At 38.4% G+C, this 288,358-nt stretch overlaps 1 protein-coding gene and 1 long non-coding RNA gene across 2 annotated transcripts; one reads left to right on the top strand and one right to left on the bottom strand.

Annotated features, from left to right (window-relative positions):
• Positions 1-102,812: 102,812 nt before the first annotated feature.
• On the bottom strand, positions 102,813-104,510 carry LOC149209245 (uncharacterized). Its single transcript, XM_089396320.1, has one exon. It carries the CDS (start codon positions 104,403-104,405, stop codon positions 103,041-103,043), a length of 1,365 nt encoding a protein of 454 aa, XP_089252446.1. The 5' UTR covers positions 104,406-104,510; the 3' UTR covers positions 102,813-103,040.
• Positions 104,511-105,690: 1,180 nt separating this feature from the next.
• LOC149209244 (uncharacterized) lies at positions 105,691-264,642 on the top strand. Its single transcript, XR_016252195.1, has 3 exons — positions 105,691-106,057; positions 108,090-108,166; positions 264,310-264,642. It is a non-coding gene; the product is annotated as an uncharacterized LOC149209244 (long non-coding RNA).
• The last annotated feature ends 23,716 nt before the right edge of the window (positions 264,643-288,358 follow it).

Here is a 288,358-nt window from a genome sequence, read left to right as displayed (position 1 = left end):
CCCTGTAACTGCTGTCTTTCCATCGACCTCTGGACCGAAAAGCAATTCTGGGGTGTCATCCAACACATTAACATTATCTTTATTACGAGTAATTTGAAGGGACTTCTTGATTTGTTGTCTATAAATGTCATGCTTGGCTAGTTCTGAAAGAGGAATAGCTACCTTCAATTTGCCAATTTCAGCTTCTAAGTCAAAGGGTCTTTCAGATAGGGTCTTGGTATTTTGGTTAATAGCCCTTTCCTTTTCAATGGAATCCTTGATGCCCTCCTCTTGATTCTCTTTTTGATCTTGAGGCTTATCCCTCTTACTTGTCCTTTGAGAAATGTTGCTTGGGTTGTGTTGGAAGGGTGTTGTATTTGCTGGTTGTTGTTTTGAGGGGGATGTTTGAGTTACTTCTTCAACTGTTACCTCATCTGTAATTGGACCAGTTTTGTCACTTGGTTCTGTGACCATAACTTCCTTAGGCTGTGGAGTGTCCTTTGTCTTGTCAGGCTGTGTCACATTTATAGTTCTGCTTCTTAGCTTGTATTGCTTATGGACTTCATAAACAGCTGTGTCATATCCTTGTTTAAAGTCAAATGACTCACCTGACCTAGTCTGGAATTGCTGAATGTCATCATCCTTATGATCTTCTTGACTCAGAAAAACTTGCTGCTCATCATTCAGGCCCATCAGGTTAATGTGGGTGTCATCTGTTTTCTCATTGGAAGTGGATGCCTCAGTATAGTTTTCCTGGAAAGGAGGTCTTATGTCTGGATCAGCACCGGCCTTGCCAGCGTTTGGGTTTTGATTTCTCCTAAAATTGGGATTCCTGATGGGGTTATTTTGTGGTGCTTCCCATGATGACTTTCTCTCAACTGATTCTACTCTATCACCCAATCTCTTCATACCAGTGAGTATTGCATCCAGTTTTTGATCAAAGGCTGAGGGTTCTTCTTTGAAGGTGGTTCTCTTTTCCAATCTTGCCCTGTTTCTTTTGGCAATCAGGTTAGCCTCTACTGTGACAGCAACCTTTTGGGCATCTTCAAGGGTTTCAGGGGCTCTTTCCTTCAACTGATATGCCATATCAGGGTCAAAACCATCAGGGAATTTGTAAAAGGCTAAATCAGGAGGAGGTCTTAAATTCTGTGGTATTGCATTATATACGTTGTTGAATCTTGCACAATACTCCAAAACGGTCTCTTGAGGACCTCATTTGATTGTATCATATTCACCAAGTATGTGCAGGGGATCTTTCTTTTTCTCCCATATGTTAGTAAAGGCTTGATAAAGCTCATCAGGAGTTGTGATGGTATTTGCAGCCAGTGATCTAAACCAAGTTCTTACATCCCCTGTCAGGCTCTGAATAAAGATTCTCATTCTCACACTGTCATCATCTATTTCATAGTTCTCAAAATGGTCTTGCATCCTTCTGGCATGCTGAATTGCTGTGAAAGGGCCAGTGGAGTCAAAATATGAGATCTTGGATTGGTAGTCCTGAGGTAGAGCTGGAGCATTGGCAGGCAACTGCAGGGGTGCATATCTATTAGCCATATTTGCAGGATTTATAGGGTTGACAGGGATAACTGGGATAACATGAATGACTGGTACAACAGGGGTAATGGGAACGGTAGAAACTAGAGTGTTGGTCAAGGGAATATGTGCAGTGGATGGAGGTGTGAAAGGAGGGCTTTGAGATGTGGATGGTGAACTGGGGGGATCAAGGGTAGACCGAAATAGAACCTTGATTGGAGTTGGAACAGGGTTTGGATAGGCTGTCTCAGGATTTAACTCAGCAAGAGTTTCCTGTCCTTGCTACTTCCTAATGATCTTAGGGATTGTATTAGGATTTTCAAAAGCAGTTGGTGGATTGGGGTCAGGATTTGACCTTGTGTATCGCGGATTCCTCTTGGGAGCCAACTTCTGAACTTATTTTTGAGTATGTTTTTTGGAATATTTTTGTGTCTACAAGGGCCAGACAAGATTTTGGAGTGACTGTGTATATCTTAAAGCTAGCGTGAAAATAGACTGAAGCAGCTTAAAGAAATATACAGAAATTAGAAAATCCTGAGGAACTCCCCAGTGGAGTCGCCAATTATGTTAACACCCAGGTTGTTCCCTTTGACTCCCAAGGGAATACGGCCGGGGTAACCACTAACCAATCTTTGGATTACAGCTTCTAGCCACACTGCAATCAGAGAGGGCTCTCTCTTTAAGGTTTGTCTCTGTTTTGTGAAGATTTTAGGCTAGTTATGAGTTCAGGGTTTGGTTTATGTTTTGGTTGAGGGATATCTTTCTGTACCTAAGGTGGAAATCTTCAGATAGTTCTAATCCATTGGGCTATGGAGTCTGTGGCTACAGGTTGTTTGAAATATTGAGTTGAGTTGCTGAAACTACAGGGCCTTTTAAATACTTCATGAAACAAACTTGAAATTGTGATGGTGAAGTGTGTTTAACCAGTGAAAAGCAATTAAGAATTTTCCACTAAGCTGGGAGTGTGAGAAAGAGATATACTGCACAGGAGTAGATTTGAATTCCTTAAACAATAATCATTGTGAAAGATATAGCGTGGAGGTGCTGCAATTAAGAATTACACCTTTATTACTATAACTGAAGAAAAAACATTTATAATAGCATAGATTGAGTTCAGGGTAATATGTGATTAAATCCTAGAACTATTCTTTTTCCTTGCCATTAACTATGAAACACAGAACATGAATGAGCTATGAAAAGATGACAAAAACACATAACGAAGAGTTTTAAGAAAACTTATTGAACCATGAAATACACAGGAATCCTGTAACATTCAGCAAAAACACCACAATGCCTCAGGTAACGCAGAGCTTTGGAAATTCCATCAGCTTTGTATTAATTCTCTGAAAATTTACAACATAAGAACTCTAGAAGAGAAATCAACAACAACCCCTTGCAAACTTATGCGAGGGGGGAATATATACAAGTGGTCATACAAAATATCTGAGGCGTTGAGTCATCTGAGAAATAAATGTGTTCACCAATTTGTACAGAACAACAGATAAGAAGTTATTACAGCTTTGAATACAACATAAATGCTTTTTAATGCAGTCAGAAAACTTTTTTGACCTTTGGAGGCCATTGAGTCGGTTGAACGCTCTGTTATAAATGATGAATGACGTGTCTTTGTAGCTCTGTCCTCTTGTAGCTTTTCGGCCCTGTCACCTGTGATTGTCACTGCTGCTTTGGTGGCCGAATAGTTTTGCTGAGTTGGCTCAGCCCATTCTTCTCCATGCATGCTGATTTTATCAAAATTTTCCTGTGCATGATAACTTATATTTTTTGATGAAAAACCTAGTGAATGGTTTCTTGTCTATAATATCATCTGTATCGCCTTAGTCCACCATTCCTGTGTGGGCAATTGATGTCTCAGAATTGCCTCTAAAGTCTCATCTGCCTCTGTGTATTTGTAGAAGTTTGGAGGCACTTCAAACAGATGTTTAATTTCATTCATTATAAAGAATAAGTTCTCTACCCTGTTGTAGAGACTTTGTCCTGTTGCTGGTCCTGTTTCTTCTGAGGTATTGGGCCTTTCAGTGATCTGATTAGTATCGAATGCATTGACCCTCTTGGCATAATGCTCATGTGAAAGTAGCCTCCCTGCGCTGTTCGGTAAGCTAGGAAGACCTTTGCCCTGTAGTGCTGTGAACTTGTCCATGAACTTATTTACCTCTGTCTGCATGTCCTGGCTTCTTCTTTCCAGTGTTTGCACCAGGTTTCTTAGTGTGAGGACCCTCTTTATTAGCTGGATGGTTTCAGTTCTACTGGAGATTCCTATTTCTGCCAGCTGAGCACTTGTTCTGTTATTAAGCACATTGATCATTCTATTGGCAACCTCAGGCATATTGCCTAGAGATGCCCTTGATCTTTGGATTTCTATATGTGCTTTCCCTATGAGCTCTATCTGCTCATGAATGGTCTCAATGTATTGCCATTGATTAGTGATTGATTGGCCAATGTTGGCCCATAAAACTGTCTTAAGCTCAGCTGTCACTTTGTCAAGTGTGAGCTCCTTCTCCAGCTCCTTTATCTTATCCTTAAGGGCCTTTATTTCCCTGCCCTTTTCTGCTACAGTCTACTTGGATTTATCATATCTTTCATTGAGCTTGGCTAGACTCTCCCTGGCCTCATTTAGCTCTACCATTTGGGCTTCCAGGGCTTGGATTTCATTCTTGAGCTTCTGCATATCCAGGCTTGGAGCCTGCTCTGTTGTTGGTGCAGTTGCTGATGTAGATGGTGCTGTCTGTTCAGTAGGAGGAGCTGTAGTCTGAGGAGGTTCCTCCAGGTTAATTATTTCTGGAGGAGGCTGAGATATTTGTCCTCCTTCTTTTTGTTGTAATGCTGCCTGCAATGCAGCCTGTGCAGCCTCTGATTCTCCCAATTTTTCTTGTGTTTGGATCAGTTGTTTGTATAGGGACACTAGCATAGCTGATGCATCTTGGTCATGTCTCAGCTGGGCAACTTCTCCAGTTTGTGGGTGAATGGTTGCTGGGACTTTCACCATTTTTCTTAATGCTGCCATATTTGCATCTCTCAATTTCAACAATGCCTGCACAGCCTTGATGTCCTTGGGATCATGCCCAAGTTCTATGATTATCTCCTCCAATGCTTTGATTCTGTTGTCCTTTGCTTGAGAGGATGCTCTCTTCAACTCAAGTTGGGCAGCTGTATTATTTAGGCTATTTTCTAGCCTGTAGTTCTCCAATGTCTTATCTGCCAAGGAGGCATACACCATCTCACCCGTTTGCTTATGCAATTCGATTTTGTCCATTGGGTGGATGTCCTTGGCAAGGACCTCAAGGTTGGTCCTTATGTAATCTGCAGCTGACTGCGGCTGCAATACGGCTGGCATGAAGTGGCTCATGATCATCTTGCCCTCTTGGACATCAAATGCGGACATTAGTCTTTGCTGGTTAGTGGGAGCCATTTTCAGCAAATGATTATATAGCTTTACTCTTATGGGCTCATTCCTTTTCTTTATGTCAATGAACTGCTGCTTGATGCCCACCTCAGCTCCTCTTTGCTGGATTGAGGAGCTAACTTCTCCTCCCACTGTCCTCTCTTGTTCCTGCTGGAAGGAACTTGCAGATGCCTCCATGCTAGGTGGGCCCATGCCCAAAGATCGCCCTATAGGCATTTCTTCCTCTGAGAGGGGATTCATTCTATGTCTTTTCTCCCCATGACTTGTTGATGTTGTGAGGGGAGTCTCTATGTCCCTCTTTCTGTTTATGTCTTCTTTTTGTGGGGTTTGGAGGACTGAGGCCTCCACTGTTGTCTCCTGCCTAGGAGGCAGGGTGTCCTTAGCTTGTTGCCCGGTGGATTCTGGGGCCTGTGATGTTTGCTCTTGCTGCACTGGCTGTTCTTTTTCTTGCTGCCCCCCTTGTTGCTGTTGTTGCTGCACTTCCTGCTGCTATACCTGTTCACGAGGTGGCTGCTCTGACTCCATCTCTTTCTCTTTGCCTTTTCTAGAGATTTGATCAGTAGCTTTGGCTGTTTGCTGCTGTGCTGTGGAGGATGAGGCAACTGCTCCCACTTGTGTGCCTGTAAGAGCAAATACCTGTGCACAAAGCTCTAAGTCAGCCATCTTTTGGATATTTTTAACTGCTCTTTGATTTAAATCTTCTTGTGTGGCAGCCTCCTCTAAGGTTCCTCTCCTCCACTTAATTTGATTTGCATACTTTTCTATGTGAGGCAACCTTACATGGTCATAACCGGACAGCCTATATTTGACCCTTCTTAAAGTTATGAAGTGATTGGGGTCATAAGGTTTCCAAAAGAAACTGGTCTGTAGGCCAAGGGATTCTAGCATTCTGTCTGCTTCTTGCCAACCTTCCTCCCTTTTGTTGTAAATGAAGTGGCCTAATTGGTTTCTTACTTTGAGCTGTGCTTTCTTGCCTTTCCCTGAAAAATGTAGTATATCAGCATTCCCAAACTGCCTGAAATATTCAAGGGAAAATAATCTCATGGGCACATATCTGGGCAATCTGTATGGGGGCAACTCACACCCATATATTCTGATGACTGTGTGGTGTTGGTAATAGTACCAATCCCCAATGTTGTATGCCTTGGACAGCTGAAGAATCCTCTGCATCTCATCAGTTAGTCTAGGAGGAGGTGAGCTCATGAGCAGAGACATGGCTGGGTGGATGAAAAGGTCTATAAACTCACAATAAGTATATGGAGAACAAGATTTGCAGTGGAAGGCAGAGGACCAATAAACCACTGACCTTGGATTGCCTTGTGCATCCACTCTCTTCATAGCAAAATGAAATTTCTCATGTTGATAATACAAAATTAAGTGGTAGATGTAGGAGGTGTATCTGAACACCCTTTATCTTGATAATTTCATCAATTGCTCATGTATTTTGTCAGATATGTAGGTGGCATAGTCATAGCAGATTGGAGACTTGCCAGGGGAAAACATGAGCATCATCACTAGCACAGTTTCATCAACAAATTCAATTGAATTATAGCCCAGAATGGGACTGATCATGTCTACAAGGTCCCTGCCCAATTGGTTGAGGTAAACATGAGAAATGGGAGGGTACTTCACAGTGTCAGAGTCAATGTACAATTGATTTAGTTTGGTGATCTGAGCATCTGTCAATTTAGCTCCTTGCTTTATCAGATCAGCCATTGATAAAGGGACTAATTTCTTCTCAGTTTTGAAGTGCAGCATCTCTCTGATGGCTTCAGGGGTGACATAGAAAACAACTGAGCCTGAAGGGTCAATCACAGCCCTCTGAGTGGCGTCGTAGCATTCAGCACATAGGTGAATTAGGTCAGGAAACTGGTTGACCTGAGGGAGCTTGAAGAGAGGGAGGAAAGAATCCCAAATGCCCAATACATCTGTTCCAGTCTCATGTTTAATCTTCAATTCGTTTAACAAGTGGATGTGGTACTTGCTGTGCATTAACATTTCTTCTGATATCTGATAATCCAGGTCTGCTAATGGTTGCCATTCCAATTCTCTCTGAGGGGCATTTAGTGGAGAAATATTCAAGGCTACAGGAGCTACTGGTGCATCCATGGTCACTTTAGGATTGTGTTGGTATGTGAACTGGTGTTAATGAACAGAGCCACACAGAGGAGTGTTTTTGCAATAGAGAGGTGAATTGCAAGGAATAGAGGGTAAATTGTAGCAGCAATAATTTGAAATACTGCACAGAGGACTATTGAACCAATATCAGGACTGATTCCAGTGTCTCCACGGTGAATTTTTATAGTTTCGGGGTCTAAATCCACGAATGCACGGACAGACTGCAGGTTTGGCGAAAATTTGGATAAACACAGCTCTGCAGGTGAATTTCGACTCAACAGTTGAAAATGGAGGTTAGCCACAGGGAATTTGCCGGTGAATTCAGTGTCTTTTTACTCTTTTAAGCTCTGCTTCAGACAATTCTGGACACAACCGAGCACAGGGGAGGTAAATTTGATAAATACCTGGTAAATTTGCTTGGCAATGGTGACAATGCAGGTGGATTTGGTGCGCCAACGGTCCTTGGGTCGATTTATGCAGGTTGGCGACAGTTTGGACGTAAAATGCATGTAGGGGGAGTAACAGTCTCTTTTGCAAAAGTAACGAAAAACACGGTTTTTTGGCCAAAATATGGATTTTTTGGAACATTGGCGCCCTTTTTGGATGACGTCAGCATGACGTCATCAGGTGGGGTCAAGGTCGGATGACGTCAGCATGACGTCATCGAGCGACGTGGCGGCTTAAGAGTGGTCCACGGGGATGGTGAGGTGGCGGACAGGTCAGAGCAGTGGCGGACGGGGGCGCTGACGCGGCGGTGATGTAGCAGTGACGCGGTAATGACGTGGTGGTGACGTTGGCAAGGAGGGTTCACAGAAACCGGAAACGGTAAGCGGTTTGATATCGCACCGCCTTATATACGGAAGCGGAATTGTCAGAGGGCGCTCCGATGCGATTTGGGGGTGACGCGTGGCAGAGGCCTGACGTCACCCTCTGACAAATATCGGAAGCTATCTTACGGACATCGGGGCCGCTCCGATATGCATGTGGACCGTCGGATGAAAAAGGCCAGATTCGACGGTTGACGGATCGTTAATGTGCCAGGTCAATACGGAAGGGGGCGGGAATAAAATAATATATTCTTTGGAAATTGCGCCCGGCGGGGACTTTAGAATTTTGGCGGATTTGTATTGTTTTTCAATGTATTTTATGAAAACGTGCTTTTGCGCCAAACTTTGGGTAAAACAGGAAAAAGTGGGTTTTTTCATGTAATTTTGCAAATGAGCGGGTTAGGGGTGAAAATGGGTTTATTTACAAGGTTCTTTTGCAAATGAAGGGTTTAATGGTTTAGAAAACTTCTGAAGGGGAAAGAGGGGTTGGGTTTGGGTTCTTAAACTGACCAGATGTCAATTTAATCCCTGACTGTGAACATATGGCTATAATGCCAGGGGGGAAGGGATATTTATAGAATGCTTGGGGTTTATACACCATAGTGTTTATAATAATAGGGAAAGGGTAACATAGGGGATTTAGATAATAAGAATTAGGGGTTAATATGAATGGAAGAGGTGAATGAAGAGTGATATCACTAAGTTTATATAGAAACAACTTAGCTAAGGGAGTAGATCAAAATGAAAAGAATTTTAGACAAGAAATGTGGCTTTTAAAGGAATAAGAACCAACATAAAACTTGGATTCTCTTTCATGAACACAACTGATGAAGGGATGTTAGTAATGAAAGTGAAAGGGGAGAAAAGGGAGTTAGTCATGCCCCTTTGCTTTGCTGCAACATGGTGGAGAAGAGGAGCTTCTCTATCCACTGATGTTTCCTTTATGTTAGACCAGCAAGATTCAGTTGAAATGAATTACATTTCTGCAACCCCATCTACCTACCCATCTACTTGTCTAGAATTTTTTGTTTCTTCATGGAGGGTGCACTTAGACTTGCAGACCCTTATTTGCCTTTTCTTTTCTTTTGGCTTTTTCTTTTGACTTTCTATCTAAAGCTACCCTTATTGCTTCCAAGGTCCCAGATTAAGCAGTTGGAAACCTTACTTTCTCTACCTAGCTACTGGTCTGCCAAGATTACACAGTTTGGACAGACTTCTTTCTCTATTCTACAACAGAAAATTGAAACATGGCATGATCCAGATTAGGCTGTTGGATCATCCATCAAAATTGAGACAATATCAAGCTTATGTACACACCTTGTCTTCTCATGGAAATATGGGATCTTTGAATCACCAAAGCAGAGCATATTTGGAACTTTTATTTTCCAATCATGAAATATGAAACCTATTGGTATAGGTAGCTAACACATTCCATATACTAGCTGGTAAGGAGATGTACCAATGGATTTTTGGTAGTTAATCTGTCTGCCCATAAGGCATTAACCAACTTTTTGTTCCAAGTCTTCTTGTTGTCTTCTAGCAGTTTCTTGATGATATTGACAAGGCTTTTGTTTGAAGATTTTGCAAGTCCATTACCTTGAGGGTAATAGGCAGTGGAATGGCCAAGGGTAATGTGATATCTGTTACAAAAGTCTACCATTTTCTTGGATTTGAAAGCAGCTGCATTATCAGTAATGAGCTTTTGGGGGCATCCAAATCTTGAAAGGATATTGCTCTCAAGGAATGAAATGATGACAGAGTCTATGGCTTGTCTAGAAGGGATGGCTTCTATCCATTTAGTAAAGTAATCAGTGGCTATCAAAATCCATTTATGTTGGGCTGAGGAGGATGGGTGAATTTCCCCAATGAAGTCTAAACCCCATTGTTGAAAAGGTATTTATGTGGAGATGGGTTTGAGAGGTAATGGTAAGAGTTTCTTTTTTTCCTCACATATTTGGCACTTGTGATAGGAGGTCACATGTTTCTTGACATCTGCAAAAAGGGTGGGCCAGTAAAAACCTGTCCTTAAAATCTTATCAGCAATAGTTTTCCAATATAGGTGTCCTCCACAATCTCCTGCATGAAATTATTGCATAACTTTGTGAGCTTCATCTTTTAATAAACAATTTAATAGAATGCCACCATTATCTTTCCATAATAAATCATTATCTATGATATAATATTTCATTGATTTCATTTTCAAAAATATACTTTTAGTTCTAGATAAACCAGGAGGAGCTTGTAAGTTTAGTAAAACAAATATAATATCTGCATACCAAGGTGAATCTATGAAAGGTTCACTGATCTGTGGAGTCGTCATCTCTTCTTGATAATCTAGGGCACCAATGAAATTTATATCTAAGTCCTGACAGTTCGATTCAGCCATGAGTTTAGCTAAACCTTGGCCTTTGATAAGTTTTGTAGGTTTTATTTCTATGTCATATTCCAAAATAGTGGCAATCCATTTGCCTCTCTTTCCTTCAGGTCCATTCTGTGTCAGAATGCCCTTTACTACTGAATTTGGAACATAAGCAATGATGTGTGAATACAAGATGTACACTCTAAAATCTTTAATAGCTTTCACTAAAGCAAGTGCTTTTTTTTCCATTATGTTGTATTGTTAAAATTGGCAACTAGAGCAAAACTTCATGTGGGTCATCTTATTCATGGCTGATAATATTTTTATTAGATTCCCCTCGTCGAGAGGTGTAGGATTGATATAGATATCATCCGATTCCGATAAGTATTCATGGAGATATGAATTTGTTTTGATTATGGAATTATTCAAGCTGACCTACAACTCATGTAGGCTCAGAAGCCCAACAGTCGCATCTATTCAAACACCAACGTTGTGTATAAATATAGGAGGAATTTTCCTCATTTGGACTCACTCATATCAACACATCTCTCTCTCTCTCTCTACTGCACAGAAAAGAGTTTCTTCTCTACTACACAGAAAAGGGTCTCTCCCTCACACATGTGAAGCCGGAAGCTGCCGAAACTGAAGCTGCAACTGCAGAAGTAAAGTTTGACCTGTGTGGACTAGAAGATCTCCTCATATGAACTGCATTGTAGGTTCATCTGAACCTCCTTTGGAAGCCACAACTTGGTGGTGGAATCAAGTCAATACGACTGACGGTTTGCAAGATATCGACTGCCCTAATTTGAAGCCAGAAGCTGCCGAAACTGAAGCTACAACTGTAGAAGTAAAGTTTGACCTGCGTGGAATAGAAGATCTCCTCATTTGAACTGCAATGTAGGTTCATCTGAACCTCCTCTGGAAGCCGCAAATTTTGGTGGTGGAATCAAGCTGATCCGATGGTCGGTTTGTGAGATATCGTCTGCCCTAGTTTTATGATGAAGCCACTGATGCTAATGCTGCTGATCTAGGGTTTGCTACTGCTGATATAAATCAGATTTATTGTACTATTTCTCTCTGCTGAATTATTGAAGATAAAAGAAGATTTGATCAAAGGGTTTCCCCACACATTGTGGGGTTTGTCCTTGGCTAGCCGCCACATCTTGTGTCTCTTGTCTTGGCTTGTTTTCTGTCGATCGTTTAATGTTCTATTTGCACTTTACTTTATGTACATGTGATTGCTAATCTGTGGAATATAATAAGAAAAAGAAGTAAACTGTTATAAGCATAGAACATACCATAAATTAACATGGTATCAGAGGTGAGGTGAAGACAAAGCCTAAGCAAGAGCAAGAGCAATCACCGAAGATAAGATTGGCAAGGCTATCCTAAAAGAACTATGGGGTCCTCAACACTCTACCGAAGACAAGCTTCGTGATAAAGGTGACTATCATGGATGGAAGATGTCTATCGATCTAACCCTAGAAGATCAAGGAGTGCTGGACCATGTAAGAGGTAATATTGTTGAGCCTCCATCAAATGCATCCACTGCTGCCTGGAACAAATGGAAGAACGGAGAAGTCAAAACAAAGAAGATCATCCGAGACTCTATCGACAAGAACTTGGTGGCCTACATCTCTGAACTGGACACCTCCAAGGAAATCTACGACAGACTGGTGAGTTTATTTAAATTTAATGATGCAAATCAAGTTTTGTTTCTTAGAAATAAGCTAAGGGAAATCAATAAGGGTAAAGATGAGAGTATGCAAGCATACTTCTTAAGAATCACCGAGATCAGGAACGATCTCCTATCTATTGGGGAGACTATTACTGATAGGGAAATGGCACTCATGACTCTTGGAGGATTACCATCCAAATGGTACGTGTTCAGGACTACTCTTCTGAACAATAATATAATTCCTGGTTTCGAGGAATTAATGGCTAGATGCATTCAAGAAGAAACAAGGGTAGAAGAGAAAGAAATGCCCATGCCTAAAGGTCCTCCTGCTGCCTTTTCTTCTCATGCTAAGAAAAGAAATAATTCCGAGACTAAATCAAAAGGAAAGGCTGGACCTAAGGGTGGAAGAAAAGGACGATGTTACATCTGCGATAAAGCAGGTCACTATGCAAGGGAGTGCCCTGATAGAAAGGACTCACACCGGGACGATGATTAAAATCCCTCTGATGGCAATCAAAGGGATGGAAAATTCAATAGCAAAGGTAAAAGGAATGCTGGAAATCAAGGAAGAGGACAACCATTCAAGAAGGCTAGAAATTCTAGGATGTATTAAATGCACCTGACCTAAAAAAGAACTTGGTGTCCATCTCAACAATGGAAGACAAAGGCTACAAGGTAACCTTCAGCGATGGCAAGGTACACATATGAAAAAATAATGTTAAAGATGTCTTTACTCTTGGGTTTCGTGTTGATTCATTATATCAGGCCGATGGAAGTCCGTTAGGTGTCATGTTTTATGACACATCTCTTCAGTCTGAACTTTGGCATCGAAGATTTTCCCCCCTTCATTGTAAATCTCTACTCGGTGTAAGACAAAAGGTGACAAGGATGCCCGAATTCTGAGCAGAGAAAGGTGTATGTCCAGGATGTGTCGAAGGAAAGCTCAAAAGGGGACCATTCCCCTCAAAGCAAGACCTTCGATATATTACAGTTGGTTCACTCAGGCATATCTGAGGCTGGCATTAAGAGGAGACTACTACACCACATACTCCTAAGCAGAATGGTGTGGCAGAAAGGAAGAACCGTACGATTGTGGAAGCTGTTCAAAGACTTCCAAAGTTTCTATGGGCTGAAACTACAAACATCTCCGTATATGTACAAAATCGATGCCCTCATCAAGCATTGGGTTCCAAGACTCCTGAAGAAATGTTCACCGGTAAGAAACCTGATGTTTCTCATTTTTTGGAAGCCCTGTATATTTTCATGTTCCGAAAGAGAAAAGAAATAATTTGGGTGCATCTAGAAAGAAAGCAATTTTTGTGGGCTATGGTGAAAATACTAAAGGCTATAGAATCTATGTAGCCGGTCAAAGGGAAGTCGTGATTATTCATGATGTCACCTTTGATGAAGATATGGCTCTCAGCAAGGTGGACAATCTTCCAACTTTGAGGAGCTCTCAAGAAGTCGACACCAGGGAACCGAAAGAAAAGGATGATGAATCAATGCCTGATGTAGAAGAATCCGTGGATCTGATTGATCCTCCTCCACATGAGCCTTCCTCTTCTAGGAAGAGGCCTTCATGGCTTAGGGGGCTACTTGATGATGCTGAAGGACATGCTGCACCCCAAGGAACCTTTCATGAAAGCAAGTAACCTAATAGGTATCAGGGATACCTGACCATCATGAGCACGATCATACAAAATTAGCCTTCATCATTCTCAGATGCCGTCAAGCATCATGTATGGAAAGATGCTATGACTGAAGAATATGAGTCTATTATGAAGAATTATGTCTGGGAAGTAGTTCCCAGACCTTAGGATAAGACAATTGTTACTTCCAAATGACTTTACAAGATAAATCATGCAGCAGATGGAAGTACGAAAAGTATAAGGCTCGTTTTGTTGCTCGTGGTTTCTCCTAGAAGGAAGGTATAGACTATGATGAGATATTTGCACATGTTGCCAGATATACGACCACCCACTCGATCATAGCCCTTGCTGCTTCACAAGGATGGAACCTACATCAAATGAATGTCAAGACCGTGTTCTTACACGGCTCGATCAAAGAAGAGGTATACGTGGAGCAACCCGAAGGATTTGAGATTTATGATCGAAAATCTCATGTATGCAGGTTGAAGAAGGCTCTCTATGGGCTGAAGCAAGCACCCCAAGCATGGTATGAGAGGATCAACAGCTACTTGATGAAGCTGGGATTCACTAGGAGTGAAGCCGATCCTAACCTTTACTTTAAGGTTGAAGATGATAAACCTCTCATACTGGTGTTGTATGTGGATGACCTCTTTCTAACAGGTGCAGACCCTCTCATTCTCAAATGTAAGAGGGAGTTGGCTTCTGAATTTGAAATGAAGGACCTAGGACTGATGCACTATTTCCTAGGACTTGAAGTGTGGCAGAAGCCAGGGGAAACTTTCCTATCTCAAGGAAAATATGTGGTGAAGACATTGGAAAGATTCAGAATGGTGGACTGCAAGCCTATAACTACCCTGATGGAGCTTGAATTTTAGAAGTTATATGGTAGTGATGTCGGACCAGATTTGGGAAATGCCTCTGAGTTTCATAAACTCATTCACATTGATGTTCTCAGTGAACTCCTGTCCAGATATATGCTTCGCAGTCAACACGTTGAGTCAACATATGGTTGAACCCCACCACATACATTGGATTGCTGCCAAGAATCTGTTGAGATATCTTCGTGGCACTATCACTTGTGGGTTAAGATACACTGTCGGAGATGTGAGACTAATTGGATACACAGATGTTGATTGGGTAGGCAATGTGGAGGACCGTAAGAGCACTTCTGGGTGTTGTTTCTCCATGGGATCTGCTTCGATATCCTAGATGAGCAAGGAGCAGAAGTCTGTGGCCTTGAGCACCGCCGAAGCAGAGTACATTGCTGCTAGCATGGCCTCCTGTGAGGCAGTCTGGTTGCGAAAGCTCTTCAGTGAGCTATTTGGATTTACATTGGATACCACTATGATCCTATGTGACAACCAGAGGTGGGATTTGATTATTGAGGAATCTTGTATTCATCGATTGCTCCAGCAGATAGACATCATCTGGGATATGATAAGTCGTTGAGCAAGGAGGTTTCATCGCATTAAGATGATGTACAAGTTGATACACCTTGTCAAAGCCCCGAGGAAAGATCTAATCTGTGATTTTCCCAAACGACTTGGAGTCATCAAGAAACCCTTGTACAAGGGTCCTGCATGTTGCATTCATTGAGCTCTGGGAGCTTTGAGGGCTTGTGGTTCTTACTGGAGCAGCATATGACCACGGGGTGACTCACCCTCCCTGGTGGTGCACACTGGAACAAGATGATTCGCTCTCTTGTGGAACAGGATGATTCGCTCTCCTGTGTAGCAGGATTGATGTGTTCTCTTGTGAGGCCTGGATTGATGTGTTCTCCATGGAAATTGTAGCAGGATTGATGTGTTCTCCTGTGAGGCCTGGATTGATGTGTTCTCCATGGCGATTGTAGCAGGATTGATGTGTTCTCTTGTGAGGCCTGGATTGATGTGTTCTCCATGGCGGCCTAGATTGATGTGTTCTCCATGGCGATTGTAGCAGGATTGATGTGTTCTCCTGTGAGGACAGGATTGATTAGTTCTCTTGTCGAGGCATCCTACCCATGTAGTCTGGGACTCATGGGAAGTACCTCTCATCTGATCAATGAGCAGGGAAATGAAGTTAGGGACCATAGTAGTATCGATGGATGCATCGTTGTATCTACTATACTCCCTACACTAGGATGACCTCCATTGATCTGGGATCAATGATACTGGTCTGGGACCAGTGGTAGGAGTTGTACCATACTATGAAACTGACTTCGGGTTGATTGAGACTGGTCTGGGACCAATGGTACATACTCTGAGACTGACTTCATGTCAGTGCAGTACTGGTCTGGGACCAGTGAGAGTGGTACATACTATGACGCTGACTTCGGGTTGGTTGAGACTGGTTTGGAACTAGTGGTACACTCTCTGAGACTGCGATACTGGTCTGGGACCAGTGGTAGGAGTGGTAGTTACTATGAAGCTAACTTCGGGTCGGTTGAGACTAGTCTAGGACCAGTGGTACGCACTCTGAGACTGACTTTGAGTCAATGGAGGATGATACTGGTCTGGGACTACTGGAGTTGTACTCACTATGACGCTGACTTCGAGTTGGTTGAGACTGGTCTAGGACCAGTGGTACATACTCTGAGACTGACTTTGGGTCAGCATGATACATCCATGATCATTTCTTCTTCTTCATAATTCAGACAAAAGCAGAGTAGAACAGAACAATGCAGAGTAACGCATAACAGAGCAGAGCCGTACATATCAGTACAGGGCAGAACAAGACAAAGCAGAATAAGCAGAATAGAGCAGAGCAAGGCAAGGGTCAGGCTGTACAGGGCAATGCATTTGATGGATGAATAGTAACGACCAATAGACAGATTGAAGATGAAGTTCTCCCTAGTTGAGAGGGAGTGTTAAAATTGGAAACTAGGGAAAAACTTCATGTGGGTCATCTTATTCATGGCTGATAATATTTTTATTAGATTCCCCTCATCGAGAGGTGTAGGATTGATATAAAGATCATCCGATTCCGATAAGTATTCATGGAGATATGAATTTATTTTGATTATGGAATTATTATCAAGCTGACCTACAACTCATGTAGGCTCAGAAGCCCAACAGTCACATCTATTCAAACACCAACGTTCTATATAAATATAGGAGGAATTTTCCTCATTTGGACTCACTCATCTCAACACATCTCTCTCTCTCTACTGCGCAGAAAAGAGTCTCTTCTCTACTGCACAAAAAAGGGTCTCTCCCTCACACATGTGAAGCCGGAAGCTACCGAAACTGAAGCTGCAACTGCAGAAGTAAAGTTTGACCTATGTGGAATAGAAAATATCCTCATATGAACTGTGTTGTAGGTTCATTTGAACCTCCTCTGAAAGCCGCAACTTTTGGTGGTGGAATCAAGTCAATCCTATGGACGGTTTGCAAGATATAGACTGCCCTAGTTTGAAGCCGGAAGCTGTCGAAATTGAAGTTGCAACTGCAGAAGTAAAGTTTGACCTACGTGGACTAGAATATCTCCTCATATGAATTGGACTATAGGTTCTTCTGAACCTCCTCTGGAAGCCGCAACTTTTGGTGGTGGAATCAAGCCGATCTGACGGTCGGTTTGTGAGATATCGTCTGCCCTAGTTTTATGATGAAGTCGCTGATGCTGACGCTGCTGATCTAGGGTTTGCTACTGCTGATATAAATTAGATTTATTTTACTATTTCTCTCTGCTTAATTATTGAAGATAAAATAGGATTTGATCAAAGGGTTTCCACACACATTGTGGGGTTTGTCCCTGGCTAGCCGCCACATCTTGTGTCTCTTGTCTTGGCTTGTTTTCTGTCGATCGTTTAATGTTCTATCTGCACTTTACTTTATGTACATGTGATTGCTAATGTGTGGAATATAATAAGAAAAAGAAGTAAACTGTTATAAGCATAGAACATACCATAACTTAACATGTACTTTAGTGTAGCATCTCTCAAAGATTTGCTGAAAAATGTAATAGGCTGCTCATAACATAACCTTAATCATTCTTTTGCAACAAGATTGCTGCAATAGTATGTTCTGAAGCAAAAGAAAAAATTGTAAAATCTTTTTTGAAATCAGGACTTATGAGGACTGGTGTTTTAGTAAGGGCTTCTTTGATTGCCTCAAAAGACTGTTTAGCCTCTACTGTCCACTTAAGTGCTGAGTCTTTTTTTGTCATGTTATTTAGTTCTCTGATTAGTTCTGATAAGTTAGAAATGAATCTCCTAAGAAAATTTATTTTGCCTAAAAATGATTGTAACTCCTTGATGTTTCTAGGATGAGTGATGTTCAGGATTGCCTCTATTCTAGCTGGATGTATTCTAATTACATCTTTTGATATTATGTGACCCAATAGTTTACCTTCTTCTAGACCAAAGAGTGTCTTTTTGGGATTTAAGGAAATACCAAATTTTCTACATTTAATGAAAACTCTTCTTAGGTGATCTAGATGTTCATTATCTGATTTGGAAAACACTGTGATGTCATCTTGGTAAACAACTAGAAAGTCATGGATTTCTTTTGTAAAAGCTATGTCCAAAACTCTTTGGAATGTTGCTCCAGCATTCATCAATCCAAAAGGCATTTTCAAATACATGAAAGTACCCCAGGGAGTGGTAAATGCAGTCTTTTCTTGATCCTCTAGTTGAACTAAGATTTGATTGTATCCAGAGAATCCATCAAGCAATGAAATTCTGGATGAGCCTACTACCCTTTGGAGAATGTGGTCCATTTTTGGGAGAGGGTAGTTATCTTTTAATGACACTTTATTCAAGTTCCTGAAATCAACACAGAGTTTGATTTCTCATGTTTTCTTTCTAGTAGTGACCAAATTAGAGACCCAATCTGAATATCTAATTGGTGCTATGATTTGTGCATCATACATCCTTTTTACTTCTTTTTCAATTAATGGCATAAGAACTGGATTAATTCTCCTAAGCTTTTGTTTAAAGGGTTTCTGATCATCTTTGATGGGTATCTTATGTTGAATAATGCTGGTATCATATGACTTAAGGTCTTCATAACTCCAGGCAAAGACATCTTGAAACTCTTTAAACAGATTTTTGTATTTCATCTTTTCATCTAGAGGTAGTGCTTTGGATATTTTGATAAGATTGGATTTTTCTTCTGTTCCTATGTTAAATTCTTCTATGTCTTCTCTTAAAGGCTCCATTTTTGGTTTCCTAGCTACATCATTTGAATCAAACAAATCTTCTAATTGGACTAATACCTTAGGCAAAAAGTAAAATTTAAGGCTTAAAATCTCAGAATCATCATTGATTATTTCTTCTATTTCTACTTTTTCTAAGTTATGTATTTGTACTTTAGTGAATTTAGTGGGCTTATCTACATCTAAAGCATTTATATCCACCTCATTGTTTATGATGTTATCTACTGTACAGTCAGTCTCTATGTTACAGTTTTGAAACTCTCCTTCAGAATTCATGAAATCATAGATTTGAGAATCTTGTGAAAAAATCTGCCAATATTTCAGATTGTCAGGTATAACAGGTCTGTGTCTTACTTCTGTAGTGTACTTATGGTTGGGCTGAAAAGGTAGTTTGCAAGTGCTAGCAAAAGTAGCCAAACTGTGATCTTGCATGTTCTGTTTCCTAGGAATAGCAGCAAAATCAGTTTCAAGAAGATCCTTAATCAGATCTAAAACAGTTTCTCTGTATTGGCTAAATCTAGGATTATTCATAGAATATTCTCCTTTAATTTGTTTTATAATCAATTATGAGTCTCCCATGATAGAAACTCTCTTGGCTCCAAGTTTGATTACAATTTGTAGTCCTAAGATTAAAGCTTCATATTCTGCCATGTTGTTTGTGCATTTAAAGTTTAATATCAAGGCATGACCTTCAGAATGATTATTTTCCATGTTGTGAATCCAAACTCTTGCACCTCCTCCTAATCTACTTACAGAACCATCAAAATCTAAGTGCCATAGAGACTCATGAAATATGTTTTCACTATTATGTGCTTTGTATTTCTCTTCCACAATTGTGATTTCATTTTTGTCATTATCTGAATTGTACAAGATAAATGAGTCCATATCAGAATGCAAGGAGTATATGGGGTAATTCTATGGTTTTTCTGAACTAGTTACCATGAATTTCATCAATGTTTCTCTGCAAAGTTTTCTTTGCTGTCCAAACACAGATATGGTGGCATATGACATGTCTAATTGTAGAGATCCTTGCAATTTTTCTCCCCATGAACGAGATAATAGCATTCCATACTTGGGTGGGATATCAACAACTACTATGTCCATTACAATACTCTTTGCTGGGAACTGGAATAGAGTCACACACAAATCTTTAATCATACCAAGGCATTTGACTTGGCTAGAATAAAAGGAAAATAGATCCTTGTATGGTCTGGTGATATCTATGTTTAATCTCTCCATGATTTCTTTAGGCATTAAGTTATGGGATGCACCTAAATCTAACATAGCATTATGTAAGATTTTATCATGAACATTAAGCTAATGTAGAATGGAGGGATACCGCCTTGTTGATGTTTTCCATTTACTTATGGACCAAACAATAACTCAGGTTGATCATCATTAAGGTTTACATCATCTTCTCCTTCACCTATGTTTAAGGTTTCAATGATTTGTGTTCTGTATGATTCATTTTTCACTAGCTCAATCAAAGGAATTGATATTTTCAACTTGGCTATCTCAGTCTTAATGTTGAATGGCAATTGAGTTTTGCATGATTGTATGAGATCTTCCTTAGAAAATGTGGTCTGTGTACCTTTATCTTTAGCATTTGGAAATTTAGTTTGTGTACCAGTAGTTTTGTTTGAATTCTCTTTTTTGGGATAGTTTGATTAACAGTTTCAGTTTGAGTTTAAGTTGAAGTTATATCTACAATTTTTGGGCTAGGAGTCTCCCGAGTTTCTCTAGGGAGAATTTGTAGAACTTTGGTCATAGGAGCTTTTGTTATTTTTCTAGTTTGAGTTTGGATTGATTTCTTAGTGGGAATTTCAGTGTTCTTTTTGCTTCTAAGGTTGTACTATTTGTGAGCTTCATAGATAGCAAATTCATAGCCTTGTTTATAGTCAAAGGACTCTCCAGATTCTAAATTCAATTGTTGTAACATGTACATTTCTTGTTCTTCCTGAGTAAGAAAAATAACATCTTCTTTTTTAATTCCTAATAGATTTATCTGGCTATCCTCCCCTTCTTCATGGTTTTGTGAAACCTCAACATAGTTTTCCTGGAAGGGTGGTCTAATCTACTGATATGGTATAACATCTATTGTTTTCCCAGTATTAGGATTCTTCCTAAAATTGGGGTTTCTAATTGGGGGTGCTTGTTGATTCTCCCACTAAGTTTTTCTTTCCATGTTTTCTAATCTATCCATTATCCTTTCTACACTTTTAGCTAGACTATCTATTTTACCATCTGAAGTGGATGGTTCCTCTTTAATGCTAACTCTTTTCTCATTTCTCATCCTAGCTTTCTTAGCTAATAAATTTTCTTCTACATTAACAACATTACTTTGCATCTGTTCTAATGTTTCAGGGTTTCTTTCCCTCAATTGGTAAGACATATCAGTGTCAAACCCATTAGGAAATTTGATTAGTGCTAAGTCTGGTGGAGGTTTAATATTTGCAGGGATTACATTATAGATACTGTTGAACCTAGTACAATAATCCTGAACAGATTCATTAGGAGCTCTTCTAATGTTATCATATTCAGACAATATTTGTAAGGGGTTTTTCTTTCTTTCCCATCTATCAATAAACAATCTATGGAAAGCAGCTAAATCTGCAATATGATTAGCAGGTAAACCTTTGAACCATTTTTTAACATCCCCTGTTAGTGTTTGGGAAAATAGCCTCATTTGGACATCAGACTCATCAATCTCATGCAATTCAAAGTAATCAGTCATTTTATTCACATGTTGTTGGGTAGTATACTGACCAGTAGCATCAAACAAAAAGATTTTACTTTGATAGTCTTGGGGCATGGCATGTAGTTGGGCTAGTAAAACCAAAGGTGCATATTTGTCTGCCATGGCTGAGATTTTGGTTTGACTGGGGGGCAAAGTAGTGGTGCTTGAAGAAGGACTTGAGATGGTTGTAGATGAACTAGATGAACTTGAGATGTTTGGTTGGAGAGGAAGCTGAGGTATGAATGGTTTAGGGGAATGAACTGTGGTGGATATTATAGGTGAGGTGGTAGTAAATGAAGCTGTATTTATAGTTTTTGAAGACTCTGTAGAAATTTTAGGGGTAGCAATAGTTAAGGCAACTAATTCAACTGATTGTTGAAGATAGGCCTCGTCTATATGGCTTATCAAGGTTAAGGTTAAAGCTTCTAGTTTATCAAAAGTATCCAAAACATGTTGATCTAAATCTGGATGTATAGGAACCTTTTTTGACTCAATGAATTGAATAAAATTAGGGTCTATTATAGTTTCATGAATTGAATTTTCTGATTTGGTTCTAAACAAAGAAAGCTCAAATGATAAATCAAACTGAATATCCTCTAAACTTGATAATTCTTTAGGGAGGGAATTTTCTTTAATTAATTGAATACCACTTCCTTGAGTTTCTACCTTTTTTGGTTTTCTTAAAATTCTGTTAGGATCATCAACTATTGTAGTAGGGTTTGGATCTGAATTTGCCCTGGTATAGTGTGTTCTTTTGGGAGCTAGAATTTTAATTTTTTAATTGTTTTATGAAACCTTTTAACAACTCTAAAATAACCTTAAGGTGCAAAAGATGAGATTTAAGATTTCCTCAAAGTTTTATTACACTGAGGATCGAGTCCCCAATATGGTCGCCAATATGTTATCACTCCAAAATTTCTCTAGAGTTGTTGTGAAAGAAATGATAGAGGTAACCACAAACCTACTTTGGAGATTAGGATCTAGCCTTCCTAATGCTCAGAGAGGGCTCTCTCTTTATGATTTGACTTTGTTTAGTCAATTAATTATAGGCTAGTTATGATTTTACTTGGGTTTTGGTTTTGATTTGGTGGTGGGATCACTGACTTAGATGGATAGAGGGATGTCTTTTACCATTGGGATATGGGGTCAAGTGTCAAGCAAACAGGATTGGATCAAGTTCTAAAGATAGTGTTTACAGGGCAAGGTAGCTTAGTAAATTTAGATCTTAAGGCTGGATGGTGAAGTGGCTTTCAATCGGATCCAAGGATAAATCAAGGGTTCCTTAAACCAGATAATGAGTGAAATGGTAGGGGTTAATCGAAACTAGGGAGCGATAAAGGATTCCCTAATATGGATATCAGAAGAAAACATTAAAATGATTAATTGTTCAAGACAAAGTGTACTTAAACAAATTCTGTAACATAATTCCAGTTAATTCATTCAATTTAGATAACATGCAAGTTTGTGAAACACTTAAGAAAATAACAATTTGATAGAATAAAATACTTCACTGAAGTATCTCAACATATAAATCCTATAATGCAATCTCTTTATTACTCAGTCCAGTCTGCTGACTTGAAAAATTGGTACAATGAACCCTCAGGTTACAGATCAATACAACTATAGAAATTTCTAGCAATCCACACTCTATACTTCAAATTATGAAGTATTTATACAAAAATAGTTTACAAAATATCCCAAACTATCTTGGGAATTAATCTAAGAAAAAAATATCTTCATGCAAGAAGATAGAGATAGATATTCAACTGCTACAATCTGTCCCTATTTATTAGGCTCTGTTGTCTTATTATTTGATCTTTTGCTATTTATTCTCCTTTGTTGTTTGTCTTCCACGCTGACTGTTCTTTTTACTTTGTATTTTAACTGATACACTTTCACCTAATACTCTTTCATCTGGATGATCTGTCACTTTTATTTCACTGTGCTTTTTTCACTTTTACTGTGCATTTTTACAGTAAGTCATTTAACTTTTCCCATGTGTCTTCATCTGGTAATTTGATATTTACCATCTTTCTGGAATTTGACAGTTTTTGGTGTGCAAACGGGGTTCTGTGGTAGCTACAGAGGGTACTAAGGCTTGAATTAGCTATTTGCTGCTTCAATTTGGTGTCCGCAGCGTCTTCAGGTGGAAAAAGGTGGCTAAATTGGTCGCTCAAAGGTTTAGGGTGTCAGAATTGGTTTAGCAGAGGTTTACAGTGAAAACAAGTGAAAAGAACAATTGGGGCTTTTTCAGCCTTTTAACCAATAATAGTTATATTTTGGCGCGATATTTATTGAATGAACAGTGGGCAGTTTTTGGTTTAGGCGGGGAGGTGGTTTTCGGCGATATCGCACCACTTTTGGGAGGAGGGTGAGATTTTTCATGAGCACGCGATATAACCTGGTGTCGCCACATAGCCAAACAACGCTTGGCCAAAACCGCGAATCTCATGTGCTCTCGGGCCGTTAACTATTGGATGATGAATCCGCGCGATATGGCTGTGCGTCGTTGGATCTGGGAGTGGAAGATCGAAGGGATATCGCGTAGTGAAGTTGCACGGACGGAGTCGAGAAAGTGGTTGGCGGGGCCCGGGGTTTAATTACAATTATTTGTAATTAATTAACAAAATAATGTTGGGATTTTTAATATAAGCAAATGGTTAATAAAGGTGGGACCATGGGTTATATGGTGGGGGTTTTAACTATACACCAAGGTTTGGTGAGTTAAAAGGGTGTCGAGGAATATTAACATGGGGGAGTTGAATTATATAATGTGGGGGTATAGTAAATAACTTAGGATAAAAGGGGTTTTGTGGGTTTTTTAAAGGGAAAAGGGGAAATTAATAAGGGGGGAATGTAGTATTTGTAATGGGAATGGGTTTCACACTTAGGGAAAGGGGTTTTGGGAAGGGGGATGATTTTTGAAGGGTAATGTCTAGGGAAATGTGTGAAACCAAGGGAATAAAAGGTCAAAATGAAGGGAAAGGGTTTTTACAAGTAATGAAGGGATAATGAGGGGAAATTAACAAATAAGTATGTGGGGGTCTAGTGAAATGAGGGGAAATTAGTAAACCAACTTTGGTGAATATCCTTTCTTTTTCACAATTCCTCCTGCACATGAAACATAGGATTAAGCATGATGAATGTGCTTTTAACTTAGAAACCTTATGCATTTGCAACATTTCTTCTATCTACCCTTTATTTACCCTAGCATTTTCTCTTCATTCAATGGGTGCATTTGAGCTTGCTGACCCTTTATTTCCTTTTCTTTTGATAAGAAAACTATCTAATTCTAACCTTATAACTTTCAATGGCTTAGATTAAATTGATGAGCTCATTATTATTCTCTACCTAACTACTGATGTACGAAGTTTAAACAGTTTGGCTAGATCTTTATTCTCTATCTATCAACATGAAATTTAAAGCATGAATGGGTCAAGATTAAACTATTTGACCATCATGGATTGTGGAATTTTTGACAAGCTTCACACAATCTTATTTTGTAAAGTGAAGTAAAAAGTAGTGGCATTTGAATTTGCACACTTTCATGATCTATTTTTATCTCTTTCTGGGGTTCATATTTTTCAATTTTTTTTTTTATTATTCTTTTAGGACATACCCTCTTTATATTTTTTAATTTTAATATGGGAAAACATTTTGCATAAAGAAAAAGTATGTGCAATATTACAAGACTAACCATAACCAATTCAAAATTATGAATCCTATTATTATAGGACCCTAACAACTGGTAGGATAACTAAGATCTAAGCTCAATATTGTTAAGTTTTCTATTTAATTTTCCTAAAATTTTGCTTGTTTTTGTGTGAAGTTGAACTATCACCAATGTGGATATTTTAGTGGAGTAGTTTGTCATGAAAAATCTAATCAAATAACTTAACTTGATACTATGAAGATTAATTTTTTTTTATATCTTAGATTCTTTAGCAATTTATTCTCTTCTTAAATGAACAAAATAAGTTGAAATGCGAGAAATAGAGAATGGAAAGAAACACAAAGTCACACACAAAGAGATACACACAATAGACCTAAGGTTTTCACCCTGTAAATCCTTGGGGGATAAAACTTAGGAAGAAGGTGAGACTACTTTGCTCTCTTTTCTCTGTACGGAAATATGCTAGTATAAAGAAGAGGTAATCTCTATGGATTTTCCTTAGACCTATGACCTGTAAGCTACTACAGATGCCTAACCTCCTCTATTCTCCTCTCTAATTTCCGACTTCCAATTGCTTTTCTCATCTATGGAACAAAATATAACATAACATAATGGAATGGAACCCCTACTCCTCCTACCAATTTGGTATTTAAAACAGCTTGATAGCCACTCAGAAGTAAGTTTTAGCTTCCTCAACCCTCAACTAATGATAAGGTTCTTGGACTTTCTAAAGACTTCTTGAAATCCACACATGACATTGAGATACATGAAAAATAATATAATGATCCAATATATATCAATAACTATGTTGAAGCATTTTTTTAGGCAAAAAAAAAGGTGCATTTCGAAGAAAAGAGTAAAAATAAAACAAAATAAAAGCCTCCATCATCCTTCAAAATATTTAATATATATTTTGCGCTAACTCACTTTGTTAAAAGTTACTTTAATAAATAGATGTCATGAGTTCAAGCTTTTCTTTTCATTAATTTATTTTCTAAAAAAATCATGCAATTTTAAGTTATCACATAATTGTGTTCTAAAATTGCATACACTAGAATTATAGAAAATGAATCACATTAAAATAACTTCAATGTTTTTCTTAAAAGTTATATTTGGTATTCAACTTTTATTTATAAAATAATTTCATTGTAACAATGATTCTCACTCTTTTATAGAAATGGGCCGCTTCAAGTAAAAATAAAAGTTAGAGAAGAAAGGGAGATTTTTGTACTCAAGAACCTCATGTACATCCATCACCACATAGGCCAACTTTTTGTGCTTTTCTTAAAAAGGGCATAACCTTAATATCCAAAATATGTTTTAATATCATTTTTTAAGTTCCATTTTTGTTCAAAATTTTCACATCTAGATAGTGAGTTATGCTTTTGAAATCATATTAGCTACATATTTTAATATAACTAGTCGAATTGATCGTTTTCCTACCAATTCAAACTACTTATGGAAATATTGTATGGAGGATATAGTGAATAAAGGAATTTATCAAATTACCTTGGGAAAAGAAACCACTCCCATTAATGCCTCAAAGAAAGCCAAATGGCATAGTAAACGAGGAAGCATGTGGAATGATCAAAATGTCCATCTCTAGTGATTTATGGTTTCACCTTCAAGGAATTGATAACCTAGATGAATCTTTGAAAAAGTTGGAAATCATATTTGATAAATACAATGAGACTTGAGCCCACCAACTTGAAACCCAATGATTTCTTTAAATTCCAATGATTTCTCTTACATTGAAAATTATTTCTAAAACTTTAAAACTCTCAAATCTTTTACTTGAAGACTATAAAATAGAAAACAAAGTCAACTAATGTATATATGCTATTTTTACTAAGCTTGGTAGTGCATCTTCTATTTTTGTATCTACTTTTCACTCCCCTAGAGAAACATTAATGGATAATTACAAACCATCCTTTCTTGAATCTTTTTATTATTCTTTGATTAGAGAGTAGATAAGTTCTTGCATCTTGGAATTATCAACACTATAGGTACATATAACAAAATCTTAGTCACCTACTAGAAGGATAAATCCAAGCATTTAGAGGAGCAACACTCTTGCAACAACACGAAAAACAAAGGTCTCAAACCATTTTAGTCAACCTCCATCTCAATGGTGACAAAGAAGAAAAAATTCATAAGAGAGACATTGCAAACTTTTGTGGATGAGACAGTTATGTAAAATTTAAATGTTTTAAGAATATGGAGGCCTTAGAAGAAACGATGAAGAAGAAAAACATAAATTTCTTCTTCTAAGGAGTAGTTTATTGATTCTATAGCATATTATCATATGGCTAAGGATAAATCCATGTGTTTTCTCTTAATGAATGTAATATCGAACGAATATTTGTTGGCAATGATCGATCTCTTAGTGTTGTAGGGTCTAGAATAATTCAACTAGATAATGGTCATTTTAGTGATGTATTTATGTGTTTTATGTATCTCCTACAACATCTTAATCAAATAACACATTTAGGGGAAGGTAAATAATAAAGTTTTCACCTTAGTAAGTTTTAATCAAGGATTTAAAGGATCCTAAGCCTATCCCAACAACTAGAATTATTGATAATATTACAAGGTTGTACAAATTTGAAAATTTTGGTTCATCATCTTTTCCATCATTTTTTATTGCTCATAGTAATGTGTTGATAAAACTTTGGCATGAAGGGTTTAATCATCTAAACTACTACTCATTACAACAACTACATAATAAAATATGGTGATTAGTCTTCTTCTTATTTCTAAAGATGGTGTTTGTAACATATGTATTCTTAGCAAACATCATTGAAACAATTTTGATGGGTATGCCTCTTAGCATGCCTTACCCCCTTACATCTTGATCATAGTGATATGTGTGGTCCACTTCCTTCTCCTTTTTCTAAGTGCAAATACTTCTTAACTTTCATTTATGGCTTCTTTTCATGCACTTGAGTTTAATATTAAAACTTAAAAGTAACGTTTTTGACATGTGTGTGGCCTTCAAGACCCTTGTACAAACACAACATGGAAATTAATTGTATAGGTTAAAAATAGATCATGGAGACTAATATATAAATAAAAAATTTACAATTTACTACACTAGATAGGGAATTTAGATGCAACACATTATTCCATATAGGCCATAACAAAATGTTGTTGCTGTGAGAAACGAAAAATTGTAATAATAATAATAACAATAATCAAATTTTAAGGTCACAACCAAGCCAAACACCAAATTTGTGTATGAGACCCCTTTGTTTGTGGTAAAAGTGACCCATATCCCCATAGGGATTAGACTTCTAAAGTATACAGAGGTGTACATACTCTAGCTCCTTTTGGATTTGAACCTGTGACCTCTTATGAAGAAGCAAATGTCATTAACAATTATTCCTACTCAAGTGATTACGTCTTCATTTTCGGGTAGAAGTTATTAATTATGTCAATCACATAGTAAATGGCACTCACACAAAGGACTTAAAATAATAACACCAATAATGGAATAAAATTAAATATGTAAACCAATTCTAATGTTTGGTAGTGATGCATGGGATCACATTCCCAATGAAAAAAGGAAATCATTACAAACTAAAAGTGAGAAGTGTATTTTTAGTGGATATTTTGAAGATGTAAAAAGTTATAGACTTTTCAACCTAATTCTATAAAATTATTATAAGGAGAGATGTTAAGTTTAATGAGAGTCTTTCAACTTGGAAGTGTAATTTGGTATGCTAACCTAATTCAACTTACATGCCATCTTCAACCTGCAAATCATCTTTGGTGTTTATGACATATTATTTTCCTGAAATTTCTATTAATGGTCCCTTCCTAGTTTTTTCTTTAGATGGTGAGAACGGGGATGAAAATACACCTCCATCTACTCACCTTCCTCTAGTTAGATCCATTGAACATGAACCTGCACCAGTACCACCACTTCCAAATGGATCTATATAAGAAAAGAAGCACTAGATGATGTTGTTAATGATCTTATAAATAAACATTGTACACATTCACAATTCCAATGAGTCTTCTATATTTTTGCTCAAGTCTCAAATATCCATTGTCTAGAAAAATTTATAGAAGCTTCTACCTAACTAGATTGGGACAAAACAATGAATGAATAATATCATTCCTTAATGAATGATACTTGGCGTATTGTATCTCTTCTAGAAGGAAAAAAACTTGTTAGATGTAAAGTGGTGTGTATAATTAAGTATGCATTAGATGGAGGTCTTGAGAGACAGAACACTTGGTTATTTGATAAAAGATTTTCTCAAATTTAAGGGATTAAATGAAACCGTTGTCTTCATTTCCAAAATTCCATCTACTTTATTCTAGGCCTTGTTGCCTCACATAACTAATAAGTCTAATAGATGGATGTTAATTCCGCCTTCTTTTGTGGGGATTTTCAAGAGGAAAATTACATAGAGAAACCTCCTAGCTATCTTAAATATGATTCCAACCATATTTTCCACCTTAAAAATTATATCTTTGGTATTAAGAAAGTTCTTGACCTTGGTATGCTAAAATTGATAGTTTTTTTCTTGGCACTAGCCTTTCTAGATGTCATACTAAGCCCCATGTATGTACCAAGAAAGTAAAGAACCATATCATAATACCTTTTCCCCATATTGATGATCTTATTCCCACCAATAATGACCCCAAACTTGTATACCAAGTGAAATCCATCCTAATGAAGAAATTTGAAATGAAAGACTTAAATTATGTGCATTATTTCCTTGGCCTCCATGCATTTCAAACCAAGAAATGGATGTCCTTTTCCTAGTCTAAGTATGCATGTGACATTCTCCACCATTTTCACATGGAAAATTGTAAACCAACCCATTCTCCTTTTCTTTCGGAGTCACTTGGATTACCACCTATACTACAATGGAAGTATAGGCCACTTTGCAATATTGATTAGTTAGTATCCTTTAATATTTAACTCATAATTGTCCTAATATTTCCTTTGATGTTGATATTCTTTCCAAATAAATGCAATCATCCCATGAGATCCATTGGAAAACAACAAAAATACACTTTAGTATATCTATGGTACATTTCAATTTGGGATACATTACAATTCATAAGGGGCTTTTTAGTGATTGGCTCACTGATTCTAATTGGGCCGACAACCTTGCTGATTGGAAGTATAGTGTAGCTTATATTTTTAATCTTGATTGTAGACTCATCACTTGGGATTATGAGAAACACACTTTTCTATTTCTTTAGTAAGAGTATAATATTGTGAAGCAACTAATGCAAGTCAAGAAGCCTTGTGGCTTCAATGGATCCTTCCAAAGTTTGGATTCTTGTAGTATCATTTGATGACACTTTAGTGTCGCAATCAGAGTGCCATCAAGCTCATCAAATATCTTATTCAACATGAACACAACAAACACATCAAGATACACATGAATTTCATCGTAAAGATTCTTTAAGATCACATTCATGAAGTACTATTTTCCCTAAAAATTGATCAAGTTGAGGGCATTTCACAATGTCTCTTATAAAAGTGATTTTTTCCAAACTTTGATTTATATTGGGAATTCAAGAAGTTTTCATCAAATAGGGATAGGATTTAATGCCTCCTTGTTCTTCTTACTGTGTCATCTTTGTAAATCTTTTAATTCTATCCTAAATTTTTATTAATGGGGGGTGTTAGGATAATTAGATACTCAGCGGTTACTTAAGATCAAATTGGTCCAATGCGTATTTAGTTTAAGTGTGTTTCTTTAGTATGGATTAGGATGATTTTTTAGTTACGTAATCAAATAGTAACAACATGTTATAGACATAACTTGATTTGACGGTTTTTATTCTTATTTCTACTAACAACTATATTGATTTGTCAATTAACACCCAATTGGTCATTGGTATCTATTTAAAGAGAATGGAGGGTCATTTGTTGATGATCAATTATAAGAAACTGTTATGTGATAATTTTTCTTTTTGCATTAATATATTTCCTTAAGTGGTTGTGTTGGTTGGGGTCAATGATGGATTATTTCCCGGTTTGAGGTTTTTAAACACGTAATACAATGGTGGACTGATCTTTGATCTATTTGTGTGATAAATTGCTTAAGTGTTCAACATGTGTGGAAATACCTTAATTGTTGAATAGTTAGTTATCGACCTTGAGAGAGTAAAGAGATGAAATTTTTATGAGGAAATTTCAATAACATGCTTGAACAATTACCACTAACAAAAATATGTTTGTAAACTTAGAAAATGATATAAGTACACATTTGAAGTACTTTTATAGTAAAAGAATGATGTGATTGAGTGTGTGAGGTCCTATCAAACTAGTTTGTAATCCTTAACAAAAGGAATATTTGTAAAATAGATGGTAAATAAAGAAACAACTAGCACGTGTTAGGAGTAATGGCTTGGGTGGGAAATGCATAGTGTACCTTTGTTAGTATATAAATAGGTAAGTAGGAAATAAATGAAATTTAGTAACTTCTATTCAATAAACAAGGTATATCCACATAAGTCAAACACCTTTAAGCAACCATTCATATAAACAAAATAAATATTACTACACCAATATATTACATGATTAAAACCCTTATAGAAGGACATGGTTGCAACTAATGTGGCCACTTGAAGAAATATATCAATGCAAAAGACAAATATTTTACAAATGAATATCTCATAACCAATCATTAGAAAATTACCCCCCCGTGCTTTTTTAAATAGAGATCATGCACCAATCAAGTATTTAGCCATGGATCAAGTGCTTTTAATATCAATAAGGAGATGAATCTTTGAATAGTTTCATGTAAAGAACATAATCATAACTATTATATTAGTTAGTTATAACAATTATAAAAAAACACACTTTACCTAAAGGAACTTTAAGTTTAAGTTAATTAACTCGTAATTGTCTAAGTATCATAACACCCCTCGTAAGAACATCAGATAGGTTTGAAGCATTTACAAATGTGAAACAATAGTAGAAGGAAAGGGGCATTAGATCGTATTCCTTCTTAATGACAACTTTTTGAACTCCTAACATAGATTGAAGCTTGGGAAACTTCACCTCTATAAGAGTGTACAATAATGGATCACTTTGAGAATGTGATATTGTCGAATATGTATTATCATTAATGTCAAAGGTATTGTGGCCATTGATATAGGTTAATGTAGACCAATATGTGCTTATGAGCTCTAGCATGATGATGTACAACTTCTGTTGAACATGTGTTTTCATTGATGCCAAAGGAATTTTCGTCATTGATGTTGGTATGATGTAAAGTGTCGCCTATAAATAGAGATGCAACGTCATGTTGCAAAAGTTGAAATAATTATAGCAATTCCTACAAATAGAGATGAGAAGTTGAGAATAAAGGTTCGGTTGCAAATTTTGAAACACATATGAGTTTCTGGTTTTCCCACCATGTAAGAAATTTGAGGAAGAAAGAGTATATGTTCCACAATCAAGCCAATAATCCAGGATCGATCTTAATGCTAGCATCAACGTAACTACTAGCTTTTCTCATGTACGTTTATAAGAATATAGGGGATTGGTGCAAAAATAACTATAATTAGCTCACATATAGCCCTAGCAAATTGAAGTTTACATTACAAATATTCAAAGTTTTGAAAGTGTCTCAAAAACTTTAGTGGAGGAATACAAATCATGAAAAATGGACCACTGCACTCAAGAGTGCTAGTGATTGGGGCCAAGATGGGAAAGAAACTCAAGAAATAAAAAGTATTTTGAAGTTTGCAAACTTAGAATCTATTGTTGGAAATATGGATAGACATAATGTTGTTTTCCTCCATCACTTGCAATGGTTGGCATTGGTAGCAACACAAACTTGAATTATTTGATAGCATTACCACCTAGAAAACATATTGGATGTGTGGGGGAAAATTATAATGGAGAGAATTTTGAACTAATAAGCAAGGTGCTATGTAATATTCTTCCTTTAAAAAATTAGTAGAGCCATCTCATGAAATGAGTGGATGTGGTTATCAATCGAGTGATGGTGATACAAAGATTAATAACCTTCTTGAAAATAATGATTATTCTATGAGTAGATATGTGACTGTGTTCGCAAAAACGATTCAAATTTGTAGCAACAAGGGTTGTAGCAAATCCACCCCACTCAACTTCGGATCTAATCCGTCCATCCCCCACAAAATGCATGAGAGAACCCATCTCATCAAAACTATCAAGAAATGGCAAGGCTAGGCTAAAAATACTGTCACACCTGGCAAAACCCATGCCATGGTAGAAAAGAAACACATGCAATCCCATGCATACCAAATTTAGCAAGGAAAATACACATGCAAGTTGATACCTACAATGAAGCTTGTTGTAGCTGCTTGATCCTGCCTTTCCATGCTTGATCTTTTCTTCATATTTCCTTGTTTGCATTTCTTGCTCCAATGCCAAAGTGATCCAAGAAATCTCCAAGTGTCCAAGAGTTTGTGTGAGAGAGATAATAATGAGAGAGCTCCAAATCTAAACTGACCAAGTCTTGCCCACTGATCCTCGGAAGCCTTTTTATTAACGAGGCCTCTATTTTCTTCATTTTCCATTATTTTCCTTCAATTTCCTCCTCACATGCAACTTGTGATCTTTCACCTTCATTTTCTCCCAATTTCCATTATTTTCATCAATAAATGTGCCACAAATGCCTTTTTGCCTCTTTAATGCCTTAGCCATTTCCTTTTCCAATTTCCTTAGCCATAAACAACCAAATGAACACACACTAGGATGTCCTGCCCACCATTCAGCTTGGAATATGTGTCCCATCATCCGTGGCATTTATATATTTTTACATGGAATTTTCACAAGGGCTATTACAATAACAATAATGTGTAACAACAAAGCAAAGTGGAAACAAATGTATATGTGATTGTGTAACAACAAAGCAGAATGTCAATGAATGTGATTGTAAACACATCAGGTATGATTTCTAAGTGAGACAACAAGTATGATTGTTGAGACATCAACTGTGATAGTTGAGGACCATCCAATGTGATGGCAATAGGACAACAAGTGTAAGAGGAGGTTAGCTTGTGTGAATTCTTAGTAATTCAGATTGGATTGCAGAGATCTAGAGATCAGATTATCTAGATAAGATAAGAAAGCTAAGTGGATTAGAAAAAAACATATACAAACAAAATATCAAGGAGTGTGTGTGACTAATATTAGATGGAATTCTTGTGGGTCTAGTTTGAAAATGTGATAAAAAAAGGGTTCTAATAGGTATACCAAGTTGATGCCTATAAATCAAAGTCTCCTTCAAGTTCGGGCTTGTGAACCAGGGGATCAAATTCTCCTCTAGGTTGATTCATGTAAATCAGGGGATTGATGTATTATTTAGGTTGATGGATATAAATATCAGAGGACATGTGTCTCCTTCAGGTTGGTTCTTGTAAATCACAGGATCAATGTCTCCTTCAGGTTTGTATTTATAAATCTTAGGGGATGGGTGTCTCCTTTTAAATGGTGCGAGTAAATTGAAGTAATAGTAGGTTAGTGCCTACATTCACATATAAAGAAGAAGTTATTCCATGGTTTTAACCCATATGGGTTTCCACATAAATATTTATGTCTCTATATCTATGTGTGTATAGTTTCATTTATGGCATTGTTGTGTGGTTTATTAGAAATAACTTAAAGATCTTAAATATTGTTAAAAATTATAGTATGGTATTGATTCAACCCCACCCCTACTCCCCACCCCTCTCAATATTATCTTAGATTCAAAAATTGGTATCATAGAAGGTGTCTTCAAAAGAAATTTAATTATTGGAAGGAAGATCTTGAAGGGACCATGGTTAGTTAGAAAGGACTGTATACAAATGAAGCACCATAATTTAATGGATTAAGTTTTGCAATATGGAAGGTAAGAATGAAGTGTCATCTAATGGCTCAGAACCTAGATCTATGGAAATATGCAGTGTATGGAAGGAAGAACAACAAGTATATATAGAAGCCATGAAAATTGTTTTGAGTGGAATGTCAAAATCAAATGCAAATAAAATGAGATATTGCAAAACAACAAAAAAAATGTTAGATAAGTTGCAATGTGATTTTGAGGGAGATGATATCCACACAGAATATGGAATGAAGAATTCATATTAGAAGGAAAAAGTACACAAAGAATTAAATAATATCAAAGACCGTGACTACCCAAGTGATGAATCAGATAAGAACAAATCCCAAATCGAGAGGAGACTACAAAAGGGATCAAGTCAAGACAATAGTGAGGATGAAAAGAAAATTAATGGATATATATAAGAAGATGAAAACAAAGAATACAACTATTTCTTAGGCGTCGAAGCATAATTTAATGAGAAAAAGAGATCAAATGTATTAAATGCAAGAGTTGTGCACACTATCTCAAGTGAATTAAGAAAGGGCAAAGGTAAGCGACTATTTTGTCGAAACTTTATTAAAGTATTCGATTTCTCTTTCAAATGTTTGTATGCAATAAGTGTAAGTAGTGATGATGAAGAAGGTCCCTTAACCATGAATACTCAAGCTGATAAAAGTGAAGAAGATACAAAAAAGTGCAATCCACAAGTAAGCTACTATTATATCATAATTGTAGAAGAATAGGCAATCTTTCTATTAGGTATTCATATGGAAGTTCAAAAAATAATATTTGATAAAGAAGAACATGAAGATCAAAGAAAACCTTATCATGAAAAAGAAACATGTAGCTCATCATAAGATAGTAATATATATGCATATGATAATGACAAAAGGGAACCTCTACTCATGAACATGGAGGTTCAATACACTAAGAAAGAGAAATCCAATTCAGAGGAAGAAGATATTGATGAGAACATATATTTTGGAAAAGAACTTATCTTTTCCTTGCAAGAGATAAAGTGACTCACAATAATAAATAAAAGGCAAAAGGAGTTATTGCAATAATACGAAGATAAGGATTATAAACTTAATATAATAGAGAAAATTGGTGTCATTGTTAAAACTTAGAAGAAGTAAGAAGAATGAAAGAAGTGTTGACCAACCAACTGAATCAAAAGGCAAGGCATTTTGAGAAACTAGAAGTTGAGATTGTTTCCTTGTGAATTGATCTTGAAAAGGAAAATGATTAGGATAAATTTGAAAGGAGTTATAAAATCTTGGATAATATAGCCAATATCCAAATATATCCATTTACTAAAACATGCATCAATTATTATGAAGTTTTCAAGAAAGAATCAAGTCCTAATACATCAAAGATAGAAGAACCTAAGAGATATGTCAGTATACTTAAAGGAACCAACACTTAGTCACCAACGTAGGAACAAAATCCAATATTAGCTGAGTATTGACCCAACCAGCCACCCACAAAGAAAGAAAGAAAAGTGAGGATCAACTAAAGTAAATTTAGATCATTCCCATAGGTAGAGATCAAACGAAAAGGTAGAATAAGTATGGAATTCCTCAAGAAACGAACAAAATCAAGCCAACTTCTTCAAAAGTTAGTAAAGGCTCATATATGACCTCAATGAACACCCCTATCAGATCTAGAAATACTTGCAATGATGGAATCATGAACTTAAATTCATTTTCTCCATCATTGGTATTTGACGGATAATTTCCTTCTACGGATAGAAGAAAACTCCTTAGATCTAGTGGTTTGATCTAGAAACAACAGAGAAAAAAGTATTATGTTTTCCTTAGAGAGTTTAGAATATGGAAGAAATACTTACCTAGAATCCAATGCAAGCTCTCCTCTTCTCCTTGCTTGTAATCTCTAGCTCCAACTCCAAATGCTATAGGTGGAAGCTGCAAAACAATTAAAACAAGTAAGAGAACCAAAACATAAAAATAACATATACTAACATCTCTAAACAATGATTCAAGAATGCATTGTTCTACGTATGCATAAATGAGACATAAGTATAGAAAAACAAATCACTTTTTGTATTAATGAATGTAGGAGAAGATACAAATATTTTAGATATTGACCTTGTAGATCTCTCCCAACTATCTTGTCCTCCTTCAATCAAAACTCAAACACATGGATGGATAATGGATCCCTAAGCACAAAGCAACAACATTAGGGCATAACTAGGAGTCTCCAAAATCCAACCCAGACTCTATGGGAGGCAATGATTTTATAGAGTAAAAGAGGTGATTTAGGATTTACCATTCTAGGACTTAGATCCACATTAGAGGGAGGATAATTTATAGGGATAAGAGATAAGACCTCAAGAGTATGAGTTCAAGATCTGATCCAACAATAAATAGTTAAAACCACTTGGGAAGCTTATAGAAAGAGAATATTCGAAATAAATTTTTATTTTTACTGGATTCCAAGGGCCATTACACTTGCAGTGAAAGAAACATGCATTGGTAGGTGAAGTTTCTCTCTGTACAACTTGCAACTGTGCAGTTTGCATGAAGATTAAGTGTGATGGGGCCAAAAATTAGGGTTATGAGTTGTTTAACCCAAAATTATTTGAAATTTTGGGGAGTGGATGTTCTTGGATTTGCAAGGTATGAATGCAATGTTAATGGATGTTGATTGATCTAGTTTCAAAGCCATTTGTTTGGATGTGACAAAGTAAACTATAATAGATTCCCCCCTAAAGTAAAATTTCAGAAGCAATAGTTGAGGACTAAAATTCTTTACCATGTGACAAGTCAAGATCAAGAATAGATTGGTCGAGATCATCAATTGTTTGTTACAATACATAATCATCATGATATCATTACTAAGGTAGGCATACCCATACTCAACATATAAGCCAATTTACATGTACATGTAAAATAATAAAAATCATGTCCACTGATGAGAGATTGTGGATCCATGCTTGAATAACTTTCTAAATGATCATAGCCATCATACTTTGTAATCTTGTATGAATCCTGAAATTGCAGCCTGGGTGGATGAAACTAGATTGAGGGTCTTCTACCTCGTCACTTGATAGTATGGGTCTAGCCATGTGAATAGATGCATTGGAGTTGAACATGGTAGACACCATCTAATTACTGACCAATGATGTAAGTTGTTAACAAATGTGAGAGGAACCACTGATAAGGATAATGGCCCTCAAGGTACTACAATAAAATCTATGTTGTGTCAATAAATGTGCTGAAGTTGAACACCACACAAAATCTTGTGGTCAAAGGCCAATGATGAGAACTTATTACTGAAAGCGAGCAAACTTTCCATTGAGGTATGTAATCTCTAAGGCACTGAAGGGATTTTCTAAGTCAACTTCTTGGAAAATGTGTTGATGTTGACAGGAAATGACTCGTAGAAGGAGGGCCCTAATTTATCCCCCATCAAAAACACAAAACATGTATCAATATTTGAGACAGAATGTGATGATGCAGAGTTAGTTCAGGAACGACATACATAAAGTAAGGCTTAAGGGTATTGTAGTAGATGTCAACCAAGGGTGGGCTTTCTCTTAAACATAACAACAACACTAATATGGAGTTCGCAGCATTGACTCAAAGACCCATTATGAATACTTTCAATGAGGTGTAATCAACAAAGAGGTAAGCAAATTTGCCATCCCAAAACATTCACGGAGATGAAGTGAAAGAGCGTCATGTCCAAGAGTAACTCACTGCCATTAATAGGTTTTATTCTTTGATTTCCCAACCATTTCTGGCCAGTACCTCTTTATTTTTGACAATCTTGAGGAGGATAACATATGCTTGGTCTATAAGTTCATCCTTCGGATGAATCCCTCTGAATATTTTTAATGAACCCCGAGCATGAGTGTTTTTGTCTCATCATGCTTAACAAGTCCTATGTTGTTTAATGGTTTTATGAGTCCATCGAAGGTACAACTCGACTTCTTTTTCATATTTAGAGAGTTTAAAAAAGAGGCAAAAAAGAAAACTCCAAGTTCCTTTTCGTAAACTTGTCAATTGGGTCCGAAAAGGTGTAAAACAATACCCAAGAGAACCTTTTAGCCATGTTTGACTAAGGTATTCCTTTTTTGTAAATAGTCTATCTAGTCCAGAAAAGGGCTAAACTTATACTAGTTAGATGTCTTTTCATTTACTTTAACAAGTTTGAAAATACAAGTGCTCGAAAATATTTTCATGTTTTGGGAGTATAAAAAGAGCTTAAAGAAGACTCCAAGGGGTTCCTTTTTGTAAGTTTTACGAGCTCGAAAAAGTGTTAAAAGTGTACTTATTCATCAAAATGACCTACATGTATAATTTAAATAAATATAACATGCATTGTGTTCTTCATTTATCATTTAACCTTCTCAAAGCACAATGAAAACATTAAAAATACATGATATATGGTAAAATTAGGTCAAAATCATTAAAAAACTATTAAAATAATGACTTATTTTGACCATAAAAGTGAAAAAAGTAATTTTATTTCTTACCATTATCATTTTATCAATTTGAGAGAGCTATGAGTGGATTTTACCTTTAGTCTTTTGAAGGTCATTGCAAGCAATTTGGTGGACCATTACCAATACCGTCAATTCTAGCTAGGAGTTCTATCCTTTCTCGTCATTTTCATGGTTTTGGTTTCTTGTGTGATGCATTTTTTGGGAATATTTTTTGATTTTTTAGAACTTAGAAATCACCCTAGGCCCATCACACTCTTCTTATATCGGGTAGTGTGATGAGTCAACTAATTTTATACTGATCAGTCTGAACCAACGTACTTACCAAGAAAGGTAAATGCGATGGGTTGCTCTGTGCATGAATGAACAGTATGATGGATGCAATAAGGGTTCCAAAAAATGAGTTTTGAGTTATTTTTCTCCCAAAATTTTTCACATTGCTAATTCATGTGTTTTTTCATGTTATTTTGCAGATATTTACTAGAGTGAAAATGGCTTTAAGTTGGAGAGAAAGGGAGCATGAGGCTCAAGATATGATTGTTGCAAATGATCCAGCAACAGTGCAAGATTTAAGATATTGTGGGTTACTAAATTTCTTCATGATTCTAGGCACGAGGGCCCAGTTAGATTTGCTGGAGTATTTTGTAAGATCTTGGGACGTATATGGAAAATACTTCAGGATTAGAGAGTGCATTGTCACTATATATGTTGAAGACATCTATTTCCTTACAGGGCTTTCACGTAGAGGGGCACCAATTTTGTTGTATTGATACAGGAGAGGTGGAGAGGTAGTGAGGGATTACATAGCTATCCATCATCAGCCTCAATCTCAAGCAACTAAGGATGGGAAAATCGATATAAATGATGTTATTCAACTTCCCCTCAGGACAATCCTATTTACCATTACTTAATTGGTCAACAATGCTACTTTACACTTAGCTACCAAGTCCCAAATGCAGTATGCCTTAGAATTCTTGGCACCCATGATATTCAACTGGTGTGAAGGGGTCTTGGTCAATCTGAAGGAACAACTCAATAGAGAAAACACAAAACATTTGAAAAAATTTGGGTATGACTCTATCGTAGTATCATTTTCTTTGTAGAGGGTACCATTATTGCGACCTCAACGGACATCCTGTGAGCTACCTAGACCTAGAGAGCCTCACTCGAGGCAATCGATAGACTTCATGAATTGACACGGAGGAGGGCCTATGATGACATTCACTCCTAATTTATTTATATGGTTTCGAGAGTAGTTGATCATGATTGAGGACTACTTGTACACTGGAGAAGATTTCCATAGGGATTCAGAGCTTTTTTTTCCTGAAGACAAGTAGTGGGGTGACACAGGTAAAAGCATTGTCATTTGGATATTTTGTTTTTTTTTTAAGTTTTACATTTATTTTTATTTTTATGATTGTCAGAGACTAACTATTGGTTTTACAAGAAAATATCATACTAGTGAAACCATTGGGCATGTACCCGTTCCATCGACGAGCGTAGCCATAGCTGGGACATGCTAGAGATGGTGGGGCAAAGGTGGAGGACCCAGGAGATCGAAAATTGGCAGAGACATTAGCCGAATTTGAGCACCATGTGGAGGGTTGGTCCACCTTATTCTGGATACTGGGGTTGATGATATCACATTCCATTTACAAATATACACTATAGGGGTGCCACCTCAGATCAGTCGACTGCTGCACAAGAATGCCTGTGCAGCCGTGTGTTACCATGATCACCATTCAGATTAGTCACCTAGGGATTTAGAGACATATTTTGTCTTTTGCAGGTATTCAAATATTATAGGCCATGAGCCATATGTGTCTCAAACGCAATTTTTTTAATACTCAAACATTATTTATAGATCTAATCTATGGATGCTTTCTACATTATTCTACTATCATGTACAATATGTGACGATGATTGCATATTTAAAAATGTTACAAATACCTGTCTAAAACATAATTATATGATGCACCTATTAATGTATTTTAGACTTCTAGGGACGTGTTGATATGCAATGTAGTCAAAATATCTCTCTAAAAGGTGAACTCTAAAAAACATATGTAGCATGGTTGGACTTCTTATCGAATAAACATTATTTAGATGTAGCACCACGAGCTGTGAATCAAGTATGATGACCAAATGAAAAATACCACATGAAATTGCATCAGACAATAGTTGAATCATTGCGTTATACTCAATGATATTATTATTTGAGCGACCAATGAAAATTCTTTGCAAACTCACTAACTCGTCATTAGGAGCATAGATCTCCCATGCTGCAAAGGAAAGGTTTTGGGTCCTATGGATAACACCATCATCATAGTCAACATATGGTTGAGGGAATTACAAGATCTATAAATCAAATGTAATGCAAGATGAGAAAAGGCGGTAGAAAACTCTCAAGAAAACACATTACAAACACAACAACAAACCTATACAGTATGTACACAATGACTATGTAGAAAATATCTAAGCATAATATATTTTGAGGTACAACCAATTGTGAGGTTGCACCAAGGGAATTTCGTCAAAGTCTACAAGCTCATAGTCCCATTCACAAGAACACATTTAACTATATGTGGACCTAACCACATTGGTTTGAATTTCCCAACTCCTAATTTATTGGCTTCTTGGTCATATAAGAGGACCAGATCACCCTCTGAGAAGGCATGATGTTTAAAATTTTGGTCATATTGTTCTTTAACACATTTTTTGTGAGCTTGGTTGGTCATCACAAAATTGCGTTGAGTCTCATCTAGATGAGCTAGGTGCAAAAAGCATACTTCTTCGGTAGAGGTAGCGAGAAGAAGTTCAATGAAAAGTTTCAATGACAAAATTTCACATTCAAATGGAAGAACGACTTCTAGACCATACACCAACTAAAAAGGTATGAATCTAGTCGCGATTTAGAAAGAGGTGCAGTACGCCCACAAAGTTGAAAGAATAATAGTAGGCCAATTTGTCTTATGAATCCCTACCATGCATTGAAGCTATTAGTGGCTTCTACTTAACTATTGGCTTGTGGGTGGTAGGGAGTTGAGCTATCATGTTTAAATCCCAACTTGGAAGTTAGTTCGAACAACATGTAATTATGAAAATGTTTACCATGGTCTGTGACTATAACTTGTGGCACACCAAATCTCACGATAATGTGATTAAAGAGGAACAATGAAACAATTTTTCGGCCCATTTAGTAAAATAATCTACTACAAGGATTATGTAACCATGCCCACTGGACGAGTGAGGGTTATAGGTCATGAATTAAATGCCCCATTTGGCAAAGGGTCCAACAACGACAACTGGATGCAAAGGAACAGGTGGAGCACCGATTTTCCGATTATGGATCTGGCATGCGTGACACTTTTGGATTGCTAGAATGTAATCTCTGAACATAGTCGGCCAAAAGTAACCGACATTTAAATTTTTTTGGGTGGTAGCATAACCAAACATATTTTTGCCACATGCTCTAGCATGAAAATCATTCAAAGCTTTCTTGGCATTCTCATGAGTGAGGCATTGTTAGAAGATCATGTCAATACCATGCCGATAAAGTGTTTTGCCAATTATGATATAATGGTGAGACTAGTACTGAATACGACGTTGATAAAAATGAGTGGTTTAAGGTCATAAATTTTGGGTTTGGATATAAATGATGACATCTCCATACCAAATATCAGAAGCATCGATTAGAAACAACATTTCATTGAGGATAAAATCATCAAGTGTTTATTCTGATGTAGAAGAGGGAAGGTCACAAATCAATTCGGAAAATACAAGAGATTTCTTAGACTTGGATTTGATGAATTCCAAATCAAACTCTTGGAGGATACAAATCCACTTCGATTATTTTCACCCCAACAATTGACGTGATAGGATATAGGTCATAGGGTTGTAATAAAAAACCACAATAGTCTTGCGAAGTAGAATATAGTGGAAAAATATATAAATAGCTTGGACATCCTCCAAAGCTAACTTTTGAACATGGGATTATTTGGCTTCAATATTAGTCAAACTACGGGTCAAGTAATAAATAGGGATGTTCGTAACCTAAGTCATCTTCTTGTACCAATACCATAGCGATAGTGGTAACAACTGAAACAAGATATAGGAAATAGTCTCGATGATAATTAGGGGGAGGAATAATGATGCTTGAGCTAACACATCTTTCAGGGTATCCAAAACCTTTTAAGCTGTATCATCCCAATGAAAGGGGACCCCTTTTTCAATAAATGAGCAACCTTTGGTAAGTTCTGTGTAGTTAGGAAAACAACAACGCAAAAAGTTAGCCTTCCCTTGCAGGCATTGTAACTGGATGAGAGAAGGAGTTGTCAAATCGAGGATTGCCTAGACATTCAAAGGATCCATGCGGATTCCTTGTTTAGACACAATGAATCCTATAAGTTGAATGGATTGAACACAAAAGACACATTTATGTGCGTTTAATAGGATATTATGTTGTCGACATCGTAATAATATTTCTCTGAGATTCATGGGATAGTCTTGACGAATCTTAGAGTGGGAAGGAAAATCATCAAGGTATGGTTAAACAATATGCCTAATATCATGAAAAGCATAATTAATTTCCAATTGGAAATTTTCTCCTACATTCTTAAGACTGAAAGGAATTTTGTGAGAATTAAACATACCCCATGGACAAATGAATGCAGTCTTATGCTTGTCAGATGGGAGTATGTTTATTTGATTGTAACCAAAGAAGCCATCCATAAATGAGAAAATTTCACTCCTAGCGTAATCATCAACAATTTGGTCGATGAAAGGGGTTGGATAGTTGTCCTTGGGACAAGCTCTATTAATATCTTGATAATCGACACATACTCGAATCATACCTTGTTTCTTAAGTATGGGAACAATGTTTAAAACCTAATTGGTTAAAGGAATGGGATAAATGAAACCATGGTGCAAAAGCTTTTCAACTTTTGCCTTAATCCCAACAACTTTCTTAGGGTGAACCAAATGCAAACATTGTCTAACTAGCTTGGCATCTGAATATGTTTTAATTTCATGCACCACAATATTTGGATCAATGCCTAGCATCTATTCATATGTACAAGCAAACATGCCATGAAATTATTGAAAAATGGCCTTGTAAATCTTAATCTCATCTAGAGAACAAGAGACACTTGTATGGATGTTTTCAATAATCTTGGTCTTAACTGAAATGTCAAGGGGAATAGTGTCCTCAATATTTTCCATCTTTTTCTCATAAGTCACCTCATAAATGGAGATGGGATTATGAGGTCCCTTAGTAAACTTGGGGCATAAAAAGTCTTCAAAATTACTCTTACGAGTATCGGGTTGAGGCAAGAAAGACGAACGATGATGACTATTGTCCCATGGTTTCTCATCTGACATCATGATCTCCATGATGCTTTCGTCAGTAGGAAAGGTGTCATTGAAAGGGCCAGAGTGCGAAACTAAACCTGAATATTCAGAGGAATAATCAACCAATTTTACTAAGTTATTATTTTCATAATTTTTTGAACACGCTAAGTGAATAGCCTCATAAGATAACTCAATGGGGCTAAGCGGCATACAATCGCCAAAAGATTAACTGGTAGGCACTATTCATGGATCATATGGAATAGTACTAGATGAAATCATGTTGATTGGAGAAACCGTAGGGGGAATGTCAGGAGGAGGAAGCACAAAAGTTCCCATTACAGATGAATCTTTTAATAATCCTATTCCAACATTTTAAAAAGCTAGTGGGGTCTTTCCCACAAGAGGTATTCTTCCAATAGTCTGGTAATTAGCGGAAAGAAAGACAAGTTGATCAATGGCCACAATGCCCCCTTGGTGGGGGAAAGAAATCATCTAAGAATAGGATGATACTACAACTTCCATAGCATAAATCCAATTACGTCCCAATAAGAGGTTGTAATCTAATTGTCCATCAATGACCTTGACTTCTATCGAGAATGTTTTACTGGCTAATTCTACTGGCAAGGAATTGAAATTTCGTAAGGTTTGAATCCTCTTCCATCAAAAGCTTTGAGAATTTTCGGTGACTAAGTAAGGGGAGGATAACTTAAATATTTCCAACATGACATCATGTTAAATATTTCCAACATGTCATTAACATGATGCAAGTAGAGGCACCTTCGTCCATAATGGTGCAAAATACATTTTTTCCTCTAACCACAATTGAATCATATATGCAAGTTGGGGCAGAAGTCTAGGTGTATAATTATTGTGATTGAACACAATGAGACCCAAATATGAAGGATATACTCCTCCAATGGATGTTAATAGTGACTTCCTCTGAGTGGGATAGTTCTGCAAAACTTCGAGAGTAGACATAGATGAAGAAGATTGGGCTAAATATTCAACTATATTATAATTTTGTGTGGATCTCGCATGGGGGTTCAATGATGATGATTTATGAACCACCCCTTTGGGAAGTTTAATCATTAACTCAAGAGCAAGTTTATTGATTTTGGAGAGAACCAAATGAGGGTGGAGTAGAATTGGAAATTTGATTAGTAGAATTTCCAGTTGAAGGATTTAGATAACCATAATCTTTGTTTCTAATGGTATTCAAGATGTCTTTGTGACACATAAAAATATTATTTTGAGAATAGGAAGATGGATCTTGTGCAAAATTTTTTGCCTCCTGGTTTGGGAAAGGATCTATCAACATCACAGGTGGAGTGGATGAAACTTTCAAAAATCAATTAATTTATTCTCAATGTGGAAAATCCTTGGAAAAATGCTTGAAATTATAGATAAGACAAGGGTAACGTGGCTTAAGCTTTTCATGACGACACTTATTTTTCTATTTATCTTGTGGAGGGTTTTCTTGTTTATTCTCACCTTTACCCTTCTTTTTACTTCCCAGTTGTTGATATTTTCCTTTCGTAGATTGAAAATCATTAACCTTAGAAGTAGAAACAAGAGCGATAGGAGATGTTATTTGATTATTCATAATAGAAGGGGGTTTCTGGTTGAATTGACTAGAGGATTTTCCCACTGACTATAGAGCGACAAAACCAATTGTGTCATCAAAAACATGTGATTCCTCAGAGGGAGGAGGTGGAATAGTATGGGATGGTCATGGAGAATTAGGTATCTTGTAATAGAGTGTGTCAGATTGGTTATGAATAAAATCTTGATATTGAGCACGAGTACTGAATTTCTCTTCATTAACAACTCTGCCTTGGGCAACATCCTCGGTTATAAAAGGCAGTAAGGATTTAACAAACCATTCTACCAACAACTGATCGAGAATATAAGTTTTGACTAGACCACGATGACATCTCCACTCATGTATATGATGGTATATATGAGTAGAGTTTGATTGTTTCAAGGAGATCAAAATTTTAACCAGTTTCATAATGAATTGGTAACCGGAAATGAGTTAAGAATGTTGTCTCAAAGGTGTTGAAATTATTGAATAAAGCTCTAGGTAATTTGACATACCATTGAGTTTCCAAACTGGTAAGATTTTGATGGAAAATATGCAAACAAATAGAGTCACCATTTAAGGAGCTGGAAGAAAACCATAAATGATACATCATGACATGGTTTAACAAATCTTTTTGGGTTCAATCCCCAGTGGAGTCTCCAAGTTGTTTGATGGATAATTTTTTTCTTCGAACAGAAGCAAACTCCTTATATCTAGTGGCTTGATATAGAAACAACAAGAAAAAAATACTTATGTTTTCCGTAGAGATTTTAGAATATGAAAGAAATACTTACCTGGAATCCAAAGCAAGCTCTCCTCTTCTCCTTGCTTATAAGCTCTAGCTACAACTCGAAATGCTATAAGTGGAACTTGTAAAACAACTAAAACAAGAAAGAGAACCAAAACATACAAATAGAATATATTACATCTCTAAAAAATGAGTCAAGAAATAATTTTTCTACATATGCATAATGAGACATAAGTATAGGAAAACAAAGCACTTTTTTTATTAATGAATGTAGGAGAAGATACAACTCTTTCAAGTCTTGATGTTATAGATCTCTCCCAACTATCTTGTCCTTACTTGCCACAAAGCAAGCCTTCAATCACAACTCAAATGCATGGATGCACAATGGATACTTAAGCACAAAGCATCAGTGTGAGGGCATAACTAAGAGTCTCCAAAAGCTAATCCAAGCTCTATGGGAGGCAGTGAATTTATAGGGTAAAAGAGGTGGTTTGGAATTTACCATTATAGGACTTAGATCCATGTTAGAGGGAGGATAATTTCTAGGGATAATAGGCAATATCTCAAGTGTAGGAGTTTGAGATCTGATCCAACAATAAATAGTTAAAACCACCAGGGAAGCTTTTGGAAAGAGAAGATTCAAAAATAATTTTTTTCCACCAAATTTTAGGGGCCACCACACTTGTAGTGAAATAAACATGCATTGGTCAGTTCAATTTATCTGTGCACAACTTGCAACAATGTAGTGTGCATGAAGTCTAAGTGCGATGAGGCCAAAAATTAGGGTTTGGAGCTATTTAACCCAGAATTCTTGGAAGTTTTGGAGAGAGGATGCTCTTGGCTTTGTAGGGGATGAATGCAAAGTTTCAATGGATGTTGATTGATCTAGTTTCAAGGCCATTTGATTGGATGTGACAAAATGACCTACAAAAATTGGATACATTAAATGTTTCAAGTGCAACAACTTTAGTCACAAAGCTCTTGATTGTAGAAGAAATACATGAAGGTTTACATACCAAAGAAGAAAAGAAGACATCATAAAAAAAAATCAAAGTAAGAAGATATGGGAAAGGAAGCAAGAGTAGCAAGAGGAATTTAGTCTATATTTATGTGTTAAAAATAAAGATATTGAATGGTATATAGACTATGGATGTTCACATCATATGACAAGAGAAAAAAGCATATTTCTCTCTCTAAAGGAGGTCAAAGGTGGTGATTTTATTCTTGGAGATGGTACATTAGACAAATTAATGGGAAAATGAATAGTTAGCTTTAATAATAAAAATGATAAAGCCAACAATGTTCTTCTTGTTAAAGGTTTAAATCATAATATTCTGGGGTGTAAGTCAAATGGTTGATAAAGGACATGAAGTCAGATTTAACTCTAAAGGATATAATATAAGGAAGGAAGACTCTGGAAACTTTAGTGGCAAGAGAAACCAAGACTCCAAGCAATGTATATGTATTGAAAGGAGTCAAATATAGCCATTATATGAGAACAATAGATGAGAGGTTGAGAGTAGCATCGCCTTCACTTTCTCAGTAAAAGGAGCAATACACAATTGTATTCCATCATACCATGCCATATGCACAAGGTGCACTAGAGTAGACAGAAGTGTTGTTCACATTAGTGATACAAAAACCCATGACTATAGACAATGCATATATACCTAAAAAAGGAAATGAATTAGCAAACACAAGTAAATTAAATGGAAGTACAACCTTATGTGAAGAAACAGGTGGGAAATACCATCAATAAAATAGAAGTTCAAGATGAAATATGCAAGAAAGGACATGAACCAGTTTCCAAAATAAGAAGAAAATGAAAAACTATGACATAATGTGAAAATGATGAAAATAAAATCATCAAGTGTGTGTCCATACAAATATTAATAATAAGGACAACAAAGTTTATTTTTGAGAAAGTCATCAAGTTGGAGTAATTGGGACAACTTACAAAATAACAGGGCAGTGGGTAGTCAATGTATAAAGGAAGAAGAAGAGAGAATTTAGCTAGAACATATTAAGACAAAATCAAAGAATTATTGAGTTAAGGAAAGGAGCAATAAAGGTAGATCAAGTAGGCCAAATATAAGGATGATAAAGGCTTTAAGAAAATCAAACGTTGAAAATATTACAAGCAAAATACATGGCATATGGGAAGAACCATATGCTTAGGGGGAGCATTTTTTGCATAACAAAAGAAGAAGGTTGATAGCGTCACTTGGTATACATTACAATCTTAGGGAGAGTATAAAATCAGTGAGACACAAGTATATTAATGGAAGTAATTGCTTCCAAAGAAAATCATGTTGTAGTTAAAGGGAAAAGTTGCAAATAGAAGAAGAGATGTTGATGAAGAGAAGCATAGGTAAAAGGAAGCATAATCTACATGATCAAAATTCCTTCTGCCAAGAAGAAGACATGTTATAGAAGGTCACAACCTTGATAGGGGGATTCTATATTATAGGGGGAGTACTTAGCTAAAAGTAGTAGTAATTTAGCCTTTTACCATTGATTACAAAGGGGGAGAAGTACACATACATAAGGATAAGAAAAGTAAACCAGTAGATAGGGGGAGTTCTCAACTTAGTACATCAATGACTAGATTATGTGTAGTGGTGTTACCATTAGTTCCAAAGAGGGAGATTGTTCAACATGTGTTGTTGTTGATATTAAAGTAATTGGGGTGATTGATGTAGGTAAGTGTAGAACAGTATGTGCTTATGAGATCCAACATGATGATGTAAAACTTATTTTTAGTAAGTGTTGTCATTAATGTCAAAGGCATTGTGGTCATTGATGTTGATATGATGTAAAATGTTTCTCGTAAATAGAGATGCAAGTTCATACTGCAAAAGTTGAGACAATTAGAGTGCTACCTATAAATAAAGATACAGAGTTGAGAATAAAGGTTCGGTTGCAAAAGTAGAAACAAATGTGAGTTTCTAGGTTTCCCACCATGGAAGAAATTTGAGGAAGAAAAAGTAGATATTCCACCATCGAGCCAACAATCGAGGATCAATATTAGTAGTAAAATAATCGTAAGTACTAGGTTTTCTCATGTACATTTACAAGAACATAGGTAATTGGTGCAAAAAGCATTACAATTAGCTCCCACATAGTCCTAGCATATTGAATTGTTCATTACATCTATTCAGAGTTTTGAAAGAGTCTAGGAAATCTTAGTAGAGGAATGAAAATCGTGAAAAATGGACAACCACACTCAAGAATGCTGGTGGTTGGGGCCAATATGGGAAATAAACTTTGAAAATATAGAGTATTTTTAATTTTAGAAGCTCATAATCAACGGTTGGAAATATGGATAGGAATAATTTTATTGTCCCTCTATCACTTTCCAATGGTTAAAAATGGGGAGGACACCTTGGTAGAAGCACCAACTTGAATTATTTGATGGCATTACGACTTCGAAATATATTGGACATGTTGGGACAAATGTTAGCAAGGAGAGTTTTGAACTAAGAGGCAAGGTGCTATATAAACTTCTTCCTTTGAACAATTAGTAGAGCTACCTCATTAAACGATTGGAATAAGTTATCAGTCTAGTGATGATGATACATATATTGAAAATATTCTTCACAATAACGATGATTTTGTGAGTAGATGTGTGACTTCACTGAAAGAAATCCAAAGATTGGTTACAGGAGGATTTTAGAAAGGTGAAGCCATCTACCTTTTATGGTGAAGTAAAATTAGACGAGGAAGAATAAACATGGCTTCTTACGTTAAATAAATACTTCCAAGTGCATGAATACTCTGACAATATGAAGGCCAACAAGGTCATTTTAAATATGATGAGCATCAATTCGATGGAATTGTTGAGATATGTTCCATTTATTGGAAATGAGAAAGTGAAATTTCAACACTTTCTTATTAAATTACCAAATTCCTACCAAAATAGGACTGAATTTGATTAAACCAAGACTCTTAAGGAGATAATACAAAAAAATAATACTATGATTAGCAAGCCATATAGAAACTATAAATAAATAAGTCCTAAAAATAAAGGAAAAAGGAAAACTATGAAGAGAGAAAGAGAGGCTTTAAGCCATGATGATATAAGAGTTATTCAAGGAATCTTAAGCTAGGTTTTATAGCATGAAGTGGATTCTATAAAAAAATTCATCATAAAATGGAAACAACCTAGAAGAAGAAGTTGAACAAAGAGAAGAGGAGCAAGGGAAAAGAACTATGAAATGCTTAGGATGTGGAGAAGAACATATTCTTAGGGATTTCGCTCATAAATAGGACAATAATAGGAGGATTCGAAACATTCACGAAGATACAACGATGAAGCCAAAAATGTTCCTATAATTTATGTTGTTGTAGAAGATAGATAAGAAAAGCACTAAGTGTCAATGGTGGAAGTTGAAGGTAATATTGCCAAGTTATTTGTTTCCACTTTTACTGACTATGGATATAATCTTAACTATGTTGCATCTCAAATTGTTGAGCCTTGATCCATTTATAAGTTCAAGCACAAGAAATCATGGTTATTGCAATTGGTTATAGGAACCAAGAGAAAAGTGAATGAGTTATTAAAGGCATGCTTGTTGGAAATGAATGCATGGATTATGAGTGTAGCTCCAAATGTTTTTCCAATAGGTTCCTATAGTTTTTTGACTGACATGGATTGGTTAGCAGTGAACAAAGTCAAACTAGATTATTACAAGGCCTTCAACTACATAGACTATGATGGTAATATGAAAAAAGTGAAAAAGGAATTTCAAAACCCATTTCCATAATACATATCTCATTCATGTAGATGAAGAAGAATTTAGAAAAAGGTTGTTAGGTATATATCTTGTATGTGTATTTAAATCAAAAGAAAAAAAAGTGCAATCATTGAAGATTACCTAGTACTGTGAGAATTTAGGGTTACATTCCTAGATAAGATAATGAGATTACCTCCCAAGAAGAGAATTGAATTCTAAATTGATCATCTGCTAGGAGATATATGTATATTTAGCACTCCTTATAGAATGGGTACTCTTAAATTGGTAGAGTTAAAGATGAGATTAAAAGAGATGTTGGAAAAATGATATATTAAAGAAAGTGTGTCCCCTTAGGGAGGACCAATTCTTTTTATAAATCTTAAGGATAAAACCTCCATACTATTTATTAACTATAGGAAATTGAGTAAACTTACAATGAAAAATAAGTATCAATTACCCTATATTGATGATTTATTCTACTAACTAAGAGGGGTTATAATATTTTCAAAGGTTGACATGAGATTTGGATACACTAAGTTAATGTTGTGATCCAAACTTATGCAGGAATGAAAAAAAATAAAAATATACACATAAACACAGAGATGTTGCAGAAATAAAACTTCATTTCATTAATATCAAAGAACTAAAATATGCCTACATACAGAAATGGAAATAAACTAGCTCAGGCGATTTTAGCTTGTCTCTCTGAAGAGATGTGGCGGCTACATGCCTCTAAACTATGTTACAATGAGGCTCAAAGGAATTTTTATTATTGAAAAACAAGGGAAAAGCCTAAACAACCAAAACCCTAACCCCGAGAGATGGAATGCCAAGAGATTGTGGGCCCCATTGGGGTTAGTTGGGCAGCCAACTTCCTGGGTTCCTAACTTGGTCATATTATCTTTGTTTGGTGCAGATGATACCTCGTTGGAAAGCTCTCTCCGAGCAATATAGGATTTTCAATAGGCTTTTCATTTTTCCTTTAGCCACAGGCCTGCTGTGGACATCAAAAAAACGTTTTTTAGGTGGTCAAAACTTCTACCGAAGTTCAGGAACCGAAAAACTATTAAAATAGTAAATGCTACTATAAACAAGGAAATGGGTGAAACTGACTGGAGGTCTAGGTGGAATAGGCGAGTGGCCACCAATATCCACTTGGATCAGTCCTCCCTCCTTAGTAATCAATGGTCCCCATTGTGTGCAGAGCCTCCATGAGGTGAGGAAATTTCTGTTGAACCTGGTCCCTAGTGAACCACTTGCCCTAATGAAGGAGTTGGCTCACTTTGACAAGATGATATAGTTGGATCCTCTATTGGAGAGTTTTCTTGGTCTGTACATCCATGATCTAATTAGTTGTGGCTTCTTCCATGTAGTATGGGTTTAACTTAGTTGGTGTGAGTTGTTCTGCAATGTCAGATGTGTCCAAGAATGGCAGAAAATATGGCCGAATGTGGTCCACATTGAATATTGGGTGCAGGCCGAGGAATGGTGGAATGCTAAGCTTGAAGGAATTGTCCCCTAAAACCATGGTAATGGTGTATTTCCCATATCGAAGAGGGCAAAGCTTGTGGTGGGGCCCATCGAGGTCTTCCTTCTGTAGATGTAGCCAAACTTTGTTGCCCAACTGGAACTTGTGTGCACTCGATGTTGATCATGTCACTTCTTGTACTTAGCATTGGCTCTATCCAATATGTCATGGACTTGCTGTTGGATGTGTTGAATGCACTCAATGAAGCTATCAGCCTTGTCATCTTTGAACTAGACATGAGTCAAATATACTTAAGTAGCTACAAATGGTATGGCCACATTAATGGGACATATTGGTTGGAATCCCAATCCCACTTGAAAGGGGTTGTGGCCAGTTGAGCTATGGAGAGCTATGTTGTAGCTATGCTGGACATAAGGGAAGCTTTCATTCCATGTGCACAGATGCTTCATGTTTTACATGTGCAGATTGTGTACGATCATCCTCTTGATGACCTCTATTTGACCATCGGTTTGGGGGTGGAAAGTCGTGGACTTCATGAGCTTGGTATCCAACATTGACCAGGTACTTGACCAAAATGTACTTAGGAACCTGTTGTCCTGATCTGAGATAATGGACTGTGGGATCCCAAAGTGTACCCACACTCATTCAAAGAATAGTTTAGTAATGTCTTCCACTGTGATACTCTTCTTGCAGGCTTCTAGAATGTCCATCTTAGAGAATATGTTGATGACCATGAAAACACAGTCATTTCCCTACATAGTAGAAGGAAGGGCCGACATTTAATCCATGGAGATGGATTCCCAAGGTTGACTAGGAGTAGGAAAAGGAGTATATAGGCCTTGCTTCTTGATGGTCAGTTTAGCAATGGCATGGGTAGTGCGGTATCTGATGTACTTCCCAAAATCCTATCGAAGGTTCAGCCAATAAAAATACTTTTGTAGCACTGCCACTGTTTTCTCTACCCCAAAATTTCTAGTGACTTGACTGTAGGGTGCCTCCCAAATCATCTTGGCATTCTCACTTGAAGGAACATAGAAGTTTCCTAGGTGGTATAACAATGTATCCAGAGGTGAAAATTTGGAACTTTCCTTCTTTCTAGGAGCGTCTGGTATGTGTTTTCAAATTCTGTATTGTGCTTGTAAAGATGTGGCCACCCCGCAGTCTCGTGCCCATAAGAGTCGAGAAATGTGGCCAGCACCATGACCGAAGGTCGGTTGAGGCGGACGAAAACATTGTTGGTGCTTCCCTTCTTGTACTTAAGTTTCAAATGGAACTATTGCAAGTATGTGAACCATTTCTGATGGCGATCATTCTGCAACTTCCCCTGTGTCTGTATGAACTACAAGGGACGGTGGTTTGTGTGGATGACTGTTTCCTTCCCCATAATGTATTTCTTTCATTGTCAGCAAGTATGCACAATGGAATACATCTCTTTGTCATAGGTGGGATACTTTCAAACTATGTCTGAAAGTGTATCACTATGATATGCCATTGGATGCCCCTACTGAGTAAGAACTGCACCAATAGCATAGTCAGAGGCATTTGTGTCGATCTCAAATGGTTTTCGCATGTCTGGTAATGTGAGAACTGGTGCAGAGCAGAGGCGATGCTTCAACTCATAAAATGCCTTCTTTTGGGATTCAGATCAAAATAACTTTTCATTCACTCATCCCTTGGTGACTTGACTCAAAGGCCAAGTGATATGATAGAACCCCAATACGAACCTGCGGTAGAAGTTGGCAAGACCTAGAAATCTGTGGAGTTCTGTTAGAGTGGTTGGGGCTGGCCAATCTCGAATGACTTGTATCTTGGCTTCGTCCAAATGAACACCCCACTCATCAATGATGTACCCCAGATATTCAACATGGATCATACCAAAAGTGTGTTTCTCAAAATTGGCACACAACTTGTGTTGCCACAAGGTTTAGAGGACCTTTTGAATATGGTGGAGGTGCTCTACGCAACTTTGGATGAAGATCAGAATGTCATCCAAATACACCACCACGAATGAGTTGGTGAAGAGTCGTAAGATGTCATCCATCAACCTCATGAAGGTTGTGGGGGAATTCGTCAATCCGAAAGGCATGACCAAGCATTTGAAAAGGCCCTCCTTAGATTTGAAGGTAGTGTTCCACACATCGAAGGGTTTGATTGGTACCTGGTGATAACTGGAATTCAAGTTAATATTGTTTAAATATTTGGTCCCCTTGAGCTGGTCCAAAAGGTCATCAATCTTCAGGATTAGATACCTATTCTGGAAAATGATCTTGTTTAGCGCCTGATAGTCAATACAGAGTCTCCAGGTCCCATCCCTTTTTTGTACCAACACAATCAAGTTACCACATGGTTATGAACTTGGCTTAATATGCCCCTGTTTCTACAATAGCTCTTGAATTTTCCTCTTGATTTCATCATTCTCTAGAACAGAGCGTCAATAGATTGGTCCATTGGGTAGCAACATGCCTGGGGTTAGATCAATCGAGTGCTTGACTTGGCAGTGTAGAGGTACCCCTGTGGGTGAGGTGAATATTTCTTCGTAATCCTCCACAATTTTTTCCATCTTCTATTGCCGTGTGGAGGATCCCTTATTGGAGGTCGTGGCCATAATATTATTATTTCCATGAGGGCAAATCATAAGGAAAACAAATTTCCTGGTATGGGAAATGATATTACTGCACTGCTTCACAGCGATCAAAGAAATGACAATAGGTGGTTTTACCTCTTATGTCTTATACAACTTATTTCCCAAAGTAATAATAACAGTGAAAGGCCTAGAATCATACACAAGATGTCACTTCCACAAGTATGGTTGAACTAACAATACATCACAAACTCCAAGAGGAGCAACATCACATAGTACCTCAGTTATGAAGGGCTTGATGTTGTAGGGAAGGAAACACTGTTGGCTGATGCAGAGAAATCGCCCTTGGTGAAGCCACCCAATGCTATATGGATGTGGGTGTGGTGTGGTCGATAGGCCCAACCGCTTCACAACCTCATTTGAAATGAGGTTCTTTTGGCTCCTTCTGTCGATAATGAACTACATCGGAGAACCCTTCACCCACATCTATGAATGGGAGAGTCACTCCCCTTCCTTTGGATCTTCAGCCTCATCTCTCTGGATCTTGATGGTGGAAACGATGGCACTAGGCTATGCATCGATAACATGCTTCCCTTTATCATTCCCCTTGTCAGTTTTTGACTTAGAGTCAGAACATGCATCTAATTTAGAAGCCTTCATCTCAGCCACCAGTGATTTATTAGCTTGACACTCGCTTGTGTTGTGAGTGGGGCTCTTATGGAACTCACACCATTTCCCTATGTCCTTCTTTAAATTTGTGGTGTTGTTCTTTGTTTGCGACTTCAGCGCGTTATACTGGGTCACCCTGCCTTGGCATTTTCCTTTGTTCTGTCATTTTGGGGTGCCTTTCCCTTGCTTCAATTTTTCAAATCCAAAGTCTCGCTTCTTCTGTTTAAAATTTTGGTCGATCTTGACAGTTTATCGATATGTGGTGCTAAGTGAGGAGATGTCCGGGAACTCCATCTCATCCTCGATTTACTGATGTAGATAGTCGCGGTACTTGAGTACCAAATGCCACTCAGAATCCTTGATACCTAGGTTCATGCGAAGGGTATGGAAAAAATTTGTGAACTCTGACACATCTTAGTCTGTTCCCTGCCAGAGTGTGGTCCACTTGATGTATTTATCTTCATAGCTCCCGATAGGGTAATATTGTTCCTTGATGGCATCTCAGAAACAATTTCAAGTGGGTGCAATTGAAAATAATGTGGATTCCCTCTTGTCCTTTTTTTCACAGTAGGTTTCCAACCAGTCCTTGACATGTGGGGTGGCTTTGAGGAGTGCAAAAGTAATATTTTCTCGATTGGAAAAGTCATGAACTGAAAAATATGCTTCCAACAGATTTAACTATCTATCTACGATGTCTGAATCTATCTGGCCTTCAAATATGGGAATTTCAAAGTTAACTTGTACCTTAAAATGAGTGGTGCCTCTAGAGTTGCTGCTGGATGAAGATGTGTCACTTGTGGGTAGCCGTCAAAGGATCTGGGCAAAGTTATCCATCATCGCGTTCCTTTGTCGCTCGAGGGCTTCCTCAAGTAATATTTTGAAAGGATCTCCTGCTCCCTCATCTTTCTTTTCTTCCACCATGGGAGGTCGTCGGGGTTTGCGAGGCTGGTCTTGTAAAGGTTCAACCAGTTCAAGCCCTAACTCCTTATACCCTAACCTCATTTGGGACATACAAAGAAAAACAGAGAAAGATTAGACCGCTCTGATGCCGATGATACATACTTATGAAAGAATGAAAAGAAATACAGATATACACATACACATATAGATGTAGCATAAATAAAGCTTCATTTCATTAATATCACAGAACTGAAATACGCCTACATATAGAAATGGAAATAAACTAGCTCGAGCGTTGGTAGCTTATCTATGAGAAGAGATGTGGCAGCTGCATGCCTCTGAATTGCGTTACAATGAGGCTGAAGGGACTTTTTATTATTTAACAACAAGGGAAAACCCTAAACAACCAAAACCCTAACCCTAGGAGATGGAACGCCAAGAGTTTGTGGGCCCCATTGGGGTTAGTTGGGCAGCCAACTTCCCGGGGTTGTAACTTGGTCATATTATCTCCATTTGGTGCATATTGTACCTCGTTGGAAATGAATCTCTAAGTACTAATATATTTTTCACAAGCACTTGCATTCCTATCGCTATGGGTCTGTTGCAAACCACAAAAAAACGTCGTTTAGGGGGTCAAAACTATTCTAAAAGTTCAGGACCCGAAAAATTGCTAAAAATAGTAAATGCTAATATAAACAAGGAAACTGATGAAACTGACTGGAGGTCCAGGTGGAATACATGGGTGGCCACCAATATCTACCTGGATCATGTTGGGGAAGTGTTATATTCTTTGCATGAGTAGCCCAAGTGGTATTACGTTGTGTCAGGCATAGAGGGGCCTGTTGAGGGGTTTGTAGGGGGCGACAACCCCACTGGATAGGGCTCGAGGAAGAGCACCAATATGTTTTTTTGGTGGACCCAAGGCTGGGGGTTAACCCAAGGATGGTGGGTGGACCCACTCATGTTTTTGGGCATGGTTTTTTTCTCATGGTTTTTGGCATGATGGTTTTTCCCATGGTATTTTGTAGATTTGGTCAAGGGAACTACAATTATGTTCTAATCTAGGATTAGTGGATTAGGAGTTTATGAATGGTTTGACATGTATATAATGCATTGTAACATTGAAATGAATATAATGAAAAATCAATCTGGTTTTCTCAGTTTTGGGTTCTAGGAGAAAAGTATCTATGTATATTTTTTGTTTTTTTAAAGAATTCATTTGCAGGTAATTTCTTTACAAGGTTAAAGCCTTTAGTTAAGATCAAGGCTAAATACATCCATAATACAACCTTTAGGACAAGGTATGGCAATTATGATTTTGTGGTGGTGCCATTAAGATTACCAATGCTCCATCCACCTTCATGTGCCTCATGAACAATGTCCTCGGTAACTATTTGGATAAGTTTGTGTTGGTAGTGATGATAGTAGAAATATGAATGGAAAATGAACCATGCTAGTGGTGGAAACATGTATCAAAACTGAAAACTCCTAAAAAATCTAAATTTATCCTTTGGTTGGATTTGAAAATAAGGTCTTGACTTGAAATCTGTTGCAATTGAGGAATATGAAAGGCTCAACATTTGTATGCTAAACAAAAATGATACTGCAACAAATTGTCATCTTTAAGTTATACATTTTCCATATTCATAGGCATGTGGAAGGAGGTTAAAAATTATAGGAGTTGAAAATGTGCGATGTGGAATTCGGTTAATGAGTGCTTGCAAGCATGGTTTTTGAAAACAAAACTATCAAAATTCAGAGTCATTCCATGTTTGTTTTTGTGGGGTATTTGGTTGGCTCAAAATCCATACACCTTTAAAGATAATTTTATTCCAACATTTCAAGTGTATTCATAGATTTATGCTTTACGTCAACATTGTATTAAATAGGACTTGGATAAGGTGCCAAGATAGATCTAGGTCGTAGAACAAATAATTCTTAATGCTAGGGATTATTGGATGGGGTTTTTAGAGTGGTCAAAACTTCAAAAGCCTTAGAGGTGTTTTGTATTTTTTAAATGATCATAATATCAAATGAAAGTAGAAATTGGGGTTGGATCCAACAACTCAACTAAATTAATGGAAATAAAATTCCTAATGTAATGTACTTTGTACATGGATGTTTAAAAAATTCATATATTTGGAGATTTGTTTTTTTGCAACTAACTAAATAGATGGTCAAAACATCATATCTACACAATGTCATGTTTAGGAATTTAGGGGGGTATTAAAAAATACCAATGCAGTATTTGAGTCCATTTATTTCCCTCATGTTTGTAGGGAACTCAATGCAATGGGTAACACACTTTAAATAAGGGACAACATATAAATGAAGGTTGGATGATTTTGATGGAGTTTAGAGGTGGTATTTCTATGGTTACTTACCATATTTTATGATTTTTCATCCTTTATAATATGTGATGGTATTTCTAGTTGGAGTGTAAGTGATATTATATACTACTTAGATCCTAGGTGAAGGCCTTTGAGGTTTTTCTTTTTAAGGTTTTTCTTTCTCATGTGAATTTTTTTTGAGAGATAACTTCTCCATTAGAAGAAAGGGACACCTTTCTCACAATTTGTGTATTTGGTCTAAATAGTAGATACATCTTTTAATATTCAATTTTGAAAAATAATTTTCGAGAGAGGTTTAAGGAAAACCTATGTGGAAGTTCTCGATGCATGAAATTTGTAATTTTCATTATGTTTATGAATACAAATTATGTTTATTTTGTTGAAAAACAAAGAAATTGCTCAAATTTAGATTTTCGCCTTGGGGATGAATAATACTTTCTTAATATACGTTTTGTAGATAAGTTCTCTCACCATAGAGCTCACTGAAGTGGTATAGAAAGAAATCTCTGTTATTTTAAGACACGTATTAGAGAAATATGAACAACAATTATTGCTGAAAAGATAAGGATTCTTCTTATTAATAAAGAAGGGTATTGAATGGTTTGTTAAAATATGAAAAAATCCATAAGAAACATAGTTTATAAATTATTTTGTAGTCCCCTTTTAAAATGACAAGAACCATGAGCATTATCGAAATGGGTGTTAAATGTGTTTTCCAATAATATATAGAGATAGATCATTTGTGACATACCATCTACCACAAGAATCACAATAGTAAATGGAATATTCACAAGAAGCTATATTTATCATCCCTCTTTCCATTTAGCGTCACTAAACAACATAATGTTATTACCTTCCTCAGATTCCATCTTCCTTTTTAGTGATCCTTTAAAAGTTTTGATGAAAACTTAATGCTATTTCATGGGATGATGCTAAACTTGACACCACTTGCATTAAATATGTTTTTGAATTTCATGTCGAGTTCCTTAAATAAGTATATAAAAGTGAATGGGACTTTAAAAATAAAATTAAAAAAATAAAATTTGAGGGCTTAAAACAAACCACTTGTCTCAATCCCAATGAGTATGTAGCTATTTCTTTTATCTTAATTAAAATCTCTTATTTTCTCTCATAAAAAACCCTCAAATCCTACTTTCTCATTCTTCTCCCATATCCTCTCTTTCTCTATTTTTTTATATTTTTCCTCTTTATTAAGGTTTCCTATCTTAGGGTTTCATTGTTATGGAGCATAGGGTTTCATGGGGGACCTTCCTAAGCAAGGTAAAAGTTTCTTCTTTTCTTTCTCTTTTACTTAGCTTTCTCTTTATTGATTTTCTAAAGTTTATTATTGCTTTGTTCTTCTAGTTATGGAGTTTCATGGATGGAATATCATGTTTATGGAGGAATCTACATGATTAACGCAATGGTTTCCCCCTCCCTTCTCTTCATTCCTTATTCTTTTACTTTTCTTTTCCTATATTGTTTTGCTAATGTTTATTGTTAATTTTTGTTGCAAGTTCAGGGTTTCATGAAAAAACCTCCACGAGGAAGATAAAGGATTCCCCCTTCCCTTCTCATTTCTTATTTCTTAATTTTTGTTGTTCCTTTGTGCTTTGATAATGTTTATTGTTGTTTTTTTTTTCTATCTAATGCATGGATCCAATTCATGGGTGTGTCCTAAGGAAAGCACTTGCTTTCCTATATGGACATTTCAGTTCAAATCCTTGCACTTATTTATCTTTCATTACTTATTTTTCCCTTAGTGTTAATCTTTGATTTTTATCTAAGCTTTCCATTACTCACTTGTTGCATGCATAGCCATTAGGATAAATTTAGGTTAGATATGCATGTTTAATGACATAACTTTGTAGAAATGTATTTCAAGTATAGCTCTTTATTTTTGATAAGTGATATGGGTTCAATCTCCAACATTCCCTTACCATTTTCCATTTAGCACCCTTTTCCAATTTTCTTACCATTTTCCATTTCTATTTCCCTAAAGTTTAATTTGTGTTAGTTTAGTTTAGTTTAGTTTCAATTGAAATCTACACTTTTAATGGAATTATTTTTTAATGGAAATGTGGCTTAAGTATAGCTTCTATCTTTTCACAAGTGATTTGGACTCAAAACCTAGCATTTCCTTACCATTTTGCGTCTTATATTTTTATTTTGATCTATATATAGTGAGCATAAATTTCAACACAAAATCTAATGCAAGATGTAAAAATCACTTTAACACCAATCTTTACACTTGGAAACCATTCTAGCTTGGAAAAATCCACCATAATTTGTCACTAAACTTGGCATTAATAACCTCTTTTGCTGTAATGGCTTTCACAAGGTTATATAAAAGGCAAGGAAATTTAGAGCAACAAAGATGTAGGTTTTAACCTATAATTAATTGTTGCAAAAAATTCTTAATAAAACAAAAAACATGCAATGACAAGCACATGCATTAACATAGATATTTTATCTTGGAAACCTAAATCGGAAAAACCAACAATATTTTTTCAATATACTACAATATATATCCCACTGTATTCATAAAAAACCAATCCATTTACCACGAATTAGAATACAATTGTAGTTCCTTAACCAAAACCACCATGCATTGAAAAACTGCTAGAGGTGAAAACCATGTGTTGAAAATTTCCAAAAATGGATGCAAAATGACAACCTTTTTTTTTCTTTTCAGGATCATTGTCCTTGAATCCCTAAACCCCCACACAGTTGGGGCGAGGATACCTCCACCCCCAGTCACTAAATTTGTGGGGGCAGGGGGGAGAGACATTGTTGTCCCACCCCCCCTGTGACCCTCCCATTGTGCCTGACGCAACATACAACACATGGAGATAATCATGTAAAGAATATAACACATACCCAACATTATCCCACTTGTTCTCTTTACACATAGAGGATCATGACAGTACATAGCCAATACTCTAGGGAAATAATTCCCATTGTTTCTTTACACCAAGAGAACTTCTCACTGCTCATAGATTTTGTTAGTGAATTTGCAATATTCTTCAAAGTGTCCACCTTCACTAGCAACACCTTCTTCTCTTCAACCAAATCTCTCACAAAGTGATATTGAACATTAATATGCTTTGTCTTTGAACGGTATGTTGGGTTCTTTTCTAGGAAGATTGCACGAGCTTACTATCACAATATATCCTCACAACTCACTAGACCAACCCAATACCCGAGCACATTCTCTACCACCATACTAGTTCCTTGCTTTCATGAGTGGATACCATGTATTCAACTTCTATAGTTGAGAGTGTCACTCCAGACTATCTCTTGCTCATCCAACTAGTTGCTCCTGTTTATGGAATATTTTGAGACCAAGGCCTTAGCCACTGCTCAATTTTGCCCTAAAAATTGGAAGAGGTTTTTTGATGACACCTGTGTCATTTGGCCTCATGGTCAGGAGAAACTCGACCTATTTCTTAACCACCTTAACTCTCAATCTGACTCCATCAAGTTCATGATGGAAGTTGAGGTGGATGGTCGCCTTCCCTTTCTCGACATTCTCCTTTCAAGGATGAGTGACGGTTCCATTTGTCACCAAGTCTATCAGAAAAAGACTCACACGGAACAATATCTCCATGCCAGTTCTCATCATTTCCCAGCTCAGAAATTCAAGGTTCTTAGCACTCTTGCTACCTGTGCTCTAAGAATCTCTGATGATAGCCACCTTGAAAAGGAGAAATCCCATCTTCTTGAAGTGTTTAGAAATAATGGGTATAGCAGATCTCAAAGCCTCAAGGCCTTTCATAAAGCCTGCAAAGATCCTAGAGTTAAACCTGCTCGTGATGATCCTATCTCTAAGGTTCATCTCCCGTATATCTAGGGAACCACATATAGGATTGCCCATATCCTCAAGAAGATTAATGTCGCTTCTTCGTTCAAACCTCTCAATACCATTAAGAATTCTCTTAGATCTGTTAAAGACCCTATTGATCCTAAGGACTCGAAAGGGGTCTACCTTGTTCCCTGCTCCTGTGGTATCCCCTACATTGGAGAAACAGGTAGATCTATTAAGCAGAGAATCAATGAGCATGCTGCAGACATTAGACACAATCACTCCCACTCATCAACCTTAGCCGAGCATGTAGAAAAATGAAAGCACCATGTCTGCATTGAAGAATCCAAAGTCATCGCTAAGGTTGATCACTTCCACCACAGGAAGCTTAGAGAGGCGATTGAGATCGAAAGGCATGCCAAAAATCTTAATAGGGATGATGGTTGGAAATTGAGTAAGAGCTGGATTCCAACTCTCTCATCATAACTCATCATTCCTTTCTTCTCCCCTCTCCTTTTTTTTCTCTTTTTGGTTTATTTTTCTTTTGTTTTCTACCTTGATCCCCTATTTTATTTTTAATTATTATTATTATTATTATTTTTATTAATTAATTAATTTGTTTTGTTTTGTTTTTTGCATAACAATATAAAATTTCTAGTATTATTTTTCTTGTTATCCTTTAACTCTAATTTGATTTATCTATCATGGCTTCCTTTTTGAAGAACTTAATCTTCCCTATGCTTGATTTTAATAAACTAATAATTATTTGATTACATTGGGATAAAATTTCTAAATTCATAACAACTAGTTTTCTAATTAGTCAAGCTCTAACAAATAAGATGATATAATTTATTAATAAATAACTACTTTACATTAATTCGATAATATTAAAATTCAATATTTTATTTTTAATTACTCCTTGACAACTATTTTTAACTAAACATAGAATATTTTAATGAAATAACTCCTTACCACTAACTCCCTAATAATTAATTCCTTTACCTATTAACTAATTCACCAACAGCTAGTTTTTAACGGCTAATTCCGGGCAATGTTGCATCCTTACTATTTCAAATAATATATACTTGATTTTAATAAATTAATAATTATTTGATTACATTGGGATAAAATTTATAAATTCATTACAACTAGTTTTCTAATTAGTCAACCTCTAACAAATAAGATGATATAATTTAGATATCATTTTTTTGGGATTCAACTGCGTTAAGAAAGTCATTCATCTATGACCATTTCCATGAGAGGTAGTCATATCTGACTAATTTCTCACGATTTCTGAATAGTCCACTTAGAACTCTATTGGGCATGGAATCCCCCCAAGGCATGTTTTGGGGCTTAAAGCCCAAGTTTTGACCTAATCTTGTTGTAAAAGCTCCGCGAATTGCGAGCACGGGGCGCGAAAGTATAATAGAGTCACAGGGTTGTCCACCCTAGTTTTTGTAATGTAATGTCGGCTGGATAGACCTACCCATGGTCCGCGGACCATGGGGTTGTATAAATAGAGCGAGACTCTAAGTATAGAAAGAAGAAAGGAACGAAGAAACGAATAGAAGCATGAGAAGTCTAAGTGATTAAGTCGAAGTGTAAAGTGTGTCTGTGGGTTGTAGAGTAGGAGAAGGCTCTACAACTGAGTGCGCAGAGGCCTAGTAGTCCACAACTGAGTGCACAGGGTAGGTCGAGTCTGTAACCGTTGGAAGAATCAATAAAGAGAAGTTTCACTATAATTCTGTGTATCTTTTCCTGGTTTAATGCATGATTGGATATAATTTGCAAGTATACTATTTATTTACTGTGCGAACCTGTATGAATGTTTTGTATTGTTAAGTATAACTTAAGACATTTAAGTAGGTGAAGGTGCTTAATTAATACTGGAAGATAAATAAGGTCTCGGGAAATAGCGTAGAGCGTGGCACAACCCTTGGTTAGGGCTGCGCGAAGGCAGGGTATTAGGCTGCGAGGAACGAAAGGTGCGCGAAGCCACCTGTGCGCAAGAACAAACAAAGGACCAGTCGAGCCTCTTAGACATCTCAAGGGTGTGGAAACCTGGTTCTAGCACCCTTGCATACTACTTCGGGTGAGACCTCAGTCTGCGCTCCGCAGATTATTGCCAAAAGGGCCAGTGGTACAGGGATTTGTTTGGCTAATTAACTCTGAACCTGGGTCAGGCCCAACAAGCCAACAAATGGTTCTGTTGTCGGGACCAGGATCTGCATAGAGATGTCTGATGTCGTATCATTGGAATCTGACAAAGAAAGGAATTGAAGAGTGGTTGGACAAAAAGATTCACGAGTTTGCGGCACAAGAAAACAGGAATCCGTGACTATCAAAGGAAGAGTGGTTAGATTGCTACTTGTATACGGAGATCCATGAAATTTTCTTTGCATCCTTCCCTACTGAGTTGTACGAGTGGATCGTGAAGCTAGCAGATAGTCGAGGAAGGTGTAAACTCGAAAAACGTATTGTGTGAATTCCAGAATTGGTGCGCAAACTGGAAGCGTCGGAAGATAAGATCACGCGCACTGTCGATCACTGGCTCGATTGAATCATAGGAGGATTCATCACTGAATTCACGGTAGATACTTCAATCAGATATAGCGAGGCAGAACGACACTTCCTCAAGGGACCGCGAGGTAAGTACGTTAAATCTTTGAACACTTGGATTAAAATTCCACTGTGTGAAAAACGGGTTATGCGAATAAATTGATGTTTGGGGCTACGTGGAGTGGGAGAATCTATAGAAACGAAGGTAGCACAGAACTAGAAACTAGCCCCTTGATTTCACCTCCGCGAGGGGGTGAAGAAGAGCTCATGAAGGTTTCACCAAGAAGTGCGATCAATCTGATAATGTAGAGAATTCTGCGCATACCACCCCCACCCACACCGCCACCAGTTTCACCGTCTTCACCCCCAACTTCACCCATACCACCTCCGCCACCACCGCGAAGCAGTATGGCCAGTGCAATAAAGGTACCAGTGTTCAAGGGAGTAGTAAATGAAGATCTGGACCAATTTTGGTTCGTGATAAAAGCTGTATGAGAAGCACAGGGTGTCACGGACGATAATATAAAGAAGGTGACGTTGGTCAGCGCTCTGCAGGATCCCACGCTGACCTGGTACATTAAGCATTCAAATGAAAATCCAAATGCGGGGATAACAGATATCCAAGCTGCACTAAAAAAAGAATTTAGCAGGCCAAAATCGCAGGCACAGTCGATCATTGGATTCAAGGAAATCACAATTCTACTAAGAGAAACCCCGTCGGAGTTGGATCAGAGACTGAAGTGCACAATTCACGAAGTGAACATGACATTAACAGATGGGCAACACCACGAATGGTTTGTAGCATCGTTAACACCGCATCTACGGAACGCACTGTCACAACAAAGGCTAACCACTCAGGCTGAGGCTCTGGAGGTCGCGATGAGATTGCACGAGACTCTGATACAAGATCCTAACTTGGGAGTTCAACAGATTCACGCGTAGTTGAAAAAACTTGTGCCTTGAGATGCATAGTTTGAAACAAGACAGGATGCCTCGCCCAGAAGCACGTGACAAGGTATGGTGCATAAAATTCAAGGGCCAGGGGCACGATAAGGACCATTGCCCGGTGTTCGCGAATTACCTTGAGGGAGGAGGGCCAATGCCACTAAGACCGGAGGCACAAGTAGGACCAAGTGTGGTGCTTGCGTTATGATGCGCAATTTGTAAGATAGGAGGAAAGCATGCTACAGATAACTACCATCTATTACAAAAGTATACGCATAATTCACAACAGTTGTTCTGTAATTTCTGCAGGTTAGTAGGACATGATGAGCACACCTGTAGAAGTTATGAACTGATGATGGATCGAACTCCTACCTACAGATTTCAGGCCGAAACACGGGCCCTCGATCAAAACACAGGAATGGCGCACACCGGATTTCAGGGGCACAAACGAGGCTGAGGTGGAGGGGGACCAGGAAGAGGTCATGGACAACTGATATGTTACAATTACGGAGGGCCAGGACATTATGCCCGCGATTGTATGAATCCAACGCAGCCATCATGCTTGTATTGTACATTGTTTGATCATGAGACAAAGGACTGTCCAACACTAATAGCGAGGTTGTGTGATAAAGGAGCACTCCAACCTCCCCCGACTCAGAACCTGCAAATGATGAGGTCTGAGCCATGCAAGGAAGACCCTAATGTAAATATCGTGCTTCGGAGTGGTATTACGACAAGGGATGACAAAAGAAAGCAGCCTGAAGAAAGTACCTGGGTTCGTAAGGCCCCAACGAAGGAACCAGAATTGGATTTGGAGCGCGCCAAGGAGACCTTCATGGAAGTTAAGAGGAGCTTCGCTGATGCCTCCACTTCAGGAAGTAGAGACAGACTGAAGCAGGAAATGGACCCATCAATGCTCACTATGTTCTTGGAGACATGCATGAAGCTGCTGCGCGATAACAAGGCTGTAAAGGGGCTGCAAGAACTCATAACTAGATGCGCTGGGACCGCGCCAGGAGAACCACGCGTAGTCCAAAAGCTCGGGAAGCACACGACGCGAATAGGAAGGGAGATGAGATTGACCGCGCAGATCGGGGAATATGAGATGGACCAAGTGATTCTGGATCTAGGATCGGACACGAACGTCCTGCCAAAGCAAACATGGGAGCGCATGGGCAGGCCTGCGCTGCAATGGTCTCCTATCCAACTGTGAATGGCGAACCAGCAAAAGATCCTACCTATGGGGAGGTTGCAGGGAATCACAGTAGACATCGAAGGAGCAAGCGCGCTAGTAGATTTCAAAGTGATAGAGATTGTTGATGACAGCAATCCCTACCCTGCACTATTGGGAATAGATTGGGCCACTGACATGAATGGAGTGATAAATCTAAAGAAGCACAAGATGATCTTTGAGAAAAAGTCTCTGCGTGTAGTGGTACCTTTAGACCCTGTAGAAGGATCGTGCTACACAGAGCCAGTGCGCGACTATGACAGCAACGACGATCTGGACTGCATATACAAGATAACCGCATGGGAGCGAGATTGGGTGAATCCAACTGGGGATGGCCGAATCTCTTGGGAGCATGAAAGCTCCTGCACATCAGATTCTGACGAAGAGATAGAATGATGGAAGAACCGGTTACACGAGGTAACCACGCTCAACTGTAACATGATGACAAGGTGGCTGTGTTGCGTGGCAACAGAGGAAAGAGATCTTCCTACGTATGACGGGTTGAGCAAGGTGGATGATTTATTGAACAAATTTGAAAGAGAAGTACAGGAACAGCAGCGTTTCGACACTCTAAAATGGGTACTGCGAGCTACGCCTGCAAGATGGTGGGGTACGCACAAAAGAAGTTTTGAGGACTGGCGCGAATGTAGAAGGACGATGCGCATGCTATTTGGGAAGCCTCAGATGTAATTGAAAGACAAGTATGACAGACGAACCGGCCCACACACCCACCTAGCCAGTCAGATATAGGCATATCGTGTGAAACCTGCACGAATGCACACCATCCTTGCGGTAGAGGACACAATCGGTAAGCAGGTGCGGGTAAGGCAATGGCGTGAATGACCTCTTCGGTCGGGACCACGAAGTATGGAAAGACCAAGTGTGTAGAAGAATATCCACGCAGAAGCTTTTAACAAAGTACGTGAAGCGCTGAACAAGGTCCACAATGTGAAGCAGACTGACTGGGACCTACGCGTACCAATGGTTCTCTGGGCTTATAGGACCGCGTGCAAAAACCTGACCGTGTAGGCACCACCACGATTGGAGTATGAAGCAACCGCTGTAATCCTTATAGTACTTGGAGAGCTTAGACCGTGCATGATAGCATCGGTAGATACGATGGTTCATGGAACCTTGGAAGTAGAAATCCAACAGGGAAATTTTAGACTCCAAGAACTTGAAGAAGAAAGGGTATGATTAAGGAAGAAAAGCGCTCTGGTGGATGCGGAAGTCAAGAAGCTGGAGGACAAGATAAAGGAAGATTTTCTCAACAAAAAGACCAGGGTGATAAGGCAGGATGCATACAATCATGATGATAGGTTTAAGACCTATCACCGCAAATTGATCAGTCTGATGCCTTGGCTTGGACCGCACATTACTAAGCGAATTGACCAGGGTAGTACGTTGCAGATGGTAAAGTGCGTGATGTCGATCGTAACAATAAAAGGTGGGTATTTTCCAGGAAACATGATGGATAACAGGATGAAACTTTACACAGGTGGTGTGACCACCTGACTAGCCGAAGGAAGTACAGTCTTAGCACTCCAGGCAGCTGAAAGGAAGCACGGGACTATAAACTATTCTGCCTGGGAGCTGCGCGATGTTGGAGCTGTGTGTAGAAGCAAAGAGTCACAAGGTCCGCAACCGCGCACGATGGGTTGCGCTGCCGCATGGGTTGACCAGAAAGTGACCGTTGAAGTCACTATTTGTGATGGGATGCTTGACTTAAGACCAAATGGAGTGGGCGGCAAGCATTTAAGATACGATTTATGGGCAAGATTCGGAAAATCTGCCGCCAACGGAGCATTAATGAACCGGATTTGGGGGAATGGTTGAATTCAAATTCAAAAAGCGCTATAAATTACAAAGGGCTGCCCAGCAAACAACACTTGGTCATTTGCGAATTGAGTTATTGAGTAGAGCCCTGATTGTTGTGTGTCGAGTGTTGATTGAACCCCTGAGTTCGCAAGTGCTATATTTCTGGATAGATACGATGGCAACAACTGAGGATGTTATGGAGATAACCGAAATGACCATCAAGGAGGTCGCACAGGGCTTGACTGTGGGGGATGCTCCGGAAGGTGCTGGGATTGTGGCAGAAATCCCGAAATCACCGCGCACGCCAAGACCCAAGAAGGACAAATAAGCGATGGTTCCCGTACGTGTGTCCCCACAGAACCCACTGTGCACTAAGCTGTCAATGGAGGAGAAGGGGAAAGTCATCACCATAGAGACCGATGAAGAAGAGGAAGACCTAGAGGACCTAATCATCGCAGAAGATGAGGATGAAGGCATGGAGGAGGAAACTCAGCCTGCGCAGCCCCCAACAAAGTTTCCCGCCTATGTCCCCCCATGAAAAGGGAAGGCTAAAGTGCCCAAGGACCTGGATGAGACCAAGAGCTCACTCTAGACCCCACTCCTCCCAGATAACATTATTTTTTAGGGCATGCACCTGGGATGGGTGCCGAGCCTAAAATTCAAAGATTGGGACCTCGCTGACCATGAGAAGTTCCCTCACCTTGAGACCAAGCACCTCATGAATCCCAAGCAGAACACCGCGGTGGGGGTTACAGAATTAGAGCCACGAAAGTGGTTGCGTGGAGTGGGAAAGGCTGGGTTACTAAAAATGCTCTAGGTGTCGCATTTCTACTGTGCTCCAATAACCATTTTCGTCATGAGGCAGATGCTCTGCCTAGTGCATGATGGGTGTTTGTGGTTGGAGGAGCCCATCCCCATCACGACAGACTTGATTCACCGCATCTCTCGGCTTCCATGCAAAGGAGAGGACCCCGCGGACATCTCGGAGGGGAAGAGCAGTGACTTGGCCATCGCGGAGGCCATGAAGAAAAAATACAAGCTGGCGAAGAAGAAAAGGGGCTATGCCATATCCAGCATCAATGACAAAGTGGTGAAAGTGGCAACCCAAATACTGGCTGGTAAGGTTATGCGCAAGTGCTTCGCAGATGAAGTGCTCGCACCAGTGGTCACACTGGCTGAGTAGTGCGCGGAGGGGGTCCAGTTTAACTAGTTCGAGTTCCTCTACAAGGAGTTTTTAGAGAATTTCCGTGAAGCTCAGGAATAGGGAAAAACATTCCACTATGCATGGCTTTTTTTTTCCATAGTGCTCATGGTAGGGGAATTACCAGAGGATAGTCAATTCCCCATAATTGACAGGGACCTGCTAGAGGCCGCGAAGTATGCTTCGCTCTAGGCCACAAAGGATGCCAAGAGGATCCGCGACAGTAAAATATTCTGGGTGTTCATGGAGATGAACCTCAGAATGGAGATCAACCGCAAGCCGCGGTTGTTGCCCACTGTCTACAACAGCTTGTAGAGTTTTTCAAAATTCAAAGCAGACATCCACAACATTTACATTAGAGCGCGCAAGGACCCGACCAAACAGTGGATAAATCTACCCTTCGTAGCCATAGACGACGTCATTTTTAACGTACTAGAGGCATGGCCACTGGAGTGGTGCGCCCCAGACATCGCGGAGATAGAGAAGTCGGTGGCACAAAGAAAGAAAGACGAGGCCAAGCTGCACATCGCACAGTTGGCTGAAAAGCGAAGGAAGGAAGCAGTGGCAGCAAAACTACGAGCAGCGCGAGATGCTACACAGACAATACTTGAGCAGAACAGGCCGCAGCAGCAGCACAGGAGGCAGCCGTGAAGGTGCGCAAGGGCCAACCATCGCCTTCGCATGGGCATGAAGCAGAGAAAGAAGAGGAAGGCGTGGACCCACGAACCGCATCAACATAGTTAAAGCACCAACACCCAGTCGAGCAGGCAAGGTCGCGTAAGAAGGTCAAGGCATCGAAGTTGTCGATTGACCCAATCACCCTAACCGAGGGTGATCTGCACGACATCGGCGAGACAGTGCGCGATGTCACCTCTAAGGCCCTCCAAAATTTCATGCAGGAGAACCAAATTGTGTTGGGGGCCCTCAGAGCGCAGTTGCAAGAATTGCAGGTATGCCCTCCTCAAGTTGGTATCTTTTCAACCAACCTCGCAGTCAGAACAACAACAGCAGAATAGTTGTTGCACGCGCAGATGACGAATACCATAGTGCTACCAGAAGCGGCACTAGTGACAACAAATGAGGCCAACATGCATACGGTTAGCGCACTAAAGGGTCGCGATATCAACATAGCTGCACTCTCGCAAGAGACCTTATATGTTTTACAGGATGGGATAACGGCCGAGCTGTGAGCTAGGGAGAGCAGCGCATTGCAAGTCCTCAGTGAGCAGAAAATCAATATGGAACAATTGAACTTGCAGTGTGACGAATTTGTGTTGCAGAATCTACAAATGGTACATGTAATAAATGATTCTTACCAAAGCGTCCCGGAGCTGGCCATCCCAGCAGACATGCTAGCAAAGGCGCAGATCCACTGGTTAGCAACAGGGGTACGTGAGGCGAGGGAAGAAATGACAAAGGTTCAACTGGAGCTAAACCTTCAGATTGCCGAGCTGCGGTTAAAGGCGCAGCTGTCCACTCCCCCGGAAGTAAGAGAATAGCATGCTAGCGCTATTACAATGGGACAGGAGGAAATTGGCAGTGCAGTGCGAGACTGCACCAACATGTTGGAAGAATCATTTGAGGTCCTCACAAATCTGCAGGAGGACCTCAACATCCAGCACTTAGAGATAGAGGTGGGAGAACTCCAATAATAGTATGATAGCATCAAAGGCACTGCGTAGACGGTGACCCTCACTCAGAGGCTCGCGTGGATGCAACAGGCTAAAACATTGAAAGAACAGGTGGATGCGGCACAACACAAGAAAGCAGTCCTAAAGGCATGCGTTCAGCCTTGGATCGACGAGGCCTTCACAATCAGAGCATAAATTGAAGGTAATCTCACACAAATGTAGGGGATGAACGCATTAATGCAGAGAAGAACTTACGACACAGAGGTCTCGGAACAATGTATGCAGCAGATCCTGCAAGCAGCAGCTCAGTGTGCTGTTGACCTTGCCGCAGTTCGAGAACAGTTGGAGGGACTCCGTGCCGACAGAGTGACTCGAGGGCGAGTCACGATGTTTGTGATGGGGGAATTTTGGGCATGGAATCCCCCCAAGGCATGTTTTGGGGCTTAAAGCCCAATTTTTTACCGAATCTTGTTGTAAAAGCTCCGCAAATTGCGGGCGCGGGGCGCGAAAGTATAATAGAGTCACAGGGTTTTCCACCCTAGTTTTTGTAATGTAATGTCGGTTGGATAGACCTACCCATGGTCCGTGGACCATGGGATTATATAAATAGAGCGAGGCTCTAAGTATAGAAAGAAGAAAGGAATGAAGAAACGAATAGAAGCATGAGAAGTCTAAGTGATTGAGTCGAAGTGTAAAGTGTGTCTGTGGGTCGTAAAGTAGGAGAAGGCTCTACATCTGAGTGCTTATAAGCCTAGTAGTCCACAGTTGAGTGTGCAAACCCTTGCAGCTGAGTGCGCAGGGCAGGTCGAGTTTGCAATTGTTGGAAGAATCAATAAAGATAAGTTTCGCTATAATTCTATGTATCTTTTCCTCATTTAATGCATGATTGGATATAATTTTCAAGTATACTGTTTATTTACTGCGCGAACCTGTATGAATGTTTTGTATTGTTAAGTATAACTTAAGACATTTAAGTAGGCAAAGGTGCTTAATTAATACTAGAAGATAAATAAGGTCTCGGGAAATAGCGCAGCACAACCCCTGGTTAGGGCTGCGCAAAGGTAGGGTATCAGGCTGCGAGGAACGAAAGGTGCGCAAAGCCACCCGCACGTAGAAACAAACAAAGGACCAGTCAAGCCTCTCAGACATCTCAAGGGTGCGGAAACCTGGTTCTAGCACCCTCCGATACTACTTCGGGTGAGATCTCAGTCCGCGCTCCGCGGACTATTGTCGAAAGGGCCAATAGTACAAGGATTTGTTTGGTTAATTAACTCCGAACCTGGTTCAGGCCCCAACAAGCCAACACACTCATTGCATCGGGTGATGCTCACAGGGGTGAAGAAGTGGGATTGAAATTAGTGAAATGAGTCACATAGCATCAATCATCACTTCTGGGGCTTGCACTCGGTAACCAGGACTTCCAACAGGTCACCCATCCAAGATCGCCTCTGGCTCAAGTGCGCTTAACTATGGAATTTTCCCCAAAATCAAGCCCACTTAGCTTGCTACCCCATTTGCAAAACCTTAGCAAGTATTGTGCCTCATGAACCATTCAAGTAGAGCTCCCTTCACTCTTATGTATTTAAGTATTGAGGGTCTTTCGCAGTGCATTATATTAGATATCATTTTTTTGGGATTCAACTACGTTAAGAAAGTCATTCATCTATGACCATTTCCATGAGAGGTAGTCGTATCTAACTAATTTCTCATGATTTCTAAATAGTCCACTTAGCACTCATTGCATCGGGTGATGCTCATAGGGATGAAGAAGTGGGATTGAAACTAGTGAAATGAGTCACATAGCATCAATCATCACTTCCTGGTTAACAGATGCAAGCCTCGGAAGTGATGATTGACACTATGTGACTCATTTCACTAGTTTCAATCCCACTTCTTCACCCCTGTGAGCATCACCCGATGCAATGAGTGCTAAGTGGACTATTCAGAAATCATGAGAAATTAGTCAAATACGACTACCTCTCATGGAAATGGTCATAGATGAATGACTTTCTTAACGTAGTTGAATCCCAAAAAATGATATCTAATATAATGCACTGCGAAAGACCCTCAATACTTAAATGATATAATTTATTAATAACTAACTACTTTACCTTAATTCGATAATATTAAAATTCAATATTTAATTTTTAATTACTCCTTAACAACTATTTTTAACTAAACATAGAATATTTTAATGAAATAGCTGCTTACCACTAACTCCCTAATAATTAATTCATTTACCTATTAACTAATTCACTAACAACTAGTTTTTAATGGATAATTCTAGGCAATGTTGCATCCTTACTATTTTTTCCTTCTGATCGATGGATTTCTCACCTAGTCTTGAGGATGAACCACATTAGTTGGTTTGAAATGTCGACCAAATCCTATCAATGTGATTAATCTGAAAGACTTTCTTCTACATTGTGGATCACAAAAGTCTTAGATCTAACAAAATACCCACTTGTAGATATTTTACGATCCATATCTCCAACCTAGTCTGCATCAACAAAACCATGTATTTCCAATACTGTCCAATCCTGATCTTCCTTGATAGCACAATCCATAGCTAGTAATGCCATGCAAATGCCCAAAAGTTCCCTCTTTATAGTTGTCTAATGCTCCTCGCATAGTTTAAACATAGACTTTCCTAATACTTCCATTGCATGTGCAATGTCTGGTCTAGTACAAACCATTTCATACATAAAAATTCCAACCACATTGGCATATGGAACATGGGTCATGTCCTCTTCCTCTTCCTCTTCCTATGTCTTGGGAAAATGTTTCGTAGATAAATTTACACCCATAGGAATAGGCACCTTCATTGGTTTATATTCTTGCATATTAAATCTTTAAAATTTTGTTTCAACATGCTTTCTTTGATTTAAACAAAGTTTCATGTTTCCCTGATCTCTTTTAATTTCCATGTCCAAAATAAAATTTGCAACACCAAGATACTTCACATAAAATTTATAGGACAATTGAGTTTTCACATCTTGGATGATGTCTCTGTCATTTCTAATCAACAACAGATCATCCACATACAACATCAAACTTAATAATACGATCACCAAATAATTTGAAATGCACACAATAATTACTTTTCTCCTTGTGAAGCCAAGTTCCAATATTTAAGTATCAAAATTTTGGTACCACATCCTTGGTGATTGCATTAACCCATACATGGACTTTTCCAGCTTGCATACTGACTCTTTCTTTCCTTTCAAAACAAAGCCTTATGAATGCTTCATGTAGATTTATTCTTCCATATCCCCATGAATGAATGTTGTCTTCAAATTCCATATGTTCTCTTTCAAAATCAAAAGCAACAACACATATAAAACAAATCTAATAGAAGTTAACTTTGCAATATGAGAGAAAATATCACCAAAGTCATTTCCCTCTATCTAGTAATAACCTTTTCTTATTAATTGAACTTTGTATTTATCTACTCTTCTTTTTTCATTTAGTTTCTTTTTAAATTCCCATTTGTTGCCAATGTGATTTCTTTTAGTTGGAAACTCCACTAGATCCTGTTGACCATGTACATGTCAATAGTCCGAGGAGCAGAGTACACAGTAGTGGACAAATATTTTTCAAGGCTATTATCATCATTCAGCTTCAATGTCATCATTGTAATCCCAAAATTCTGTAAAATTTATTGTAAATGATTCTAGTATGTCTATTAAGCCATGTAAAAACACCTAGGTATGCCTATGATTCTTCTCAAATAGTTTTATCCTAGGAAATTGTTGGGCCTCCAAAATGTCTTCAAAATGACATCCACTTTCACCTTTATCGCCACCATTTCACTCACATGTCTCAACTCCATAACCATATAACCTTTCATTAGCCACCATTTTCATAAATATATGGGTTAGGATCCTTATTTACCAAAGTTATTTATTTTATGTGTTTAAAGTGAATTTATGATTAAAAACTAGGAAATTAACATGGTTTCATGTATCTATATATGTGGCTTGACTTTCATGACATGTGTAGGTTATTTGGAAGCTTCCAAAGCACCCTTATGTGGCCTCCAATGCTCAAATTCGAATTCCCTTCAAAGGAGATTTCGATAAAGGTCAAAGAAGGATATGAGTCCTATTTGGATTGTAACTCTATGAGGTGTCTCATCATTTCTTATTTGGATAGGAACTCTATGAGACACATAGGGGATATGTGTCTCATTATGAGTTATTTGGTTGTAACTATATGAGATTTTAGTGGATCCTCATTAAATAGGGTAGCTTCTTATGTTTTTTAATAAATAGGAGAGCCTTTTCCTTTGAAGGCATGTGTAAAGTTGGAGAAATGCTCATGTTTTTAATAGAGAATTTGGAGCTTATACTTGGAGATTTGAAGATTTAGTTTTTCTTGCATATGGAGCTTCTTCACTTGCCATCCTCATACACCATTGGAATGGTCATCTAATGATTGTGAGATTTAATTGCTTTTATAGACTAAAGTTTATTTGATTTCTTAGTATTAGTTTTAGAATGACTGTGTAATCTTTTCTTTTCTAAAAACATTTCAATAGGGAAGATTTATGTATTTTCTAATTGGATTAAGTTTGAGGCAAGGGCTCATAGTTATTTAGTTTCCTTTCATGTTCTGTTATTTACTTTCTTAGATCAAACTATCAATTCATTGTATAATTGAATAAAGGATCAGGCCAAGAAGGTGACTTCAAATTGGGTGATTGAATGTTCAACCTATGCAATCATTGAGCTTTACTTTTTCATGCTTTTATATTTGCTTTTAAGATCCTCATTTAATTGCATTAACTGATATTCCTAAAGATCATTTTAAGAAATTGATTTAATCATATTTCAAGATTGAATGATTGAATATTTAATACATGCAATTACTGAGTTATTTTCTGCACACTTTACTTTCTTTTCTAGGACATTAGAAGTTAAAGTATAAATAGTTGCTTACACATCATCTCAAGAAGGTAACACTTCATAATTGAATGCTGGAGTAACTAAGAATACATTAGTTGTTTTTTATTTCATAGGTTAGTTGAATTTCATTTTCATTATTTGATTTCATAGATTAGATGAACTGGTTTTCATTATTTTGTAGTTAGATTGATCTAAACTAAAAGACAATTTCTAGCACATATAGTGCACACATGCTTCACAAGTTTACAAAACCCCCAGGTTGACAAATTAAATGATAGGCAATCACTTTGACCCAACAGAAATCTTTTAATCTCCCAAAATTATATATGTTTGTAAACATGGATAATTGGCATATTTTTCTCCTAGACACACCCCAAAGCTAGGGTGAAATCCATTTGACAAGGTCTTAGGTAAGTCCTAGTGTTTATCGAGTATATGTATTTTTCATACTAGATCATGTGTCTTGTCGTAGAATTTGGTTGAGTCTCAAGGGTATGTGTCAATGTGCATTTCCCTTACTAAGGGTTGATATTGTAATATTTGATGTAAAAGTTTGTTTAGGAATAATTTAATGCATGGTTACTCATATTCAGACATCATGGCTAAATTATTTTGTTATAGATTCACTTATAGGGTGGACAATATATTATTACCCTCTTGAGTATTTTAATTAATTTTTTCCTCGCAAAAATAAAAAGAAAATAATTAGCGAGAAAATTGATTAATTTTGAGTCAAAACAAATAATTTGAGAGAATTTAAATTCTCTGAAAGCGGAAAATCATAAAAAATTGATGAGTCCAAAATGAATCAAATTTCAAGGGTCCTCCACCAAGGAAAAAATAGCTTTTTTAAGATAACTTGACCCTTTGGGCCTTGGTGGTCAAGTCAAATTGAATTTTTTGAGGATTAAAGTCCAAAATATTATTTTTTGCACTAGGAAAAAAAGGGTTTTAAGAGCAATTCGATTTTTTCCTCAAAATAAAATAAATAAAATTCAATCGATGAAGGAGATCAAGTTATTTAAAATGAAGATCAATGGATGCAATTATTTTAACGAGGATTAACTCGACTGACCGTTATTTCCACTTGGAGGGGTTTTCTCTATCATTTTTCTATATAAGGATGCCTTTGAGCTCCTCATTGTAACATCAATGATCTAACTAGATAAAAATTATTTTGTATTGAGCAAGACTCTATTGGATTTTGTAATAAAAGCATAGACTTTGGGGTTCAATGCAGGTGTCTCACATACTGATTTGTGGTATGTGATGGATGATTTAATTTAATGTGATTTGAGCTTTTACATTGTATGATTATTATTTCAATTGTTGGTAGTAGAAATGTCTATTAACACATGTACCTTGTTTTAGGTGTTGGGCTAGAGTAAGTAAGCACTATGGGTCTAGGGTATCTGGCAGATATCTTCAGGTTCATAGATCCTTTGTGTGGATCGAATCTCTCTTGATCTAATAATTTATTTTTTGAAGTTCATTTGAGATACAGGTTGCTCCAACCCTTGGAAACCCTAAGTTCACAGATTGTGAGGGGACAACACTTTGTTTAGCTCCAAGTACTAATCTAACGATTATTTATTTATTTTTTCCAGGACGATTTTGCCAAAATTTAAAACTTAATTAATTTCTCTCATTTGTTTAATTGGGCTATAAAGACTTAATACGCTAATAAGAGAAATTTTATTTTTGTAAATATTGTAGATATTTTGTAAATAGATTGATTAACCCTGGTATTTTATTTTTATTCTTGTAATATAATTATTAGGGGTTTTTATTAATGGTTTTATTTTGAATTAAATTTCAACATATTTTTCATAGATTGATTATCGTTGAAGGGTTTTAAAGTTTTATCTTTAATTTCAAATAATTTATGGATAAATTTTATTACTAACCCTTGTTTATATTTTCTTGTGTATGTATATTGTTTCCTAACGTGGGTCTTGCCAATCTGAAGTCCAAAAACTAGGGTTTCTTCATGTACTTATTTTTTGCAGGTTGAGGCTCAAGAAATCAAGAAATATATTAAACCTTAGAAGCCTTTAGCTCTTAAAAACCCTAGATGTCTAGGGTTTCAGGACCATTATTTTCATCTTGGGAGGGTTGCTAGGAATGTAAAGATACTAAGGTCTAGTCACATGGGATTTAAGGCAAAGTTTCCCTTGTCGCAAGCCCTATCAAGCTCCTCAAAGGAAGCCATAAAACTCAAAAGGAATCCAAGATATAGCTGCAGGTGTTTTAGGCCTCTCCCGAGTGGGCCACATTTCATTTGGGGGTTAAAATTCTTCTCATTAGGCTTATTTATGATCTAACACTTTTGTTGCAGGCCTAAAGACATATTTCTCAAGGGTTTACCAGTGATATTCATTTCCAATTAAAAATTATCTATTTTCGAGCTCCTAGGGCTTGAAAGAACTTAGTTTTAGTGGCTAGATTTTTTGTTTGCATGCTTGCAATCACTTTGGAAGGGGTTTCATATGCCAAGGAAGACAACTAGCCTTGGTTGCTAGCCAAACTAGGTCTCCTAGGCCTAGTTGCATACCTTTTAGAGGTTGATCCACCATTTTGTTTGAGTTTGAAATGCTAATCTTTATGAGTGCGGATTTTAAAGGGCTGAAGCATCATCACTTTCATACACCACTAGCGAAAAGAGAAGGCCACCAACCTTCAATGCTTTTATTCCTCTAAACCCTTCCTCTTTTCTGAACATTACATTAATAACAAGATTCGAATAACGTCATAATAGTGATATAAGTGATATTATTAATGGAATATAATCATTTAGAACAGGTCTTGAAAACAATCTAAACAATCCTAAAAGGACTCACTAATCACTTAAGGACTTAAATCTCTATTGTTTTTCCTAGATCCTCGTGCATTTTAGTGACTGAATTTCGTATTTGGAGGACTGATATCATTGTTATGTTTGACTGAACTCATTCTACAACATTATGATATTATTGCTACAATGGCATAAGAGCTCAATAACTATTTCAAAGGGACTTTAAAATAGAATCACATGAGCCTAAGAGCATTGTACATTGACCATAAGAGGCAAATAAGTCCATATGTCCTTCTATTAGTGACTTTCTAAGTGTTTTCTGAAGTCTGGTATATGATTTCTGGGATTTGACGTATGTTCTTTAAAGTTTGATATACTTGTTACAGTGGTAGGGAAAGGCCGTTGGAAACATATGAAATCATAAGAACTTACCTCCATAAATTTAAGGATTTTTCTCTCATGTTTCAAGTTCATTTTGTAAAGTGTTATTGGACAACTCTTCTAGCATTTCACATCTTGTTTTGGGTTGATGTCTAAGTGGTGAAAAAGATCATTGAATACCTTACCCATTTGTTATTCCTCTCTTGCATTTTCATTGTTACATCTCATTGTTGGAAAGTGCATCATTTGCATAAATATATTTTGGTTAGTGTTCTCTTGCATTACATCTCTAACTCATTTGTTTGGTTTCTCTCCATTGCATTCTTGCATTTCATTTGAAGTAGGAGTAGTTAGTTATCCTTGCATTTGAGTATCTTTGTTAGAAATTTCATCTTGTCGATGTTGTGCTTGTGGCAAAGCTCTATGTTCTCTAATCTTTCATAACTCAGGTAACAAGAGTTTTTGCTTCCATATTTTTTATCTAGGGTTGCTCTTAAAATATTTGAAAGTAGAACCTAAAGAGGTCGTAATAAGAATTTCATAATTGAGCTTATTCTTTAAATATCGATCGGTGTGTTTCATTGACTTGTGATCTAATTGATAAATGCCCCAAGAATCTGCTTATTCTTAATTGATAAATATTTCAATGGGATCTTGTCTATAAGCTCAAATGATTTAATCTCATTATTGTGCTTTAAGGTTTACAAAGAATTTGATGAGTGACTTTGAAGAAGTGGAATTTGTAGTTTTATCTTGCTTCATTGAGATAGGTCTCTAATTGTGTGCTTTCTCTCTTATGTTTCACTTGAATTGTTCACCTTGCTTCTTTTGAGATAATTGCTAATTTTTTTTCATCTAATTTCGCTCACATTGAGTATCACTATAAGTGTGTGAATGAAAATAATTTGGAGTGATTAATCAAATTAACAATCTCATCAAAGCATTCACTCACATCTTTCATTTTATTCTAGGATTAGAAGTGCACATTTAAAATATACCTCCAAGCATAAGCTTAGTTGTAAGAAGATACGGAAAACCTTTGTCATCCAAATTGCGAATTTTAGACCCTCATTTGTGGTTAACACAAGTGACCTTGCAATTCTCTTGTGGACAATCCCTTGTAGGAAAAAAGGCACTTGGGTGGTTAGAACCTCATGGGAGGCATCGTTAATGAGGACATAACCTCCTTCTTGTGGGATTCTCTCTACAACTTACATTTGTGACTGAATTCAAAACAATTGAGAGTAAGGATTCACCTAGATAGGTAATTTAACTAAAATATACCAAGATCTTTCATTCTACTTAGACCTAGGTCTTGAACTTCATATAGGATAGATTTACATCCTGCAACAATTGTTCATCTAGTAGCTTGTAATTTTAATTCGTATTGTTTAGTAAATTGACTCCCAAGGCACTGGGCTCTAATTGATAATTTCAATAAATTTAATCAAAGTGGTGCTTGATAGTTATCTTTTCTATTAAATTTTCACCAAGTTGCTAGGTCATTCAGTTGTGTCTCCTTCACTTGTTGGTTCCCAACAAGTGGTTCTTCTCTTCATCCATAGGGACTACCCACCTTAGTCTACAATTAGGAGACAAATTAAATGGATAGGACATGGATAAGAGTGACAACTCCTGTCCTGCATGTTGTCACAATCCAATGTACAATTTGGGTGAAAAAAAAATTCAGCGTTGGGATAGATTTTTTTGTTATTGGGCTTTACGACATTTCATCTCTCATTTTCTCTTCACCCTTGACCTGGCATCGTCACAACATTTTCTGGCATCATTGTCGGGGATAGGCTTATCTTGTTCTTGGTGCTTCAACATCTTTTTTATCTCATCCTTATTTTTACATTAATCTGGCATCATCACAAATTTTTCTGACCCTAATTCTTGACTAAATTTTTGGTTTTTTCCTTTTCGATTTTAGAGATAGATTCATGTTCAAGTGGTGACTCCACTTATTTCATTTTTTGCAATAATTTCTATTAGAAGCTCACTTCTTGTAGACTTTTTATTTTTCTTGAACAAAAATCTCTCTTTGACATCTAGTAGCTCTTTTTTCACTTGAGCAAGTCATCATGAATGACATGTTCACCCCTTGTCATTTTACCAACATTCAAGTCTATCCTCATGATATTCTAGAAAATTCCATTGCTAATTTCCCTTCTTTTTAAGGTAATAAGGAAATTACCACTAGAGATCATCTTAGGAAATTTAGTCTTTATGTGGGGAGTTGTTGCAGTTCTGCACCTTATAATCATGAAGACATCAATATGCGACTCTTTGTCCTTTCTTTGGAAGGTGATGCTATGAAATGGTTTTATGATTTTCTTGACAATTCTTTTGATTCTATGCAAGCCATCGTCAATTATTTCAAAAATAGATATCGAGATCAAAGGGATTCACCTTATGTCATTTACAATATAAATAAAGATGAAAGTGATCATGTAAAAGAACTAACTATCATGGAATGGTTTTGAGAGGACGCGTCACATCAATCTTTGCCATATTGTAGACCTTATAGATATTTTCATGATGAATCCACTTATATCATTGCAAGAAGAGTCCTCGATAGTAGAAAGGAAGGGGAAAATGATCAAAAGGAAAATGATAAACAACTTATTAATTAATTGACTCAAATGATTAAAGACATGCAAGTCAGTCAAGCACAATTAATGAAAACCATGGAACTTAATCAAGAGAGATTAGTAGCAGATCATGCCAAGGAAATGATATCCATGCATACCAAATTTTTAGCCACAAAACAAAAACATGTTGAGGAGATGGAAACCATTGAAGAAAATCATGATAAAGAGATGAATTCTATTCAAGAAAATCATAAAAAAGTAATAAAGGACATGGAAGTCGGTTAGATCTCTTTTCAGAATAGGTTGTTGGCCATGGAACAAGATGAAGCACGATTAATAAAAACCTAGGAATTGGATCATGCTAAGGAAATGAGTGCCATGGAGAACAAGTTACATAACATGTAGAGACCATGGAGGCTGATCACATAAAACAAATGGAAATTATGGAGGCAAAGCACGCTAAAGAAATGGCTGCCATGAAGACTAAACAAAACATTATTTAAAGAAAGCTACAAATGATGGAAAAAACACAAGGTCATGAGCCCAAGCTTAGACCAAAGGATCTAGGGGACAAGAAAAATGTGACAAATCACAAACCTCCAGTCCACTGAAGAAATTCCCATCCCATTGCAAGGATGTCACATGTCCCATTGAAAAGAGGTTAACTGGAAGTGTCATAATTGGAAAAGAAATTGAGAAAAATCGAGCTATTGAGGTCAATCACAATATTTATGGGACTTATGCGTAAGCTTTGACCGAATATATTGAAAATAAAATTGGGCATGCCTCAGATACTTCAAAATTTTCATCCAAGCATTTTCAAGATCAAGGCAGAAAATATGCATTGGTCGCATTATTAGCGTCAAAACCCACCACGAAGAAAAGTAAAAGGAAGAAAAGAAGAAGTAAGAATTTTGATGCATCTGATGGTCGAACAACATGATATTTAGATTAGTCAAGGTCCTAGCATCTTTAGAATTCAGCATGGCATATTCGAGAAGAAACCCATGGATCTGCTTGAAAGTCGGCAGACGTTCAACATGAACTTCACTGAAGACATCTAATGCGATAAGGAATCTTATGTATTTTATCTCTAACACTACTCTCTTAAATAGTATATTATTTATGTCATTAGGTAGCTATCATTTCATGCATTTATGTCTTTTTTTTCATTGTTAGAATAGGATTTCTACTTAGCATATGACTTATATGTATTTAATGATGTATACATCATGATTTTTATTTTGAACAGATATCCACCTAATGATTACTTTCTTTTCTTGGATATAGGATGTAGATTTTTACTGTAGATTCAACAACTTATGTGGTATGCTAAAAAAAAGACAAGAATCTACTCTACTCATCAGCGGAAACCAAAATTGATCGATGAAAACTCTAAGCAGAAAAGGAAGAATTTCAATCGCACATAACACAATATTTTTCTAGGGACAAAAACTACTCAAAACCCCAACTATCTATATTGCATTAACTAGAAGATCTAAGAAGAAAATACAATGCTTGTTCAACCCCAAACAATTATTGCACAAGTACAATCTATCTCTCTGCTTCACAAACTAGCACAAGCCAACACTTAGCCAAATTTGTTGTCTTCCAAGCCCCTACTTCCTTGCACAATTCCTGATAGAATTAGCCCATATTTAATTGGAAAATCCCTCACCATAATTTTGCAATCCATCATAGGCCTTCTACTGATTGCATGCACCATTTGTACAACTCAGAAAATTACACAACTAATAGTACAGTATCCCTGAACTCTAATCTCAACTAGGTCTTCTTATGAACTGACATGCATGAGTTATTTATGAGTGAATATTTAGTTAACTAGTGGAGCAGTGAAGTTGTACTAAAGCTACTAGTTCCTCCAACTATTTGCACTAGTTTAACTGACTATAACTCAGTTAGTCTGAGTAAATTAATTACAACTCAAAATAACTCAACCTAGACCCCTAAAATTTAGGAATCATTCTACATGACTCTAGATAGACTTCCAAATCAAATTTACTGAGCCAACTAAGTAAAATTAACTTAGTTAACTATTACAAGTTGCTATGATAATAGAATTTCAATTTAATTCCTAATTTAATTCAAGGACAAATTAAATTAGGATTTCTTGTTGCTATTTTTAACACTCCCTCTCAACAAGAAATGGATTATCTGCTACCCCGATCCTACCTCTATGAAACTCAAATTTTCATCTTGACAATGCCTTTGTCAAAATATCTGCATCCTACTCCTCTGTAGGAATGTACTCCAACAACATGATTCTCCTCTGCAGATAGTCTCGAAGATGGTGATACCAAATATCAATATTCTTGGACTGATAATGAAAAACTGGATTCTCAGAGAGTTTTATACAACTCTTATTGTCACATAAAATCACGGTTGGATCCATCTGCTGACCAAACAAATTGACCAAAATCTTCCTCATCCAGATAGCCTCACAAGTAGCTTGACTAACAACCATGTACCCTGCTTCTATTGAACTGAGTGCTATTGATATTTGTTTCCTGCTATACTAAGAAACATCTGTTGACCCAATAATGAAGATCCCACCTAATGTGCTCTTCCTGTCAGATAGAATCCCTGCCCAATCTGAATCGGTGAAGCCTTGAAGCTTCACTCTTCTATCTGTTTTTACCAAATAAAAAACTAAGTGGTTCCTCTAAGGTATCTCAACACATGTTTGGTTGCCTTCCAATATAATTTGGTCGGCTTAACCATAGCTTGACTAAGTTGGTTAACTGCATAACACATGTATGGTCATGTTTTCAGAAAATACATGAGTGAACCCACAAGTTGTCTATAAATAGTAGCCTCCACTACTTCACCGGAAGCAACATCCTCCTTCCTCCAGCTACCAGCTAGAGGAGTCTCCATGGGTTTACTGCTCTCAATGTGGAACATCTTTAGTACCTCGTTGGCATACGTTTCCTAAGAGACAAGCAATTCCTCATCTCCTTGCCATACTTCCATCCCCATAAACTAGTGCATGAGCCCCAAGTCCTTCATTTCGAACTCTCTTGCAAGATCCTCTTTGCAAGACTTGATCAACTTATCATCACCTATCAGAATCAAATCGTCAACATATAAAACAATAATCAACAATTTACCTTCAACCACAATATGGTAAAGGTTCGCATCTACTTCACTTTTGGTGAAGCCCAACCTAGTGAAATAGCTATCGATCCTGGTGTACCAAGCACGAGATGATTCTTTCAATCCATACAATGCTCGCTTGAGTCTACACACATGAGAATATCTAGTGAAGGTCTCAAATCCTTCAGGATGCTCAATATACACCTTTTCCTCAATCATTTCATTGAGGAATGCTATCTTTACATCCATCTAATTACCTTCCATCCCATCTACGCTAACAGTGCTAGACTGGATCTGATGGATGAGTACCTTGCTATAGGAGAAAACGTCTCATCATAATCAATCCCCTCCACCTAAGATAACCCTTTGGCCACAAAATTAGCCTTGTGTTTCTCCACACTACCATCAGCTGCTTTCTTTACCTTGTAAAGCCATCTGGAACTCACCACTGACTTGTCTGTCGGTCTTGGGACCACTTCCCAAACATTGTTCCTGATAATGGAGTCATACTCCTCAACCATGGCATCAACCCAAATTGGTTGCTACACTGCTTCCTCAAAAGAGGATGGCTCAATCTATACACTCCCGCTCATCAGATCCACCCTCTCTAGTGACTTCCTTTGCCTACGTTGTGATGTTGGTGCTCTCACGTTCTCTATAGCATCATGCAATAACCTGTTAGCCTCTCTGGTGTGATTTCTCCCATATCTAGAAGACTCTGCATGAGTGGGTGTTTCCATTCCCTGCTCCTCTGCATGTGGCTACTCCACATCACCCCGAGGTTCCTCCTTTGGAGTTAAAAGCTCCTCAACTGCATGTAGCAGAAGCTCCCTCTCAACGGAACATCTCATGGCCTTCTCTTCATCGAACTTCACATCTCTATGAACCACTTTCATCCTGTTGGTTGGCAGGTACACCCAATAGTTGTGAGGTGTATCAGTGTACCCAAAAAATATGCCCAAATCAGGAATTTTCTCTAGACTTTTCCATGCATCTTTGGTAACATGGCAGTAGATTGGTGAGCCAAAGATCCTGAAGTGTGCCACGTCTAGTATCTTCCTTGAAAAAGCCTCTTCTGGTGTACTCATCCTGAGAATTCACCAAGGGATTATGTTATGCAAATAAACAGTTGTGTTGCATGCTTTGGCCCACAAGTGTAATGGTAGGCCCTGATCATGCAACATGCCGCTCCCGAAATACTTCCTTTTTCCTTTTAGCCACCCCATTATGTTGTGAGTTATGAGGTGCTATCAACTCCTGTCGAATTCCTTCTAATGCAATTTTTTTTGAACTCATTCAACACATACTCTCCACTGTTATCACTTTTGAGAGATTTAAATTTCCTCCCAATATCTTTCTCGACAAGTGCTTTAAATTCAAAAATCTTAGTGAACATATGATCTTTCTTCCGCATGGATAAAATCCAACACTTACGAGAAAAATCATCAACAAATATTACATAATACCCATGCTTGGTCGTGGATTCCATAGAGAACGATCCACACACATATGAGTGAACTCGATCAAGGATTGACTATGCTCGACTATCTTTGTCATGAAAGGAATATTTGGTGTACTTCCCCAATGTTCACCCTTTGCATGTGTCTATCTTCTCTAATGTACCCTTTGGAAGCCCTGTAGAAATTTGTTGCAAGATATTCAAAGCACCATGATGCAAGTGACCCAATCTCTTATGCCATAACTTACTGATGTCTTGGCTCTGCACCTTCTTTACTTTAGTGCTCAAAGAAGTGCAATCTCCTGCCTCCAATTTGAAGAGTTTCTTCATTTAAACCCATATCTGCTTCACCTGTCCTGTGGCTATGTGATGAAGGAACGCCTTTCCCTTACTAAATATCACATCATAGCCTCTATCCTCCAACATGGAAACAAAAACCAAGTTCTTCTTCAAACCTGGAACATACATAACATATCGAAAAGTGAGGGGAGAACCAGACTCCGTCTGAAAGGTAATTGTACTGATGCTAGTTTCCCTATACCTACCATCATCACCCATCTTGATATGCATATGGAAATCCTTCTCCTCCAAGTTACTAAAGAGATCTTTGTTACCTATCATATGGAATGAAGAATCACTGTCCAGGTACCACACACTACCCATCATCGATGGAACCATACAAGCGATGAGGGTAAAATCGAGTTTGAACTATGAAGCAAGAGCTTCACCTATCGCTCCTCCTGAGGGCTTCTTACCAGACATATTGTGCAGACACTTTGTGGAAAAGTGTCCAACTCGTGACAATGAAAACACTTGATTTTCGACATGTACTTCTTCTTTCCACCGTGACAAGAATCTGATTTGGAATGGGATGACTTCCCCTTCCCTTTCTTTTCCTTACCAGCTAAGGCACAATTTTCCTCATCATCATGCTTTGATGAGGATCCATCTCTGGTGTTTTGCCGAATCTCTTCCTGTACCAAGTCGGACCACAATTGTTCCCACTTTGGTAGCTTATCCCTCCCATTAATTGAGTCCTGGTAACTATGCCAGCTCTTGGGAAGTCCTAGAAGTGCTAGGATCACCAGCTCATCTTTGTAAACAGTAATCTCGAAACTTCCAAGCTCATCCCAACATTGGGTGAACTTGGTCAAGTACTTCGTAATTGAGTTGCCCTTCTCCATCTTGATCTTTCTAAACTTTTCCTTCAGTGCCAGCTTGCTGTGGTCACTGTTATCTTGAAATAGGCCTATCAATGCCTTCCACATTGCAAATGGAGTTTCCTTGTTGTGGAGATTTGAGACAATATGATCTTGAACTCCTTCCTTCTCACCTTTGCCACACACTTTCTCCATTCAACCATATATTTAGCATCAGATGTTGGAGGCTTCGAAATATCATGATCTATGAATTCCTTCAGGTTGTTTTCTTCCAACAATGCATCCATCTTGTCCTTCCAAGTCATGTAATTCGAGTTTCCCTCTAGGGCATACTCAAGTCTCAAACCGTAGAATGACATCCTGCTTACTTTGAAGTATGAAACTGCAATTCAATTACACCTGCACAACAAAATCGTATTATCCTCTTCTATAATGTCTTCAACTCTGATTCCATGCAGATTTTTATTGTAGATTCAACATCTTATGTGATATGCTAAAACATAATACAAGAATCTACTCTACTCATCAGCGAAAACCAAAATTGATCGATGAAAACACTAAGCAAAAAAGGAAGATTTTCAATCGCACATAACACAATATATTTATGGGGAAAGAAACTGCTCAAAAACTCGACTATCTATATTGCATTAACCAGAAGATCTGAGAAGAATATACAATGCTTGTTAAACCTCGAACAATTCTTGCACAAGTACAATCTATCTCTCTGCTTCACAAACTAGCTCAAGCCAACACTTAGCCAAATATGTTGCATACCAAGCCCCTACTTCCTTGCACAATTCCTAGGAGAATTAGCCCATATTTAATTGGGAAAATCCCTCACCATAATTGCCTAATCCATCATAGGCCTTCTACGGATTGCATGCACCATCTGTACAACTCAAAAAATTATACAACTCAGAGTACATTGTCCCTAAACTCTAATCACAATTGGGTTTTCCTCTGAACTGACAAGCATGAGTTATTTATGAGCGAATCTTCAGTTAACTAGTAGAGCAGTGAAGTTGTACTTAAGTTGATCCCCACTATTAGACCTCCTACTAGTTCCTCCAACTGTTTGAACTAGTTTAACTGACTATAACTCAGTTAGCCCGAATTAATTAATTACAACTCAAAAGAACTCAACTTGGACCCCTAAAATTTAGCAATCACTCTACATGAATCTAGATAGACTTCCAACTCGAATTTACTGAGCAACCTAAGTCAAATTAACTTAGTTAACTATTATAAGTTGCTATGAGAATATAATTTCGATTTAATTCCTAATTTAATTCAAGGACAAATTAAATTAGGATTTCTTGTTGTTATTTATAACATAGGATTATGGATTCTCAAATTCCTTCAACAAAGCAACGTGTCCCCGAGTAGATCGAGATGTTGACCATGTACATGTCAACAGTCCGAGAAGCAAAGTACAAAGCAGTGGACAATTTTTTTTCTAGACCATTATCGTCATTCACCTTCAATGTCGTCATTGTAATCCCAAATTCTGCAAAATTTATTATAAATGATTCTAGTATGACCATTAAGCCATGTAATAACACCTAGGTAAGTCTATTATTCTTCTCGAAAGATTTCATCCTAGGGAGTTTTTTAACCTTCCCAAATTATGTGTGTTTGTAAACACGAATAATTGACAAAGGTTTTCTCCCAGATATACCCAAAAGCTAAGGTGAAATCCATTTAACAAGGTCTTATGTTAGGTCCCTATAATAATAGTGTATTCCCCCTTATTGTTATTTTTGTGCACATGTAGTCCCCATATTGTTATTATTGTGCCCCATAGAAGCACACTATTGTTATTGTTGTACCCTTACATTATTATTGTTATGTCAGCTCTGATTATATTGTGACCCCTTAGACTACTATATATAGAAAGGAGGTTTTGTCATTTGAATGATCCAAGAATTGTTCATTTGTGTAATGTAAAGGAGGTTTCCCCCTCAGAGAGGCTAATTTTGAATTCGTTGATCTATCTCTTCTTCTATTTTGTGAGTTTGTTGCATAGCATTTGGTATCAGAGCTTTGGATTCTAGGTTTTCGCTACTTCAAATGGGTCATCGTGGAATTTTCGCTATAATTTTTTTTGTACGAAGCTTCAGAAGCTAAAATTGAAACCACGTGGAGCCCAAATCTTGATGAACCTTGTGTACTAATTTTAAATCTTTTCTCTCTATATTTTTGGAGATATGATCCGAGTAAGTTAGGGTTTTTGCAAGCTTCAAAATTCCATCTCAAACAGGTGATATTGGGAAAATCATCATAAATTTTCTCTGAGCATCGGATTTAAATTTCGTAAAAAGTGAAAGAAAGAGGACGGACTTTAGTTTGTTGCATATCATTTTCAGGGACGAAGGTCGAACACTGACACTTGACACTTCGTACAAGTTCGCTCTACTGAACTAGTCTATAATCAGGTCATTGTGGGATATTAAGCATAACTCTTTCTTGAAGAATCCAATCTCGATCAGACTTGTGGGGTTGGAAAGATGGCTTAGAGGGATAGCACAAGACGAAATTTCAGACATTGGAAATCCAAAATTACAGAGATACAACAGATTCAATATCGAGCTCCTACAAAGCGAAAAAAGAGGTGTGTAGTTTTTAAAATTTGCATAAGTTTTGTTTGAAAAATTAGTTTGAAGTGATTCAAAGGGCATAGTGAAGCATAATTATCATTAATTGATACCCCAAAGAAAGAAAATGGAAACACCTAGTAAGCAACCCAAAATCTCTACTATGACACATGAAGAAGAGGAAGAAATGCAACATGATATATCAAAATTGCGAGACCAAGTGCAACAAATTTCGCTCTCACAAAAAGTAACAGAAGCTAAGATGGATGGTTTGAAGAATGGCATGGAAGCTAAGATCGATGGTATAGAAGAAAAACTGAAAGGAAACATGGAAGATTTGAAGAAATACTTGAAAAATTTTCTACAAGAAATGCTTCCTAATGGCGAAAAGGTAGTAGAGGAAACTCATGATGAGAACAAAAGAAATGTTAATCATGATTTCATAGACTCTAACATTGGATTGAAGACCCACCATATTCCAAAGATCGATATGAGGAATTTTGATGGCAAGGATCCCGTAACATGGATACTACAGATGGAGCAATATTTTGATCTCCATAATGTGAAAAACACACAAAAGGTACGCATTGCAACTTTATATTTAGAACCCAATCAATTTGTATGGTATCGATGGCTTTTATCTCGTAAACAAATTGTCACTTGGTCAATTTTTACGAAGGAAATGATATCACATTATGAGCATACAAATAGCAACACCTACTTTAACCAATTGATAAATCTCAAACAAAAGGGTTCAACGGTGGAGCACATTAAGGACTTCCAAAAATTGAATATAAGGGTAAATGATATTCAAAAGGAGCATAGGATTGATTTCTTCATAGGGAATTTAAAGGATAACATCCAACATGAGGTTTGCCTTTGGGAACTTGATTCATTGGAGAATACATTCAGGTTGGCAAGAAATATTGAAGGAAAAATTATGGCAACAAGGAAGCCTACCACTCACAACTATAAAGATGGAAGTGTTGTTGCTCCTAACTTTCCACAATCTACGAGGTTGACACCACAAAAATTCAAAGAAAAAAGAGCAAAAGGGCTTTGTTACAGTTGTGATAAAAAATACATTAAAGGTCATAAGTGTGATGAGGAGAAATTAATTTACATAGATTGTGAGGAGGAGGAAGAATAAGAATAAGAAATGTCAAAAGAAGAGGATATACACCAAGTATCAACCCCAGAGAAAGAAGAAATGAATCCGACCATATCTTGTAATGTATTAGCAGAAATTACCACTCCTCAAACTCTCAAAATAAAAGGACATATCAAGAAGAAAAAGGTAATAATGTTGATTGATTCTAGCAGTACCCATAATTTTATTCATTCTAAGATAACCAAGGAATTGAATTGCTTCTTATATCCAACACCAGAGTGTTAAGTGATAGTTTCAAATTGAGGAACCATAAATTTCTCTGGAAAGTGCCATAATATCAAGCTATCCATGGGAGAGTATGTATTGAATAGTCCAATGTTTTCCATTCCAATGGGTGGTGTTGATATTGTACTAGGATTCCAATGGTTACAATCTTTGGGTACGATAGCTTTTAATTTTCAAGAACTTTGCTTGAAATTTTTTTGGGAATGAAAATAAGTTGAGTTAAAGGGTATCACAGGGAAACCAGGAAAGATAATCATATCTAATGACATGACAAAGATTCTAAACAAAAAACAACGGGACATAATTGCACAATTATGTTCATTAGAGGTTCAAACATCGAAATCATCTATTTCTCCAGATCTCCAAAAAGTCTTGGACAATCATTCCAAGGTATTTGAGACTTCCAAAGGCCTCCCACCTATTCATGATCATGATCATGCTATTCATGTGATTCCATGAAGTGTTCCTCCAAACATCAGGTCTTACAGATATCCCTATGCCCAAAAGAGTGAAATTGAACGTATGGTTGCAGAAATGCTAGAGGCTGGTATAATTCAACCTAGTCAAATTTATTTCTCTGCTCCAGTAGTATTGGTGCACAAGAAGGATGGATCATGGCGCATGTTTCCATATTATAGGGAGCTCAACAAGCTCACTATCAAAGATAAATTTCCCTTCCCTTTCATTGATGAATTATTGGATGAATTACATGGAGAATTTACTTCACCAAGTTGGATCTTCACTCAGGATATCGTCCACCATCCATCACATCATCTTTAAGAGAAAATTCTAAGGTTCAAGCAGTGGAAGATTGCATTGAGCATCAACAAGAAGTTCTTCAACTCTTTAAGGATAACCTCACTTTGGCGTAGAATAGAATGAAACAATAGGCATATCAACATCGCAATGAAAGAAGTTTTGAAGTAGGTGATTGGGTATTTTTACAGCTACAACCATACAAACAAATGTCCCTCAAGCAAGCTAATAAGGATAATAAATCGTCACTAAAGTATTATGGTACTTAAAAGGTGATGCAAAACATTGGTACTATGGCATACAAATTGGAGCTTCCTGCATCTTCCCAAATGCACTCAGTTTTCCACGTTTGATGCTTAAAGAAGGTTATAGGTGACAAGTTCCCAGTTCAAACAATATTGCCAAAACTTGACGAGGAAGGAAAAATCATATTGGAACCTGAAGGAGTCACGGAAACAAGAACTTGACAACTATGAAATCGATCAATTTTAGAGTATCTCATCAAGTGGAAAAACTTACCCGCTGAAGATTCCACATGGGAAGATGATAATTTTATACATAAGCGTCCGAAACTACTCAAGTGTTGATGACAACACTTCTTTGAAGGAGAGGGGCATGTTAGGTCCCTATAATACTAGTGTATTCCCCCTTATTATTATTGTTGTGCACATGTAGTCCCCATATTGTTATTATTGTGCCCCATAGAAGCCCACTATTGTTATTGTTGTGCCCTTACATTATTATTGTTATGTTGGCTCTGATTATATTGTGACCCCTTAGACTCCTATATATAGAAAGGAGGTTTTGTCATTTGAATGATCCAATAATTTTTCATTTGTGTAATGTGAAGGAGGTTTCCCCCTTGACGAGGGTAATTTTGAAGCTGTTGATCTATCTTTTCTTATATTTTGTGAGTTGGTTGCATAACATCTTAGGTGAGTCCTAGTGTAAATCAAGTCTATGTATTTTTCATACTAGACCATGTGTCTTGTTGCAGAATTGGTTGAGTCTCAATCGTATGTGTCAATGTCTATTTCCCTTTCTAAGGGTTGATATTGTAATATTTGATGGAAAAGTGTGTCTAAGAATATTTAAGTGCATGTTGCTCATATTTAGACACCATGGCTAAATTATTTTGTTATAGATGCACTTAGAGGGTGCAAAATATATTATTCCCCTCTTGAGTATTTTTATAATTTTTCCGACAAAAATAAAAAGAAAATAATTAGCCAAAAAATTAATTAAATTTGAGTCAAAAAATTAATTTGAGAAAAATTAAATTCTCCAACTAGAAAATCAACAAAAATTCGTGGGTCTAAAATGAATCAATTTTTAAGGGTCCTCCACCAAGGATTTTTTTTTTTAGATAAATTGACCCTTTCGACCTTGGCGGTTAAGTCAAATTGAATTTTTTTAGGATAAAAGTCCAAAATATTATTTTTTGGATTAGGAAAGAGAGGGGTTTTAAGAGAAACTCGATTTTTTCCTCAAAATAAAAATAAATAAATAAAATTCAATCGACGAAGGAGATCAAGTTATTTCAAATGAATATCGATGGATGAGATCATTTTGATGAGGATTAACCCAACTAGACGTTGTTTCCACTTGGAGGGGTTTTCTCTCTTATTTTTCTATATGAGGAAGCCTTTGAGCTCCTCATTGTAACATCAATGATCTAACTAGGTAAGTATTATTTTGTACTGAGCAAGGATCTGTTGGATTTTTTAATAAAAGCATAAGACTTTGGGGTCCAATTCATGTATCTCTCACTCACTGATCTGTGGTATGTGTTGGATGATTTAATTTAATATGATTTGAGCTTTTACATTGTGTGATTATTATTTCAATTGTCGGTAGTAGGAGCATCTATTAGCATAGGTATCTTGCTTTAGGTGTTGGGCTAGAGTAAGCATTGTGGATCTAGGGGATCTAGCAGGTATCTCCAGGTTCATAGATCCTTTGTGTGGATCGAATCTCTCTTGATCTAAAAATCTATTTTTCAAAGTGAATTTGAGCTATAGGTTGCTCCACCCCTTAGAAACCCCAAGTTCACAGACTGTGAGGGGAAAACACTTTGTTTGGATCCAACTCCTAATCTAACGAATATTTTGATGTAGGAGTGTTTTACCAAAAATTAATTTCTCTCATCTATTTACTTGTGCTACACAGATTTAATATGTTAGCAAGAGAAATTTTATTTTTATAAATATTATAGATATTTTGTAAATAGATCTACTGACCCTTGTGTTGTATTTTTATTCTTGTAATATAAATATTAGGGTTTTTTCTTAATGATTTTATTTTGAATTAAATTTCAAAATATTTTTCGTAGATTGATTATCCTTGAAGGGTTTTAAAGTTTTAGTTGTAATTTCAAATAATTTGCGGATATATTTTATTACTAACATTTGTTTATATTTTCTTATGTATGTATATTATATCCTAACGTGGGTCTTGCCAATCTAAAGTCTAGAGGCTAGGATTTCTTCATGTAATTGTTTTCTGCGGGTTGAGGCTAAAGAGATCAAAAAAGAAATTAAAACCTTAAAATCATTCAACCCTTAAAAACCATAGACATCTATGGTTTCAGGGCCATTATTTGCATCTTGGTATGGTTGCTAGGAATGTAAATCTACTAAGGTCTGGTTGCGGAGGATTTAAGGAAAATTTGGCCATGCCACAGGCCCTATCACGCTGCTCAAATAAAGTTGTGGGCCTCAAAAGGCATCCAAGACATAGTTGTAGGGATTTTAGGCCTCTCCCAAGAGGGCCACATTGGATTTGCAAGTTAGACATGCTCCCATTGCGCTTATTTCTAATCTAACACTTTTTTTGCAGGCCTAAAGACATATTTCTCAAGGGTTTACAAGTAATCTTCATTGCCAATTTACCATTGTTTATTTTTTGAGTTCTTAGGGCTTGAAAGAACTTAGTTTTAGTGGCTAGATTTTATGTATGCAGGTCTGCAATCACTTTGGAAGGGGTTTCATAGGCCAAAGAAGCCAGCTAGCCTTGGCCGCTAGCCAAACTAAGCCTCCTAAGCCTAGTCACATACCTTTTAGACATTGATCCACCATTTAGTTTGATTTTGAAAGGTTAATCTTTGTGAGTGCGGATTTTAAAGGGCTCAAGCATCATCATTTTCGTACCTTGCTAGCCAAAAGGGAAGACCACCAGCTTTCAAGGGTTTGATTCCTCCAAATCCTTCCTCTTTTCTTGATCATTACATTAATAACTAGATCTGAATAACGTCATAAAAATGATATAAGTGATATAATTAATGGCATATAATCATTGCAAGCAGATCTTGAAAACAATCTAGACAATCCTAAAAAGATTCACTAATCACTTAAGAACTTAAATATCTGTTGTTTTTCCTAGCTCCTCATGGATTTTGGTTACTGATTTTGGTATTTGGAGGATTGATATCATTGTTATGTTTGACTGGTCTCATTCTACAATGGTCAGATATTATTTCTATAGTGGCATAAGAGCTCACTAACTATTTCAAAGGGACTCTAAAATACAACCACATAAGCCTAAGAGCATCGTACATTGACCATAAGAGGCAAATAAGTCCATATGACCTTCTATTAGTGACTTCTAAGTGTGTTTTGAAGTATGGTATATGATTTCTAAGATATGAGGCATGCTCTTTAAAGTCTGATATACTTGTTACAGTGGTGGGGAAAGGTCATTGGAAACATATGAAATCATAAGAACTTACCTCTATAACTTTAATGTTTTTTCTCTCATGTTTCAAGTTCATTTTGTAAAGTCTTATTGGAATTCTCTTCTATCATTTTGCATCTTGTTTTGGGTTGATATCTAAGCGGTGAGAAAGATCATTGAATACCTTACCCATTTTCTAATCCTCTCGTTCATTTTCATTGTTGCATCACATCGTTGGAAAGTGCATCATTTGCATAAATATATTTTGGTTAATGTTCTCTTGCATTACATCTCTAACTCATTTGTTTGGTTTCTCTCCATTGCATTCATGCATTTCATTTGAAGTAGGAGTAGTTGGTTATCCTTGCACTTGAGTATCTATGTTAGCAATTTCATCTTGTTGATGTTGTGCTTGTGGCAAAGCTCTATGTTCTCTAATATTTCATAACTCAAGTAACAAGAGTTTTTGCTTCCATATTTGTTATCTAGGGTTTCTCTTATAAGACTTGAAAGTAGAACCTAAAGAAGCCCTAATAAGCATTTGATAATTGATCTTATTGTTTAAAGATCACCCATTGTGTTTCATTGACTTGTGATGTAATTGATAAATGCCCTAAGGATCTCCTTATGCTGAATTGATAAATCTTTCAATGAGATCTTGTTGATAAGCTCAAATGATGTAATCTAATTATTGTGCTTTAAGGTTTACAAAGAATTTGATGAGTGACTTTGAAGAAGTGGAATTACTACTTTTATCTTGCTTCATTGAGATAAGTCTCTAATTGTGCTCTCTCTCTCTCTTGTGTTTCACTTGAATTGTTCACCTTGCTTCTTTTGAGATAGTTGTTAAATTTGCTTCATCTGATTTCTCTCACATTAAATATGACTATAAGTGTGTGAATCTAAATAGTTTCCACTGCTTAATCAAATTAACAATCTCATTGAAGTGTCCACTCACATCTTTCATTTCATTTTAGGATTAGAAGTACACATTTAAAATATACCTCCAAACATAAGCTTGGTTGTAAGAAGATAGGACAAACCTTTATGATCCAACTTGCGATGTTTAGACTCTCATTTGTAGTTAACACAGGTGACCTTGTAGTTCTCTTATGGACAATCCATTGCATGAACAGAGGCACTTGGGTGGTTAGAACCTCACGGGAGGTATCGTTAATGAGGCCATAGCCTCCTTCTTGTGGGCTTCCTTCTACAACCTACATTTGAGGTTGAATTCAAAACAATTGAGAGTAAGGATTCACCTAGATAGGGCATTTAACTAAAATCTACCAAGATCTTGCATTCCACTTAGATCTAGGTCTTGCACTTCATATAGGATAGATTTGCATCTTGTAACAATCGTTCATCTGGTAACTTGTAATTTTAATTCATATTGTGCAAGTAAATTGACTCCCAAGGCATTGGTATCTAATTGATAATTTCAATAAATCTAATCAAAGTGGTGCTTAATAATTATCCTTGCCATTAATTTTCACCAAGTTGCTAGGCCATTCAGTTGTGTCTCCTTCACTTGTTGGTTCCCAACAAGTGGTTCTTATCTTCATCCATAGGGACTACCCCCCTTAGTCTGCAATTAGGAGATAACTTAAACGGAGAGGATAGGGATCAGAGTGACAACCCTTGTCTTGAGCGTTGTCACAATGTAGTGTACAATTTGGGCAACAAAAAATCCAAGCCTCATTCTTTTCCAAGGCTTCCATTTCTTCAACCATGTCATTTTTTGGGGTTTTTCATACTCTAAATTCACTACCCCTTTAAAAATTCTTGGATCATAATCAATAATAAAAGAAGCAAAATTTTAATGGGAATCATGTGGAGTATACTTTTCTGGTTGCATTCTTTACCTAACCAATCTCCTTAGTGCGAGAGTCTATAGTGCTTCTTTTTCTTATTCCTATTCTTCTGTAGAGTCTAATTGAATCATCATTTAATTCAAATTCTATCTCCTCTAGTTGTTTCTCCCTTGGTAGGACTTAATTTTTTACAAAATCTTTGACTTCTCTAAATACTACATCTCGACTATACACTAATTTTTTTAGTTTTTGGGTTCCAAATCTCATAACCTTTCAAACCATATTTATATCCAATCTACAATTCTTATCTTTCTTATCTATATTACTTCTATTCTCCTTTGCAATGTGTACATAAACATCATAGCCAAATACCCTAAGATGTTTAAGAGATGGTTTCTTACCAATCCATACCTCATGTGGAGTCTTATCATCTAAGACTAATGAGGGTGATCTATTTACTTGGTAAGATGCAATATCCACTACCTCTACCCATAATTCATGTCTTAACCCGTCACTATTGAGCATGTTCATTGCTTCCTCCATCAACATCCTATTCATCCTTTCTACAAGTCCATTCTGTTGAGGAGTGTATGGACCAATTTTCTAGCTTTGATATATTTCACTTCTCCCAAAATTATTCAAATTCATTGTCACATTATTCTCCACCATTATTTGTGCTCAATGCCTTAATTATCTTCTTTGTCTAATTTTCCACAAGAGCCCTAAACTCTTCGATTTTTTCAAACTCTTCATATTTTTCTCGAGGAAACAAATCCATGTATTCCTTGATAAGTTATATATAAATGAGACAATACATAGATTTACCTTGTGATGGAATTGACATAGGTCTGAACATATAATTGTGCACCAACTGTAATATTCCCTCTAACCTCATAGAACCAGAGGAGAATCTTATCCGCTTTGTTTCCCATATAAATAATGTAAACTAAAATCAAAACCCATAGAGCCATTAGACATACCATTACACGCAGTAGTTGAAGGCCCTTCTCTCTGATTTGTCCCAGCGTTTGATGCCACAACATAATATTTTCTCTAGAGACCATAGGAGTTTTTCCTTCTTCATCTCCACTCTTGGGAATAACATATTGTTGCACCTATCACCAATAGTGCTTCCTAGTAGCTTATATAGAACTGCAATCTGAATTCCCCTCAATAATATTCTTCTCAAACACCTTTTTTACACCTGCATCTCTCATCTTGCTTATAAAAATAAATTTCTGGTCAATCCTGAGATGTACTAAACACCAAGGAGTGTTATAATCCTTCAACCCATGATTCTTGTAAAGAAAACAATAAACTTATACAATTATATTCATTTGAAATATTAATATCAATAGATAATAGATTACTTACCACAGTAGTGAAGGTGTTCAGATGTTGTATCACCAAGATTCCATCCTTCATCTTCAAGTTATACAATTTTTTTCACGGGAACAATTTGTTTACTAGGGATTTAGACGGATACAAAGCCCCCAACTTGTTCCATAAAGCCTTTGTAGAAGCTTCCCAGTGAAGCATTCAATAATACTTAATCTAAAAGACACAATTGTATTGTGCTCTTTTCCTTTCGATCCAACTTGGTCCAATATTATGTTGACATCCCATAGGTGTAAAACATAGATCCACAACAATCCACTGATCTATATCCACAAACAAATCTTCCATTTTGAGCTTCCACATCATAATGGCTCTTTCCTTTATGATCTTCGGATGCTGTGTGTTTTTAGCATTGCCATAGTTTTACTTGGAAACCTAAGAGAATAATGAATAATAGGAAATAGCGTTATGAAAAGTTATAGAAAGCAGATTTTTGCAAATTGGCATATTGCAAATATTTGTTTGGCGTTATGAAAAGTTATAAAATGCAGATTTTTACAAATTGACATAGTGCAAATATTTGTTTGGGTTAAACTGTCAATTTTCATTATATTTGTTTTGATAAAATATCACTTTTAATTTTGTTCGTTATATCATTTTTATTATTTTTATAATTGAAGGATTTGCCTATTATTTTTCTATATTTGGCAGTTCTTCCTTTGCAAGGCTAGATTCTATACTTCTTCCATATATGGAGATAATCTTAGAGGTAATTTTGGAGTTAGTTGTAGGCTGTTTAAGATAACTGTGGCTTTACCATGTTATATGTAGTGATTGCTAGCACCATGAGAATTCCCTAATCATATGTCCTTTTGAATTGAAGATTTGTCCCCCGGGCCTGCATACTTAGAATGCCCTCTTGAGGCCCAGTCGAGAAAAGGGTGTCGGCAGCTATAAATTTGATCCATTAGGCAGGAAGTATTTTGTTAAACAGGTCTCTGTGTTGGGTGTCCCCACTCCTTTGGCTAATCTATATACTTTTCATTTATTACTCTTTCTTTCTTTTTCTTTTTAATTGTTAGAGTAGGTTTCATTTATCACTCTTTTTATTGGGATACTTTTTCAGGAAAAGTATTATTTAACTAATGAAGTTATACTTATTTTGAAAAAATGTGTAATTAAGCGAGAGGCTCATTCTATCGCACAGTATGAGGAGATGTGTAAGTTTATCTGTCTATTCATGCCCATTTAAAGTAAAAATTAAAAAATTAAAAATTAGGTTCTAAATAGAAAAGTAATGTAGGCTATAATTATAAAAAAATGAATATGCTGTAAAGTAATTAGAATTAAAAAAAATGCATGAATCAAATGTTTAAATTTTATTCAAAAATATTTCAACCAGAAATTTAAATAAATTATTTGAAATCTATGTTAACTAATTTAAATGGATATCAACTTCATATATATCTGTATAAAAACAAGTTTTATAATTAAAATTTTTATTTGGTCCTATATATAATCTATTTAACATTAAAAATACAATTTAAATAATAAAAAATAATACATAATATTTTACACTCTAAGAGAAAACATTTCCTTAAAAAAAATCTATCCGGTATATTCCCAGTGTTTTGAGTAAATACTTCACTCATATGAAAAGAATAACCTACGAAATGATAAAGAATTAAGCTTTGTTAGTTTCAATGGCTACTGTTTATTTGTTGTTCTCTTGTTTAGATTTTGTGTCCATACACTGTCATTGATGTATATGAATTGTGTCTGCACATTTCAGGCCTTCAATATCTCTTGCTAAAATAGAAGAGCTTGATTTAGAATGAACTTTAATTCAAAGTGCTTATTCCATTAACATACATAACCAGTAGATAAGTGGTATAGGTATAGCTAATAAACACAGAAATACAAGTAATGAGTACTCTCAGCTCCCTAACTACAGCCACTACTCCCAACCAATTTAGAACATACAGAGATGAAAACAAATAGGACTTGCACATTGTATCCAGTGCTGGATTCAAGTGTTCTTGCCATTAAATTTTACTTGACAAGACCTAAATTCAAGATTCCCCAAGAGGTGTGAGGCCACGATTTCTCCTTGGCCTTCATCAGCATCACCCTTGTCCATGCAATCCACCCCTCCCATGACATCCTTTTGTCCCAAGTTGCACCCCACTCTAACATAAGCCTCAACCCTGTTTCTGCTTCCTTCTCTGCTTCATCATATCTCCCCTGTGAATTGTATATCTGAGCAAGAACAACATGGGGCTCTCCAATGAATGGATTATGGTCACAGGCTTTTGCAAGAAGGGTTTCAGCCTTCTCCTGAGTCTTCTCCCCAGGGGGCATAGAAACAGCTTCCCAATACAAATCTCTTGCAGTCACCTGATCTGATGGAAATAGAACAGCCCTGCAGTGATCAAATACAGGGGGTATCACAAGCTCTATTTCTTCAAAACCCCTCTTCTTATTCTCCTCTTCTTCATTCTTTCTTTTCCCTTCTTCCCTCTGGAATAGTTTCTCCTCCCTTACAATCAAAGTATAGAGAGCCCCCATTCGAGAAATGGAATTCATCCAAAGCCCAGGCTTGCCATCACCAGGCCACAGAGCAGTCCATGTATTGCCTGCAAACTCCAGACGTCCATTGCTGTTATCAAATAAAGCATCCTGAAAACTGAACAGCTGGTCACAGAAATCCGCCATGGTCATGAAGAGGAATATGGCAACCAATCTTCTGGGCACCTGAATATCCTCCCCAGTTTTGATATGCTTCACTCTCACACCTTCAGCTGGCAATACCTTCTGTATTTTTCTTCTCCATTCGGGAGGGACAAACCCTTCCAGTTTATCCCTGACTTGGCTTTTGAGAATCTCATACTTGTCATGGATTTCATCAACCCAGTTGCCATTTTGGTCATCTATTTTTAATTTCTGGAGCTCCAAGTCCTCTGCCTCGGCTTCTTTCATGGATTTCTCTGATTCTTTGAGGGCAGAGACTAATTCTTCATCAGTAAAATGAAAGAGGAGATCATCATGGATGAGGGGCTGCCTAGGCACAATACAGAACATGTGCACGAGCTCTTCGGCAGCATCTCCGATGAGGTCTCTCACTTTCTGCCTGTCAACATTTGGCTGAAAAATTGCGAGATTAACATAAGAATTAGAGTAAGCAGAATGGAATAAACCGCACCTGGCAACAGAATCAGGAGCGTTCCATAACTTGAGAATTCGATAAATATCCACGAGATGATCAAAGAAGCTGCCATGCTTGTGCCAGCACTCCGAAGCCCCCACTTGTCTCAGTACAGTAATGAATTCGGGCAGCGATGGGTCGATCTCACCGTAAGCGCCTCTCAGAAACGGCCTTGCACGCTCCAAGATCATTGGAAGCTCCGAATTCGCCATTGTCGCTGCCGCTGCCAAGACAGCCACTGTGAGTTTAACCTTGTGAATTCCTCGACCAATTTAAGGATCTAATTTTCCGCTCCTTTTCGGTTCAGAATAGGAGTCGAATGCTTTACGGAACTGAAAATATTTATATAATATTATTTTGATCAAAATACATAAATACAGCAGATAGACGACAACAAATGGCTAAAGCTGCCACGTCCTACTCTCTTTTTCCGATTCTGATAGCGAAATGGCTAAAGCTGCCACGTCCTACTCCTTTTTCCGATTCTGATAGGGTAATTTTTTATTTTTCATATTTTTGCAAGATATTAATCTCAATTTCTATTTATAACAATATTTTGTATTGGATAATCTCATCCACGCGTTTGGAATCAATGTGATTCCTCTTTATATTATTATAGATCATCTTCATCTTTATTCATTTTCATATTAATTCTACTTTATACTATTAGATTTTTAATTTTTTTTGGTTTACATTTACCAAAATTTAATACAGATTTCCTGGAATATAAGGTTTTAACCTTATAGAAACTGAGTGGGCCAAGGTTCCTTTTCCTGGAATATAAAATTTTGATCTTTATTAGTGTGCAAGATTCTTTAATGAATTAAATTCATTTATATATAAAAAGAATATTTTAAATAATGAAAATTTATAATGTGATCAAAAATAAAAAACTATATCGTTGACTTTCAATGAAAGAAACTAAAACGTTTAATAATTAGATTGATCCATTTATTCTTAAGTTGTATAATAACCCTTACTGGATTTTAGCTCTTCTTGGGGTACCTCAGCTCCATAGGTTGCAGATGCATTCGGTGGCAGCGAAGGCATGACAGAACCCTGCTACAAAGAGAAACCATAGGAAATGTCGCCATGGAACTTTCGCTCAACTGCATCTCTTATCAATGACCTTTTCCAATTCTTTTTTGTTAGTTGTTGCTAATTCTTGCTGTAATAGCATATTTTATTATTTAAAGTTAAATAATATTTACACGTATTTAAAATATTGACAGGATATGTTGAGCTTAAAAATATATCAATAAAATAATTAGGCCGATAGGTTTTCTTTTGAAAGGGACCTTTCGTCGTCCTACTCCTTCTGGCGCTGACACCTGGCGAACTGCGTCTTTGTTCAGAAAACGACTAGACGCTGACACCTGGCGAACTTCGTCTTTGTTCAGGAAACGACTACCTCAGACACCTGGCGAACTTCGTCTTTGTTCAGGAAATGACTACCTCATTACCTGCATATCGGCCTCTCTGCAAAGAAGGGGCGGAGGTATTCATGGATGCCGCCGCCTCACTGACTGAGCCTTGGCATAGTTGGACGATGTGCCCGCGCCTGGCGGAACAGAAAACACCCGGTTACCACTTGTCACGTTCGCACTATCATCTTGGATAGGCCACCTTGAGGCGCCTTAAAGCATTTCTTTATTGATGAGGCGTGGAGAGAAGCGACATCACCCCGCTACCATTAAATCCCTATTCGATCGTCTTTGTTTGGTTCAAACTAGCAACAAATGATCCCCTGCGATATTAAACTTGATATTTTCTCCGCATCTTTGTGCTCCTCCTCGACCTGAAGCCTGCCACAGCAAATTTGAACTCCTGAGACGTCTCACTGCATCGATATCCGGTATCCAAGGTATGTAGTTTTTGCCTTTTAATGTCTAGCTTCATAATCTCTGAATCTGAAATAGGTTTTTAACGGGTTTTTTTGGGGGTTGGGGGCATTTTATATTCCGGATTTTAGGGCAACGGAGCTGATTTTTGGTTTCTTGGGAGTGGTTTATCCAATTGGGTCTTTGGTATTTTTTAGAAGTCCATATGGGCATCGTTGCTTCTTTGCTGGGTTGGACAGGATTCTTGGCAGATTTCACAAATTTTAGTTGCTCTTCTTTGTTTGATTTATACCAAAAACCCTTGGTAATTTTGGGGGTTTACTTGCGAAGCCGTTTTGAAATGCCAATGTATATGATTGCGTATACACTACACATTAACAGTGTTAACACTCTGTAATTGCATAATACAAATCATGAAACCAGAAATAATATCTATCCTTAATGAAGATTCCATAAGGCAAGGAAAGATCCATTATTCTAAGAACAAGAATACCTGGAAACAGAAGAAATTTGTATGCAGGAATTAATAGCCTGTACCAAATTGCACTAATTTAATTAAGAATGGTTTCCAATTATAAATCAAAGGGAAGCCAGGATAGTTCTTTACGAGAGTAACAACATTAAAACAAAATTTCTATTTGTAATGTTAATGATCAGACAATAAAATATGTGTATGGTCGGTGTCTACTAATTGCATTATATAAAGAAAACTACTGAATCAAAAAACTAGCATAAGCAGGTGTTAATATTTACAGATGCAGAAATATGTGAAAACCCTCTAGAGAACCGAAAGTAAATGACTTGGTGGTTGTTGCGTACATTTCCAACCATATAAGTGCAGAATAAATAATGAAAACGATATTGATATAATTCTTGAATCCAGGAACCGAATGAGAACTTTTAAATCCATTCAGTTGAAGAGGGTTTTGACCCCAGCTGTTATATTCATTGTTTAATGGTTGGGTGACAAAATATTAAATAAATTGCCTATAAGTTTGTAGCGCCGTGATCAAAGAATGTTGACACTTATATAGAAGTCACTGTTTAAATGCCGAACTCTGAGATTAGGAATTTCGTGAAAAATAAATAAGCCAAAATGGTTTAGTCTCTAACCCTCATACTCCCATTACAGACAAAAGAAAGTGTTGTATAACGTGGCTGAATTGGTTGAAATCCCCAATTAATGGTTTGATGGCCAATAGGACCTGTCACAAAAGGGGATGGGTTAGCAAGAGAACTTGGAAAACTTACAAAAGAGAGTTGAAAAATTCATTTGCAGCGAACTTGCAAATATCAGAGGAAATAGGGTTACTCAATAGTAGATAAAAGGGTAAGATCCATTTTTAGCAATGCATAATAAAGAAAAGGTAATAATTTTACCTATGAAATAACTGAAGCAAGGCCAAAAAGTTTCGTAAACTCTGTGAGGCAAATTATGGAAGGAAGCGTCAGAATCTCTTCCAGAGGAAAAAAAATAATAAGAACTTGTAACCAGTAAGTTAATGGTTTGCTGCAAATGGAAGAGGAAATAGGTTTAGTGAATAGTTGATAAAAGGGTAAGAGCCATTGGTGCTCCCAAACTTGAATGAACATAAGATATGCCCTCTACATATATTTATTTTATGCTCATTTTTTTTGTTTCTGGGTAAACACGACCTTTTACATGTTGATTTACTGCGCTGCTACACACGAGCTGTGGAATCCATATGTCTTCTCTCAGTATAGAAGGTAGTTATCTTATTTTTTTCCTTTTTAGTATTTTATTTTTTCCCCAAAACTTTCGTTTTATTTCAAAAAAATTCAAAGCTTCATTTACGGTGACATGTTCATGTTTTATGACTCCTAACTTTCAGAGCGCTGTAAATCAGGATGTTCCGTTGTAGACTAAAACCAAAAAATGTTTATACATCTGTCTCATTTATTAGAAGTTTCAATCTTTATCTACCAAGAGATGTACATTGACATGTTGGTTTGCAGAAGAGCCATGGCCTTGTTCTCAGAATTCTGTTATTCGAGTGTTTTCTTAGTGTTCTCTTCTGTGTTTTTCACTGGCAGGGACAGAGCTGTTTCCAGGTTCAGAAATTGTTCGCCCAGGTTCCCAGTTTCTCAGAATTCTTCTGTTTACCTTGCAGGTTAGTGCTCTTAAGCGCAAATGTCGTGCCTGTGTTTCTTTCTATTGTTCCTGTCCATGGTTTTTGGACCAATTTGGTGATTACATAAGCTTTATTGTCTCGGATGCTTCTTTACCTATTCTGAAATAAACCCAGAATAAACTATATAATGTATTGATTTAATCTGATTCCTCAAAGCATCAGATGGAAAGTTCTCCTATTTTTACAATTAGGTTATTTCTATTTTTCTCTCAACCTATGTTGTTGCTTTCATGGTTCTATTTCCAAACACTACGGAGACTTTAAAAATGACTGTTTAATCAATAAGTGTGAATATGTGAACTGAAAAAATTATGCGGTCGATAAAACTGTAATTCGTGGCGTGGATAATGTGTTAAAATCTGTCAAATTCACCTAAGAGTTACCTGGGAGTGTCAGATGCTTTAATTACCATTTATATACGCCAGTGCTTTCAATGTGATTACGAACCCTGCCCCTACGGTTCACTTTGCACATAGAAGGTCGGAACTTTACTTCTCCCATGGTCCTTAAACTGCACATGGGCTTATCATGTGGATAACTCGCAAAGGCATCGTCTGAAAATTGATTCGGGTGCTTTTTATATTACCTTCTTTGTTTCAATTTCATCTGAAATCCATGTGGGCGTTTGAGAATAAGCTTCTAATTGCTTTGAAATTAATCTGGGTATTTGGGTATGGCCAGCCTTGAAATCTAGTCTTTAAGAAAACAACACTCACAGGCCTTTTGATATCTAGGTGATCGAGATTGTCACAGAGATTTTCACCACTTGTTGGGATTGAACTTGTAGTCCCACTAGAACATATGATGATGTCAAGGGAAGAGAACAAGGATGTACAGGCCCCGGACTCGTCTGCCATTGAGGCTCCATGCCCTCTTGCAGAACCAGGAGATGGTGGTGGTGATAATAATAACGATGGAGATGTGGTTGTTTCTGCTTCTCAAGAAGAAGCCAAAATGATCAATAGTAACATCAAGAAGGATGGGTGGGAAGCAGCTCGTGCATGGTTGATGACATTGCCCAGGCGGAGGAATGTCATGCACAATGAGATCGAAGATTGGCTTCATAACAACAAGCACAATCTCTCTAGAGAAATCATCACAATGCCGCGGCAACATCTTTACCGATACCTTGTCAACCAGCACAAGCTCATTCGCAGAGCTGACCAGCCACAGTCGCCCCAACAACAGGTACTCACTTTTATCTTTTTTGTTTTTTGATAAGTATGCTTTTGCTTAAGTCACTAGGAGATATGAACCCCACTTCATAATACAGGACAATACCCACTTTAACAGGAAGAGTGATTTGAACTTTGTACCTTTACCGACTGATCATGCAGTAATACCTTTAATCTCAATCTAATTCTGAATTTTCATTTATATGGGTGTAGTACAGTTCTGATTTTCCATTTATTTGGATGCGGTGTAATTCTGAATTTTCATTTACTTGGCTTTCACAGGATAGATTTATGCCTTTTCTTTTCCAAAATTTCCAAATAATATCACGTGTGAAACCCAAAAAATATTTCCCCACATTTGTGGAAGGCATCTCGTGTGCCAAATACAGAGGGGTTTGAGCTAACTGAATTACCAGCAACATTGGCCGCAACTGGTTGAGCTAAATGGTAGATTATGTTTTTATCAACAACCGTTTTATTATTTTTTCAACTCTTTGTGTGGTCATGGAGGTCCTCTTTTTGGTCTTGTGCAACTTAAATCTATTTCAATTTCCAGGTTTTTATATTGGCAAGTTTTTGCAGTTTTTTTAAATCTGATTTATTAAATTTTTTAATACGCAATTTTGAAATTGTGTTCTCATAATTGAGTGATTTAGTCAGATGGGTTAATTTGAGTGGTTGAGTGCTTTAAGCTTCTTGCACAAAGTTTTTGGGTAGATCCCAGCTTGGCTGTCTCTGTTGCATGCCTCACTTGATATCTCTACCAGGTCAGGTACTATAATTTATTCTACCAGGTCAGGTACTATAATTTATTTTGATGAATTTATATTATGTACCATCTGCAAAATGCAAGAGAAAGTACCTGAAGTTTCTCTATGAGTTTTTCCAAAAAAACATAATTGCATTAAGAGAAATGAGGTGCACTCTACAATTAATGCAAAAGATTTATTGCTTCTGTGGCATGCATGCATAAACCAGGAAAAAAACTGATCGAAAAAGCAAATAAGGTATATCACGTATATCATGTGCATACATAAACCAAGATAAAAGTGCTGACCAATAAATGGGCATATATCCATCATAACCTATATACTTTAAACATTGAAAATTTTGTGTAGAAGCTTTTTTAGATCTCTTTTTTGTGGTTAAGAGATTTAAGAAAACCTTCGTACTATTCGCCTTGCAGGCATGTAAAGGACAGACTCAGTATTGCATTTCTAAATTTGCACCTTCTGTTCTATTTAGGTTTGAAGCTATTTTGCGTAGACACTGCCTTCTTAAATGAAAGGTTACTTGTCAGAAAACAGTTGAGGATAAATTTTAAACACTTTGCAGAAAGCGAAAGTCAAGGAAAATCATTCTCACACATGTAGTGGCAATTTAACTAAGTACCTTGAAATTAAGAGTTATTACCTTGAAATTAAGAGTTATTTGAGGAAACAATTTGCATGTAATGCTCTGTATCGGTGAGAATATGTTTTCACTTGTGCTATAAGTAATGTGTCGAGCTGATTTGGAGGACTCTGGGTGTCACTAGGACCAACAAAATAATACCCATGGTGCCTTGATTGCCAGTGTATATGCCTGCAGCCATGCTAGAACTTTTACTTTCACATCGAGTTGATGTAATTCCATGTTTATTAGGCACCGATATGTTCTCACCATGGCTTGGGAGGTCTGTACTAGCTGCTTAATTTTTTTTGAACATTACCTGTAGGCTGCTCCCTATTTTGTTCAGAGGCATATTTTCCTGTTTTTCCAGGGCACAACTAGGGCTAGAATTTGGTCACCTAAGAAATATGGTGTATCGCAATGCAAACACAAATGGCAGACAACATTTGTAAATGGATAACCAAGAGATTTTTCTTCCAACTTTCCCCCTTACAGTACGGGGCTTAAGTTGAAACGATTTTAAGTAGTTTCAATATCATCCTCACTTAACACCTGTTCTGTCAGCGCAATTGTTAAGCACTCACCCCTACTTTCCTCTGTGTTGAACATGTCTCCAACATCAACATTTGCTGGTTTTCAAGGAGAACACAGTTTGTAGTAGGGGCATGTTCTCATGATCTATCTATTTATTGGGCTGAGGCTCCTCCCTATTTCTCTTCAACACATGTCATTCACCTCAGAATTCTGCATGTGTGGTGCATAAGAAACTGACATACTAACAACACCAATAGACAAAACATGGTGTGAGCACACATTTTTAGAGCAAATTTCCATGGTCCACACCTAAGGATAGGTAGGAGGCGAGGTCATCGGAAGCCCTTCATTTCAGTGCATGAAATTACATAAGTTAGTAAGGCTAAAATTATATTGAAACTGCCCACATCCTTTCCCCTTTCACATCATACTCCATTTGCCTCTTTTTAACTTTGTACAAAAAGAAAATGGGAATTGATTTACTCCTCTTCTCCAGATCGCTGCATTTAGATGGGTTGGCCAAGCTGCAAATAAATATAAACTGCCCATCAACATTTAGCCTTCTTAGATTAGATTCCGCATTCATGTCACATCTTCTTTGACTAGAATTCTGTATTGTGGTAAAATTGATGAATTGCAGGTACTCCTATCACAAGAAAAAGAAACCTCTTGTTCTATTATGGAGACAACCTTGACACCGAATGCCATTCCTCTATTGCTGAATGGTTGCACCGAGATTCAACCACTACTTCAGATAATCGATGTAGGTTCCGTTACCTCATTGAAAACAACATCCTCGCACTTCCACATTACTCTATCTGATGGAGCACATCAACATAAGACTTTGCTACCATCCGCATATGGCCCACAAGTTGTCTCTGGAGACATCCAAATTGGATCAATAATTCTGCTCAAAAAAGCAGCTTGCACAGTGCTCCAAAACTCCTCGTAAGACCCACCATTTGAAATCACCCTCTTTTACTTTACCCGCCTAGCCGTTTTTTGCAACAAAAGAAGGAAAATGCAATCTTTATTAATTCATTTCTTACTTGTTTACATAAGGTCCATCCGAGTCGTCGAGCTTGAAGTTGTGAAGCGCTCAGCAGTGTTGATGAAGGACACATCGACGCTGCAACATGCACAGGCGGGTTCAGCCCAATTTAGCTCTTCGTCAGCTGAAGATACCTTGCCCTCTTTAGTTACTCCACCACCTACGGCAACAACTACAACAATTCCATTCACGGCACTCAACCCTTACCGAAAGTATTGGTCTATCCAAGGTAGAGCATCTGCGAAGACATCATTGAAGGCATACAACATTGTGCGAGGCTCAGGAAAAGTTTTCGGATTTGACCTTATCAACCGTGATAAGGAAGAGATCCACCTTTCTGCATTTGCTGAACTGGCCGAATCTCTTTACAATCTAATTCAGGTTGGGCAACTATACATTGTATCAAATGGCACAGTGAGAGAAGCAAATCCAAACTACAACCACCTCAAGAACAAATGGGAGATTTACTTGTCTGCTGCTTCCATTATCAATCCATGTCCTACAGATGATCCAACGTTTCCCTACCAAAGCTTTCACTTCAAGAATATTTTTGAAGTAAGAAATGCAACTCCAAATACAAATGTAGATGTCATTGGTGTTGTTACTTCCACGTCACCTGCATCAACAATTCGACGAAAAGATGGAAGTGAGACATTAAGGAAAACACTCATACTAAAGGACATGTCGGGTTTTAGCATTGATGTAACATTATGGGGAGACCACTGTGACTATATCGGACAACATCTTTCTGAATTCTACTCTTTTGACAACCCACCAATTCTTGCAATCAAAGGAGGCCGCGTGTCTGAATTTAATGGCACCACAATAGGGACAATACCAACGAGCACTCTCACAATAAATCCACAGGTTGAAGAAACTCAACAACTACATGCATGGTTCCGTGAAACCGGCTATAGCTCTTCTTCTCCATATTTGAGTAGAAACTATGGTGTTGCTTTGAAACGTGCCCTGCCACGAAAGACGTTTCATGAAATTGCTTGCATGCAGCCCTCTGATAAAGCGGTCTGGGTTTCAGTTCGAGCAACAATTACTGCTCTTCATATGGATGACTTCTACTTTCTAGCATGTCCACTAGATTTCAATGGCAAACAATGCATGAAGAAGGTTGTGGAGCATTCTAACAATATTTGGCATTGTACAAAATGTAACGGTGACTTCCCAGAATGCGACTACCGTTACAAACTCAAAATTGAGCTACATGACCACACCGGGAATCTACAGAACGTCACAGTTTTCAATGATGCAGGGAACGAGCTCATGGGCATCACGGCTAAAGACTTGTTCCTACTTTCTATCGAACCAACTGATCTACAAGAAATTTGTGGCTGGATTTCAGGGCATCGCTTCCAGCTAACACTTTCCATTAAAACAGATTACTTCAACGATGTTCAACGCTTGCAACCAATACTGATCAATTCAGAGGAAATTCAATATGCCTCTGCATGCAAGGAAGCGCTCACTGACATTCAAGCACTGTCCGCTTCAAAACGACCTATTGTTCGCCGCCTGTGAACTTTTTATTAGGGCTTCATCTACCACGCCTGTTTGTACATAAAGAAACATTTCCACAAAACTAATAGTCTCATCTTTGTAAATTACACACCCATGTTATTATGATGAAACCTGTAGTTCTCATTGCAAATACTCTCTTCCAGTCATTCCAACATATGTATGTTTGCCATTTACATTTTACGTAATATAAATATCAACATTTGTAAAGAGTCACTATGTGTCTCGTTCGTTCTCTACATGCTAGACACTGATCCCTTGCTTGCTAAGCTATTCATTTTATTGCTCAAACATAAGAAACAAAAGTTTTCTAAAGTAAAGGGAACGAAATATTTTGATTCTTGTTTCTCTCCTCTCAATGATAGATACTGAAATAACATATGATTTCATAGCATTCCTAATTGCATGTTTTCCCTTCTACCTAATCTACATATCTTCACCGATGTTGAACTAAGAAACATTTAAATCTATGTTCAAAATATAATGTTCCAATTTCACAATGGATGTGCACCCAATAAAATGAGATACCAAACATGTACTACTTGTTTACGAAAACTAACAACTATTACTTGTACTTGTTTAGATATGCCACCAAACAATCAACTTGTGGCCAGAAACAAGCGGCGGCGTATTCTTTATGCACAACAAAAGGATCGAATAAATGCACGACGTCGACTACTTTATGAACAGCACAAAAACCCTACTACTCCCTCTACATCCCTTCCCACCTCAAATGCTCTCCCACCTATACAAACCAACCCAGCACACGTTCATCATATCCAATATAACCCTCCCCTTAACGAAGAGCACCGTCGCTTTCGAGAAAGGATTGATGGACTTTCTACCTTGCATGTTTGCACAACATGCAAGGAAGCATACCCAGGAATGAAAACAAAGCTCTTCCACAATAGACTCTCTTGTTTTCGCTGTGCGTCATCTAAATCTACCAATCGTTTTTTTGAACTGAACAACATGGACCCTGGAGAACAACCCTATGTCCTTCACCAATTAACACAAGTTGAAGAAATGCTCATCACACGTGTCAACCCCATTCTACAAGTCACTCATTCCCGTGGTGGTCAATATAAATATAGTGGCCATACAATTAGCTTCCCTCAAGATATTACCAGTATTGCCAAATACTTACCCCGGATGCTCTCTGACTTAGACATCCTCATTGTGAAAAGGCAAAATCCATTTGAAAAGGCTTACGAATTCTACGTTTGCAAATCACGTGTCCTTGCAGCCCTTGAATACAAAATAAAATATGACCCTTACTACCGTGATGTTCAATTGAATTCATCTACAATTTCTACACTGCCAGATCTCCCTACAGACATTTCTTCTCTTCTCCACAGTGTAACCACCTCCTCTTTTGAACCCCAACAAACCACTACTGATTCCACTTATAATCCTGATGATGTCATGCTACCTCCATTAGAAATCCAACCCTCTTATTTCGTTCCAGTCCTCCCAAATTCATGTACCGAGCGTGACCACATTTGTAACTATTTGCACTCGACCCATTCAAGTTCAACAAGCTCTATCGATTGGCCTCCAATATCTCCAACCGCTATAAATGAATACAACACCATCGGCCTCCTTCCCATGGCATTCCCCACACTCTTCCCTACAGGCATTGCAATGATCATGCAACCAAGACTTACAAAAGTTGAAATGCATGAATATGCTTTGCACTTGCTTCACTACCATGATAACCGCTTTGGCCAACACCCAAGATTCCGCTACTATCTTTATAACATTCTAATGCGCCACCGTAGCCAAGCAATAGCCAGTGTCTTCGTGAAGAAGTACATTGAGAACAACTTGCCAACAACGGTATCAGACCTACGCCAGTGTCTTCATGACTCTCCGGATTCAAGATTGCCAGAGCAAATAATGAGGTTTGGGTCAGCTCTACGAGGAACACGGTCTTTCTGGAACAAACGTCGATCTGAGCTGACTGACATGATCACACAAATAGGAAGCCCAACATTCTTCTTCACTCTCAGTGTAGCTGATACTAAATGGCATGACTTGCACACGATCATGCCCACAACTGTTCATTCCACTCCAGTCAATCCCTTCCAATGGAAAATCCAAAACTTAATTAAAAACCCACATCTAACAGCCCAATATATGCATTGTAGATTTACAATTTTCCTTGAAGAAATCCTTCAAAAAGGCCTCCATGCAACCGACTACTAGTGCAGGTATTATTTAATATCCATATCCCTCTACGTTAATTTTATACATTGCATATACATGTATTAACTGAATGAACCCTTCATGTTATATTCAGATACGAATGGCAACATAGAGGATCTGCACACATTCATGGCTTCCTTTGGCTACAAAATGCACCAGACATGGACACACTTGATTGGGACAATGCATTGGAAGTTGCTAATGCACAGAAATATTTCGACCACTACGTACTTGGAATCCACGTCAGGCAGAACACCGAACTATTCCGCTTCACCAGTCAACAATTCATAACCTGTGTTTCCTTGACACAACAGCAATATTCACATCCAATCAATTTGAAGACTACACAGAGCTTGTCAACTGCGTCCAACGGCATACAAAATGTCATGAATCTTCCTGTCTTCGTAAGAAAGACAATGTGCTTAGCTACCGATATGGAGTACCGTGGGAATTGAAGTCCACTCCTTCACTTTTCATTGATGATAAGGGTCATAAAACCTATGTCCCTGCTCGCAATGATGAAAGATTGAATATTCACAACGCCGATCTACTCTCTATTTGGAGAGAAAATGTTGATTGCCAACCAGTCCTTTCTCGCCATGCTGTATTGAAATATATTTCAAAATATGCAACAAAAGCAGAGACAAGATCTGAGAGCTACCGTCAAATGCTATCGCGACTATCACAAAGTGCCCTTCTAGAAGCACCTACTAGTGGTGTCATCCGGAAACTCCTTACAGAAACCATTGCAGATAGAGACATTTGTGCACAAGAAATATGCCATATGTTACAAAAGCTACCTCTCTCTCTTTGCAGCCGTACATTCCGTTCTTTGAATGTCAACAGGACTGTTCTCAAACGTGTTTCGCAAGATACTGAAAATCCTGGTTCGACACCAAACTTTATCGTTGCGTATATGAACAGGCCTGCCTCACTAGAAGCACTGCCCCTCCTTGAAGCTGCTCGCTCGTGGTCATATTCTTCCCAATGGAGAAGCAACCACTGGAAACACATATTTCCCCCAATGATTGTACATGTCTTGCCCCATTACAATGTCATTCCTTCCTCTACTAATCCCTCTTATGCCACCTTCTATTGGAGTGAATTACTCTTGTATTTCCCCTTCCGAACACTCCCTGATGATATCGGTTCAACTGATGCAGAAAGTATTGCACACTGGGAACAAAAAAAGGGTGCATATACACCATGGCATGTCCATCGCGAACCCGAAAACCCACAAAGCCCACCTACTGAAGATCAACCTACACCACACACCCCCCCTGATTCCATTCAGATGGATGAATGGAAAATCCTCTCTCAACTACACCCAGGTTACAATATTGCAATTGATGACCTCGACATGATTGGCTACCGCGACTTCGATGTCAACCACAATTGGTCACAAAATACTGTCCCTCCCCCCTTGCAAGAAACTGCCATCAATTTCATTGAATTCAACCGCTCACCCATTCAAAACCAACATCAATCATTTTCCAACCTTCTCCATGAGCATACATTATCCCCTACCCAAAGAATAGCTTTCACTGCTGTTTTTTCACACTTCAAAACCCCTTCGCTAAAAACCCCACGGAAGATCATCGTACAAGGAACAACTGGCACAGGAAAATCCCATTTGATTAAATGCCTTCACCAAGCATTTGTGGAAAACTCGCCAGCCAACAAAAACCCTTTGTTGTTACTTGCACCAACCGGCGTTGCAGCTTTCAACATAAATGCCCTCACAATTCATTCTGCCCTTCATATCCCTATCCAGACAATGCATCCTCTCGAAGGCCAGCCACTCCTACACCTGCAAGAGCAACTCCGTCATGTAGAATACATCCTCATTGACGAAATGAGCTTCATTGGTCCAAAAATGCTTTCTCGCATTAACGATCGTCTAAGAGAGGCATTCCCTCTTCATCGGAATACACCATTTGGTAATCGCTCAATTATCCTTGTCGGAGATTTAGGCCAACTCCCACCTGTAAAAGACATTCCTTTATATGCTGGGACATCGCGTGGCACTGCACTTTGGCGCAGCTTCGACATATTCATAACACTTTCAACCGTTTTCCGTCAACAAGGAGCTAGCTTGTCCCAGATTGCTTTCCGGCAAATACTTGCAAATCTTAGGAATGGAATATCTACACTTGAAGATTGGCAACATCTAATGTCAAGAACAAGTTCCTCTCTTACACCTGAAGAGAAATGCTCATTCAGCGAGTCCATGCACCTATTCGCAACAAACAATGCAGTTGTCTTGCATAATAAGAAAATGCTCAAACAATTGAACATCCCAGTAGCACTTTGCTCTGCGGAACAACAAAGACAGAAAAGTCCTACTACAACAAAAGATGAGCACCTACCTGCAAAGGTGCTCTTATGCAATGAACAAAAAGTTATGCTCACCAGCAACTTATGGGTACATGCAGGCCTTGTCAATGGCGCGCTTGGGAAGGTCATCTCAATATTTTATTCAACTGACTCAAAGCCCCCAACATTACCATCCTTTGTGGTTGTTGACTTTCAACAATACAGAGGCACACCGTGGGACATTTCACACCCAACATATGTACCCATTCCTCCCATCACAAGGGGTGCACGCCGTCAGATACCACTTCAAATGGCATGGGCTTTAACGATACACAAGTCACAAGGAATGACATTAGACAAAGCAACAGTGGACATCGGGACCAGAGAACGCCAAGGGCTAACATTCACTGCAATTTCATGAGTGCGGTCACTATCGGACATACACATCAATCCAGCATTCCCATTCTCCCGCATTGCACAAATGCACAAGAATCCATATCTTAAGCGTAGACAGCAAGAGGAATCATTCCTTGCATCAAAATCTATCCAGGATAATACACTTTAGCCAAACATACAGCCTGCCTTCCAGAATTACCCACATGGTAAACACCAGTCACTACATACAAAAGTTTCACATAGATTTCTTGCTATTACATTTAATTTCATATGATTTTATACTCATTTGGAATCGTTTAATTTATTTCGAATTTTCAAACAAAATCGTCAAACATATTCATTGCCAATTACAGTGTTCCCTTTTCTGATGCCAACAGGTATGAATACATGCTATTTACGACAATTGTACGAGTGTTGCGAAGAAATCCAGCAACAAGAACTTACATTACAGGATATGCAGACAAGGATCCTGCCACAACCATCCATGCCACTATACCGTTTGCGCCCAACAATTACGTTGTTAAAGAATATAAGGAAACTACTTAAGATTACAATTCACATCCATGAAAGGGATGCACACAGGCAGATGCGACATCAACTGCAGGAACAGCTCGCACAACATGGCACCACAATAAACACTAACTGGTGTTGCCGATGCCATGGCCCATCATGCATATATGATTAGCGGCTCATTCTCAATTACATCTCTACATAATGCTTTTATTGTACATATGCTTACAAGCCAACAAAACTTTCATTGTATATATCTTTACTTATATATGGCACGTTTAGTTATATATTAATAGAACTGTTCTCTGTTGTATGAACAAAGAGTATTCAAGTACATGGTCCACTGCTCTTTGTTTTGGGTTTTATGATTCAACCAACAACTTTTTGTATAAAGAAACACGTTTCTGACTTTAGATAGGTCGATGTTTATAACAACCTATTAGGGAAATTTTCATTCAGCTCTTTAATTCTTTCTATTAGTGTTGATAGGGTCAAAATCTGCAAATTGTTTTTTATCATTTACCCAGTTGATGACTAGCTCTGAATCTCTCAGTATCTGGATTTGAGCAGTACCTTTCTTAATTGTTAAATTTCCCAGTATCGAAAATGCACTTACCTCTGCCCAGTAGTTGGTACCTCCTGCCAATGCAGCTTTGAAACAGAAACTATGGTTTTCCTTCAGAAAAAACACACGTCCAGCACCACAAATCCCTGGAATTTATGGGAATTTCATGTCTCATGCATGTCAGATTCATATTTGCAATTAAAATAGTAGATGAGGATAGTTCTTGACAGTAGAGGTGTTTTCTTTATAATGAACTATTTCTTTTATTCTGGGCTCTTCACATGCTTGCTGATGCATGTTAGAGTGCCAAGTTTTCTGAGTTGAATTATTTTAGTTTCATATTGTCTACATATGGATCTTGGGCCTTTACTCGGATTTTAGAAGTGCTATCATTTTCATTTTGGAGGACAGGTTTGTTCAGTTGACATTCTTTACTGTAGATTACAGCTGCTGGCTTATAATGTGGATAAGTTTAGGTCATGTAACATCTTTTTCCACAATATGAAAACAGAGTAACATCATTTAACCAGAGCTACTATCCGTAAGAAATAGGGTGAACATCATTAAAGTGGGGCCGTTGATACACTTTTTTTCACATCATTTAAAGTAAAGCTACTATTTGTAACAAATAGTAGGAGAGCAGAGTTACACTATGAGCATTTAAGCATTTATCGCCCTTCATTCACCTTTTTTCTTCACATTATGAAAGGTGAGTAACATCATTAAACCAGAGTTACTATTGGTATGGTCTCTTTAACATGATACTGGTTTTTAATGCTTTCTGTACCTAACTGCATATCTTGTATGTGTTTTGTCTCAGACTGATAAGGTTTTCCAGCTGGAGACGGTTTACAGTTACCGTTACCTATAATGGCTCAACCTTGTCTATCAATGTATTTAATGCTTGGCCCAAACTGCAAATCTTGCTCGAGCTCTTTGCCATTCATTTTTCTTGTTGCCCAACTTCTAATCATGCTCAATAATTTCTTAAATGCATTATGCCTATGACTGATTTGCATCTCTGTTTTCTGAAACCATGTCTGATGTAGTTTAACTATTGTCCAACTGCATATCTTGAAATGAAGCTCTCTCTCATCCATTTTGCGAGCCCGTGCGCATACCCCCCTTAGATATGAGTTTTGCCTAATTTTCCTGCATACCTTGTTCTGCAACTGTTTTCCGTTCTAAGTTTATTCTGCATAACTTGTTCTCCAACTGATTTCCGTTTAGTGAGTGAAGAACTTGCTGCAAATCTTGCAATGGAAACATTTTAAATGCAAATAATTTTTTCTATAACTGTTTGTAATGCAATTTATCCGAGATCTATATGCATCCTCTGCCCTGAAATCCCTCTCAATGCATTTTGTCACCATTTCATATGGCTATCTTGCACTGGAACTATTTGCAGGGTATTTTGCGTATGCTCTATATGCATATACTTCAATGAAACTGATCTTATGCAGTTTGTCTGTGCCTCTGGTTCTGCTGTATACTTTTCCCCTATGACGTGTCTCAGAGGTTTGCTCTCAGTTTTAATTATGTCTTTACTCCGTATGCTGTGTGGTCAGTTTTTCATCAAAGATTGGCTCATTTTATATTTTTATTTGGTTGGTAAATATTAACTCTTCACCTTTGCTCATCAAGTCCCTTGGGATGGACAATACGTTTTCAAGTATGTCACTTTGAGGTGTATTTGGATAGTATTGATATGCCTTGTGTGGAATTTTAGCTGTCTGGTTGCTTTGACCGCTTAACCATGAACTGCTGTCCCTTTATTTTGACCATTTTCTATACCAACCAGAGGCACTGAATTTTTGGTGACAAATGAGTAACTGGATATTGTTTGGCCTGATGGTATGTCTAATTTCAGGCAAGTAAACTTGTTTGCTTTAATGAGTCTACTGCTTTATGTTTGCAGAAGTTGAAATGATGAAATAAAGATTTTCAAAGTTATTGCTGGGTGAAGACATGTCAGGTGGTGGTAAAGGAGTATGTACAACCCTGGCAATATCTAATGCTATTACAAACCTCTCAGGTATAACATTTTTAATTCTGTTCTGGAATCACACAGGATTTCATGCAAGTCTTAAGACACAATTTTTTACTTAATCTTAAGACATAAATTTTCACTTAATTTCAAGATACTAACTCCTAACATGGGGATCTCTTGTGGCAGCTACTGTTTTTGGACAGCTTTGGAGATTGGAACCTCTGGTGCAGGAGAAATTTCAAACAATGTGTATAAATAGAAAGATGCAGAAAATGACAGTCAAACATTGTACTCAGAATTATGACAAGAAAGCCCCTGCTGGGTTTGTGAGGAAAGAGAGCTTCAACACCAGTTCTGTCTCCAACCGCCAAGATGATCAGTACGCTACTAACATGTTTAGTGAAGAATTTCTGCTATTCTCTTGAAATCTATAGGCCCCCAAAGCTCCTCATAGATGAGAATATTTGCAGGATGTTAATATTGTTGTAATTTTGTAGTAGTTGTGGAATGACTTACTTTTGTGCTGCTTCTCATCTTCAACAACAAGAGTTTCTGTGGTGAATAAGTAGAATCCATGTCCTGCCTTGTGAAGCAGCTCTCCACTGTGATAGCGTTCTTTGTAATGTCTCTGATAAATCCTTTAGACTTCTATTTCATTCTGTAATATGATGGGATTCACTCTACAAGATTAGGGGATTCACATTAGGCTGCTTTGTATGAGGTTTGGGCGAAATTGTGGGGTAAAGAGGATAACGGTGGTGATGAGCATGGTAACCATGTGGAACAGGAACAGGCAGTCAGTGCATCTGGGAATTGTAAGGGAAAGAAGAAGCAGCATGCGGACGCAGAGGAGGTCAATGCATCTGTCGGTTCCAAGGGGAAGAAGAAGAAGGACGTTGAGGCAGAGGAAGAAGATACACTAAAAATCAGCGGCGAAGAGGACCAAAGGAAAAAAGAAGAGGATGAAGAAGATGTGCCTACAAGTAAGAAGACCTTGTCTCATGCCTTGTCCAAGCTCAAAGGAGGGGATATGACAATAACTCGAAAAATGTATAATCAGTTCTGTGAGGAAAGGGATGCTTCTCTCAAGGAACTGAAGAGTGTTGTTCAGAAGATCTTCGAGGATTCCCACTCAGAGGTAAAGACTATGTTGGAGGGCCGTCTTCATCAACAATAAGTATAATCTTCATGTATCCAGCGATGGGATGCTTTTTGGTGAACACTTAGTAAAGCCAACACTGAAGCATTGAAGTAAATGTGGCACCAGCAAGACGTTTGGACATAGAAGCTTACTTAGAAAGACTTAATCTCTTGCAAAAAGAGTCACATGCATATGGAAGACCTTGGAGCAACCACAGGTAATGACAATTTTTGAAAATGTCTACTGCTATGGTCCATAATTGGAGCGTGATTGCACAAGAGTTTCGAAGTGCTTGTTAGCGATTTCAGATATTAGAAGATGCCTCATCATAAGATATTGGCTGAGCACACACGCAAGTTTTCTCAAAATTTCTTGAAACTTATTGTAGTATATTATTTTTGTTTAAAGGAATATCTTTTAACTTTTTCACTGCTAAATACCTGCTGTCAGATTCTGTTGCTTATTACAATATGGATGATCTGTTTATAGCAATGCCTATTGTGGATAACTATTTTATTATATTTATTACTCGGACTTAACATTGAGGAGGATCCTGTAAAATGATCTTCAGGAAACTATATCCCTTGGAAGTCCTAAATTCCTAATAAATGGGACCAATGAGGTGTTATTCCTAATTTTCTATACTCAACAGAGTTCGTTGTTGTTGGTGTAAAAGGCTGCAGCAAGTTATGGGCTTATTTAGCTGTTGTTATGTCTGAGTGAGTCCCATTTAGGCTGAATGTTAGATGAAGTTATTTTCATGGTCTACAATAACAGTTAGGTGTGCACATTGCCAAATTCCTACGCACCATTAGACAGTTAGGTTGTGAGTTGGTTATATACCAAATTGTAGCTTTATTTCATAACATATTTTAGAAGCTGTACTGCCAGTGGAAATGCTATACGTTTCTTTGTTAGTGCTCGAGTATTGGTTTTCTTTTTTTGAATTATATGAGCACACAATGCTACAACCCCATGTCAATACTGAAGTGCACTTCTGTAATCTAATGTTTAATTGTTAGCGAAAGAGATTAGTAAGCTTAACACTGTGGTTCTGCAAAATTAACTGTAAATCAATTGAACTGGAGGGTTAGTAAAGGGTTATTGTTGCATCAGATACACTAACTAAACTGTGAGTTAAATGCATTAAGTTTTAAAGGTTTCAACTTACTTTCAAGTGTTTTCTAAATTAAATATTGATTATTTTAAACTTGTCTAACCTCCCTGGAATGTTACCATGCTCATCTCTAAACACCCCCTGCCCCGCAAGGCCTATATTGCCCTTGGATCTCCTATCAAAACAGAATTTACTCAATGCAGAGCGACTCCAAGTCTGGATGCAGCCTGCCATTTATGCAAAAACTACTTTCCTGAATTGTAGAAGATTTTACAAGTAATTTTGAGATGATAATAGGATGGGATTTCATTCTGTAATATCATGGAATTTCCCTCTGCAATATTTGCTACTAAATTTTACAATTCCAAATTAATAATCCTATCGGCCTCTCTTTGTACCTTTTGGGACAATTGCTAGTATTATTTTAATATGGTAATGAGTTGTAAATGAAACATATTAAATAAAATATTTTTGTGTTAACTATACACCATTAATTTTTTTTAATTTTTATTTTTAAAAATTGATTCTTGTATTTGATTAGTTAAAATAGATTTATAGTGATACACTTTACAGTGGTGCACTAGCGTAACTTTTTCCCTATTTCAATTGGAGGCTCCTCTATAAGATGAGGTGAATGGGCAAGAGTTAGATATGAATGAAATGTTTGATGATCTAATTTTCCTAAGAAAATGTGAATTCATGAATATTTATTTAGATTACAAACCACATTAATAAATGTGGTTGATAAAGGCCTCCCTATTTCAACTGGAGGCTCCTCTGTAAGACGAGGTGAGTGGGCAAGAGTTAGACATGAATGAAATGTTTGATGATCTAACTTTCCTAAGAAAATGTGAATTCATGAATATTTATTTAGATTGCAAACCACATTAATAAATGTGGTTGATAAAGGCCTCCCTATTTCCACTGGAGGCTCCTCTGTAAGACGAGGTGAGTGGGAAAGAGTTAGACACGATTGAAATGTTTGATGATCTAACTTTCCTAAGAAAATGTGAATTCATGAATATTTATTTAGATTACAAACCACATTAATAAATGTGGTTGATAAAGGCCTCCCTATTTCAACTGGAGGCTCCTTTGTAAGACGAGGTGAGTGGGCAAGAGTTAGACATGAATGAAATGTTTGATGATCTAACTTTCCTAAGAAAATGTGAATTCATGAATATTTATTTAGATTACAAACCACATTAATAAATGTGGTTGATAAAGGCCTCCCTATTTCAACTAGAGGCTCCTCTGTAAGACGAGGTGAGTGGGCAAGAGTTAGACATGAATGAAATGTTTGATGATCTAACTTTCCTAAGAAAATGTGAATTCATGAATATTTATTTAGATTACAAACCACATTAATAAATGTGGTTGATAAAGGCCTCCCTATTTCAACTGGAGGCTCCTTTGTAAGACGAGGTGAGTGGGCAAGAGTTAGACATGAATGAAATGTTTGATGATCTAACTTTCCTAAGAAAATCTGAATTCATGAATATTTATTTAGATTATTGATAAAGGCCAATAGACTTATATCAATTACATTTATCAATATTTATATCAACGACATTTGTCAATAATTATATTTAATATAAATAATTACTAATAATAAATAATAATTAAGAATTAATTAATAAATTAATAATTAACAATTAATAAATAACACTAATAATAATTATTATAAATACAATTTTTTATATAAATTAATTTTAATAATATCTTTTTGTTGTTGTTGAACCTATAAGGAATTGAACATTGAATCTCTTGCTTTACACATGACTTTGGAACAAGATGATAACCAATTGAACTACACCCCATAATTTATATATTTAATAATGATTAATTATAATTGATAATGATAATAAATATAATTATAATATATATATATTTTTTTAAATTTAAGATTTAATTATAATTACAATAAATACAAAATTTAATTATAATGGTTTATATATTCATAATTATAATAAATAATACTAATAAAAATATTGTAAATATTATTTATATAATAAAATTATTTTCATATTTAGATAATAATAAAATTAATATGTTGATATAAAATTGTTATATTGATATATATAAAGGCATTTTGAACAAAGGCATTTTGTGAATTTGAATAAAGGCATAGTGGCTGGTTTCTTATGCGGCTGCGGTGGTAATATCTTCTGCGGCTGCGTTTCTTCTGCGTCTGCGGCTATGGCTGCGTTTCATATGTTCTTCGGCTGCATTTCTTCTGCGGCTGCGGGTAGAGGTTCTTCGGCTGCGGTGGTATACAGTCTGCTGCGGCTGCGTTAGTTCTTCCACAGTTGTGTTTCACATTATACACCATACAGTGTCACGGAGTTAATTTTTTTTCGACGGCTTCTGCGGCTGTGTTTCTTTTGCAACTTTGTTAGTTCTTCCAGTATTAGGTAGGTTTTTTGCGGCTGCATTAGTTCTTCCGTCTAAGGTTGTAGGTTCTTCCATCTGTGCTGCGGTTGGGTTTTTTCCGACTCTGCATGAGCAGATCTGCGGCTCCAGATCTGCTTCTATGTGGTGCTCTTCTTAACCGTTATTCTTTAGGCACTCTCCATAACGATCACCAATCTCAAATCTGCGAAAATAGATCTGTGAGCAAGTCCTCCTTTATGTGGGCATCTCCGGATCGAGTGGTTCATGAAGCGGTGATTTATTTTTATCTGGAGCAGGATTTGATTCAGGATTTTTCCTACTAGGGTTTCTTGCAGATTAAAAGACTTACTGAGACTCTGCTGTTAGGTTCTAGATCTAATATTCTGTGGCTAGATCTAGATCTATATCTAATCTTATTTGCCGCTGGGTTCTAGATCTAATCTTCTACGACTAGATCTAGATCTAATTTTCTAAATATGGCTCCAAGCTTCGTGAAAATAGCTGCTGGCTCAGTTCCGTCCACTTCTGGAGGGCAAGCTCCTGCCCATATTGTAAGTGAGGCCCCAGCTCCCACTGTCCAGGTGGTCTAGGCCTCACTCGATGAGGCTTTAAAGTTTTCCGAAAGTGCCCTAATCTGCCGGTTCAATGGCTTTTGGCCGCGGTTGACAGCTCTCCACAATTGGATCTCGGAGGTATGGAAGCCTGTCATTTCTGATGAAATTAATATCTACCCCTGTGCTAGGGGTTTCTTTATAGTAGATTTTGAAAATCCTGAAAGCAGACAATGTATTCTAGATTCCGGCCCTTGGTTTTGGGAAAACTCAGGCTTATTCATGAAGCCATGGAACCCATCATTCGATCCCTCAACATTAGTCATAACCTTAGAACCAGTTTGGGTGAGATTGCCAAGCTTACCCTTGCATCTCTGGAATCTCTCCTCGCTAAAAGCCATTGGAAATGCTATTGGGAAATTTTATTGCAGGTGCCCAGAAACAGAGGAATATGCCAGAACCACCTATGCACGCATTTGTGTGGAAATGGACTTCAGCACCGGATTCCCAGCTGAAATAAACCTAACAAGTAAAGACTATGTGTGGAACCAGAAACTCGATTATGAAAGTGTCCTCTTCAGATGTCGATCCTGCTTTGAGATGGGCCATCTAGCCAAAAATTTCCCAAAAGCCTCCCAGAAAAATTCTGCTAGAAAAAACCACCACAGATCTACATGGTGGGAAGGAGCACAAAAAGAACACTACACTGTCATCAAAGAAGAATACTCTAGAGAAAACTCTGAATCACAAGAAAGAAACAACTCTCAAGACAAGCAGGGAGAAAGCCCCGCCCAGCAACAAAAAAGTGAACTTGACAACCCCTCAAGCATCAACAGTTATGAGGATTCAAATACCGCACAAACTAAATCTTCATTTAACAGTGAAGCAAATCTCCTAGACCAAACTTCTTCTCCATCTATCTTCAAGAGGACGACCACAATAGATCGCGAAGCTAAGACACCAATGTCTCAAGAACCAGAAGAGATGAAGGAGATGCAAGATACAGGAAGTTGGAAGACCGTAGAGAAAAAAAAGAAAGCTATAGCATCAATCTCGCCAAGAAAGACGAGGAGCCAGACAATTAAAAACTAAGAAAATTATAGGTCCGATAGACCAATTTGGTCTCAGTGGACGTTAACCATCATCATCATCATCATCATCAAAATTTCAATATAATTATTATATTGATATAAATTTAATTTCATATTGATATAATAAAATTATTTTTATATTTATATAATAATGTCTATGGGTTTTGGATAGACAATGATCAAGTGCTATGTTAAGGCACTCCTTGATGTGAAGTCATCGGTTTAATTCCCCCCACCCTGATTGGGGTGATATATTGGACATGATGAAGATGTAGTCCTACCAATCTTACAAAAAAAATATTCATATAATAATAAAATTATATTCATATCGATATAATAAATTTATTTTCATATTGGCAGTGGTTGATTTTCATATTGATACAATCTTTGTCATAATACGATGTTGGACCATGATCTTCCATGATTAATTTTCATATTGAGACAATCTTTGTGACAATGGGATGTTGGACCATGGTTGACAATGGTTGATTTCATATTGAGACAATCTTTGTCACAATGTGACCATGGTTGACCATAGTTAATTTTCATATTGAGATAATCTTTGTCATAATGCGACACTCGACCGTGGTTGACCTTAGTTGAGCATCGTTGATTTTTATATTAAGACAATCTTTGTGAGAATGTGACATTGGACAATGGTTGACCATGGTCGACCATGATTAAATCCTAGGATTAAACCCTATAAATAATATTATACCCTAGGAATATGAACCCTTAGATTAATAAACTCAAGGGATTGACATTTTAAATGTAAGGGATTAATAAACCCAAGGGATTAATTCTAGAACCCCAATGGATTATAAACCCAAGGGAATAATATTAAACGAAAGAGATTAATATTATAAACCCAAGGTATATAAACCCTAAGATAAATGTTATAAATCTTAAAATAAACATGGTTGACCATGGTTGATTTTTATATTGAGACAACCTTTGTCACAATGCAATATTGGACATGGTGGACCATGATTGATTTTCTATTCGAGACAATATTTTTCATAATGCGATGTTGGACCATGGTTGATTTTCATATTGAGAAATCTTTGTCACAATGTGATGTTGGACCTTGGTTGACCATGATTATAAACCCAAAGGATTTATATTAAAACCAAGGATTAATATTATAAACCCTATGGATAATATTATACTCTAGGAATATGAACCCTTAGATTAATAAACCCTAGGGATGATATTATAAACTCAAGTGATTAATAATAAAAACCTAAGGGATTATAAACCCAAGGGAATAATATTAAACTCAAGTGATTCATATTATAAACCCAAGGTATATAAACTCTAAGATAAATATTATAAACCCTAAAATAAATGTGGTTGCCCATGGTTTACCATGGTTGACTTTCATATTGAGATAATTTTTGTCACAATGCAACATTGATTCATGGTGGACCATGGTTGACCATGATTGATTTTCATATTGAGACAATCTTTGTCACAATGTGACATTGGACCATGGTTAACCATAATTGATAATTGACCATGGTTGGTTATGGTTGACAATGGTTGACCATGCTTGATTTTTATATTGAGACAATATTTATCATAATATGACATTAGACCATGCTTGACCAAGATTATAAACCCAAGGGATTTATATTAAACCCTATGATTAATATTATAAGCCCTATGAATAATATTATAACCTAGCAGTATGAACCCTAAGATTAATAAACATAAGGGATTGATATTATAAATCCAAGGGAATAATAAACACACAAGATTAATAATAAAACCCCAAGGAATTATAAACCCAAGGGATTAATATTATAAACCCTAATATAAATATTATAAATCCTAAAATAAACATGGTTGGCCAAGGTTGATTTTCATATTGAGACAATATTTGTCACAATGCAATGTTGGACCATGGTTGACAATGGTTGATTTTCATATTGAGACAATCTTTGTCACAATGCGACATTGGACCATGGTTGAACATGGTTGACCATGGATGACAAAGGTTGTCACAATGTGACATTGGACCAAGACATAATCTTTGTCACAATGTGATCATGGTTAATTTACATATTGAGACAATCTTTGCCACAATGCAATGTTCAACCATCATTGACCTTGGTTGAGCATGGTTAATCTTCATTTTGAGACAATCTTTGTCACAATGTGACATTGGACAATGGTTGACTATGATTAAACCCTATGAACAATATTATGTTGAAAATGCAACAAGAAAATCCTAATTTAATTTTGTCCTTGAATTAAACTAGGAATTAAATTGTAATTCCACATCTCATGACAACTTGTAATAGTTAACTAAGTTAATTTGACTTAGTTGGCTAAGTTAATTCGAGTTGAGGGTCTAACTTGAGTCATGTAGAGTGTCTCCTACTTTATAGGAGCCCTGGTTTAGTTTATTTTGAGTTGTAATTAATTAATTCGGTTTAACTGAGTTAAAGTCAATTATACTAATTCCAACTGATGGAGGAACTAGTAGGAGGCCAGATAGTCGGGTGCTACTTCATGTGTTCAACCAATTAATTGATGATTCACTCATAAATAACTCATTCACGTTAGATCTGAGAGTTACCCAGTTGAGATTGGAGTTTAGGGACAATGTACTATAAGTTGTATAATCATCTGAATTGTACAGGTGGTGCATGCAATTAGAGGATGACCTATGAGGATTGCACAATTCATAATTGTGGAATTTCACAATTAAATATGGGCTAATTCCTATTGAGGGAACTGCGCAAGGAAATAGGAGCTTGGAAGGCAATAGAATTGGCTAAATATTGGCTTGACCTTGTCTCGGAAGTAGTGAGATAGATAGAGATAGTGCATAGGTTGCTCGGGCTTGAGAAAATCATTGTAATCTTCTCATATTTTTTGATTAATGCAATATAAAGATAGCGAGGGTTTTTAGTTGTGTCTTTCCCCAAGAAATAATTGTGTTATGTGTGATTGAATTCTTTCTCTTGTATGCTTCGTGATTTCATCGATATTTTATTGTTTCACTGATGAGTAGAGTAGATTTAAGTCAATTATTTTAGCATATTACAATCTATAGTTTGAATCCACAAGGAATTTCTACATGGTATCAAAGATGAAATCTTTATAGAAGAGGAGAATATGAGTTTGTATTTTGCAAGAGAAATCGAATTTGTAGTAACATACCTCAGAGCCAACATGATGTCGTTCTACGGATTGAGACTAGAATATTCCCTTGCGGGTAGCTCGAACTATATTTCTTGGAAGGACAATCTAGAGGCAGTGTTAGAAGACAGCAGGCTTAAGGAATTCATAGACAAAGAAATTGCTAAGCCAGTTGATGATCAAGATCTGGCAGAGTGGAGAAAATGTGTGGAAAAGTTGAGAAGGATGATCCTAGAAGGAGTTTGAAATTATATTGTACCAAATATCCATGGTAAGGAAAATCCATTTGCAATGTGGAAGGCCTTCACAAACCTATTTCAAACCAACAATGACTAGATGAAGCTGGCACTGAAGGACAAGCTCAGAAAGATCAAGATGGATAAGGGCGACTCAATACAAAAGTATTTGAGCAAGTTCACCCAATCTTAGGATGAGCATGGAAGTGTCGGTGTTATGGTTGCTGAAGGTGATCTGGTGAGCCTAGCACTTGTAGGCCTTTCTAAGAGCTAGCACAACTACCAGGACTCAGTTAATGGGAGGGAGAAGCTACCAGAGTGGGAGTGATTGTGGTTCGACTTGGTATAATAAGAGATTCAGTGGAACACCAGAGAAGGATCCTCATCCAAAAATGATGATGTGGAGAATTGTGCCTTAGCTGGAAAGGTGAAGAAAGGGAAGGGGAAGTCATCCCATTCTAAATAATATTCTAGTCATGGCGGCAAGAAGGACATGTCGAAGATTAACTTTTTTTAACTGTCACGAGTTGGGACACTATGCCACAAAATGTGAGCACAAAGAAGGAAAGCAAGAATCCCTAAGGAGGAGCGACCGGTGAATATCCTGCTTCACAATTCGAGTTGGATTTCACCCTCATCCTTGATGGTGACATCGGTGATGGGTAGTGTGTGGTACCTGGATAGTGGAGCTTAATTCCATATGACCGAAAACAAATAGTTCTTCAATGACTTGGAGGAGAAATAATTCTAGATGCACGTCGAGATGGGAGATGACGGGAGGTATAGCATGACTGGAATCGATATTGTTACATTTTAGAGGGTGTTTGGTTCTCCTCTCACATTAAAAGATGTCATGTATGTTCCGGGTTTAAAGAAGAATTTGGTTTTAGTTTCCATGTTGGAGGACCGTGGCTATGATGTGATATTTAACAAGGGAAAGGCTTTCCTTTGTCACATAGCCTCAGGATAGGTGAAGCGGATCGAGGTTTGGGTGAAGAACCTCTACAAATTGGATGTAGAAGGTTGCGCTACTTTGAGCACAAAAGTAGAGAAGGTGAAAAGCCGAGACATTAGTGAGTTGTGGAATAGAAGATTAGGTCTTTTGCACCACTGGGCTTTGAATATCGTGCAACAAATTTCTATAGGACTTTCCAAGGGTACACTAGAGAAGAGAGACACATGCAAAGGGTGTACATTAGGGAAATACACCAAATCTTCCTTTCATGATAAATATAGTTGAGCGCAAGTGATCCTTGATAGAGTTCACTTAGATGTGTGTGGACCATTATGGATAGCATCCACGACCAAGCACAATTATTATGTAGTATTTTTTGATGATTTTTCTCATAGGTGTTGGATTTTCTTCACGTAGAAGAAAGATCAAATGTTCAATAAAATTTGTGAATTTAAAGCACTTGTTGAGAAATACAATGGTAGGAAAGTTGAAGCTCTCATAAGCAATTATGGTCGATAGTATATGTCAAGTGAATTCAAGAACTTCTATGAATTAGAAGGTATTCGATGGGAGTTAATAGCACCTCATCACCCACAGCAGAATGGGGTGGTTGAAAGGAAGAACATAAGTAATGTGGGAGTTTCATGGGTGATGTTACATGATCAGGGCCTACCTTGCACTTATGGGCTGAAGCATGCAATACAACTGTTTATTTGAAGAACAAAAGGCCTCATTGAATTCTCGGGATGAGTACGCCAGAAGAAGAATTTTCAGGTAACAAACCAGATGTGGCACACTTCAGTATCTTTGGTTCACCAGTCTATTATCATGTTACTAAGGATGTACGGAAAAGGCTAGAGACAACAACTGCATTGGGAAAATTTGTGGGATACACTGATACACCTCACAACTATCAGGTGTACTTGCCATCCAAAAGGATGACAGTGGTTCATAGGGATGTGAAGTTTGATGAAGAGAAGGCCATGAGATGTTCCATTAAGAGGGAGCTTCAATTACATGTAGATGAGGAGATTTTAGCTACAAAGGAGGAACCTCAAGATGATGTGGAGTAGCCACATGTAGAGGAGTAGAGAGTGGAAGCACCCACTCATGAAAAGACTTCAAGAGATGGAAGGAAGTGCACTAGAGAGTCTATCAGATTGATGCATGATGCTAGAGAGAATGCGGAAGCAACAACATCACAAAAAAGGTAGAGAAGTTCACTAGATCGATACACTGGCTACATGGCTCGGATGACAAAGAGTGTAGAGGTTGAGCCATCTTCATTCAAGGAAGAAGTGTAGAAACCCGTATGGGTTGATGCCATGGTTGAGGAGTATGGCTCCATTATCATAAAAATTGTTTGGGAAGTGGTCCCAAGGCCAATAGATAAGTCAATGGTAAGTTCTAGATGGCTTTATTAGGTAAAGCTAGTAGGAGATGGGAGTGTGGAGAAACACAAGGACAAACTTTTAGCCAGAGGATTCTCTCAGGTGGAGGGAATTGATTACGATGATGCTTTTTCTCTAGTAGTAAGGTAATCTTCAATCAGATCTATTCTAGGAATGTTAATGCAGATGAGATGGAAGATACATCAAATGGATGTGAAAACAAAATTCTAAACAAAATGCTGATATGCAATTTAATCGTGACCGTTGATCTGGCCACAATCCAATGGTCCATGATTAATTGCTGCCATTCTTTGCAAACTTTCAAGGCTTGATCCAATAACTTAAAAACGATGTGATTAAATCATAGTGGTTGATCTTACAGATCCAATGGTTGCTGAGCGTTCATCTTTCACCTTTTCGCTCGTCCCTTAGTTTTGTTCGCCATTTGAATGGTTTCTGTGGGTCTTTTGGGTTCTTCAGAGGTTCTTCCTCTTCTGTTGTTCTGCTGCGACTCTTATTCTTGGCTTTATTTCGCTTGCCCCTCTAATTGTTGTTACTTCAAAGCAACTCTTGGCCCTTCAAGTGGATCAATACGATTTCTCCAATCGTATTCTTCCCTGCAGTGTCATTCAAACTCTGCCTTCTGCTTCCATTGTTCAGCTTTCTCTGTGCTGGATTCCTTAGCGAATTCTTGCTTCGCAACTCCTCTCCAAGGCAACTCTGCCTTTCACTTGGATTCAATGATCCCTCTATGATTCCTCTGAATCATCTTCACTCCTATGCATCCTTTAGAATTCTGCCTGTAAATCACTCATGAAATACTTCTTAACATACTGACACAGACAGGAACCAATCTTTCATATATTAATATAAAGGCATAGATTACATTCGAGACACTTCAGTCTCGCTCACACACATACATAGGCCTAATTCTCCTATTAGTGGCCTCCTTCTACCCGTAGGCTTACATATGTTTATATGGGAATTTGGATTGGATTAATATGATCCCATCCTTTTAACAAAAAGCCCTAAAGCTCTACATGCATGCATATATATGTGGCAGACTTTATCCACTCTAGATTTTCTCTGTTTTAAAACATAAAAGCCTCCTTATCGCTCAATGGTCCACATCTATTCTTCCTTTTATGCCTAAAATCTCTCCCTTGCTCCTAGAGAGTTGGACTTGACTCCTACCACTCATGTTCTCATTTATTTTGAGAGCATTTACATATTCTCCCATTATCTAATAAAATCACACTAAAAAGCCTAAATATTAAATTGACTTGAGACTTAGGAAATATTTTCCCTAAAATGCATGACCCCTTACGTCTACTATTTACAATGATTTTCCTTGGGCTGAATGCTCCTGCATCAAATTCCCAAAGTGGAAAATATTCATGATCTCCGGATCATGTGTCTTCTGATCTTGGTCTTCCTGGATCCCACACTTTGTTCTGTAATTGTCTAAACACTCTGCCTCTTTTCTGTTGTTGTACTCTTGTTGTCTTTTGTTTCATCTTCTTCTTCATGTCAATTAGATTCAACCTCTAATTGATCTTGCTTGTTGTTGTTACCATTTTCCTCCATCTAAATTGCTTCATCATCAGCTGCCACATTTCTTCAATTTCTATGTATAGCATATCTTTGGGCTGGTCCATATTCTGGTTCTTACTTCTGTCTTCTTCTCTTTGTTTCAGGTTACTCTTGTTGTCTTCTATGTTGACTCCTGTGTCAACACTTGCTTTGCTTGTTATGCTGATTTCTATTTTGCTTGTTCTAGATTTTTCTTTACTTGCTTCATTCTTTGGTTTGCTTGCTGCCTCCCTATCATCCTTGCCCTATTTCATGATTAAATCATGACTTTTCAACATTCTTTCCAGCAAATTAACTTCTCTATTCCATGGATTGAGTTCTTCCATAGAATTATCTTCTCCTCTCCTACTTAAAATAGAAAAACCTCCTTATCGCTCAATGGTCCACATCTATTCTTCCTTTTATGCCTAAAAGCTCTCCCTTGCTCTTAGAGAGTTGGACTTGACTCCTACCACTCATGTTCTCATTTATTTTGAGAGCATTTACATATTCTCCCATTATCTAATAAAATCACACTAAAAAGCCTAAATATTAAATTGATTTGAGACTTAGGTACTATTTTCCCTAAAATGCATGACCCCTTATGTCTACTATTTACAATGATTTTCCTTGGGCTGAATGCTCCTGCATAAAAGAGGGGGCTAAGATGGCAGAGGACTTGGGTAGATAATTTGCTATAACTATGGTGAAGCAGGACACTTCGTGTGAGATTGCCCAAACCCCATGCATCCTTCATGTCAGTATTGTAGATAGTTCGACCATGTGATAGAAGAATGTCCGATCCTTATAAAAAAGATGCAAGAAAGAAGATACAGCTCCAACACACCCGTAGCAAGCAACATGTGATTAGATATTTTTGGATGGAATAGACATTTTGTCCCTCATAAGTCGGCCACCTCAGAAGTTGCATGATACAGTTAGGGCATGTCATCTCAGTGATAAGTCTGAGGCGAATTAAATAAAAGAATGGTATCTGAGCCTGGTAGCAATTTAACAAGGTATCCATGACTCGACGTCTTGCAGAGTGAATGAGAAGGCTGTTGACTGGAGTTGAATTATTTGACAGTTATGATAACAATTTCATTGGTTTGATTAAAACATGTTGAGTGAAAATGCTTGCTCCTTGTCTTAAGAATGAAGCTTATCTTTATGTTTTGAACAATGCAAGGTGGGTAGAGGGAATTCATATCTCTAGTTTTGCAGACCACTTGGGCTTTTGATTGAGGGAAGTATGGAAGTCGTTTGCTATATAAATTAAAGTCTGCTCCTCATTTTTGCATACAGCCTTGAAAACTAGATCAGAACATACCCTGTTCACTTCATCTCTGAAAACAATCTCTATAACCTCTTTGGTCATGTATGTCACCTCTCACCCAGAAGGAAGGCATGCACCTGTTTGTTGACCTCAATCCAACTGCATCCAGGAGTTTTTTTAACTCCTCTGACTTTCATTATTTTTCTAACCTTTTCAATGTCACGCCATCTACCAGCCATAGCATATATGTTTGAGAGAAGCACATAAGGTGCAACATCTCTCACATCCAACTCAAAAAGGTGTTTTGCCACGGATTCTCCTAACTCTATATTGTTATGTATTCTGCAGGCTCCAAGCAAACACATCCAAACAGATGCATCGGGTTTGATTGGCATTTTATTGATAAAGCCTTCTGCTTCATCTAGCTGCCCAACACGGCTAATCAGGTCAACCATGCAGCAGTAGTGCTCCATCGCAGGTATGATGTGATAATAGTCCCTCATGCAATTGAAGTATTGAAGGCCCTCATAGACTAGGCCCTCATAAACACTGGCATATGTTTTGGAGTTTGGCTTCATACCCACAAGCCACATTTTCTTGAAAAGCTCCATGGCCTCCTCTGCCTGCCCATTCTGCGCATACCCTGCAATCAACGCTGTCCAGGATATGACGTCTCGTTCACACATTTTGTCAAACAGATAGCGTGCATCCTCTATGCTGCCACATTTTGCATACATATCTATCAGGGCATTCGCCACAAATACATCACTCTGCAATCCACTTCTTCTGATCTCTTCATGAATGTCCAGTCCTTCTCTGATGTCTGCAGAGTCGGCGCAAGCAGGGAGTACGCTGGCGAATGTGAACTTATTGGGTTGGACGCCTTCTCGCCGCATGAGGAAGAACAACCCTAAAGCCTCGTGGGCTACCCTCTGCCTGGCATAACCCGCGATCATCACAGTCCACGAACATACATCACGTTCGGGTATTTGATCAAAAACTCTGCGAGCGTCCGCCAGGCTCCCACATCTGACATAGACGTTGAGGAGAGTGTTGTGTAAATGTGTGGCCCAAGCCAATGAGTTTGAAACTTTCCTTTGAAGTCTTTGAACTTTGAATCAAACAATAGAGCCCAATCTCCTTTCTGAAACTTTCTTTCTTTGATATGACGATCATGCCATTTAGATCTTTGGTGCTGAACTAGGTCGGTCCTTAGAATTGCATCTTGTCTTATTTCATCTAGCTCATTTAGCTGGTCCATTCTGTGTTTTTGGGCTTCTGAGAGGCTCATTCCCAATTGGACTGCCATCTTGAAGGTCTTGATTTGGAACTCAATGGGGAGTAGGACTTCCTTCCCATAAACAAGTTCATAGGGAGAATGTCCTGTTGTGTTCTTCCATGTAGTTCTATAGGCCCATAAGGCTTCAGGAAGCCTTTCCGCCCAATCTCTTCTATGAAGATGAACAGTCTTGGTGATAATGCCTTCAAGAACTTTATTGGTAGATTCCACTTGGCCATTTGATTGTGGATGGTATGGAGTAGATGTTCTGTGCTTGATCTTATATTCCTCCATCAGCTTCTCCATCAATTTAGATGTAAATTGGCTGCCCTGATCTGTCACAATTTCCCTTGGGACACCAAAACGAGTGAAAATATCCTCAAAAAGAAATTGAACAACTGAATTTTCAGTGGCAGAAGGCAATGCTTTCGCTTCTACCCACTTAGTAACATAATCAGTACAAACCAGTATATACTTCTTTTGCTTTGATGGTGGATTAATTGGTCCAACGAAATCTAGAGCCCATTTCTCAAAGGGTTCGATGCATACCTGAGGCTGTAGTGGCATTTCATTTGAAGGAGTTGGTCTCCCAACTCTTTGGCAGCTGTCACACCTTCTAACATACTGCTTTGCATCTTTAAAGAGAGAAGGCCAATAATATCCTAGAGAAAGGATTTTATAAGCTGTCCTCTTGTCAGCAAAATGCCCGCCGCATGGCTCATCATGACATGCCTTAAGGATGTCAGGCATTTCATCTTCCCGAACACACCTTCTGATTATACAATCTGGCCCTGTTTTGAACAATTCATTAGAAATCCAAGAATAATGTGAACTCTCCTGAATGATTTTCCTTTTCTCATTAGGAAATAAGTGTAGAGGTAGCTTCCCTATAACTAGATAATTAGCCATATCTGCATACCAAGGAGTCTTGGTAGTTACTGCAAACAAGTATTCATCTGGAAACTTATCTTCTACTGGAGAATCTTCATTAGTGTTTTGGATTCTAGACAAGAAATCAGCTACTGTGTTTTGTTTTCCAAGTCTATCTAACACAGTAATGTTGAATTCTTGTAAGAGTAAAAGCCATCTTGTAACTCTACCATTAGTAACAGGTTTGTTCATTAAATATCTTATGGCAGAGTGATCAGTATGGACAAAGGTTTCATAGCCGGTTATGTAGTGTCTAAACTTATTGATCGCATGTACCACAGCTAAGAACTCTTTTTCTGTAACAGTATAATTTAACTCAGTGGGAGTCAAATTTTTACTGGTGTAATAAATGGCATAAGGGATCAAATCTTTTTGTCCCAAAACAACTCCTAGAGTTGTATCTGAAGCATCAGTAGAAATGTGGAAAGGGAGTTTCCAATTTGGCCCCCTTAAGATGGGTGCTTCAGATATTCTAGTCTTTAAAGCTTCAAAAGCAGATTGACACTCAGGATCCCACTTGAACTCACAGTCTTTGGTAAGCAATTTGAAAAGAGGAGATGCTATCTTAGTGAAGTTTTCAATAAATCTTCTGTAATATCCAGTAAACCCAAGAAAACTTCTAACATCTTTATGGCAATTTGGAACAGGTAACTTAGAGATGACTTCAACTTTGGATCTATCAACCTTAATCCCATCTCCTGAAATATGATGCCCTAAAACAATCCCTTCAGTAAACATCATAAAACACTTTTCATGACTTAAAGAAAGATTTGTTTCCTTACATCTTATCAGTACTTTTTCCAAATTTTCCAAAGCTTCTTCAAATGTATTACCATAAACTGTGAAATCGTCCATGTATACCTCTACACAATCATGAATCAGATCTGAAAAGATTCCTAGTACAGCCCTTTGAAATGTAGCGGGTGCATTGCACAATCCAAAAGGGAGTACTCGGTAGGCAAAAGTTCCCCAAGGACAAGTAAATGTGGTTTTGTCTTGATCTTCAGGTGCTACCTGAATCTAATTATACCCACTAAAACCATCCAAGAATGAGAAATACTTTTTACCTGCTAAAGTGTCTAGTACCTGATCAATAAAAGGTAGAGGGAAATGATCCTTTAAGGTTGCCTTGTTCAATTCTCGATAATCAATGCAAACTCTCCATTTACCATTCTTTTTGGGCACTATAACCAAGGGAGAGACCCATTGGCTATCTGAAAAGGGGTAAATGAAGTTTACCTTGAGCAATTTCTGAAGTTCTTCTTTCACGATTTCCCTAAGGTTTGGATTCATCCTTCTTTGTGGTTGCCTAATAGGTCTGTTGTTTTCTTCAATATAGATGTGATGAATACAAGTCTTAGGATCGATTCCTTTCATGTCAGTGTATTCCCATGCAAATGCAGTGGAATGTCTTTGCAAAAGTTTGGTTAATTCTTCTTGTTGTGATCTTTCCAAGTTTCTGTTAATGTTCAATGTTTTTCCTGGAAGGATTTCAACTGTAGAACTACCAAACTCTTCCATTGAGAAGAGAGACATATGTCTAGAGGAGAGATATTCAATGTCTGCATCTAACTGAAACTGTGTAGAGTCATATTCTAAAGGTATTTCAAAATTTTCTAATGTATTTAGAATTTGACTGTCTTCACTAATCTCAGAGATGGTTAGAACAGGTTGAATAGTATCCTCATCATCGACCCACTCATCTTCTCCTATTTCTGTTATTGCCTTTGCTGGAGGATACAAGTTGAATTTCTTGGTAGAATTACCATTTGATATATACATGTCCCCAGACCTACAACTGATGAAGGCATCAGCTGTTGCTAGCCAAGGTCTTCCTAAGATAAGAGGATGTCCTCCTAGATTGTTCTTGGGAGTTAGAATCATAAAATCAACTGGATATTCCCAAGAGTCTAGGGAGACTGGAATGTCTTCCAATACACCATCAGGTTTAATGATTGATCTATCTGCAAGTTGCAGTAAAGTAGGTGTAAAGAGAAGGTTAGGAAGCTTTAACTGATCCATGGTCTGTCTACTCATGATGTTGATAGCGGCTCCTAAGTCAATCAAAGTATTTGGGATTTCAACCCCATTAATATGAGTCTTGACAATAGGGCTACCGGGATCCACATACTTTTGCATGGTAATCTTACCCATCATAATGTCTGCAATTTTTCCAACTAGATGTATCCTTTTGGTATCTCTGGTTCTTTTTACTGTTTTCTTCAAACTCAACTCCTTTATTGTCTTTGCTAGAATGGGAATTTCCTTAATGGCTTGTAACAAGGGGATCTTGATACAGACATTCTTCAATTCATCTAGAAAACTATAGTCAGGCAACCAAATTTTCTTTTCCACTCCTTTGTCAATTTGTAATCTTTCAGGAAAAGGAGGTGTAGCTAAAGATGTAGGTTGCTCAACTATGGGAGTTGTAGAGGTTGATTCTTTTTCTTTTTCTTTTTGGATATTTTGGTCTTGAAGTGATACTTCAGAACCCTTATTGACTTTGAGAGATTCTTCCTCAGAAATGCTTGGTTGTTGAACACTTGTAGAAGGTTGGTCTAGGATTCTACCTGATCTGAGTTGTACTTCATTGAGAGGAACAACCATATAGGTAGGGAATGGTTGACCTTCCATCATGTAAGCATTTTGAGGGTTCCTATTATTTGGATTTGGTAATGGCTGAGAGGGAAGTTGATTTCACTTCTGCTGGGATTGAAGCGAGAGTTGAGAATTTTGATTTTGTGGAGGAGGTTGTTGTTGTTGAGGGTATGGCAATGATAGTTGTTGACCTCGATTTGGAAGTTGTGGAGCCTACTGATTCTGAAATGATGGAGGATATTGATAGAATTGAGCAAATCTCCCATAAGGATTTTGCATGCTTTGCATCCATGCTTGAAAAGCATTTTGAGGTTGAGGCCAAGGTTGTTGCCAAGGATTCCAATTTGGTTGGGATTGAGAATTCATAGAGTTGTTAAACCCTTGATTCTGTTGCCCTTGCCAAGGTCTCCTTGCAATAAAACAGAGAGATTCAAGTGTACTTGGATCCTCTTGAAAGACTGCTTTGAGGCCAGGTATTGAAGGACAATCCTTAGTCTCATGAGTTTCTGAGCAAATTACACATGTTTCTACAACGTGTGTGTCCAAGGGACATTCCCTTAAAGCATGTTTCTTTCTACATTTCTGGCAAAAGATGGCCAAAGCCTCAGCTTCTGCTTTTTGTTTATTGTGAATCTTAAGGGTATCTAGTTGTTCAGTAAGACTCCCTAAGATGTCAGTTTTGAATTCATCAAGCATATTGCCGATTTCAGCCCTACTTACTGATCCTGTTGCAGATTTATTTGCTCTAAGGAGAGAAGGATCTCTAGGCCCTTTTTGAGTTTTCGATTTGCCCCTTGAGAGATGGATACATAGTTCTGCTATATCATTGAGTGAAAGTTGAGAAATATCCCCTTTCCCCATCATGTTTAAGATATCTATCCATTCATCCCTAATGGCTTTTAATAAGAGGGCTTTTAAGGTCTCTTCATCCAAGCTACTCATTTTTGCTCTTTTCAAGTTATATTGAAATCTTTCAAGTAAATATTCTAAGCTCTCATCTTCTCTTTGCATCATTTTAAATACCTCGTCCTTGTGATTAGTAGGCATACAGTAGTCCAAATACCTATCCAAAAAGGTTTGTTTCATTTCATCCCAAGACCTAATGGATTGAGCGAGTAACCCCATGAACCATTTCAAAGCTTGATCTTTTAATGTTGAGGGGAACAATTTGAGTTTCTGAGTATCATCCAGATAGTCATAAGTTCGACACACAACTTCAAATTCAAATAAAAATGTTTCAGGGTCCTCAGTTCTTAACCCATGGAAGTTTGGGAGGACATATGGTGATATATTTTTCATAGTGGCTCGGGAATCCTCATTAACAATGGGAAACCCAAATGAATTATCCCCATCTCTATTTCCTCCTCCAAGGGGACCTCTACCTCCTCCATTATTATTGTTATTTCCTCCTCCTCCTCTACCTCTACCTCTACCACCTCCTTCTTCCTCTGCCATGATGGTTCTCCTAGGGATTTCAAAATCTTCTGGTTCCTCTACAAAGGGTGAATGAGAAGAGATTTCTCCTTCTTCTTCAGGTGATTCTACTTCCTCAATTACAATTGGTCTTTCTGAAGGAGAAAGAGAAGAGTCTCTTCCTGGTTCAAATTCAATAGAAGGTGTGGGAGAGTCAACTCTTGGCTCTTGAATTCCAGGAATTCTAGGACTAGGAGTGTCGGTTGGAGATAAGGGAGGTGTTTCTTGTCTATCCCTTGAAGCAGATGGACTTGTAAAAATTGAACTTCGAGCTCTAGCTAAAAACCTTCCCCTAGAATCTCTAGCTCTATGCATGTCATTTTTTTTTATTATTTTTCTTCAAGTCAAGTTAATAGTTCTTTTTCTGATCTTCCAGGTCATTCTAGGTGCAAGAAGAGAGCATACTTAAGAAACTACTAAATCAATAACTTTCTCTTTTCTGATCCTCGAGATCACTTTAAAGTGCAAGAGGAGAGCATACTTTGATAGGTTATCAACTTCTTTCCTTGAAATTTTATGTTTTTTTTTTCTAAGAATATGGCTACTTAATTTCACTTCCCCGGCAACGGCGCCAAAATGTTTAGTCAATTTAGTGTCATCTAAATTGCTATCATAAATTGTCAACCAGGAGCTCGTAAGCTGATGAAGTGAAGGTGTACTATATGCACTTAAGCAACCTCTTAGATCTTTTTGTCGTTTGGGGGTGTTGTTTGTGGTCAATTTAACTTCCTAAGATGGAGTGATGATTTTATAAACAGATGAGTGATAGTGTGTGTAAGGTGATTTCTAAGTGAGTGAGTGTGTGTTGTTGGTGGTTTCTAACTACCTTGTAAACTTTGCAAAGAAAGAGATTGAAAGAAATAACTTGAAATGAAACTGAAAGCAAATAACCACTTTCTAATGGCACTAGACACTATTCATGCTGCTGCAAATAAAAAGGTAAGAAAACCACTTTAAAAACCAATGATAATGTTTATCTCTTCCTAACTCTCTGCTTCCAACATATGGTACTATGTAAAACACGATTAGGAAGTAGTTAGAGATGAGTTTAAAAAGTGATCAAAAATGAGAAAAATCTACTTTAAAGACTAGTTATAATGTTCAGCTCTTCCTAACTCTCTGCTTTCAGCATATGGAATTATGTGAAGCACGATTAGAAAGTAGTTAAAGATTAGTCTAAAAAGTACTCAAAGCCAGCTGTAATTTATTAGTATTCTGATCTCTAAAAGATGAACAACTTATGATAAAGAGACCATCAAGATGTTAACATACAACTTTGGGAAACTAAACTAGAAATCAGCTATGAAAATAGAGTAAAGGCAGCAACTTTGAATAAGTCAACTGAAAATACCATCAGATATAAAGCAAATACACAAAGACAAAACAATCCCGGGTTAAAAACCTGCAAAAGAACAATACTGATCAGTTTAAAATGAATGCTGGAAATAAAATGACATGAGATCAAATGGTACACTATGATACATGATGAAAGAAATAGAAATTGCTGAAAACATGAAAATGAAATCAAACACTATGTACACGGGCTGTCATAGATGGGGGCCCTCCATCCACGCAACCAGCTAAAAAGATCAGCTACGAAAAGGTGAACAGAACAGTCTTCTTTTTATAAAACCAGCATATCAAAATACAGTGAAAAGTGCTGTAGGAACAGCCTTCTAAAACAGAGTTTTTACAACAGAATCAGTGCAGCAATTACAACATTCAAAAAGCTAATCTATAAGCGTTGGCACACGCTTTATTTATAAGCACAGAGGCAACTACCCTCTGCGTGAACTAAGCAACTACAGCCTAACTTATTAACTACGCAGCAACACGCAGTCTAAGCTAATTAACTTGTGCAGCAAACACGTAGGCAACTCCGTGCACTTTTGAGGGAAACGGTCATCATGGGAGACAAATCTATGTTTGGATCCTGTCTTTAGCTGTCTTCGTGGCGTGGAGGAGGTGCCAGCTCTAGTTCCGTGTCCCAACTGCTCACGGCTTCCGTGCCACCGTTTAGAACTTGACCGTTTGACCGAGGGAATACCTGCGTTGACCAAGGGCATACGTGACTGGTTTGGCTCAACCAATAGCATACGATCCATGTGTACATCCAACCCAACATGCCCATGTGGCTCGTTCCTTGAGAAGACACGTGGAGCATATCAAACAACAAAAAGGCTGCGGAATCTCTGAACAGCTGCGGAATTGCTGAACAACTGCGGAATTGCTGAACAGCTGCGGAAACTATGTTTATATGTCAAAAATATAAACCAACAGTAAAACATAAGCAAAGTTAACTAATTATGCTTAAAGACATCAAATGTAATGATCTGGGTAAGTTTGTGCGGAAAATAGAGTAAAAGAGAGGGATAAGTGAGGAAAAGCTGTAGGTAATGATGGATAATCAAGTGCAAGTCAGAGGCTCTACATACCCCCACTACGAGGGTATTGCATGTCCTCATGCAATCAAAAACACTGTCTAATCCACCTGCTGAGATGCCTCTGCTAAGACATCTAGTCTTCTCTTCTTCCTCTGTGTGGCCACATTGACTCTTGGTTTCCTCAACAAGCATCTGAACTTTAGATTGACCAAGGCTCTATTTAGCTTTCTGCATTTCTTCTTTAGCTTTTTGTTTTTCCTTTGCCACAGGCCCAGATGAAGCATGGTATTATCGTGAACCATCTTATCCACTTTAGCTTGCTCCTTCAATTTTTCATTCTCTTGTATGATATGGCGATTTAAAACTTCAAGCTCAAAAATTTCCTGTTTGAGTGAATGAACTTGCTGCTCCAAAGGTAGAACAGTGCTTGGACCAGCAGCAGCTTGTTCTAACGTCTCCAGGTAATTATAAACTTTTTGCTGATCTGGGTCAATCTCTGGTGACTTCTTTGGACTAGGCTCATGCTCAAATTCGGATCCATGTTCAGATTCAGGTTCATGCTCAAAAGGACTTTCCTCACGTGGAGGACTAGTCTCAACATACTTAACATGTGGAGGGCTTTTCTCAAAGTCAAGTCTTGTAGCAACCTTTTCAGGTGTGCTCAAGTCAATAATGAGTGACTCCTTACCCTTTGTGGTCCCCACTTTGTCTTGTAGCCTTCTGCTCCTTCTCACGGTGGTGATGCTCTGTTTTTCCTTTTGTTGCTTCTGTTTTTGTTTTTGCATCTTCTTGGAAAGGGCAGCCTCATGAAGTTGGGCCAACCTATGTGCCAATGGCTGAGTGTCCTCTTCACTGGAATTCTCAGGAGTAAGGTAGGATTCTTGGGCTATGGCTTTTCCTTTATCTTTCTTTTGTTTCTTCCTACTCTCCTTTTTCTTTTGAGCAGCTTCTTGTACAATTTCTTGCAGGGTTTCTGTAATGATTCCTTGGACTGTTTGATCAATGTCTACAGCAGGTTTAGGGTCAACTTCATGTTCAGAATGATGGGCAACATTTTCTTCTTCAACAAGGTCCTGGACAGTTTCTTCTTGGACAACAGTTTCTGGGGTAACCTCTTCTCTTTTTCTTCCACTCTTTCTAGGCACAGAGGTTTCTCCTGCCTCTTCGAAGTGGTTTCTTACAAGAAATCTTTCCCAGGTATCCCTTTTGGCCTTTAACTGTTCTTCAACTAGTATTTTGACAAGCCCATGATGGTATAAATGTGGCTCAATGTTTCTTGGGTTTCTTTGGACTATTGAGCACATTTTTCTAAGGCTTGAGAGTAAAAAGTATGGAAGGTTAATGTCATGCTCTCCTAAGAAATGCATCATAATTTTGGCATGATAAACATATAGAACTCCAAACCTTCCCTCACATGTAAAGAATTTTTGTACTAGTAGAAGCAGAGCTGTCCATTCTTCTTTGACAAGATTAACAGGGATTCCTTTTGTAAAGATGCTAGTGTCCATACCTGGATTCTTTAGAATTTGCTTCCATTGCTGGTCTTGTACTGATCGGTTTTTGAACCATCTTTCTCCAGTTTGTGGTAGTGAAGTGGCCTGTGCTAGACTGCTTTCAGTGACTGTAAACTTCAGATCCCCTATCTCCACTTGATTGTCTTTGTCTCTGAAAGAACGTGCAAAAGCCTTCGTAACCTCTCTGTGGTAGCCCTTGAATTTTTGGATGCACTGGAGCCAATTTGCTTTCTGCAAAGCGTCTTTAACTTGAGGATATCCTTCCAGAAATTTGGAGCCCTCTGGCTCTGCCCTTAAGAGTTTACCCATTAGTTCTATGGCTTCGTTTTAGAACTTTTGGAGAAAGGGTTACACGGCTTCAACAGTGGTCTTAACACAGTAAATTTACGGCTCTAATGTAACAGCCGTAATACACTCTCAACAGTAATCAAAGTTTAGCAGAGAGGAAAGAGTGAAACAGAGTATGGTTACGGTGGCAGCGTAGTGGATACAGCGGAATAATGGAAATGCGGAAATGAACCAGCGTGAATGAGGTTATACAAGCGTAGGAGGGTTATGAATGATGGGTAGAAACGGTTAGGTCCTTAGGCATCGGTCATGAGTATACACTTGGCTGCGGAATTATGACGCAGAGAGCCGTAGTACAATAGTCTACGTCACTCAGGTACAAAAACTTTAATGGAAGAGCAGCCGTGATTGAGTTTCAAAATCGTGATGAACAGGGACCGGTAAGTTTGAGGGATACGTGGATTTTTGGTCGCATGATGGGAAGGACTGGTAATCATTACATTAAATGGCTAAAAACACAATCCGAAAACTATGCTAAATGTTATAACCGTAGGTTTAGAATTTAGATCATACCTCATATCCGCGCTTGGATTGCTTTTGATCATTTGCCATTAACCCTTCATTGTTTTATTACTGCTGCATGACTCTTTTCCAATTATTGTTGATGACTTCTGAACTGCAATTTCTTCTTAAACAGACTGTGTTTCTTTTATGCAGGTGCAGAGAGCTGCGGAATTGCTGAATGGCTGCGGAATTGCTCCTCAGCTGCGGAAACTGCAGTGATACCCTCTGGCTGCACAAAACAACTTTAGCTATGTGAAGTAAATCTGAAAAATGACTTTATTGGTGGAATGGAATGTAATGAATGGATGGATGGAAAAAAATGAGGTGGAGTGAGAGTAATTGGATGAATGAGATGGTGAATGAAGTGGATGTAATGATGAAATGAGATGGAATAAGGAGGAAAAAGAGATTTTTTTTTTAGAAATATGAGGTGTCAGGTGACCCTGATTTTCACCTCAGATTTCCTGCATAGGGCTGCCAATCAGAGACTGGTTTTCAGGCCTATACATTTATTATTATTATTATTATTTTTTTTTCAAATACCAAAGATTAGGCTGATGGAGGAGAAGAATCCTTCTCCACCAACCTGATTGCAGAATCTTCTTTAAACAACTTGACAAACTCCTCTTTTGAGAGTGGCTTTTGGTAGATCTTCAAGCGATGGCCATTCACAATAAGAGGAGTATGAAATTCATCAATAGTTTTCACTCGAACTGCTCCATTACTAAAGACTTCATCAATCTCATATGGCCCAAGCCAATGAGTTTGAAACTTTCCTTTGAAGTCTTTGAACTTTGAATCAAACAATAGAGCCCAATCTCCTTTCTGAAACTTTCTTTCTTTGATATGACGATCATGCCATTTAGATCTTTGGTGCTGAACTAGGTCGGTCCTTAGAATTGCATCTTGTCTTATTTCATCTAGCTCATTTAGCTGGTCCATTCTGTGTTTTTGGGCTTCTGAGAGGCTCATTCCCAATTGGACTGCCATCTTGAAGGTCTTGATTTGGAACTCAATGGGGAGCAGGACTTCCTTCCCATAAACAAGTTCATAGGGAGAATGTCCTGTTGTGTTCTTCCATGTAGTTCTATAGGCCCATAAGGCTTCAGGAAGCCTTTCCGCCCAATCTCTTCTATGAAGATGAACAGTCTTGGTGATAATGCCTTCAAGAACTTTATTGGTAGATTCCACTTGGCCATTTGATTGTGGATGGTATGGAGTAGATGTTCTGTGCTTGATCTTATATTCCTCCATCAGCTTCTCCATCAATTTAGATGTAAATTGGCTGCCCTGATCTGTCACAATTTCCCTTGGGACACCAAAACGAGTGAAAATATCCTCAAAAAGAAATTGAACAACTGAATTTTCAGTGGCAGAATGCAATGCTTTCGCTTCTACCCACTTAGTAACATAATCAGTACAAACCAGTATATACTTCTTTTGCTTTGATGGTGGATTAATTGGTCCAACGAAATCTAGAGCCCATTTCTCAAAGGGTTCGATGCATACCTGAGGTTGTAGTGGCATTTCATTTGAAGGAGTTGGTCTCCCAACTCTTTGGCAGCTGTCACACCTTCTAACATACTGCTTTGCATCTTTAAAGAGAGAAGGCCAATAATATCCTAGAGAAAGGATTTTATAAGCTGTCCTCTTGTCAGCAAAATGCCCGCCGCATGGCTCATCATGACATGCCTTAAGGATGTCAGGCATTTCATCTTCCCGAACACACCTTCTGATTATACAATCTGGCCCTGTTTTGAACAATTCATTAGAAATCCAAGAATAATGTGAACTCTCCTGAATGATTTTCCTTTTCTCATTAGGAAATAAGTGTAGAGGTAGCTTCCCTGTAACTAGATAATTAGCCATATCTGCATACCAAGGAGTCTTGGTAGTTACTGCAAACAAGTATTCATCTGGAAACTTATCTTCTACTGGAGAATCTTCATTAGTGTTTTGGATTCTAGACAAGAAATCAGCTACTGTGTTTTGTTTTCCAGGTCTATCTAACACAGTAATGTTGAATTCTTGTAAGAGTAAAAGCCATCTTGTAACTCTACCATTAGTAACAGGTTTGTTCATTAAATATCTTATGGCAGAGTGATCAGTATGGACAAAGGTTTCATAGCCGGTTATGTAGTGTCTAAACTTATTGATCGCATGTACCACAGCTAAGAACTCTTTTTCTGTAACAGTATAATTTAACTCAGTGGGAGTCAAATTTTTACTGGTGTAATAAATGGCATAAGGGATCAAATCTTTTTGTCCCAAAACAACTCCTAGAGCTGTATCTGAAGCATCAGTAGAAATGTGGAAAGGGAGTTTCCAATTTGGCCCCCTTAAGATGGGTGCTTCAGATATTCTAGTCTTTAAAGCTTCAAAAGCAGATTGACACTCAGGATACCACTTGAACTCACAGTCTTTGGTAAGCAATTTGAAAAGAGGAGATGCTATCTTAGTGAAGTTTTCAATAAATCTTCTGTAATATCCAGTAAACCCAAGAAAACTTCTAACATCTTTATGGCAATTTGGAACAGGTAACTTAGAGATGACTTCAACTTTGGATCTATCAACCTTAATCCCATCTCCTGAAATATGATGTCCTAAAACAATCCCTTTAGTAAACATCATAAAACACTTTTCATGACTTAAAGAAAGATTTGTTTCCTTACATCTTATCAGTACTTTTTCCAAATTTTCCAAAGCTTCTTCAAATGTATTACCATAAACTGTGAAATCGTCCATGTATACCTCTACACAATCATGAATCAGATCTGAAAAGATTCCTAGTACAGCCCTTTGAAATGTAGCGAATGCATTGCACAATCCAAAAGGGAGTACTCGGTAGGCAAAAGTTCCCCAAGGACAAGTAAATGTGGTTTTGTCTTGATCTTCAGGTGCTACCTGAATCTGATTATACCCACTAAAACCATCCAAGAATGAGAAATACTTTTTACCTGCTAAAGTGTCTAGTACCTGATCAATAAAAGGTAGAGGGAAATGATCCTTTAAGGTTGCCTTGTTCAATTCTCGATAATCAATGCAAACTCTCCATTTACCATTCTTTTTGGGCACTATAACCAAGGGAGAGACCCATTGGCTATCTGAAATGGGGTAAATGAAGTTTACCTTGAGCAATTTCTGAAGTTCTTCTTTCACGATTTCCCTAAGGTTTGGATTCATCCTTCTTTGTGGTTGCCTAATAGGTCTGCTGTTTTCTTCAATATAGATGTGATGAATACAAGTCTTAGGATCGATTCCTTTCATGTCAGTGTATTCCCATGCAAATGCAGTGGAATGTCTTTGCAAAAGTTTGGTTAATTCTTCTTGTTGTGATCTTTCCAAGTTTCTGTTAATGTTCAATGTTTTTCCTGGAAGGATTTCAACTGTAGAACTACCAAACTCTTCCATTGAGAAGAGAGACATCTGTCTAGAGGAGAGATATTCAATGTCTGCATCTAACTGAAACTGTGTAGAGTCATATTCTAAAGGTATTTCAAAATTTTCTAATGTATTTAGAATTTGACTGTCTTCACTAATCTCAGAGATGGTTAGAATAGGTTGAATAGTATCCTCATCATCGACCCACTCATCTTCTCCTATTTCTGTTATTGCCTTTGCTAGAGGATACAAGTTGAATTTCTTGGTAGAATTACCATCTGATATATACATGTCCCCAGACCTACAACTGATGAAGGCATCAGCTGTTGCTAGCCAAGGTCTTCCTAAGATAAGAGGATGTCCTCCTAGATTGTTCTTGGGAGTTAGAATCATAAAATCAACTGGATATTCCCAAGAGTCTAGGGAGACTGGAATGTCTTCCAATACACCATCAGGTTTAATGATTGATCTATCTGCAAGTTGCAGTAAAGTAGGTGTAAAGAGAAGGTTAGGAAGCTTTAACTGATCCATGGTCTGTCTACTCATGATGTTGATAGCGGCTCCTAAGTCAATCAAAGTATTTGGGATTTCAACCCCATTAATATGAGTTTTGACAATAGGGCTACCGGGATCCACATACTTTTGCATGGTAATCTTACCCATCATAATGTCTGCAATTTTTCCAACTAGATGTATCCTTTTGGTATCTCTGGTTCTTTTTACTGTTTTCTTCAAACTCAACTCCTTTATTGTCTTTGCTAGAATGGGAATTTCCTTAATGGATTGTAACAAGGGGATCTTGATACAGACATTCTTCAATTCATCTAGAAAACTATAGTCAGGCAACCAAATTTGCTTTTCCACTCCTTTGTCAATTTGTAATCTTTCAGGAAAAGGAGGTGTAGCTAAAGATGTAGGTTGCTCAACTATGGGAGTTGTAGAGGTTGATTCTTTTTCTTTTTCTTTTTGGATATTTTGGTCTTGAAGTGATACTTCAGAACCCTTATTGACTTTGAGAGATTCTTCCTCAGAAATGCTTGGTTGTTGAACACTTGTAGAAGGTTGGTCTAGGATTCTACCTGATCTGATTTGTACTTCATTGAGAGGAACAACCATATAGGTAGGGAATGGTTGACCTTCCATCATGTAAGCATTTTGAGGGTTCCTATTATTTGGATTTGGTAATGGCTGAGAGGGAAGTTGATTTGACTTCTGCTGGGATTGAAGCGAGAGTTGAGAATTTTGATTTTGTGGAGGAGGTTGTTGTTGTTGAGGGTATGGCAATGATAGTTGTTGACCTTGATTTGGAAGTTGTGGAGCCTGCTGATTCTGAAATGATGGAGGATATTGATAGAATTGAGCAAATCTCCCATAAGGATTTTTCATGCTTTGCATCCATGCTTGAAAAGCATTTTGAGGTTGAGGCCAAGGTTGTTGCCAAGGATTCCAATTTGGTTGGGATTGAGAATTCATAGAGTTGTTAAACCCTTGATTCTGTTGCCCTTGCCAAGGTCTCCTTGCAATAAAACAGAGAGATTCAAGTGTACTTGGATCCTCTTGAAAGACTGCTTTGAGGCCAGGTATTGAAGGACAATCCTTAGTCTCATGAGTTTCTGAGCAAATTACACATGTTTCTACAACGTGTGTGTCCAAGGGACATTCCCTTAAAGCATGTTTCTTTCTACATTTCGGGAAAAAGATGGCCAAAGCCTCAGCTTATGCTTTTTGTTTATTGTGAATCTTAAGGGTATCTAGTTGTTCACTAAGACTCCCTAAGATGTCAGTTTTGAATTCATCAAGCATATTTCCGATTTCAGCCCTACTTACTGATCCTGTTGCAGATTTATTTGCTCTAAGGAGAGAAGGATCTCTAGGCCCTTTTTGAGTTTTCGATTTGCCCCTTGAGAGATGGATACAGAGTTCTGCTATATCATTGAGTGAAAGTTGAGAAATATCCCCTTTCCCCATCATGTTTAAGATATCTATCCATTCATCCCTAATGGCTTTTAATAAGAGGGCTTTTAAGGTCTCTTCATCCAAGCTACTCATTTTTGCTCTTTTCAAGTTATATTGAAATCTTTCAAGTAAATATTCTAAGCTCTCATCTTCTCTTTGCATCATTTTAAATACCTCGTCCTTGTGATTAGTAGGCATACAGTAGTCCAAATACCTATCCAAAAAGGTTTGTTTCATTTCATCCCAAGACCTAATGGATTGAGCGAGTAACCCCATGAACCATTTCAAAGCTTGATCTTTTAATGTTGAGGGGAACAATTTGAGTTTCTGAGTATCATCCAGATAGTCATAAGTTCGACACACAACTTCAAATTCAAATAAAAATGTTTCAGGGTCCTCAGTTCTTAACCCATGGAAGTTTGGGAGGACAGATGGTGATATATTTTTCATAGTGGCTCGGGAATCCTCATTAACAATGGGAAACCCAAATGAATTATCCCCATCTCTATTTCCTCCTCCAAGGGGACCTCTACCTCCTCCATTATTATTGTTATTTCCTCCTCCTCCTCTACCTCTACCTCTACCACCTCCTTCTTCCTCTGCCATGATGGTTCTCCTAGGGATTTCAAAATCTTCTGGTTCCTCTACAAAGGGTGAATGAGAAGAGATTTCTCCTTCTTCTTCAGGTGATTCTACTTCCTCAATTACAATTGGTCTTTCTGAAGGAGAAAGAGAAGAGTCTCTTCCTGGTTCAAATTCAATAGAAGGTGTGGGAGAGTCAACTCTTGGCTCTTGAATTCCAGGAATTCTAGGACTAGGAGTGTCGGTTGGAGATAAGGGAGGTGTCTCTTGTCTATCCCTTGAAGCAGATGGACTTGTAAAAATTGAACTTCGAGCTCTAGCTAAAAACCTTCCCCTAGAATCTCTAGCTCTATGCATGTCATTTTTTTTTATTATTTTTCTTCAAGTCAAGTTAATAGTTCTTTTTCTGATCTTCCAGGTCATTCTAGGTGCAAGAAGAGAGCATACTCAAGAAACTACTAAATCAATAACTTTCTCTTTTCTGATCCTCCAGATCACTTTAAAGTGCTAGAGGAGAGCATACTTTGATAGGTTATCAACTTCTTTCCTTGAAATTTTATGTTTTTTTTTTCTAAGAATATGGCTACTTAATTTCACTTCCCCGGCAACGGCGCCAAAATGTTTAGTCAATTTAGTGTCATCTAAATTGCTATCATAAATTGTCAACCAGGAGCTCGTAAGCTGATGAAGTGAAGGTGTACTATATGTACTTAAGCAACCTCTTAGATCTTTTTGTCGTTTGGGGGTGTTGTTTGTGGTCAATTTAACTTCCTAAGATGGAGTGATGATTTTATAAACAGATGAGTGATAGTGTGTGTAAGGTGATTTCTAAGTGAGTGAGTGTGTGTTGTTGGTGGTTTCTAACTACCTTGTAAACTTTGCAAAGAAAGAGATTGAAAGAAATAACTTGAAATGAAACTGAAAGCAAAGAACCACTTTCTAATGGCACTAGACACTATTCATGCTGCTGCAAATAAAAAGGTAAGAAAACCACTTTAAAAACCAATGATAATGTTTATCTCTTCCTAACTCTCTGCTTCCAACATATGGTACTATGTAAAACACGATTAGGAAGTAGTTAGAGATGAGTTTAAAAAGTGATCAAAAATGAGAAAAATCTACTTTAAAGACTAGTTATAATGTTCAGCTCTTCCTAACTCTCTGCTTTCAGCATATGGAATTATGTGAAGCACGATTAGAAAGTAGTTAAAGATTAGTCTAAAAAGTACTCAAAGCCAGCTGTAATTTATTAGTATTCTGATCTCTAAAAGATGAACAACTTATGATAAAGAGACCATCAAGATGTTAACATACAACTTTGAGAAACTAAACTAGAAATCAGCTATGAAAATAGAGTAAAGGCAGCAACTTTGAATAAGTCAACTGAAAATACCATCAGATATAAAGCAAATACACAAAGACAAAACAATCCTGGGTTAAAAACCTGCAAAAGAACAATACTGATCAGTTTAAAATGAATGCTGGAAATAAAATGACATGAGATCAAATGGTACACTATGATACATGATGAAAGAAATAGAAATTGCTGAAAACATGAAAATGAAATCAAACACTATGTACACGGGCTGTCATAGATGGGGGCCCTCCATCCACGCAACCAGCTAAAAAGATCAGCTACGAAAAGGTGAACAGAACAGTCTTCTTTTTATAGAACCAGCATATCAAAATACAGTGAAAAGTGCTGTAGGAACAACCTTCTAAAACAGAGTTTTTACAACAGAATCAGCGCAGCAATTACAACATTCAAAAAGCTAATCTATAAGCGTTGGCACACGCTTTATTTATAAGCACAGAGGCAACTACCCTCTGCATGAACTAAGCAACTACAGCCTAACTTATTAACTACGCAGCAAAACACAGTCTAAGCTAATTAACTTGTGCAGCAAACACGTAGGCAACTCCGTGCACTTTTGAGGGAAACGGTCATCATGGGAGACAAATCTATGTTTGGATCCTGTCTTTTGCTGTCTTCGTGGCGTGGAGGAGTTGCCAGCTCTAGTTCTGTGTCCCAACTGCTCACGGCTTCCGTGCCACCGTTTAGAACTTGACCGTTTGACCGAGGGAGTACCTGCGTTGACCAAGGGCGTACGTGACTGGTTTGGCTCAACCAATAGCATACGATCCATGTGTACATCCAACCCAACATGCCCATGTGGCTCGTTCCTTGAGAAGACACGTGGAGCATATCAAACAACAAAAAGGCTGTGGAATCTCTGAACAGCTGCGGAATTGCTGAACAGCTGCGGAATTGCTGAACAGCTGCGGAAACTCTGTTTATATGTCAAAAATCTAAACCAACAGTAAAACATAAGCAAAGTTAACTAATTATGCTTAAAGACATCAAATGTAATGATCTGGGTAAGTTTGTGCGGAAAATAGAGTAAAAGAGAGGGATAAGTGAGGAAAAGCTGTAGGTAATGATGGATAATCAAGTGCAAGTCAGAGGCTCTACAGGAGGCCGCGGAGGGTGGCGGAGGGCGGAGGAATTGCCGGCCGTCGGAGCCGGAGATTTTTCTGGGCAACGACGGAAACCGGGTCATTCCTCCGCCTAGGTAGACTGCTCCTTCATATTTTAGTGTGATGGATTTCTTTTGGTTTATTTACCAGATTGCAGATATTTCAAAATATAATATTTGATTTTGTTACTATTCATCAAATTTTCAGAATTTGTATTAGAATTACATTTAATTAAATTTGTGATGAGAAAGAGGCTTGGACTTCAGATGTAACACTCTTTTTCCACCTTAAAGTTTGGCTAATAAGCCTTCGCCATGTCAGCGATGCATTTCTATTTGGCACCCTGTCATGTGGAAAGAGTCGTTAGTGCGGACACAACCGACCTCCCTAGAAGCCTAAGACTTTCTAGTGACAAACAAGACAAATAAGAGCAATCCTTCTCTAAACATGCCTTTACAATATGAGAAATCAAGTGTTTAGATCCTACCTGTAACCCAACGTTGTTGTAGTAGTCCAGCTTCGTTGATCCGGATGAGCTCCTCCTTCCCTTCGAAACCTGCATTCACTAACAATCAAACGATTAAATAGCACCTGAATATCGCATAAAATAAAACATATTTAACATATAGACCAAGGAGTATATGAAACAACTCATAAATAACAAATTGTTGAGAAGAATGGACTAATTTGTATTAAAAGGTAACAAAAGGAACCATTACAACCTGAGCCTTGGTGTTGTGCAAGTCCCTCCCAGGGTCCACAAGAGTTCTCCTTTACTCTGATCAGCTCACCCACTTCCAAATGAAACAAGCAAAGATGGTAATCTCTCCTCACAAGCTTCTACAAGGAAGTCCTAATTCCAGCAGCATCTACCCTTAGGAATGTTCAGCTTTCAACCTCTCCTCCTTCTGGCCCAATGCCTGTATTTATAGTGCTCTAGAGGAAGTTAATCAGGTCCACCATCAATGGGATAAGCCCCTCTTTGGATGGGATAGCTCCCCTCTTGATGGGATAAGTTCCTCTTTCATAGGGATACATGAACCATCTGGAGGCGCTTCATACACGTCAAACAAGCTTCTAGAATGCTCTAGAAATGACCACAAGTAACTTTTTTGGAGTGAAACTTGCGCCTTTTGACCTTTACAGGAGTACACACCCATTTCTTTATAGACAGAGCGTACAAGTACGCAGGTATTGTGAATTTGGGGTGCGTACACGCAGGTAAGGCTAAGAGAAACTGCGTACCCAGAGATATATAGATTTTTAATGACTTTCTCTCTTTTTCTTGAAGTTTGACATGAAGAGCAGAGGCATGAGACTTGCCAAGGAGGATAGTATGACAGTTGATGGAGCCATACTAACTGCAAATAGTCATGGTGACAAATTTTAGTGTAACAGATTGCCCCCTAAAGTGCGAAGCCTGTAGTAGATAAGGGTTTCATATTATCTAGGAAGGGTGAAGTACTTTATCATTTCAAGGATTATCTTGTGGAGAGCCCAGTCGGAACCTACAAGTATTCAACACAAAATACATATATATGATCATATCATCGCTGAGGTAGGCATTCCCATACTCAGATTGAAAACTTTAACTAATTGACTATCTATTGTTCTGATACAGGAATGATTTTGCAGTACATCATAATCATAGACTTTTGTAGACACAGTATGGACGCAGCCATCTGTTTATAGTTAGTCTACTGTATAATGAATACAAAACTCCTCGCAGCCTGGATGGTGGAAACTAGATCCAGGGTCTTCATTTCTACTTCCCGAACAGGTACGATTCTATCCATGCGAATAAATGAGTTGATGTCGAACATGGTAGAAACCACTTGATTACCAGTCAATGATGTAAACTGTTAACAAGCGTGAGAGAGACCACCAGTGATGTTAATGGTTCTCAAAGTACCCAGTACAATCCATGAGATGTGAATGAATGAGTTGATGTCGAACATTTCACGGAATCCTTCGATTGAAAGTCAATGATGTAAACCGTCGTCAAAGGCGAGAAATCTGCCATTGATGCATGCAGATTTCAAGGTACTGACGATTTCTAGGTCATCTTTCTAGATAATGTGCTAATGTCGATAGAAAGCGACCCGTTGCAGGCAAGCCCACAACACGAAATCATAGATCAAGTTGAAGAAATGTAGCTGTAAGGACTGACTCAAGGACGGTCAAAATGGATGACGGGTATTTTGCAGATGAATGTTTATTGCAGAGACCTCTTGAACACATAACGACAGGACAAATGGCTTGGTGACATTTGACCCAAAGTTAATACCCGGCTGAAAACTTTCAATGTGGTTTGATCAACTGTGAGGCAAAGGATTTCCCAACCCAGGTGAATGCAAAGTGTCATGTTCAAGAGTGGTAATAAGGGTTCTTCTGAGACAAAGGATAACAAATGGGCTCATTTTTCTCTCTTTCCCCCACCATTTCTGGCAGGTACCTCTTTATTTTTTACAAGCTTGAGGAGGATAACATATGCTTGATTATAAGCTCATCCTTCGGATGAGTCCAACTTAGTTTTGATTCGAACCCTAAGAAGGAGTGGTCCGTTCCTGTTTGTAATCGAACAGGTCCTTTACTGTGAAATTTTAGCGAGTCCAGTATAGGAGAAACTCGGCGTTTTTCATTTTTAGAGAGTCTGAAAAAAACTTAAGAAGACTCCAGGTTGAACTTTTTCGTAAAGTTGTGTCTCCCAAGCCCGAAAAAGTATAAAATAATACTTGAGAGAACCGCTTGATCTTGCGACCAAGGAGTACTTTCATGATTAGTGTCTTTGACCTGAAAAGTAAAAAGCGATCAAGGACACGTCGTTTTATTTCCAATATCGAATTTGAAACGACAAAAATCCGGCAATCTTTTCATGTTTTTACGGTCAGAAAAGGGCTGTAAGAGGACTGTCTTTTAATTCCGTTTTAACGAGTGTAAAAGAAACGCTCGGCAATCTTTTCATATTTTAGGAGTCTGAAAAGGGCTTAAAAGAGAACTCCAAGGTTTCACTTTTTCGTAAGTTTTAACGAGTTCGAAAAAATGATAAAAATGTACTCATGGTTTTCATTTTTTCGTAAGTTTTAATGAGTTCGAAAAAATGATAAAAATGTACTCATATGGCCGACTTTCAATTTAATTTACGAGCAGGAAAAGACCGAAAGAACTCAGCATTTTCATTTGTTTTACGAGAATGAAAGATAGCAAAATAATCTCAGGATTTTCATGAGTTTAACGAGTCTTGAAAATAACTAAAATTGACTCAAGATAGGTTTCATTTTTACAAAAGCTTGAAACGAAGAAAAACTATGCTTCAAAGTAGTTTCATTTTTACACAAGCTTGAAACAAAGAGGAAACTGTGCTTGAAAATAGTTTCATTTTTACACAAGCTTGAAACAGAGATAAAACTGTGCTTGATGCCCCCCAAGCATAACTGCTAGAGCGCATGCCCCCCCAGCTTCATTTCATTCAATCAGTTGGATGAAATGAAGGTTGAGTTACGAGATCATTTGAAAGACTCGACCTAAAACTGTAAGAAAATTATGCAAAAAACTGAAATAACTAACCTAAATACTTAACATTTATGAGATCTAGTCAATCTCTCGACTCAAGTAGAGGAGGATTTGTTTCATTTTTTAACGAGCTTGACACAGGAAAAAAAACTATGCTCGGATTCAGTTTCATGTTTACGCAAGCTTGAAACGAAAAACTATGCTTGTTATAAGTTCACATGCCCCTAGCATAAAGATGCAAACCAAGGTGCATGCCCCCCAAGCTTCATTGCATTCAACCAGGTGGATGAAATGAAGGTTTACTTTCGAAAACTTGGAAAGACTCGTGGGAGTTGTTTCATTTTTTAGTGAGGTTGACACAGGAAAAGAACTATCCTCAAAACCCTTGTTTCATTTTTTAAACGAGCTTGACACAAGATAAGGAACTATGCTCATAACTACTCTCTACAATCTACCTAACAAAAACTTTACTCTAAAAACCTTGATTCATTTTTTAACGAGCTTGACACAAGACAAGGAACTATGCTCTAAAATCCTTGATTCATTTTTTAACGAGCTTGACACAAGACAAGGAACTATGCTCTAAAATCCTTGATTCATTTTTTAACGAGCTTGACACAAGACAAGGAACTATGCTCTAAAATCCTTGATTCATTTTTTAACGAGCTTGACACAAGACAAGGAACTATACTCTAAAATCCTTGATTCATTTTTTAACGAGCTTGACACAAGACAAGGAACTATGCTCATGACTACTCTCTACAATCTACCTACTTAACCTACCCTTGTTTCATTTTTAAACGAGCTTGACACAAGACATGGAACTATGCTCAAAAGTTAACATGCCCCCAGTATAATGATGCAAAGCGAGGTACATGCCCCCCAGGCTTCATTGCATTCAACCAGATGGATGGAATGAAGGTTTACTTTCAATATTTAACTTGAAAAGGGAGTTGTTTCATTTTTAAAGAGGTTGACACAAGAAAAGAACTATCCTCATACCTGATTCATTTTTTAACGAGGTTGACTCAGTAACAGGAACTATCCTCAAAACCCTACTTTCTACAATCTACCAACATATCCTAAAATCTAGCTGATTCATTTTTTAATGAGGTTGACTCAGTAAAATAACTATCCTCATACTAGCCTGTTTCATTTTTTAACGAGGTTGAGAGAGGAATAAACTATCCTCGTACACACTGAGTCATTTTTTAACGAGGTTGACACAGTAAAAGGAACTTTCCTCACACTCACTGATTCATTTTTTAACGAGGTCGACACAGTAAAAGGAACTTTCCTCGTACACACTGATTCATTTTTTAACGAGGTTGACACAGTAAAAGGAACTTTCCTCACACTCACTGATTCATTTTTTAACGAGGTCGACACAGTAAAAGGAACTTTCCTCGTACACACTGATTCATTTTTTAACGAGGTTGACACAGTAAAAGGAACTTTCCTCACACTCACTGATTCATTTTTTAACGAGGTCGACACAGTAAAAGGAACTTTCCTCGTACACACTGATCATGGCTTCCAACTGGAAGAAAGACATGTCAATGGACACACCTTGATCATGGCTTCCAAGAGGTCTTCATTAGAAGGGAATACTTCTCTGGAAGGAACACATGTCAAGGGACTCAAAAGGGAGAAGAACATCGTGTTCAAGTAATCCCATAGAGTTTTCCATGTCAATTACCGTATCTAAATCAAAGGAAGATGAGCAAACAGTGAGAGGCTCACTTACATCGGTAACTGAAAACATGGGACCAGTTGCCACATAATTAACCCATGGTAGGGTAGATACCACTTTAGAATCAGGAACATTTAGGGGTGTCATATTATTGGTAGTTGAAACAAGACTAGGGAACGAAAGCTGGTCTACAGTCACAATACTGCCATTGTGAGGGAAAGACATCACGCGAAAGAGTGTCGATACGACAACTTTCATTGCATAAACATAGTCTCGCCCAAGGAGTAAATTGAAATCCAAGGGACCTTGAACTACCATAAGATCAATACAGACAGTTTTACCTTCCAAGGTAATAGAAAACTTAGGAAGGATCCCTAAAGGTTCACTAATGGTTCTGTTTAAAGCTTTCAAATTTTGCGTAATAGGCACAAGCTGAGGGGAACCCAAGGCTTTCCAAACAGTTGAGGATAAAATACTAACAGAAGCACCTTCATCTACCTGTGTACGATGTATGTCCCTACCACCAGCCTTGACAATGATTTGGAAAGGGATGGAGGAAGGAAGAAGAGGTTCTGTCAGTCTATTCCAATCAAAGGAAAAGACCTCAGTACTTGGAGGGGGTTCTGTAGAAACAGGTGAAATGCCCCCCGGCATAGAAGAATCTGATGTAACAAGAAGAACCTGAGCGGTATGAAGTTCACTTTCTAAATGGAAAGTGGGATCGACCGAATGTGAAATTGAATCGACCACTTGATCAACTAATGGATCATCAACCTGAGTGACATGAGTTTCACTCTCCAATGGAAGAGTGTGATCGACTGTACTTGAATTTAGATCAATCACTCCGTCAGTTGACGGTAGGTTGGGAGAAAGTTTACGGTAAGTAGTTGGAAATTCTTGCTGTGGAACAGTAAGGTTTTCCAACAATGTTGAGGCTTCATCCATGTGAGGGCAAATGTGAGTTTGATGACTCCCTTTGCATAACTTACAAGGAAACCTAACTTTACCCTTTTTCCCAGGAACCTGACTATCACTGGTTGATGAATCAATGGAAAGTTGATGTGATTTTTCTGACCATACTTACAAGACCTTTGGAATACCAGGACAATTGACAAGGAAGTGGTCACCCTTACAAATCTTGCAAGGGTATTTGGGTTTACGATGCATGTCGGAGTTTTCCTCAACACAACTAACACTTACAGCCACGATTGGTTGGTTGACTTCTTTCTTAACTTGCTTCTTCTTCTTCTTCTTCTTCTTCTTCCCTTTCTTCTTCTTCTTAGCCTCCTAGTTACTAGCATCAAGGCTTTTACCAGGCGAAGAGGAAGAAATGGAGGAAGAAAAATTAGGCGAAGAAGGTAAAGGGTCAACAGAAGGTTGGTGATGTTGAGATGGTGAACTCTGTTGAGGTGAAGCATCTGGCTGAGATGGAACAATTGGAGTATTTTGGGCCAATGAAGTTGAAAATAACCATATTGGTAAACCTATTGTAAATCCAGGTAATGACAAAGTAGCCATGTAAGGAGGACCAACATTTCCAAAGTAAGGAAAAGTACTAGGATTCTCGTTAGGAGGGGTTCCTAGGTTGTAAATTCCGGAACATTTGCCATTATATTCAACTTCAGTGAATTTTATTAACAATTTAAAACTAAAATTAACAATTCACAATTCACACCTAACAATTAAAATTCACAATTCACACCTAACAATTAAAATTCACAATTCACACCTATGGTCTCTAAAAGTAAAAACAAACAAATTAACATGCGCTATCAAATCTAGGAGTCAAACCATACACAAACAGTAACCTTCCGGACCGAAAACACTAGTTGGGGATGAAATCCAACATCGCCGAATTCAGCACAGAAGTGGCGGGTGGAACAGTTACCCCGGCAACCTGCTTAATGAATAGACTAGACCAAGTTCCTCCACTTTAACCGTCTCGAGTGAAGTGAACCCCCCAGAAAATCCAAGTGAGTCTAGCCGACGTCTGCTCCAGGTACAGTGGGATCTTCCCTCCACCGTCACCTCGGTAGAATCCTAAAGATAATGGTCGCTAAGGTTACTAACAACAACAAATGCACCTGGGGGAACAGTCTACACTTCGACAACACGCAAGGGCAGAGTATCAAGCTCAATCCCCTTGCCGGCTCCTTGACAATAATCCAAGGTTTACCGACAAGTGACCCCTAGCTCCTCGACAATGGTTAATCTGAGGTTTACCGTTTGTAATACGTGCGTGTCTGGCGTCGTTCCCAACGAGGGAGGATTGATCCCCTCACTGGTTCGGACACGTGCTCGTGCTTCTCCTTTAAGAGGAGCTTTCCCAGAGTACAAATGAAACAGTTGGATTTATCCTACCACAAGATGAGCTACTTGTTTGGTTTTACTGTCTTGGAGAGTTAATTACTCTCCTACTCCAAGACACTAGCCTAAGCTATGTTGGTGTTTCAGAGCCCTAGAAATGGAAAAATTACTAGATGAATTTTAATTAAGCGCTGTGTTATTAAGGTTGTTATTACTCAAATGGGTAAATGGATATGAAACCAATGGTGTTATGACCCGACTCAACTGAATGCAATCGAATATGATAATGTAATATTTTCAATTCGATGAATCCTAACTAAAGTAAGGAGAGAGTTTCCATTCACTTCCAACAATGCAAAAAATTGATCACTAAGAGAAAATATAACAAATTCTCTAATGCACTAATTTTATCAAGAAAAACTAATGCAAATCAATTCCAAACCATTTTTTTCATTTTTATTTTTTGTGTAAATTCAAATCAAAGAAAACTGATCTAAATCTACAATTGATTTTTCAGAATGTAAACTATGCAATTGTAATCTATGCACAATTCACTTGAAAATTATGCAAATGTAATCTATGCACATTTTTCACTAATATTCTGAAAATGAGAATTCTAATTATGCAAATGTGATCTATGCAAGAGAATTCTCAAACACAAGATGATTCTAATGTAATCTAAGAACCAATCAAGTGCAAGTCGAGAAAATTGGGTGAGAGTTCCAAAGATCAAAAAATAAAAACACTCAAAGGCGATTAACACTCATACACAATTTAGCCCCCCCCGGTGAATGAGGGGGAATTTTTTTGCAAAAACAAAAGCAAAAATATGCAAAATTGTGAAAGGACTGAGAGAAATCTCCAAGTAATGACCAAAGGAAAACAAATCAAGAATTTCTCAAGAAAGAGACTCAAAACACCCAATTGATGAAAGCTTAGAGCAGGAATGCCAATGAAACAAGCTCAGGTGAAGATTTATGGCAGAAAACCAGTGGATCTGGGCAGAAAAAACAAATTAAAAACAAAATCTAAAAGGCAAAAAGAAGAAAATTGGAATTTTCTTAATTTTGACAGGGTACGCAGGCGACCTGTTTGCACAGGTGCGGGTACGCTCTGTGCACAAAGCGACAGTGCGTACAAGTACACACTGTGCTCAACGCAGAGGCTGCGTACTTCTAGCAAAACAAAGAAAAACTAAAATCTAATTTAACCCTAAGCTAGCCCACCCAAAAACACAGTCAGACAGCCAAAAACCAGAAAACAAACGACTTTTCTCAGATCAAAATTTCATACAAAGGAAAAAACATTCACATCAATGGATTCCCCAGTGGAGTCGCCATTTTGTCATGCGGAAAGAGTCGTTAGTGCGGACACAACCAACCTCCCTAGAAGCCTAAGACTTTCTAGTGAAAAACAAGACAAATAAGAGCAATCCTTCTCTAAACATGCCTTTACAATATGAGAAATCAAGTGTTTAGATCCTACTTGTAACCCAACGCTGTTGTAGTAGTCCAGCTTCGTTGATCCGGATGAGCTCCTCCTTCCCTTCGAAACCTGCATTCACTAACAATCAAACGATTAAATAGCACCTGAATATCACATAAAATAAAACATATTTAACATATAGACCAAGGAGTATATGAAACAACTCATAAATAACAAATTGTTGAGAAGAATGGACTAATTTGTATTAAAAGGTAACAAAAGGAACCATTACAACCTGAGCCTTGGTGTTGTGCAAGTCCCTCCCAGGGTCCACAAGAGTTCTCCTTTACTCTGATCAGCTCACCCACTTCCAAATGAAACAAGCAAAGATGGTAATCTCTCCTCACAAGCTTCTACAAGGAAGTCCTAATTCCAGCAGCATCTACCCTTAGGAATGTTCAGCTTTCAACCTCTCCTCTTTCTGGCCCAATGTCTGTATTTATAGTGCTCTAGAGGAAGTTAATCAGGTCCACCATCAATGGGATAAGCCCCTCTTTGGATGGGATAGCTCCCCTCTTGATGGGATAAGTTCCTCTTTCATAGGGATACATGAACCATCTGGAGGCGCTTCATACACGTCAAACAAGCTTCTAGAATGCTCTAGAAATGACCACAAGTAACTTTTTTGGAGTGAAACTTGCGCCTTTTGACCTTTACAGGAGTACACACCCATTGCTTTACAGACAGAGCGTACAAGTACGCAGGTATTGTGAACTTGGGGTGCGTACACGCAGGTAAGGCTAAGAGAAACTGCGTACCCAGAGATATATAGATTTTTAATGACTTTCTCTCTTTTTCTTGAAGTTTGACATGAAGAGCAGAGGCATGAGACTTGCCAAGGAGGATAGTATGACAGTTGATGGAGCCATACTAACTGCAAATAGTCATGGTGACAAATTTTAGTGTAACACACCCATGTGGTGCCCATGTGACAACCTTGTTAGCATTCCATTGTGGCATATGCCACATCACCTTGCCTAGGCCCCATTGAATCGGCTCTAAATAGATTGTTCGAGTGTTTGGGCCTGATTATCAATACCTTTGTCGAACACCCTCGAACTTACACCAGGGCCCCCAACTACACAAGGCCCCACCTCAGGCCATTCAATACATTCAGGCCCTTTCCCATTTGGGATTTCTACCATGATTACAATGGAAATTGGCCCGAGTTCTTGAACTCCCAAAGTAGTTCGGGCCTGGGCCCACCAGATCCTAAATTGCACTTCCCTCACTAAGTATTCGGGCATTCGGGTTGCTGCCACCATGATTTCCTGGTTATGGTCCCAAACCCCGAACTCTCGAAGTGATCTACACCCCAACTAACTCTGCGATGTTTTTGTAAGTTTTTCTCGTCATAAGTTTTTCTCGTTATAAGTTTTTCTTGGGTCTTTTGGGCCACACTCTTCCATGAGCTTTAACATTGTTTTTTCTCAACACTTAAAATATTTCCCCCCTCTGTTAAGTTGATCTCGACACTTAGAGAATTATGGTTCTATCCCATGAGCTTCAATATAATAGAGAAGCTCATTAGCTCTCTCATGCACATGCAATTGCTCTGTTGTTCTTCGCTCACTATTGTAATGAATTTACTGGCCTAGTTGTGGACTTAGAACATCAATAACTATCCCTGCATGCTTGCACCCTATGCATCTAGTCACCAATTAATTAACGATGGCACTAAGGAACAACCATTCTATTATTAACACAATCATTATTTCAAAGCATAAGAACCATTCAGGAAATCATAATCATTTAATGTCATAAGCATGACAGATATTACAGAGAGTATCAAGCCTCCCACATATGCATATCTATCATTCAACTATTCATATGATTTGCATGACGAATAAAACCGTTTCCATTAACCACACATGGCATATAACAACAACATAGCTTAACAATGGAATGACATTCACAACAACATAAGCAAAAACACTTATCTTGTATTATAGATGAGCCTGACAACTAAGATCGAGACTTCCTCTCCACCCATCCTTAGATTGACAACTACATTGTAGGATTTCATATAGTGAATCACCACTAAGCCAGATTCAAAGCTTGAGGAGGAGCGCTCAAAGGAAATAACCAACATAGTCAAATGAAACTGGGAATCTAGAGATCACACTACCTCCACCACTAGTTGATGCAAGGAATTTAGAGATATCACCATCTCTACCCTCAGATACAGGGAATATAGAGACTAAATTGTCTCCACCTTTTAATCAAACAATAGTTGCTCTAATGTATCCACCCCAAACTGGGAATCCAAAGCACACTAAAAAAAGTCTCCACCCAAAATTGGGAGTCCAAAGATCTCTGCTCCTTCACCTGAACAAATGCTATCCACACTCACTACATGCACCCACAAGCTAGATCGGCCTGTGAAGGCTCTTTTTCCCCTCCACGTTGCACTTCAAATTCTCCCTGCATGAACTCCTCCTTTCCCATTCTCTCTATGTTGTCGAGCCTCCTCCCTTTCTTCCTTTTGTTTGTTTTGGTTGACCAGTCCTTCTTGCCAACATTGCTCTCTCTCTCTCTTGTTGCGTTGAGATGTGCATTCTACAACCCAGTATGAAGGCGATGTGTGATTCCATCCTTCTTCAATGTGGAGTTGACACATGTTTAAAGAAAACTAAAATTCTAAATAAAAAACAATCTCGACTATAATAAAAACACAAGTGGATATACATAGTTGGTTATATTTAATTAAAAAGTATTATAAAACATTAATAATCTCACTCTTATTGTGCTACCTAGATTAATTTAATATTACAACTCATTGTGAAAGAAGTGTGGTAAAAATATTTCACTTTCACTTTCAGATTCTTAAATAAAATATTTCAATGCCCATATTTTATATCAACCCTAGGAATTAAGATAATTATATATTAAAAAAAGTCTTATATTTACCTTATAAATTTAAATATTTGAATATTCATGTTAACTAATATATTTCAATATAAACTTTTTATATGTGTATATGGAGAGAAAAAATGCACACATGTGTGTATGTTGATCATAGTAAATAAAATGTTTTATTATTTAAGGTTAAATAATATCTACATGCATTTAAAATATTGACATGATATGTCAAGCACATTAGAAATATTGATGTGCATTTAAAAAATATCAATAAACTAGTATTATTTTAATATGGATAATGTGAGTTATAAATGAAACATATCAATGTATATATTAAATAAAATATTTGAGTGTCAACCCAGATTTACGCAAATTCTGGGCTGAGTAGCCCTGCTGGGGAAGATTGCACAATTCCTATTGGGAGTGTTGACTGGCAGGATTGCACAATCCTGGAGCCCCGCAGGCTGCCACACAGGAATGCGTAATTTCTGGAGATAAGGTTGGTTTCCATCCATAAATGTGCAATTTTCTAGGGGAAGCTACTCAGTCTGCTGCTGAACCAAGTCCGGGTGAACAACCTATGAGGGGAATGCATCAAGCTGTGATCGACAGGCTGCCTTTGTGCAAGAAAAACATTGAAGCTAGTGAACTTGGCGAAGCAAGGAAAGTTGCTATGAAGGTTGGAAGGGAGGCTCCAAAATAAAGCCAAGGAAAATTTTTGAAGGGTGGTTGTAGCCACTACAACACTTGGCGACACATTGGTAGAACTCCAGCTCTCTAAATGGACCTTGTTCATGAAAAGAAAGTATAACACCTCTGGAAGTATTGTTTAGTTCTCATCTCATCCTGGTTTCCGCACTAGCTTGATTGTAAGATGTAGCATATGCCAAGCTCTTGGTTGATTGACACACATTCCAAGACAAGGTAACATAGTTGTTTCGATTGGGGTTGAGGGGTATATTGATGCACAAGCAGTATAGTTGTCAGAGTCTTAGTTTCATCTCTAGTGTTTCTCTATTGCTAGCAGGCCTGGACAGTACCCTGGTGGAGTCACATAGGAACATAAGCATGGCTCCGCTGCCAGCGAGCCTGGTCAGTACCCTGGTGGAGTTACTTGCATCACCTCCCTGCGTGGGAATCCTTTCTCTTCTTTCTTCTTGCTCATTTTTCTTTTTTAATTTTTTTTTACTTTCATTTTTTCATTTTTTTAACTGTGTATAGCACTTATTCATTTCATCGGTGGAAGAGGGATCCCGATTTATTGAGAGAAGAAGAGGTTGTTCTTGTAGAGAAGTAGTTTATTATACCTCTAACGTTCTTGTTAATGTTTCCCCCCACCTTACTCTACTTGACTGAGCAGACAAGTATTAACCCAAAAGAAAACCGACTAGAGTAGGTGACACTAGTTAGCGCGCAAGCATTGTGTTTTCGCCAAGGTTCATTTCGAACAATACATATTTTCCATCGACATATCATGGAATGAAAGTAACAAGTTCTTCATATAGAGGCGGGATAACAGATAACCAAGTAGTGATAGCAGCACAAGGCCTCTTGTACTTTACCCAGCTTGCTTCAAGAGTCATACCTGGTTTCATGCGAAACTATCCTATGAAACAAAATAAGCGAACTAACAAACAACAAAGTAGAGCAAAAGCAGAAGAAAAAACAAAAGAAAAGCAAGTAAGAAAACAAGCAAGCAGACAAATAAACAAAAAAAGTAAGCAAACAAGCATGAAAGCAAACACTACTCCTACTCCTAAGCTAACAATGCATGGGTCATATCACGTGAAGTGATACTTCCAATGCAGCCAACGATGCATTGGTTGACCCATGTTGGTGAAGGCATGGTTTGCAAACAAGACATATTTGCGAACCAGCAAACAAGAAAGATATAACAGTAAAGGAAAACACACTCCGAGCTTATAAGTGACCACAGAACAAAGATGAGTGAAAGTGCATGACATGCATTTTGTGGTGCTTCCATGATGTTGTGCTACACCGTGTGTAGATGTTGAGTGTATGCATTCTCTTCACTGTGAGATGCAAGCAAATGTGAGAAAGGTAGACCACTTGTGTTGTGCATGTGTGCTTTCTGTGTAAGATTCCTCCAATGTATGAGCGATGGGATCATGTAGTTCGAGTGGAGGAAGCAAAATATGGGTGTTTGGTTAATCTTCAATGCAAAGCAGAGAGTGATGAGGAGCCTTGAGTGTTTCAACAATTTCCTGACCGAAAGTGAAACCAACCTTAGGACAGCGAGGGCCTGACATAACCATCATCTCGGGCTGAAGTGCCTCAATAGTCTAGGGTTTTTGACCTCATTGATAGATAGATCATCGTAGACCAGTGTCTTGGATAGATTAACAATGATTGAATCAACATTGTGATCAGATGAGGAAGTGAATAGATCACAACAACCAAGATCAGAAAATTCAGGATGTTTGTCGACATCCTCATGATTTGATGAATTGGGCAAAGGAGTAGATGAGAAGCAAAGATTTTCACCCTCTGTGTTTTCAAGAGAGATAAATGACAGATTGAATGGATTTTCAGAGGAAGATGTGTCCTCTTTGCACTGTAATGACAGACTGACATACAACGTGTCCTGTGAATGATCAGAAGTAGAAGCATCTAGAAATGAGTTTTCACAAGGGAAATTAGGAGTGGCAAAATCACAAGGGATGTTAGGATGAAGAGCAGTTGGAAGGGAGTCATCCTTGACCGTGGGTTCTTCTTTAGATTCCCCCACACACTCTGTTATCACTTGGAACTATAGTTCATGTATATAAGGTTGTCCATAAGTTTTATATAAAGTCTTGAAGTCTTGTGAATAGGTTTATTAGTATATGTCAATTTGAAATTTGAAATTCAAGAGCTATTGATGTGAATTCGTGTAAAGGAAAAATCATTAGACCCCCTCCATCATTGTTAGTTAAAGCATGTCATGTCATTGGTACTTTGCGCAGTTTCGCAGCGCGGGTTTGATGTCTTTGGTACTTGCGCAGTTTCGCAGCGCAGGTTTGATTGGTCAGTTTAGCTGCGAAATGATGTTTTCGTGTTTTCGCAGCGCTCTGTTTGTCAGCGATTTCGTAGCGCATCCTGTTAAATTTGAACTGCCCGCGCTACGAAATCGGGGTTTCAGGGTTTTTTGCAGCGCTTTTTCTCTGAATGTCAAATCCGTGAGTAGTGAGTCATAAGTCCGTTCATGATTGTCACTTCACACCCTCTCCATGTCATGATAAGCCATTATTTCGCCATAAGGTCCGAAGTCATGTATTTGAGTGTTAGTTTAGGGGATGTTATAAGAGGTGGTCATTTCATAATGAGTTCTTCATATCATATGAACGTGTTTGCTATATGAAAAGCCCAAGCTCTTATTTAAACGGACTACTGCAAGCGAGCCTGCTCTCCAAAGCCGAAGTTTGTTTTCGTGCTACAAGCCACCATTAGTTTCTTGTGTAAAAATATTCAAAGCAGCATGGAAAGAAAGGAACACCGATCTGGTAAATGTGTGAGGACAGAGCCGGAGGGGTTAGATGTTACTCTCAGGGATGAAGAGGTAGCAAAGGCCTTTCGAAGTGCTGGCTGCTGGCGGTTTTGCGAAAAATTGAAGGGAGGACATGCAGAAGTGACCAAGGCTTTCGCATTAAACTTCACTGGACTGAATTCGAAGGTGGCAATGTTGGAGTTTCCGGTGTCCCCTGAAGTTATTTCCACTGTTACAGAAATCCCGAGGGGTGGCCAAGAATGGTTCAAAAACTTCAAGTTCGACATGGGTCCCTGCAAAGAGTTTTTGAAGGCACCTTATGTAGATGAAGATCTTACCAAAGCAGTCCCAAGGAGTTATCTAAAAGAGAATTATGCTCTGCTATTGACATGTATCCAGAAGTACCTGACATGTGAGGGTAGGTACAATAAAGTTTACTCCTACCACTTCAAACTTCTGTTACACTTCACAGGTAAGGTTTCAATAGACATACCTTTCTATTTGTTCAGGAGTATTAGCAAAATGTGTGATAAGATTCAGTTAAAGAAAGATGCTTGTGAAACATCCCTTTTTCATCATGGTCTAGTAAAATTGCTGGTGTTGGATAGTTTACAAAAAATTGGTAAAGATTGGGATTCATTTGTGTTTATGGCCGGTTTCCCAAGCAAAACAGGCCTCACTCCATTACCTGTGAGAGAAAGAGAAGAAAGGAGTGAGGAACCTACTTTGGCTGAACTTAGAAAAGAAGTGAAAGACCATAAGAAGCCTAAAATTAAAGCAAAGAAATCAGAGAGGTCTGTGGCAGCTAAAGAGACACCTGAAGCATCAATGAAGAAAACTCCCAAGCCAGCAGTTAAAGAAACACCTGAAGCATCAGTAGATAAAATTCCTAAGTCATCTAGAGTATCTGAAAAGGAAACCCCTAAGTCATCACCTAAGGAAACACCTCAGTCATCAAAGCAGAAGACTCACAAAAGGAAAGATGAAACTAAATCCATTGAAGTTGAAAGGGTTTCAAGGGTGAGAACTAGAGGCCAACTAAGCAAGGAGAAAGGAAAGTTAGTCCCTGTGGAAGAAAGTCCTATTTCTAAGGGTAGTTTAAATGACTTACTTGAAGCCATTGAACTAGAGCAAGATCATCCAATTCAAATTGAACCACTAGAACTTGAGCAGGATCAATTGGTGCCACCAATGCATATTGATCTAACTCAGTCCTCACCTGAAAGTTCTAAAAAATCAAGGGCTTCTAAAAGGTTAAAGTTTGAAGAGCCAAGTGAAGAATATGCCTTTAAACCACGCAGACCAGTGACAAGAAGGCAAATTAAAGAAGTGGAGAAAGCTCAGAAAGAGAAAGCACCTTTAGAAATGCCTAGGACAGAGGCACTTGAAGTTTTCTCTGAAATAGTTCAAGCAGCCAAAAGCAAGAGCAAGGATAATAAGGTTATTATCAGTCAAAGTGGAAATGTTATTGCTATTAAGAAACAAGCTGGAGCAACAAAGGAAAGAATACCTCGGATTGAAAATGTTTTTAGGGAAAAGGCAGTGAGATATACAAGTTATAAAAACGCTGTAATGAAAGGCAGAACAAGTTTGATTAGCCAAGCTGACTCAGTATCTGATGCATATGTGTGGACAGTACCAGCTCTGAAGCAGGCAAAAATCATGAAACAAATGAATACAAGTTTAAGAGCAGAAAATAAGATGTTAAAGGAAGAAGTCAGCAGCTTGAAAGGGAAGCTAGGCAAACTAGCTAAATGATCCAAGGAGAAATTTGCTTTCCAAATTTTGGTATATTTTGGCTGTCATCATTTAAAACTTTTTGATACTTTTTGATGTCCTTACACCTGTGTAGAATGGCTGAAGAAATCACAGAGTTAAGTTATTGTTGCTTTAAGGTTCATATGCTTAGTTTTGATGACCTACAGCAGTTTCGTAGCGCGCTACAAAACTGCTGTAGATGACTGTTTATGTTGAAAACTTGAGTTTGAATGCTGAGGTCAGCAAATATTTAAAGGGATGACTTAAGGCCAGCATGGAGACTATGGAAAGTCAGTCAGATGTTTAAAAAAGGTGCCAGGTGTAAGTATTCGAAGAAAAGGTGAAATTTTGTCTTTTGTTGAAAGTTTTCACTTTATGTCCGAATTTTTAGGGTTCTGGTAGGGCTGCTGAGGTGTTGAGTGGTACACCTGTTCGGTTATGGGATGGCCAGATCATAATTTTTCTTCAATCATACAGGACTATCAGAGGATTAAATGGCTTGAAACATGATCTTAAATGCATGAACACTAATGGGAGGCAGAAACCGTGAACATAGGGTACATATTCTTATTGGTTGATGAATCACCTACACATCAGGCATCCGAAGCTGCTCATCCAGTGAATGTGTTTTCAGTTTGGTTTGGCTATTATTGAAGTGCTACAGGTGTCAAGTTTCAAGGATGCAGCAAGGTACACGAGGAGATAGACTTGAAGTGACAATGTAATGGAGTCCTCTGTTTTCGTAGCACGATATCTCTTGTAATTAATTAGTTTGTTTATGATAGAGATAAGGTAATTAATGTTAGAATTCCGAGCTCCCTTCATGCTTGTTGAGGAGTCTCAGGTAGTAATGTTTTGATTGGCTATATATAGAAATGACTCATATGTAAAAAAGGTTGGACATTTTATAGAAAAACAGAGTTGTTTTGGGCCATTGTAAGACTTTTTTGACAGTAATAGTAAAACAGTGTTGTTCTCTACTCAAGATTCTCGATGGATTGTTATGTTCAAATATAATGATGGTGTTTTATACTTTATGTTCTTTTATAGTCTTGTTGTAACACAATCACTCAGAATTCATAATCTTATGCTCTGACTTCCTGTGTGTTTGGCAAGCTATGTTTTGATGGAGTATGTTTGACATGTAATGCAAAGAGCCTTGACTTCCATGAGATGACTATGTTTTCCTTGTTTACTTAATATATGAGACTCCATAGCCCAATGAGAACCAGTTTGATATGTTTCCAACCAGCTTTGCTTTCATGAATGAATAAAGAGTTAGCCATCTATTGTAGTGAAGGATTTTATCAAGAGTTGGTGAGAGAGCCCTCTCTGATCAAAGAGGCTAATCTTTGGTCTAAAGTTAGGTTGAAAGAGTTACATGAAATCTTGCTTGGTTGCAGCCCTCAGTAGTGATTTTGTGATAACACACTCATCACGAATGATGGTGCAGGTTGGCTGCATAACACCAACTCCATTGATATCTTGATCCTCATTCACAATAGGTGAGGTGTCTGGAATGGGAGAACACAAGATAGTATAATCCAGAGGATCAAAAGAACACAATGACGAAAGTCGAGGGAAAGAGTGCATGTGAAAACCAACAGGCTTGCTAGCCAAATTTGCACAAATCTCAAGAGCAGGTGGGGTGGGAGAGTGTGACAGTTCAACAGAGGCATGTGCATGATCTCCCACATCACTTCGCAATGGTGGAGTTGTGAGATGAAGGTAGAAAATTACTTGTGACAATCACTGTACGTGCCTGTGATTGCACAACTCCATAACCGAAGTGTGCTGAGCGGGGTTCAAATATGTGAAGAAGATACTCAAATCTTCCATCAAGAAATTCTCAATCAATAACATCTTCCGGTTATCGGTATGCAAGATTACAAAAGTGTGTGTGAAACTGTTCAACGGATTCATCGGGTGCTTTTCGTAATTTCAAAATTTCTTTATTGAGTGATTTACGATCATAGTGATTGAAAGCACGGTCTATCTCTGCGACCAGATGAGCAAGAGAATGAATATAATTTTCAGGCAACATGGCACACTAGTGCATTGGGTGCCCTCGAAGCGTGGAGATGAATAGTGCGCAACTCATGTATTCCTCAAAGAATCCATGTCTTTCGCATAAGCCTACAATGCCGACCACGTGCTTTACCAAGGCTACGTAGCATCCACCATCAAATGTTTTATGAGACAAGTTATCCGAGAGCCTTTTCAGAATGATGAAATTGTTTCCATAAGACATGCATTCCAGAAGAGAAACTCAGTAGTTAGTCATGATAGATGTGAAGAGATTCAAAACAGATGTGAGGACTGAACTTGTCATCTGGCCCTCCTTCTAGTGCCAAAATGTTGACGGTGCTAGACCCACCAACATGTAAGGGGATCTCCCCGGTAAGAAGTCCCAATCATACCTTAGACTATTTGGTGTAGGAGTCCTAGTAGTGGTTCATAAGGTAATTCATTGACCATGATGTCACACAGAGGCAAGTGAGAGAACTCTGTCAGTAGCAAGGGTGTGAACACTGCAGTGAGTCAAGGAAGGTGTATAAGAAGTTCTAACACAGGTGTGATGAGATGAGGGTGAAGGTGAGTTCTAGTTTTAAAGGGATCAGTCCCAACTCGGATAGGAACCCACAACACACAGGACATACACATCTTCCGGTGGAGCAGTCCACTCAGATGTGGTAGCCACAACATACCAGGCAAGATAACACATACAACACTCATGGATCAGTCCGAACGAGTGCAATGGTTGTTATAGCAAGGTTCAGGTGAATGATCTGTCTGATGTTCGACAGAGCAACTAACATGAATGGGACATCATTAACAACATATACAACACATTTCCATTAATAGATTATGTATTTCAACAAATGAATCAGTTCATTTGTAGAACACAGGTTAAAGAAACATGCATTACAAGTGTTAAAGATCAATCTTACAACAAATACAATACGTGTGTGAAAATGTGTTGGCTCTTATTATATAAAGAAGTGTAAGTTCCAATCATACAATACATCCATGTAAACCTACTAGCCCCAATAGTGGAATGTTATAGCCACATCCACCTGCTCCTCCAAAGAGATGAACTAGCTCCATGCAGTGGAGAAGCCAAGGCGCGTTACAATACTGTCTAAGCTCTTTCCAAAAATAGTCTTATCAGAAGCTTGGCTAACCAAAAGCCTATACAATGACTTATGATGGACTATTTATAGCAAAGGGTGGGGTGACCCTTGACATTCCCCCTTGTGACAATTCAACTACCCTCGTGACTCTTCACCTACTCTATGACTGTCACATCAACCAATTGACACTTGACTTACACTTGACATGACTCAAAATTATAATGCACATGTACTCATGTGAGACAACATGGTTTGAGCAAGCCTTGCAAGACATCACTAACACTTGGTCTGTTGTGATGAGATCAACTCTTTGACATGCTTGTGATGGTGAAGGTGGTGAGTTGATGCCAAGCTTGGTCATCCGTGATGGTGTGCATGCACCTCATGGTGACATCTTGCTGAAGTGAACTCTTGCCTCCGTTTCAACCGGTGCATTGGTTCGACCCCTTCATCCAACTTGTCTGATAACATGCACATGGTGTTCTTGGGTGCAGCTGAACCGACAACACATTGATGCATAGTGTCCATGCTCATATTCAAGTGTGTGTTGATGGTCATGTGCATCAACTTGCCGAAGTACATGTTCAGCTCCCATTGGTCTTTCTTCTTGTCTTCGCCTTGGTGAGTGTGTTGAATGGGTTGGATTGTGTGTGTGCGCACAATGACCTGCATGTTGTTGAATCCCTTGCTTGTGATCAACAACACTACTCACCATGTATGCTCCGTGTCAGCTGATGGGATGGATCATTAATTTGTACCGGTGCAGTTTCATTCCTGAGTGCATGCTCGCCCATTGTTGTTCTGGTTCCTATTGGAACTCATTCGTCTGTCTGTGCAACTTCATGTTCTTCCTAAGTTGTTGCTTCAGCACATGCAACTCCTTCTCTGTTCCATTCTCTAGCTTCGCGCGATCTTCATGTCGCGCCGTCACCTCATAGCCTGATTCTCCAAAGTTTCTTTCATTATCAGTGGATCTGCTTGAGCTTGCAACTTTGTTCCGCCTCTGTGTTATCAACAACCTTCCTCTTGCATTCACTGTGTTCACTGCATTCATTGTGTTTGCTACATTCGTTGTATTCGCTGTGTTCAATATGTTGCCTTAAGTTGTTATTCATTATGTTGCTTGATGTGATATCTTGATGTTCTTGTCTATGAACAACTTGATATCTTCGTGAGTAGGCAAGCTCATAGACATTTGATCTACTGCATCTCCAGGTGTGATCTGAACAGTGTCTTCGAATCCACTCTCTTGGAAACCATTGTACCTGCAATGCTGAGAGGCAGATGAACACCTGCAATACTTGAAGACATGGCAACACTCATGGGAAGAAATTTGTTAATCGAAAACCAAAATGAACTTGAGAATTTACTTGCAACATACCTATGTGACTGATCATAAAGGTTGCACAATTTCGGCCGGGGAGGTCGGGAGATCGACTACCAAGATTGCACAGGGCATAGTGTGGGCTGCTGGGAGACTGACTGACTGCTGGAACTGCACAATGCAAAGTCCAGTCTGGCTGCTGACTGCTCGAATTTCACAATGTTCAATCTCAACTGGCAATGGATGCTGGCTCAGTGACTGCATTGCACAATTTTCTTGGTCAACTGTCATTGTCCCTTAGGATTGTGCAAAGCAGGCCTGGAGAACAGCTGCTAGGAAGAAATGTGCATTTCTGGAGAGGAAGGAAGAGCCTTCCCTCTCAGGATTGTGCAATGCTGTCTTGGTGAGGCTCTTGGTGAGGTAGAGTCTCAGTCAAGGTTGGTCAGACTCGTTGATGGGAAACTGAAAGTGAATGTGAGTGAAAATGCATGTTGAAACTGAGTGTAAGCATAAGTGAATGATCATGCATGCAAATGGTGAATGACAGACTCGTGAAATAGAACAACATGCATGTGGGCGAGGCGAGTCGCCGAATCAACGACTATTCGCGAAAAACAATTTCATGCATGCGACAATAATGAGATGTTGACGAAAACTGAAACAGTGCTAGGACAAGATAATATACATGTAAATGACAACAAATTTTCAAAGAAATCAAGAAAACAATACTCATACAAGATAAAACACAAAGAGCAACAGAAATGTAACACAAGGCATGGGAAGTGGGCTTACCCGAAAATAGCTGATTTGAGTGTGCCAACTGCACCTAGATGTGATGTGGGATGTCAGAGCTACAAGGTTGATGTGAGAAATGAGCTCTGAAGCATCTGGTTGATGAGTTTTTATAACATCGAGGTTGTGACGTGCATGCCAAAAATCTAGGTAAAGCTGTTGAAATAGCAACAAGAAAAGCAAAAAATAGCATTGCTATAAATAGCATTTCAGGATATACTCCAACTTTGTTGGAAATAGCAAAAAATAGAAATGCTAAAAATAACATTGCTATAAATAGCATTTCAGGATAGATTCCAATTTTAATTAGTCCCTAAATTAAAATTGAGAATTAAAATTCGAATTTAGTCTCACTAGCTGTTTGAAAAATAATTAATTAATTCATCTTGAGTTAATTAGTTGGAGAAAATCAAACATGAAGTCTATGTGAAGAAATGCAACAGTTATCCCTTTGATTAAGGAAGTTATCCCTTAATTAAGGAGATAAGGATGAGTTGTATTTGAGTTGCAATTAATTAGCTTAGTTAACTGAGTTAAGTCCACTTAGATTAGTTCTAAACAGTTTGTGGAACTAATTGTGAGTTCAGTCAGTTAATGCATGCATGCATGCAACTAGTGTTCTCCAGATAACTGAATATTCTCTCATAAATAACTCATGCATGTTAGTTCAGAGAAAGACCCAGTTGAGATTAAAGGAAGGGACAGTGTACTATTAGTTGGAGGAATTTTCTATAAACGAAACTCATCCATGCAGAAGGAATTATTTCCTTTAGGATTGCACAGTTATTTCAGAGGTCAGTGTTGTGCGTGAGGTGAATTACACATAGGTGGCAGCTTGAGGACCCAGGAGAAACTATGCATGGAAATAGGAGGCTTGGAGGACTGAAGGAAGGCATATTTGTTGTCTATTTTGTCTATGAGCAATAGTGAGGGATTGTACTGAGAGCTGGATAGCTTGAGAGCTAAAGCTTTGTGTGATCTTGAGATATTTCCACTTGTATGATAATACAGATAGTGGGGTTTTTAGCTGAGGCTTTCCCCAGAGTATTCTTTTGCATTCATGTGTGATTGATTTCCTATTCTCTGTGATATGTGTTTTATTTGATCTTGCTCAAATCGTTTAAGCTTCCGCAAGTTTGTTTGTAGAAGTAGATCAAGTATTTTACTTTAGTATATTGCATTATCTGGTGATCTATAGTGAGAATTTCTACATGGTATCGGAGCAAAGTTTATTGGAGTGGTGAACAGTATACGAAGAAGAGAATTCGAAATGTCAAAAAAAAAAATTGGGCCGCGAGTTTGCAGAGCAGATTTGAAAATATTTGTGCAAAAGTTTCAGAAACAAATAGCAGATCTAGATTCCTTGCGAAAAAATACCCAAATTCAAAAAAATATTCGGTTGAATTGGAGTTCGGATGAGGGAGATATCGCTAATTTAAAATTAGCTATTTTTCTAGAAAATTTCGTGGCGGCGGGAAAGGTGAAACAAATTGGTGTGCTAGCCAAGAACATGTATGCACTTGAGGTACAAGATGTATGCAAAGCCTTTAGGAGCAAGGCAAATGTTAGAGACTTGGTGGTTGAGAGGGAGAGTACATTACCTCTCAACATGTAGCGTCAGAAGAAGTCTTAGACACTTGTGGAGGAGCCACAATTGGTGAAGCAACTTCAGGAGGTAGTGGAGCAGCCACAACTGGAGAAGTCGAGAGGAGACCAAGTGGAGGCATTCACTCATATAGAGACCTCTAATAGGGGGAAATTTCGAGACAAGTGGGCAGAGGGAGCACATGCAACCATACCTCCAGGTGTGAGGTGGGGCGATGTGAAATGATAGTCCCAAGAAGGCTGAAATAGGGGTAGGATCCTTGAGGTACCCAACCTCTTTGATTAGACATTGCTATGGGAGCCCCAAAGAGGAGTAGCAGGATTGGCTGAGTGGGTAGAGACAAGTGCAGATGGAGTGGCAGAGGGAGCTTCAGCATCAGAGGGTGTTTCTAGCCCAACAGGGAGGTCAGTTGGGAGATTAGTTACTTACTTCTCAGTAACTAAGTTGCAGTCCAGCAGTGGGCAGCATGATGCAACATGATGAGAGGAGGTGCAGTGTGGATACAGTGCTGGGAGATAGGACCAACAACAACACGGATGTAGTAGAAGGAATCAATGTGATTGATGCAGTTAGAGATCAAAGTGACAGAGGCTAGAGCAGTGAGATACTGAAGAGCACAGAGGTGCAGAGTTTTCAATCGACAGAGGCAATAGTAGTCAGAGAATTTGATAACAGAGGCATCATTTTGATTCAGGTTGGATATTGTTTGTGTTTCTAGAGTTGCTGGAGCAACAACCCTTGAGAGAAGTGTTGCATGCAGAACATTCCAAAGGTTCAGGATCGAGTTCGAGTTGAATGCCTTTCTTATTGAGAGGGAGTGTTGAAAATAGCAATAAGTAATGATAAAAATAACATTGCTATAAATAACATTTTAGGATATACTCCAACTTTGTTGGAAATAGCAAAAAGTAGAGTTGATAAAAATAGAATTGCTATAAATAGAATTTCGGGATAGATTCCACTTTTAATTAGTCTCTGAATTAAAATTGAAAATTCAAATTCAAATTTAGTCTCACCAGCTGTTTGAAAACTAATTAATTAATTCATCTTGAGTTAATTAGTTGGAGAAAATCAAACATGAAGTCTATGTGAAGACATGCAACAGTTATCCCTTTGATTGAGGAATTTATCCCTTAATTAAGGAGATAAGGATGAGTTGTATTTGAGTTGTAATTAGTTAGCTCAGCTAACTAAGTTAAGTCCAGTTAGATTAGTTCCAAACAGTTTGTGGAACTAATTGTGAGTTCACTTAGTTAATGTATGCATGCATGCAACTAGTGTTCTCCAGATAATTGAATATTCTCTCATAAATAACTCATGCATGTCAGTTTAGAGAAAGACCCAGTTGAGATTAAAGGAAGGGACAATGTACTATCAGTTGGAGGAATTTTCCTATAAAGGAAACCCATCCATGCAGAAGGAATTATCTTCTTCAGGATTGCGCAGTTATTTCAGAGGTTAGTGTTGTGTGTGAGGTGAATTACACACAGGTGGCAGCTTGAGGACCCAGGAGAAACTGCGCACAGAAATAGGAGGCTTGGAGGACTGAAGGAAGGCATATTTGTCGTCTATTCTGTCTATGAGCAGTAGTGAGGGATTGTACTGAGAGCTAGATAGCTTGAGAGCTAAAGCTTTGTGTAATCCTGAGATATTTCCACATGTATGATAATATAGATAGCGGGATTTTTCGCTAAGGCTTTCCCCAGAATATTCTTCTGTGCTCATGTGTGATTGATTTCTCATTCTCTATTAAATGTGTTCTATTTGATCTTGCTAAAATCGATTAAGCTTCCGCAAGTTTGTTTGTAGAAGTAGATCAAGTATTTTGCTTTAGTATATTGCATTATCTAGTGATCTACAGTGAGAATTTCTACAAAAACGATACTTGGTGGGAGGTTTCTGAAATGATCCTTGCATGCTCCAACTGCGAAACATAGATCCCTGAAACAAGGGATGCCTTTGTATGCTGCCTTAGGAGAAGCAGCCAATGCATGCAAATCCATTTTTCTCAGTCCCGGAGGGAACTGATCAACTCAGTTGCACATGCAATAGGCTGTTTGACTGCTTGAAGGAAATGCATATTTCTAGTTGGGAGTTGGGCTGACTGCCTAGGAGATTTGCGCAATTTCTGTGCAGAGCAGCTGACTTCTCCCCAGATTTTCACAAATTCTAGGCTGAGCAGCCTTTCTGAGGAAGATTGTGTAATTTCTGCTGGGAGTGTTGACTGGCAGGATTGTGTAATCTTGGAGCCCAGCAGGCTGCCAGACAGGATTGTGCAATTTATGGAGGGAAGGTTGGTTTCCCTCCAGAAATGCACAATTTTCTAGGGGAAGCTGCTCAGCCTGCAGCTAGACGAAGTCCGAGTGAACAACCTATGAGGGGAATGCATCAAGCTGTGATCGATAGGCTGCCTTTGTGCAAGAAAAACATTGAAGCTGGTGAACTTGACGAAGCAAGGAAAGATGTTGTGAAGGTTGGAAGGGAGGCTCCAAAATGAAGCTAAGGAAAAATTTTGGAGGATGGTTATAGCCGCTAAAACATTGAGGTTATTGAAGCTGATTATATTGAATAAGAAACAACACAACTTAAGGTTATACAAGCTAAGGCACCTCAGCTATCTACACCTTTTGTCTTTTTATGCTTTTCATGAAAATTCAAGTGTACAAACTAATCTCTCTTGGTGATTTGGTAGGTGGTTTGGGGATGTTGATGGATGGCTGGAAGGTTTGGGGGACCCTTGGGTGACCTCGGGAGGCTTCCTAGAGGTTTCCCCTCAATTCGACCTCAAAACAGTGCACTACAGGAAAACCTATAGGATTCCCTATGTTTCTACATGATGCAGCCGTAAGAAAAATGATGGGTATTGGAGGTGATGGAAAGCTTAGGGAAGGTGTTTGATGGGTGGAATGGAGTGAGAAGAGGCCTAGGATCACTCAGAACCCAAAACCAATTTTGGAATATGGTTGGATTCGCTCAAAATGCTTGAGGAAATTTCTATGTAAAATAATGAAATTGGTGAAGGTTTTGATGAAAATGAGGAATGCCTATGGGTGAATGAAGTTGGAAGGTGGTTGCTTACTATGAGATCTCTTTCTAATTTTGAAGTGCCTTCTCTACATCAATCATGTGTAATTTCCAAAAATTCATGTAAATAAGAAGAATTCTCATGAACTAGAAAAGAAGAATTTAATGAATTAACTGTCTACCTTATGCATGAAGAAATTGCTGAATAACATGGAATCATGGATGATATCTACTGCAAGAATGAAGATATAAGATATGGAAATTAAATTCTACTTTGCAAAACTAATCAAATGTTATCTTAAGTACAACAAATTCTAAATATCATGAAGGAAATGGAAATCTGTCTTTTTGGGCTGCATAAGGGTCTTTTCCTCAAATCATGATCCTAGAAGGAAGAAGTGAGGCCAAGACACCTACTGATAGCTTTGTGGAGCCTCTTTTATCCCTTCTAGCCTGCTACTAAAGTAAGGCACAAATGGAAGCAAACTAATAAACAATTAATCAAATCTACACTACTTGCAATGAAATACTTCTAACAATAGTTTAACCATGAATCTATGAAACTAAGCTAAGCATAAAGATACAAGAAGAGGAGCCTTTGATGTTAGGGTTGGGCCCTAACCCAAAATCTTCAACCCTCTAAGTTAACTTAGTACTGAATCAAGAACAAACTCATTGTTATTGCCAAAACATAAAATTACATCAAAAAGTCTTCCACAAGTCTGGAGCTCGAAAATAGCTATAGTTTTACAAAAAAAATTCGAATCCTAATGAGGCTCTAGGCCTCTCTACTTATACAACTGAAGTCTCCAATGACATCCTTAAATTTAGGGAGGCTCAGCTCCAAAACTCGATATGAACTACTCCTTGTCTATCACTTGCTCAACTGCCTTCTAATCTTCATGGCTTGGTTGCTTGCACTCTGAGCTGGTGGGATCAGTGAAGGAATATTCGAATGGAGAAGGAGTAAATGAGGAGGATTTACCTCCTACAATCTCTCTCCCTTGTCCCTTTTGAGTTTCAAAACTTAGTCTTTGCCAAACTTCCTTGATTTTCTCTTCCAAAACTGCATTCAATGCATATTAGTCCATTATGCATAATATCTCACTTTAACTTATCTCATTAAACAAAATAAAATCAAAACATGTAATAAGTTGTGAAAAAAGTTAGTTTTACTAAGCTAGGAGGTGAATTAAGGCCCATATAATTATCGGCCCATATAATTACCCAATGATGAGGCTCATCATCACCCCCCTACTAAAAGTTTTGCTTACCATCCGAGAAACTCAATCAATATCCATGTCCTTCATAGCTCTAGTGGCCTCCCTGACATCCCATGCCTCTACTGTGGTTTCCTCATATTGTGCATAGAAACCTACTTTCTTTTCTACCTCCTCCCATTGCCTCTTTTCTTCTTCCTTCCTTTCTTCCTTCTAGCATTCCTAACAGCAGTGGTGGACTAAGTTTCAATCGAATCCAATTGAATTTGAGCCTTTGCATGGATTGCTTGTACATGGGTGTCATGTTCAGTGCTTCTCTCATTCTTTAAGGAGAGTGGTACTCTCTTATCTTTAAACTGTATGGCAATGTGTTCCATCTCTTGAGGCAAGCATATATGCTTTCATCTCCTAAAAACCTGAACATGTCCTCAAAATGTGAAATTTCTTGCTCTTGGGTAGCAAGATACCTGGGTGCAAGCTGAGGATCATTTGCAATTAAGTTATGTGTGCTGATGAGGGCCATTGGATTGGACTGCTCAGCTCTGATCATAAGGGGCTTTGTTTGTTATTTTGCCAATATCTTCTTCATTTCTGTAGCCCTTGCTTCCTCATGGTTCACCCATGATGCCAAAGCCATCAACTGTAAATCTCCTAGCTTGGCTTTAGGGTCCCATACATTCATGTATGTTAAGGCCATGTTATGCAAATAAAACTCAAACATCTTGGCCCTGTCTGCCAATGTACTTTGATCACAAAGATCAATGAACTATCTATAATACTGAAACGACATAGTGCCTCTCTGTGCTAGGACCTTGATCTGGAACTGCAGCCATTATTCCTTGAGGTATAGGGCATAGGATTTAGCTGGCATCCTACACTAGATTGCTTCCAAAGAGAGATTGGCTCTACATGCCAATTGGTTCTATCTTTCTTGGAGTTTTCCTTTCAACCATGCATTTTCTGTCTCTAGTTGATTTCTCATTATAACCTCTCTGTCTCTCAAGCTACTCAATTCTCTACCTATCTCCTTGAGCTTCTCCTCCATGTGACAATGTCTTCCACCCCCTTGGATTTGGAAATTTACATCCATTGATGAGTTCTGGCTCTCTTCTTCTTGTTAGCTACCTATACCAATAGGTTTCATATTTCATGATGGGCAATGAAAAGGTCCAAATATGCTCTGCTTTGATGATGCAAAGATCACATATTTCCATAAGAATACAATCTGTGCTTATAGCTTGATATGGACTCAAATTTTGATGGATGGTCCAACAGTCTAATCTGGATCATGCCATGTTTTGAATTTTCAGTTGTAGAATAGAGAAAGAAGTCTGTCCAAACTGTTTAATCTTGGCAGACAAGTAGTTGAGGTAGAGAAGAAAAGGCTCCCAACAGCTTAATCTGGGACCTTGGAAGAAATAAGGGTAGAAGTAGATAGAAAAACAAAAGAAAAAGCCAAAGAAAAGAAAAGGCAAGTAAGGGTCTGCAAGTCTAAGTGCACCCTCCAAGAAGAAATAAAAAATGCTAGGCAAATAGATGGGTAGGCAGTTGGGGTTGCAGAAAGGTCATTTCTTATAAGTTGCATGTGTGCTAACTTTGTTTACCAAAGCAAAATCAATGAATTCAGATGGAGTTATTCTTCATCAAGTTGCAGCAAGCAAAGAAGCATGTCTAACCTCCCTTCTTCCCCTTTTTCCATTTCATTACTAACACTCCCTCATCAGTTGAGATTCATGGAAGAAATTGTGGTTTCATGGTGGTTCTTAATCTTTTTAGAAGCCACATTTCTTGTCTAAAATTCTTTTCATTTTGATCTACTCTCTAAAACTAAGTAAGTTTCAAATAAACTTAGTGATTTCCCCCCTCATCCACATTTTCCCCCATATTAACTCTAACTCTATTATGTAATTCCCCTATGTTACCCTTCCCCTACTATTATTAACACCATGGTGTATAAACCCCAAAGTTTTGTATACATATCCCTCCCCTTGGCATTATAGCCAATAAATCCTCTGTCAGGGATCAAATTGGCATCTGGTCACTTTGATGAACCTAAACCTCACCCCTCTCCCTTCTTTAAAGTCATTCCACCCATTAAACCTCCGTTTGTAAAGAGAAACCTTATAAAAACCCCCTCCTACCCATAAACCCCTTTGAAATTGTGAAAAAACCCAAAAAACCCACCTTTTGCCGCTTATCCAAAGTTTCGGCGCATATGTTTGATTTTTCAAAATACATTGAAAAACTTTACAAAAACCCATATCCTAATGTTTTCCGCCGGGCGCAACTTCCAAAACAAATAATAAATTAATCCCGCCCCTCATCCGTATTGTCCGATCAGATTACCCTTCCGTCAACCGTCGGATCGGACCCATGTGATCCGACGGCCCTCGTTGATATCGGAGCGGCCCCGACGTCCGACAGATACCTTCCGATATCTGTCAGAAGGTGACTTCAGGTGCCCGCCACGCGCCTTCCCCACAATGCATCGGAGGTACGCCTGACACATTCCACCTCCGTAGCTATAGCGGTGCGATATAAAACCACCAACCGTTTCCAGTTTCGGTCAATCCGCTCATCCAACGTCATCCCCATGTCATTGCCACCCCGCCATCGCGTCAACCTTTTTGTCCGCCCCTGTGCCAATGTGTCTGCCACTGCATCATCCCCGTGGACCAATAGCAGCTCGCCACCTCACCCGATGATGTCATGCTGACGTCATCCGACTCCGACCCCACCCGATGACGTCATGCTGACGTCATCCCAAAAATGTGCCAATATTGCCAAAAATCCATTTTTAGGCCAAAATCTCGTGTTTTTTCCACTTTTGGCAAAAGACACTACTGTTATTTCTGCATGCTGCTCACATCCAAACCAGCACCAGCCTACTAAACTCGATTTCGAGACCGCCAGAGCCTCCATTGCACCTGCATTCGCAAGTCTTGCCGACGAATTCGCTAGGTATTCTTCAAAATCATCCCATAAACCTGGTTTTATCCATAATTCCGCAAATAAACTGTTAACAGACTTTAAAACTCTGTTTTCACCGTTAAACACACTGTGACCTGCACTTATATCCAGCCAGTGAAGCCATTAAACTCCTGCAGGGCCGCATTTGACAATTTGAGTTGAAATTCACAGCTAGTTCGCGCAGTCGTGAGATAGGAACCTTAACTGACCAAATTCACCACAGAAAACACTTTGCTCAGTCCTGCTACTGTTTTGTCAGTCCTTTAAGCAGTATTTCAATTGCTGCAACTGTCTCACTCACTCTCTGTTCCATACAATTCACATTTCTCCCTCAAAGAAAACTCTTTGGGTTGCTCTGCATAGCAACTCTATTCATAAATCCTAGGAGAAGTCATGGATCCACCAGTGGCTCCAATAGCATTAAACATTGCTCCATTAAATGCCCCTCAGAGACAATTGGAATGGCAGTCTCTGGCAGACATGGACTATCAGATTTCAGAGGAAATGCTGATGGGTACTAAGTTCCACATCCACCTGCTCAATGAACTGAAGGCTAAGCATGAGGCTGGAACAGATGTGCTGGGGATATGGGGCTCATTCCTCCCTATTTTCAAACTCCCTCAAGTTAACCAATTCCCTGAGTTGATCCATCTGTGTGCTGAAAATTATGACCCCACTCAGAGGGCAGTTCTTGACCCTTCAGGATCAGCTGTGTTTTATGTCACCCCAGAAGCTATCAGGGATATGCTCTGCTTCAGGACTGAGAAGAAACTGGTCCCTCTATCACTTGTAGACCTGATAAATCGAGGAGCCAGAATGACAGATGCTCAGGTTACCAAACTAAACCAGCTATACATTGGCTCTGACTCTGTGAAGTATCCTCCTATCAATCAAGTATACCTCAACCAACTGGGCAGAGATCTGGCTGACATGATTAGTCCCATTTTGGGCTACAACTCCATTGAGTTCGTTGATCAAACTGTGCTGGTAATCATGCTCATGTTTGCTCCTTGCAAGTCTCCTATCTGCTATGACTATGCCACCTATATAGCAGACAAAATACATGAGCAACTAATGAACCTGGCAAGAGAAAGAGTGTTCAGGTATACCTCCTACATTTACCACTTGATCTTATATCATCAACATCAGAAATTCTCTTTTCCAATCAAAAGAGAGGATGCCCAAGGCAATCCAAGATCAGTGGTCTATTGGTCATCTGTTTTCCATTGTAGAGGTGAAACTCCTTATACCTATTGTGAGTTCATAGATCAGTTCATTCACCCAGCTATGTCAATAATGATGGGCTCACCCCCTCCAAGGCTCACAGATGAAATGCAAAGGATCCTGCAGCTATCCAAATCATACAGCATTGGGGACTGGTACTTTTACCAGCACCACACCGTCATCAGGATGTATGGGTGTGAACTGCCTCCCTACAGACTACCCAGATATGTGCCTATGAGGCTATTTGCCCTAGAATACTTCAGGCAGTTTGGCAATGTTGATGTGCTTCACTTTTCAGGCAAAGGCAAGAAAGCACAGTTGAAAGTCAGGAACCAACTGGGCCACTTTGTCTATAACCAAAGGGAGGAAGGTTGGAAAGAAGCAGACAGGATGCTTGAGTCCCTTGGCCTTCAAACTAGTTTCCTTTGGAAACCTTATGACCCCAACCACTTCATCACTTTGAGAAGGCTCAGATATAGGCTCTCTGGCTATGATCATCTAAAAATCCCTCACATTGAAAAACATGCTAACCAAGCAAAATGGAGGAGAGGAACCCTAGAAGAGTCGGTTACACAAGAAGAGCTGAATCAAAGAGCAGTGAGGAATCTTAAAAAGATGGCTGACCTTGAACTTTGTTCACAGGTGTTTTCACTGCCAAGCACACAAGTGGGAGCAGTTGCATCCTCCTCGACTGCAAACCAGCAAGCACCCAAAGCCACTGAAGATATATCTGGCAAGGGCAAGGAAAAAGAAATGGATACTGAACGGCCACAGCATGAGAAGGTGCAGCAACAGCAGCAACAGGTACAACAACAACAACAACAGGAATTGCAGCAAGAAGAAGGGCAGCATAATAAAGAGCAGCCCCTACAGCAAGAAGGGGCAGTTGAAGCCCAAATTTCCACAGAACAGCAGGCACAAAATACAGTGCCTCCTAGGCAAGAAACATCAGTTGATGCCTCAATCCTCCAAACTCCACAAAAGGAGGATACTAGCAGAAAAAGGGACAGAGAGACTCCCTTGACCACATCAGAAAGTCATGGTGAGAAAAGACAGAGAATGAACCCTTTCTCTGATGAGGAAATGCCAACAGGGCAGTCTCTGGGCATGGGCCCACCTAGCAGGGAAGTATCTGCAAGTTCCTTCCAAGGGGAACAGCACAGAACTGTGGGAGGAGAAGTCAGCTCCTCTAGCCAGCAGAGAGAGGGTGAACTGAGCATCAAACAGCAGTTCATAGACATAAAGAAAAGGAGTGAGCCCATAAAAATACAGCTGTATAATCATTTGCTGAAGATGGCTCCCACCAACCAGCAAAGACTGATGTCTGCTTTTGATGTCAGTGAAGGAAAGATGATCATGAGTCATTTCTTACCAGCTGTAGCACAACCCCAAACTCATGCAGATTATATAAGGACCAATCTTGAGGTCCTTGCCAAAGACATCCACCCAATGGATAAAATTGAGTTGCACAAACAAACAGGTGAGATGGTCTATGCCTCCTTGGCAGACAAAACCTTGGACAACTACAGGCTGGAAAATAGCCTTAATAATACAGCTGCCCAACTTGAGTTGGAAAGGGCATCATCACAGGCTAAGGACAACAGAATTAGGTCCTTAGAAGATATAATTATTGAAATTGGGCATGATCCCAAAGATATCAAGGGCATCCAGGAGATATTGAAGTTAAGGGATGCAGACATGGCTGCTTTGAAGAAAAAGATTAAAATGCCAGCCACAATCCACCCTCAAACAGATGAGGTTGCCCAGCAGAGGCATGATAAAGAAGTCACAGATTTGCTGGTGTCTCTCTACAAATAGCTCATCCAGGCACAAGAAAAGCTGGGAGAATCAGAAGCTGCACAGGCAGCTTTACAGGCAGCTTTGAAACAAAGAGAAGAAGGACAGACCTCCCAGCCTCCTCCTGAAGTAATAAATCTTGAGGAAACTGCTCCACCTACTGTTCCTCCTCCTTAATAGCCAGAACAAGCAGCAACATCCACCTCAGCAGCACCACCAGCAATAGAGCAGGCCCCAAGCCTGGACATGCAAAAGCTGAGGAATGAGATCCAGGCCCTGGAAGCTCAAATGACAGAGTTGAATGAGACCAGGGATAAATTGGCCAACGTGAATGACAGATATGATAAATCCAAGTAGTCTGTGGCAGAAAAGGGTAGGGAGATAAAAGCCCTCAAAGATAAAATCAAAGAGCTAGAAAATGAGCTCAAATTAGATAAGGTGGTGGCTGAGCTTAAAATAGTGCTGTGGGCTAACATTGGTCAATCTATCAATGAGCAATGGCAATATATTGAAACCATCCATGAGCAGTTGGACCTCATTCCAAAAGCACACACTGAAATTCAGAGAGCAAGAGCTGCTCTAAGCAATATGCCTGAGATAGCTACCAGGATGATCAATGTGCTTAACAATAGGACAAGCACTCAGTTGGCTGCCATGGGAATTCCAAACAGAACTGAGCACATTCAGTTGATCAAAAGGGTTCTCACACTGAGAAACTTAGTGCAGACATTGGAAAGAAGAACCCAGGATATGCAGACTGAGGTGAACAGGTTTTTGGAAAAGTTTCAGGTGTTAGAAAACAGAGGGCTCCCTAGCTTACTGAACAACGCAGGGAGATTGTTCACACATGACCAGTATGCCAAAAGGGTCAACACATTTTCCACTAGTCAGATCAATGAGAAGCCCAACACCTCAGAGGAAACAGGGCCAGCCACAGGACAGACTCTCTATAACAGAGTAGAGAATTTATTTTTTATAATGAATGAAATCAAACACCTGTTTGAGGCCCCTCCCAATTTTTATAAGTATACAGAGGCAGAGGAGACTATGGATGCTATCCTCAGGCATCAATTACCTACACATGACTGGTGGACCAAAGCAATACAAACGATTTTGTAAACAGTGAGCCATCCACCAAATTTTGTTGATAAGAATATGAACGGTCATGCGGAGCACAGTTTAATAAAATCAGCATGCATTAAAAGTGAAAGCGGAGCCAACTCAGCAGAACCTACAGCCAGCAAAGCAAGATGAAAAGCTACAGGTGTCCAGGCCGAGAAGCTACAGCAGGACAGCTCCAAAAGCGCATTTCTCAGTATTAATGAAGATCACTCCAACCGACTCAGTGGCCTCCAAAGGCCAAAATATCTTCTGACAAGTGTAAAGATGCATTTACTATGTATTAAATGATGTAATAACTTTCTGATCTAAATATCTTGAAAAGTTGGTGAAGATATTCAATTCTGAGATAACTTAGCACTCAGATATTTTGTAATACGTTTTGTATATATTTGCCCCTCACATAAGCTTGAAGGGTTGTTGTTGATTTCTCCTGAAGAAGTTCTTATGCTGTAATCCTTTCAGAGTTTAATAAAGAAAGTGATGGAATTTCTCGGATTTCTGAAGTGTTGAATGCGTTCTGGTGTCTGTTGAAAACTACAGGATTCCTGTGTACTTCACAATACAATAAGTTTCTGTAACTCTCTCTGTTATGTGCTTTAATCTTTTACAACCCATATATGTTTCTAATTTCTGAATATTTAGCAACAAGGAAAAAGAATAACCTTCAGGATTTATTCAAGGAATACCCTGAGTTCAATCTGTGTTGTTAATGAATGTTTTTTCTTCAGCTGTAATCTTGATAAGTGTAATTCTTAATTGCTGCACTTTCAGAATATATCTTTCACAGTGAGCTTTGTTTCAGGAATTCGAGTTTGCTCCTGTGCAACATGTTTCACTTTCATATCACCAGCTCAATAGAAAATTCTTAATTGCTTTCTGTTGGCAGACCATGCTTCACCACTTAAGTTTAAAATTGTTTGTCTAAAGGTACACAATAGGCCCTGCAGTTCGAACATCACCACTCCTGCATTTCAAAGCATTTCACAACTCTAGACTCCATTGCCCAATGATATACTATTCTCTGAACACTACACCTTAAGCCCTGAAAGAAGTCCTTCAACCAAAACATAAACCAAAACCTGAGCATAATAACTAGCCTAAAACACCATCAAAACAGAGACAAATTATAAAGAGAGAGCCCTCTCTGATTACAGTTTGGCTAGGAACTGTGATCCAAAGATTGGTTAGTGGTTACCCCGGCCGTATTCCCTTGGGAGTCATAGGGAACAACCTGGGTGTTAACATAATTGGCGACTCTGCTGGGGACTTCTTAGGATTTTCCAATTTCTATACATCTCTCAAAGCTACAAATCAAGCCTGAAAATTAGTCAGGAAGCCTTCAAAATTGTTTCTGTATCACATTGACAGCTTTAGGGAAGAGCTTTTTCAGTAAGTCTTCATCTCAGCTTTGGAATATATATAGCCATTCCAAAATCTTTATCCAGTCCTTGCAAATATAAAAAACTTCCTATAAAATCCTAAAAAACAGTTAGAAGCTGGCTCCCAAGAAAAATCCACGGCATACTAGGGCAAATCCTGACCCTAATCCACCCATCATTGTTGATAATCCAAATACCATCCCTAGAAACATTAGGAGGCAGCAAAGGCAGGAGCAGCCTGCTGATTTAACCTCAGATTCAGATCATCCCAGCCTTATCTCTACCCCATGCAAGGTCCTTTTCCGGTCTACCCCTAGTTCCCCTAGTTCACCATCGACATCTCAAAGTCCTCCTCTCACATCTTCATCCACTGTACATATCCCCTTGACCAACACTCTAGGTTCACCCTTACTTATCACCCCAGTGGTACCCATTGTTCCTATTATCCCAGCTACCCCTGTTAATCCTCTAAACCCTGTAAATATGGCTAACAGATATGCACCCTTGCAGATACCAGCTAATGCTGCAGCTCTACCCCAAGATTACCAAACCAAAATCTCATATTTTGACTCCAATGGCCATCTGACAGCTGTCCAGCATGCTAAGAGGATGCAAGACCATTTTGAGACCTATGAAATAGATGATGACAGTGTCAGAATGAGGATGTTTGTTCAAAGCCTAACTGGAGATGTAAGAACTTGGTTTAGGTCCCTGAATGCAAATTCCATCACAACTCCTGATGAACTGTATCAAGCCTTTACTAGCAGATGGGAGAAGAAGAAGGATCCTCTGCACATACTTGGGGAATATGACACTATCAAAAGAGGTCCCCAAGAGACTGTTTTGGAGTATTGTGCAAGATTTAACAATGTATATAACGCGATCCCACAAAATTTAAGACCTCCTCCTGATTTAGCTTTGTACAAATTCCCTGATGGTTTTGACCCTGACATGGCCTATCAGTTGAAGGAAAGAGATCCTCAATCCCTTGCAGAGGCCCAAAGGGTTGCTGTTACAGTGGAAGCCAACCTAATTGCCAAAAGAAACAGGGCAAGGTTGGAAAAGAGGACTGTTTTCAAAGAGGAACCCTCTGCCTTTGATCAAAAGCTAGATGCAATTCTCACTGGAATGAAAAGATTGGGTGATAGAGTGGAATCGGTTGAAAGAAAATCATCATGGGAAGCACCACAAAACAACCCTCCTAGGAATCCAAATTTTAGGAGAACTCAAAACCCAGGCATTGGCAAACCCAGTGCTGATCAAGACATAAGACCCCCTTTCCAAGAAAATTATGCAGAAACTTCCACATCAACAGAGCCCAATGAAGATCCTGAGATTAATTTAATAGGTCTAGATGGTGAAAGTCAAGTTTTCTTAACACAAGAAGATCATCAGGATGATGAAATCAAATTGTTCCAAACTAAATCAGGTGAATCCTTTGACTTTAAACAAGGCTATGACACTGCTGTTTATGAGGTCCATAAACAATACAAGCTGAGGAGCAGAACTGTGAATGTAAACCAGCCTGAAAAGATAAAGGATAATCAACAGCCTGAAAGAGTCATAGTCACAGAGCCTAATGACAAAATAAATTCACCTGCAGAAGAAGTAATTATTGAAGACATCACTGAACCACTGTCCGTAAAACAGCAGCCTGTGGCCACTTCACCTTCTCAGCCTAATTTGAATGTCACTCCCCAAGAGATGAGTAAAAGAGGCAAGTCCCAAAGTCAAGATAAAAATCAAGAAGAAGATTTAATGAACAAGGAAAGGACTGTTATCCATAACCCCAAGACCCAATCTGAAAAACCCTTTGACCTAGAATCTGAAATTGGCAAACTAAAGATAGCAATTCCTCTCTCAGAACTAGCCAAGCATGACATCTATAAACTACAGATCAAAAAGTCCCTTCAACTCACTAGCAACAAAGATGATGTCAATGTGCTGGATGACACCCTAGAATTACTGTTTGGCCCAGAAGTGGATGGAAAAACAGTAGCCACAGGGGTATTACCTTTCTATGTCAGCTTACACATTCATGATAAAATACTACATAATGCAATGTTTGACTCAGGTGCCTCTCACAATCTCATGCAAAAAGCAGTCATGGAAAGATTGAATCTAGACATAACAAGACCATACAAGGACCTATTTTCCTTTGACTCCAGCCAAGTCAAGTGTCTGGGTCTCATAAAATATTTATGTGTGTCTCTGGTTCAATACCCAAACAAAACAATCCTAATGGATGTGGTTGTTGCTGATATCCCACCTAAGTATGGGATGCTGTTATCAAGATCATGGGGAGCTAAACTCCAAGGTTCCCTACAATTAGACATGTCATATGCCACCATCTCTGTTTTTGGGCAACCAAAAAGACTGTACAGAGAAACACTCATGAAATACATGGTCAGCAGTGAAGAAAAGCCTCAAAACTTTCCCATATATGTTGTCCATTCAGACATAGACTCATACATTCTCTTCAATAACAGCACAACTCCCTCAAAAGGTGAGGTTGAAACCAAGATACTCATACAGGAGGAAGACTCAAATGAAAGAATTATCACCCATGAAACAACAGTCAATCAAACACTAGATACCGCTGCTGTTCTAAATATCAAGCATACCCAATCAAATGATGAAACTGTCCTAGAAGACAAGCTAGAGGAAAAACCACAACTTCTACTCACATTGCCAGCCCATGAACAGATCATTAAATCTCCTTCCCAACAGGATATTCTATGGTTCCTTGAATTTGATGGCTCAGTCAACAAGTTAGGGGCAGGAGCTGGAGTTTGGGTACACAATAAAGAAAATAGTCATGCAGAAGGCAGAGCCTATAGATTGAACTTCAGATGTACTAATAACATGGCAGAATATGAAGCTCTTTTACTAGGCCTCAAGTTAGTAAAGTTCTTACAAGCTGCCAGGGTTTCAATCATGGGTGATTCAAATTTAGTTATTCAACAAGTGAAGGGAAACTTTGTCACCAATGACAAAAGACTAAGGACTTATAGGTCTGCTGTTGCTGAGGTACTAAACTTTTTCTCTGAATTCCAAATCACTAAAATTCCTAGAACCCACAATCTGCATGCTCATAGTTTAGCCACCTTTGCAAGTACCTGCAAGCTGCCTTTTGAGCCCCATCATTGTTTTACAGCTGAGGTAAAACACAGACCCTCCATTCCAAACAATGTTAATGATTGGCAAGTATTTGAGGATGACAAGCAAATAAACCATTTTTTAACTCTGCAACAAGAATTTGCAGGATTAAATATTGACACTGATACAGCAAGTCAATCACAAATACTTGATACAGCAAGTCAATCACAAATACTTGATACATCAAGTCAATCACAAATACTTGATACAGCAAGTCAATCACAAATACTTGATACAGCAAGTCAATCACAAATACTTGATACAACAAGTCAATCACAAATACTTGAAAGAGCAAGTCCATCACAAATACAGTTTCAAAAAACTACTCACCCAATATCACCTAGAACAGCAAAACAAATGCTAAATCCAACTATTTTCAACAAGGACAACATTCAGCAAATTCAATCAACCAATTGTGAGGAAGTGGCCAATGCTGAAACTGAAATCATAGAGCTGAAAGACAATTTTCTACCAACAGGCCTGACTCCACTAGAGGACATCTTTGATTCAAATGATATCCCCAGAAAACCAAAAATACAGCCCTTAAATGCAGCCATTGAAGAATGCAACATAGGTACAATTGACAAACCCAAAATAATCAAATTGCCTGCTTCTTTACCTCCTGACCAAAAGCCTAAATACATTGACCTCTTTAAAGAGTTCCAGGATGTCTTTGCATGGAGTTATGAGGACCTAAAGTCCTATGACACCTCTGTTATCCAGCATACAATCCCTCTCAAACCTGATCAAAAGCCCTTTAAGCAAAAATTGAGGAGAATCAATCCTATGCTTCTCCCAGCAATGGAACAAGAGGTACAGAAAATGTTCAAGGCTGGCATCATAGCACCAATCAGATTTTCTAAATGGATCTCCAACTTAGTCCCTACAAGAAAGAAAACTGGGGAAATAAGGTTGTGTGTGGATTTGAGAAATCTGAACCAAGTATCCCTCAAAGACAACTATCCCTTACCCAAGATGGATCACATTCTCCAAAGAGTGGTAGGGGCCTCAAGGATTTCATTACTGGATGGATTTTCAGGCTTCAATCAAATCCTGGTGCACCCTGATGATCAAGACAAAACAACATTCACTACCCCATGGGGAACTTTCAAATATGTAAAGATGCCTTTTGGATTGAAAAATGCAGGGGCAACTTTTCAAAGAGCAATGGATATTGCTTTTTCCAAAGAGATTCATGACTTCCTTGTCATTTACCTAGATGACCTTACACCATTCTCAAAATCAGACCAAGAACATATAAAACATTTGAGACAGATCTTCCTTAAATGCAGAAAATATGGAATTTCCTTGAATCCCAAGAAATCCCTGTTTGGTTTAGAGGAAGGTAAGTTATTAGGCCACATCATTTCTAAAGATGGCATTAGAATTGACCCAGATAGGATACAGGCTATCCTACAAATGCCCCACCCAAGAAATGTCAAAGAGTTGCAAGGATTCTTGGGAAAAATCAATTTCTTGAGAAGGTTTATCCCAAACTTAGCAGAACTAATCAGATTATTAAATAACATGCTAAAGAAAGATTCAAAAGTCAAATGGACTGTTGAAGCCAATCAGGCCTTTGAAGGTATAAAACTGGCCCTTACCCAAACCCCAGTCTTGACCAATCCTCAATTTGACAGAGACTTTATCATTTTCTCTTTTGCCTCCCAGCATACTATTGCTGCTGTTTTGTTGCAAAAAGATGACCAAGGGAATGAGAAGCCAATTGCTTTCTTTAGCAGAGCTCTTAGGGATGCACCTTTAAAATATCAAATCATGGAAAAGCAGGCTTATGCTTTGGTCAAAGCCATTAAGGACTTTAGGATTTACATCCTTTATTCACATGTTATAGCTTATGTACCAAGTCCTATTGTCAAAGACATTCTCACCCAAGAAAATTTAGAAGGCAGAAGAGGAAAGTGGATTGCCAACATCTTGGAATTTGATATTGAGATAAAACCTACAAAACTAATAAAAGGGCAAGGTTTGGCCAAACTAATGACAGAAGCAAATTTCCAAGCCTTAGACATCAACCAGCTGGACAGTGAATCGGAGCTGGCGACACCCAAGATCAATGTAGCCTTTGAACAATCCCCTTGGTACTCTGATATATGTTATGTATTGCAAAACCTGTGTGCTCCCCCAGGATTGTCCAGAACTAAATGTAGGTTCTTAAAAATGAAAGCTTCTAAATTCTGTGTTATGGATGGAAATTTATTATGGAAAAACCATGAAGGAATATTACTAAACTGCCTAATCGAGAATGAAACTGACAAAATCATAAAGGAATTTCATGCAGGTGACTGTGGTGGACACTTGTACTGGAAGTCCACTGTGGATAAAATACTAAGGGCTGGGTACTACTGGCCCACCATGTTCTCTGATGTCAAGAAATTCACCACCTCATGTCATAAATGTCAAGTGTTTGAGGGAAAGAGACAGTTGCCGCCACTTCCCCTAAGGCCTATTGCAACAGAGAGACCTTTTCAACAATGGGGCTTGGATTTCATTGGGGAGATTCATCCCTCATCCTCAGGCCAACATAGATGGATCTTAACAGCCACAGACTACTTCACCAAGTGGATTGAAGCTGTTCCATGTAGACAAGCAAATGATTCCACTATCATTCAGTTTTTGGAGAACAACATATTGGCTAGATTTGGCTGTCCTGATAAAATAATAACAGACAATGCTGCTGCTTTTAGATCCAAGAAAATGGTGAATTTCTGCCATAAATTTCACATCACCTTGGGCCATTCTACTGCATACTATCCCCAAGGAAATGGCCTTGCTGAGTCATCAAATAAAAGTCTGGTAAACATCATAAAGAAAGTACTAGAAGAGAACAAAAAGAATTGGCATAAGAAGCTTGTAAATGCTCTATGGGCAGATAGACTAACAACCAAAAGATCAATTGGGACCAGCCCATATGAGTTGGTTTATGGATTAGAAGCCAAATTTCCCTCATCACTAGGGGTACCTGTTATGAAACTTCTTCAAGAAAGCCAAGCTGAACCAAATGATATGCAAAGAAGAATCAATCAAATCATATGTTTACAGCAAACTAGAGACCAAGTTTTCAGTAGAGTTCAAGTTCTACAAGAAAAATTAAAGAAGGCTTTTGATAGAAGAACTAAGGCAGAAGATTTCAACATTGGTGACAAAGTCCTCAAGTGGGATTCAAGAAGAGAGGATAAGGGAAAACATGGAAAATTTGATTCCCTTTGGAGAGGACCATTTGCTGTCCAAGCAGTACAAGGAAACAACACTTATTTCCTTAAGAGTCTTAATGAAACTGATTTGGATGAAGGTCCTGTGAATGGCAGGATGCTGAAGCACTATTTTGAATATCACCCATAAGTGCAGCCTAAGTTTTCCCTTGTACATATCCAGATGTATATATTATTTTCTGTCAACATGTAAAGATGCAATTTCTCAAAGTTTTCTTGAAACTGCCAGCAAAAGGTGAATAGAGTCAGAGATCTACCAAGAAGAGAAGCACACAATTTTGGCATTTCAAAGCAGCAAACTTCAAGATTGGCAAGAGCAGTCAAGGGGCAAGGCAATCTGACCTGCTGTTCTTGGTCTTTCAAATGAAAAACCATACCCATGTGGAGCCACTGTTAGCTACCTATACCAATAGGTTTCATATTTCATGATGGGCAATGAAAAGGTCCAAATATGCTCTGCTTTGATGATGCAAAGATCACATATTTCCATAAGAATACAATCTTTGCTTATAGCTTGATATGGACTCAAATTTTGATGGATGGTCCAACAGTCTAATCTGGATCATGCCATGTTTTGAATTTTCAGTTGTAGAATAGAGAAAGAAGTCTGTCCAAACTGTTTAATCTTGGCAGACAAGTAGTTGAAGTAGAGAAGAAAAGGCTCCCAACAGCTTAATCTGGGACCTTGGAAGAAATAAGGGTAGAAGTAGATAGAAAAACAAAAGAAAAAGCCAAAGAAAAGAAAAGGCAAGTAAGGGTCTGCAAGTCCAAGTGCACCCTCCAAGAAGAAATAAAAAATGCTAGGCAAATAGATGGGTAGGCAGTTGGGGTTGCAGAAAGGTCATTTCTTATAAGTTGCATGTGTGCTAACTTTGTTGACCAAAGCAAAATCAATGAATTCAGATGGAGTTATTCTTCATCAAGTTGCAGCAAGCAAAGAAGCATGTCTAACCTCCCTTCTTCCCCTTTTTCCATTTCATTACTAACACTCCCTCATCAGTTGAGATTCATGGAAGAAATTATGGTTTCATGGTGGTTCTTAATCTTTTTAGAAGCCACATTTCTTGTCTAAAATTCTTTTCATTTTGATCTACTCTCTAAAACTAAGTAAGTTTCAAATAAACTTAGTGATTTCCCCCCTCATTCACATTTTCCCCCATATTAACTCTAACTCTATTATGTAATTCCCCTATGTTACCCTTCCCCTACTATTATTAACACCATGGTGTATAAACCCCAAAGTTTTGTATACATATCCCTCCCCTTGGCATTATAGCCAATAAATCCTCTGTCAGGGATCAAATTGGCATCTGGTCACTTTGATGAACCTAAACCTCACCCCTCTCCCTTCTATAAAGTCATTCCACCCATTAAAAACCTCCGTTTGTAAAGCGAAACCTTATAAAAACCCCCTCCAACACATAAACCCCTTCGAAATTGTGAAAAAACCCAAAAAACCCACCTTTTGCCGCTTATCCAAAGTTTCGGCGCATATGTTTGATTTTTCAAAATACATTGAAAAACTTTACAAAAACCCATATCCTAATGTTTTCCACTGGGCGCAGCTTCCAAAACAAATAATAAATTAATCCTGCCCCCCATCCGTATTGTCCGATCAGATTACCCTTCCGTCAACCGTCGGATCGGACCCATGTGATCCGACGACCCTCGTTGATATCGGAGCGGCCCCGACGTCCGACAGATACCTTCCGATATCTGTCAGAAGGTGACGTCAGGTGCCCGCCACGCGCCTTCCCCACAATGCATCGGAGGTACGCCTGACACATTCCACCTCCGTAGCTATAGCGGTGCGATATAAAACCACCAACCGTTTCCGGTTTCGGTCAATCCGCTCATCCAACGTCATCCCCACGTCATTGCCACCCCGCCATCGCGTCAACCTTTTTGTCCGCCCCTGTGCCAATGTGTCTGCCACCGCATCATCCCCGTGGACCAATAGCAGCTCGCCACCTCACCCGATGACGTCATGCTGACGTCATCCGACTCCGACCCCACCCGATGACGTCATCCCAAAAACGCGCCAATATTGCCAAAAATCCATTTTTAGGCCAAAATCTCGTGTTTTTTCCACTTTTGGCAAAAGACACTACTGTTATTTCTGCATGCTGCTCACGTCCAAACCAGCACCAGCCTGCTAAAGTCGATTCCGAGACCGCCAGAGCCTCCATTGCACCTGCATTCACAACTCTTGCCGACGAATTCGCCAGGTATTCTTCAAAATCATCCCATAAACCTGGTTTTATCCATAATTCCGCAAATAAACTGTTAACAGACTTTAAAACTCTGTTTTCACCGTTAAACACACTGTGACCTGCACTTATATCCAGCCAGTGAAGCCATTAAACTCCTGCAGGGCCGCATTTGACAATTTGAGTTGAAATTCACAGCTAGTTCGCGCAGTCGTGAGCTAGGAACCTTAACTGACCAAATTCACCACAGAAAACACTTCGCTCAGTCCTGCTACTGTTTTGTCAGTCCTTTAAGCAGTATTTCAATTGCTGCAACTGTCTCACTCACTCTCTGTTCCATACAATTCACATTTCTCCCTCAAAGAAAACTCTTTGGGTTGCTCTGCATAGCAACTCTATTCATAAATCCTAGGAGAAGTCATGGATCCACCAATGGCTCCAATAGCATTAAACATTGCTCCATTAAATGCCCCTCAGAGAAAATTGGAATGGCAGTCTCTGGCAGACATGGACTATCAGATTTCAGAAGAAATGCTGATGGGTACTAAGTTCCACATCCACCTGCTCAATGAACTGAAGGCTAAGCATGAGGCTGGAATAGATGTGCTGGGGATATGGGGCTCATTCCTCCCTATTTTCAAACTCCCTCAAGTTAACCAATTCCCTGAGTTGATCCATTTGTGTGCTGAAAATTATGACCCCACTCAGAGGGCAGTTCTTGACCCTTCAGGATCAGCTGTGTTTTATGTCACCCCAGAAGCTATCAGGGATATGCTTTGCTTCAGGACTGAGAAGAAACTGGTCCCTCTATCACTTGTAGACCTGATAAATCGAGGAGCCAGAATGACAGATGCTCAGGTTACCAAACTAAACCAGCTATACATTGGCTCTAACTCTGTGAAGTATCCTCCTATCAATCAAGTATACCTCAACCAACTGGGCAGAGATCTGGCTGACATGATTAGTCCCATTTTGGGCTACAACTCCATTGAGTTCGTTGATCAAACTGTGCTGGTAATCATGCTCATGTTTGCTCCTGGCAAGTCTCCTATCTGCTATGACTATGCCACCTATATAGCAGACAAAATACATGAGCAACTAATGAACCTGGCAAGAGAAAGAGTGTTCAGGTATACCTCCTACATTTACCACTTGATCTTATATCATCAACATCAGAAATTCTCTTTTCCAATCAAAAGAGAGGATGCCCAAGGCAATCCAAGATCAGTGGTCTATTGGTCATCTGTTTTCCATTGTAGAGGTGAAACTCCTTATACCTATTGTGAGTTCATAGATCAGTTCATTCACCCAGCTATGTCAATAATGATGGGCTCACCCCCTTCAAGGCTCACAGATGAAATGCAAAGGATCCTGCAACTATCCAAGTCATACAGCATTGGGGACTGGTACTTTTACCAGCACCACACCGTCATCAGGATGTATGGGTGTGAACTGCCTCCCTACAGACTACCCAGATATGTGCCTATGAGGCTATTTGCCCTAGAATACTTCAGGCAGTTTGGCAATGTTGATGTGCTTCACTTTTCAGGCAAAGGCAAGAAAGCACAGTTGAAAGTCAGGAACCAACTGGGCCACTTTGTCTATAACCAAAGGGAGGAAGGTTGGAAAGAAGCAGACAGGATGCTTGAGTCCCTTGGCCTTCAAACTAGTTTCCTCTGGAAACCTTATGACCCCAACCACTTCATCACTTTGAGAAGGCTCAGATATAGGCTCTCTGGCTATGATCATCTAAAAATCCCTCACATTGAAAAACATGCTAACCAAGCAAAATGGAGGAGAGGAACCCTAGAAGAGTTGGTTACACAAGAAGAGCTGAATCAAAGAGCAGTGAGGAATCTTAAAAAGATGGTTGACCTTGAACTTTTTTCACAGGTGTTTTCACTGCCAAGTACACAAGTGGGAGCAGTTGCATCCTCCTCGACTACAAACCAGCAAGCACCCAAAGCCACTGAAGATATATCTGGCAAGGGCAAGGAAAAAGAAATGGATACTGAACGGCCACAGCATGAGAAGGTGCAGCAACAGCAGCAACAGGTACAACAACAACAACAACAGGAATTGCAGCAAGAAGAAGGGCAGCATAATAAAGATCAGCCCCTACAGCAAGAAGGGGCAGTTGAAGCCCAAATTTCCACAGAACAGCAGGCACAAAATACAGTGCCTACTAGGCAAGAAACATCAGTTGATGCCTCAATCCTCCAAACTCCACAAAAGGAGGATACTAGCAGAAAAAGGGACAGAGAGACTCCCTTGACCACATCAGAAAGTCATGGTGAGAAAAGACAGAGAATGAACCCTTTCTCTGATGAGGAAATTCCAGCAGGGCAGTCTCTGGGCATGGGCCCACCTAGCAGGGAAGTATCTGCAAGTTCCTTCCAAGGGGAACAGCACAAAACTTTGGGAGGAGAAGTCAGCTCCTCTAGCCAGCAGAGAGAGGGTGAACTAAGCATCAAACAACAGTTCATAGACATAAAGAAAAGGAGTGAGCCCATAAAAATACAGCTGTATAATCATTTGCTGAAGATGGCTCCCACCAACCAGCAAAGACTGATGTCTGCTTTTGATGTCAGTGAAGGAAAGATGATCATGAGTCATTTCTTACCAGCTGTAGCACAACCCCAAACTCATGCAGATTATATAAGGACCAATCTTGAGGTCCTTGCCAAAGACATCCACCCAATGGATAAAATTGAGTTGCACAAACAAACAGGTGAGATGGTCTATGCCTCCTTGGCAGACAAAACCTTGGACAACTACAGGCTGGAAAATAGCCTTAATAATACAGCTGCCCAACTTGAGTTGGAAAGGGCATCATCACAGGCTAAGGACAACAGAATTAGGTCCTTAGAAGATATAATTATTGAAATTGGGCATGATCCCAAAGATATCAAGGGCATCCAGGAGATATTGAAGTTAAGGGATGCAAACATGGCTGCTTTGAAGAAAAAGATTAAAATGCCAGCCACAATCCACCCTCAAACAGATGAGGTTGCCCAGCAGAGGCATGATAAAGAAGCCACAGATTTGCTGGTGTCTCTCTACAAACAGCTCATCCAGGCACAAGAAAAGCTGGGAGAATCAGAGGCTGCACAGGCAGCTTTGAAACAAAGAGAAGAAGGACAGACCTCCTAGCCTCCTCCTGAAGTAATAAATCTTGAGGAAACTGCTCCACCTACTGTTCCTCCTCCTCAACAGCCAGAACAAGCAGCAACATCCACCTCAGCAGCACCACCAGCAACAGAGCAGGCCCCAAGCCTGGACATGCAAAAGCTGAGGAATGAGATCCAGGCCCTGGAAGCTCAAATGACAGAGCTGAATGAGACCAGGGATAAATTGGCCAAAGTGAATGACAGATATGATAAATCCAAGCAGTCTGTGGCAGAAAAGGGTAGGGAGATAAAAGCCCTCAATGATAAAATCAAAGAGCTAGAAAATGAGCTCAAATTAGATAAGGTGGTGGCTGAGCTTAAAATAGTTCTGTGGGCTAACATTGGTCAATCTATTAATGAGCAATGGCAATATATTGAAACCATCCATGAGCAGTTGGACCTCATTCCAAAAGCACACACTGAAATTCAGAGAGCAAGAGCTGCTCTAAGCAATATGCCTGAGATAGCTACCAGGATGATCAATGTGCTTAACAATAGGACAAGCACTCAGTTGGCTGCCATGGGAATTCCAAACAGAACTGAGCACATTCAGTTGATCAAAAGGGTTCTCACACTGAGAAACTTAGTGCAGACATTGGAAAGAAGAACCCAGGATATGCAAACTGAGGTGAACAGGTTTTTGGAAAAGTTTCAGGTGTTAGAAAACAGAGGGCTCCCTAGCTTACTGAACAACGCAGGGAGATTGTTCACACATGACCAGTATGCCAAAAGGGTCAACACATTTGCCACTAGTCAGATCAATGAGAAGCCCAGCACCTCAGAGGAAACAGGGCCAGCCATAGGACAGACTCTCTATAACAGAGTAGAGAATTTATTTTTTATAATGAATGAAATCAAACACCTGTTTGAGGCCCCTCCCAATTTTTATAAGTATACAGAGGCAGAGGAGACTATGGATGCTATCCTCAGGTATCAATTACCTACACATGACTGGTGGACCAAAGCAATACAAACAATTTTGTAAACAGTGAGCCATCCACCAAATTTTGTTGATAAGAATATGAACTGTCATGCGGAGCACAGTTTAATAAAATCAGCATGAATTAAAAGTGAAAGCGGAGCCAACTCAGCAGAACCTACAGCCAACAAAGCAAGATGAAAAGCTACAGGTGTCCAGGCCGAGAAGCTACAGCAGGACAGCTCCAAAAGCGCATTTCTCAGTATTAATGCAGATCACTCCAACCGACTCAGTGGCCTCCAAAGGCCAAAATATCTTCTGACAAGCATAAAGATGCATTTACTATGTATTAAATGATGTAATAACTTTCTGATCTAAATATCTTGAAAAGTTGGTGAAGATATTCAATTCTGAGATAACTTAGCACTCAGATATTTTGTAATACGTTTTGTATATATTTGCCCCTCACATAAGCTTGAAGGGTTGTTGTTGATTTCTCCTGAAGAAGTTCTTATGCTGTAATCCTTTCAGAGTTTAATAAAGAAAGTGATGGAATTTCTCGGATTTCTGAAGTGTTGAATGCGTTCTGGTGTCTGTTGAAAACTGCAGGATTCCTGTGTACTTCACAATACAATAAGTTTCTGTAACTCTCTCTGTTATGTGCTTTAATCTTTTACAACCCATATATGTTTCTAATTTCTGAATATTTAGCAACAAGGAAAAAGAATAACCTTCAGGACTTATTCAAGGAATACCCTGAGTTCAATCTGTGTTGTTAATGAATGTTTTTTCTTCAGCTGTAATCTTGATAAGTGTAATTCTTAATTGCTGCACTTTCAGAATATATCTTTCACAGTGAGCTTTGTTTCAGGAATTTGAGTTTGCTCCTGTGCAACATGTTTCACTTTCATATCACCAGCTCAATAGAAAATTCTTAATTGCTTTCTGTTGGCAGACCATGCTTCACCACTTAAGTTTAAAATTGTTTGTCTAAAGGTACACAATAGGCCCTGCAGTCCGAACATCACCACTCCTGCATTTCAAAGCATTTCATAACTCTAGACTCCATTGCCCAATGATATACTATTCTCTGAACACTACACCTTAAGCCCTGAAAGAAGTCCTTCAACCAAAACATAAACCAAAACCTGAGCATAATAACTAGCCTAAAACACCATCAAAACAGAGACAAATTATAAAGAGAGAGCCCTCTCTGATTACAGTTTGGCTAGGAACTGTGATCCAAAGATTGGTTAGTGGTTACCCCGACCGTATTCCCTTGGGAGTCATAGGGAACAACCTGGGTGTTAACACTTCTCAAGCTCAAAGAATAGTTGAATATACATTTTTTGTGGAATGACCCTGCCCCCTTCAATAAATCTGTAGTAAGAGTTAAGGTTAGGTTGGGGTCTAAGTTCCTTTAACTCAAGGTCCTGTTCTTTAGTTTCTTGTTGTAGGCTTCCCTCCTTGTCCAATTTTTGAGACTCCTTTACATTTAACAGAGTATCCTGTAGGACTGCTTTAGCTCCCTGTAGGTCTTGCAGTGTATCCTGTAGGATTTCTTTTCATTTGGATGAGGTGGATCTAGTTACAGGCCTTCTCACATAGGTGATAGGATACATAGGAGGCATTTTCTCCTACTATTTAGGTGAGTCCTCAATCACAATGGGAATTTTGGTTGGTGTTTGGGGTTTCCCTTGCCTTATCCTTGTGCTTTTCCTTGTCCTAAAATATAAGGGGGTCTGCCTCTGTCTTTTGCCTTTTTGTTTGATAGGGGTGCTAAGAGCAGTGAGGGAAGCTGCTACTTCTCTCTTAGTGGCCTCTAGAGACACCCTAGGTGACTCCTCCTTGTCTTCTGCCTCCTCTTTTTCATTTCCTTTTTCCTCTCTATTTTTCCTCTCTTCTTCTCCTTCTAGCTCCTCATCTTGTTTATCAGTCTCTTCTTTTTCATATTCCTTTATTTCCTCATCCTCTTCCTTCTCTTTCTCCTTTTCTTCCTCGTCTGTCTCATCTTCATCCCTCTCTGCTTCTACTCCCTCTGTTTCAGTTTCTTCCTCATCCTTTTCCCTGACAGTAGGACTAATGTCATATGTGAGGGCTTTGATATCTTCCTATATCTTCATGTCTCTGAAAATTTCCCATTGGATAGGAATTCTGAGGTTGTGGAGGGAATCTTCTATGATGATTCTAATTAACCCATGGTGGGCTAACTATTGGTGATTTCCCTCTTGCACTTTTATGCTTGTGTCTATCAGTGATTGCAGAAGGAAGTATGGTATGTTGAGCCTGTGGTGAGGAGGTGTTTCTGCTCCAAACCTCAATTCTTCAAGAAGCCTAAAGTGATACCCATAAACCGCACTATACCTACCCTCACATAGATGCCAAATTCACTCTCCACTAAGGGATTTTCTGTTCAATTTTCTTTGAAAAAGGGAAGGAATTATAGAGCCTACCTCTTCATAACGTTTTTTGTAGCCAACCCCCGTGTTTTCCCCTCTGAAACTCCTCTCGGCCAAGCTTGTAGACTGTTTGTCTGTATCCTGTAGGTTTCCTGTGCAATCCTATAGGATTTCCTGTGCAATCTTGTAGGAAGTCCTACGCAGGAGATAGATGGAATTTTCCTCTTCTGTAGGTTGCCTGGATATGAGAGTGACTTTTGCAAGAGTGAGCCTCGAGGAAATGCATGCATGAGTGCATGGGGATCAACAAATATTTCTTCTTATGGCCGAGTTATGTGAGGTGGTGTGCTGGTAGTGGAGGTACATTTTCTATTTTTGGACCATTGGTCCCCACTACCACCTCATCATTTTCCCCACCTCATAATCAACTCCCAGTTCATGCCTCCGTAGACTTAACTATTTTTATCCTGCTCTTCTCCTTTTTTGACTTGACTATTGCCACATGTGAGAGGAGCAACTATTTTGTCTTCATCGACTAAACGAAGGTGGCTAAGTTAATTGGCCACCTTTCACTTATAAACCAACTTACTCATAACCTTTACATATTTTGACTACATTATGAAAATGAGAGAGTGATAGAGATACTTACCTGTGGTGCTAACCCTTGTTACAGTTGTTGAAGACTGGAGGTGCTTGCTGTGTGTTGGCTGCATGCTACTTTTCCCATTTTTTTTATTGCTTTCTGATGATTCTTTTGATGTGTAGGTACCTGGTGTTGAAGATGTTAGTGTTGCTGCTACTTTGGAGCTCCTTCTGCTCTTGGATCATTATGTTGGAAGCTTAATGCAATCATGATTTGTATTCTATGGGATAGGCTACTACAGGATTTCCTACAGGATGTCCTGTAGTTGTTTCTCCCTCAGAACTCTAAATCATACACTCTGCTGGGATTTTGAGGATGGTGGCATGGATTGAGAGGAAGACTAGGAGTGTGGAGAAATGAGACATACTTAGGTGCTACTCCCTTCTTCTCTCTGTTTCATGTTTTTATTTTTTATTTTTTTGTTTTTTTGTTTTTTATTTATTTATTGAAGATTGTGATATATATATATATATATATATATATATATATATATATATATATATATATATATATATATATATATTTGAAACTGATTTTTTTTTATTTTTTATTTTTTTAATTAATTAATTAATTAATTTATTTTTTTATGGTGAATGCAGGGGTGATGAAAGTGGACATAGGTATGGTAATGAAATGGTGATGTAGGGGTGTTATTTCTTTGACATATCCAGTCATTTTTTTTTCCCTAGGGTCACTTCCTGTAGGATTCCCAACCCACTGTAATTCCTATAGGATCATCCTGTAGGCTTTCAGGGGATCCTGTAGGTTTACAGGGGATCCTGTAGGTTTACAGGGGATCCTGTAGAAAACACAATCCCCTTGTAAACTGAAGCAAAGGAGTGAAAAAATGGAAGAAATGGTGGAGTGATGAATGACAATGCGTGGAAAAATAACAGTGTGAGTGAAATAGGTCCCTTTTTTATCCTCCTTTGTTCTCTGATCATTCTCCTTGCTGGCCTGCAAATAGAAAAATTCATGATTTTTTTCTCTTTTTTTTTAATAGGCTACCTCTAAGAGGTTTTCATCCTAGTTGTTTTCCCTGGGTGCCTCAAGAGAGGTTTTCACCCAAGGATATTTTTGTTTTCCTTTTTTGTTTTTTGTTTTTTGATACCATTGGGCTACCCTAAGAGGTTTTCAACCCAATAATGGGACTCAAGCGCCTCATGGAGGTTTTCACCTGAGTCCTTATTTTTCTTTTTTCTTTTTTCTCTCAGTGATTTGATGAGGTAGGAGCTGAAACTTGCTCCACTACCATCATTGTTTTATTGATACCATCAATGAACTCTTGCTTTGACAATGGTATTTTGTAAACTTTCAATCTGTTTCCATTAACAAGTAAAGGAATGGCCTCTTCATCTATGGTTCAGATCTGCACTGAACCATTATCATGACATCTCTCTATAACATAAGGTCCTAGCTATCTTGTCCTCAACTTTCCCTTAGATTCTTTATATTTGGAATCATATAACAAGGCCCAATCACGTTCTTGAAATTGTTTATCCTTGATGTTTTTATCATGCCATATCTTCCTCTGAAGTTGGGTTACCTTTGTGTGTAGGAGGGCCTGCATTCTGAACTCATCTAAACCATTTAACTGCAACAATCTCTCTTTTTGTGCATTGTTGAGATTTAGATCTAGTTGGGATGCCATCCTTAGTGTGATATACTCAAACTCAGTGGACAACAGGGCCTTTCCCCATAGACCAGCTCATAGGGTGTGAATCTAGTGGTGGTCTTCCAGGTGGTATTATAGGCCCAAGTGGCCTCAACTAGTCTATCTGCCTAATCTTTCTTACTGTTGTTAACCACTTTGGTATGAATGCCCTCCAATGCTCTGTTGGTCACCTCCACTTTCCCATTAGCTTGTGGGTGATAGGGAGTGGAGGTCCTATGCTTGATTTTGTGCTAGCTGAGCAAGTCTTCAATCATCTTGGAGGTAAACTGGTTGTCTTAATCAATGACCAGTTCTCTAGGGTACCCAAATTTGTAAAATACATTCTCCCTTAAGAACTTAGCTACCTTCTCCTCTTTTGCTGCCTTAATTGCCTTAGTTTCAACCCACTTAGTCAGATAGTCAGTGCACACAATGATGTACTGTTTCTGCTTGGAAGGAGGGTCAATAGGTCCAATGAAGTCCATGCCCCACTTGTCAAATGGATCGAAAGTCACCTAAGGCTATAGAGGCATTTCATCCCTTGGAGTAGGCTTTCCCATCCTTTGGCACCGATCACACTGACTAATATATCTTTTCACACCCTAACGAAGAGTGGGCCAATAATAGACTTCTTATAACACTTTGAATGGTGTCCTCTTTGCTGCAAAGTGACCTCCACAATGCCCATCATGACAGGTTAGAAGGATGTCAAAGACTTCCTCCTCCCTGACACACCTCAATATTTGATCTGGGCCAAGTTTGAAGAGATTGCCCCCAATCCAAGTGAAGGGGGTTCTCTTCCTTATAATCTTGCTTTTCTCTTTGGAGGATGAGTTCAGTGGGAACTGTGCAGATACCAAATAGTTTGCTATGTCAGCAAACCATGGAGAGAGAACTAAAATCGTGAATAAGTGCTCATACGGTAACTGGTCATCAACCATTCCCTCTTCACCTGCAGGAAGAGTTAATCTGGAAAAAAGTCTGCGACAACATTTTCCTTACTAGGCTTATCAACAATAGTTAGGTCAAACTGTTGTAATGAAAGAAACCATCTTATAATACGAACATTCACATTGGGTTTATTCATTAAATATTTTATTGCAGCATGGTCAGTATGGACAAATGTTTGATAGCCTGTAATATAATGCCTAAATTTGTTCAATGAATGCACAATATCCAGGAGCTCCTTTTCAGTCACTGTGTAGTTCAGTTTGGCCTTTGACAAATTCTTACTGATAAAGTAAATGGCATAAGGCAATTTTTCATCTATCTGAACTAGGGCTGCTCCTATGGCTTTGTGTGAGGCATCAACATGAATGTGAAAAGGAAGGGCCCAATTTGGGCCTCAGAGAATTGGGGCAGTGGTTAACTTGTTCTTCAGGATGTCCAAGGCCTCTTGATAGCTTTTTGACCATATAAACTCAGAGTCCTTGGCCAACAACCCAAATAAAGGAGAGGCCAACTTGCTAAAGTCCTTTATGAACCTTCGGTAGTATCCAGCTAATCCTAGGAAACTTCTGACATCTCTCTGCTTTTGAGGAGGTGGGACCCTTTGGATAATAGCTATTTTGTTGGGGTCCACCTACAGTCCTTGTTGAGATATTGAATGACCCAGCACGGTCCCTTCAGTCATCAAGAATTCACATTTCTCGGGACTGAGAGACAGGTTCATCTCAATGCATTTGTGCAATACCTTACCTAAGTTGGAAAAAGTCTCCTCGAAATCACCCCCATAAGGTGTGAAATCATCCATATAGATTTCTACTGCATCATGGACCAACTCAGCAAAGATACTCAAGACTGTTCTCTGAAAGGTGGCAGGGGCATTGCATAGGGCAAAAGGAAGGACCCTATAGGAAAAAATTCCCCAAGGACAACTGAAGGTGGTTTTATCCTGGTCTTCTAGGCTAATCTGGATTTGGTTGTACCTGCTGAGTCCATCTAGGAAAGAGAAAATTTTTTTTCCTGCCAGGCCATCTAGCACTTGGTCGATGAAAGGAAGAGAGAAATGGTCCTTCTTTGTGGCTTTTTGCTGGGTTGTGTTATATTCTTTCCATGACTAGCCCATGTAGTTAACCGGGGGGTTAGAAGGGGGGCAGAGCCCCCCCTTTGTTGTGCCAATTGTGTAGCAGAGGGATTCACAGGGGATTTGAGGGGTGCAGGTAACCCCACTCTATGGGTTCCAGGGCAGCGCCCTAGAAAAATTTTGTTTTGGACCCTATGTTAGGTTGGGCAGACCCACATATGGTTTTGTGCATGAGTTTCACACATGGTTTTGGACGTGATGGTTTTCGGTCCATGGTATTGGAAGCTTCAGCATGTATAAATATGTAGTGTAACATTGGAAGGAACATAATGAAAAATCAGCTGGTTGTCCCGGTGTTAGTTCCTGTCTCCGCAGCCTGTCACCAGAGATCAACATGAGCTCTTACTATGTCTGGTTTTGTTAGAAGTTTTGCACATGATATTCAACACAAAACATTTCACAAGTGTGTCCATCAGAATAAGCTTGGAAAAATATTTCCAACGGTATATCACACTTCCATAACTGGTTTCTAGATTAGAAGATATGATCAAAATGAATGAATGATTCTTGGTTATGCATGTTTTGAGGTCAGTTGCTGCGCACAATGAAAAGTTTAGTACAAAATCAGTTTCTGAAAGAATGGTAAAGAATTTTTCAAAAGTGAAAGAGGTTTTTGTTCATCACATATCAAGTAAAAAAAACCTCCTTCATTTTATGCACAGGTGCTACTATGTGGGATATATATAGTGATATTTGGAGCCTACTTTAAAACAAAGCAAATTTTTCATATTTTTTACTATTTTAGTCATTTTAGTGCGGGGTCATTTTACAACAGATGGAAAGTAATTTTACAAAAACCAAGGCAGTTTTTGATATCCACGAGCCATATAACAAAAACCTCTTTCAATTTATTCACAGGTGTCATGGATTGAGATATGTGACTAGATATTTATAGCTCATTTTCACAGATTTAAATTTTTAATGATTTTCTGTTTTAGAGATGATTTTGTGGAACAGATTGCGAGCAACTGGAAACAAATTTCCCAAATTTGAGAGATATTTTTCTCCAACATGACCTCATCTACAAAATCCTCTTTCAGTTTTGTAACAGGTGCTATGGTTTAGGAGATACGAGTTCATCTTCAACACCTATTTTCAGAAATTCGCCCCAAGTTTAATGTAACTGATTCTATTTTGAAGAAAATGGTTGAGCTCAATCCCTTAGTAAAAGGATGAGAAAATGTATATATTTTATGAATTTCATAGTGTAGGGATTGGATTTTGGTAGAAGGTTGGACTTTTGAGAAACTTGCCTTGAGCTTCATTGTACACTCATATCAGCATTTTGGCTAAGGAATTGAGACCAGGGTTTGCAGTACTCTTTGAGATCCATGTGGCAATTTGTCTTGGTACAATGATTTTCTTTGTAATTGTGATTTTTCTTATGTGTAATGTATACCATTCTCTATCTTGTTTCTTCTTAACTAAACAAACAAGAGTGTAAGTAGAATCCATTGAAATTGCAGTGCTCTACTTGAGGTTTTCTTTAGTTTCTTGATGTTTTCAGCTGTTTGGAGAGGATCAATGACTTTCCTTGCCCTCTTTAGCTCCTCACCTGTCTAATCCTTCCATCTCATTCAATTTTAAGTGCCAAAAACAATTTCATACCTTGCCCCATTGAGATCTCTGCAAGACTGAGCCTCATTCCCCACACCCAAAATCTACCTTTCCATCTGAGCCAACAAAAACATCATTTTATTCAATCAAACTTTTTCACAGATATACCTAGCCTAAGATCAATATTTCTATCAGTCATCTCAAGCTCTCATCGATCATAATTTGCTGAGATTGACCCGGAGAGAGCCCTCTCCCGACCTAGTAGGGCTAGCTGCCAGGTTGAGCGTGGTTTGATGTTGGCCCTAGATCCTACCTTCCTCAGCCTAAGGTAAATCTAGGCACTAACATAGTGGTGACCATACTGGGGAAGAAATTGTTTGTTTGTTAGTGTTCTTTGTTTTATAAACTATAGACGAAGTCTGAAGATTAGCTAGGTAGCCTTCGAAACGCTTTTGCTTTGCATTAGCGCAAGTAGATAAAAGCTACTTCAGTCCATCTCCGGTCTAGTCTTATAAACGGAATATCTAACTTGCAAATTTCCCCAGTACAATTTTGTAATCAAGTTCAGATCTGATTGCTGATGGTGGATGATAGTTAGACACATATGAAGGCTGAAATCATCTACCTGGCAACTCCACTATTCGAAGTCCCAAGTTTCAAAGTATTGATGGTGGCTCCATTGGCTAAATCAAGGACTCAGATGTTGCTTCTATTTGTTCAAGGTATTCATGTATCGATTTTTCTAATCTTCCTGGTTTTCCTAATCAACTACCAAAGGATGCATACATTTTGAGTAATGGCCCTAAATTCAATGGGGAAGATCTGACTTTGACTCTAGAACATATAGAAAATTTTAAAACATTTGTGGACATTCTTAGAGTTAAAAAGGAAGATGTCTTCATCAGATTGTTCTTTGATTCGTTTCAAGGCAAATGTAGAAAATGGATTGAAGGTTTTCCTATCAGATCTATTAAGTCCTTTGCAGATTTTTGGCATATCTTTCTTGAAACATGGATGGAGAAAGAAGAAGAATTCAAAATAGAAGTGCCCTCTATTCAAGGTTTTAGAGAATGGGAAGATATGTGCACGAACGATGAGGTAGATGAGAACTTTGCTTCATCTCTTTCTTCTTATCTGAAATCCTGTCGATGCAGCCATGAAGCTAAGCTCAATTTTTTGCAAGAGTTTGTCATCAAAATTGGAGATCTAACTGAATTGGAGACCCAAATACAGTCCTAGGATCTGGATTGTGGAGTCCCATTCTTTAGGGACCTTTTTCAGTAGAAGGAACAGAAGGTAAGGCTGCCCGTGGATATTTGCATTGATAGTTTGCAGTTGGAAGCATGTATTGAAGAGTTGGGGCAGCAGATATAGTTTGGTTTCTTCGATCCTATTGCAGTGTACATGGAATTTTTTTTAGTTTGAATGATAGATCAGATTGCCTTTTACACAACCAAATTCATTATGTGCATGTATGGCTACTAGCCTTTCCAGTTGTGTCCTGGTTCGAGCACTTCCAAGCAGCATCCTTGTCACAATTACTTGATTGGTTGATATGGCATTACAACATTACTTGATGTATCAATTTTGCAGCAAAGTGGGTTAGATTTGTACATAAATAAGCTACCCAAGGCAGCATTTCAGTTTTCGGTATTTGTTTATGTACATGTTGCAGTATGTATACGTTTTTGGATTAGTATGAGTTGTTTTGGATTTGCAGTTGTTTGACCATCCATGCCCAATGGAAGAGGCACTATCTGCTTTCCAAAGATCTTTAGTTCTTGGCACCTCCAAGGAGCTACCATCCCCAATGGAGCTGATGTTAGTTCTAGTCTTCGCAGCCTGTCACCAGAGATCAACATGAGCTCTTACTATGTCTGGTTTTGTTAGATGTTTTGCACATGATATTCAACACAAAACATGTCACAACTGTGTCCATCAGAAGAAGCTAAAAAAAATATCTCCAACGGTATATCACGCTTCCATAACCGGTTTCTAAATTAGAATATATGATCAAAATGAATGAATGATTCTTGGTTATGCATGTTTTGAAGTCAGTTGCTGCGCACAATGACAAGTTTAGTACAAAATCAATTTTTGAAATAATGGTAAAGAATTTTTCAAAGTGAAAGAGGTTTTTGTTCATCACATATCAAATAACAAAAACCTCCTTCAGTTTATGCACAGGTGCTACTATGTGGGATATATACAGTGATATTTAGAGCCTACTTTAAAACAAAGCAATTTTTTCATATTTTTTACTGTTTTAGTCATTTTAGTGCGGGGTCATTTTACAACAGATGGAAAGTAATTTTACAAAACCAAAGGATTTTTTTGTTAAACACAAGCCATATAACAAAAGCCTCTTTCATTTTATTGACAGGTGTCATGGACTGGGATATGTGACTAGATCTTTACAGCTCATTTTCACAGATTTAAATTTTTAATGATTTTCTGTTTTAGAGATGATTTTGTGGAACCTATTTCGAGCAACTGGAAACGAATTTTCCAAAATTGAGAGAGGGTTTTCTCCAAAATGACCTTATCTACAAAAACCTTTTTCATTTTTGTAACCAATGCTATGGTTTAGGAGATACGAGTTCATCTTCAACACCTATTTTCAGAAATTCGCCCCAAGTTTAATGTAACTCTATTTTGAAGAAAATGGTTGAGTTAAATCCCTTAGTACAAGGATGAGAAAATGTATATATTTTATGAATTTCATAGTGTAGGGGTTGGATTTTGGTAGAATGTTGAACTTTTGAAAAAGCCTTGAGCTTCATTGTACACTCATATCAACATTTTGGCTAAGGAATTGAGACTAGGCTTTGCAACACTCTTTGGGATCCATGTGGAAATTTGTCTTGGTACAATGCTTTTCTTTGTAATTGTGAATTTTATTATGTGTAATGTATGCCATTCTCTATCTTATTTCTTCTTAACTAAACAAACAAGAGTGTAAGTAGAATCCATTGAAATTGCAGTGCTCTACTTGAGGTTTGCTTTAGTTTCTTGATGTTTTCAGTTGTTTGGAGAGGATCCATGACTTTCCTTACCCTCTTCAGCTCTTCACCTATCTAATCCTTCCATCTCATTCAATTTTAAGTGCCAAAAACAATTTCCTACCTTGCCCCATTGAGATCTCTGCAAGACTGAGCCTCATTCCCCGCACCCAAAATCTACCTTTCCATCTGAGCCAACAAAAACATCATTTTATTCAATCAAACGTTTTCACACATATACCTAGCCTAAGATCAGTATTTATATCAATCATCTCAAGCCCTCATTGATCATAATTTGTTGATATTGACCCAGAGAGAGCCCTCTCCCGACCTGGTAGGGCTAGCTACAGGGTTAAGCGTGGTTTGATGTTGGCCCTGGATCCTACCTTCCTTAGCCTAAGGTAAATCTAGGCACTAACACCTGGTATTGGGATCCTGGGAAAAATATATGTGTATATGTGTTTTATGTGTTATGCTCTTGCATTGTTTATTTTCTATGTTTTAGAATTCGTATGCAGGTAATTTCTGTACGGGGTTAAAACCTACATTTGGTTTTAGAGCTACTTTGGCTTCAAGGGGATGCCTTTATTGCTGAGGGGTTTCGCTCGGGCCTGTGGTAGACCCTGTTTAGTGGGAGATCTGTGAGATTGATTTTGGTGGTGAAAGATGATGGCGAGCAGTGGAAAGATAGAAATCGAGAAATTTAATGGTCAGAGTATTGAGTTGTGGAAACTCAAGATGGAGGATCTGTTGGTGGATAAAGATCAGTGGATCACAGTAGACCCAGGTACTAAACCAACAGGAGTGTCTGATGAATGGAAGAAGTTGGATCGGAAGGCAAAGAGCACTATACGATTGTGTGTATCAGATTCAGTATTGTTGAATGTGTCAGGGGAAGTGATGCAGGAGCATCCAACACCCTTAGTCAAAGGGAGGAATCCAAAAGCAGAGAGAAGAGGAAGACGTGGACCAGTGGAGCAAAATAGGGAAAATCTACTTTAAAACAGATTTAAAGATTTAAAGGATGGATAAAGTCTCGAAGACTTTTAATGTAATTTTCCATGTGTTATGAGCATGCATATACCGAGAGCTTTAGTGCTTTTATAAGAGGAAAGCATGGAGAATCTGATCGGATCCTTGAAGTGATTCGATCCAACACTTCTTTTATATATGTATACGAACCTGCATGTTCGAGGGGGAGGAGAGCATATAATAGAACTCATGTAACAGAGAGTGATTAAAGATGTAGTCGAGAGGAGGCTCTGTTCTAAGGCTGAAATGCCTTAGTTGTAATCATGTTGCGTATATTATAATATATATGTGTTTTGTGGTCCCAACATGTCTGTGTGACATGTCTCCTTTCAATTCTGTTATGTGTATATGTGTGTTGAGCATTTAATCCCAATTGTATGCATGTGATCGACCATCGACCACTGTAGGGTAGATGTTGATCGAAAGAAATATAACTATTATATCATGTGCATAAACAGAGAAATGGCAAAGAACGGTGTTTAAAATGTAGAGTTTCCATCAAAATGGCGAATACACAGGACCCGTTTGATCTTCCAGATCAATGGTTTAGATGAAGTCACAAATGAGCAGAGATCCTTTATCGCATCGGAAGAAATCCTTATGAGTTATCGGAACCGGCCAACGTGGAATGGCAATTGCGATAATGCGATTCAGTGACGGTTGTCGGATCTGGCGTCAGATCGACGACCCAGATGCGATCAGTGATCACATATCAGAGAGGCCTAAGATCAAAGCACATGGAAGAGAGATGGTTGATACACCGATGGTGATATCACTGATAACCTAATCGGTGATTGAAGGATCGGGTAGTCGGAAGTCGGAGTTGGAGTGGAGCTGTGGACCCGCCGATAGTTATTGAGGCGGTTGCATAAATTGTTTGAAGTCTAGTTATGTATTTCTGCGTGGGGTTTCTTTGTTATTATGTGTAGTCCCGATGTATGTATTGAGCAGGTTTTTAAGGCTCAAATCATGTTTGAAGGCTCTCGATAGTAATAAAAGACTCGATAGTTGAATGGACCGGGTCTATGTAATGGTCCATGGTTAAAGGCTTAAAGCCTAGAATGCTTCTGATAAGGCTTGGTGGGCCATAACCCATAGGCCTCAAGATCAATATTTTTTGGGAAAGGGATTTTTATTAAACCAAAAAATCTCACACCCATCATTTGGCATCAAAGTAGGGAATGTTTCTTGCAAGGAGAAAGAAGAAGAAGGATTCCAGAGAGAAGAAGGAGTAGGAGGTACAGTTGATAAAGCTGGAGAGTTTGTGGTCTTACTGTCACACAGGGAATGAAAGAAGAAGGTAAGAAGATTGTAGCAATAGCCTAAGAGCAAGGAGTGCTCAAGAGAATCTGAGAACAACTTCCAACTACAGTTGGGTAGAAGTTGTTGAGGTAGCTCAACAGTTGTGATTGTGGGTAGAGTTGTCTTAGAGATAACAATTCTAGCAAAAGAAGTGTTGGGTAGAATTGTTAGTCAGTAAGAGGTTTGAGGAGAGAACTATAAAGCTTGCCAAAAGACCAAGTCCAGATGAGAGCTTGGTGAGGTAAGAGGTAACAGGGAGGACTTGCTATTGTATAGGCTTGATTGCAGCTCATAGAAGACCATGAAGGTAGTTCCATTGAAGGATTGAAACAATGGGTAGAATTGCTAAGGATAAGGAGAAGCATATGACTAGGAGGTCATAAATTTTTGTGCCTCGGGAGTCTAATGCAGGAGCATCCAACACCCTTATTCAAAGGGAGGAATCCAAAATCAGAGAGAAGAGGAAGACATGGACCAGGGGAGCAAAATAGGGAAAATTTGCTTTAAAACAGATTTAAAGATTTAAAACATGGATGGATAAAGTCTCGAAGACTTTTAATGTAATTTGCCATGTGTTATGAGCATGCATGTACCGAGAGCTTTAGTGCTTTTATAAGAGGAAAGCATGGAGAATCTGATCGGATCCTTGAAGTGATCCGATCCAACACTTCTTTTATATATGTATACGAACTTGCGTGTTCGAGGGGGAGGAGAGCATAGAATAGAACTCATGTAACAGAGAGTGATTAAAGATGTAGTCGAGAGGAGGCTCTGTTCTAAGGCTAAAATACCTTAGTTGTAATCTTGATGCGTATATTATAATATATATGTGTTTTGTGGTCCTAGCATGTCTGTGTAACATGTCTCCTTTCAATTATGTTATGTGTATATGTGCGTTGAGGGTTTAATCCCAATTGTATGCATGTGATCGACCATCGACCATTGTAGGGTCGATGGCAATCGAAATATAACTGTTATATCGTGTGCATAAACAGAGAAATGGCAGAGAACTATGTTTAAAATGTAGAATTTCCATCAAAATGGTGAATACACAGGAGCCATTTGATCTTCCAGATCAACGGTCAGATGAAGTCGCAGATGAACAAAGATCCTTTATTGCATCGACAGAACTCCTTATGAGTTATCGGAACTGACCAACGAGGAATAATGATTGCGATAATTCGATTCAGCGACGGCTGTTGGATCTGGCGTCAGATCGACAGCCCAGATGTGATAGGCGTTCACATATCGGAGAGGATGAATATCAAAGCGGATGGAAGAGAGATGGCCGATACGTCGATGGCGATATCGTTGATAACCTAATCAGAGATCGAAGGATCGGGTAGTCGGATGTCGGAGTTGGAGCGGAGCTGTGGACCCGCCGATAGTTATTGAGGCAGTTGCATAAATTGTTTGAAGTCCGGTTATGTATTTCTGCGCGAGGTTTCTTTGTTATTCCATGTAGTCTCGATGTATATGTTGAGCGAGGTTTTAAGGTTCAACTCATGTTTGAAGGCTCCCGATAGTAATAAAAGACCCGATAGTTGAATGGTCTGGGTCTATGTAATGGTCCATGGTTAAAGGCTTAAAGCCTAGAACGCTTCCGATAAGGCTTAGTGGGCCATAACCCACAGGCCTCAAGATCGATATTTTTTGGGAAAGGGATTTTGATTAAACCCCAAAATCTCACACCCATCAGGAAGCTATGGCGAAGGCTTTATGGGACAAGTTAGGGACTTTGTACCAATCTAAGTCTCTGGTGAATAAACTGTTCCTGCGGAAAAAGCTGTATAACCTAAGGATGAAAGATGGAGACTTGGTGACAGAGCATCTTAACGCATTTAATATTGTGGTATGTCAGTTAGAATCTGTTGATATTAAAATTTTAGATGAAGATAAGTGCATCAATTTTTTGTGTTCTCTACCAGATTCGTGGGATAGTCTGTTTATTGCAATAGGTAGCAATGCAACTGCCTTGCAGTTTGATTAAATACTCTCATCCTTGCTGACGAAGGAGATGAGACGGAAAAATTTGGAGAGCCAGAATGGTGATGCCTTGTCTGTACGAGGATAGACCCAGAACAAAAACAAAAACAAGTCATCGAGTGGGAGATCTAAATCTAGAGGGAGATGTAAATCTCCAGGAAAACCTATAAAGGTGGTGTGTTGGAAATGCAGAAAGGAAGGGCACTACAAAAGGGACTATAAAGCTAAAGCTCCTGATAAAGGAAAGGGATCTAATGATGCTCCTTTTGCAGAGGCAAAAACCACCTCAGATGAAGGTGGGGATGTGTACTTGGCTTCTTCAAGTACACATGTAGATCATGAGTCATGGTTGGTTGACTCAGGTGCATCCTTTCACTTCATTCCCCATAGAGAGTGGTTTTGCGAGTATGAGAAATACGATGGTGGTGATGTATTCTTAGGGGATGACTGGAAGGCTAGAATCATTGGTTGCAGAAAAGTAAAGTTGAAGTTGCAAGGTGGAAGGGTTAGAACACTTCCGGGTGTTTTGCATATTCCTGCATTGGCCAGAAATATGTTTCTGTAAGCATTGGATGATGCAGGTGTAGAAATAGTGTTCGAGAAGGATACCTACAAGATGGTTTGGGGAGCACTGGTATTAATGCAGGGAGTTCAGATTGGAACTCTGTACAAGCTGCAAGGTAGCACTGTTGTTGATGGGTGCAACAATTTTGTGGTTCCTGTAAGTGGAGCAGAAAATCTAGTGGTCTCTGGAGAGAAGACCATGCTGTGGCATCAAAGGCTTGGACATATTGGAGAGAAGGGCCTTCAAATACTTCATGGTAAAGGTATGGTAGAAGGTATGAGTAATATATCTCTGGATTTTGATTTCCGTGAAAATTGTGTATATGGGAAGCAGAATCAGGTGAGTTTCCCCTCTAGTGATAATAGGGCATAAGAGATATTAGAGCTTGTGCACAGTGATGTGTTTGGACCTGTTATCACTAAACAAATTTCAAAGAAAAGGGGTAAGGTAAGGAAGAATTGGTCTTGGTCACTTTCGTGTTCCTTTCATGCATAAGAAGCACTTGGCAAGCTCAGGGTCAGCATACATCAGAGTTCTCCATTTCAACTCAAGCAAGGCAGTTAGCACTCAAGAAGAAGAATGTAGCTTTGAGGAAGTCAAAAAGGAAATTGATGTCTACCAACCTTGAGATTGCCCAATTCAAGGAAAGGGCAAGGAAACATGCAATTGAAAAGGAAAATTGAAGATCTGAAGACACAACTAAGCCAACATGAAGGACATTCTTAACTAAGAAAAATCACATAGCAAGTATGGTTAAGTCCTAAATTTTGATAGATTGCCTTTTGAAGTTTACTTTAAAAGAATGGTGTCTATGTTTTCAGTTTTGGAAAACTTCATGGCAGATGGAAAAGCCATTACAAGGAAAAGAAAGATCAAAAGAGTTAAAGTTTTGGCCTCAAACTGTGTTTTTAAAATTACACAGTAGTTTCGTAGCGCGCTACGAAACTGTTGTAAATGATGCCTAATGCACAGCAGTTTCGTAGCACGCTACGAAACTGCTGTGGTTGCATATTATGTTTTGGTAGACCAATTTTGGGATACAAAAGGAAATCTTTTTGAAGAGGAATGTCTGAAAGGGGAGCATTTACAAGGTGTAAGTATCCAGCAAAGGCAAATCAAGTGAAGGAAGGATATCTATGAACTCTTAGCTATATAAGAGGTCATCATTTCATAGCTAGTATTTTTCATGAGACATCAGGCAGCATTAAAGGGTTTTGTCTTCACATGTATATATGGACAAGGTTTGAAGTGTATGTAAAACATGATAATCCATGCAATTTTATGAAAAACAATAGGGATAATTGATTTCAAAGATCCTTGTGGAGACCAAAAGCAAAAAGGGAGGAACTTTGTCTCCTTGTTTTTACCAGTCAACTTCTAGAAGAGTTTCTGAGCAGTTAAAAACTCATCTCTGAAAAGTGAAAGAGGTTTTAATTCCTAAGATACTAAAGTACAAAAATCTCTTCCACTTTATTCAAATCCATCATGATCTGGGAGAAATGAAGGACCAAACTTGCACTACGAAACTGCTGTAGGTGCAGTTTTTCATAAGCATATTTCTCTGTTTTACACCTGTTTTTAAAAGACACATTCTGGGCGGTAGGAAAGGTGTTTCAAAAACCCAAGAGAGGCTTTTGTTTAGCGCAGATTGGTTCACAAAAGCCTCCTTCATTTTTTCCAAATACATTTTTTATGAGAAGATATGAGCTCTGTCCCAAGACCTATTTTTCAGCCAGAACAGAGCAAGGAACCATCTCCTAGTTTCTAGGAGCAGTAAAAGGATGAGTCATCAAGGGCCAGCTGGAGGGTTATGAGCACCATAAAATTCGAATTCATGGATTTATAGGTGTCAAAATGAGTGTTTAATTCCTAGATAAGGTTATTTTAATCATAATGAGGAGTTACATTCCTAATTGTTTTAGGTCTCTAGGACTGCTAGTTAGCTGTCATTTGCATTTAATAGTTAGTTTTAAGTGTCAATAGGTGTCAGATCAGGTAGAATTCGAATTTTCCTCATCCTATAGGAGGAATCTAATTCATGTAAAGGGCTCTATATATAGGAGAAGATCTAATGTAGAAAGGGTTGGAAATTTTCAGAGAAAGACTCATATTGTGCCATTGTAGAAGGTTATGTTTTTATGAATGAAGACTTTGGCTTTACTTCTCAGGATTCAGAAAGAGTTCAATGGTGCAATGGTGGCTTGTTTATGTTTGTCCTTATCTCCTTATTTGAAGTAGTATGAATGTATGATACCTAGAATTCATTGGTTATGCTCTAAATTCATTCATACATTTGTAGATTGTGTTTTCCTTTATGCTACTGATGTACCCTTCATATGTTGAATTATAGATGCCCTGACTTCCATGTAAAGCTAATTTTATTGTCATATTGAAGCATTTATTGACTCCATAAGCCCAATGGATGCTTAATGATCATGTTCAACCATTCATATTTCTTCACTTGTTCCATAGAGTTAGCCATCTAATTCATTATCAAAAATCTTTAATCTTGTGAGAGAGCCCTCTTAGGTTGGGGAGGCTAAGCCTCAACCAAAAGTTGGTTTGAAATAGTTAATCAAGGTCTACCTGATCAACAACCTATCAGGAATTGATTTTGAGATAACAGGACCTATGAAGGTTCCATCACTAGGTAAGTCTGTGTACTATGTATCATTTATAGATGACTTATCAAGGAATACATGGATATATTTCCTTAAGAAGAAATCCAAAGTCTTTGACAGGTTTAAAGAATTTAAGTCTCTGGTGGAAAACCAGACAGAGAATAAGATAAAGGTGCTGAGGACAGATAACGGTGGAGAGTTTTGCAGTAAGGAATTTGAAGAATTCTGTAAAAAGTGTGGTATAGCATGGTAGAAGACTACTCCATATACACCTCAACAAAATGGAGTTGCTAAAAGAATGAACGAGACGTTGATGGAAAGGGAAAGAAGCATGCTCAGTGGTGCTGGGTTAGGACAGGAATTCTAGGTAGAGGCGGTGGAGACAGCATCTTACCTGGTCAACAGATCACCTTCATCAGTGTTGGAGGATAAGACTCCACTAGAGGTATGGACTGGTAAGAAACCATCTCTTTCACATCTAAGGGTATTTGGATGTGATGTATATGTACATGTTCCAAAGGAGAAACGAATCAAGTTGGATAGTAAATCTGAAAAGTGCATCTTTATTGGGTATAAGGATGGTTTAAAGGGTTATAAGCTTTGGAATCCAGTAAAAAGGAAGGTTGTGTATAGCCGAAATGTGGTGTTCAGAGAGGTGAAAGATGTTATTAAACATGAAGTCCAACGAAAGGAACTTGAGAAGATAGAGTTTGAGCTAAAGGAGGAAGAATCAGACTCTACAGTAGAGGAGGAATCAAAAGATGAAGAGCCACAAACTCCGGGTGTGAGAAGATTAGTTTGAGAAAGAAGGCAGCCAGAAAGGTATAGTCCATCTACTTTCTGTTCAAATTTTTCTTTATCTATTACTGATGATGATCCCAGAATTGTGAAGGAAGCAGTAGATTCAAAGGATGGAAAACTCTGGAAAGAGGCCATGGTTGATGAAATGGCATCTTTGCACAAAAATGAGGCTTGGGATCTAGTGGAGTTACTGGTTGGAAGGAAACCCATTGGCAGCAAATGGGTGTTCAAGAAGAAGATAAATGCAAAAGGAAAGGTGGAGAAATAAAAATCTCGTTTGGTAGCAAAAGGTTATTCCCAGGTGCCGGGAATTGATTTTGGTGATATTTTTTCTCCTATTGCCAAAGTAACTTATATTATATTACTTTTATCTGTTGTTGTTGCTTTTGATTTTGAGCTAGAATAGATGGATGTGAAGACAACATTTCTTCATGGGGATCTGGAAGAGGAGATCTACATGAAGCAACCTGAAGGCTTTATGGTGAAGGGTAAGAAAGAACGGGTATGCAAGTTAAAGAGGCCTTTGTATGGGTTAAAACAGTCACCAAGGATGTGGTATCAGAAATTTGATACATTTATATGGGGACTTGGCTTCACCAGAAGCAAAGTAGATCACTGTGTGTATTTTAAATTAATTGGTGACCGTGTTATTTATCTAGTCTTGTATGTGGATGATATGTTGCTGGTTGGAAATGACAAAGAAATTATCCAAGATTTGAAGACCCAATTGTCCTCCAAATTCGACATGAAATATCTTGGTGCTACAAACTATATTTTGGGCATGGAAATTAAAAGAGATCTGGCAAAGAGGAAGCTATGGTTAAACCAGAGGAAGTATGTTGAGACAATATTGAAGAGGTTTAATATTCAGGATAGTAAACTGGTGAAGGTTCCTATTCCTATAGGTGTAAAGTTATTTGCTGAACAGTGTCCCAAGACACAAGAAGAGGAAGAGGATATGTCCCGTGTTCCATATGCAAGTGCAGACGATAGCTTGATGTATTCAATGGTATGTACTAGAAGGAGCATTGGACAATAGTGAAGCGGGTTTTCAGGTATTTGCGTGGCACTAGTGATTATGGTTTGTGCTACCAAGGAAGACCAGGATTGGACAAAGTGTTGTATATTCGTGGCTTTATTGATGCAAACTAGGCTGGAGATCTAGATAAGAGAAGATCTACAAGTGGGTATGTGTTTAACCTATTTGGAGGTGCAACAGTTGGATGAGTAAGAAACAATCTGTAGTGGCACTATCAATTACAGAGGCAGAATACATGGGAGCCACTCATGCAAGAAAGGAAGTAGTTTGGTTGCAGAGATTGTGTTCAAATATGGGGTTAGTACAGGGAGCAATAAGGATAGACTATGACAGCCAAAGTGCAATTTTCTTGGCAAAGAACCCTGCATATCATTCAAAGACAAAGCACATTGATGTTCAATATCACTTTGTGAGGGATATGATAGAAGAAAAAAATGTGTTGCTGGTAAAGATGGACACTTTGAAGAATACTGTAGATACATTGACAAAACCTGTGATCTCTGAGAAGTTTTGTTGGTGTAGAGAAGAAATGGGTGTTTCAGGGCTAGATAAATGACTAAGCTCTCTTGTGGCCCCCTGTGGAAAGAAAACAACAAGTGGGAGAATGTTGGGTTGTGTTATATTCTTTCCATGACTAGCCCATGTAGTTAATCGAAGGGTTAGATGTGGGGTGGAGCCCCCCCTTTGTTGCGTCGATTGCATAGCGGAGGAAGTCATAAGGGGTTTGAAGGGTGCAGGTAACCCCACTCTATGGGGTCCGAGATAGCGCCCCCAAAAAATTTGGTTTTGGACCCTATGTTAGGTTGGGCGGACCCACCTATGGTTTTGTGCATGATTTTCACACATGGTTTTGGATGCGATGGTTTTCATTCCATGGTTTTGGATGTGATGGTTTTCGGTCCATGTTATTGGATGCTTCGGCATGTATAAATATGTATTGTAACATTGAAAGGAACATAATGAAAAATCAAGCTGGTAGACCTAGTATTGGGATCCAGGGGAAAATCTTTGTGTATATGTGTTTTATGTGTTATGCTCTCACATTGTTTATTTTCTGTGTTTTAGAATTCGTATGCAGGTAATTTCTGTACGGGGTTAAAACCTATACTTTGTTCAGTTCCCTGTAATCGACACAAATCCTCCACTTACCATTTTTCTTGGGAACTAACACCAGAGGGGAGACCCACTCACTGTTGGAGATAGGATAAATGAATCCTGCATCTAGAAATTTTTGCAGTTCTTCTTTGACTATATCTTTAAGAGCTGGATTCATCCTCCTTTGGGGTTTCTGTACTGGCTTGCAACCTTCCTTGATATAAATATGGTGAGTACACACTGAGGGGTGTAATCCCTTCATTTCTTTGTAACTCCAAGTGAAGTCATCCACATGTTACTTTAGCATGTTGCACAACTTCCCCTCTTGGAGAACAAAAAGAGATGAATTGATTTTCAAAGTTTTCTTAGGTCCAAATTCTATGGTTTTGACATGGAGGGGGTTGGAGTCGGCCAAGTACAGATCAATTGGATGGTTGTTATGGGTTTCCTTTACTACTTCTTCTAGGGACAATGTACTAGGAGTTGGACTTTAGAGCAGGTGTTCAATCAAATTGTCTTCATCTTGTTGGCCTCCTCCCATGGTTGTTTCTAAGGTATACAGTTGGGCAGTATAAACTTCATCTTCTTCCTCATCTTCCAACCATAAAGGTAAATAATGTTCTAGAGATGGTTGAGCAAGAGGGCATATGACTAACTGCTTGGACATATGCCCATTATTGATGGTCATATTCCCAGCTCTGCAGTTGATGTAAGCATCGGCACTGGCGAACCAAGGCCTCCCAAGGATGAGAGGGTAACCCGTAAGCTAAGAATTAGGCTGGAGAACTAGGAAATCTGCAAGGTACTCCCAAGAGTCAATGGAGACCATCACATCCTCCAAAATCCCCTCAAGGGTCACTGTGGAGCGATTTTCAAGTTGCAGGACCGTTGTGGTCTTTCTCAATGAACCTTGGAGGTTGAGCTTGAGCATGGTGTCCTTGGTCATCACATTAATGGCAGCCCCAAGATCGATCAAAGTGTGTGGGACAATGGTGCCATTTATGTGCACATATACTACAGGGCTTCCATGATCCAAATACTTTGGACTGATTGCCTACCCCAACATTAAGTCGAAAAGTTGTCCGATGACATTAATGGTAGGGTCATGTCTTTTTCGCCTCCCTGGATGCTTGAAACACTTCTCCTTAATCAACTTGTTGTAAATAGGTACATCCTTGATGGCTTGGAGAAGTGGAATCTTGACACATAGGTTTTTAAATTCTCTCAGAAGTTCAGTCTCTTCTAGGGTAGGCTGGGGTGGTTGAGTTAATCTCTCAGGAAAGGGTGGATTTACTTTAAGAATGATTTCCTCTCTTTCTTCTTCAACCTCCCTAGGTGGAGGTGGAGGTTGGTTATTCGGGAGAACTCTCCCAGATCTCAAGTTAATTTCCTAGATCTCCACAGCATAAGTTGGATATGATGTCTCTCCACTGTATACTTGTTGTGCATGTCTATTGTTCGGGTTCAGATTTGGCTGGGCAGGCATCTGGGGTTGTTTTTGTGGAGCAGAGTGTAAAAACTTTGGTTGGGTAGGTGATGAAGGAAATATAGCTAGAACATTGTTGTATTGGGGCCTCCACCCCTAGGGTGGTGCATTCACTGAGGTTGTGGCAGAGCATATGATTGAAATGTTTGGGTGGCTGACTGGAAATGATACTAAGATGAAAATGACCAAGGAGGAGGTGCAGACCAGGAAGGATGAGCAGGGTGTCCCCGGGAAGGTATGGATGTGGTCTGGTTGGGGTTATAATATGCATGGGATGACCCTTGCATGCCATGCTGGTATGGCCTAGGTTCATGAGGTCTCCTTTGATTTATGTAATAAAGTTGCTCAGTGACCCCTTCAGCTCCTTGATATAAAACTTTGAGTGCAGGAAAAGAAGGGTACTTATCTGTGGAGTGGTTTTCTTCACTGACTAAGAAAATTTCAATAGAATTCAATGGACATTCATTCCTAGGGTGCCTCCCGGTGCATCTAGGACAAAAAATGGCCAAGGCTCTCTTGGCTTCCTCCTTCTTTCTCCTAATGTTCATCGTGTCCATCTGTAAGGCAAGGGTTTGCAGTGTCTCACTCTTGAAATCTTCCAACACGTGTCCAATTTCACCCTTGATTGATGAATTGGAAGAGGATGTATTGACCATAGGTTGACTTCCCCTACCCTTTTTCCTAGCTACCCTAGAATGGTTTCTGAAGAAAGTCTTAATATCCTCATATGGTAACTGGTATATATCTTCTCCTACTAACAAGTGTAGGGTATCCAGAAGGTCTTCCCTTAATCCTCTAAGAAAGACCATCTTCAGTGACTTAGGGTCAAGTGTGCACCTGGCCCTTTTGTAACTAAGCTGGAACCTTTCTTCATAATCCTCTAGGTATTCATTATTAGCTAAGGTCATCCTAAAAATTTCTTCTTCAGTATCCTTAGACCTACAATAGTCTCGATACTTATTATTAAAGGCTTGCTGCATTTGAGCCCAAGTTTTGATGCTATCCCCAGGTAAACCCATGAACCAGTGTAGAGCTACATCCTTGAGGGTAGATGGAAATAGTTTCAACTTCTACTCATCATCTATATAGTCATAGGTTCGTCATATAACAACAAACTCAAATAGGAAAGCGTTGGGGTCTTCTGTGGTTAGACCAAGGAAATGAGGAAGGGCATAGGGGTTTATATTTTTCATCTTAGTGTCCCCATTGGTTTCCTTGATGGGGAAGGCACCCTCAACTCTCTCTCTATTCCCTCTGTCATTTCTATTTTCAGCCATTGGCTCGATAGGAATGGGTTCTTCTTCTTCCCCTGTAGGTTCTTCAAATATGTCTGGTTTCTCACCTAAGGGTTCCTCTAGTTCACAGCCACTGAAGAAGAGGGAAGGTTGGTTGTTGGATGCAGTGGGGGTATTTGGAAAAAATTCCCTAAGTTATCCCTATTCCTACGAGGCATGAAAGGAAATGTTTTTGGTTTGGTTTTGTGATTTTTTCAAATTTTGAAAGTGCTTTGTAGAACTGAATTTGTAGATTGAATGAAAACTACTAACTGAATGAAAAACTAATTGCTAAATTGAAATCTAACTTGTAGAATTAAAATTGTGGATTAAATGAGAACTACTGACCGAATGAAAAGATTAGCTACTTGCCTGAAATCTGACTTGCATAATGGAAAGGAAAGCAAAGAATGCATAATGAAAAAAAAACTAAATTACTTTTGTAGAAATGAAACTAATGGCATAATAGTAGAAACAAGAAGTAGAAGAAAGAAAGCAGTAATCACATATTACTTAGAAACCTCCCCAAAAACAGCACCAAAAAGTGATGAGCACCAGTATTGCAACAAGAATGCTGCAACTCTTAGAGCTACCAACTTTACTTTATCAACCAGGGGTTCGTACAAACTTGGAGGTGACAGTGTTGTATACACAAGTAAAAGTGATGGTTTTGCCTTTTGTCATTGTTTAGCTGGTGAGAGACCACTAGGGTTTGCAAGCCAGACTTCTATCGATTTAGAAGAATCTTTGTTCCTTGATGAAAGAAAGAGAAATCTATTCTAAGAGAGAGCTGTTCTACTGTAATGAAAGAGACTGAAATTCAATGCTAGGGAATATCATTTCCTAATTAGCTGCTAAGAGCTATGCTTTGCAATGATGCTAAATTAACATGAACAAAATGCTACTATCCTAAGCATGGAAGCTAAGAACAAAAAACACAATTTCTATGCATGTAAAGAATTGTAAGAAATCTGTTTTGTCTTTTTATGCTTTTCATGAAAAGTCAAGTGTGAAAATAGGCCATCGCCGGAAAACCTACAAGATGCACTAGAAACCTACAGGATTCCCTATATTTCTATAGGATGCAACCGTGAGACGATGGGTGTTGGAGGTGATGGAAAGCTTAGGGAAGGTGTTTGATGGGTGGAATGGAGTGAGAAGAGGCCTAGGATCACTCAGAACCCAAAACCAAGTTTAGGAGATGGTTGGATTCACTCAAAATGCTTGAGGAAATTTCTATGTAAAATGATGAAATTGGTGAATGTTTTGATGAAAACAAGGAATGCCTATGGGTGAATGAAGTTGGAAGGTGGTTTCTTGCTATGATATCTCTGTCTACTTCTGAAGTTCCTGCTCTGCATCAAACATGTGTAATTTCCAAAAAGTCATGTAAATAAGAAGAATTCTCATGAACTAGAAAAGTTGAATTTAATGAACTAACTTTCTACCTTATGCATGAAGAAATTGTTGAATCACATGGAGTCATGGATGAGATATACCGCAAGAATGAAGATATAAGAGATGGAAATGAAATCCCACTTTGAAAAACTGATCAAATGCTATCTTAAGTACAACAAATTCTAAATATCATGAAGGAAATCGAAATCTGTCTTTTTGGGCTGCATAAGGGTCTTTTCCTCAAATCATGATTCCAGGAGGAAGAAGTGAGGCCAATACACCTACTGACAGATTTTTGGAGCCTCTTTTATCCCTTCTAGCTTGCTACTATAGTAAGGCACAAATGGAAGCAAACTAATAAACAATTAATCAAATCTACACTACTTGCAATGAAATACTTCTAACAACAGTTTAACCATGAATCCATGAAACTAAGCTAAGCATAAAGATAGAAGAAGAGGAGCCTTTGTTGCTAGGGTTGGGCCCTAACCCAAGAGATTCAGCCCTCTGAGTTAACTTAGTACTGAATCAAGAACAAACTCATTCTTATTGCCAAACAGAAAATTACATCAAAAAGTCTTCCACAAGTCTGGAGCTCAAAAATAGCTAGAGTTTTACAACAAAAATTTGAATCCTAATAAGGCTCTAGGCCTCTCTAATTATACAACTAAATTCTCCAACAAATTCCTTAAATTTAGGGAGGCTCAGCTCCCAAACTCGAGATGAACTACTCCTTGTTTATCACTTGCTTGGCTTCCTTCTAATTTTCATGGCTTGGTTGCTTGCACTCTGAGCTGGTGGGATTAATGAAGGAATATTTGAACGGGGAAGGAGTAAATGAGGAGGATTTACCTCCTACAATCTCTCTCCCTTGTCCCTTTCGAGTTTCCGACCTTAGTCTTTGCCAAAATTTCTTGATTTTCTCTTCCAAACCTGCATTCAATACATATTAGTCCACTAGGCATAATATCTCACTTTAACTCATCTCATTAAGCAAAATATAATCAAAACATGTAATAAGTTGTGAGAAATGCTGGTTTGACTAAGCTAGGAGGTGAATTAAGGCCCATATAATTACCCAATGATGAGGCTCATCACTACTACTATGACCGAGACAATTTATGTTGAAACTTCATCCATGTTTGTAACATAACAGATACACATTTGTATGGTGGTATGTCTCTCCTGCCAGGTTACCAATTATTGTGTGGCACCTTCTCTAGCGCAACATCTAGTCCATGGAATACTCCTATGTCATCCTCTTTTAGAATCCTATATGGCACTTCTTTGATTAATGCTACACATTTTTCTCTTCCTCCTCCATCTACACCTATAATTCAGAAGCAAATCGGTCCTTATGTCATTGGGTATGGACACCTACAATAACCCAATCCACTTCATATTAGGAACCATCCTCTTGGGGGGTAGTTTCCTTCATATTCCCCTCATCTTCCAGCAGGGGGGAAACATATTGGGGGAATATTTCCATCTCCTCATAAAATATCACAAATTAGTTCTCAGCCTCATTCGAGTCCTCCACATTTAGGAATGGCTGTGAATTTTTGGCAACCTACATTTCTCATACAACCTGGTTCCATTGTGGCTTCTTCTCTAATCTCTCAACCTATTCCATCTGCATCTCATATTCCTTCTCATCAACCTATACCCCAACATGTTCAAGGTCAAATCAATGTAAGGCAGCCTTTACAGGCTTCATCTTTAACTCAACCTATTCTAGAGGTATCTGGTGCCTCCCAAGCCCCATTTACTCAGCCTCTTCAAGGTATATTACAACCTTCATCATTTTTTCATGTCGTTCCTCAAATTCAAGTGGGTCAAAATGTATATGATATGGCGCAGACACAACCTCACCAACGTTATGTTGGGATGATGCAAAATCCCACATAGCAATCGTATCAACCATATCAATGTATACCCCAAATGCATTACCAAGGTAAAAAAATCCAAACCCAACTGTTTCAACCTTCACAAGGTTATCCTGGGGCTGGGAAGCAAGGTTATGTGCATCTCAATTATTAGAATCCTCCCCATCCTTGAGCGCATATACATGTTGCTTAGGCCATCCCATATTACCAAGGTATCCTCCATTGGACCTCAAGAGGCAGTTACCATTTGTAGCAACTCTTGAATTTCAAAATCTTACTCGTCTTACCAATGATCTCGTTTCCCATTCTCCTTGGTGGCCGGTTATTCCTACAAAATTTCCTAGTGATATCCCTAAATTCAATGGAAATCATGGAGAATACCCATCTACACACATTATCACTTGTCATTTGTGGTGTTCGTCGAACTCTCTCAATAATGACTCTATCCATTTACGTATTTTCTATTGCACAATTACAAAATGGTATATTGAATTACCAGGAGCTTCATTCGATAATTTCAATGCCTTGGCTACCACATTCTTAATGTATTTTCAGTTACCCATTTGATATGAGACTGGAACTGAACTTTTAACCAATTTCAAACAAATTGATTCAACTCACATTTCTGATCACATTCATGAGTGGCGACGTCATCGTTGTTTGGTTAAAACATTTGTTCCTGATGAGTTGTTATTTGAATGGTTTATTGCATCTCTATTACTATCCATAACAGAAGATGTTTTTAAAGGAAAAGTTGTGACCGAGGAATAGGTAATTGCTCATGCCCAATATCATGATCTTATTTATACCTAATATGGCCCGCTCTATGATAAAATACCAAATTCTCTATGACCTTCCAATATTGTTCCTCAACCTCTTGGTAAAGAAACACATGCCACTAATGGCTTGATCGGTTCTTCTAGCTAATAGTCAAAGAGTAAACCATCTAGTTCAAATGTTGATGTGGCTGCCCAAAACCCTCCATCTACTACTCCTGTGATTTCTACTTCCAAGATCAATGTTTTTCAATTCTCCAAAGGAAAATATCAACAACCAAGAAGTAAGAAGAAAGTCAAAGGTAAAAAGAAGAAAGATAATCCTCTACAGGATAAAAAAAATAATCAGCCTTCTGAAGAAAAGAGAAAACTTCATTATACATGTTTAATTTGTAATGAGGAGCATTTCTGTCGTGAATTTCCACATCGGGAAGAAGTAAACCAATTCCTTAAGTCATCTGTTGCACTTGTTGTGTTGACATATTCATTCCCGAATTAGGATACTAATATGGTTTTTTGGTATCCTGCTTCCTCTAAATAAGTTATGATGATTTCCTCCACCAAGCCGAAAAAGTTGGGAGGTGTTATATTCTTTCCACGACTAGCCCACATAGTTAACCGAGGGGTTAGAGGGGGGGCAGATCCCCCCCCCGCCCCCCCTTCGTTGCGCTAATTGCGTAGTGGGGAGGATCACTGGGGGTTTGACAGGTGCAGGTAGGCCCCCTCTATGGGGTTCGGGGCAACGCCCCGAAAATTTTGTTTTTGGACCCTATATTAGGTTGGGCAGACCTACCTATGGTTTTGTGCAAGATTTTCGCACATGGTTTTGGAAGCGATGGCTTTCATTCCATGGTATTGGATGCTTTGGCATGTATAAATATGTATTATAACATTGAAAGGAATATAATGAAAAATCAAGCTAGTATTCCCGGTTTTGGGATCCAAGGGAAAATCTCTGTGTATATGTGTTTTAGGTGTTATGCTCTTGCATTGTTTATTTTTTGTGTTTTAGAATTCATATGCAGGTAATTTATATACGGGATTAAAACCTACATTTGGTATCAGAGTTGTTTTGGCTTCAAGGGGACACATTTGTTGCTGAGGGGTTTCACTCGGGCCTGTGGTAGACCCTGTTTAATGGGAGATCCGTGAGATCAATTCTGGTGGTGAAAGAAGATGGCGAGCAGTGGAAAGATAGAGATCAAGAAATTTAATGGTCAAATTTTTGAGTTGTGGAAACTCAAGATGGAGGATCTATTGGTGATAAAGATTAGTGGATCGCGGTAGATCCAGGTACTAAACCAATGGGAGTGTCCGATGAAGAATGGAAGAAGTTGGATCGGAAGGCAAAGAGCACAATATGATTGTGTGTCTTAGATTCAGTATTGCTAAATGTATCAGGGGAAGCTACGGTGAAGGCTTTGTGGGACAAGTTAGGGACTTTGTACCAATCTAAATCTCTGGTGAATAAACTGTTCCTGCAAAAAAAGTTGTATAACCTGAGGATGAAAGATGGAGACTCAGTGATAGAGCATCTAAACACATTTAATACTGTGGTAAGTCAATTATTATCTGTTGATATTAAAATTTCAGATGAAGATAAGTGCATCAGTTTGTTGTGTTCTCTACTAGATTCATGGGATAGTCTGGTTATTGCAATAGGTAGCAATACAACTGCCTTGCAGTTTGATGAAATAGTCTCATCCTTGCTGACAGAGGAGATGAGACGGAAAAATATGGAGATCCAGAATGGTGATGCCTTGTCTGTACGGTGATGGTCCTAGAACAAAAACAAAAATAAGTCATTGAGTGGGAGATCTAAATCTAGAGGGAGATCTAAATCTCCAGGAAAACTTGTAAAGGTGGTGTGATGGAAATGCGGAAAGGAAGGGAACTACAAAAGGGATTATAAATCTAAAGCTCTTGATAAAGGAAAGGGATCTGATGATGCTCCTTCTATAAAGGCAAAAACCACATCAGATGAAGGTGGGGATGTGTACTTGGCTTCTTCAAGTACACATGTAGATCATGAGGCATGGTTGATTGACTCAGGTGCATATTTTCACTTCACTCCCCATAGAGAGTGGTTTTACGAGAATGAGAAATAAGATGGTGGTGATGTCTTCTTAGGGGATGATAGGAAGGCTAGAATCGTTGGTCGTGGAAAAGTAAAGTTGAAGTTGCAAGGTGGAAGGGTTAGAACACTTCCAGGTGTTCTGCATATTCCTGCATTGGCCAAAAATCTGATTTTTGTAAGCAAGTTGGATGATGCAGGTGTAAAAATAGTGTTCGAGAAGGATACCTGCAAGATGGTTCAGAGAGCACTGGTATTGATGCGGGGAGTTCGGATTGGAACTCTGTACAAGCTACAAGGTAGCACTGTTGTTGATGGGTGCAACAACTTTGTGGTTCCTGAAAGTGGAGTAGAAAATCTAGTGGTCTCTGGAGAGAAGACCATGTTGTGGCATCAAAGGCTTGGACATATTGGAGAGAAGGGCCTTCGAATACTTCATGGTAAAGGTATGTAGAAGGTATGAGAAATAGCTCTCTGGATTTTGATTTCTGTGAAAATTGTGTATGTGGGACGCAGAATCGGGTCAGTTTCGCCTCTGGTGGTAAGAGGGTGAAACACATATTAGAACTTGTGCACAGTGATGTGTTTGGACCTGTGAAGGTTCCATCACTGGGTAAGTCTGTGTACTATGTATCATTTATAGATGACTTCTCAAGGAATACATGGATATATTTCCTTAAGAAGAAATCTGAAGTCTTTGACAGGTTTAAAGAATTTAAGGCTCTGGTGGAAATCTAGACAGAGAAGAAGATAAAGGTGTTGAGGACAGATAACGATGGAGAGTTTTGTAGTAAGGAATTTGAAGAATTCTGTAAGAAGTGTTGTATAGCATAGCAGAAGACTACTCCGTACACACCTGAGAAAAATGGAGCTATAGAAAGAATGAACAAGACGTTGATGGAAAGGGAAAGAAGCATGCTCAGTGGTGCCAGGTTAGGATAGGAATTTTGGGCAGAGGCGGTGGAGATAGCATGTTACCTGGTCAACAGATCACCTTCATCAGTGTTGGAGAATAAGACTCCACAAGAGGTATGGACTGGTAAGAAACACTCTCTTTCACATTTGAGGGTATTTGGATGTGATGCATATGTACATGTTCCAAAGGAGAAACGAACCAAGTTGGATAGTAAATCTGAAAAGTACATCTTTATTGGGTATAAGGATGGTTTAAAGGGTTATAAGCTTTGGAACCCAGTAACAAGGAAGGTTGTGTACAATCGAGATATGGTGTTCAGAGAGGTAAAAGATGTTATTAAACATGAAGTCCAACCAAAGGAACCTGAGAAGATAGAGTTTGAGCTTAAGGAGGAAGAATCAGACTCTACAACAGAGGAGGAATCAGAAGATGAAGAGCCACAAACTCCGGGTGTGTGAAGATTAGTTCGAGAAAGAAGACAGCCAGAAAAGTATAGTCCATCTGCTTTCTGTTCAAATTTTTCTTTATCTATTACTAATGATGATCCCATAACTGTGAAGGAAGAAATAGATTCAGAGGATGGAAAACTCTGGAAAGAGACCATGGTTGATGAAATGACATCTTTGCACAAAAATGAGGCTTGGGATCTGGTGGAGTTGCCGACTGGAAGGAAACCCATTGGCAGCAAATGGGTGTTCAAGAAGAAGACAAATGCAGAAGGAAAAGTGGAGAAATACAAAGCTTGGTTGGTAGCAAAAGGTTATTCTCAGGTGCCGGGAATTAATTTTGGTGATATTTTTTCTCTTGTTGCCAAGGTAACTTCTATTAGATTACTTTTATCTGTTGTTGTTGCTTTTGATTTTGAGCTAGAACAGCTCGATGTGAAGACAACATTTCTTCACAGGGAACTAGAAGAGGAAATCTACATGAAGCAACCTGAAGGCTTTGCAGTGAAGGGTAAGAAAGAACTGGTATGCAAGTTAAAGAAGTCTCTGTATGGGTTAAAACAGTCACCAAGGATGTGGTATCAGAAATTTGATACATTTATATGGGGACTTGGCTTCACCAGAAGCAAAGCAGATCACTGTGTATATTTTAAATTAATTGGTGACCATGTTATTTATCTAGTCTTGTATGTGGATGATATGTTGCTAGTTGGAAATGACAAAGAAATTATCCAGGATTTGAAGACCCAATTGTCCTCCAAATTCGACATGAAAGATATTGGTGCTGAAAACTATATTTTGGGCATGGAAATTAAAAGAGGTCAGGCAAAGAGGAAGCTCTGCTTAAACCAGAGGAAGTATGTCGAGACAATACTCCAGAGGTTTAATATGCAGGATAGTAAACCGATGAAGGTTCCTATTCCTGTAGGTGTGAAGTTATCTGCTGAACAGTGTCCAAAGACACAAGAAGAGGAAGAAGACATGTCCTGTGTTCCATATGCAAGTGCGGTCGATAGCCTGATGTATGAATGGTCTGTTCTAAACTAGACATTGCACATGAAGTGGGAGTATTGAGCAGGTTTATGTCAAAACCAGGGAAGGAGCACTGGACAACAGTGAAGCTGGTTTTTAGGTATTTACATGGCACTAGTGATTATGGTTTGTGCTACCAAGGAAGACCAGGATTAGACAGAGTATTAGATATTCGTGGCTTTGTTGATGCAGACTGGGATGGAGATCTAGATCAGAGAAGATCTACAAGTGGGTATGTGTTTAACCTATTTGGAGGTGCAGTCAGTTGGATGAGTAAGAAACAATCTGTAGTGACACTATCAACTACAAACGCAGAATACATGGCAGCCACTCATGCAAGCAAGGAAGCTGTTTGGTTGTAGAGATTGTGTTCAAGTATGGGGTTAGTACAGGGAGCTATAAGGATAGACTGTGACAACCAAAGTGAAATTTTCTTGGCAAAGAACCCTGCATATCATTCAAAGACAAAGCACATTGATGTTCAGTATCACTTTGTGAGGGATATGAAAGAAGACAAAAAGGTGTTGCTGGTAAAGGTGGACACTTTGAAGAATACTGCAAATGCATTGACAAAATCTGTAAGCTCTGAGAAGTTCTCTTGGTGTAGAGAAACAATGGGCATTGTAGGGCTGGATAAATGAAAAAGCTCTCTTGTGGCCCCCTGTGGAAAGAAAACAACAAGTGGGAGAATGTTGGGTTGTGTTATATTCTTTCCATGACTAGCCCACGTAGTTAACCGAGGGGTTAGAGGGGGGGAGGAGTCCCCCCCTTCGTTGCACTGATTGCGTAGTTGGGGGGGGGGGGGGTTCATAGGGGGTTTGCGAGGTGCAGGTAGCCCCCCTCTATGGGGTCTAGGGCAGCACCCCAGAAAATTTTGTTTTTGGACCCTATATTAGGTTGGGTGGACCTACCTATGGTTTTGCGCATGATTTTCGTACATGGTTTTGGACGCGATGGTTTTCGATCCATGGTTTTGGATGCGATGGTTTTCTGTCCATGGTATTGGATGCTTCGGCATGTATAAATATGTATTGTAACATTGAAAGGAATATAATGAAAAATCAAGCTAGTAGTCCTGGTTTTGGGATTTAGGGGAAAATCTTTGTGTATATGTGTTTTATGTGTTATGCTCTTGCATTGTTTATTTTCTACATTTTAGAATTCGTATGTAGGTAATTTCTGTACAGGGTTAAAACCTATAGAAAAATGATGTTATGGTGGTCACTAGGAATAAATAATATGGTAATGTGAATCCCTCGACTGGTCAGGCTACTAATCAACTTTCTAGTTCTACTACATTCCCATCGGATCATACTCTATATGAATTTCCTATAGAATTGATAATTAATCCTCACAAAGGTGTTACCCATAAATCTGCATTCAACCCTTGTGTAAGAGATGCTCATAATTATAATATAGTTGAGGATCTTGCTCAATATCCTTCAGCTATGTGAACTCTTGAGGTGTGGTAAAATTGTCCCGCCTAGAAGAAGTCTTTTCTTTCTGTAATTAGATTTATTGATCCCTCAGAAACTTGTAGTTTTTAACCATGAGAATTATACACCTCGACTTCCAAACCAATTAGATTTCATGATTCAGGTTGTCATTCGAAGTAAGACCATCCATTGCTCCATTATGGAGGAAGGAGCTTGAACTCGTATCATGTCACTTTCTTCTTGGAGGGCCATTAGTTCTCCCCAATTAAATCAGCCACCAACTACTCTAAATGATTTTGATGGAAGAGGATTCAAGCCTTGTGGAATTCTAAATTCGTTACAAGTAGAATTAGGCAGAAATACTGTGTGGGTAGAAGTTGATAAGAGTTGTATTATAACCTTCTACTGGGTTGTATGTGAGTTTATGCTATGGTTGCTATTGTTTTGACATATTTCAAAATCATCTCTTTCCCCCATAAGGGAGGTATAGTATCCATTGATAAACTCACTTTCTTTGCCACCAATCTCAAGTTACTGGAAGGATTCCTCTTGTAGCAGAAACCCTCCATCCATATCAACATGTTGTGGTGGGATTGCTTAAGGATTCTTCCCTCATGAGAGAATCTTCCCTTCCTCCTCCTCCTCCCGACAACTCTAATCTAGTCACCTACGTCAACATGATATCTTCTTGTACTACCCCATATGACCCTTGGATAGTGCCAGATGAATCTAATGTTGACACTTTTGGTGACTGTATGCCGCTCAGTCCCATTGAGCTCGACTGTGAAGCCATCTATTTGGCATGTGCGACATATTATAATATCTCATCTTTGATCTATTAGGTTTATCATTCCTTATATTACGACACATCCTATGATCCATTCTCTCGTACATTTTCTATTGATGAGAGCATCATGGCAATCATGATGTTGGATGATGCATCATGGTATGACCATTGCCATAGTTCCTCCTTGCCATATTCCTCCGAGGATAATATTAGTGAACTCTATTGACCCAATGTAATTGATATGTCTGAGAATTCCATATCCATCCATGACATCAATTATGACAAGAATTTGTCTAATATTGAAGAGACTATCCCTCTTGATATTTTGATTAAACCTAGAATTGTCGAGAATGTATGTATAGGTGCATCTTGCTCTCCTAATGAGGTCAAGACTTATAAAGCCCATTTCCAAGAATTTAGAGACATTTTTGCTTGGTCTTATGAAGAGATTCCAAGTATCGATACAAACATCGTTGTACATGAAATCAAGACATATCACGATATATTAAGTCAGTTTGACATTGCCTCTGTCTAATCAATCCCAAGAGAGCTGTCACTATTAAAGCCAAAGTTGAAAAACTTCTACGTGTTGGTTTCATCTACCCACTACCTCTAATCAATTAGGTATGTTAATGCCAGAAAATTGTACACGTGTTTTCACAATCCAAAAGACGCTAAAAGTCGTCCAACAGAATGCATAAGTGAATATTTTCCAACTGAAGACATTATGAAGTTCAACAAATTTAATTTCTCCTAAAGTCCAAAGTTTATGGAGTTTAAAAATTGAATTTTTTTGTGGTTGTTTCTTCGATAATCATGAACCATGCGATATTTCCTTCGACAACCACATGGTTGAGAAAATGGCTGACTCAGCAAAATCGGGACCACTTCCCACAGTTAGAGGCAATTCCCTGACAGGATCTCAGTCAAGGACAACCAAATTCGAGTCACCCTGAAGATATGCAACCCTCAATGGAATCATCTTGTCCTACTCATAAGTCATTATCATTCATGAACCAAGAGAGGGAAGATGGATTCAAAAATTCTATATAAACAGGCCATGGGAGAACCAAAAACATGAGACAATGTTATGTTGGCCAAATTGCTATCAGAGAAACCCAACATTTCATTGTTGAAGCAAATAAAGTAAGAGAACTAGCATGTTGGCCATATTTCTTTTAAGCAATCCATCATCTTAGTGAGAGGAGAAGAGTCCACCATTGAGAGAGTCTTCATACTTCTTTGAGAGAGAGGAGAATCTTGTAAAGAGATTGAGGAAAGGAACCTCCTTGCTGAGGATTTTTGAGCACCATAGCTCAAAGAATTATCTTCAAGTTTTTAGTATTCATCTATTGTATTCAACTTCTATTTTCAGCAGTCAATAAAGGGAGTTTTTTCCATTATTTTGTTGACTTGTTTTCTCCATTGAGCACTATTTGTGTATTTATCTCTTTGTTTTAGTTCATGTTTGTATATGCATTGTTTTGCAATGCCTTGTTTATCTAAGTCTGTTCACTAATGGCACCAACTCTGTCTATATTCCTTTACAGGGAATAACCAACTGCTAAGGAGGTGTCTTTTGGTACACCATTTCTACAAAAATACTACCACAGAAATGGAAACCATATTTTTGTATTTTCTTTAATCTAAAGGTTGTGTTTATAGGACCCTTTCTCTACATAATCGATTCACAAGGTATTCAATACCTCTCTAGAACTTTTGCAAGACCTTGTGGACCTGTTGTTGGCCAAGAAACTTGTTAATTTACAGTCTCTTGTTGATAGTGTAGCTTCTTCTCAAACAGAAACACACTGCATCTTTTCCTTTGATAGACATGTCATTTCATCTATGCATTGTGAAACCTGCACAGTTTTCCAGAAAGGAAAAAACACCTTGTAGTTTCACACCTTTCAAGTGATTGGCAGCCTTTAGTGAATTTCCTTCACCTCTGAAATTTTTTTCGAGTCAGTTTAGATTACTTAATTTCTCTACTAATCATAATTAGTTGGGTAATTAGACTATATTTTTATGGTCAATTTTCACACAGCCTAATTAGTAAAGGAATAAGTGGCCCATCATCCACAAATCTTGTTACTAACCAAAGCAATCATTTCTTTCATTTTATGGGACTAGGAGCAAGTGTTATTATAGAAAATAAGAAATCTTTGCTTCCCTTGCGTCTCTTAGACCACTTGGGTTTGCATATGAACACTTTCTTAAAGCATTTGAATTTCTATCTCCCTGTTTTGAAATTCACATAGTGTAATGGGAAAAAGATTAAGGAGCCCATTATCTGCATATCATTTCCTTTTCATGCAAGGAACAATTTAAATCTAGTGTAATTAAGGGAATATTGGAATGGATCACCGAATATCCACATCTTCTCACACTTTTCATGCTCACTTCACCACTTGCACACAAATTCACATCACACACTAAGCTTCTATAAAATACGTACTAGAAGGCATCTAGTTTCTGGAGCCTTTGATACTTAGTTTATTTTAGCTTACATCTCACACCCTAAAGAAAATTATTACCTTAAAAGAAACCATAACTTGAACCAACTAAACTCCCCACAGGGGCCACCAAAAAATTTATAGTTCAGGTTAGGACCATTGGGGGTAGGCATCCCATAATCTTCCATGGTCATGTTACATATTTCAGACACAACAATTGAATTTTTAGGGAGCTTAAAATCCTTCAATCATCCCACGGAAAAGAATAGCCGACCATGGCAGAGACCCGATTCAGAGGGGGTTCAACTTAGGTCTAGTGTGTGCAGTACTCTTTGGGGCTACCCAACCCATCTAGTGCTCGGTACTAGTAACTAACTACCAAGAAGCTAAAGACTCGAATGCTCATGTGGGACAAAGGTACTTTAGTGGCCAAAATATAGGGAACTATTTCCCTATAGGTGACGGTGTGGGTAGTACTTGAGCCTCATTTTCATTATCTTGGTTGATTCTTCGGCTGCTCGAAGGCGTCACCGGTTCTTTCACGAAATTGCCCATGACCCATCATAAGATATACTCGCAAGGGCCAATTACTTTGATAGTTGCAAGGAAAAATATATCTTCCTAGGATTTTTTTTCATACACAAAAAAAGAAGGAAAACCATTTTTTTGTTTGATTGATCACATAGGCTAAAGTTAAAGGGAAAGTAATATTTTTATTTTTCACTTTATTTTATGTATGTAATTTATTCACTTTGAAAAATCATTTACTTCCCTCACCATACAAGAAGTAGCACACACTCTAATCGACATGATAGGGGACCCCATGGCTCCCCGTTGATCTAGACACTTCTTAAGCCTCCCCCATTATGAGGAGGTGTACCAGGACTACAACCATTTAGGCATAGAGGATGTCACACAATCACCATTATAAGATCTTCCTTTATCGGTGCATCTTTGCTTGGGACTGCTAAAGCACACATTTCACGACCCCACAATGGTCGCCACACACTACCCCTTTGGGGAGCCCACACACCACTCCTCTCGATAATCCACGAGACACCCATAGAGGTATTTCTCCTGAAACTTCCCCACAGAGGACCGATTTACATACAGTTATCCAAAATTGTTCCGTGATGGCAGACAACTCATAGATCTCATTCTTATCTTCTTTAAACCTATTCGATTTGAGAAAGATAACCAATGGCCCGATCACACATAGCCAGAATTAGGCAACCGTGCCCACCAAGCTCCCTTCAGACATTCCAAAATTTGAAGGGAAATAGGGAGAAGACCCAGGAAAGCATGTCATGACATTTCACATGTGGTGCAGCGAAATGGTACATTGAACAACCTTTTGCGTCACATCGAAACTTCAACTCCCTAGCTACAATATTCCTCACAGTCTTCTAGATCCTGGTTCGTCATGACTCGGGCCTAGAACTCCTCACCCACTTCAAAAAAACACTTTCTACCCATTTGTTCCCAAAAGTTGTAAGAAAGGGAATACGACCGAGGTAACCACAGAACAATCTTTTAGATACAATTCTAGCCAATATGCATCCAGAGAGGGTTCTCTCTTTATGATTTAGCTTTTTTTTTAGGGTATTATGCTAGTTATGAAGTACAAGGTTTTGTTTTGAGTTTGGGTGATGAGATTCAATAGAACAGTGAGGTAAAAATGAAGAGTTCAGTCCATTGGGCATGATGGAGTCAAAAGAAACAGGCTTCCTGGATTCGGTTTCTAATAGAGGATGGCATCACAGAGCAAGGTAGTCAAACATGGAACAATTTAAAAGGCTGGAATCAGATGGAATGGACTCAAATGGATGAAGGGAAATTAAGAATCCTTCAAGATGTTGACAGAGGGAAAATGGATGATTACTGTTAAGGAGCAATTAAGAATTCCTTAGCAAATAAACGACATGAAAGAACAGGCAAGCAAGAGCAATTAGAATTCACTGCTTATACTAATTCTGAAGAAAAACACAGAGAATAATAAAGACTGAAAATAGAGTGCAGCTAAGAAAATTCTGAATTAATCTTTTTCTTTATCATTCAAATCATGAAACATATATGATATAGTAAACAAGATACTGTAAAACACAAGGTAGAAATTACTTATTGATCCATGGGTTGATTCAAGAATTCTGTAACAAGTCTTCTGCATCAATTCCTCATCCAGTAGACCAGACAGCATATGTTTCCAACAGCTTTTTATTCCAAAAGTTTCAGAGTTACAACGAAGTCTAAGAAATCTACACATACCCAACCTCTTCAAAACTCTGATGAAGTGGGTATTTATACAACAAAATATGTACAACAGGTATCTCATAAAGCTCTGAGATAATATCTAAGTTTAACCTAAAGTAATTTACAAGCAAAGTGGAAACAACTAACTTATGCTGTGCTGGAGGCTGCCTTTTTAGGGTTCGGCTTGCAGGTGTCCTTTGTAGCTCTGTGCCAACTATTTGCAACAACTATTCTTTAACTCCTGACCTACTTCTCTTAGTCGGCTTTGATATTCATTAATTCTGACTTGATTTGCCTTTAATTCTCCATTGATACTCTTTATCGGTGATCTGATATTCTTCAATTCTGATTTGATTTCTGCCCACCACTGTCTGCTAAGGTGTCTTATCCCCACCTTTCTCTGGTAAATCATGTTTCTGTAGGTTTCCACTGGCTGGGGTAGCAAAACATCCTGTAAATCTCTAATTTTCTCTTCTACGCGCTTAGAAATCCCTCTTTTGCTTTCAGCTGTGTTACTGCAAAATGGCGGGTTGAATGGTAGTGTTGCGGAGCTTACTTTTGTTGCTATGCTAGTCGGAGGTGGTCAAAATTGGAGCTGAGTTGGTTTTAAGCTTTGGAGCGCACGGGCACTATATGCAAAAACATAACAAAAAGGACCTTTTACCCTTGATTGACAAAAATGAATTTTGGCGGGAAATTTTGGTCCGAAGGATGGATGACATCAGCATGATGTCAGTGGGGGGTACAGGACAAATGAAGTGGCAGGTGACATGGTGGCTGACGTTAGCGAAGGTTGATGTGGTAGGATGACATCAACGAAGGTCCATGTGGCAGGATGACATCAGCGAAGGTTCAGCGGGAGGGCAGTAAGCTATTTTGCCCGCACCGCTTTCAGGCTAGGGCGATTTCGGGTGGAGGGGCAGCGAACACCGCGGGCGGTCGACACGTGGATCTAGTACGGGCACAATACCACTGTTTCCCTGCGGCTTAACTTTCGGCGAATAGGGGGGTCGCGAAACAAATCTCCGCCATCGGATGCGGGGCCGTTGATTTGACGGAGGGCGCTGTGTGGAGATGGAGGAGTTTTAATGCGTGGGGGCCTGATCATATTAATGTTAAGTTAATGATATCGGGCGTAGTTTGATTGGTTGTGGGGTGAGTTTAGGTTAAGTTATTAATTAACCAAATGTTAATTAATCCTTGGAATGGCGCAGTGAAAAGGGTTATTAAAAGGTTTTAGATAAACCTTTAATTCCTTTTTATATGCAGTGATATGGTTTATTTAACTGGGGGCGGAATATTACTAATTGGGGATTTTGTTATATATACATAATACGGGATGGGGAAAAAAACTATAGGGAGTTATATATTATATGTTAAAGTTTAATATGAAAAGTGAACTTGGGCGCTAAGCCAATGTTTGAAGTTTTCACATTAAAACTTAGGTTTTTTTTTTGAAGTGGAAAAGGGGTTTATGAAATGAGATTAGTGTTTTGTGAGTGATATCGAGCAGATCTCAATACCTTTTGGAGGAAAATTAGTAAATGATTGGGAAAAAATGATGAAGGGGAGTTAGTCATGCCTTGCTTGAGCTGCTCCAAGAGTAACTGCTACAGCACTTGTTATAGAGGTAAAATTAACCATTTGAGAGACAAAATCAATCACAAGTCTCATTTTGCAACATCAAAAATGCCTACCCAGCCTACTTTGCCTAACATTTTTTCTTCTTTCTTTTGGGTGCACTTGGACTGGAAAACCCTCATCAATTTTCTTTTCTTTGCATGATAAGCCTATCTAAGTCTACACTTATTTCTTCCAAGGGCTCAGATTAAACAGTTGAGCTCTTTTGCTTCTCTACCTATCTACTTATCTGCCAAGATTAAACAATTTGGACAGATTTTATTCTCTATCACTAAAACATGAAATTGAAACATGAATTGGCCAAGATTAAGCTGTTTGGCCATTCATCAATTGTGGCATGACATTAACAGGCAACACACAATGCTCTATTTATAGAAAATGAAATAGAAGTGGCATTTGGACTTGCACACTTTCCTGGTCTTTTTGTTTGGGGTTCATTTCTTTTCATTTTTTCTTTTGACCATTTATTTTTTCCACCCTTTGATTTTTCTTTTAGGGTATACCCTATTTACATTTTTTAATTTTTTGATTTTTTCATAATATGGAAACCTTTACAGCAAGGAAATGAATGAACATATTACAGAGTTTAGCCAGTCAATCATGAAATATGACACCTATTACTATAGGAGTATAACACAGGCTCCACTTGGGGAAGGCTTTCCCTGGTGGAAAGTCAAGAATAGCAGGTCAGATGGCCTTATGAATACCTTTTGCTCTGCTCTGAAATCTTCCTTTGTTGAATGTAGAAACTGTACAAAAGGATGTTGTAAAATATATACACTATTCTAGAGCTGATTCCAACAACTGTACATCTATTTTGGGTAGTCTTCAATTGGATTATTTGTTGCTACTCCCAAGTCTTCTTTTGCAATCTCTAATAAACTAAAATGAGGCAAAACAAAATGGCAAAGTTTCTTCATTGATTTCTGAATCTGTACTTTCCTCCTCACTCTCACTGCTGAAATGAACAAGCTGATTATTCTTTTTAAGTTGTTGAACCAAAACTTCCTTTTTTACATGTTAGAGTCAAAATGTATCAAAAGATAGGATTAAAGTAATGTTTCAGCATTCGACCATTCACTGGTCCTTCTTCTGTTTCTGTACCATCCAGGCTCTTCAAAACGTAAGTATTGTTGCCTTACAATGCATGGATGATAAATGGCCCTTTCCATAGGAAGTCAAACTTCTCATGTTTTCCTTTGTCTTCTCTCCTGGAATCCCACTTTAGAACTTTGTCTCCTATGAATAAATCTTCTTCTTTGGTCCTTTTATCAAATATCTTCTTAAGTTTTTCTTGTAACACTTGGGATCGTCGGTGTACTTCTTCTCTAGTCTGCTGCAAATGGATGGTATGATTTATTCTTCTTTGAATAACATTGGGTTCCACCTGGGCTTCTTGTAGTAATTTCATCACAGGAATTCCTAAGGATGAAGGAAACACAACCTCCATGCCATAGACTAGCTCATAAGGGCTGGTTACAATAGATCTCTTTGTAGTAAGTTTGTTTGCCCATAGTGCATTTGTAAGTTTCTTGTGCCAGTTTTTCTTGTTTTCTTCCAACAATTTCTTAATAATATTGATCAGGCTTTTATTGGAGGACTCAGCTAGCCCATTACCTTGAGGGTAATAGGTTGTGGAATGGCCTAAAGTGATATGATATTTACTGCAAAAATTTATCAGTTTTTTGGATTTGAAGGCAGCAACATTGTCGGTTATGATCTTTTCAGGACAGCTAAATCTAGACAAGATGTTGGTTTCTAAGAATCCTATGATCATTGTATCATTGGCTTGTCTAGCAGGAATGGGTTCTATCCACTTGGTGAAATAGTCTATGGCAGTAAGAATCCATTTATGCTGGCTAGATGAGGGAGGATGGATTTCTCCAATGAAGTCCAAACCCCATTGTTGAAATGGTCTTTCAGTGGAAATTGGCCTTAAGGGCAAGGGTAACAATTTCCTTTTTCCTTCAAAAATTTGGCATTTGTGGCAAGAAGTGACAAACCTTTTTACATCAACGAACAAAGTTGGCCAATAAAATCCAACCCTTAGGATTTTGTATGCAGTTGATTTCTAGTACAGGTGTCCACCACAGTCCCCTGCATGAAATTCTTTGAGAACTTTGTCAGCTTCTTCTTTTATTAAACAATTCAATAAAATACATTCATGATTTTTACAAAAAAGGGCATTATCTACAATACAAAATTTTGATGCTTTCATCTTTAAAAACATTTTCTTTGTTTTGGATAACCCTGTAGGAGCCTGCAGGTTTAATAATACATGAATTATATCAGCATACCAAGGTGATTCTAAGAAGGCCTGGCTGATTTGTGGAGTCGCCATCTCCTGTTCGTTATCCAGTTCATTGATACCTAAGGCTTGAAAGTTTGTTTTAGTCATGAGTTTAGCTAATCCCTGTCCTTTTATCAGCTTTGCAGGTTTTATTTCAATGTCATACTCCAATATCTTAGCAATCCATTTACCTCGTTTGCCTTCAATTCCATCTTGAGTCAAGATGTCTTTTACAACAACATTTCCACAAAGGCTATTACATGTGAGTATAATATGTAAACTCTAAAGTCTTGAATGGCTTTCACAAGTGCATAGGCCTGTTTTTCCATGATTTTGTAATTCAGAGGTGCATCTCTAAGTGTTTTACTGAAAAAGGCTATGGGTTTTTCACATCATTGATCATCTTTTTGTAGTAAAATAGTTGCTATGGTGTGTTCTGATGCAAATGAGAAAATTATGAAGTCTCTGTCAAACTTTGGACTTGTGAGGACTGGTGTTCTGGTCAAAGCCATTTTGATTTCTTCAAATGCTTGCTTGGCTTCTACTGTCCATTTAACTTTTGAATCCTTTCTCAACATGTTGTTCAATAATCTAATTAATTCAGCCAAATTAGGTATGAATCTTCTCAAAAAGTTAATCTTCCCTAGGAAAGCTTGAAGTTCTTTGATATTTCTGGGGTGTTGATATTTCTAGCAGAGTCAATTCTGATGCCATCTTTGGAGATGATGTGGCCTAAGAATTTGCCTTCTTCTAGACCAAACAAAGATTTTTTAGGATTGAGTGAAATACCATATTTTCTGCATGTTAGAAACACTTGTCTCAAATGATCTAAATGTTGCTGATCTATTTTGGAAAATACGGTGAGGTCATCTAGATATACAACCAGAAAATCGTGAATTTCTTTGGCAAAAGCTATGTCCATGGCTCGTTGAAAGGTCGCCCCTACATTCTTAAGTCCGAAAGGCATTTTAACATATTTGAATGTACCCCATGGTGTTGTAAATGCTGTTTTTTCTTGGTCATCAGGGTGAACTAGAATCTGATTGAAACCTGAAAACCCATCCAAAAGTGACATCCTAGAAGCACCTACTACCCTTTGTAAAATGTGATCCATCTTAGGTAAGGGGTAGTTGTCCTTCAATGAAACTTTGTTTAAATTTCTCAAGTCAACACATAATCTGATCTCCCCTGTTTTCTTCCTGGTAGGCAATAAATTAGATACCCATTATGAGAATCTGATTGGGGTAATTATCCCTGCATCATGCATTCGTCTGATTTCTTTTTCAATTACAGGGACCAGTACAGGATTTATTCTTTTGAGTTTCTATATGAATGGTTTTTTATTTTCTTTGAGGGGTATTGTATGTTGAATTACAGAGGTATCATAAGATTTGAGGTCTGCATAGCTCCAGGAAAAAACATCCTGGTATTCTTTGATCAGTTCAACATACTTGAGCTTTTGATCTAGGTGCAAAGATTTGGACAGTTTTATCATTTTTGGGCTCTGTTCAGTTCCTATGTTGTAATCTTCAATGTTTGCTTTTGGAGGTTCCATTTGGGTTTTCTTTGGAATATCATTGAAATCAAAGAGATCTTCCAAAGGAGTTAATCCTTTGGGTAAATGATTGTCTTTCAAATGGATGACTTCAGATTCTCCTTCAATAATTTCATCATTGTCTGTTTGTTTGAGCTCTTGTATTTCCTCTTTGGTGAATTTTGTTGGATGAAGCATTTGACTTGTATTTTTTGCTGAAATTTCTGTTTGTATCTGATTGGCTGGATCAAACTCACTAACTATATCTTCATCTGCGTTAGTGCTGGAAAATTCCTCTTCTAGGGTCAAAAAATTGTTGATCTGTTTATCACTTTCAAACACTTGCCAGTTCTTCAAATTATCAGGTATGGCTGGCCTGTGTCTGATTTCTGCTGTGAATCGATGATTTGGTTCAAACGACAATTTACAAGTGCTGGCAAAAATTGCTAAGTTGTGAGCTTGCAAATGATGTTTTCTTGGAATTTTGGCAAGCTAAGTTTCCAAAAATGTGTTGAGGATCTTAATGGCTGTTGTTCTATACTCTCTTAATCTGGGATCATTTGCCAAGAATTTCCCTTTTATTTGTTGAATGATTAAATCAGAATCTTCCATGACTGACACTCTAGTTGCTCCTAACTTCTTCAGCAGTTTAAGACCTAGCAACAGAGCTTCATATTCAGCCATATTATTAGTGCATCTAAAGTTTAATCTGTAGGCATGACCTTCAACATGTTTATTCTCAAGATTATGCACCTATACCCCTGCCCCAGCTCCTATTTTGTTGACAAAACCATCAAACTCTAAGTACCAAAGGATTTCATGTTTATTATTTGTATCTGGATTTTCAGGGATCTTTTCAACAGGGAGATCTGGTTTTTCAGACTGTTTTGGTTTATCTGATTTTTCATGATTTTCAACAATTTCTTGGATTCGGGCCCTAGACTTTTCATTTTCTATTTCTTCTGTTTTATCTGCCAGAACTTTTATTTCATATGAGGGATCAATTTTAGCATTGTATAGGATAAAAGAATCCATGTTTGAATGTACTCAGTAGATAGGGAAATTTTGAGGTTTCTCTTGACTACTTACTACATACTTCATAAGGGTTTATCTGTATAGTCTATTTGGTTGACCAAACACTGAAACCATAGCATATGACATGTCTAACTGTAAAGATCCTTGAAGTTTTGCACCCAAATATCTAGACAATAACATACCATACTTTGGAGGAATATCAGCTACTACTATGTCGATTAGGATGGTTTTGGTAGGATATTGGACAAGTGACACACATAAATCTTTGATTAAACCCAAAAATTTGACCTGACTTGAATCAAAAGAGAAAAGATCTTTATATGGCTTGGTGATGTCAAGGTCAAGTTTTTCCATTACAGATTTAGGCATTAATTTATGGGAAGCACCAAAATCGAACATGGCGTTATGAAGAATTGTATCATGAATGTTTAAAGCCACATAGAAAGGAGGAACCTTTCCCTCTGCTGTTTTTCCATTACTTGAGGGCCAAATATCAGTTCAGGCTGGTCATCTAAAACATTTATTAAATGTTATGAATCCTCGTTTACATAAATTTTGAGTGATCTGCTGATTTGACTTCTGTAGACATCATGTTTAGCTAATTGTGATAAGGGAACAACTATCTTTAGCTTGCCTACTTCTGTCTCAAAGTTGAAAGGTTTCTCGGTCTGAGTCTTTGTATTTCAGACAGCTAAATTTTCTGCGTTTTTCTCTTCTTCAGGTGTGGGATTATGTGTTGAACTGTTTTCCAAATCATGTTCTAGAGGTTGTTCTTCTTTTTCTTTAGCAGGAATTGCAGTGGAAGACTGTCTGTTAGGTGGCCGATTGTCTGATATATCTTCAATGATTGGGTTATCAGGGTTAGGATCTGTTTTAGAAAGAATATGTATAGGGGTGTTATTGATCTTACCTTTGTTAGGCTGTTTGGTATCTTTCTGTTTGCTGATTTTAGGGACATCTATTCTTCTGCTCCTCAGATTGTACTGTTTGTGGACTTCATAAATGGCTGTATCATATCCCTCCCTAAAGTCAAATGATTCACCTGACTGAGTTTTGAATTGTTCAAGAATGTTAGCTTCTTGATCTTCATGGGTCAAGAAAACTTGTTGTTCATTGTTGAGTCCCATCAAATTGATTTGAGTGTCTTCTGTTGGTTCATTAGATGTTGAGGCTTCTGCATAATTTTCTTGAAATGGGGGCCTAATATTTTGGTCAGGCCCTGTCTTTCCAGTGTTAGAAATTTGATTTTTCCTGAAATTTGGATTTCTACCAGCATTGCTCGGTTGAACATCCCAAGGGGATTTTCTCTCGATTGTTTCAATTCTATCTCCAAGTCTGTCCATTCTTTGATAATTGAATCTAGTTTTTTTTCAACGGCAGATGGTTCTTCTTTGAAAGGTATTCTTCTTTCAGCTTTGGCTCTAGATCGTTTAGATATCAGGTTGGCTTCAACACTGAAAGCTATACTCTGCATTTCTTCTAAGTTTCGAGGAGCTCTTTCCCTAAGTTGGTAATCCATATCAGAGTCAAATGCATCAGGGAATTTGATCAAGGCCAAATCTGGAGGAGGTCTGAGATTCTGAGGAATAACATTTTAGATATTGTTGAATCTGGTACAATAGTCTTGGACAGTTTCTTGTGTACCTCTTCTTAGATTGTCATATTCTGATAAAATATGGAGAGGATCTTTCTTCTTTTCCCATCTGTTCAAGAAGGTCTGATAAAGAGCTTGAGGATCATTGATACTGTTTGCAGGGAGGGCTCTAAACTAGGTTCTAACATCTCTAGTTAAACTTTGAACAAATAATTTCATTTTGACATCATCATCATCAATCTCATAGTTTTCAAAATAGTCAGTCATTTTCTTGGTATGCTATTGAGCTGTGTAGGTGCTAGTACTGTCAAAATAGGTGATTTTTCTTTGATAATCTTGAGGCATAGCCCCTGGATTTGCAGGTAAGTTTAGGGGAGTATATCGGTTTGCCATGTTTGTAGAAATAAAGGTGACAGCTGGAAGGGTAGGGACAACAGCAGAATGTATGTTAAAGATGGAGGAGTGAAAATAGTAGTTGGAGGTACTGATAGTGAATTAGGAGAAGCTATAGTAATGACAGAAAGGTTTGGTGTTTTTTCAGAGGTAAGCTCAGATTGAATGGGGTTTTGCAAAGGTCTGTTAAGGTGTGAACTAGCAGAATTTTCTTGGCTCTATTGTCTTTTAAGGATCTTGGGAATTAGATTAGGATTTTCAAACAAAGGTGGAGGATTAGGATCTGGATTTGATCTGGTGTAATGAACCTTTTTTGGAGCCAGTTTCTAGGTTTGTTTTTGGTTTTTTCTTGAAATAGGTATGATGATACAACTTTTAACAGTCTCTTCTAGGAGGTTTTAGATGTGGGAGTTATAACCTTTCCTAAAGATTTATTGAAAGAGGGAACTGATCAAGTATTTGCAACCAACTGTTCAAAACATAAACTAGACTGGAGATAGACTGAAGCAACATTTATCTACTTCTACAATTGCAAAGCAAAAGCAATTTCAAAGGCTACCTGGCTAACTTCAAGCTCCATCTATAGCTTATGAAGTAAACAATAGTAACAGACAGTTATTCAGGTCCCCAGTGGAGTCGCCAATGATGTTATCACTCAGGTTGTTCCCAAAAGTTGTAAGAAAGGGAATACGGCCGAGGTAACCACATACCAATCTTTTAGATACAGATTCTAGCCAATCTGCATCCAGAGACGGCTCTCTCTTTATGATTTAGCTTTGTTTTTAGGGTATTAGGCTAATTATGAAGTACAAGGGTTTTGTTTTGAGTTTGAGTGATGAGATTCAATAGAACAGTGAGGTAAAACTGAAGAGTTCAGTCCATTGGGCATGATGGAGTCAAAAGAAACAGGCTTCCTGGATTCGGTTTCTAATAGAGGATGGCATCACAGAGTAAGGTAGTCAAACATGGAACAATTTAAAAGGCTGGAATCAATGGAATGGACTCAAATGGATGAAGGGCAATTAAGAATCCTTCAACATGTTGACAGAGGGAAAATGGATGATTACTGTTAAGGAGAAGTTAAGAATTCCTTAGCAAATAAACAACATGAAAGAACAGGCAAGCAGGAGCAATTAAGAATTCACTGCTTATACTAATTCTGAAGAAAAACACAGAGAATAATAAAGACTGAAAATAGAGTGCAGCTAAGCAAATTCTGAATTAATCTTTTTCTTTATCATTCAGATCATGAAACATAGATGATATAGTAAACAAGATACTGTAAAACACAAGGTAAAATGTACTTATTGATCCATGGGTTGATTCAAGATTTCTGTAACAGGTCTTCTACATCAATTCCTCATCAAGTAGACTAGACAATAGATGTTTCCAACAACTTTTTATTCCAAAAGTTTCAGAGTTACAACAAAGTCTAAGAAATCTACACATACCCAACCTCTTCAAAACTTTGATGAAGGGGGTATTTATACAACAAAATATGTACAACAGGTATCTCATAAAAGCTTTGAGATAATATCTAAGTTTAACCTAAAGTAATTTACAAGCAAAGTGGAAACAACTAACTTATGTTGTGCTGGAGGCTGCCTCTTTAGGGTTCGGCTTGCAGGTGTCCTTTGTAGCTCTGTGTCGACTGTTTGCAATAACTATTCTTTAACTCCTGACCTGCTTCTCTTAGTCGACTTCGATATTCATTAATTATGACTTGATTTGCCTTTAATTCTCCACTGGTACTCTTTATCGGTGATCTGATATTCTTCAATTCTGATTTGATTTTTGCCCACCGCTGTCTGCTAAGGTGTCTTATCCCCACCTTTCTCTGGTAAATCATGTTTCTGCAGGTTTCCGCTCGCTGGGGTAGCAAAACATCTTGTAAATCTCTGCTTTTATCTTCTATGCACTTAGAAATCCCTCTTTTGCTTTCAAATGTGTTACTGCAAAATGGTGGGTTGAATGGTAGTGCTGCGGAGCTTGCTTTTGTAGCTACGCTGGTTGGAGGCGGTCAAAACTGGAGCTGAGTCGGTTTTGAGCTTTGGAGTGCGCGGGCACTATATGCATAAAACATAACAAAAAGGACCTTTTTTACCCTTTATTGACAAAAATGAATTTTGGCGAGAAGTGTTGGTTCGAAGTATGGATGATGTCAGCATGATGTCAACAGGGGGTACGGGACAGATGACGTGGCAGGTGACATGGCAGCTGACGTCAGCGAAGGTTGATGTGGCAGGATGACATCAACGAAGGTTCATATGGTAGGATGATGTCAGCGAAGGTTCAGCAGAAGGGCAGTAAGTTGTTTTGCTCGCACTGCTTTCGGGCTAGGGCGGTTTCGGGTGGAGGGACAGCGAACACCGCGGGCGGTCGACACGTGGATCTGGTACGGGCACAATACCACTGTTTCCCCACGGCTTAACTTTCGGCAGATAGGGGGGTCGCGAAACAGATCTCCGCTGTCGAATGCGGGGCCGTTGATCTGACGAAGGGCGTTGTGCGGAGATGGAGGAGTTTTAATGCGCAGGGGCTTGATCATATTAATGTTAAATTAATGATATCGGGCACAGTTTGATTGGTTGCGGGGTGAGTTTAGGTTAAGTTATTAATTAACCAAATGTTAATTAATGCGGTGAAAAGGGTTATTAAAAGGTTTCAGATAAAACTTTAATTCCTTTTTATATGCAGTGATATGGTTTATTTAACCGGGGGCAAAATATTACTAATTGGGGATTTTGTTATATATACATAATACGGGATGGGGAAAAAAACTATAGAGAGTTATCTATTATATGTTAAAGTTTAATATGAAAAATGAACTTAGGCGCTAAGCCAATGTTTGAAGTTTTCACATTAAAACTTAGGTTTTTTTTTGAAGAGGGGTTTATGAAATGAGATTAGTGTTTTGTGAGTGATATCGAGCAGATCTCAATACGTTTTGGAGGGAAATTAGTAAATGATTGGGAAAAAATGATGAAGGGGAGTTAGTCATGTCTCGCTTGAGCTGCTCCAAGAGTAACTGCTACAACACTTGTGATAGAGGTAAATTAACCATTTGAGAGACAAAATCAATCACAAGTCTCATTTTGCAACACCAAAACTGCCTACCCAGCCTACTTTGCCTAACATTTTTTCTTCTTTCTTTTGGGTGCACTTGGACTGGAAAACCTCATCAATTTTCTTTTTTTTGCATGATAAGCCTATCTAAGTCTACACTTATTTCTTCCAAGGGCTCAGATTAAATAATTGAGCTCTTTTGCTTCTCTACTTATCTACTTATTTACCAAGATTAAATAGTTTGGACAGATTTTATTCGCTATCACTAAAACATGAAATTGAAACATGAACTGGTCAGGATTAAGCTGTTTGGCCATCATCAATTGTGGCATGACATTAACAGGCTGCACACAATGCTCTATTTATAGAAAATGAAATAGTAGTGGCATTTGGACTTGCACACTTTCTGGTCTTTTTGTTTGGGGTTCATTTCTTTTCATTTTTTCTTTTGACCATTTATTTTTTCCACCCTTTGATTTTTCTTTTAGGGTATACCCTCTTTACATTTTTTAATTTTTTGATTTTTTCATAATATGGAAACCTTTACAGCAAGGAAAGGAATGAACATATTACAGAGTTCAGCCAGTCAATCATGAAATATGACACCTATTACTATAGGAGTATAACACTACCCACATATCAGATCATATCCATGAATGGCAGAAATGTCGTAGCTTGTGTAAAGCACAGTTTGAAGAAAAAGTCCTCCTCAACTTATTTTTGAGATCTCTCACATCGGAAATTTTGAAAGACGTGGAAAATTCATCCCCGCATAATGAGGAAGAAGCCATTAGCAAAGCTCAATAGTTAGAGCTTATATACACCCAGTCTAAATATATCTATCATGTGTTGCCATATGCCTCACACCTACAAACCTATAAATAAACACCAGGCGCATCCAATGTTAATGATGGATTGATAGGGTCCATAACCCAAAACCAATTGAGAAACACCTACCAGTACCATGGATACTCGTTCAATGGCCAAGAATTTGATGGTACACAAAACGAAACACCACTACAACAAAGAGGATACTACCCCAGTCAACCCACACCAATGTAGAATACAGTTAGTAGGGTTAACCAATATCAACCCTCACATGGAGGCCCATACCCTCCCCCATAGGGAAATCAATACTCCTCTAAGATACAGACACAATGTCCTCTTCCTAGAATCCACATACCAATCAGGGACAGGGAAATCAATATTCTCATTTCCTCGTACAACAACAGAATAACCCACCAGTGAAAAATAATGCAAGGGTTAATCTAGTGCATCCCTCTCTTTCTCAACAACAACAATCGAAGGAGAAAATGAACCAAGATAACCCACCTAATGTTGGTAAGAAAAAAACAAAGAGAAAAGAAAGGGGAGAGCCTGAACAAAGGGGAAACAACCAGCAACAACCACCGCATGCACCAGAAAGGGGAAGCCCTAACCGAGATCAAAGCCATGGGTCGACCAACAACAACCCATAGAGGCAAAACAAGAAAACAAGTCTACGGACTAATCATTCTTATGCCATCTGTGGGGAATATGGTCATTATACCCATCATTATCCTCGACTCCTTGAGTTGAAAAGGATACATGACAATAGGGGGAAGGGAGGTCAATAGACTATAGTAATGCAAGACCCTTTCTCCCACCAGGGACTGGTTAACACTCGTCAAAAACCATCCCATCCACATCCTTTTGGAGGGACCACCATAATAATTCTAATCTCGACATTTTCGTGACACACGAAGACATTCTCCTGCAAACGTGAAACAAAAGTTATGAAGCTCCCCTAGAGCCCAACCCATCCACCTTAACCACGACAACACCTACAACATCATTGACCATTCCTCGACCTCCTATAGAACCCATGCCAAAGATGGTCAAAGGACCTTTATGGAAAGAAGGACATAACTCAAAAGTTGCTCATATCTACAACATAGTCAATGACTTAGCACAATATCCCTTAGCTATGTCAGCATTAGAAGTCCTACAAACATGCCCAACCCTACAGAAATACCTACTTTCCATTCTAGACGCAATCGACCCGACCAATTCTCACCTAATGGTCTTTGACTTGGATAAAGCTACCCCATGACTACCATCAACTGTTGCTTTCCAAATCCTAGTCTCAGTCCAAAACATCACCATTCATCGTTGCATTTTCGATGAAGGGGAATCCACATGTATAATGCCCAAATATGTTTGGCATAAACTAGGATCCCACAAACTCAAACCTTATGACATCATGCTTAGAGCACACGATGGATGCCCTTCAGCCTCTGTAGGCCTATACCAAGGCATTCCAGTACAATTGGTTAGCAAAACCATACTAATAGATATTGAAGTATTAAATGCTCAGTTGAATTAAAATATCCTGCTGGGCCAAAGTTACATGTACGACATGTTAGTGGTTGCCTCATCTGTATTCAGGGTAATGATGTTCCCCCATGAAGGAAAAATCATCACAATAGATAAACTCACATATTATGAGAAGAAGACATTTCCTCCACTAGATGGTGTGCTATCTTTCGTCTCATCTTCTCCTAAATGGATCAACACTTACACTAAACTCATCCTGGGCCAATTTAAGCCATAAAAGCTCCTAGGGACATTCTCATGAGACCCTCTTGTGATAGAGGAGATTTATCCAACCACAAAAGCACCGTGTGCATGATGAGTTCATCAAATACCCCCAAGCTCAAGAACCCGTTTTGGATACCAACAACAATGTTGCTACCGATCCTAATTTCTTACCATATCCCATCACTCAAACACCCTTCTTATCCCCCCACCTGGTTTTATCTCGCACCAAGTCATCGCAACACTCTCATTTCCCCATATGGATCTGACAATACCGATCTAGTATCTGGCCCTATCAGCAAGCTCATGTATCACTACAACAAGCGTCAGTCCTATTCCTCCTCAAGATCACACACCATAACAAGCATCGCTTGCACCGACACCAGTTGGTCCCAGAAAAGGGATAAGAAAATAGGTGGAAGCTTCAAACACTCCCTCCTCGAGGGTCCCTCAACCCTGTGCTTTGTATGAAATAGTTGGGCACCCCACCAATATGTGACTTGAGTTAGACGAGCTCAAAGCTCTTGTGCATGCCCCAAAAGCGTCAGTGAACCCTCCTCCTCCTGATGGAGAAAAGAGGACACCCGCACGTCATAAGGCATTGTGCGCTAACCAAGCATGCGCCATATGTGCGGAATATGGGCACTACACTCATCATTACCCTGAAATCCCTCGATATTGAGATGCATTAGGTGCACTCACCCAAACCAATACCCCATTACTCCTAGTAGAGGATGGATCCAAAACCATTTTTTACGTCATGAGGGAAGAATATTCTTGCTCCTATCCCTCTTCTAGTCCATCAACCTCCCGCCATGATTGGAGGCAACCCGGATCAGTGACACCCCTACATACATCCATGTATGCTTTATGCGATGAACCAGATCATTTGATCAACCAATGTCCCGAATTAAGGGAATTTAACCGATTTTATCTGGTTACTGACGTTTCCCAAAGCACCAGACCTAGGAAAAAACATCACACTTGCCATATTTGTGTAGGAAATCATCATGTGCGACATTGTCCCCATCTTTCTAGATTTTGTTCTATGCTAGGATTCATGTGATGATTTATCGCTAAGAACTTTGATTTACTTGGATCAAATACCAAACCATTAGATTACACCACACCACAAGGGAATGAAGCATGTATGCCCATCATATGTGTGTTTGAGGAGAAAAGGTCGTGAGCAATTAAAAAAAGCCCCCATCATTACAACTCCTCTCACCATCATCAATCTAGATCAGGCAAAAAATGATCTAAGGTCATCTTGAAAAAGATATCAGCCGTCACATGTGCCCTATGTGATAAACCCAACCACTTGGTAAAGCAATGTCGTGAATTGAGTAAGTTTAATGACATATTTCGATTTGTGGTCCAAATTCCACAAGTCCATCTCTCCAATCAAGAGAAAATCACGCGTTGTTATTGTCGCATCTGATCTTAGTGACATCATATGAGGAATTGTCAGTACCTTCCACGTTTTGGCGTAGCCAAAGCAGCGTTGAGGCAAACCCACACTAGGATGTCACGTCACACCAACATTAAGATCCATGGATGACTACCACCTCAAGATGTCCCATCTCATGACGTCAACCAGGGGTCATCATGTCATACTATGAGCAATACCGCCACCCACACTATCTATTCACCAATTTAATGTGCACTGACAAAATAACTCAATGTGCATGTTATACATTCAAAAATACAATTTAAACAATAAAAAATTACACATTGTTTTTTTGTAGTCTAAAATAAATTTGCACCTGAAGGAATTTGATCCCTCTAGGCTCATGTTAGATCTCTGTTTTAATATGAATTAATATTGATCAATGTATATTTATAAATATATTAATAACAAGAAAACCAATTTAATGTGCACTGATAAAATAGCTCAATGCTCATGTTATGTAATCTCTATAACATTCAAAAATACAATTTAAGCAATAAAAATTACACATTGTGTTTTTGCACTATAAAATAAATTTGAACCTAAAGAAATTTGATCTCTCTGGGCTCATGTTAGAACCTTGATTAAGATGGATCTATACTGGTTTAGTTTAAATGCATATCCTTATATTTTTCCAATATTAACCCAATGCAAATAAAAAATATGAGTTATTTATATTATATATATATATAAAACAAATTATTAGGAAAAAATTAGATTACCCAACACTATCATTCCACGGTCTGTAAAAATTGGTTGCTGAACCTGACCATAATTAATATACAAAACTTTTAAGGAACATAATGCAAACTCTTCCCTCAATGTTTTCGAAGGTCTTACTTGACAGGCCTGACCTTTATCGAATTATGATCATAAAGCATCTTGAGTGAGGTGTATTGAGTGAAGCCGTCTTATCATACCTTCCCAGACTTAAACCCCAGATGAAGTCAGGTAAGGCAGTAAAAGAATGCGTGGAACCACAATGCAAACAATTTTCAGTTAACACAGTAATAAATCTAAGCCAACAGCAAAAGCAAGTTTAATATCTAACATAATACTGGAGAAAAGAGATAAACTCACATAAAACTCCCTTAATTTTTATGTGTAAGTTTCTATATGATAGTTAATGCCAGATACATGGTTAAAATTGAAATGAAATCTGTGATATCTGCATGTTTTCTTCATATAAATCACAATAATACACTAGCAGCAGACAGGAAAACTAGAATAGTTGTAGGTATGCTGCAAGGAATGGAATTTTTTTCATATATTCAAACGCTTTGTACATCAGGATCCAACAAAAAAGTAACTAAAAATATGGCACTTTCCTGCACATGATTTGAAAAATAACTTTGGCTTTCCCCAAAACGCAATCTCATAACCTAAGCTAGCTGGAATCCTTAACAATTGGTACAATATACTCTGAGGAAGATCTCCCTGGTTCTCAGACCTAACATAAGCTAGTTGGAATCTTTAACAATTTGTACAATTGTCTCTGAGGAAGATCTCCCTGGTTCCTCTGAGGCACTCAAATTTACTTTCAACATTGGCATATGAAATCATGATCTTCCTGGTAATCTAGATCCGGCTCTACTGTAAATAAACAGAACAGAAAGCAGTAGCCTCCTCAATCAGAAACTTTCAGAACTGATCAGTAGCAACAAGGATGTTGCACATAAATAAGATACCTAGCCTAGCTCCCAACTGCCAACTGGTACTATTTGTGCAGCAAACCTGCAACTAAAATGCTAGGCATTATCTGGCCCAACTTGATAGTTTCCTCCATCATCAAAGTTCAGAGCATAGCTTAGAGCATCATATCTGAATGTCATATGTGATTCTGGCTTTGGCTTTATCATTCTACTTAGTTCTGTCCTCATCTTCCAGCATACATTCTTCCAGCTTAATCTTCTGCAACATCTCAGCATCAATCCATCCTCATTATCAATTGCTAAAGCTCTGCACAGAGAGTTCTTCTGGGCACTGACCCACCTCCATGCCCATTGCCAAGGTTTTCTGTGTCTGCCCAGAGATGTATACTTCGATGGGGATTCTCCACAGTCAGATTCATCACAGATTTGATGATAACCATCTTCTACGTTGAAACAATGTGCCATGATGAGGGGAAGATCTTTCCTTCTTTGAGTCGATCTATCGTTGATCAGGGACAGCTCCTTCCAGATCTCACTGTAGGTTTTCAAAACTCACAACACGCCTTCAGACACTGCAATATCCTCCATTCTTTTATTACAAGTAAAATTGTACAATGGCCATTGATTGTTTTTACCATATCTTACCATTCAAGGCTCCTATTTAATCCCTGCATCTGAAAATCAAGGGCATCAACAACTTACAGTGCCAAAATTATACACAATCCAAAGCCCATGCTGCCATTTCATTGCAGGTAGACAGATGGCAAAGTCCCCACAAAGTGGAGGAATCTTAGCAAGGACTTCTCTTTCACATGATCCTCAAGGCATTTCCAGTGGGCTTATCCCATATTCAACCCATCATAAATCAACGATCCAACTACTTCCATGATTCTCAAGGCATTGCCAGTGGGCTATCCCATTTTCAAACCATCATAAATCAACGCTCCAACTACTTAAATTTTCAAGCCACAATTCATAATTTACAGCAAAAACCCAGTTCATGACCATAATGAAAAAGATAAATCCACTTTATCTCAAAGTACTTGCACACTATTACACATCTATTACTTTTTATTTAACAAGAAATGTCAAGACACTAACTTGCAATTTACTTTTTATTTAACAAGAAATGTCAGAGACACTAACTTGCAATTTACTGCTTCACTATTAACCTAAACAGTTAACAACGGAGTTGTTTTTAGTTCGATGTTTTTGGAAGTTTTTATGGTAAGTTTTTTCGGTCAAATTTTTCTAAAATTTTAGAAATTTTATTGAAATCATAATCTTGATTGGTAATCCTGTGTCTGAATCTATATTTACAATCAAAAAACTAATTTCAATAACACAAATCAAAATTTCGCCTCAAATTTTTCTACCAAATTCTGATACGGGAAAGTCCAAAAAAATCATATTAAAAACAACTCCGTTAACCACTCTCTATAGTGATTTAGATTTTACTATATTTTTATGGATGCCTTTTAATTATTCTCCTTCTATGGATGAATTTTAATTAATCTCCTGTTGGCGTTATTTTCCAGGTGTATTTTACATGCAGGAGTCCAAAGCTAGCTTCTGCCACTTCATTACCATATTAAATAAACGAAAGAGGCCAAGTGATAAAACCATCGATATTGCCTTTATGCGGTAGGTATCAGTTGCTTTGGAACGGGGAATCCATGAGCATTGGAAAAAGAACCATAATTATCACACCCTTAATCATATGCAGAGAATATGGCAGCTCTCACATGGCTTTGGTTAGCTATATTGTTTGGTACTTCAATTTATCATTTCTTTGACCAGCTGGATTGTGCATGAGTTTCATAATTATTATCCACTTTATTATACACAAGATGCTGCTGTTCTCAAATGACTTGGGCTTATAAACCTTTTCTCATTTTTATGCTTTAATGTAAGGTTGGTTGCATTGATTTTGAGAAGTTGGAGCTCAGCATGAAGCTTTAACTTTTTCCTTTTATCTCAATTCACATATTATTGAAAGGGATAGGGTTTTAGGTTTAAAATAGTTGTTAGGAATGTGTATGGTTTGGATTTTTTTAATTTTTTCTTTATGCGATATATATTATTTGATTTATGTTGGTGTAGTTTTTATTAACAAATTCAAATTATGAGAGAGTTGAAGATGGAATCAGTTATAAAAATAAAAATTGTTTGAAACACATTTAAATTTACTAAATTATAGAGAAATCATTTTTCTATGATTTTAATTTAAATACTCAAATATAAACAAAAACATTATACTATAATAAAAGATAATTTTCTTGTTTGTCAATTTGTATGTGTATGACTATAGGTTTAACTTTTGGCTTGAGAAACCATGACTCACGACATCTAAGCTGTCAAAATCACAAGGGGATTGCACTAGGCCTGGGCCACACCAACCCTCAACATGATTGGATTTTTTCCCATGGGGATCACACCCGGCCTAGGCCACACCAACCCTTAATATGATTGGATTTTTTCCCACAAGGATCCCACTTGGCCTAAGGCCCACACCAACAGAGTTCCAAAGGCTCCACCTTCACATCACATAGTGATTTAACAATACACCCCATCACCATCTATTCTACCCTAAGTGAGATAATAAAAGATAAATCTTATTGTAGTCTTTGGGATTTGAAGCTTCGTGGAAGAAATAACATCTCATGTGCCAACCACAACATGCCAACAACTGAGTCATCCTTTATCCCATAAACAAGAAAATATCATATATAAAATAACATAACCTTAAAATAAATTAATATTGTTATTGTCAAAACCTAAAATTATAAATTAACGATAAAATAAATAACATATAAATTTCACACTTACTTCATTCTATCCATTATCTCTCCTATTTAATAATTAAAAAATTAACTATTTAATTTTTTATTAAATAATTAGGAATTCTTGATGTAACTTTGAATATTACAAATTACGATCTTTATTTATTTTAATGTTTTAATAATAGAAATGCTCGCAATTTGATTTTTGTATATTAATGGTAACTTGTTCAAAAAGTTTTATGGCATATACGTTTTCAATTTCCAAGGTCTTCAAGTGTCATAATTATGACAAGTATAACGGAAACAATATTATCATGTACACATCATATTAAATGAAATTAACACCACTGCATATGTAATTTACTTATTTCCACCACTCAAACGTTAGATGTGTATCTCTCTGCTTTTACATTTTAAAAGGCCTTTACTTTAGATACCATTATTTAAGGGAATAATATTTATCAAGTCAGGTTTAACATTGATTACTTAAGGAATAATATTTATAAAGTTACCTTTAACATTGATTACAATAAGAATGGTTTTTGCATAAAAACCAAAATTAATGGGCAACAAGAAGCAAGATTTGCTTTCTAACCATAAACTAGCATTGATTTTGAAAGATACTTGCAACTAAAATGCTTGGTATAGCATTGATTTTGAAAGATACTTGCAACTAAAATGCTTAGTATATAATCATTTAGTTAGATATTTTTATGATAAAAATTGAGTAGATATTTTTATTATTAAAATTGAGTGAATAATTTTCAACATCATATTTAAATTTAATTAATAATAATTTTAACTTAATCATATTTCTTAACTCTACTATGATGTTTTACAAGACATGATATTATTGTACAACATTCTAATATGAAATAATTTTTATTATCCTTATAAAATGAATAAATGAATGATATTTTAATGTCCACGAGACTAAAAATACTCTATGGGACTCTAGCCTCCCTATTTTCACCTTTTGCAATTCAGTGTTTTTCTTATTCAAAGTGATGATGCACGGGCCCAACCTTCTAAAAATCCCCTCACTAAAAAGACAATGCTAAGGGATTGATGCTAACATATTGCCATAATTGTTTGAAAGCATCACATTCCAAAATGAAATGTTTTTCTGATTTTACTACCCCATAAGTGCAAAATGTACACACCCATTCTTCTCAAGTTTCTTTAGGTCTTTTCCACCATTCCGTTTCACACCGAAGTTGATGCGAGTTAGTTCTTAATTTAGCAATAAGAATTTTTTCTCTCCACGAAATGCTAGTTGCAATGTACTCTTTTTGTTGGAGATCATAGGTGGGGTTGAAATCCTCAACATAGTACTTCTTCCTTATGCCCAACTCTTTTCCCCATATACACTTACGAAACTTCTCCATAACAAAATTCTTTAACTCCTTGCTATTTGAGGGACAAGAATTGAGGTAGATATCCATTTTTGTATCCATTTGTTGTTTTATCTCATCTATGCTTTTGTTCTTTCACTCATGCCTTCATTGAAGATAACTTTAGGCCATCTACCTACTCTTAGTTGCTCAATTTTTTTTTAGATATATTATAAGACACACCATAGCATTTGCTTCGATGGGAGGTGCTCCTGTTTCACTCAACATTATCTCATAAGGAACCAAACTTTTCATTTGAACTTTCTCATAATCAAGCGTTTTTGGATTTTCTCAATTTGTTTGCATTTTGAGACGGGGGTATTGCTAGCCCATAATTCACATCCATATAGTATCACTGGACAAATTGGGAGTCCAAAAAGTACTTTAATCATTTTCCAATCCCATAAATCTGCATCTCTACATATGTTTTGAAATGCGTATAATTCTTTCCACCCTCCTAAAATTCCCTTCTTTCTGCAGTCCTCCCAATTAAGCTTGTTGTTGAAATCAATTCCGAGGTACTTGTACTCATTTACTTCTTCAATTATTTTACCCTCAAATAATAGCTCTTGGGAAAAGTCGTCTAGGGTTTGTAGGGCTAAATGCTCCTTAAACCAGGTTATGTGTTAAAAGCCTAGCAAGGGCTCAATTGGATAAAACCCAGAGCTAAATGTTTCCTTTGAAGTAAAATCCCTAATAAGGGATGGATCAAGAAATGTCTTAGGTTTATGAATAGAACCCTAGAAATACACTTTTAAGAAATCATAGAAACCCTAGATTGACCAATTTGACATTATGATCTTGTGTTTGTATATCTTGCTTGGTTGTACTTGCTCATGAGAACTACAGGCACGTAATGAAGGTTGTCAAAATTATGAAAGCAATATGAGAAGGATGGTAAAACAAGACTTGTGCTTGATGATGACTCCTTGATAATGATGAGAATAATGGAAAGAGGGAGTTGTTAAGACCCTAATGACATTGAATCTTCTAGGTGTTGGACTGTTAATTATAAATAAAATCATTTGTTGTTTTAAGAAAAAAGGGAACCCATTGCTACAGGAGAATCTAGGGCAAAAATTACGCTAGTCCGTTACTTAAAAACACATTAGAATCCAGGGGGGAGAATCAATGAAGGAGAATTTTCTATTGAATAAAACCTAGAGAGTAGTATTCTATGCAAAGGAAATCTAGGTTTGGGCCCTCCTCGAGTTGTTTATTTGTTTGTTGGTCCAATGGTATCTATGTTAGGGTTCGATATAGGAGCTACTTATAAGTCTCATGGAGTATTTTTGAGTGAGACCACGAGAAAATACAAGGTCTTACCAATCTCATATTTGAAGAAACTTGGACATCTACATGTTACATGTTCCCCCAAGTATGATGGGACAATAGAGAAGATAAAATCTACCCTCTAAGTTCGAAAATGTCCCTTCAAAAAAAGCTAAAATCTCTAGTGTGGTTAACACAGGAATTTGAAGATAGAGCCACTTGAAATGTGGTAAATGTAGTAAAGATCCTATTGATTTTATAGTAAATAAGGCATATGAACATGAGGTGCTCTAAATTGGTCTCCTAAAGGTGGAAAAATTGGGCACAAGTTATATCCAAGTGAGGAAGGTGGTGATTAATCAATCCAAAGCTGATGAAATCCAAAGCAAAAATTTCCAAGGAAGATCCTTAGGTCATGAATCTAGTGTTTGCACATATATGCAAGCCTAACCACTACATGAAATGTTTAGAATAGAAAGTATCTTTGGGCTAAGATCCTCAAGGGGTGAAATCTAAGTAACCTAGAGATATACTACTTGTATATGTCCCTGTAATTACCTAGTTTAAAACATGTCTAGATGATAGGAGAGAAATAAAGCATATCAAGAGTACATACAAGGGTAAATATGACTAGCAGAGATGGGCTTTTTCTAAAGTAAATTGGAGGCCTTGGAAAACTAAAAACGAATCCATCCAAGGGGCCCTACATAAGAAAAAATCTTGAAAGAATAGAGAGTTAGGTAGGGGTATCGATCCCCACCGAGAACAAGGTCACCAAGAGTTTGGACTCTATTAAGGAAAGATACAATTCTATAAATTCTTTGATGTGTAATGGATGGGCCCTAAACTCTATTTAAGTGATGCACTAAGGAAATGCTAGTTTGCAACTAATCCCAACCAGCTTAAAGAAATCTAGGTCCCTAAACCTTAGGACCATAAAAGGAAATGGATTTGATGATTATGTCTTTCCAACACCATTATCTGACCAATGATCACCGATAGTAGACATATACAAAGGTGTGTTATTAATTCCATTTGACTAAAAATATGTTATACATCTATTGGTTAATTATTGAATCTAGGGTCTTGTCATTTAGGCTCTTTCTAATTTAGAACCTGAGTGAGTTGAGATGAAGCTGAAAGATAAGGTCTTGATTGTTTGAGTATGTTGATCTATGAAATCTAGCCAAGGGTTGAATTAGAAGGATCTATGGTCTGTACCCTAGGATTGATTTCTTATTCTATAAATAAACCAAAACCCTAACCCATGCATTATGATGTGAATGAGGTTGTCTTACAATATTGTAGGATGAAGTTGACAAAGTGGGTGCATGTAGTCCATGAATTAAGAAGGACTCCAAGCACTATAATAACTAACAAATAATTCACAATTGACTAGCAAATAATTGTGTTATGAAACCAGCTCACAAAAAGATAGAAAAGATAGATCAACGCCTTAGAATTCAGCCTCTTCGAGGGGGCAACCTCCTTTACATTACACAAATGAATGATTCTTTGATGATTCAAATGAAAAAACCTCCTTTCTATATATAGGAGTCTAAGGAGTCACAATATAATCCAACGGACCTAACAATAATAATATAAAGGCACAAAAATAACAATAGAGGGATTCTATGGGGCACAATAATAACAATATGGGGACAATAGGGGCACAACAATATTAATAAGGGATACAACTACAATAGTAATGGGGTAATCACTAGTATTATAGGGACCTAACATGCCCCTCTCCTTCAAAAAAGTGTTGTCCTCAACGCTTGAGTAGTTCTGGATGCTTCTGTATAAAATTCTCATCCTCCCATGTGGAATCTTCAGCGGATAAGTTCTTCCACTTGATGAGATACTCTGAAATTGATCGATTTCGTAGCTGTCGAGTTCTTGTTTCTATGACTGCTTCCAGTTCCAATATAATTTTTCCTTCCTCATCAAGTTCTGGCAATATTGTTTGAACTGGGAGCTTTTCGCCTATAACCTTCTTTAAACATGAAACATGGAAAACTGGGTGCACTCGAGAAGCTGCAGGAAGCTCCAATTTGTATGCCATAGTACCAATCTTTTGCAACACCTTGTACGTACCATAATACTTTGGTGATAATTTATTATCCTTCTTAGCTTGCTTGAGGGACATTTGTTTATATGGTTATAGCCGTAGGAATACCCAATCACCTACATCAAAACTTCTTTCGTTGCGATGTTGATCTGCCTGTTGTTTCATTCCATTCTGTGCCAACACGAGGTTATCATTTAAGAGTTGGAGGACTTGTTGTTGATGCTTGATGTGATGTTCCACTGCTTGAACCTTAGAATTTTCTCTTAAATATGATGTGATGGATGGTGGCTGATATCCATAAAGTGCCATAAATCGGGTCATTTTTGTTGTTGTATGGAAGGAAGTGTTATACCACCATTCAGCCAGAGGCAACCATTTGACCCATTGTGTCTGTTTATCAGATACAAAGCAATGAAGATATCATTCCAAACATTTGTTTACTATCTCAGTTTGCCCATTAGATTGAGGATGATAATATGAGCTATGAGCTAACTGAGTACCAAGACAAGAAAATAATTCTGTCCAAAAATTTCCAGTGAAAATGGGATCTCTGTCACTTACAATAATCTTTGAGTTTCCATGTAGCTTTTGAATTGTTTCCATAAATGCAGTAGAAACTATACTGGCTTTAAATGGATGTGATAATGCACAAAAGTGTTCATACTTGGTAAGTTTGTCAACTACCACCATGATGACACTCTTTCCCTCAGACTTGGGTAAACTTGTGATAGAATCCATTGAAACCTCCTCCCAACGTTGGCTTGGAATGGATAAAGGTTGTAATAGACCCGGGGTCTTAATTGTTTCAACTTTATTTTGTTGGCAAACCAAACATTCTGCCAAAAACTTTTGAATATCCGACTTAAGGCCATCCCAAAAAAATTCCTTCTTAACCCTGTGGTAAGTTTTTAAAAATCCTGAGTGCCCTCCTAAGGGAGAAGTGTGCAATTCCATAAGAATCTTTTGTTTGAGTTGGGAATTCTTACAGAGGTATAAGCGATCTTTGTACCATAACGAATCATTTTGCCAGCTAAATGTATCAGATGTACTAGAATCTTGTTGTAACTTTTGAATAAGTGCCCACACTTCTTCATCATTCTTCCATTCCTCCCTTGCTTCGTTTATCCAATTTTGTTGGATAATAGAAATGGCGCACAACAATGCTTCCACATCCTCATCCTTTCTTGAGAGTGCATCTGCCACCACATTTTGCTTCCCTTTTTTGTAGATGATTTCAAAGTCATAACCCAACATCTTTGTGACCCACTTTTGTTGCTCTTCAGAGGATAATCTTTGTTCTAAAAAGTATTTAAGGCTATCATGATCCATTTTTACCTTGAAGTGTCTTCCCATTAGGTAGGGTCACCATTTCTTAAGTGCATGTAGTATTGCCAACATTTCCTTCTCATAAATAGCTTTGTGTAAAAACTTTCCCTTGATTGGACGACTTTCAAAAGCAATGGGTCTTTCATCTTGCATTAAAACAACACCAATTCCATTTCGTGAAGCATCACATTCCACAATAAAGGTTTTTGTGAAGTCCGGTGTAGCTAAGACTGATGCTTGGCACATTTCCTCTTTAAGATGTTCGAAGGCCTTTGTTGCTTCTGGAGTCCATGAAAATGCATCTTTCTTCAATAATGTTGTTAGAGGTGCTGCTATTCTCCCATAATTCTTAACAAACTTGCGATAATACCCTATCAACCCGAGAAATCCTCGCAGATGCTTTATGGATGTGGGGATTTTCCATTCCTTAATGGCTTTAATTTTGCTAGGGTCTACCTTAACTCCTTCATGAGATACAATATGACCCAGATATTCCACCTCTTGTACTCCAAAGAAACATTTGGATCTTTTTGCATATAATTGTTTCACCTCCAATAGTTGTAGCACCCTATCAACATGTTCAACATGATCCTTCCAAGACTTGTTGTAGATTAGTATATCATCAAAAAATACTAACACAAATTTTCTAAGGAAGGGTTTGAAAATGGAATTCATCAAACCTTGAAATGTAGAAGGTGCATTGGTAAGGCCAAAAGGCATGACCAAAAATTCATAATGACCCTCATGAGTTCTAAATGTTGTTTTCGGAATGTCTTCAGTCTTCATTCTAATTTTATGATATCCTGAATGAAGATCCAACTTGGTGAAGTAAATTGATCCATGCAATTCATCCAGTAATTCATAAATTACAGGAATGGGAAACTTATCTTTAATAGTGAGCTTGTTGAGCTCCCTATAAACCGGACACATGCACCATGATCCATCTTTCTTGTGCACCAGTACTACTGGAGAAGAGAAAGAACTTTGACTAGGTTGAATTATACCAGCCTCTAGCATTTTTGCAACCATATGTTCAATTTCATTCTTTTGGGCATAGGGATATCTGTACGGCCTGATGTTTGGAGGAACACTTCCTGGAATCAGATGAATAGCATGATCATGATCACGAATAGGTGGGAGACCTTTGGGAGTCTCAAATACCTTGGAATGATTGTCCAAGACTTTTTGGAGATCTGGAGAAATAGATGCTTTCGATGTGGAAACATCTAGCGAACATAATTGTGCAATTACACCTCTTTGTTCCTTTTTTAGAAGCTTTGTCATACCGTTAGAGCTGATTATCTTTCCCGGTTTCTCTGCAATACCCCTTAATTCAACTTCCTTTCCTTCCGTAGAAAGTTTCATGAAAAGTTCTTGAAATTTAAAAGCTATTGTACCCAAGGATTGTAGCCATTGGACTCCTAGTACAACATCATCACCTCCCATTGTAATGGAAAGCATTGTGCTAGTCAATACATATTCTCCCATGGATAGCTTGATATTATGGCACTTTCCAGAGAAAATTATCGTTCCTCCATTTGCAACCATCACTTGACACTCTGGTGCTGGATATAGGAAGAAATTCAATTCTTTTGCTATCTTACAATGAATAAAATTGTGGGTACTTCCTGAATCAATCAACACTATTACCTTTTTCTTCTTGATTTGTCCTTCTATCTTGATGGTTTGAGGAGTGGTAATTCCAGCCAATGCATTACAAGATATGGTCGGATTCATTTCTTCTTTATCTAGGCTTTGTTCCCGTAGTATATCCTCTTCTTTTGACCTTTCTTGCTCCTTTTCTTCTTTCTCTTCACAATCTATGTAGAATAATTTCTTCTCAGCACACTTATGACCTTTAGTGTATTTGCTATCACAACTGTAACAAATCCCTTTTGCTCTTTTTTCTTCCAATTGTTGTGGTGTCAACCTTATAGGTTGTGGAAGACTAGGGGCAACAACACTTCCATCTTTATAGTTGTGAGTGGTATGCTTCCTGGTTGCCATAATTTTGCTTTTCATTTTTCTTGCTAACCTGAATGCCTTCTCTAATGAATCAGGTTCCCAAAGGCGAACATCATGTTGGATATTATCCTTTAAAGTCCCTATGAACACATCAATCCTATGCTCCTCTGGAATATTTTTTACTCTTATGTTCAATTTTTGGAACTCCTCAATGTGCTCCATTATTGAACCCTTTTGTCTGAGACTTATCAATTGGCTAAAAAAAGTGTTGCTTTTTGTATCCTCATAATGTGCTGTCAATTCTTTCGTAAAAATTACCCAAGTGATAATTTGTTTACGAGAGCAAAGCCATTGATACCATACAAACTAATTTGGTTCCAAATATAAAGTTGCAATACGTAACTTTTGTGTGTTTTGCACATTATTGAGATCGAAAAATTGCTCTCTTTGTAATAGCCATGTTGCGGGATCCTTGCCATCAAAATTCCTCATATCAATTTTTGGAATATGGCGGGTCTTCGATCCAACATTAGAGTCTATGAAATCATGATTAACATTTCTTTTGTTCTCATCATGAGTTCCTTTACTACCCTTTCACCAATAGTAAGTATTTCTTGTAGAAAATTTGTCAAATCTATCTTCAAATCTGCCATGCCTGTCTTCAAATCTGTCTTCAAATCTATCTTCAAATCATCCATCTTAGCTTCCACGTCATTCATCTTAGCTTCTACATCTTTCTTTAAATCATCCATCTTAGATTCTGTTACTTTTTGTGCGAGTGACATTTGTTGCACTTGGTCTCGTAATTTTGATATATCAAGTTGCATTTCTTCCTCTTCTTCATAAGTCATGCTAGAGCTTTCAGGTTGCTTACTAGGTGTTTGCATTTTCTTTCCTTGGGGAATCAGTTACCGATAATAATTCTCTACTATGTCCTTTGAATTCCTTCAAAATAATTTTTCAAACCAAGTTTAAGCAAAAATTTAAAAAAATCTACACACTTTTTTTCACTTTGTGGGGGCTCGATATTTCCTCTGATGTATCTCTATAATTTCTGATCATCCAGTTCTAAAATTGTGACCTGCATTAGCCCTCTATGTCCTCTTTCCAATGCCACCAGTCTGATCGAATTTAGATTCTCCAAGGCAGAGTTATGCACAATCTCCCAAGATGACCTGATTATAGACCTTTGCAGAAGAGCGAACTTGTAGGAAGTGCCACGTGTCACTGTTTCAACCTTAGGATCTAAAAAATATACACAGAAAACTACAGTCTGTCCTCTTTCTGTAACTTCTTACGAAATTTCAATCTGATGCTCAAAACAAAAGTTATGACTATTTTCCCCAGGTAACCTGTTTGGAATGTAATTCAGGTGTCTGCAAAAAGACCAACTTCCTCAGATCATATCTCCGCAAATATGGCGTGAAAAGATTTGAAATTCAGATCTGAAGTTTAGTGCGATTTCATCTCAAATGGGTTTTTTTTTTTTGCTTGTGAAACGTCACAGAAAAAAAGTTATAGCGAAAATGCCATGATGACCTATTAGGAGCAGCGAAACCCTAGAATCCAAAGCTCTAATACCAAATGTTATGAAACTAGCTCACAAAAAGATAGAAAAGATAGATCAACGCCTTAGAATTCAGCCTCTTCGAGGGGGCAACCTCCTTTACATTACAAAAATGAATGATTCTTTGATGATTCAAATGACAAAACCTCCTTTCTATATATAGGAGTCTAAGGAGTCACAATATAACCCAGCAGACCTAAGAATAATAATATAAAGGCACAAAAATAACAATAGAGGGATTCTATGGGGCACAGTAATAACAATATGGGGACAATAGGGGCACAACAATATTAATAAGGGTTACAACTACAATAGTAATGGGGTAATCACTAGTATTATAGGGACCTAAAAATTTGACAACAAAGGAGGATTAGAATTGAAATGCAAAAGGTAGGGTGCAAACCTAACAAGGAATGACTACTCAAGAGGATAAATTTATCCACTTTCTTTCCAACCATGTTACATTTGTGGAAAACAACTTTCTAGAATAAGAACACATGAAATGCACATAAAATGTGTTAAATGTAGATAAAGAATAAGCAAAATGAAATAAAATAAAATTAGGAAACATTTTTATGGCAAAATAAAAATAAGACAAGACTGAGGTGTTGAGCACAACCCTACTTGGGTAGATTTTGGGCAAGGAATCTGAATTATGTGGGTAAATCACGCATTAGAAAGGATGCCACAGAGTGCGAAGTAGACCACGCATCACAACAACGGAGCACAATGAGGACCGCATAGCAAACTCACCGTGTAGTATAGGGGCTTCGTGGTGAAGCCCTCCCTTTTTGTAGAAAACATATAATATTGTAAAAGTTGAAGGGTTTTGGACCGTAGTCCCTTATATTTTGGAAGCCACAATATTGGGTCCATTGTAATGTAGCGATGTAATTCCTTGATGTAATAGTATATATAGGGATGAATAATAAATAAGGAAGGCATCTATGAATTGGATCCAGATCTATGTTTATGGTTTTATTTTTGTGATTTGTACTTCAGAGAAAGGGGCGAGGCTCCACAACTGAGTGCGTGGAGGCCGCTATTTGTATCTTAGCGCTAAGATAGTCTGTAACTTAGTGCGCAAACAACCTACAACTGTGTGCACAGGTGAAGAACTGTTTGTTGTACCAAATTATATATTATAAGCAATAGCTCTTGTGGACGTAGTCCCAAATTTGGATGAACCATGGTAAAATGTGTGTCTTCATGTGTTGATTTTCTTATTATCTACACTTTATTTCAGTATTGTGAAGTTTATGGATGTTTATGATATGTTTAAGTGATGAATGTAATTTTGCAAAGTAATATATAAGTGCAAGGTAGTTCATGAATGAAAAGTAGTCTAAAAGTATTAAAGCATAAGAAAATACAAAATTTCCACATCGCAGTATCCCTCAAGGCCGCAAAAAATGGGTTCTACAACCTCCCGTAGTCACTTCAGTTGAGACCGTGACTTGCTTGTAGGTCGTTGTCAAAAGGGCCAGTGATTGAGGGTTTTGTTGGTGCGCAGTAAACTCTGAACCTGGGTCAACCCAACCTAGGTCAACAAATGGTTCTGTTTTTTAGACTGGGATCTGTTTGAGTGATACGTTTATGTGGCATCCATCGAAGAAAGAAATTCAAGATTGGGTAGAACAGAAGGAACGAGAATTTGTAGAACAAGAAAATAGAAACCCTTGTCTGTCAATTAAAAGGTGGTTGGAGAAGTATATTTTCGAAGATCAATATAAAATATTCTTCGGTTCATTTCATGTTGAGTTTTATGAGTGGATATTAAGGTAGACTGAGAGAAATCATTGTTTTAAACTAGACAAACCTAAGGAGTGGACTCCTGAATTGATACAGTGACTCAAGAACATAAACAATAGGATCTCAAGAGCTTTTGATTTATGGATTGATAACATCATGGGAGGATTCATTACTAAGTTCTTGGTAGAATCAATTGTATCCTATAGCGAAGTAGAACAATTTTTTTTCAAAGGACCGCGAGGTAAGTTCCTCAAATATCTAAAACTTTGGATTAAGATGGTTTTGTGCAAAAAAAGGATTTTTACGAATGTAGTCAAATTATTAGTTACTTATGTTTGGGAGAAAATCTGAAGAAGAAACTAGAACAATATGAAGTGGAAAAAGATATAGAATAGACACTAAGAATAGATCTTATGGCCAAGATCCAAATACTTTTATAGAAACTGACTATAGCCCTCTTTTAAGTGAGTCTGAAAGTGAAGAAAATTGCCCTAAGAACCCTGAAGTAACTCCATAGTATTCACCCTTCCAGCCTGAAAGTTCGCCGAAGCCAGAATCAAGTAGTAATCAGGGTGCTTTTGGTTTTCCCTGTCCCCCTACTCCCCATACCCCCCCACCCCCCACCCCCCTCCCCTTACGATTCCCCCGCCCCCTCCCCTTCCCCTCCAAGAAGGAACATGGTTGATGATATTAAGATGCCTATCTTTAAAGGGACTGGATCAGAGGATCCAAAGCAGTTCTGTTTTTTATGTGAAGCAGTATGGATAGCGAAGCAAGTCCATGATGAAAATATGAAGAAACCGCAACTTGTCATGAAATTTCAAGATAGAACTTTGACGTGGTACATGAAGTATTCAACCAATCATAACAGATCATTTGCAGACATTAAAACAACCTTGGTAAAATCATTTAAGAAACTGAAATCCGAGTCGCAGTGTATCATATAATTAAAAGAAATCAAACAAAATACTACTGAGTCTGCCTGGGAATTTGATCAAAGATTCAAGATATTATTAGATTAGGTGGGCTTCGAAATAACTTTGCAGAAACATAAATAATGGTTTATAGTTGCACTGCTTCCACATATAAGATTTCCTTTGTTGCAACAAAAGATAGAAACTCAAGTCAGAGCTTTAGAACTTGCAATGAAACTTAAGCTTCACCTATAGAGGATACTAATACAGGTATGCAACTGATGTAGAGTCAGCTAGAAAATTTGACTCTACAGATATAAAATATGAAGAAAAGTAAGGAAGTTCACGAAGAAGTGTGGTGTATGATGTGTAAATCAGAAGGACATTCTAAAGAACAATGCCCTCCCTTCAGAAACTACATGGCCAGTGGAGCACCAAATCCTTTGAATCCTGGATCCAGCTTATGGTGCGAGATATGTAAAACTAGAGGTGAACAACATGCAGAAGATTAAACCTATTGTAGAATTATGTCCAGACTCCAAGAAACTTATATTGTAAATTATGCAAATTAGTAGGGCATGATGAGAAAAACTGTCGAGCTTATGAATTCATAATAGAGCATAGTACCGATGCTTATAGAATGCCAAATGAAGAACATGGACATGAGGAACATGGACAACACAGTGTCGAGGTGGCTATCAAGGAATAGGTCGAGGTCATGGACATATTATCTATTACAACTGCGGTGAGGCAAGTCACTTTTCAAGAGATTGGCGGAATCCTAGTATGACATGTAAGTATTGAAAATCATTTGATCATGTAATTGAGGATTGTCTAGTACTTATGGAAAAAATGCAAGAAAATAAAAATCAACAGCCGACATAGAACATTCAGATGATGACTGTGGAACCAAGGACCGATGAACCTTGCCTTAATATTGTAACATGGAGTGGAGCTACAATTGGAAATGATAAAAAAAGGAAGCTGAAGCTACATGGGTTAGAAAGACTACTGAAAAATCCCCATGTGTTTGACATTCAAAAGGAAAAAGAAGTATTTATGGGAATGAAACGAATCTTTATGGATGCAAGAACTTCGACATATAACGCACAGTAGAATGAGAAGAATAGCTACGGTGTATCGTATTCAACACAAAGCCAAGCTTTGAAAATACAAGAACATCATGGAGCATATAAGGTAGATACTTTAAAATATTTTCTTCAAACTTGTATGAAATTGTTGCGATATCAAATATTTGTAGAAGGAATTCAGGAATTGATAAATTCTTGTGCATCTAAAGAAGTATCGTAGAGTGGGATGTATGAAGTTAACAATTTACATAGACAGAATAGAACAAGAAAGGAAATGAGGCTTAGTGCACAAATATGAGAATATGACATGGACCAAGTTATTTTAGATCTAGGATCTGAAGCTAATGTCCTGAAAAATAAAACATGGGAGTTAATGGGTAAATTGGAGTTGCGATGGTCACCTATTCCACTAAGAATGGAAAATCAACATAATATTGTTCATCTAGGAAGATTACCAGGCATTACAGTGGATATTGAAGGGGTGCACACTACTACTGATTTTGAAGTGATAGAAATTGTGGATGATAGTAACCCTTATCATGCATTGCGTGGACTGGATTGGGCATTTGCCAACATGTCTATAATCAACTTAAATAAGAGGAAAATTATATTTGAAAGAAACAATATGAGAGTGATCATTCCCTTGGATCCGTTAGAAGGAGCAAGGTATATCCAACCAGTTAATGAGGAGTACAACGCAACTGATGTAGATAAAATCTATCAAATGACAAAAAAAGAACAAGACTGTATTAACCCTATTGAAGGAAATTTGAGTTGGGAGCATGACAGTTCGTGTGCTCCAGATTTAGAAGAAGAATTGGAAAATTGGCAAAAAAATTTACATGAAGTATCTACGAGGCGATGTGCAAGAGTTACTAAAGCAGTTTGTTGTATGATAGCTGAGGTATGTGACTTACCTTTTTATGATGGTTTGAGAGATATAAATAATTTTATTGAAGAATATGAAGAGAAGGTACCAGAGTGTCAAAGATTATTAGCTCTAGATATCTCCCTAAGAGCTACTCATTCTAGATGGTGGGGTACACATAAGAAGAATATAGGAACATGGAAATAATGTCGAAGGTTGATATGGGTAAGGTTTGGTCAGGTATAAAGAGATTTGGCAGGTAAATATGATGGTCAAACTGATCCTAGAGAACACATCTAGTGTTGCATGACAACATGGAAGGAGATTCGACGAGAAGAATGGGTGCATGGGTTCATCCATACATTGGAGACAATTCCTCAAAACTATTACCTGGAAACAGAATTTCGACATGGTAATGTGAACTAGGTAGAGATGGTTGATGGGTTTATATTGACATTTAGCTTTGAAGATGATTGTCCATATATAGATTCAACCCTTCAAATAGTTAAAAAGAAGAGTTTTGAGAATGAAATTCTACTCACTTGGCAACCTGATTGGGATGAACAGCTACAGAATGTACTACAATGCTACAAAATCACTACAGAAGAAGATGAAGACCCTCACAATATTGACATAGCAGAATTTGAAGGCTACCGCAAAGTGAATGGACCTGAGTTAGAAATTCCTGATATAACAAAGCCATTGAAGACAAATAAGGTGAATATAGGATCAGAAGAAGAGCTGAAGTCTGCAACGATAGGAGATTATTGGGGTGGAGAAATAATCAACAAAGTGACGGATCTTCTACATGAATACCAGGGGTTATTCCCCACTAAGTTTTCAGACATGAAGGGAATAGTAGGAGATTTAGGAGTTATGAAGATTCCTCTAAAGTCCGATGCAAAACCAGTTAAGCAAAGGCCTTATAGACTGAATCCAAAGTACAAAGAAAAAGTGAAGAAAGAACTTGACAAAATGATAATAGCTGGAATCATTGAACCTGAGGAAGAACCAGAGTGGGTAAGTCCTATGGTGGTACAAGAAAAGAAAACACAAGGAGAAATCAAGATTTATGTTGATTTAAGGAAGTTAAATGATGAACGTCTACATGACCCATTCCCTACTCCTTTCACTGATGGAGTATTGGACAATGTAGAAGGGCAGGAAGCCTATTCATTTACAGGATGATTTTCAGGATGTCATCAGATTATAATTTCACCAGACGATCGGCATAAGACCACCTTCGCTACAGAATGGGGTTCATATCAGTATACAATAATGCCTTTTGGACTGAAGAATTCCCCTGCCATATTTTCAAGCGTGGTGGTTACAACTTTCAAATAATATATTCACATGTTTTTAGAAGTATACTTCGATGATTAGACAATATTTGGGCTATTGAAGAAACATGTTGTGAGCTTAAGAATGATGCTCAACACATGCAGGCAGTATCAAATTTCTCTGAATATCAAAAAGAGCATATTTTGTCTAGTACCTTTTGGTATATTGCTGGGACATATTGTTTGCAAGCAATGATTGATGGTGGATACTGCAAATATTGCTATTATTGTGAATTTACCTCCACCGAAGACAGTGAGATAAGTGAGATAACTTCGCACTACATTGGGACACTGGATATTATAGAAAATTCATTAAGGGGTATGTGCATATAATTGCGCGAATGGAGAAGCTATTGAAGAAAGATGCATGCTTTCAATGGAATGAATAATGTGAGAAAAGTCTTGATATATTGAAAGAGAAGATGGTAATTGTGCCTATATTGGTTTTCCCAGACTGGAATAAGGAATTTCATGTTCATGTGGATGCTTCATGCATAGATTTAGGAGTGGTATTGGCACAACATGTTGAAGGAGAAATTGATCACCCTATAGCTTTTGCAAGTAGGAAACTGTCTACAACAGAGAAAAACTATATAACTACATAAAAGGAAGGATTGGCTATGGTATATGCTTTACAAAAGTTTAGACATTCTTTGTTGTGATCACATTTCAAGATGTTCACAGATCACTCTGCACTAAAGTATTTGGTCAATAAGATTGTTTTAGGAGGAAAAAATTGCAGATGGCTATTATTATTTCAGGAGTATGACTTTGAAGTTGTTGTTAATCCAGGAAGAATAAATCTTGGACCTAATCATTTGTCAAGGTTGGAAAAAGGAGAAGAACCAATGAATATAGAGGATAATCTTCTTGATGCATAGTTGTTTATGATCAGAATAGCAGATGATCACTTCACTGATATTATTCAATTCTTAACCACATGGATGGCCCCTTCATAATACACTACACAACAAAAGAAAGAATTGGTGGTTAAGGCAACAAATTTTTCACTAATAGCAAGATATTTGTATAAGATGGGACCAGATGAAATACTGCACAGGTATGTTCCTGAGCACAAAAGGTATATAATTTTAACAGTAGCTCACAATGGTGCAACTAGTTGACATTATGCAGGGAAAGCTACTGTGCAAAATTTTTTAAGAGTAGGATTATGGTGGCCTACACTACACAAAGATGCAAAGGATTACTGTTGAACCTGTGATGTCTACCAAAGAACAAGAAAACCTTTGAGAAGAGATGAATTGCCACTAGTGCCACAAGTAACATTGCAGGCTTTTGATAAATGGTCTATTGATTTTGTTGGACATATCAATCAACCAAGAAAAAGGATTGGTGTGAGGTATATGATCACTACGACTGATTATTTGACAAGGTGGGACGAAGCATAACCATTGAAGAATTGCAGTGTAGAAACTGCTACGAAGTTCATCTTTTAAGACATACTGTCTAGATTTGGGTGTCCAAAGATATTGATAAGTGACCAAGGGTCACATTTTGTTGGCTTGTTGGGGCCTGACCCAGGTTCAGAAGTGTTTTAGCCAAACAAATCTCGAAAATATCGGCCCTTTCGACAACAGTCCGTGGAGCACGGGCTGAGGTCTCACCCGAGGTAGTAAGGGAGGGTGCTGGAACCAAGTTTCCACACCCTAGGGATGTCTTGATGAGGTCTAGGAAGTTCGCAACCCAATCCTGTACGCTCGCGCTGCCCCACACAATTGTCTGACCTTCGCATAGTTTTGTTACAGAACGTGACGAGGTGCTATCTAGATTCTTTACACTTACTGTGTTATGATTATAGATCTGACTTAATTTTGTGGGCCTAGTAGTCTTAACAATCATTCACATTCATAACAAGTGCGCGCAATCATAGAATGTAAAGAGATGCATGAACATATAGATCTACGAATAGATGCACAATATTTCAGAATCAACAGCTTTTATTAAACTTCTGTTCCATTACAATCCCAACCCCACCCTGCACACTCAGCTGCAGGGGTCCGCGCACACAACTGTGGACTCTACCAGGCCTCTGCGCACTCAGTTGCAAAGCCTCTCTCTACTACTACAACCCAAGACTCGGACTTACAAACTCAGAGCGAATATCGCACTCAAAAACCCATATCACTTAAGATCAATACTTAACCAAAAACTACTTATACACTTAGAGCCTTGTTCTATTTATACATTCCCATGGTCCGCGGACCATGGGTAGGCTGACACATTCTATATTAAATTAAAATATTTTTAGGGTGGACTACCCTAGACTCTCGCGCTCTACGGCCGCATTTTGCGGGGTCTTTTCATTACATTGACTCAACACTTAGCTTTAAGCCCCAAAAATCTACTATGGGGGGATCCGCTACCCAACAGGCCCCTAACACAATCATCGTGACTTGTCCTGAGTCACTTAGTTGGTGTGGTGATCTTTGTGCGAAGTCCATCCAGCTGTGCCTGCACGTCGTGAAGGTCCGCAACTCACCATGCTGTTGTTGTCTGGATTTTCTCCCTTTCTACTTCAGAATCATCTGCATCTGACTTGATCCTCTACTATGATGCCGGTTTCCAGTACCTATGTTTATAGTCCCACACCTTGGTCCGGCTCCTCGGATCGCGAAGACTATAGTTCGCTCAGTTAGTCAGACAGTCGGCCCACCCGTGTAGGGATTCAGACGACTGTCATTTACTTTTCCTGGGAAGGGCTCGCCATTAAGTTTGACTAGCTGGACCACGCCTCCATCTGTGACATCCTTTACCACATATGGTCCCAACCAATGCAATTGAATTTTCCAGGAAATTTTTTGAACTTGCTGTCATACAACAACACTAAATCGTTTACCTTGAATGTGTGCAACTTGATATGGCGATCGTGCCAAGCTTTCTCGTGCTGTTTCTATACTAGCTGATGGAATCCCGCTAGAAACCGTTCTTCCTCATGTTCTTCCAATTGCGCGAGCCTTTCTTTCAAGGCTTCACGGTCTGCCATGCCTGTCATTGCTGTTATCGAAAAATTGGGTACAATGTATTCCATTGGCATGACTGCTTCTGTGCCATAGACTAACCTGAAAGGTGTCTGACTCGTCAATTTCTTGCACGTGGTTATGTATGCCCATAATACGGCAGGTATGCGCAAGTCCCAATTGTTTCGCTGCGCATTACATACTTTGGTCAATGCAGTCTCCAGAATATTATTGAATGCTTCTACTGTCCCATTAGCTTACGGATGGTACAGCGTACTTTGTTGATGATACACCTAGAACTCCTCGGTGAGTGCGCTGATAGTTTCATTGAGGAAGTGCATTTCGTGATCACTCATTAAAATTTTCGGGCATCCAAACCGTGTCAACTCATTGTCGAATAAAAGTTTTGCAGTTGTGGTGGCCATGCAGTCCTTAACTGGCTGTGCTTCCGCCCATCTGGTCAGGTACTCCATCATGGTGATGATGTAGCGCGCACCCGTCTTCCCCTGAGGTTCGATTGATCCCATAAAGTCTATTGGCCATTTTTCAAATGGCTATAGTGTCATCTGTGGATTGAGTGGTATCTCGTCCCTTCGTGATGGTTTCCTAGTTCTTTGATATATGTCGCAGGCTTGATAGTATTCTTTCGAATATTGATGTAGGGTTGGCCACCATAGCCCAGCATGAAGAATACTTTGTGCCATCGCCCGGCCTACATAGTGTCCTCCTGCAGCCCCCCCATGTGTTTCCGCAAGGATCTGTCCTCGTTCAAATTCCGGTACATATCTTCGTAATATTTCATCATTTCCCATTTTGTAGAGGTGCCCCGCAATGACAGAGAAGTCCGTTGCGCATACCACCAATTCCTTCTTCTGCTGGACTGAATATTCTGGCGGCGCAGTCCCTGTGGTTAAGAAATGGATTATATCTTCGAAGTGGTCATCCACGACACGCACTGCATAGAGCTATGCATCAAGTAGTCCTTCCTCCAAATTTGTTGGCTCCTCGCTGTTCTCAATTCGTGATAGGTGATCTGGTCCTGCATTTAGGCGTCCCGGTTTTACGATGACCTCAAAGTCATACTCTTGAAATAGTAACAACCATCTGCATATGTGCCCCCCCAACATAGGCTTGTTCACCAATTATTTTAATGTGGAATGATCAGTATACATCTTGAAGTGCCCACCAAGTAAATAGTGGCGGTATTTTTGGAGCGCGTATACCATTGCCAATCCTTTGCGCTCAGTAGTAGAATAGTTCTTTTCAGCTTTGGACAGTCACTGACTCGCGAACGCGATCGGGTCATCCACGCCTTCCTCACCTTCCTGCGTAAGTATAGTGCCCAGCGAAATACACGATGCATCAACATGTACATGAAATTCGATGTCCCATTTTGGAAAGACCAAGGTGGGAGCGGATGCCATTTTTTCCTTTAGAACCTCCAAAATTTTCTTACAATCATCGTTCCAACAATATGTAGCATCCTTTTTCAATAACTATTCCATTGGTTCTGTTATTTGTGCATAGGTCTTAATAAATTTCCTATAGTAACCAGTGTGCCCCAACGTGGCGCGTAGTTGTTTGACGCTTTGCAGCGCTTCTAGATTGAGAATAACAGCAATCTTCACAGGGTCCACCATCAGGCCTTGTTTGCAGACCACATGGCTGAGCAGATTTCCAAAGAGGACAAGGAAGGTGCACTTCTTAAGATTCAACGCAATCTGGTGTTGTCAGCAAGTATCCAACATCAACCGTAAGCTCGATATATGGTTTTTAACTAACCCAAATACAGTCCAATCATCCAGATAGACCTCCAAAAACTTGTGGATGAATTCTTTGAACGCGGCCACCACTACGCGCGAAAATATGGCTGGTGCATTTTTCAGTCCAAAGGGAATAACAGTGTATTGAAAGCAGCCCCATTCGGTTGCGAAGGTTGTCTTGCTCCTATCCTTCAACACGATCTTGATCTGATGGTACCCTGAGAAACCATCTGTGAATGAGTAAGCTTCCTGTCTGCTAACATTCTCCAATACTTCATCTGTAAATGGTGTCGGGAATGAATCATGAACATAGGCATCGTTAAGCTTCCTGTGGTCCACGCAGATTCTAATTTTGCCCTTCTGTTTTTTCTCTTGCACTACCATAGGACTCACCTAGTTGGATTCTTCCACTGATTCAATAATTCCTGCTGCAAGCATTTTGTCCAATTCTTCGCAGACCTTTTCTTTATACTTTGGATTCAAATGGTAAGGTCGCTGCTTAACTGGCTTCGCGTCCAATTTCAGATTAATCTTCATCATCCTTAAGTCGCAAATGATCCCCTTTAAATCCGTGATTTTGGTCGGGAACAAATCTTGATATTCGCAGAGTAACTCGGTGACCTTATCCACTGTAGCATTGTCCCAATAGTCCCCCAGCGTCACGTATTTCGGCTCTACATCAGTACCAATGTTTACTTGCTTTGATTTCAGCGGCACCATGATGTCAGGGTCCTCAATTGATGGTCCTCGAACTTTGCAACTCCCTTCAGTTTCTGGAATATTAATGTTTCAGGGGTCGTCATCATCCTCCTCTACCTGTAGGTTATAACAATTTAGGTTATGGCTTAACTGGGTTGCCCATGCTGGTTGAACTACTTCCCGTGGTTCCTGTGGTATTTTGAAGATTGCAGCTTTCACAACTTGCAACGCGTTGTCAACAGTATCCAACCATGGGTCTTCAAATGTGAATGTTAACAAAAATCCCTCACGCAAGACATCCCATTCGCCCGTACCATGTTGGAGTTCTGTCTCAGTATAATAGTTCATGGGTATGACATCCAGGGTATGGTAGAATAAGTGTACGCATTTAGGCTGAGGTTCTTCTCCATAGGCCTTGGTCCATTTTGTGAGGTGCGTGTGTGGGTCATCGCGTCCATCATATTTATCTGCTATTTGTAGTTCCAATTTCCCAAAACGTAGCCGCATCATCCTCTTGCAACCGCACTAGTTTTCAAAATTTCCTTGATGTGTTCCCCACCAACGCGTAGGTGTCGCACGCAGTGCCCGCTTCAGTGCATCGAACCGCTGGTGCTCTAGTACGGCACTCTCAAACTTGCTCAAGAATTCATCCATTACTGTTGATCCATCATATGTCGGTAGATCTCGGGCCTGGGCTATTACGCAACACAGTGATTTAGTCATCATGTTACAATTTAGCATTGTCACTTCATTCAATCGATTGTGACAGCCTTCATCTTCTTTGTCTGAATCCGAGGTGCACGAACCCACGCGCTCCGACAAGATCCTTCCATCTGCAGTCGGATTCACCCACTCTTGATCTCGCGCAGTTATCTTGTAGATATAATCCAGCTCATCGTCGCTTCCATCGTCGCGCATGGGTTCAGTGTAGTGCTCTCCTTCAGCTGGGTCTAGCAGAATTACTACGCGTAGAGACTTTTTCTCGAATATCATCTTCCGCTTCTTCAGGTTGATGACCCCATTCATATCAGTGGCCTAGTCTATTCCTAGCAACGCGAGATAAGGGTTGCTGTCATCCATAATCTCTATCACCTCAAAGTCCGTTTGCATGCTCGCGCCTTCAATATCCACTGTTACCCCTTGCAACCTTCCCATGGGCAAGATCTTTTGTTTGTTCGCCATCCGTAATTGAATCGGGGACCGCTGTAATGCGGGCCTGCCCATGCATTCCCATGTCTTCTTTGGTAACACATTCGCGTCCGAACCCAAGTCTAGGATTACCTGATCCATTTCATACTCGAAAGTTTGCGCCGTCAATCTCATTTCCCTCCTAGTGTGCAATGCATGCTTTCCCAGTTTCTGGACTACACACGGTTCACCTAACCAAGTGCACCTAGTGATTAGTTCTTGTATTCCTTTAACCGCCTTATTATCACGCAACAATTTCATGCATGTCTCTAAAATGGTAGTAAGCATAGAAGGATCCATTCCTAGCTCTGGTTGACCCTTACTACCTAAAGTAGAGGCGTCTGTGAAGCTCTTCTTAGCTTCCATAAATGTCTCCTTTGCGTGTTCCAAGTCAAATTCAGGTTCCTTTGTAGGAGCCTTGCGAACCCATGTTTCTTCCTCGAGCTGCTTCCCCTTATCTTCCCCTGTGGTCATGCTGCTTTTGAGCACCATGTTCACGTTGGGGTCTTCTTCGCGCGGTTTAGACCTCATCATTTGGATATTCTGAGTTGGAGTAGGCTATAGTACCCCTTTCTCACGCATCTGTGCGATCAATGTAGGACAATCTACTTCTTCA

This window comes from Pinus tabuliformis, chromosome 1_2 (genome assembly GCF_031772625.1).
Source record: "Pinus tabuliformis cultivar Carrire ecotype Pingquan chromosome 1_2, CPIR1, whole genome shotgun sequence".
In the NCBI taxonomy this organism is placed as follows: Eukaryota; Viridiplantae; Streptophyta; class Pinopsida; order Pinales; family Pinaceae; genus Pinus; species Pinus tabuliformis.
Note: the sequence above shows the minus strand (reverse complement) of the source record. Positions and strands in the feature narration are given on the sequence as shown.

Excerpts from the sequence above, each read along its gene's own strand:
- LOC149209245 (XM_089396320.1), bottom strand. The coding sequence starts at position 104,405 with ATGGCGAATTCGGAGCTTCCAATGATCTTGGAGCGTGCAAGGCCGTTT.